The sequence below is a fragment of the Miniopterus schreibersii genome (genome assembly GCF_964146895.1).
Source record: "Miniopterus schreibersii genome assembly, chromosome: 6".
Classification (NCBI taxonomy): domain Eukaryota; kingdom Metazoa; phylum Chordata; class Mammalia; order Chiroptera; family Miniopteridae; genus Miniopterus; species Miniopterus schreibersii.
The window spans coordinates 69952024-70202593 of NC_138107.1; the positions used below are offsets into that span (position 1 = coordinate 69952024).

The following is a 250570-nucleotide window of genomic DNA, read 5'->3' on the forward strand; positions in this document are numbered from 1 at the left end:
AGAACACATATGCACACAAACACCACATATCCTAATGAACATTTTGCAGCAACACATTTAACACAGAAAGATATACACATATACATCAGAGTAGCTTTCTAGAGGGGAGCAGTGGAAAGGGAATTGGCCATGAGAACAAGATAATAAACCAATAAATAAGTAAATGTTTTAAGTAATTTGTTAACAACACACACACAAACCCTGTGTAAAATGGTTGATGATAATGTGATATGAACTGAGCATGAACAATTTAACAACCTGAATGTGCCTCCAAGAGTAAAATGTACCCCAGTAATTCTGGATCACCTGTTTCTCTAACCCAAAGTGCTAGTTTGTTTCCCAGGCCTCTGTGTCCTCAGTGGTAAGTCATTGCATGAGGAGGATGACTGCAGGGAGGGGGCAGTGGAGGCCTGCTCTGCAGGAAAGAGGAGGAATCCTCTCTGGGACTTAGGCCAAGTTAGGTGGAGTGGCTGCCTAGACATCTTTACCTGAGGGCTAGAGGGGGAGCCAGGCTAAGCCAAAAGCAAGCCGGAGGGCAGATGGGGGTAATGCCAAGCCAAGGAGAAAGCCAGAAAGGAAAACCAGGTCCCGGTAGGCCCTTCAGAGGGCAAGACATGGGCGCCTATTCACTTAGCGCAGTTCAGAGGCAGTCAGGTGGGTGACACTCGAATGCAATGTTACATGCTTTTATCTGTCACTGAGAGATAATGAAAAAGATTTTTCCCCCTAATGTGACTGTTAGGAGTGTTAAAATGTATATAAAATACTAAAGGCAATTTGAAGGTGCTTATACTTAAAATGGTTCAGAATTTGATTTTAACATAATCTGTATGCATATGAACTGTGGGCTTAAGTTCCAAATGGGAAATAATTATTTTTTCCCTGTTTGATATCTCCAAATCTTACTTTTTTCACTTTAAAATTTATTTGTACTAATCAAGAACAACAATTTTGCCTTTTGTGATTTCCAGCAAACAATGCAAATATTTAACAAGTAAACATTGTGGAGTAGAACCTTCTGAACAGCATACATGAGAAATTTGTAGATTTAAATTTAATTTGAAACCATAATGAATTCAAGGTACCATTCCCAGGACAGTTGTGTAGATGAAGATAAAAAAGTCATGGTCTATTTGATATGTCTTAAGGATATACTATACAGCCAGAGAGTGTCCTAGAAAGAGGCTACAAAATTTCCAGTAAATAAGTTAGGTATTTTTTATATCACACTTCCAGAAGAAATTTAGAAATAGGGCTTTTGCTCTAAGTACCTAGAAAAATTTATTTGACCAAGGGCTCAGAAAAATTAGCAATGTTTTCATTTGGTACAGAGGGCTTATCTTCTATCACAACCTGCTGTTGCGTTGTATTTATAAAGCCTTCTGGCTGATCCTCTTAGCTAGATGGATGCTTAGATTATTTCTGCCTTCTTAGCCATGTGATGATAGACTTGGATTGATTGAAATGGCTTACTGTGGCTGAATTCCTTCTTGTTGCCAATGCAAAGAATCCCATTTAATGGCAATTTATAAAATCTCTGAGTAGCTCCTAACTGAAATTGTTTGATTTCTCCATATAAACCTTTCTTTTGAATCAGCCTGCTATTTCAGAGGCTATCGCAGGCATTTTAAAAATCTGGGTCACTCCTTCTGCATTATAGGAAGAAATCTGTGATAGACGAAGGCCTCAGGACCCATCTGTAGCTATGTGGGAACCATGTGGGGTTGTAAATAAAGCTGGTGGAGGCCCACAGCAGCTTTCAAACCCTGACCCTCAGCACTAGGACAACCAAATACTGAAAACTGTGCATGGCGAACATACTGGAAAAAAATAGGGCCTTTATGTAAATATATTATTGAAATGCTAATCATATTCAAGTTAATAATGAGGATTTTAATACTGAAGAAAGGATGACAAAGGAACTGGGTTACGTGGGATTGTTGAAATTCAGCAAATAATGATTTTTTTTCTAATTGACGATTCTTAAAGGAATAATCACATTAACCTCTTTTTGGTTAAACAATATCACATTGATATTTATTAGGGCAAAATGTTGCTAACAATAGTTACCTCTGATTGGTCAAGGATTCAAGTGGCAGAAGGTAGGAGGCTTACTTCCCAGGTTATCAAGGTCACACACAAACTTGGAGACTCTTGGTATTTTTACTTTCTTTATGTGCTTTCAATATTTTCTAAATATTTTGAGATAAACACATTGTATGGTGAAGCCATATAGAATGATGGGTAAGAGTCAGATGCTAGAGCTACTACAGTTCTAATTTTAAATCTTGACTGGTCACATGAGTGACGTAGGAAATCGTAACCAATCCCCCCAATCCCTTTCAGTGAAACTTGGCCAACTTCCATCTGCCAGTATCTGTAGCTCTGGGCCTTATATCATGGAGTCTGATCTGCTTATGCATGCAGCAGGCCTGGAGGATATCCTTGACCAATGACTAATGAAAGTTAGCCTTCAATATCTTTCAAATGGTACAAGAGAACTCTGGGGAGAAGTACTTTGTCACCATCCACTTTGGTAATTGGCTGAATGGTGCCTCCTTAAGTGGCTACCTTCCCTTTTCTGAACCACTTTCCACTCTCCCTATTAGTGTTTTCTGGATTTCCCAAATTATCTATTTGCATCCAAATGCTTACCTCAGGGTCTGTTTCTGGGAGAACCTACACTAAGACAAATGGCAATTATACATCCAGGTTGCTAATCGATGTCTCCAGCCCAGACTTCTCCCCTGGGCTCCTGATTCAGACATCTAACTTCCTGGTTGAATCTCCATCCGAATGCTTACAAACAGCTCCACCTTAACATGGGATAACGGATACCCTGTTTCTCTCCATGTTCTTCCCAGTGACTTCCCATGGTATGAAGCATGAAATCTGAAGTTCTCACTGCGGTTTGAAAAGTCACAGTGATCTCACTTGCTCGCCTCTCTGGACCACCTCCTTCCGCCCCTGCCTTGCTCACTGGGCTCTAGGGCACTGGGGATCTTTCAGATTCCCAAACATGTCATGCATGTTCCCTTCAAAAGCCTTATACTGGCGTTGCTGTCACAACATTCAGGCCTCAGCTAAGAAACCACCTCCTCCAGGAGACCTTCCCCAGCTACCCTCTCAGAAGAGAGACCCTTCTTGTAGAGGTGTTCCAAAACATCATCTTTTTTATTTTCTTCATAGCACTTAGCACCCCGCTGAAATGACCTTGTCTGTTTGTTTACATATGCATTTCAGTCTTCCCCACTATGATACAAAGAAGGAACTGTCTGTCTTATCACCAGTCGCTCCCAGCAGTAGACTGGGACTGAGTAGACTGTCCAGGAATGCTTGTTTGCATTCCTTGGAATGAGATTTTTAAAGATATTATATAACATTTGCAATTTCTGCAAGTTTTTTTTTCCCCCTATTACATGTCCTTCTCTTTCAAAATTGACCTATCTTTATGAAAAATTTAATTGGATTTTTCAATATTTTGGCCTCCACCACTTTTTAAAAAAAATACATTTTTATTAATTTCAGAGAGAGGAAGGGAGAGGGAGAGAGAGATAGAGACATCAATGATGGGAGAGTCATTGATTGGTTGCCTCCTGCACGCCCCTGACCGGGAATCAAACCTCGATCTCCTAGATCCTAGGTCAATGCTCAACCACTGAGCCACACCCAGCCTGGCCCTCTATCACTTTTTAAGAATATTTCATAACTTATTTGTTTTTGTTTTTTGACAGTCTTCATATGTTTCTTTCATGTAAGCATTCTGAAATGTTTTTCTTATTAAAATGCCCTAACTGTGAGGACTTGAGCGTAGATATTTTAATTTTGCCAAACACATTTTTCTAGATTTGTTACTCTTAATATAAACTTCATGGTACATAGTAAATGACTCAGAATTATTATGTAATTAATAATTATTATGTAATTTACATAGCATGTTTAGAAGATTAGATTATAGATGTACTCACTTGAATGCTAGATTTTCTACATATTTTAGAGGAAAACATATTAAATGTGTTCCAAGAAAAAATAAAAAGTACTAATGGCCATTATTTTCAGTTTATTCCATTAGTTCAATTATGTCACTTAAGTAAAGAAGGCACTGAACACAACTCTGAAGCCCTTTATTTCACTCTGTTGCTACTTTTCTAAAGATGACTTTGAGTGGCTGATCTTTTAGAACACTCAATGGCTTCTTCACATTTAGAAGATAATGTGTAATGAATGTGAAATAATCATCATCTGTGACTTAGTTTGGAAATTAGTCAGGGTCACTTAATAAGCAACAGGATAAAAATGTTTCAGCAGATTTCTCTCTGCTCAGGGTGAAGGAAGAGTTTAGCTGGACACATTCTTCAGAGCTGGGAGCATGGCCAACACTCAACAAACTTCTCTAAGACTTTAGAGAAGGGTGGACAGGATACTTTGTTGAGTTTGTTATAAATGGAAAAGACTAGTGGGGAAAAAAGAGGAAACGAAGAGACATTCAAAAAGGTGGTGGTAAGCTGGGACTAGGTTAGGTGAAAAGGTGAAAATGACCACCAATGGGTTGAAAAACTTTTTTTAAAAATATTTTTTATTGATTTTTAGAGAAAGAGAAAGGGAGAGGGAGAGAGAGAAACATCAATGTAAGAGTGAAACACCAATCGGCTGCCTCTTGCACACCCCTTACCAGGGATCAAGCAGGCCACCAGGGCATGTACCCTGACTGGAAATACAACCAGCAACCTTTTGGTGCGGGGAACAATGCCCAACCAACTGAGCCACACAGGCCAGGGTGGGTTGAAAAACATTTTAAAGACTAGTGGTGACTACCTTCCACTTAAAGTTATTTGTAAAATGGTTTGACAAATTGGTTTTTTGAATGTTCAAAAACAGGTCAAACTTTTTGCTTTCATGAAGGTGGAGCAAACGTATTTTCCCTATTCCTCCTGCTAAGTACAACAGAAAGCCCTGGACATTAATATGTAAAACAAACATGAGCAGACTCTGAAAGGTGGAGAGGAGAGGGCAGACTGCGGAGGGACATCAGGACACGAGGAATGATAGATACATTGGTGAGTTCTTTGAGTTTCCTTTTCACTTCATATATCCCAGATTAAGAGCTGAAGAAGCCATCACCCCAGAAACACCCCTGAGTGTCGACCAAAAAAATAAAGAGCCTCAACAAAAGACTCCTCTCTCTAGCCAAAGAACCAGGAAGGGAGTAGCCTAGCAAAACAGAAAACTTTCAGACCATAATCACTCTGCTCTAGCATCATGAACTCATCCAGCCAGCAGGTTGAATGGAAAGTCTTGAGTCTCCCCTGCTTAAGCTATAATGTGTAGATCCCCGTGCCCAGGGGGTGTCACAGAATGTCTTGATTAGGGAGCCGGGATTTTTAGCTCCTCTTATTAACAACCCCTGCCAACTGCCATGGTATCAGTGAAGACTATGTGGAGAGACTAGACTTCTACCCAACCCAGGAATGGAGAGGTGCTCCACCCCCTCCCGGTTAGAGGGGAAGCAGAGGAGACTTGGTGGAAAGGCAGGCCTTTCATCACTGCCCAGTGGTAACAAGGCCACCCCTTCCCTGTGGTGTCAAAGGAAAACACATGAAGAGCAGTAACAATGTAATAGTAGCAGGTACTCAGTAAACATTATTCTTTTTGCTCTCCCATACCCCTAACCTCTTAATGAGAAGGCCGAAAGCATCAAAGGTGGAATGAAAAAGCTTTAATACCAGACTAGCTAAGCTCTGGCTCTATACACCAGAAGATCCATTCCACATCCTAATATTTTTTCAGTGAAATGATTATTTTTCCTTCCGTTGGTTCTTCAGCAGACATTATCTCTTTCTATGGGGACAGTTTTAGCTAAAGTTAAGAGGCTCATTTCTGGAATCTAAGAGTCTAGAGAGAGCCTAGATCCTGGGTCCACAATTAGTTGATAATTTACTCAGTCTCCCTGAGGCTCACTTTCCCCATCTGTGTTATGGAATACAAGTATTACCTATTTCCAGTAGGGTTGCTGTCCTGATTAATGAGTTAATATATGTAAAGAGTTTAGAACTGTGCCTAGCCTAGGAAAGCACTTAGGAAGGACTGTAGTTATTTGTTGGATGTGGGTACATGGATCACCCTGTCACTGGGGGCTGTATCTAGAAGCTACCTTGCTCAACAAAATTTACTTTAGCCCCTGATCTTCAAGCAGAGTTGCTGCCCTCCAATCTTGCCTTCCCCATCCTTCACCCCCCACTCCTCCATTGGGGCAGTCTTCCTTAAAGTCTTGGCAGATGGGCACTTTTAAAATATTCATTCAAGTTAAATTTGGTAGGGATATAATGCACTAGGGTTCTCCAGAGAAACAGAACCAATAAGATACACACACACACACACACACACACACACGGGGGGGGGGATTTTAAGGAATTGGTTCCTGCTAAAGTGGGGGCTAACAGCCTGAAATCTGTAGGGCAAGCCAGTAGATTGGAAATTGAAAGAGTTTGGGTTGCAGTTTTGACTCTGAAATCTACAGGCTGGAAACTCAGATGTGGTTTCTGTGTTTCAGCATGGAGGCTAAAGTCCTCCATGAAATCTCAGACTTTGCTCCAAAGGCCTTCAACTGATTGGATGAGGCCTGCCCACATTATGGAGAGTAATCTGCTTTACTCAGAGTCTACCCTTTTAAATGTTAATCCCATCTAAAAGATACCTTCACAGCAATGTCTAGACTGGTGTTGGACCAAACAACTGGGCACTATAGCCCAGCCAAATGACACATAAAAGTAACTGTTACATATAAAAAAGCGGATTTTATACTTATTAAAGTTATATGCCTTTTTTGTATGTTCAAGATAAATTTATTACCTGCAGTTCTTTCAAACTAGGTAACTACTTAGGGGCATACTAAATTATTCAAAATTAGAATATTAAAATAAGTGATTCATTTCTGTAAACAGTACAAACAGTACTGTTATCTTTCAGAATGTCAGCTGTCTGGTTCTGCTGATCTCAGGTCAGGTCTACTGGCTGACTTAGTATGATGTGAATCCTGAAAATGGTGAGATCTACAGTGCTGCCTCTTGGATGCATTACAAAAACACTTGCTGAAAGATTTTTATTTTCCTCACATAAATGCTTTATCTACTTCAGTTCCAATGGAGCTAAATTTCATTTCTTCAGGTATGCTACAGTTTTCAATTTACTTAGTGGTGATTTAATACCATTTATAGATCAGCATCCTGGGCAGCTCCCCAAGCTAACTTTGATTGTAACTGGCTCTGTTACAATACACTAGGTTGACAAGTCTGATTAAAACACTGGGAAAGGTGACTGTTGCCTAAGGGTTTATTTGCCCTTTTTCATAGGAGAAGCACCTCTGAACTTGAGCCATACCTGATCCAATTTACACACATCTAAGCTGAAAACCTTGGGCTCCTAGCCTGGGCAGGGGTAGCCTTAGACTCCTGGTCTTGGTAGAAGGAAATGCTTTAGACAATTTAGAAGGCAATGCTGGGAACAATACTTTATTTTTCCCTCTCAGGTATAGAAAAAGCTTTAATAAGTATGAATTAAGAAATTTTGATGAAATTTTACAGTGATAAAAAATTATGAGAGCCCAGCTGCGCGTAGCTCAGCAGTTGAGCGTCAACCTAGGACCTAGGAGATCAAGGTTGGATTCCCGGTCAGGGCACATTGCCCAGGTTGCAGACTCGATCCCTAGTGGTGGTGGGGGGGCATGCAGGAGGCAGTAGATCAATGACTCTCTCAGCATTGATGTTTCTTTCTCTCTCTCTACCTCTCCCTTCCTCTCTCTGAAATCTATAAAAAGATATATTAAAAAAAAAGTTATGAGAAAACCAAACCACAAAATAAACACATCAGAGTGTTTTCATTGTTAATGAATAGGGTTGGAAGGGGGTCAGAGTCACCTAGTCCAGATCCTTTGTTCTTAGATAATGAAGACAAGCCTAGAAAGGTGCTGTGTTTGCCAGTTAATTCATTAACTGCTAGAAACATTAATTTGCCACTTAATTCAATAATTGCCAAACCAAGACAAAACCCATCCACCATGGCTTTCAGCCCAGGACTCTTTCTACCCCATTCCATGTGAAATTATTCTTCAATATTTTTAGCCTTTTTCTTTACTCCTTTAAGAAATAACTTTACAAAATGCATTTGCTTCAAACTATAAAACTTTTGGTGGAAGGCAGGAACACACAAACAGAACTTGGATGTTTGTACGGGCACGTCACCACTCTTCTCCAAGCATGTTTACTCTTGCAGCAATGTGGGAGCTTCTACTGGATCCCTAGACTACATCAGCGAACACTGAGGATCTGAGGCCCTGTCTCCAAACTCATTCATTCAATAAAGCAGTCACTGTGTGCTAGGCAGCATGCTAGGTGCTGGGATTACAAAAACAAGTAAAAAATGATTTAACCCCAAAGTCACTCTTTTGGGGAGAAAACACACATAATCAGATATACTACAAAGATGGTACAGTAAGTGCTTTAATAGTGAAACAATACAAATGAGGACCCTCGACTCTAAATGAAAGACTTGTGCCTTCTAGGGTGCCTTTTGCAAAAGTGCCCTTTGAAACAGTCTAAGAGGATGAGAATAGTTTACCAGGCAAGGGATGGAGAGGATTCAAGGCATGAGAGGGCCCATCAGGAAGTGTGCAGAACATGGTGGGTCAGGAGACAAGAAGTTGATGAGGTGGGAGAAGAGGGTGGGAAGAGAGCTTGGGGCCAGCTCGGGAAAGGTCTTAGGCTACATGCTGAGGAGTGCTTCAACTGTGGAGGGTTTTACAATGAAGGTAAAAATACGTGTAATACAATGTCCCACCACAGAGTTTCAAAAAGAGAGGATGGGATTTGACAGATTTATTTTTCTGAAAGATAACGTTGATCCTCACTTACTATACCTAGAAATGAGATAAAATATTCCTGCTATGACATTTGTTGTCAAAATCAAATAGTGGATGTGAAAATGCCTATTAAGTTATACCATAAGATATAGATATGAAATATTTATTCATGTCACGTGATAATAAAATCAGATGGTGAAACTTTGGTGTGGATAAATATCAGGCAGACAGTACACTTCTGAGCATCGATAGCATTTTGAGATCAAACCCTGGGGATATTTCCACCAGATTCTGCAGGTACATGACAAAGAATATATCACTGATGCCTGTCTTGACTAAACTGCACATTTGACTTTAGATTAGGGTCCTTACAAAAAACAGCATAGAAACTACATCTGCATTTGTTGTAAAAACCTTTTCAAAAACTTTGGCCATTATATATCTCAACTTTTAAAAATATGAGTAAATTAATTATTAATTTGTCTTCATACATCATAGTTATAATCATTAGGTTATGAGTTATTTAATTAATTAATACCAACTAAGGAAATAAGAGATGTATATCAAGATTTATATATTAGAAACTTCATCGCACTGTTATTTATAATAAGGAAAAATCAGAAATGACCTAAATGTCTCTCAATGGCACTGAAAATTAAATTATGGCTTGTTTACAAGGTGGAATATTTTGTAACTATCAAAATCATGATTTTAAAGACTAATGATATGATAAAGTGTTCAAAACATTAAGTGAAAAAAATTGTAGGATGTACCATTTGATCCTTATTTGAGGACAAAAAAAAATTGTAGTTCCTCCCCCAAAGCTGAAAAGAACGGATAAAATTATAATATTTAAATTTTTTCTCCATGCAATTATTACAAAAGAGTTTTCTTTTTATTAAAATTTTCTAAAACTTAAAAAAATTGTTATTACCTATATGAGAAAAAAATGAACATTTTAAAAATGATTTATATTAAGTAATTTTGTGCTAGGAAATTATTATTCTTGACTATCCTTCTGTGGCTTATGCTTTCATGTTTTTGATGTAATCTCTGCTGCAACGATTAGTGCACATCTGGGAAATTTTACTCCATTAACTGTAGGTTTCTGAGTTCTTCAACCCTCTTTCCTCTGAGAAAAGTTTCAAGTGTTATTTCTGCACATAAAGAGCTTATGATTTATGTGTGAGGATGAGACATTCAGGGAACAGCTGGGACATAGGAATCTTAACAATTTCATAATGTTAATAGTGACTTTCCAAGATGAGTACATCACTTTGATTGGTAGATGAAGAAAATGAAGAATTAGTGGTTTTCCCAGTATCATACAAGGACCCAGGTATCCTGGTTCAACTGGGCTATAAAACCCCAAAATATTACTTACAATCCAAGAGGAAACCAAGGTCAGCCTCCATAAAAAAGTTAAAGGAAGAGGGCTGGTTAATCCCCCAGGTTATGACTCTTCTTCAGCAGGTGATGAGTCTATGGGCCCTTCAGCCATTGAGACCACCCTCATCGATGGCATCTCACAGCTCAGTTGGGCTGTGAATTAGGGTGCTTTCAATTGCCAGTGACAGAAACTCAACTCAAACCATAACAAAATAAAAGTAGGGGAGGAATTTATTGGTACATATAAAGCCTGGAAGCCACGGGTTTAAGACTGGCAGGTCCTAGGAGCTCAGACGTTGTTGTCAGGGCTCTGGCTACTTCTTTCCTTTTCACTGTGTCTCTGCTTGGTTTCGTTCTTCGGACAGGTGTTCACCAGGTACTTGGCAATATGGCTGCCAGAAATCAGGGTGTACATCCTAGTGTTTAAGAACCCCCTGGAGAAGTTTCTCTAGAAAGTTCTAGCACAGAAGTCCCCAGGAAGACCCTTATTCCCTAGGGTCTACCATGGGCCTGTCCCTGAGCCAGTCGCTGAATCTTGTTGAAGATTCTGCCCCATCCTAACCACCTGAAAAGTACTCCCCTTGGTGAAGGGGTGTCCTATTCATAGAAGAAGAGTTGGCAGAAGGAGAGGGGATGCTCATCAGGTCTTCACTGTGAGAGGTAGTGCCAGTGACCTAAGGATTAGTATTAACAATGTAATACAGAAACACATACAAAAGGAGAGAAGGGAGCCTGGCTGGTGTGGCCCACTGGTTGAGCATCAACCCATGAACCAAGAGGTCATTGGTTCAATTCCCAGGCAGGGCACGTGCCCAGGTTGGGCTCAATCCTCAGTGGAGGGCATGCAGGAGGCAACCAATCAATGTTTCTATCTCTCTATCCTTCCCCTTCCTCTCTAAAAATCAATAAAAAGATGTTGTTTTTTTAAAAAAAAGGAGAGAAGGGAATAATAATAAGACTCCTAGCACAGCTTTCCCAGAGAAGATAGGAGATGACACATACTAGGGTTATATAAAATTCTGTTAATAATAGACTAAATAATGCCTAATTGGAAAGTAAATCTCTTTGTAAGAAAACTCACACTATACTCACAGTGACAAATAATTTTTTATGACATATGCTTTCAGAGATAATTGCAGTAAGTAGACAAGTCCAACTTGCAGCTATTAGGAATGAGATAACCTGTTTTGAACAAACACTTAGACTGGAGTTTAAAAGGCAGAGTTGTCATAGAAATATCTCTTTATAGAATGATTCAGAGACTAATCACTCATACAGTTACGGAGATTTTAATTAGGCGGCATAATTTCTGAAAACAATGGAGGAAAAGAAGCCCAGCATCACCTGTATGTGAGAGTGAGCTCTCTTATCGCCCATGTGGTAGGGTGCAGAACTTATCACAACAATAATTCCTCCTGACATGCTTTACTCTGTCATATATTAACTCAGCTAATCTCTATAACGTTCCCAGGAAGCGGACTTTATTATAAACACGTTGTATAGATAAGAACACTGAGGCATAGAGACACCACACAGCCAGTGAGAATTCGAGACATCGACTCAAATTCTCCTGTTGGTTTTCCATACATGTAACAGGAAGAACACACGTTTGGTGAGAGAGAACTGAGTTTGAATCCTGTCTCCACCACCTAGTAACCATGTAACTATGGCTTCTGATCCCCCTTTCCTCAGATGTAAAAACATGTTGATCATACCTCATGTAATGTGTGTGATACTAAAAACTGTCTCATTTTAGGTCTTCTTACGGGTCCTCTCCCCCGAACTCCAAGTCATTACATTTAGCCTTGAGGCTGGAGTGGGGCAGAAGAAAGGGCCGCACCCCGCCCTCCTGGCGTGAGCCTGGGAGAGGAAGGATCCACTCGCGGGAGAGGAAGTAGACGCACAGCGCCCACCTTCTGGCTCCAGGGGCAAGAACGGGAAATGGAAGTGGAGGAAAAGAGCAGAAGCAAAGTTTTGGTTTTCTGCTTCCATTTTTTCAGGTATAAATTCAAGGGGAAGGAACATGGGTGAGCCCAACAATAGAAGGTCTTCTGCCTCCATCTGTGTTCAGACTGAAAGGACACCCTCCTGCCCCCGAGGCTGGCCCAGCCCTGCCTTGAGCAGTCCTGTAAAAAAAGCTTGGTGCACAGCGTGGTGTAGGAGGAAGAGACCCAATTTAGCAACGTGAGTGCATTGGTTGCCCACAGTGGGGTGAGGCCTGGCTGGGAATCCGCTAGTGTCTGAAACTGCAGGCCCCAGGTGGACAGAAGTACCTAGAAGATGCATGGGGGTCAGAGCTGGGGATTTAGATATGGAAATTGTAAGTCCAATTAAATGTTTTTGTTTTTTCCTCTGAAAACACATTTGTTTTTATTAATGAATTTTACAACAGGGGTTTTCTTTGACAAATTCATTTTGTAGCCATTCTCTTTACTCTGACAGTGAGGAATTCCATAAAAGTCCTTCGGAAGTATTAACTAGCATGGAATAAATACTGGGCTGTAAGCCAGATTAAAGAACACATGCTCTTAAGATAAATACTCTGTGATTATACTTACATGTAGAAGCAAAAAAATCAAATCGCAGAGAACAGATCGGTGGTTTCTAGAGGTGGGAAGGAGTGAGGGAAATAAGGAAAGGTTTTAAAAGGTACAAACTTCTAGTTATAAGATTAAATAAGTCCTGAGGATATAATGTACAGCATGGTGACTAACAATACTGTATTGTTTATTTGAAAGGTTGTTAAGAGAGTAGATCTTAAAAGTTCTCATCACAAGAAAAAAAGGTGTAACTGTGTGGTGATTGATGCTAACAAAATATATTGTGATAATTATTTTGATATACATATAGCAAATGATTATGTTCTACACCTTAAACTAATACAGTGTTATATGTCAACTATATCTCAATAAAACTGGGGGAAAAGAATATATGCTTTTTATGACCAGCTTTAGTGCCTGTTTCCTGGGAAGGTCGTTGCAATACTACTACTGTGTGCTCCTATGGCTCTGAGTTTTGCTCTAAGGGCTGATGTTCCCAGGTCCTTGTGGAGTCTGCAATTAAACTGTCAGAGGTCCAATTACCAGCAGCATGAACTCAATATACAATGTAAATGTAGGCTCACAAACAGTATGTTAAATCTGTATTTGTTTCCAGACTTCACCTTTACAGAGCACAGTCTCTTTGGCCAGACACTGTCATTCACAGAAATAAGAAATTCTCCTTTTGGACCTACTCTTTCCTCTCACTACATGCTCAAGGAGGGCAGAGTTTCTCAAGCTTTCACGAGGGCCATTTGCCTGGATAATTCTTCCTTGTGGGGAGCTAGTCTGTACATGGTAGGATGTTTAATAGCAACTCTGGCCTTTTCTCACTAAATGCTTACTGTCAACATGCAGAATGTCTCCAGACATTGCCAAATGTCCCCTGGCTTGGGGGAAGTGGGGACAAAATCACTTCCAGTTCAGAATCACTGCACAGCGTCGCCTAGGTGCTCTTGGTCTACATTCAGTTTCATTGGCTCTCATTTCTGCTGCCCAGCCCCACCCCACCCGTGGCCCAGCCTCCACCTCAGTGCAGATTCAGCCAGTAATTCAGGAGAGCTTGACCAATGGGTGGTTGTGGGTGTAGATGCCTGTGAAGAGGTAGGTAGAGAAGAGGCTAGAGTCCTAACCTCTGGTAAAGTCCATATTTGCTTCATTCTCTGCCTAATTCAGTTACTTATCAGCACAATTACCAAGAAAATCAGAGACTTTTTCTTTTTACCTAGTTTACCCTTAAAAAACTACACCATCTGTTTATTCCAGTATGCTGTGCAAAGAATATTTTTTAAAAATTGATTTGAGAGAAAGGAAGGGAGAGGAAAAAAACATGGATTTGTTGTTCACTTATTTATGCATCATTGGTTTATATTTGTATGTACCCTGATCCGGATCAAACCTGCATCCTTGGCGTATTGGGACGACGCTCTAACCAACTGAGATACCAGGCCCGGGCAAGACTATTATTTTTAATGTGTGCCAGGACGTAAACGGGTTTGGGGAAGCCTTGTGATAGCTATTTAGAAGGATGGCTTTAGAAACACAGAGGTCCCTTGGGGGTTTCTCTATATCCAGTTTCCAATGGGCCACTTGCTCAAGAGAAGAAGGAAAATCGTTTCCTAGTCCCTCCTCAGTGAGCTGGAGGGCTTCATTATTTCTCAATTAAAATCCAAAAAGGTGGGAATTCTTATCCAGAAATGACATTTTTGTTATTTGACTGAATTTCCCCCCCCAAATCAATATCCTGGGCTCTATACATTTGCAGCTTTTCTTTTTCTCTGAAAAATCAATGTGCTTTGCTCAACTAGTTAGAAAATGAGAACTGAAACAAACAGCTGGATTCATTTAAGATGTTTCCTGTTCATTTCAACTTGAAATAAACTTTTCAGCAGATTGCCTTTGTGGCAGTTGAAGGCCAACATAAATTTAAACAGCAGGTTTCTTGCCTTTAAGAAACCAAGGCTTCCTGGTGCTCAAGCCAACAAAGGCTTCATCAGGATTTGGCGGCTGCAAAGCCCAGGACTCTGTCAGCCTCACGCACAGAGGGGGGACGCCTGCCCTCTGGGAAGATGTGACCAATTCAAATACAACCTGGCAGGGGGACTCAGGATGGGCTCACAGGTTGTCAACTGATACAATTTTCTGCTACTCACCATGGCCCCCTGCCTGGGCCCTGGTCCTTTCTCTCCACTGCATACCTCCTACATGGGCAATAACAGATTGCTAATTTTCCAAAGGGGAATAAAAGTGATAGCATGCTGTGAAACCTCTTGTTGATTGTGTAAAAGCAGTGTTTGTCCCCATTTCTTAAGCCTCGGCTTTCTGTTCATGTTTATCATTTTCTCAGTGGGAGCAAGGCTGCCTAGATTACCAAAAGATTTTTGCCCTGAATCCAATTCAGGTATGCCAGGGATTGTATCTGTGGATACCACCCAACAAAGCGCGATGAGAAAGTACAGACAGTGATCATTGCATTTAACTTATTCAACAAATGTGTTTGTTGAATATCGATTATGAGCCATACTCTGTGCTGGATGTTGGAAGCAACGGAAAACAGACTGGGTCTCCACCTTCATTGGTCTCACTGACATTATTTAAAATAAACATTCAAATAGATGAAAAAGCACAAATGTGAGAGGGACCATGAAAGAGGGGTGCATGGATCTGTGGGAGACCTTGTCGAGTATTTGGCCAGACCCAGAGGCCAGACCACGCAAATCCACGTTTAGTGTTAAGCCTTTGTTTACGAGCAATGAGCGTATTATTGATGGGTTTACCAAGAGTGTGATTCAGCCAACTTTGTTTTAACTCACTGTGTGCTTATGAACTGAAAACCCAGGTAAATTCCATGGCATGCTATTGACAAATGCTTGAATGCAGAAGGTATCATGCTATAATTTGTTACTGGGCTAGACTTGGAGAAACTGGGATAAAAATGTCCTTTTAAAAGTAAATATCTGAAATACTGACAGCCAATGTGCTGAGTCCTTTTGTTGATCTCAGCAAATGAAGTCATATTAACACAGATTCAAGAAATTACTTGGATCTTGGTTTATGTAACTTTTTAATCTACATGCCAGTGTCCTCCCCGAATTCATGTTCACCTAAAACCTCAGAAGGTGACTTTATTGGAAATAGGATCTTTGTAGATGTAATTAGTTAAGGATCTCCAGATAAAATTATCCTGGATTTAGGGTCAGTTGTAGATCCAAAGATGGGAGAGAGGAGAGGGAGGTTTAGACACTGAGAGACTTAGAGAGCAGGAGGCCGTGTGAAGACAGAGACAGGGAGTTTTGCTGCCACAAGCCAAGGAATGCAAAAAGGAAGCAGAAACTGGAAGCAGCAAGGAAAAATTCTCCCCTCAGCCTTTGAAGGGGGCCCTGTGGACACCTTGATTTCAGATTTCTGGCCTCCAGAACTGTGAGAGAATACATTTCTGTTGTTTTAAGCCATTAAGTTTGTGGTGATGTTAGGACAGCCTTATGAAACTAATACATGGATGTAAGCAAGGTTCCCACCCCCAAGGCTGCACCATAATTATTTTAAAAATTTTCACTGAATTTTTTGTACTGAAATATTACAAAATTGTTTCATTGCACCAATTTTTGCACCAGTTTTTCTTCTTTCATTAAAAAAAAAAAAAAAAGTAAATCAAAGGTATTTTCCTCATGATTTTTGCTACCTGCTTTAACAAAAAGATTTTTGCACATCTGGAAAAGATAAAAAAAATAACCCACAACTTTTATTTATTTTAGACCTAAGTTATGGGCAACTTTTGGTTCAAATTACACAGGATAAGTTAAAATAAATTGCATAACATTAACCAATATGCATGTCTCTCTGAAGTCATGGCTATAGATAAAACTTAATATAGAGCAAACCAACAATGAACGAAGCAACAAAGATCATTCTGGCTGCAACGGACAGAGCAGATTGCAAGGAGCCAGGACTGGAGATGAAACCCTTCACTGGAAGGAGGCGGGGAGTTTTAATGTGTTTGCAAGTGGGCGGACTCAGGTTCTGTGTTCAGGGAGAAACACAGCTGAGGGTGCGTGGGTCCTGACCATTAAGTCTGGAGCCTGTCTATGTACTTGAACAAGATCCCTATGGCTAAGGCCTGGAGGAGCAGGGTTGCTCCCTGTAAATGAATGGATGGGCTAGGACAGAGAGCATCCCCAAGGGACAAAGGCAGCCTGGAGACCAGGAGGTCTTTTTCAAGCATTCTCAAGCATTCTGTGAAGAGGTGTCTTGTAACAATGACAGATCTCAGGCATCATCTCTAGACTCAATGCTCAATTTAATTTGGTTAAAAAAGTAAAATAATGTGATTTGTACACACCCAACCTTGTAGAGCGAAATCCTCCCTTACTGTTATCCTGTAATGACCTTCCTTCCCTTTGAAGCCCCAAGATGATCCTTAGCTCAGAATGTCATAGATATCTTGTTTTCCATTTCTGTCATGTATGCAAGGTCTCTGACTCATATATGTGGGTTCCTGAGTGCACAAAATTAAATTTGATTTTCTCTTGTAAATCTGTCTCATGCTGACTTGATTATTCACACAACCAACAGAACCAGAGGAGGGAAGGGGACATTTTCCCTTTTCTCACAAGGATGTGGCAAGAAGCTTCACTAATATTAGTACCTTCGCCTCCGCAGAGCTGGGGAGAGTCAATAATACTTACCAAATGTATCACACATAGATTTCTCAACTTGCTTTCCTATGGCTTTTTAAAGGGACTCATTCTGAGAAAGAAAACAATATAAAATAAAGCATAACTAAGTTTAAGAATTAAAGTTGTAAATAATTTCTCTGCCAGAAAACTTTGCTGTGTTGAGTAGTGTGAAAGGGTAATTAGCTTAACAGCCACCCCCCACTGAATTGTATCTCTAACATCATCTTTCAATGGAAAGTGTAGATATACTCTGCTAAGTAGCAGATTGACGGTCAGGCCAAGAGAAAGCCAATTATCAAGTGTGAAATGCATTTCTGCCTAATACCTTTTATGAACACAAAGCAATCTGCTTCTGAAAAGACACACTAGCAATACAAAAAAGCACTTAAAAGATGACTCTGTGAATGCCATGCAGTTTAGCTTTTGTCGTGTTGAAGAATCTAAAGTCAAAGAAACTTTAAAGTTGAAGAAATTTAAATGTATCATTGTTCAAATTTGTGTAGCCAAAGGAAGAGAGAAGATGTAAACCTGAATTTTGGTATTTTCCATACATAGCAGTTTCTCAAAGTTGCTATTAAATATATATCTCTCAAATTTTGGTTCTATCTATATTACTAACTTAGAGATAACTCAAGCTAAGTTTCTGCTTAGGTTCTGTTTTCTCACTCCCTCCAATCCAGCTTCCATTTTTGTTGCCTGAGTAATTTTTACTATCATGTTATCCCACTTAGAGTCCTTTGGAAGTTCCCTATCAACTACAGGAAAGGCATGAACTCTTAGTATGATATATTGTATAAGGATTTCCACACGGGGCCCTGACTTCCTACCCAGCCCCCTTCCTCTGGAAGTCCTGCTCCATCCTGGCTGCATGGCCTACAGCTCCCTGTATCCCTGATGCCTTTCCCAGTTCCCGCTAAACAATTACTCTACTTTTAGACTCAGCTCCGGTGACACTTTCTCTAAAGATTTTTCAGAGGAATGATCTCACTGTCCCTGTATCCCCTCTTCCCAATGAGTGATGAACTTCTGCCCAAAGCACACTAAATTCTTTAGATAATTTCTAGAGCTGCCTGCATTCCTTGGCTCCTGGTCCCCTTTCTCCATCTTCAGAGTCAGTGATGATGGGTTGAGTCTTTCTCTCTCCTTGAATCTCTGACTGTCACTCTGCTTTATCTCTCCTGTCTCTCATTCTGCTGCTCAAGTGATTAACTTGGCCCTCACTCTTAGAATCCAGGATGATTTCCTTAATTTAGGCCCCATAACTTTAATCTCCTCTGCCATATCTATTTTTCCATGGAATGTAATATATTCACAGATATCACCTCAGGGGTGGAGATCATGGGTCCAAATCTTGTTTACCACAGGTATCTCTGGTCTTAGAAAATGAGAATATATACACACACACATACACATTTACATAAAGAAACACTTGAAGGATACCAAAGAAAATAATGACATAATTGAGGATTCTCAGTGTAAAGCATTTCATATCATTTTGATTTTTTGAACTAGGTGGATATATTACTTGGTTTAAAAAAAAAAAAAAGCTTCAAAAAAACTAAAAATGGACTTATGATCCAGCAATTCTATTTTGGGGTATATAGCCAAAATAATGGAAAGCAGGGTCTTAAAGAGAGATTTGTACACCCTTGTTCAGAGCAGGATTACTCTCAATAGCCATGAGGTGGAAGCATCCCAAATGCCCATCATTAGGTGAGTGGATAAACAAAGTGTGGTATATACAAAGGAATATTATTTAGTCTTTAAAAAGGAAGGGAATTCTGACACATGCGTAGGTCGATTCATTTTGTGTTTCTTCTTACTTATATCAGGCAATGTTATGGGCTGAATCGTGTCCCCCTGAAATTCATGTCTTGAAGTCTTAACCCCCAGTACCTTAGACTATGACTGCACTTGGGAATAGTTTTTAAAGAAGTAATTTAAAATGAAGTCATGAGGGTGAGCCTTAATTCCAATATGACTGGTTTCCTTGTAAGAAGAGGAAATTAGGAGATAGACACACACCAGATGAAGATTATATGAAAACACAGAAAGAAAATGGCCATCTGTAAGCCAAGAAAAGAGGCCTCAGAAGAAACCAACACCGACCGCACTGACCTTTATCTCAGAATTTTAGACTCCAGAATTGTGAGAAAACAAATTTCTCTTGTTTAAACAGCCCCGTCTGGGATATCATGTTATGAGAGCCCTAGAAAACGAATAGAAGCAAACATCTGAATCTCCTCAGGAATGAACAGCAATTCCACATTGAGAAAACAAGTATTTTTTTGGAGAAGCCAAAGCCAAAATCTGCTGAGAACTAGCTCTGACCACACATACACAAATTTACTTTACCAAATAAATACTTCCTTTCAGGCTACAACATCTGTTCTTCTAGCTGTTAAACAATTTTCTTAAAGACCAGTGTGCACTTACTTCAAATTTGTGTCATTAAAGGGGTAAGGAGGTGGTGTTGGAGCCGGAAGGAAACCGCAGCACACTGAGGAGAGGCGCTGCTCCCTGTGGTTCCAGCTGAAGCCTGTGGGCCTTGGCCGTGGCAGTGGCCTCTCAACCCATAGACGTGGCGTTTCTGGAATCCTCCAAGGGACCCAAAGTGTCACTCAACCGACTCTGGACTCGATTCACCACCATCCTTTATTCTCCCATCTATTTCATACTATCTCCCGCCTGCACTCCCTAAGTCAGTGGTGTGTGTGCGTGTGTGTGTGTGTGTAGACATCCATCACTACTGAAGCTGTGCAAAGGGAGGAGTTGCACACTTATGGCTACGAAACACACCTGCTCCAGGAGCTAGGGAGAGAAATGGCGATGTCGTGCCTTCCTGACACAGCAGGATTTTCCTGGGTGAAACACAGAGCACAGACGTGAGATCGTGTTTAAGACCCTCTTTCACTTTAAAATATTATGTTTCTGCAAATAATTGTGGGAAGATTCACTCTGCTTCATTCCTGTCCTCACCCGGTCTGCAGAGAGGGTGGGTTAGGAGGATGGCAGGTTAGAAAACCAGGAGACATTCTTGTTTGTGTTGTTGGAAGGGGAGGGGGAAGCTAATTTCCCAATTGGATTTGCAATGATTTACTGAGCTGCAACGATGTTGGAGGTACTGAGGATAACTCCTGTGCAGGAGTCCGCACTTGGCTGCCCTCCTTGAACTTGAGGACGTGTGGAAAAGGCTAATTTCTTTAGTGAAGGGGGTGTGGCGGCAACAGACTGGCCTCGTTAGGATTCTCCGTTGTAGGGCCACTCACGCTGCAGGGTCAACCTGAGTGGTAAAAAACCGAGCCGTCCTAACAGTTTCTCTATAAACACGTTTAGACAGATAAAATGCTGAACACAAAACAGGTTATACAATGGTCGATTTTCTTTCCAGCCAGAGACTTATTGCTATAGTTTCCTCAGTTCAGTGGAAAGGCTGCATGAGGCCTGAGGGTTTCTTTCTAAACTCCCCCCCTGCCCCCCCAGCTCTAATTTATTTATAAACATACAGGCATTATGACATATCTCTGAAAAAACTCGAGTCCTTTTCTCATGCTTAGAAATGAAGATAAGCCTGTTATTTTGAATGTAAACACTTTGGTTTTTCATAGAATAAGAACCTTTCAATTTGACTTCACTGATCCAAAGGCCAAATTGTTATTACAGAGAAAAAGTCTCTATCGTTTTTTAAAAATCTGAATCTTTTATTTTCAAAAAACCACTGATAGAAACAGAGACCTGGAGTCATCCAAGTCATTGAGATCTGCTGGGACAGAGGATTACTGTGAATTCGAACAGGTGAAATTCCACAAACCAGGACTCGGAGGGTGCATTTCTACCCCCAGGAAAAACAGTCACTTGTTTAGTCAACTTGGGTCTGGGAGAGTTTTACCTATTTATATTGATGCAACAGGAGGTCTGAAGCTCACATTTCAAACACAGACTCATTAACATGTCCAGTCACCCACGAAGGTGGAATGGGCAGCCAGCCTACGCCAACAGCCCAAAGCAGTACAACTCAGTAATGGCATGCCACACACCGTCAGCCTGGACTCAGGGTGGCGCCGCCTCTAGGATGCAACGCGACACTGCGGAGCCGGGGCTGCCTGCCACTCAGGGCATTAGCAAACCAGAACTACATTCCGGGCGGCCTCAAGTCCTCATGTGGAAATGAGGAAATTAGACCAGATGGGCGTTTCCTAAACTATGAGCAATAAAAATAGGATTCTATAGGTAAGTTTAGAAAAATCTGAGTATAGTAAGCAAACAGGATTTTCTTCTTCTATATTTCTTAGATTTAGTGTATTAGTGATATTGTGACTCCCCCCCACCCCCCAAATGGGGAAGAGATAAATGATGCTTTCCAAAGGTTCTTGAACACTTCTAGAGCCCTGCGGGAAATGCTGAAGGCCTCACTCTCCGCGATTCTGGGAGAGAGTGGCTCCGTGACATACAGGAGTAAGTGTCCTAGAGAGACACTTGGCTCCTGCTCCCAGAACCCCCTTCCCGAGAACAGAGGAAGCCCTTTGGAGTAGTATTTGTGATGATGTCAGGGGTTATAATTTTGCAAAAACAAACAACATTAGTACATGATGCTTGTGCTTAAGACAGAGAATGTACTAACCTGAAATGTGTTGGTTTAGGTTCTGGAAAGTTAACTCTCCCTTCCCCCAAATTCTTTAGCCACTAACAATTAACCCCTTAATTCCAGTCATGTTCTTTGTGTCATGTTAAAATGCAAATACCCCAGGAGATAAGGACCTTTAAATTTAATGTTATAAAAGTGTATGAAGCTGAAGATGTCAGATCCTCTGAGAGAAGTCTTTGATTAACAAACAAACCAAAAACGAAAGAAAGAAAGAAAGAAAGAAAGAAAGAAAGAAAGAAAGAAAGAAAGAAAGAAAGAAAGAAAGAAAGAAAGAAAGAAAGAAAGAAAGAAAGAAAGGACATGTGAGAAACTTGAATATCTGTTGAGAGAGAGGGAAGAAATGGCATAAGAGAGTCTCAGATTTTATTGGGTTGCGCTGTTTTAGGTTGGCTTCCTTAGAAGCAGAGCTTGAGGCAGGGGTTCTGTAGCATAAGTTTGTGGAAGAAATGCTCTCGAGAAAGGGGTGGGAAAAGCGAGATTGGACAGGCGAGAACTTAGCAAGGATGGGCTCCCCCCAACTTGGTTTTAGCTGGGCCCTGCCGGGAAGCCCTGGGCCACAGCTGTCCCACAGTTGTTCTTACCCTGAGGTAGGGGCTAGCCATCTGTACCCCTGCGGCAAGCAATCCCAGTCCTTGGTTGCTAGCTGTCCCACCCTCCATCCCTGGGGCGGGGCAAACCTGCGAGTAGAGACTCATTTAGCTGAGGGCTCTGTGCTATGGAAGGAGGCAGGTGTGAGCCATCAGGGGTCGATGCTCACAGCAGCTGGGACATGGGCACTGCAGCCAGGTGATAGGGATCCTGCTGACACCAGCTCTGCATCCACAACACACATGCTCAGAATTGGCTCGGTCTTCCTAACAAAATTTCAAGTAACTGGAATATCTTATGAAATTTCTCATGTTCTTCTCTTGGAATCCTAGATGTTGATTGAAAGCCTTCTCTGGTATGAGTTCGACATTTTCTTGGGGAATTTTAACAATATTCTAAGCTCTTCTCTCATTTCCAGTAATTATTAAGGGTTAAAGGAATCGTGATGTTTTTCCATCTGTCTAGATTATTTTTCTTTCTACCAAAAGGATTTTTTAAAGGTCACTCAATATGTCCATGTCCTCTTGAGCGATACTACAGTTCCATATTGCCAAGAAAAAGGGGGGGAGGATTCATAGTTTGAAAAAGCTAGTTTCATAGCATTCATTTTTCTCACAAATCTGCCAACAAAAAAGTAGGAAAAAAAGAGAAAGAAAACCTCTGTCTTCCAGATATTCTTTACCTAAAGCAATTCTAGGCCTATTTCAAGGAGATTTCAAGGTAATCCTTTGTAATTCTTAATGCAAAGTAAGAGTAGTGTGCTCCTTATTGTGAAGGTAATGTAATTAATTTGCCTAACTATTATTTTACTATAAAGTCTCTTATAGAGTGTGCCTTGGAGAACTGTTAAGGGCTTGAGTTTTCTTTTAAAAGCATCCAGTTCCTTTTTCTAAGTATTTCTAAGTATCAAATGATGGAGGGAAATTCTGCTTAAAGGTTTCTCCTGTTTCTATTGGTGTTTGGCAAGCTATTTAGGTGAGCTCTGCATCCTGTGTATTATATACTTACATGGCTCGTCCTCCTGAATGGTGAAAATGTGCAACGAAGATCAGAGAATAGCAGCTTCCTAATGTGACCAAACACTACCCCCAACACCTTAGTACCTGTTTGTTGAATTAAATGGAATGCCATGGACATAGCTAAGGGTTTCCAGCAGGTACAGGGAACCGGAAGTCATCCTCACAGCAGCACATCCAGACCGTCCTGGGAGGCTACAGAGCACAGTGGCTTTTCCTCTGTCCTTTACACAGGTCAGAGAGAAAACAGAGGTCCTCAGGCCACCACCGGTTTTTCCCGCCCCAATTTCTTTTGTTCATTAGCTTCTTCTTAAAGAAGACCCTTCAACTTTTCCTGTAGTGCTGGTCTGGTGGTGATGAACTCCTTTAGCTTTTCCTTGTCTGAGAAGCTCTTTATCTGACCTTCAATTCTAAATGATAGCTTTGCTGAGTAGAGCAAACTTGGTTGTAGTTCCATGTTTTTCATCACTTTGAATATTTCTTGCCACTCCCTTCTGGCCTGCAAGGTTTCTGTTGAGATATCAGCTGACAGTCATATGGGTGCTCCCTTGTAGGGAACTAACTGTTTTTCTCTTGCTGCTTTTAAGAGTCTCTCTTTGTCTTTAACCTTTGGCATTTTAATTATGGTGTGTCTTGCTGTGGGCCTCTTTGGGTTCCTCTTGTTTGGGACCCTCTGTGCCTCCTGGACTTGTAAATCTATTTCTTTCCCCAGGTAGGGGAAGTTTTCTGTAATTATTTTTTCAAATAGGTTTTCAATTTCTTGCTCTCTTCTCCTTCTGGCACCCCAACAATATGAATGTTGAGCCTCTTGAAGTTGTCTCAGAGGCTCCTTATACTATTTTCATATTTCTGGATTCTTTTTTCTTTTTGCTCTTCTAGTTGGTGTTTTTTCTTTCCTCATGTTCTAAATTGCTGATTTGATTCTCAGTGTCCTCTACTCTACTGATGATTCCCTGTAAATTATTCTTCATTTCAGTTCATGTAGCCTTCATTTCAAATTGGTACTTTATTATGTCATCGATTTTCTCAATTATTTTCGTAATACTCTTACTAATATCCTTGAGCATCCTTATAACCATAATTCTGAACTCTGTATCTGTTAGCTTGCTTGGTTCTATTTCATTTAGTTCATTTTCTAGAGATTTCTTCTGTTCTTCCTTTGTGACATGTTTGTTTGCCTCCACATTTTGGCTGCTTCCAGGTGTTTGTTTCTATGTATTAGGTAGAGCTGCTATGTCTCCTGGAATTTGTAGAGTGGCTTTGTGTAGTAGGTGTCCTGTCGGGTCCAGTGGCTCAGCCTCCCCAGTCACCTGAGCTGGGCCTTCTAGGTGCCCCCCTGTGTGGACTGTGTGCACTGTCCTGTTGTAGTTGAGACTTGGTTGCTGTTGGCATCACTGGGAGGAACTGACCCCCAGGACAATTGGCTGTGAGGACCAGCTGCAACTATAGCCAAAGAGCTGCTGTGCTGGAGACACCCCTATAGAGCAGGATTTACTTCAGTGGGGCTTTGGTGTTCACCAAGTGCGTCCCTTGGGTGTGTCACTCGTGAATATGGTAGGGTTGTAATCCAGCGTGGTCGAGTCTGACCACCAGGTGCACTGTCTCTTGGGACTCCCTGGAGGTGCAAAGTCAGCCTGTGCCAGTGCCTTGCCCAGGGCCACCCAGCATGAGCTACACAGCAAACCGTAGTTGGCTGCTCCTTGTGCTGGGCTTGGCGGTGTCCAGGAGAGGCCAAGCTATGAGCCAATGCAGCTGCCACTAGTGCCAGGCCTGGGGCTGCTTATCAAGCTGTGTGGGGCCCGCTGCTGCTTGTTTGAGAGATTTTAGGAAAGCCCTAAGCATGAGGCTCGAGAGGCCACTTGCACAGAAAAGCCCCTGGAAATGGCCTGGATGAGCCTCAGGTGGGGAGGGGCGGGGCCTCCGGGAATCACGGGGCGGGGCCAACGGTGCCAGTCAGGTGCTGGCGATTCAAACATGGCGCCTGCCTGCCGGCTGTGTGTGGGGAGGACTCGCCCAAGGAGCCATGGCCTCCGCCAGCCCTTCTGCCTGGGAGGAAGCTGCCCCTCCAGCTCTTTCCCGGATCTCAGGCAGGTTAGTTCCCCCCGAGTGTCCCGGGTCCTTTCAGGCCGCTGCCCGGCGCTGGGCTCAGAGGGAGCATCCGAGTGAGTCCGTGCCGGGCCCTTTAGAGGAGCTGCTGGGGCTCCCGCAGCCTCCGCGACCCTGAGCCACAGTCCCCGCTGGTTTCACAGCCCGAGATTGTGTGGACGTCTCTTCCCGGCCCTGGAGCCCTGGGCTGGGGGCCTGCTGTGGGGCTGGGACCTTTCGCTCCTTGGGGAAACCTCCACCACCGAGATTCCCTCTCGGGTTTAAACCTCGGCACCGGGTGTGGGCCTGTGGCCGCGTCTCCCTGATTCAGCCCCGATCCGCCCGCGTCTCTGCCCCTCCTACTGGTCTCGGTGCTGCTTCAGGTCCCTGGTTGTGGGGCTTCTGTTCAGCCAGGTCTCAGGAGGCTCTGAGTGATGGTGGTTCTGTAGTTTAGTTGTCATTTTGATGTGGTTGCGGGAGGCGGCGGGTGCAGCTGTTACCTACGCCGCCATCTTGTTTCCTTCCCCTACCCATTCTTAATATCTTTGAATTAGGTGATACTGTGTGTTTTGCACTGTGAGTGGAGTAATGTGGCAGACTTCCAGTTGGAAGCTTTAAGAGACAGAACAATTTTCCAAGTCCCTTCTCTTCTCTGTGCTCATTAAAGAACATATTTAGATGAAGCCCTCCATTTGGCTGGATCTACTGATCTGTGTTGGATATACAGCATGAGTGAAAAATACACCTTTATTGTGTTAAGCCATTAAGTTCTGAGGGTTGTTTGTTACTGTAGCATAACCCAAACTATCCCGACTGATACACAGGCTAAAGTGCTATAATTAGGAACTTGAATATCTGTATGCCACAGGCTCACTCATGGTCACAGGTTCCTTCCATTTCATAGCCATCCCACCCCCCTAGTATATTTCCTCATCCTTGTGGTTAAAGATTGTTCACTAGTTTCACATCCGCATTCCAGGCCTAAGGAAGACACAAAGGGCCTTCAATGTACTCACAGGGAAGTGCAGCTAACGTTGTAGACATCACTCTTCGTCACATTCCGCTTGTGAAAACCTAGCTGCAGGTCATGCCTAACAGCATGGGAAGCTGGCAAAAGTAGTAACTAGCTGGGGCTCTCCTAAATGTGGATGAGAGTAGAGTGGGTTCTATTACTGAAAAGAAGAAACTAGATACTGGGGCCAATTTACATTGTCTGCCACAGGGTACCTAGCGCATCTAAAGAACTGAAGTAAAAGTGGTATGGCTATAGCTGGAGCAGATAGTGAGATACAGAGAGCAGCTCAAGAAGAGGTAGAGGTAAATGGGGCCAACATCAAGGAGGGCCTCCCAATATTTATTTAAATGTAGTGGAAAGCCACTGAAGAGTTTTAGGTGGGCAAGCAACACAACCGATCTGAATTTTAAGATTCTTCTGGTTGTTGGAGGGAGGATCGATGGAAGGTCTTTTGCAGGATCCAGGTAAGGGCTGACAGTCACTTAGGCCAGGGTGGGGCTATGGAGATAGAAAGATAAATCTCCCATTTATGTAGGACACACAACTAAGAATATTGAAAGGCGTGGGTGAGGAATAGGGGTGAGGGAAAGGGGAGAGCTAGAGATGTTCCCAGATTTTCTGCCTTTAGGATTGAGGTGGATAGTGCTGTCATTTTCCGGAGGGAAAATTCTGGCAGAGGAGCAGGTTCACCGGGAAGAGACGAGTGTCATTTTGAGAATGTCGTGTTTAACGTCCCTGTGGACATCCAAATGGAGACGCTGGTAGTTGTATATCTATGGGCTTGAGTTCAGGGGAGAGAGCTAGGATAGAGAGAGAAAGGACTGGGAATTATTAGCCTCAGGATGATAATTAAACCCAAGGAGGCGGGTGGAATGACCCAGGGAAAGTGGGCTAGGAAGAAAAGAGAGTTCTGAAGAACATCAACATTTAAAAAAAAGGAAAGGGAGGGCGGAGCTGACTATCATAAGTAAGAAGAAAGTGCCAGAGGGAAGGCAAACAAATCCAGGAGACACGTGGTTTCAGGGAAGCTGGAGAAAGCTTGGGTTTCAAGGAGAGAGCGAGCACAAGTATAAAAACTTGCTGAGAAGTAAAGCAAAATAAGTATAGAAAATAAAATGAGATGAAATGTAGTCCAGACAGCAAGAGGCAGAAAGCAAATGCAACTTGAAGTCAGCACAAAGAAACAGGAAGCAAGCAATGAAAGGACTGAAGTTAGATCTAATGTAACGGCCAGGCCAGCAAGGCAAGGGATGAAATAAAGACGTTCAGGCTGCTTTTAAAGTAAAAATTCAAATATATGTTGTTTACAGGGTGCTGTGCAGAAACACAAGATACCACTGACAGTTTTTGATGGAATAAGCAAACACTGCTTGGAAAATGTAAATAGTAAAATTAATGAATAAATATGGACTGATTCTACAAAGAAGCCAGTACAGGCTCAGGAGTTTAGACAGTGATTAAACTTGAAAACCTGTAAGATGAAAATGTTCTGAAAAAAATCATTAAAATGAATTTAAAAGCAGGTTTTTGGGGGGGGGGGTGGAGGTGAGATGAGGAGGGTGACATCAAACCATTTTATTAAGGGAATTGAGGAGAGGGTGGAAGGGCTGGGAGGACAATGAGAGCTGATGTCCTCCACCTGGCCGGGATCTTCCTAGCTTCTCAATCACTGAAAGCCAAAAACGGTTTCATTTTTATTTTTTTTAAAAATCAATAAATAATCAATAAAATAAATAAATAAATATAAATAAATAAAAGTTTCAATAAAAGAAACTGAAAATATTTCTTTAAAAGATTTGAGGGTTGAAAGGTCTTATCTATTATGTCTTTAAGTTTAACAAATAACTTAATTCCTTGCTACATATATAAATCAAGTATGGAAAAGTTAAAACATTTTTCAAAATTGAAAGAAATAAATCGGACTTTATCAAAATTAGAAACTTCTGTGCATCAAAGGACATCATCAAGAAAGTAAAAAAAAAATAATAATGGATGGAATGGGAAAAATATTTGCAAATCATAAAGGTTTAGTGTCCAGAACTTATAACCAACAATTGAAATGTGACAATAAAAAGACAAATAACCCAATTTTAAAATGACCAAGGTATTTGAACAGACTTTTATCCAAAGAATTGAAATGGCCAATAATCCCATGAAAAGATGTTTAGTGCCATTAGTCATTAAGAAAATGCACATCAAAACCACAATGAGATACCATTTCACACCCACTCAGATGATTAGAATCTGTATCTTCCAAAACCATAAACTCAACTTTCATCTTAAGAAACTAGAAAAAGAAGAGTAAATGAAACACAAAGTAAGCAGAAAAAATGATATAGTATCAGCCGAAATCAATGAAATAAAAGAGAGAAAACAATATGGAAAATGAATACAACATAAAACTGGTACATAGAGGAGATTAATAAAATTGATATAACTCTAGATAAATGAGAGAGAGAGAACACAAATATCTAACATCAGGAATGAGAGAGGAGACGTGACTACACATTTTGCACATATTGAAAGAATAACAAAGGAATATTTTGAAAAACTTTATGCCAATGACTTTCACAGCTTATGTGAAATTAAAGCATCACTTGAAAGACAGAAACTATCAAATGCCATTCAAGAAAAAGTAGATAAACAATATCTATTAAAGAAGTTGAATTTGTAGTAAAATTTTAAACAAAAGACTGATGAAAGCAACCAAAGGTCTAACTGGAGAGGTACTGCATGAAAATGAAAAGGAAGGTTCGATATTATTAAGATGTCAATTCTTCTTAAATTGATCTTTACATTCAAAGCAATCCAAATAAAATCCTAGCAAGTTATTTTGTGGATAATGACCAACTAATTCTAAAGTTTATATGAAAAGACAAAAGACCAGAATATGCGACACAATATTGAAGAAGCAGAATAAATTCAGAAGACTGACACTACCTGATTTCAAGACATCATAAAGCTATGGTAATCAATAAAGTGCAATATTGGCAAAATAATAGAAAGTAGGTCAATGGAACAAAATTAATAACCTAGGAAAAGGCCCATACAAAGAAGATATACAGATGGCAAATAAACATATGCACAGGTGTTATGCATGTTATGAAAAGATGTTATGAAAATAAGCTGTCAACATGAAATTGTAAATTTTAAAAAATGAGGTACTACTATATACCTATTAGAATGGGTAAAATCCAAAGATACTAATGACAGTGTCCCAGAAAAAAAATTTTGCTTTGTTAAAGAATGCTCATAACAACATTGTAATAGCAAAAATAAAATAACCCCTCCAAACCTGGAAATAGTCAAAATGCCTGTCAGCAGCAGAATAGCTCAGTATGTTGAAGCATATTCTCACAGTGCAGTCTTAGAGTAGTTTAAACAAACGAATCATGCCCATAAGAAACAACAGGGATGAAGCACAGACAGAAAGCTGAGTCCTAAAAGCAAGCTGTAGACAATTACATAGCACATGAGACAGTTTTTATAAAGCAAATGTGAACAATATGTTGTTCAGTCATGGATTCGTATGTGATAAAACAATTTTTGGAAACCCAAGGGAAAACTAAATTCACAACTGGCTGGTGGAGGGGGAGGAGAAGTGGGGGGGAGGTGGAAGAGGGTACAGGGAGGATAAATGGTGATGGATGGAGACCTGACTTGGGATGGTGAACACACGATACAGTGGACAGGTGATGTGCTGTAGAATTGTGCACCTGAAACCTGTATAATTTTGTTAACCAGTGTCACCCCAATGAATTCAATAAAAATGAAAGACATATATAAATTTCAACAAAAAAGAGGAGGGGGAACTGGCTAGTGGATTCTTTGGGGCCTGGGGTTGAAGATGACCGTGTTGTAGTTCTTAAGTCAGGTGGTGGTTTCATTTTAAAAAAATTATATTTCAGACCTTGTAAGTTTTATATATTATATTGTATGTATCAAATATAACACAATTTTAACTTTTGAAAAAGAGGTCTACATACAACCTAAGTTTGAGAAACACTATCCCAGAAAATGACAATGATTTTTATCTTTGAAAGAATTGAAAATTAGTGTTAATAAGTCTCTTTCATGCCATTAAAAAAACAAAAACAAAACCTGCCCTGGCAGGGTGGCTCAGTTGGTTGGGGCATCATCCTGTACACCGAAAGGTTATGGGTTTGATTTCCCGTCAGGGCACACACCTAGGTTGTGGGTTGTATCCCCGATCGGGGCAAGTACATGAGCCAACCAATCAATGTTTCTTTTGCACAATGATGTTTCTCTCTCTCTCTCTCTCTCTCTCTCTCTCTCTCTCTCTCTCTCTCTCTCTCTCTCTCTCCCCCCCCCTTCCTCTTTCTCTAAGAAATCAACAAACATATCCTTGGGTGAAGATAAAAAGAAAAGAAAAGAAGAAAAAGAAAAGAAAAGAAAAGAAAAGAAAGGGAAGGGAAGGGGAAGGGGAAGGGGAAGGGGAAGGGGAAGGGGAAGGGGAAGGGGAAGGGGAAGGGGAAGGGGAAGGGGAAGGGGAAGGGGAAGGGGAAAAGGAAAGGAAGAAGGGAAGGGAAGGGAAGGGAAGGGAAGGGAAGGGAAGGGAAGGGAAGGGAAGGGAAGGGAAGGGAAGGGAAGGGAAGGGAAGGGAAGGGAAGGGAAGGGAAGGGAAGGGAAGGGAAGGGAAACCACAACAAAGTACTCTTGGAAGGCTAAAATTTAATATAATCTCTTATTACTTTTGGTACTTTAAAATGTAGTCTTAGTTAAGTGAATAAGTTGTATCCTCAAAACGTTAAAAGTCATTTTCCAAAGATTGTAGCTTTTGCTTTGGAAACCTTGAGCTTTAGCTGTTACTTCTAGCAGTGCTATAAATAGCAGGACCCAGCTCTGTTGAGATAATCACTGTGGTGTGACAATGAATCACGTTGCCTGCACATGGAGGAAGACTTCGTGTTTTATTCCTTACGCATTTGGCTTATTGGAAAGTGATCTCAAATCCTTTGAGTCCAGGGGGCCAGGGCATGCCCCTCGTAATCCCAGCAAACACTGTTTTTCCGACCCATTGAAGAATGTTCCCACAGGCCCTGACACTTGCACTGATAAGAAGCTAGCTCTCTATTAAAATCAATAGCTGAGCTTCTATTTTGAATTTAAAGAGCTTAGTTCATACTTGGTATCATCCCCTGGCATCAAAGGCTGAGTACAGATGAGCAAAACTGAACAATCTTACTGCCTTAAGCAGATTTTCCCCCTGAGGTGTTATTAGCAGGAGAATAGACACCCCTATTAGCTTAAGAGACCCAGATTTACAATTTATTAAGAAGAAAATTAATATAGACTTTACCTGGAATGACCAATGTGTTATTGGTTAAAATATGGAGGCAGTAGAGGTTCACCTTTTTATTTTATTTTATAAAAGGATAGATTACACTATGTGTCCAAGCAAATATTAGTACTGGAGAGTAGATTCATGTTCTTGAAAAGGTCTGAAGGCAGGAAACACTTCCTGAGTACTTTATTTTTCTGGAGGTCTTCATACAACCTGGAGGAAATTTCTGAATCTAGTCAGAAAGAAATCTTTGATTTTCAAAAACACTTTTCAGCATTTCATGAATTTAAGACAATAAATATATTTATCAAATGCCATTTCCATTTTAAATCAACCTTCCTCGGTTAGTGAGCATGGGATTTTGACCTTTAGAAAGGATGAAAATATTTTACGAACTTTCAATGTGTGAAAAGTGGCAGAGCAAGAACCATCTTCATTCTTGACATCATGAAGGCTGGCACTCACTGATGGCTCTCCACTGGCCAGGCGCCAGGCTGAGCTCTTGAGTCCTCGCAATCAATCCTCAGATCACTATGAGGTCCGTGGTATTATCGTCCCCAATTGACAAATGAAGTTTGGAGCCTTCGAGGTTAAAGTCTGCACTGCTTAGTCCCGAGACTGGCGCATTCACAACTCCCATACATGAACAAATACAAAATGTCTATCTGTACAAGACGATGGTATACAGGAGACATGGAGAAATTTATCTTCTATCAGTCCTTTTAGTAACACAATTGACTCCTTGCAAGGGGATCAAAGGTCAAGGAATGGTTTGGAAGAGTTGGCACTTTTCCCTTTCTCTTCAAGGTTTCCTCTCTCCATCTCACCATGAGCAGTGAGTCTCCTGCCATCCAGTTCCTTCCCGAGAACTACTCAGGTTCTCATCCATCACTGCCATCCCTTCATTGTTCTGGCCATTGGTTCACCAACCAATTCAACAAATGCATGCTGGACTCCCACTCTAGATAAAGAAGTGGATAAACAAGGCAGAATGCCTGTCTAGTTGGCAGAGAAGATGCCATATAAGCGATGCATTCAATTACAACCCACTGGCGGTGCAGGGCTGTCTCCCTCCTGCACACGCTGAGTGCTCTTTTGGGATCATTTATGCCTGTGACAGATCCGGAGGTGTGCACGCTTGCAAGTTTGTGTATCTTTTGGTCTCTTAGATGCTGTCAACTCCTTCATGTGTAAACAAGGTGGTGCTTTACTCCAGGGGATGCTTCTGCAAAGCTAGGCTTTTCCACAGACTTGACTCATGTGGCCTTGTATTTGTAGATGTTTATAGCAAAGTCTAGAAATAAAAAGAATTTACTTCAAGTTTTAAAAAAGTATCAGCTGTTGACACTTGCAGTTCTTAAAAGAACTCTGTGTGACTGGAAGACAAGTACAAATATAAAACATTACATTTAAAACAGAAAATTATATCAATTTGCACTAAATTACAGATCCCAACTAATCTAATAATTTTGCTGTATGTGTGAGACAGTGAATAGTTTGGACATTTTTGTTTCAAGAATTACTAAAATTATTTCTTATCACTGATGTTTCTTTCTTCCTCTCCCTCTTCCCTCCTCTCTCTGAAATCAATAAATCTATTTTAAAATGAATTACTAAAATTATTTATGTGATATTTTATAAATAGGATGAGTTGGAGAATTTTCACTATTAAACCCTTAGAAGTTCCAGTTCTTTAAGAGTTAGCATTTCAATTTCTACAAAACTGTCCTAAAGAAATAATCAAATAGGGACACAAAAATTTAAGTATAAGCATCTCCAACATAGTATAATTTATATAATACTAAAAAAAAAGGATAAAAATGAAATAATCAAGAGGAAAATGGACATATAAAATATTTTCATGAAATAAGTTAATAATAATGTTAAGTTAAAAAGAAAAGATAAAGACTAGCAGACAACTATGATAATAATCTCAATTGTGTAATAACTATGCCTTCACCCAAATGGGATGCCCTCCAGCAGTCATATTTCTTTTCTGTGACTGTGACCCCTACCCAATGAATTTAGGATCAGGATTGGGATTGAAAAATACTCTTTGCTGGCTGCACATGGAGCTCTGTGCACGTGGAGCTGGAGAGAGAGAGGGCAAGAGAGAGAGAGAGAATAATAGATAAATAGGTGCTTGGATTCCTGAAGGCCTCAAGTACTATATTAAGGCCCTTACTAGTACCACTTCCTTCTTTCCCTTTCCACATAAACTGATGCCATTGCATTAAAAAATTACTCACTTTGGATGTTCGTGTTAAGCTGATCCCATTTGTATAAAGATGTTGAAGTTGAGAGGGATGACCCAGGATGCCCAGGTTGCAGGCTCGATCCCCAGTAGGGGGCATACTGAAGGCAGTCCATCAATGATTCTCTCTCATCATTGATGTTTCTATCTCTAGCTCCCTCTCCCTTCCTCTCTCTAAAATCAATCAAAATAAAAAACAAAGAAAAAAGGTAAAATCGTGCTGGAAAGGTAAAATCTCTGCCCTGCGACTGACTCATCAGGCAGGGATAACAGGCACAGATCAAGATCAAGCCAGCTGATAAGTTAACAGGAAACATTTCTGTGAAGGCCATGTTGCGGCAATAAAGTTTCATAATGGTTCCCTTCTTTGAGAGGCTCTTACTCCCTTACTCACTGAAAAATCTTGTTTTCTGTTATCTAGACTATCAAAGAGTTTACTCTTTGAAATTGTAAAATTAAGAATACAGCATCTCACTCCCCTTCCAGGAGGATTTCAGTCCTTTGACACAGAGAAAGAGCCTTGATTTCCAACCCATGTGCAGAGCCTCAGATAAGGGATTTCTAGCCACATCATTTCACATCTATCTTAACTTTGTGGTTTCCCGGGGAAAAGGACTCCGGCTCCACTTTGTAGTCCCGACTTCATGTTGGCTCTTTCATCCACAGCCCTGCTTTGCTCTGAGCCCATCAAAGCAATGCTCCTCTCAAATCCTATAAACCTATTTTTCTTTCTTCCATGAGGCACCCCACAGTTCCTCTGGTTTATGGTCTCCTTTATTGTAAAAATGTCAAGAAATGTGATTTTTCAGACTACAGTTTTCTCTGCTAGTGGCCTTTGGCCTATTGGGCTAGAACACATGGAAATGGTAATGGGGACTGTCTTCATGCAATAGGATTGTCCTATGCATATTATACTTTCCCCAATTTTCAGTGAGAAATTATTTCTTTCATAATGTACGAAGGTTAGGCACTATAATTTTTGACTGAAATTAATCATATAAGCCTCACATTACACAAACACAGCACAATACTAATCATAATTATATCTGGATCGTAAAATTATGGGTGATTTATTTTTCCTTCCTTGAGCTTTTATGCTTTTTTTCCTCCCTAAAATCATTATAATAAAAACATGTTACTTTTTAAATTAGAAATGTCAGCAGTTACTATTTAAATACCTTTGACAAAAAATTCTGCTTATTAAAAAAATGAAAGTCATGTTTCTTTACAATTATACTGCAGCAAGGGAGGGAGACAAATTCAGGGCCTGGCCAGAGAAGAGGAAAGAAGTGGTGCTTCTCCCAGTGAGAGGGTGGTAGCGATCTCCGTCACCTCTACAAGTGAGCTTGACCTCGGTCCTCATTTCCCTTTGGGCTCTGTGATCCAGAAGCTATGGTTATGTTTATGCCTTTTGGAAGCACAGTTTATTTTAGGGCCTTATCAAGAAAAGGCTGGAAGCCTTTGATTTAGGAATAATGAAATGCGAATTGCTCTTCTACTCTCTTCAATGCTCTAACGGTTTAATAACACCCCCAGTTTGATAACTAAGGCGGAGGAGGGGTCATTCTAGTGCTTTGGACTCAAACCAGAAATTAATTTTTCAGAAGTTTTATTGTCTCACTCATGGTGTGGCTTTATTGAAGTTCATCTTATGGTACTGTGCAGTGTTTCTGAGGCTCCTTTGACACTCTCAGTTAAAATTAAATGCTACAGGGAAGAAAATGATAAAGAAAAACTTTAAAACATTGTGATAAGATATATAGCACATAAAATTTTCATTTTAATCATCTTTATTATTAACATATTTTTTAAAAAGTAATAGCATTTTATTTTTATTTATTATTATCATTTTTAAATATGTCTTTATTGGTTTCAGAGAGAGGAAGGGAGAGGGAAAGGGAGAGAGAGAAACATCAATGATGAGCGAGTCATTGCTCGGCTGCCTCCTGCACGCCCCCCGCTGGGGATCAAGCCCACAACCCAGGCAGGTGCCCTGACCGGGAATCGAACCGCGTTCTTCTGGATCATAGGTCGATGCTCAACAGCCGAGCCATGCCGGCTGGGCTCATTTTAATCTTCTTAAGTGTACAATTTAGTGACATTTATTACATTCACAATGTTATGCAACTATCATGACTATGTATTTCCAAAATCCTTTCAGCATCCCAAATAGGAACTCTGTACCATTAAAAAATAACTCCCCATTTTCTTCCCCTACTCAACCCTTGGTAACCTCTAATCTACCTGTTGTCTCTATGAGTTTGCCTATTCTAGATATTTCATATAAGGACAATATTTGTCTTTTAATGTCTGGCTAATTTTATGTTACATTGTTTTCAAGGTTCATCCATATTGTAGCACATACCATTGCTTCATTCATTCCTTCTCATTGCTGAATAATATTCCATTGTATATATATTCTTCATTTTGTTTATTCATTCATCTGTTGGTAGACACTTGGGGTTCTTTCCACCTTTTGGCTATTTTGAAAAACACTGCTACGAACATTGGCATACAAATATCTGTTTGAATCCATGTTTTCAATTCTCTTGGAACTATTCCTGGGAGAAAAATTATTGAGTCATATGATAATTCTACTTTTAACTTTTTGAAAAACTGCCATACTATTTTTCACAGTGGGTGCACCATTTTAAATTCCATCAGTAATTTACAAGGGTTCCAATTTAGGAATGAAGGTAAATTTGGGACCTGATTTCTAATCCTAATTCTTCTAAGGATTTGGCATATCGTTTTAGCAAACCTAATTCTGAGTGGCATATCTCATTTTTTAATGCATTGTTTTTTCTTTTTCTATTGAATTACAAATGTCAACTGTCTCTGAGGACAGATAAGGAGATTAATTAATCACTTGCCTTGGTGCCTATGCTTGTAGATTACCCTTGGATAATTACTCTGGTATTTCAATAGCTAAAATCTTTTGGCTGGATTTCAAGATGGACCTTTTCAATGCCCAGTTCCAAATTTACAAAGATGATTATGAGGATATAATATATATATACTATATTGTATAATTATAAATTATATATTATAAAAGAAACTATAAATTATTTATTATATAATTATATATTAAGTATATAATTATATTTGCAGTATAATTATACTTTCATTATATTCTATTGTAATAAAAAATGCCTAGAAATAAAGGTGACTTTTGTACTATATATAATGAAATAGTTATTCTATTTTGGGGGAAAATAACCTAGGAAAGAAATTTCCACTTTTACTGTATATATATCAGATATATATATGTGTGTGTGTGTGCATATATGTTTAACAAAGGCATTTAGTTTATTCTCATCGGTGTCGCTGATGTTCTCATTCAGATACATATTTTTTGAGGAAAGATTCATGTTTTCAGATTAGCTAACTTTAATTCCAAATGTGAGTAGAAGTCACACCCACTTTCCTAAAAAGCACGCTAATCCTTCCATATGGTAGTTTTCTATTTTGCTCCTAATTGTTCTTGGCGTTTGGCAGTGGAGTGTCTCAAGTGTTAGAATCACTAAACTCAGATGTCATACAATCTAATTGGTAGCAAGATGTTTAAGGGGCATGCGATCTCTGGTTATTACTACCTGGCTATCCTGGTTTTGTGAACTTTCAAGGGGACCCTGGTAAAGCTGCATGTGTCTCATGCACTGGCCTCCCTGGAGAAATGTCACATTTCAAACATGGAATTGCCTGGGGGGAAAATCACCATCCACATCCTCTCACACTGTCATTCCAAAAGCAAAGTGCCAGCAATCTCCCATTTCCCCCTCCAGGTTTACCTTCCTCCTGTTCTCTCTGCCCTCCAAGCCCTCTGGCTTCTGGTTAGGTTAGGTCACTGGGGAGCCAGCAAGGAAATCAGAGGAAGAAGATTGAAGATACAGATTTATGTCTCTTGCTCTGTTGCTGAGCAGTTGCCTCAGGCTGGCTGGAAACTTTATCAAAAGGTCACTATCAAGGACTTCTATTCTAGACAATTCTCTTTCTTTCTGGCTTCTAGTCCCTCCCTCCCTCCCTCCCTCCCTCCCTCCCTCCCTCCCTCCCTCCCTCCCTCCCTCCCTCCCTCCCTCCTAGACCAAGGTTCCTGCATGATTCTTTGTGGTTCTCCTACTTTTATAATGAGTTTATTTGTAAATAAATTCTTCTTCAATTAGTTTAACATGACTGCCCATCTGTGTATTCTGTAGGGGACCCTGAATGATACAGGCAAGAAAAGGATTTTGGCCTCTTTAAATAAAGGTCACCTTGGGTAAACTAGCAGTTTTCTATCTTGGGTTGTGACAGTTCTGGGTGACACTATTTATTTCAATAGGTATCGTGAAATGTTCAAAATGGTTTCAACTGTAATTTAAACCTAAAAACTTGACATTTGGTCCTTGTAACAGGTGGGAGTGAAGGCATATGATTGTTAGAATCATTGGCTCAGTCAGACTTGAGTTGATAATTGGCCATTAAAAAAGGTCCATTCCAGGAAGCTGGGCATAAGACCAAAAAGTGTCAAACACACGTGCCAAGGATGAGACGGGAAGACAGTAGGAAGTATTGGATATTGTGAATTATAGAGTGGATGCTTTGCCTAAAGGCATTCAAATTCAAATTAATAAAAAAAACTAAGCTGTGATTTTGGGGATGCAAACACAACTGCATCGAAAAGTGACACATGCTTACCAATAATTGTAAGTCAAGCGAGTGACTATGTCTGAGGTGGGAGAGGGAGGGTGTTGTCATCAGGAAGGGACAGAAGGGTCCTTCTGGGGGTGTTGTGTTAGTTTGCTAGGGCTGCCATAACAAAATACCACAGGCTGGCTTGGCAGTGTAAACAAAAGAAATTGGCATGGCCCTCTGCACATCCAAGGTTTCCCTTCTTGTAAGGGCACCGGTCATATTGGATTAGGGCTCACCCTAATGACATCTTTTAACCTTAATTACCCCTTTAAAGGCCCTCTCTCTAAAAGCAGTCACATTCGGAGGTACTGATGGTTAGGGCTTCAACATAAGGATTGGGGGAGGTGCACAGTTCAGCTCGTAACAGGTGCTGATGCTCTATTTCTAAACTAGAAGATAGTTTCATGGGTATTTAATTTATAATTATTTATTAAACTCTATACTTATGTATTAAGCATTTTTATGATTTTTATGTTGTATTTCATAACTTTGAAAAGTTAAACAAATAAACATACCATGCTGGCCAAAAGCACAGTTCTGGGCCACCCTTTCTGACTCCTTATGTAGGCTAATAGCATTCATTTCTAGGAAGAGCATAAAGAATAAGGCATATAGTAGGACAAGGCCATTCATCTCAGCACTATTTTTTCTACTCAAGAATGTTACAGTACAAAATTTTAGGATACTTTTTCAGAATACTTACTACATAAATAGTTTACCTGATTTTATTTTTGGCATCTTTGAATATTAAAACTGTGTGTGTGTTTAATACAAATTCAGGTATGTCCATACTCCTCACTTGCCCAGATCTGCGGGCACGATAGCGCCTACCCTCCTGTGAGTTTATGCTTCAAATATGTCCACTGGGTTGTGGATGACTTTGTGAAACTGATGGCTCTGGTAATGGAGCTGTTCTATTAAAAGAACAGAATTTCCAAAAGGAGCAGTGTTACAATGCAGAAGGGGGGGAGGTGTTTTGTTTTCTACGCTCACCCGGGAAATAGGATGTTCATCACAAAGCAGAAATTTGTCACGGTGTGTCCCTTCCCACACGCTGCCATCCAGATAGCCTAAAATGTGCTAGGATTTTGCATTACCTGCTCGTTGTAGGAAGGATCAAAAACTAGGCTGGGTAGTGTTACTTGGAAGGTACCAAAAAGCCTTTCTCCCCCCCAGGAGAGTTTATTCACTAGCCTGCTACAGATAAGAGATTCCCAACATTCCAGTTTCTTACCTACCCACTCTCCAGCAGCTTGCCAGGTAATGCATGAAATGCAAAGATGAAACGGATGCGGGATAGGAACTGGAGTTCCCCCTCTAGTGAGGGAACCAGGGAGCAAACTGGTAATTACAACATAGCATGGGGAAGCAATAATAGACGTCTATCTATGCAGGGGACTATAGAAACAGAAGGGGCAATCAAGGCAGTTTGGAGGTTCAGGGAGTTCTTGCCAGAAGTGATTCTGTGCTTAAATGTAAAGGAGACTTAAAGGTTAATCAGGTTACAGGTCAGGTGATAATGTCCCAAGGAGATGGAACCACATGAAAAAGTCACAGGGCATTAGCCACTTCAGGGTGTACCACTATGGTCGTGTCCATGTTCCTAAGGCCAAAAAATGAAAAATATGTTTGGAGAGGTGGGAGACGTATTTTATGTTAGAAGGGGTGACGTCATATTTCTTTTAGATGCCTTAATCTGGCTGCTGTATGAAGGACAGACTTGAAGGAAAAAGCATATAAATTAGAATGACTCATTAGGAGAAATGATGAGAGTCTGAACTCAGGGGGTAGCAGTGTGGACAGATAGGAAAGAAGAGATTTGCAGAATTGACAGGGCTTGGGAGTGATGCAAAGGTACGCCTAGTCTCCAGATTTCAGCTTTGATGACTTTATGAATGAAAGTGGCACTAAGAGAGATAGGCAGGCTTGGGAGCAAGGTGGATCATTTAGTTTGGGACTGGATGAGTGTGTGTGGTAAGAGTGTGACCATGATAAGTAGTTAGATGTATGTCCAGAAGTTCAAGAGAATTTGTCCTCACTGCCGTAGGTAAAGGTTCGGAAGTCGTTAGCACACCAGGGCTTTGGGATCAGGAGAGGAGATGAGATCATCCTGCTAAAACTGCCAGGTAGAATGAAAGCAGTGAACAAGAATGGAACCCTAGGAAATGCACAAGTGGAAGGGTAGGCAGAGGGTGATGAGCCCAAAGAGGACACAGGCAAGAAACTAAAATATAAGAGGGGAAAAAACCAAGGAAGTCAGATACAGTGAAAGCCAAAAAGGTAGAAAGTTTCAAAAAAAAAAAAAGGGAGCAATTAATATTGCCAAAATAGTGTGCTAATTCAGCACAAAATAACTTAGAAATATCCACGGGATTTGATAATCAAGAGGTGACTTATACAGCAGACTGCTTGGGGGAGAAGCCATGATGCTAGGATTGTGCCACTCTTCTGAGATGTTCGGGTAAGATGGGGAAGGGAAGGCTGATGGTAACTGAAGCAGCAGGTGGGGCAGGGAGGCTATTTTTATGACGGGCAATACTTGACATATTCATAGGCTGAGGGGACAGAGCCAGGGGACAGGGAGAAGAGAGCATGACCGAGTAAGGGCCGTGAGTGGCTGGAAGTGATGAGAAAAGCAGAGATGGGATGTATCCACTTCCTAGGCTCCTGTAACAGCACCGCCAGCGGAAGTCACGGAACAACAGAAATTTCTTCTCTCACTGGAAGCTTAAGTCCTCAAGAAAAGCTGTTCCCTATTAAAGCAACCAAGGGCTGTCAGTCTGTCAAAACCTCTATTCTTTAGTCTCCAGGTTGAAAAACTCTTTCATTCCCCTTCTAAAAACGACCAGAAGTCTTACAGTAGAGTAGACAATAATATCATTTTTGCCATGTCCCAAAGTGGTAGGATATAGTATAGCTGAGAGTTTCAGAGCCAGACCGGCGAGCGTGAGGCCTTTCCATCTCCGAGCTGGGTAGACGGATAAAGCCTCAGTTCACCGGGAAGGGGAGCAGTCCCCTTCCTCCCTTCCTCCCTTCCTCCCTTCCTCCCTGCTACAGCAGCACAGGGCAGCCAGCTCAGCGGATGGGGTCCCCAACCTCAGTGGGCGACCCTTGATCAGTGGACTGGTGAATGTGCTGTTCCCGTTGCCAGCATTTCCCAGTGTCTTCTGTGGAACACTAGTTCACTGCGGTGTTTGTTTTCATATAATTTTGGGAAATGCCACATTCTCTTCTATCACCATCTTAGAGACTCAAAACACACATTTTTATATTAATGCCGCAGATGAAGCCCTCACTAAGAAAGTTGCTTAATTTAGTGTTTCCTGTTTGTACTTGATTACAGGAGTCTGTTTTCACATTTTACTTATTACCAACCATAGAAGTAGCCTTGCAAGAAGTACCCTTTGGGAAATGTTGCACGAGTATTTAATCATTGCTTGCAAATGATTTATGTTGAGCTTTAAAGCACCGAAGGACTGTTTTATAGTCTATTTTCATCTAAATTATTTACATCTAAAGTATGTCCTCTTAGGCTAATATAAAAATTATCCTTAGCATCTTTATCTTGGAGGAGATGATTTGGTGAAATCCTGTGCCAAAGGAAATTGGCAGAGTTTTAAAAATTCTCTCCAAGTAAACATTCAATACACAAAGTAATTATTCAATACACAAAGTAAACATTCAATTGTGACTGTACACAGACACTTACAGGGCACTTTGGAAGTCCTTATACAACTTTGAACTGTAATAACTGTGTAAACACAGGCAATGCCTAACATTTTTCTAGGATAGACTTAAACATAACTGCGGCATTATGTTAGCCACCTGTCAACATGATTTCTCAACACATTATAAATACACAGCATACCATTTTGTCTGCTAAAAAGTTTTGTAAATTGCATCTCTCATTTAGTGAACACTGAACCAAAGATTTTTAAACAAATGCTGTGTCACAAATGTACAAATAAATAACATATATGTATTCATGCTTATTTTACATTTGATTCTGATAATGAAATCCCACAATCATCACTAACAAGAACAGAGCATGACCTGGAATCTGCATTCTCTTGACACGTGTTACAACAATATAGTGCCATAGCAATTAGAAAGTTTCTTCTTGAGATGACCTGGAACTTCTCATTGGGCAAAATGTTTCTAGAGCCAAATCTGGGTCTCTGAAGGAATCAGTCATCTTGTAGGAGTAGGACATACCTCACAGGAATACAGTATTCCTCAACCATGTCCCTGCCTCACATGTTTTAGATTCATGTGCCTTTTCAGCTATTTCAAGTCTTACACCTCAACTACGGGATATTAATTTTCAAAACATTTTATCCACATAAGGAAAAAACACCATGGATGGTGTGTGCATTAGATTGTGTCAAGGCCACCAAAAGATATCAAGTCCTAAGCTCTGGACTTGTAAATGATATCTTATTTAAAAAAAGGGTCTTGGCATATTTAATTACATTTGCAGATGTGATTAAATTAAGGATTTAAAATAAGGAGAATATCTTGTGCTAAAAAAAGAAAGAAAGTGCTATTAGGATTATTCATGATCTACTGCTTCCTTTCATTCCTTCCCTCCTGATTACCCTCTTTCACACCTTTCTCCCTCCCACCCTTGGTCTCTCCCTTCTTCCCTTCTTTTATTTTTACACTCTTTCTTGTTATCTTCCTGTCTTCTCTATACAACATGTGGAGAAAACAAACAAACAAACAAACAATTTTTAAAACCATAGGAAAGAGATAGTGGTTTTAAGCAATTGCAGTTAAAATAGCTTAATTTTGGAAATGTTACCAAACATATGCATTGAATGAACTGGTAAGGTCTCACCCAGGCACTGGAAAGGACCAGTGGCAGTGAGGGTGCTGCAGCTTTTAAGCTTCATGAACTTCCCAGTGACTCCACCTCTGCACCAAGGCAATCTCATCTCTTCTGATGCAAAGAAGAAATACTTTACTGACTAAGCTTCTAAGATGTGATCTAAGACAGACTTTTTCTTTTTTTTTTTTAATCTTTACCCGAGGACATGTTTTCACTGATCTTTAGAGAGAGAGGGTGGGAAAGAGAGGGAGAAGCATCGATGTGAGAGAGAAACATCTACCGGTGGCCTCCCATACTCACCCTGCCTCGGGATCTAACCCACCACCTTTTTGGTGTATGGACCAACACGCCAATCAACTGAGCCACCCAACTGGGGCAAGACAGACTTCTTTTTACAGAATTCCACTCTGTAGTTGATAGTGATGTAAGGATCACTGATTCTTATTTCAAGCCATCATTTCCCCTCATTAACAGTAGATTCTAAAGGAGTATGACTTTCAATTGATATTTTCATGTTTCACACTTTGAAAAAAGAGATAAAGGTAGTGCACCTATCACTCTACACCCTGCACCACCCCCTTCCAATAGTTTTCTTGGATCTAAAAACCACCCTCATGTGAAGTAGATAAAAGTACTACTGGGAACATTTCCAAACAGAAGCATATGCACCAAAATGCTTCACACACTAATGAAATTTCTGTCATCACATTATTTTCATCTAAAGGTTTCAAACACTTGGAGCACAGATTATGAAATGACGTGTAGGCTGAAAAACTATGTCATTTTCAAGGACATTTTACATTTCTGAGAACACCCTGCTGATTTAACTAAAGAAGAAAAGCTTTATGCACGTCTAAGACCCAGCTGCAGGGTTTCAGCAATCATCTGTTCTTTTGTTTTCTCATCACGTGGCTCTACTTTTTTTCTGAAGCATGCATGAAATGACAATATGAAAATTGAATTCTTTTATCCTTGAATCTGACAGCAAGCCAAAGTCATACTGTTGCTCACACAGTCATGCAAAACTCATAAGAAATTTTAATGACTTTGAAAAATATTGAAAAGTAACCAGAAACTTAATTTAAATTTGCATGTAATACGTGCTCAATAAATATTTGTTGATTGATATTCTAAAAACAAAACTGCTCTTGAGGAGTGCACTTTCTCAGTATTTTTTGAAGTGAGATTACACATAGAAACAAGTAGGAAGGAAACATCTTTTGGAGCTACTTTGGAATTAACAGTATCTCAAAAAATATCTTGATTTAGCAATATTTAGTGGCATAAAATTTTATTCATTCTATCCTCATTATAAGATTAAAATCTATTAGGATTAGAAATTTTAAGATTGAATTTTTAAGATTGTCAATCCATAATTGACTCTAATTTACCAATTGGTCATCACTGCATTTTTTTAAAAGAAATAAATCTTCACTGATTTCAGAGAGAGGAAGGAAGAGGAAGAGAGAGTTGAAACATCAATGATGAGAGAGTCATTGATCAACTGCCTCTGGCATGCCCCTGACTGGGGACCAAGTCCGCAACCCGGGCCTGGGCCCTGAACGGGACTCGAACAGCGATCTCCTGGATCCTAAGTTGATGCTCAACCACTGAGCCACGCCTGGCCTGGCTGTTATCATTGCATTTTTTAAACAAACATTGAATCAATATATGATATATACTAAAGTATGAAATAAATAAAATGGTATGAAGAATATTTAAAGATTTTGTCCAAGAACTCTTAACACGGAAAGAAAACAAAATATTACCATTAAATGCAACTTGGCTAGTAAAAGAAGTAAAATACGAACTGAAAATAAATGTTTTTTTGTTTTGTTTTTCAGAACAGGAGACTGTCTTTATAGTAATTGCTATTTTCCTTTTGGTTATAGGGTCTTTCTTGAGCCTCTGGGTTTTTAGTCAATGGCACCTGTGCACTTACATGCACTTAATTCACACCCTTTTACTTACTTCAGGGAAATAATACCTTTACTAGAAATCCTTGTGAAAATCATGAAAAATCACCAAGATTTCCTGGAATTGAGGACTCGGTTTAAGTTTTGGACTTTTCAATGTTAATTTAATATGCATGCTTAGCTAAGTCATTTAATTGATCAAAATCCAGCTTTCCCATCTGTGAAATTAATAATAACGACCACGGCTCAGTCCAGATCGATGATGATGATGATGATGATAAACTTCAGAGTAAAGTCCAACTCTGCACAGCAGGTAACACTGCTCTCCCCTCCTTTCCTCAACCCCCACTTCACCTGGCCTTTTTTTCTGCCACTCCTATATTACCTCAGATGTAAAATAGGCTCTGGCAAGACAAAGAAATTTACTGATCCCCAAGTTCACCCTGAAGTTTGTCAACTCTGATTCTCTAACCTCATGCATTCATGCTGGTCTAGACCAGAGATCCTCAATCCTGGTACATGTTAGGCTCACTCAAGGAGCTTAAATCCACCCCCAAATCACTTCTCTAAGCATCAGTATTTTCTAAAAACCTCTCCAATTTGCTTCAAAACCCTAACATAATATGGAGAAGAGGGTGGGAATGTGTGAAGGTGTAAATGAGACCAGGTTAGCTCTACCTAAATAATTGTTGAAATTGCATCATGAGTACAAGGGGGTTCAGCATTGTACTTTGTAAATGTTTGAAATTTTCCATAATAAGATGTATTTTTACAAGAGAGTCCAAGTAAATATGTAAACAGAATCTGCTTCCTGAGGATCTCAACCTTGTAATAGAGACTATGAAACTAGAATCTTTATTCTTTCTTATTTTTAATTTCTCCACTAATTAATTAATTAATTAGCTATTTAATTAATTAAACAAAATCTTATTCTGTGCTGGAATAGTCCTAGCCCCATGTCAGGTTCTGGAGACTCCTTATGAGGCTTATAGTATAATTAGATGAGACATATTTGTAAACAAATAGGCTATCGGTCCTGGGGTAGATGATATGTTCAGAGTAGAGTAGGGCATAAAAGGTGTGTGTGTGTAGAGGTGATTTGCACCTTGGGAAAGAATCAAGAATTGCTTCATGCAAGTGTGACTCTGAAGATGAGTTTGGTGAAATTTTACCCACCCTTTAAGATCCAGCTCAGATTAAACAAAGGTAATCACTGTTTCCACTCTGTGTTGTAACCCTTTGCTTCTACACATTATTTCAGTTACATTAGGCCTCATGTTATTGTAAATTCTCTGAGTTTAAGAATTGTTTCGTCTTTGCATCCTTCAAAACCCTCTAGAAAAGTGACCTGAACATTTTAAGGACTCAACAAAAGGATGCAAATTCAATAGCATAGATTATCCTTATACTTTATTGCTACATTAAACAATTTTGTCATATTGTTTGGCATCTGAGTTGACCCATGTACCTTAATTGGCAAATAATATTAATTTAGAAAAGAGAACTCGTTTAAAAGAAAAATATATCAAGTTGGAAAGAGAACCCCTTTTGTGTTGGTCAAAAATGGGCACTGCTCTTTTCTGAGAGCTATAAATACACACCCTAATTTTTCTGTTCACTGAAAGAGGCCCACTATCTAGCCAAGTGCAGCCATGAATGTTAATTTAGTTCTATTGAGAGCACCTGGAACTCAAAGGCTTTTCCTTCTCTTGCTTGTACAAGAGCTGTTTTATCTGCTGCACAGAATTTGGAATGACCCAATTCTGTCACTTCAGTGGGAACAAATAATTAAAAGAAAGTTGGTTGACAGAGATAAAAAGCACAGAAAAAGAAAAAAGCAAAGCACAGGAAAAAATATCAGTGAGGTGCTTTCTTGGCACTTTTGCTTCAAATGAAGTCCTATTTTTGCTTTGAACTTGATAAATACAAGGCCGTTTCTAATGCTTGGCTTACAAGTTCTGGCCTGAAGGCTCACACCGGAGTAAACCTACAAATCAAGGGTGGAACAAGGAGTGACTCGGCTCAAGAATGACGGTGGCACAAGCAGCACAAGGAAGGACTCTCTGCCTGCCTGTTGGGAGACTGACTAGATCCTTAACCCGGCTGTTTCTTGAACACTTAAGCCTAATCATTTGCAGCCACTGCACAGAAGCAGGCAATTTAGAGATGAACTCCATTATGAGAAACAAATTCCCAAATAAATGTTTCTGCTATCAATTACATAGTTTTTGCTTTTGCTTTTTCGGACTCCAATGAGGACAGAACCATGACATGGTGGGTCAGGATTCAATATAAGTATATTTACTGCAGAAAAGCTGTTTTAAACACTAGAAAACCGGTATTTTTAGAAAAGTGACGAGATACCACAGCCACAGGCATTTTAAAAACATACTGTCTGCTTTTTGCTGACTAACACCAAGAGCAATTAGAAACACAGGATAAAACAGTACAAAATATCTACTTGAAAGCGTCAGAGACCTACCAAGGTGGTTATGGCTTAGGGGACCAAAATCCCAGAGAGGAAAAAAGTACAGTCATGTGAAGTAAAATGACATGAGGCCGACATTCAGCCAGCTCAGCTCTTACAGCGTTGCCAGTTCAAGAGCAGCATTGAGAAGCTATGAAACAGAACTCCTACTAGTCTTAGGAGACTGAATTTAAAAAAAAAAAAAAAGGATTCAGAATATTCTAAAGAGGACAGACCCAGGTTTTCAGTTGGGGTCTCAAAAATGCGTACACTGGGAGCAGGAGAAACCCTGACAATGGAGCTCAGCTTTGAAATAGCTCAACCCGTGATTAGATTAAGGTGATTTGTCCTTGCCTTGATTGGTTGCCAGAAGGAAAAACACCTTGGAGAACCTTACGTTTTATTTGGATTTTTAAAAATACCCAATATCTGACATTCAGTAATAGGAAATAAGATGAAATAACTAAATACCAAGAGAAAAAACAAGAAAATACAAACTGACCCATAGAAGATCTGAATTTTGGAGTCCTCAGACAGAATTTAAAATATCTATGATGATTGGGTTCAAATATTTCAGTAGAGGACTAGAAGCCTATATTTTAAAAATCAAAAGTAAATTGTGAAACTGAAAATTTTCATAACTGAATTAAGAACTTAATATATAGATTAATTAATATACAAGCTAAAGGGGATAGTGCCTACCTCCGGGGAATAGGGAGGGGTGGCGATGTGGGGTACAAGGAGCCTTCTAGGATTCCAGTGATATGCTTTTTCCTTTTATCTGGTTACATGATGTGTTTATTTTATAATAACTTCTCAAGCTATAGATACATGATTTGTGTTCTGCTCTGTATGTGTGTGAACTGATGAGACTTGTTCGTTGAAACATATGAAATACCCCCACAAAGACACTCTGAAATTCTTGGAGGGATGGGTATTTCAGGAAGCTGAGCTCCTGCCAGTGAAACAAACACAAAGAAAAAATAAATAACGTTTTATCTATTTTATCTAACAGGAGGAAATGTTAGATTCTGAAATGACGTCCTCTGAACTGACTTGCTGGATTAACTGACACCACTCCCTCTGTTCAACCTTCTGAGGATGTTCATGGAATGTTGGACATTAAGCCGGTAGGTTCATACGCTTCTTCCATTTGTTAGCATGTTTGATTGTAAGAGTCAATTGTGCTTGCTCTAAACCTGAAACTAAAACTACTGTACTTGTTTCTTTATAACAGGATTTAGTTAAATATTATAAACTAATGACATTTAAGTACAAAAAGGAATCGTGCCTATGGAAAGTTGAATGCTTCCTCAGTAAAGGTGAGCCAGTAGAAAAGAAAAATAGACTTCAGGATGAATAGGAGGGCCATTGAGGGACACCTTTTTGTGAGCCCACACTATTAGCATATTCATTGAGAAGGTCATATACAAATATGAGCATGATAGAGATAAGCTAATGATTGCTACTTCATAGACTTGTTCTGAGAAGCAAATTAGGTGATATATCTAAATGGCTTAGAAAAAATAGACTAAATGATAGCTATTATTATTAGTCATTGATATATAAAAAGCCAGAATTTGGATTCAAGTCCTTAAACAGAAATAGCTGCATTGCATGAGGATTATTTCTTTAAGTTCTATTATAAAATAATTTGTTGACTTAGGTGAAAACCTGTGGTCTCCCCAAAATGGCCATACTCTGGCCATATCAAAATCAAGTGAACCCCTAGTAATAACTGGAAATGTATGCAAATTATATTGATTAATGCTATTGAAGCTCATTTTCTGTGCTGGATGGGAACAGTCATAGAAAATTAAAACTGGGCAAGTAAAATCCATGTATCTTTTGAAATGAGACATAAATGATTCTTTCCCCCCCAAGAAATTTTTGTACAACTGTAATGATAACAAAAGCCTACCTAATTGATTTGTATCTGAATGTGTTAAGTGCTTACTAAACATTTATTGAATGCTGAATAAATGTGCTAACACAAGCTTCCTATTTGTAAACATAATTTGATGAAAGGGTTATGATGAAAGATGGAAAATTCTTCCTCATGGGGCTACCTCCCATGAGGTCAGTAATAGGGACCAGTAGTGCCTGCTGCAGCCTTTTCTGCACTTATGCCTCCAGAACTCACTGTGCTAACCTTGTGAAAAACATCTGAGCTTCATGTTCCAGAAGTAAGCCTTTTTATCTTACTCTCTCTTGAATTCCATAATCCACTCAATCAGGGCATTTTAGGTTCTGAGAAAATGGATTCAAAGTCTGATTCACCATTTTTGTTCTGGCTCCCAGCTGTTAAATAACCCTCCAATCAGTAGGTAAAAGGGAAGTTTCACTTAATAATCAGGCTCCTTCAGATCCCTGCTGAAAATAAATCAGGCTCTTGGAAGGGTTCCCAGGCATGGGATCCAGGTACCATGTCTTGTCCCGGTGCAGTGGACACACCGTTTTCTGAACTGGTAACTAACCTCTATCTCCACAGTTGGGAGGAGGTGAGCTGCCGATCCTCCTGCTGCAGAGACAGAGGCTGACTTCCACTCTGCCTCTCAGAGCATAGGCCCAAAGCCCTTACTGTGCCTAAAAGTCCACGTTGCCATCACCTCCAGCCCCTCTCCCTGCTTGGGCCACTCTAGCCACACCGGCCTTGGTGTTACTCAAAAGAGGCAACTCATATCTGCCTGTTCTCTTTACCTGACAATGACTTCCTCTGGAGCTGTGCATGGCTCACTCCCTCACTTTTATCAAGTCTCCTCTCTAATACCACTTCTTCGAAGAGGCCTTCTCTGACCATCCTACTTAAAGTAGCTCACAGCACCCCACTTCCATCACTCTATTCCCTATCCTGCTGTATTTCAGTGCACCTCTCCTGACAGATATGTCAGTTTTTATCTGTCTATTTATTTATTTTCTGGGTCTCCCACTTGAGAGTGAGCTTCATGAGGACAGGGACTTTATCCACGGCTGTTCCCCAGCACCTTGAACGCTCAGTAGATGCACCATAAATATTTCTAGAATTAATGAGTATTGCCTTATTAGCTTTTAACTTTTCTTTGCATCACGTAATGTATCTCAAATGCACAGAAACCTGAGAGTATGACTTTAAAAAGCTGAATTGTGGGAAAGGCTTAAAACCCAACCTTGGACCATCAAAATTAACACTATAAAATTTGAGCCTCTGCTTTTTCAAAACTACACAAGGAAATAACTGTATTTAGGGCTACCTGGATAAACCAGGATGGTAACCTCATCTCAAAGCCCCAAATTTAATGACATCTGCAATGCTCTTTTTCCAATAAATTAACATTCACAGGTTCTGGGAAGTAAGACCCGGGCATATCTTTTTAGGGGCCCACTAAAATTTGAGTTCAATGTTTCTGATTTATAGTTAAACATACTCCGTCTGTGATTTCCATTCAGATGTCAATATTTCAAAAACCTACTTTCAAAAGGAAACATAAAGTGCCTTAATCTAAAAGACAAGACACAAATATAATTTGGTATTTGACTAATTGGGGATAAACTTAAACTGACTTTTCACTGTGCATACTAAACAATCATTCCAAACCAAAACAGAATTTCTGGCAACCACCATAAGCTGGGAAGAGGCAAGGAAGGATGGTACCCTACAGGTCTCAGAGGAAACATGGCCCTACTGATGCCTTGATTTCAGACTTCTAGACCCCAGGACTGTGAGACAACAGATGTCTGTTGTTTTAAGCACCCAGTTTGGGGAACTGTGCCATGGTAACCCTAGCAAACAAATACAAGTCCAAAACTATACTATCTCCTTTCCTTTAGCATACAGAATTCAGTTTCATCCTGCCACTGCCCTCCTAGTTGCTGTATGGCTTCAGTTTCAGTACTGGTGAGACTCAGAACAATGCAACAAAAGGCTAATTGTTTGTTTGAAGCTCCAAAGAAGCCTTTAGGAGAACTGCTCCAAAATTGAGTGAAAGCATGACTAATAGCTCAAGATAAGGGCTTATTTTATAATCTCAAATTGGCTAGTAAATATGTTGGTTCATATCAAGAAGCTGCATAATCATTGACTTAAACATGAAGATTTTAGATGTTTAAGAAGACAGGAATCCTGTTGTGAGAATAATTGGACACTGGGCTAAGTCTGCAGCAATAGACTCATATGAATTTTCCCGTCTTCCTCACCTTTCTCCCTCTTCATTGGTGTGCACCCAGTTTCTCCAAAGGGCTCCACTTCTGCTCCTGCAGGTGTGGCATGTCCCATCTCCAGAGACAGAGAGCAGAAGGAGCCACTGTAACCCAAGGATGCTGCGGTAGGCTGGGCCCTGTCGTGGGAGGTTGGAAGGCTGCCTGTGTCTCTTGCTGAGGAAAGTGCTTCTCAGTGGGTAGTAATACTATGGAATCTCCTCACCATTTTAATATTGTTTAGGTGGGAAAAGACGTCTGCATGAAATGTAATTAATAGTTTTATACTATTTAGAACTATGGGAAGAAAATTCTCCCTCTAAAACACATTCATTGTTGGTATTTGGTCATCTAACATATGCATGTTTTCTGATTTCCATTCTATTTGAAAGCAAGATAAAAATTCACATTCTTAGAAAATGAATTGCTTTCCCAGAAAGTACATGTATTTTGCCATGGGCCTTGATCCAAAGACATTAATACTTGTATTTCTTATACTCTATAGAGTTGGTGAGGGTGGATTTTTTTTTTTTTTTTGGCATGGGCTTACCTAAGGTGTCTCAAAGCACAAAGCAGGATGGCTGCCCACTCTGTCTTTGCATAAAACTTATCCAAATTCAGCACTATGTGCAAACTCTGAGGGTCAAACATTATGTGACATCCCCGCTCATAGGAAGGTCATCCAAAGTTCCCAAGAGGAGTGCTTGTCAATCCTGCAGGACACTGGGTGATCGCTGTCTCCTGCCTCTGAGACCAGTGCTCCATCACACTCCCCACAGACACCGTCTCATGATTTTCCTTAAGTAGCAACCAAGCAGCACTGGGTCATTGTCACCATCTGGTGACTGGTGCTGCAAACTATCTAACCTGAAAGCTGTTCACTACTTTCTTGAGCAAATTAGACATAACAGACCCAACTCCTATCTGCTTTTCCTCAAGTGCCAGCATTCACAATAAAAAAATTGTTCTCTCCCTGTTCTCCTACCACACAATGCCACCTGCTCAGGTGGAGAGGGTCCCTGTTCCTCCATCAGACCCCCATCTGCTTTCCTGGTTAGAGTAAGCTCAGTTCAGGTCACTCTGCACCCCACACCAAACCCTAAATCCATAGACCTCCATTCCTCACTCACCACCCCCATAAAGCAGACATTTAAAAATCTTTTAATTCTGTGCTAAAGGAAGCCACAGATCTTCTGGACTTAAATCCTTATTTGACATCGAGGTCGGGATTGTGGGGGAAAGATAGATACTCCGCATTCTTTCTGACTCTTGCATGGGCAAGAAAAATAGAAAGCAAGCAAAAGCAGAAAAGAAAACAAACAAAAAGCTCCACAACATTAACATCTTATAAACTGTGCTTCAACATATGTACATTTGTGATTGAACTTGGATTTTCTTAATCTTGTCAGGTGTTGTCCACACTCTGAGCAGTTAAACATCATACTTTATGAAATTGTGTCTTTGAGTCTTTGAAAAGGATGATGGTAGATACTGTTTGGATTGTATTTTATGTGACCCTAAAGGTATATCATTCTGATTTTTTAAATTGAGATTATTTCAGGAAGGTTTCACCTTGGTGTAATATGTGCACCCAACTCCAGAATATTTGAAAATGATTTTTGAGGTGAGAGGCCAGGTTTGCTGGCACAGTGGCAGGTGCTCTTGTGTGATGCTTCCCATGGAAGGGAGAGAGCCAGCACTAGCTTTTCTTTTCTTTGCTCCCCTCTTGATGTGTGCCTCTCTCTGGAGCCATTAGCATAGTCAGAAAGTTTTAAAATCCATGAGGAATGAATCTATTATTAATTTTCCTCCAAGGAAAATTATTTCAGGATAAAGATATGGATGTTGAATAATACATTTCAGATTTGAATACATTTTTGCAATGGCTTTTATCAGATATTTTATTGGTTGCGGCTGGTAGAGCAGTGAGTGAATCTGCGTCTGAACAAGTGTGGGAATGAAGTGACCCTGCACCTGAATCACCCTGTCTCCTCACAAGGACCACCTTAATCCTCATAGCAGCTCTGAGTGACCAAAGCTAATCCCATGTGACAAAGGAGGAGGCTGAAGCCCAGGGCCCTTCATGCATTCACCACCCTTCTCCAGGACCCACACCTGAGCCATCCTTTGGAGCTGGGGAAAGTCCGTGTCTCCTCCACAGCCTCTGGGTGCTGAAGAGGCACCTAAAGAGTGTGTTACATTGGGACCCAAAACATTAGTGGGAGTGGGAGTATGGATCCATGAGCAAGGTTAAGTGAGTCTCTGCTTTGTTTAGAATAACTAAAGTACAATAGAGAAGAGACAGAACCATAACTGTGTCCATCTGGTGCAATAAACATAGGGATTATTTTAAGAAACTTATGTGTCATGCATGCACACAGAAACAAAAGCATTCAAAGGCCTTTGTTAAGTCCTCAAAACCAAATGCCTTTCTCTTTGTCATTTTCTTAGCTTTGATAACAAATAATAAAAGTCATAATGAAGAATATAACCTTTAAGAATTTTTTTTTCAGTTATTTAACTTCAATTTGGACCCTGAGTCTTTAAAGAAAAAATATATTAGGGCATATTCAGAATATGATGGAAGAGGTAGAGAAAATGAGAAATCTGTAATGTGTTTGTCCTTGCCTATCAGAGACCAGAACAATGGACATCATGAGGGAACTTTAGGTCCATTCTTCCTGTACGCCACGTCTTCAGGTCCAGTGTTATGCAAGCAACAATTATGCTGCAATTGTTGCTACCGATGCAAGTACTTCAGTAGCTGAAACAAAAAAAATATTTGAAATCTACCCAAATCATAAATATTGGGTAAAAGTTCCCTCTTGAGAATATTTGAAATCTACCCAAATCATAAATATTGGGTAAAAGTTCCCTCTTGAGAATATGTTACCAAAAAGTATGCCTGGATTTCATTGCTCTGAACCCAGAATCAGTAACCTCGTTCAATGAGTCTCCTGAGAGGGACAATTTCCCAGGCAGTATGGTGACCCAAGGAAAGGGGTCCCTGGGCAGCTGACAAGAAGAATTACTGATCTGCCCAATGAGCTCAGACTTTAAAAATGACTACTAACCATCATCATAACAATATAGTGTATTAAGGTAAAATTATCTGATGGAACTTTATATCCACCCTCTTACGTAGCTGCATTCCATGGGGTGGTGGTCAGCTTCAGTCAGTGTTCTGACAACAGAGGTTTTAATTCTCAGGAATTTTAGCACTGATCCAACATTTCTGTGTGGTGGGTGGGGGAGGGGAGGTGTAGCTGATGAAACAGTGGAAATGATGATGGGACAGGGAGGAAAGTGGCTGAGGAGTCAGTGCCCCGGAGGAGACGGAGAGGCTCGGGGCTGGAGCTGAGCACAGCAGGCAGGAATGCTGCTTGGACAGAGCGGACAACTGGGACTTGGTCATTTGTGTGAACACAAACCAGGGACAGAGAGCAAAGGGGTGGTGGCAGGAGATGTGGAGTTAGCAGGGGATCTGAGCAGGCAGGGCTGGGAGACAAAGCACAGAGCAGGGGAAAGGCCCTATTGGGTTGACAGATGACACAATTGGCTCGCAACGGGGACCGAGCCCATGGAGTAGAAAGCTGGGTGCAGAGGTGAGCGTGGAGGCAGGACAGGATAAAGGCCAACGACAGGCAGGTGGGGGACCAGGGAGGGTATAACTACGGGGGTCGGGGGAGGGTTCAGTGTCACTCAGGAGGTATAGGAAGGAAATAGATGAAAGGACTAAAGAAGGAGATGATGGGTGGGACTCAGGGAAGGCGGCTGCAGACGGGGGGCCTGGGAGCCACCGGCCTGGGGTGAGCTGTGATAATGGGGAAGGACTCGGGCGGAGGCAGGGACAGCGGGGAAGGGAAAGGGGCCTTGGGAGGCAAAGGCGGAGAGGGTAGAAAGGAAGGCGTAAAATGAGGATGGAGGTGGAGAAAGTGAGAAACGGGAAGAAAGGGACATGGGCTAAGAAAGGGGGACCCGGAGAGAGACGAACAGAGGCAACGTGTTCAGTGAGTGTGTGGAGACAGAGAGGCTGGGGAGGGGATGCAGACAGGAGAGAGGGAGAGGCAGCAAAGAGAGGGGGCCCCTTCCCTGGGACGGAGAGAAAGCCTGGCCCAGGCAGGGCACGCGGGCCGGGCTGGATGACAGGCCAAGGCAGGGCAAGGGCAGAACACAGCCAGGGCAGCGGAGATCAAGCGAGAGGGACCGAGGCCTGAGGTGCTGTGAGCCATCAGGATTGCAGGCAGTGTGAAGGGAGAAGGGGGGGACAGAGAAAGCGCCTGTTCTCGGAGCGGTAGCAATTCGGAGCCAAAGGGATCTGTCCGCAGTGAAGTGAGCACATCACCACCCCATCCAAACCTTGAGATAAGAGATTCGGCCAAGCTCTAGCATGACCTCCAGCACCTAAGGCTGTGTCCTAGGATGCCCCCCACCCTTAGGAGGCTCAGGGCTGCCAGGGTAATTTACTATTTGTTCTAGCGGACACCTGATGACAGGCCCCCGACCTCCTTTTCTTAAAGCAAAATGCATTTTTCTTTGAAAACCAACTTCCTTCACTTTTTGTAAAAACCCTGCAGAGCTGGTGATAAATCCAGCCTTTGGCCAGCTTTCCTGTGTTGGAGGTGCTGATGTAGTTTTCTTTTTTTAGTTATTTCAGGGAATTGAGCTCATTTAAATTTTACTATTTAAAAAAAAAACCCACCCCCAAACAGTGCTGTTTCATGTTGGTTGAATAATTCACGACTGGGCAGATGGAAGTGCACATATAGCAACAAACTGAGTGTCCCTTAATGTAAGCATCCTTCAGTTAAATGTTCTCTATTCGGTTCCATCATGGTTAAAGCACTCCCCATGGGAGGGATCAACAACTCAACTTCTCCACCAAAATACCACATTTACGTGGATTAGAAATTTCCTAGCAAAGCACTAAGTCTTCGAAATCTTACAAAGCAAGGTCAGAGTAATTAGAATCCAGGCATTGTACTACCAAATAAACACCCTGTCAAAGAATTGTGCTTCTGGTTCTGCGTTTCTTTATTTAAAAAACATTTTTGTTGAAAAATACAATTACTGCTTTACCCATCCAAAAAACATAAACAGGAAAGTAGCACTCAAGCCACTGCCATGATTTCTGAAACTCAGCCCAGGCCTCCTGCAGAGCAGCAGTGGGCACGTCAGGGCTGGGAGAATTCAGCTTGTGTTCAGTTCCCAGAGTCTACTCTTCAGTGACCTTGTGAAAATTACTTCAGGTGTCTGTGTCTCTGGCTGCTTTTAAGGTGAGGAGAATATTAGCCTCCTACCAAGAAAGTATGGGGGTGAACAGCAAATGAGTGTAGTTGAAAATGCATTGCTCATACTATGTGGAGAGCCATGTGGAGCGTTAAATGATAACCCTACTCAGTCAGAGTGATGACAAATAGCCTGCTGTATTTCTAAATCTACACTTCAGCCATGCTGTAGCTTAGAAGTTGTTTGAAGGCCTTGTCATGGTCTAAAGGGCACGAACAATTCGTTTTAGTCCTAAACAAATGAAACATGAACACTTGCGTAATCTGGCATTTCAACAACAATTTGGGAGAAATATGTCTACTTCTAGTTTAGCTTTAGATCCTAGAAGCTCAAGAAGTCATTCAGTTCACCGTTGCCCAGGCCCAGTGGTCCAGGAACCACATTTCAGAGGAGGGTCATTTCCCATAGGAGGACACTCACCACCTGCTGGCGACTGTGTGAGGCAGCAATTCTTCCTAGACTGCCTGGGATTCTGATTCCCTATCAGGTCTGTATGTGGGCTCTAGTTCTATTCTCTGAAGCAACAAAATCAGTCTATTCCTTCTGCCATGTGACAGACTTTCACATTTTTGAAATCAGAACTCCCACTTTTCTTGAGTTTTTATTTTCAGCTACTAAAGTACATGCCATTTCAGTCCTGGTATCACAGGGTACTGAAAGCTTCTCATCATCAATGCCATCTTCTTGTCATCCAGTCTAGCCTCTTATTGTTTCTCTTCAAATGTATTCTTCAAAATGGGTCGCCACCTTAAGAGGAGGCTCTAGTAGTTTAAAGCACAGTGAGGACTCTTTCATTTAAATTTTAATCTAACAGACATATATTGAGTGTTCGGCACTGTGGATATAATGAACAAAATAGACACCATTCTTGTTTCTATTACGCTTATGTTTGGGAACGGTAGAGGTGCAGGAAGGAAATGCCCTCCCCAAAGACAGTTACAAAGAAGTCAATAAAAATAATTCCAAGTCTTTTTAAAATTATATTTTATTTTTATTGTTGACATTATTACAGATGTCCCCCATCCTCCCTACCTTTGCCTCCCTCCACCCAGACCCCGGCCTCCCCTTCCTCTGGCCCTCGCCACGTTGTTGTCTGTGTGCGTGGCCTATGCGTATGTGTTCTCTGTGTTGTGGTAGATATGGCTTATTGGTCCTGAGCATCATTCCTCCTTTCTTCCAGTTTGCCTTTCTTTTCTGTATAGCCTGGTAAGCCAGTGTTACTCTTCCCAGATACTCTTTTAGGTAGGATTCTGGGTGAGAATTAAGTTGCACCAAATAAATGCAACTCAGGCGGATCCTTATTAAGGAGTTTTATTCTAAGTGCACTGAAAAGCCTTTGAAGAATTTTAAGCAGTATTCTAACATTTATAGCTTTAACACTTTTAAATTTTTAATAAGGCTAATCTCCCCTTATTTCTTTTTATTGTTGAAAAATTTAACCTATTTTTTGCTCAGTTATTCTTCTAAATGAATTTTAGAATAATTTTATCAATTAAAAAAATCCCACTGGGATGAGTGCATTGAATTAAGCTTAAAAATTCATTCGAGAAGAAATGATTTAATTTTCCATCATTGACATATTATCCCCCTTAACATACATTTTCTCTCTCAGTAAGTCAAATAGTAAACTAAACATAATAACTATGGCTATAATAGGAAATTATTGGGGGTACTGTGAGAACTTACAATACTGGAATCTCAGCCAGACTCAGCAATTCTGTCCAAAATTGGCAGCTCAGTTGTGTCGTAGAGAATGAATAGGAGTTCACTGGTCAGAAAGAGATGTGACCACTTGACCAACTTATGGGAAAGTCCAGAAACAAAGAAGAGTTGGGATGGTGCTTCAAGGCATTGAAAAACCATTTGTTGCCCATGGCCTCAGTTCTCCATGTTGGATCCTTCTATATCCTTCCAGGCCCCTAACACTATACTTCAAGGATGCTAACCTCTGCCTGCGCACCTACACCCTCACTGCCTCAGCACCCCACCTTTTATTGGCTATACCTCCACACCCAACCCTCTCAGGGGACCTCTTTGATCTCCACATTCTATACTTCTGGACCCAGGCGACAGGCCTGGAGTGTATTTTCATGTACAGCTTCGTACAAGCAGCACTGTCTTAAAGTAAAAGCTAATCCAGACTTTTAGAGAGTGCCAGGTTGCAGGAGAAAAGGCAATTATTACTCTTTTTCAGGAAAAAAGATCTCATATAAAGGACTTGATAGACGAACGCATGACACTCCACCTTGCAGAGCCACCCTTACATAAAAATAGATAAAACTCACAAATGAAAATTACATTCTTCATTTATTTGCTCTTTCATCATTTTAAATAATATTCTTTGTTTCCAGCTGCCATTGGGAGAAAGAGAAAAGCAGAGAAGGTATAGAAACTTGACCTGTAATTTATAAAGAAAACATCTCTACTTAGGAGAACCCTGATGGGTCAACACAGCACATATTAGAGCTGAAACAATAAATAAAATGGTGTCAGCGCGCCGTGACACTGTCTGCCACCAGACAGCGTTTCACCAGACAAATGGGCAGACTATCAGAATGCCACCAAACATGTGCTCAGAAGGGGTTTGTATAATTGTTCTCATGTGTGCACAGATTTTTCAGCTTCTAACTTTCTTGGATATTAAATGCACTGTGCTGTATTTTGCATATTCTGCCCTTCTGTGTGGTTGTTGGGTTGGTGCCAGAAGATCATCCAAGGACCTTTGTTCTATGCTTTGTTTTTTATAGTTAAGTGGCATTTTTCTTCTAAAGAAATCAAAGTGGCAAGGTACTATTTCGGTATTGTCTTGTTTTCCCCTCCCTGTATTTTCTTTGTTGAAACACCTCATAAGTCTGGCCCTGTCTGCCTCCAAAAAGAAGGGGCAGAATACATTTGGAAATCCTGGTTTTTATTTTCCGCGACCTAAGCCCTGGAGGGAAGAGAAAATTTGTGGGCCCAGGGAGAGCGACCTTAATAAGCATGGTGGGTAGAGAATTTCACAAGATGAGAAACATTGCCCAGTGCCCAACACTTTGGAGAAAGAGATGGCACAGCTCATGCCCTGCTGCCTGGTGGTGCCACCAGAGTCCGATGTACGCTTGTTGCCTTTACACAGAAACTGCTCCTTTACAAATCCACCGGCAAGTTTGAAGTCCTTGCCTCCATCCAGGGGTATCTTTGACACAACTGCCCTTTGGTGGTCCTCTCACCTGTCCAGGATCTCCTTCTACGCTTCTCCGAGCGCCTCTCCCTGTTTGCCAAGCCTTTATCCATCTATGTTTTAAAAGGGTCTTTCCTGGGGCCTCTTCTCTCACTACTTATTCTCTAAGTGAAGCATCTAATCCTGTGCCTTCAATTCCCACTAAAAAAAAAATCTCATACTGTAATTGGCATCACTCTTGTCTCCACTGACTCAATTCACGTATCCAATCTCCAAATCTTTTCGCGTCTTCACCTCAGTGTTTTAAACCCATGCAGTGCCCCTCGTAGCCATTGCTCAAAACTAACTTTAGCCTCTTGTCATCACTCACTCAGACTTGTGAGGTAGCCTCCTGGCTGGGCCTAGTGCCTCTCTTCTTGGTTCCCTCAAGTCAACATCACAGCCAGAGAGATCTTCCTAAAAGAGAGGTCAGCCAACTTTTTCTGTGAAGGGCCAGATAGTAATCTCTTTAGGCTGTGTGAGCCCTATGGGTTCTGTTGCAACTGTTCAGGTTTACTGTTACAGCATAAACTCAGCCATGCACAATACGTAAATAAATGGATATAGATGTAATTCAATAAAACTAGTTACAAATTAGGCAGTGGACCAGATTTGGCCTCTGAGCCATGGTTTGCTCATCCCTATTTTAAAACATTAACTGGAACGTGTTCTTCCCATTTCTTTAGAATCAATTAAAAATTCTTGAAAACAGCTTGCAAGCCCAGCCAGACCTCTTACCACCCACTTCCATCACAAACTCAGCTCTAGCCATACTGGAGAACTTGCATTCCTGCACTGTGTTTTCATCCATGGCTGACTAGATAGATCTATTTGGCGCTAATATTCTAAATAATACAGGCTTAAGAGGCACCAAGGGATGTAGGTTTGAGTTACAGCTCTAGCCTTACTAAAATGATGATCTTAGGCAAGCCTCAGTTTCTTCATTTGTGAAAAATAAATGGGGATAATTATGTTATCTGGGAATAATAATATCTGCCCCCTAGATAATTCATTTGTTTAAACATAAATGGTATAGTGAAGGAAAAAAGTCATTGAACTGTGGAGCGCTACGTAAGTGTCCACGTTGCCTCCCCAGGCTTGGCCAGTCCCCCCTCCCCTTCCCCATCACTGTCTCAGCTGGTGCTCCCTACATCTATCTGCTTTTTGGCAGTGCAGGTCAGCCGCAGCTCTACAGAGCCCCGGAGGATCCAGGTCACCTGAGTCTCCCTCAGATCAACCTACTTGTTCCTTTGCCAGATTGGCCCTCTCCCACTGCCCTGCCCAGCTCTGAGTCTGGTAATGAAAGTCCCAGCCACCACCCCCCCAGCCCCATTTCTGGAGCAATTAATCACTGCCACCAGGGTGAATTAGAAAGTGTGTGTGTGTGTGTGTGTGTGTGTGTGTGTGTGTGTGTGTGTGTTGGGAGAGGTGGTAATAGACAAGGGAAGAATTAGGCTAGGCTACTCACCACATCTGGCCCTGTTCCCTCGATGTTCCACGGAGAGAGCAGTGCATTTCCAAATAGAGGAATTATGGCCTGAGCAGGTGCAGTAAGTAAAAGCAAGTAAAACCAGTGCATATTTATGGGTCATCTATTCTCTCTGTGAACCTGGGGATTATTTCCACCTATTTGCAGCATCAGAATATAGTCCACACTTAAACATTGAACAGGATCTTTTATTTTTTAATTAATTTTTTTTTAAAAGCTGCCTTGTACCTTTTAACTTTGGCTGTCTTATTATGCAAAGATTCTCTGCCTCATTCAGGCTTCTTTACTTGCCTATTGAAATTTTCTGATGGGCATCAAAAGCACAGGGAATTAATCCTCCACATTCCTGAAGGTTTTTAAGAAACAGCAGCTCTCACATCTGGGCACCGGGGTGAGTTACGCAGAGGGGCACTGTAGGGAAGCAGCAAAGGAACAGGGCTCAGCTGTTTTTCATTTGCTGCCCGGAACTAGATCGAATTACCTTTTCATGGTCGAGAAGTAGAAAATGTACTTCAGAGCACTTTGTAGGACTTTCACCTTTTGGATTACAGAGTTACCAAGAGCATCATGGCAGGCATTTACATAAATAAAGCTCATTTGCTGCAAGTGGTGCCTCTTACAAAGAATCACATATATGCACGTATATGTATGTATATAAACATTTCCACAAAGGAGGATGTTCTGGGGGTTTCTAGAACTGATTTGCATTTCAGATTTGATTAGGAGCCTACTTTGTTGTCTTACTCATTCTTTTTCCCCGTCTGTCTAAATTCTACATTCCTTTATGTAGTAAATTAACCACATGAAAGCTTCTAGGCCCTGTACATGTTCCAAATATTATGTTAACTTAAACTGGAAACCATAAGGCTACTCAATCTATGATTAGATTACTTAGGCATCTTGGAAAAAGCTGTGGTCCCTTTAAGTTTCTGAATGGCTATAGAGAGGTTTCATTATTAAGCAGATATAGCAATTATAAATGTATATACACCTGACAACAGAGCCCCAAAATATGTGAAGCAAAAACTGAGAATTAAAGGGAGAAATAGACCATTCCACAATAATAGTTGGATAATTCCATACTCTACTTTCCATAGTGGACAGACAACTAAACAGAAGATCAATAAGGGAATTGAGAATGTGAATAATACTATCAATAAACTAAGAGATGCATACAAAACACTACCACAGCCAGCAGAATACATCTATTTTTAAGTGCATGTGGAACATTCTCCAGGATAGAGAATAGGTTAGAGTACAAAGCAAGTCTTAATAATTTTTTTTAATATATCTTTATTGATTTCAGAGAGAGGAGAGGAGAGGGAGAGAGAGAGAGAGAAACATCAATGATGAGAGAGCCATTGATTGAGCCCGCAACCCGGGCATGTGCCCTGACCAGGAATTGAACCCCGGTCGCCTGGATCCTAGGTCGATGCTCAACTGCTGAGCCATGCCGGCTGGGCTCAATAAATTTTTAAAGTTTGAAATCATCCGAAGTATCTTTTCCGGTCATAATGGAATAACACTAGAAATCAACAACAGAAGGAAACTAGAAAATTCACAAATTTGAGGAAATTAGATAACATACTCTTAACACAATTCAACCCATAACAAGAAGGGTTATTGTTTTTTTCTCAGTTCCAGTTAGAAAGTAAAGCTGGAGAATGGCTTCATTGGCCCAGGTGGAGATTAGATGCTGCTTTGGGCCAGTCAACTGGGGCCAAGGTAATGAATCGGGTAAGAAGATGGCTAATCCTGCTGCTGGCACACAGTGGGGTCCAGGTGATTCCCTAGGAGCAGAAAGGGGTGCGGCCAGATACTTACAGAGCATCACACTGATAGTGTTTCCATAAGGTCAAAGGAACTCTAAGGAAATTCATATGTGAGATACACCTGGAGAAAGAAGCTGGTGAGATAGGGTCTCCCATTGCCCTGCTGGGTGAGGGCAAGTTGAGCTTGGTTGTCCAGGCGAAGTGAGTTCTCTGCATCCAGAAGTGAAACTAAGAGTGGATGCCTCTGGCTTTTTCGCCAAGGACAATAGAAGCGAATCCAAATGTATCATTAGAACAATGTCACCTGAGCTAAACATTGAGAGCTGAAGTATAGAGGAAAATAGGTTGCAGGTTGGATAACCTACAAAAGATAAGAGGAAGAAAGAGGCTGAGCTTAGACAAATACCAGAGACTGGGCTGTGCCTCACAGGAGTATATGTGCACATCTCTAGAAACACGTGGAAAGGGTAGGCTACTTTCAACAGCAAGACCTGATGGGTATCTTTATTTTAAGGTTATCTTTATTTCCTTATTTTTATTCTCCCAAAGGTCTTTCATTTCTCTCCTTTATCTTTGGAGGTGAAATGGAAAGGACCTTTTTTTCTAGGACCAAGGGTTTATATTGTTATTGTCACTTAAAGGGAGTAGTCCTGGTAAAAGGGAACAGGCCCCTCTTTCACTTCAGGGAAACTTCCTGAGTGTTGTTTGCAATGTCCCACATTTAATGGTGCTCAGCCACTTACCTGGATGCAGCGGAGTGACAGAGGGAGCCCCACGAACAGCTCAGCGCTGACAGGTGATGGGTGGGTTTCAAGGCAGACTTTTCTTTTGTGCAGAAACTGCTAAGCTCATCTCTATTGTTGATAATTAAGAGACTCTTCTTCACTCTTGTTCAGGGAGAATTTCCTTTTATTCTTGGCCCTGGCAGTGACCGGTCATACTTTTTAGCTCAGTTAAATTCCCAGGAAAGACAGGATGAGAATGGCTCTTAGCAAATTGCTGGCAAGAGGAAATTCTTTTTTAAGGAGTATAAATTAGAAAATATATTGGCTTTAAACAGTGTTTGTCCCCTTTTGAAAACTTTGTGAAATGTCTTCAAATATTATAAATTCATTTAAATTTATTTGGCACATCAACTATGTGACTTAACAACAACAACAAAAAAAAACCTTCCTGAGTACTCTAAAAACATAAGAAAATAAAACTTCCAATATTGGAGAAATTGCATTCTCTTAAATGTACTCATACTGTACATAAACTGAAGATTTTATTTTGAAATCACAAGTATAAATTAATTAGTCAATTATACATTTTAAATTGGAATTACAAGGCTGACCTGTCACTTTAATTAGCCAAGTTCTTATAAACATAAGTACATAAAATCTAAAAAAATATGTAAAGATACATTAACAGATATTAGTACTATGGTTCTGATTACTTACATGCTTTCACATTTAATTCTAAATTGTTACAGAATTGAAAGATGCTTAACCATCATGAAATAATTATACCTTTGCAAATAACTTTGAAGGATATCTTCTCTGCCAGTTGAAATTTTTAAGGGTGGAAGAATTTCTGCTGGAACACTAATTGGATTCTTGTTTATGACGTTGATGGGACATGTTTTGGCCTATATTATGATTCTCCAAGTAGGGTAGTCTGATGGCTTTCATGGCCCATATTCCTGTGTTTAGGTTATACGTCACCCAATTCTTATACCTACTCACAGAGTATGAGACCCCCATTCAGCAGCTACATAAATTATTCTCATTTTTTTTCTTCTTTCAGGGAGTGCTGACAGAGGATTCTTGCACTAGCTATACATAGCTATATAACAAACTACTCCAAGACTCAGTGCCTTAAATTTAAAAAAAAATTTTATCTCACAATTTTGTGAGTGATGAATTTGAGCAGGAATCATCAGCTGGCTCATTCCTCTGTTTCATTATGCGACCTCCACTAACACTACATGGAACAGAAGAATCATCCAACAGAACCCTGTAGCATTCCTGACCCACAAAACTGAAACATAATAAAAGGGTCTGAAGGTGGTTTCCCTCCCATGTTTTGTATTTTAGGGGAATGGCTGGAAGGCTGGGCTTAGAGCAAGGACTGTCCACTGGAGCGCCTGCATGTTGCCTTCCCTGGCCGGGTGACTTCAGAGCAGTCAGACTTTCATAGCCTCTCGGGACACTAAGAGCCAAGTGTTCCTGTAAGCAAGGTGGAAGCTGTGTGGCCTTTTGTGATCTAAGCTTGGAAGTCACACAGGGCTGACTGCCGCTTGATTGGACGAAGGGTCTCTAGCTCCCTCCATGCTCAAGAGGAGGGGATATAGACTCCTCCTTTCTATGGCAGGAGTGTCAACAAATATGTGACTTTGTTTTAAAATTGCCGTAAGTTCTTAAGATATTTAAAGATCTTTTCTGTTTCACTCAGAAGGTCTTTGACTTTGATGTGTATTTGTCTCATATACTTGCTGTATTTTACAAATACATACTTCTTAGAGATACTAAAATGTCTGATTAAATTCTAGATCTATTGCTTCATATCATCTGATAATCTGGTCATGACTTTGAAATGTCATTCTACCTGATGAAATGAGCTTTAAAGGTCATTCTAGCTGATGAAATAATTGGTAAGAAAATCTCTGTATTTTATTCACTGAGCCACAGATGCTATCTCTTGAAATGTAAGACTGAAAAGTCCTGGCTTTACGTTGATGATTTCTTAAATTTTCTCAGCTGAAAAATATGCTATGAAAAATATTTCCTGTTCTCATGTACTCAATTCAACAAATATAAAATGAGTGTCTTCTATAGTAAAACACATATTAAAGGAAGGTTTGGGTTTCATTATTAGGTGTTGATGGTTAGAGAGTCATTCAGGAGGAATGGAACAAGATGAGCAATTGAGGTAGGAAATCACTCAACATATTTGAGGGTGACTGCTAAGAAAAGATGCAAGCAGGTCTGTAACCTACTTTAGTCAGGCTCATAGTCCAAGTTCCTTTTGAGTCTTTTTCTATCTGGCTAGCTCCTATAAGGATCTTTATCTTGATTCTACTTTTTGGGTAATTTTGTCATTGCCCCTCATTGAAATAAGAATAAATATTTTTTGAATAAATAAATGACCAATTTTCAAATAATTTGAACATATTAAATCAGCTCTTCACACTAAAATGAAAATGCTTGTAAGTTATTTTTTCAGGGATCAGAGGAATTTTAGGTCCCCTGGTTGTGCTCCATGGTCATCATTCTAAATGTTATCATTGTTTATCCCAGTCACCTTAATCTGCTTTTCTGAGTATTTTGATTCCAGATAAAGAGGCACATACTCTGTTGCACGCACTCTCTTTCTCTCCAACTGAGTTTTCTATGTAAATAAGATGATAGAAAATCAGGACTTCAAGAATTCAGAGTGAGCTCACTGATGCACAAATTATCACCAGCTCTTCTCAGTGGCAACTGTCGTCAGGTAGAAATAAAATATCCTTAGGAATAAAGCCTGGCTTGGTTCCAGTGAAATACACTGAAGGGAGCACAATGTTTGATGTGTGCTAAAAGCAAGATAAGATTATAAAATTGCAGTCCCATAAATTCAGTTGGTTTTGCCCTCTCCAAATTGTGTCCTATAATGTGGGTCTGGATAGAGATTTTCTCGATCTAACACTGACTTTTATAAAGTTGCAGCATTGTCCCACCTGTTTATTTCATTGGTTGGTTCTTCCTTCACATGAATCTCCTCCTTACCCTCCAAATACCATGCTCTCTTTGCTTTGTCTTACATGCCTGGTGCAACTCTCGAAAATGACCTACTATAGTTAAGGGGACCCAAGAGGAGAAGCTATACTTGTGATTTATGGTGATGATTTCAAGTCTCAAGTGCCCTCTAAATATAGCATCTACTTGCTTTAAAACATAAAAGTGTTAGAATGGGATCAGCTGTGGCAGATTTCTTGCTCTTAAGAATCTGAAGGGAGTTCTGAACAGAGGGGAGGAATGAAACATGAAGTGAGTTTCATATTTCTGTACCTTGGCAGGCTGACTGTGTGACGGTGGGAAGCAATTCAAGGGGAGCGGCATGGGCATGGGCGGGTGGATGTGTTATGTTATTGCAGCTAAGTGACTGGAATGTCCATGTTTCACTGTCGTTTAAAAACAAAAACGGGTTCCTGATAGGAGGGCCTCTAGCCATTTTGATTTATTACCTAGTTTTCAGACACTAGAAATTAAAAACCACAAGAAAAAATAAAAATGGGCAGACAATAGCAGAAGGTCCATGATGATGACTCATTCATATAAATAAACAGCATTCTTTTCAGCATTAAGACAAACAAGGTGTGGCCATTTAAGAAATATCAAGTTTTATTTATTTCCTAGAATTTCATCATTGTACACTACATATTGTACATTGATGAAACTGTACAAACATCTGATTATGAATCTTAACTTTTTTCCATACTGGTCCATAAGATTTTAGTAAGTAGTCCTTGGGGGAAAAAACATGTTTTTTCCCCTTGAAAAGTTAAGTTTGAGCAAGGAGGATTGCTGATCTAGTGTGCCTAAAATTGTTCTAAAAATTTAGTGAAATAAGTTTATATCTGCAAGATTTTAGTGCTGATCTGGCCTCCTTTGTCATGGAATATGAATTTGTTTGATTCAGCTAATTTTGCCACATGTTGTTTTTGTTGTTGCTGTTTTTTACCCAGGTTATACAGCAATGCAGAAAGATATTTCAAGACAGAATGTTAATAGCATGAGCATGTTGTTGTAAGAAAGAACATGGGGGGCAGGGGGGAAGCTGGCCAATTTGCAAGCAGAATTGAAAGAAGGGAGTCCGAGCAATGCTGATGGGATAATGAAACTGTTTCTCACTGAATAGTAGCTATGGCAATGAAGACACAGAACAAAGACAAACCAAAGATGGGGCCTGTAGCATCATCTGTTAAGACCTAAAAAAAATTAAAGTAGTGGTAGAACCTTTAAGCTCTTATATCATAGATTCACGGCAAGAACTGTGAAAGGCCTGAGACCTTAACCTACTTGCAAGCTAACAAGTTATCATGGGTGATGCTAGAAGACGTGAGACTCCTGGAGCAGAGATAAAAAATATTATTACACACAGTAAAAGTGGTAGGCAGATCTTAATGTTCAATTGTGTCAGTTTCCCATGCCCCCCAAGTCCCTCAGGGGCAATGCAAAGAGTCCATGATGGATGCCTGCAGGCACATTGAGTTTCATTACAGAAAAGGAACCCTGGTCATGGGAAATCTACCACTTTTATGGATGTATACTCTTTGTCTGGAAAGATGTACCTCATCCCTCAAGGTTGCTTCCAGCAAACACAGTCCTGAGAATGGCCTGGGAAACAGCAGTCAAAGCCTTGCATTCTGGGTACTCCAAGCAAGGATGTGCAGGAATGCTCTCAGGGCCCATGGCAAAGTTGCCTCTCCCAACAAGTCAGAGGTTACAAACAGATTGCCATCTGTTTTTGTATGAACCAAGAGCTGAGAATGGGTTTTGTATTTGAACTCCAATTAAAATATTATTATGCCCCACAAAAGAGAATTCTATTCTTCTCATTAGGAGACCTACATTACCAAAAAAATACTCTATTGTTAGTAAAGTATTTTAATTTCATCAATAAAAAATATCTCTCTTGTTATATAAGTTCCTATATAATATCCTTGATTTTGCCTGTTAGCCTGCAGACCCTTTAAACTCTCTGGTTCTTGACAGAAAAAGTTTGCTGGCTCCTGATCTAGGTAATTGAGAAAAAGTTCACGAAGGGTAATGTTTATTTGCCATTTGATTCCACTGTTAGGCTTAGAGGAAATGTGTGACCGTTTTGTGCTGGTCTCGGCCTATCAGTAACGAACGTTGTGGCTGGACCATCCCTTAAGGTTTTTATTATGACTGCAAGATGTCGTTTAGCCATAACCATCAGGAAACTTGTAAAAGATGCAGGTTTATAACTCACAGGCCTTGGAAATTGTACAGCACACCTTGGGGCCACATAAGGAGGTGGGGTGGAGAGAGAGAATAGGTTTGGGGTTCTGCTTTTATTGGAGTAGAGGGTGAGAACCTAAGATTTAGAAGGCTCACTCTTTATTGGTGAAAATAAAAATATAAGAGTGGGAATTTAAAGCAGAAGAGAAAAACAAGTGGCCCAAATGGTCAGTTATTGAAATTAACTAAGATCTGTAAAACTAAGGCGCCTCAGGCAGGGGAGCTGGCCTGGCTCCCTATTCAGTCCTGCTGCTGGCAATGTGTTCGTTGAGGTAGCCAGCCCTGCACTGGATGCCTGGCAATCAATGCTCAGGCCAGGTACTTGCATTACAAAAACACACACACACTCTGTCAGGGTTTATACTACACTAACCAAAGTAGTTCAGGTGTCCGCAGATTCTTTTAAAAAATATTTTTGAATAGGCAAGCACGCACGTTTTATTTAATTCAAATCAGAATTTCAAAGCCTCCTTTTCAGCCTTTTTCTACTAGTCAGATTGATCTTCGAAGTCCCCGTTGCAAAGGCTGAGGTTTATCACTTAAAAACACCTTTGCTTTCTATTTAGTCTGGTAATAAAGGAGGCTATATGCTTAAATTAGAAGGGTGGAATGTTGCTTATCTACACTTATTTTTGTATCCTTTCCTCTTCTTTCTTGTCTGGATTAATTTTATTTAATACACAGTACAAGTGTCAAGCTAGTTAGTGATGGTGTTTTGGTTGTGTATTGGTGTATAGCAAACTGCCTTGAAACTTAGTGGCTTAAAGCAACAACTAATTTCTCACCATTCTGTGGGTTGGCCAGGTGGTTGCCCTGCATTTTGGAGTGTCAGTTGGGGTCCCGGGATGGCTGAAAGGGCTAAAATAGCCTCACTGGCATTGTTGGCCATTGGAGGGAGTTCAATTGGGGTTGTCAGCTGGGGGCCTTGGCTTTTCACTAATGGGCCTCTTATGTGATTGCTTGGGCTTTTTACTTTATGGAAGCGGGACGCTAAGGAAGAGCATTCCAAACACAGTCTAGGAAATTACACACCACCGTGGAATTCTATTGATGCAAACAGATCAGAGAAATGTTCCCTGGTTATGTAAGAGGTTAATGTCATGGAAAGCTAGATGAAGGGTAGACAGGAACCCATTGTATTATGTTTGCAACTCTTCTAGAAATTTGTATTTTAAAGTAAAAGTTTATGAAGTAATAAGCCACAGGTTCAGCCCAGATTTAAGTGGAGGGAAAATAGACTCCAATTGTTGATGGGGGAGTGACAAGGTTATGTTACAAGAGAGAACGTAGGATGGGAGAGGTTGTTGCAGCAACTTCGTGAGCTTCTAAAATCTGTTCACAACATCTAAGTCATGGCATGATTTGCAGTGGGGGTGGGGGTGTCTGATTTCTAATGCTTTACCACTTGAATTTGACTATCTCCCTCTTTCACTTTGGAATCAGCTATTAGGAAGTATTTCTGTATTTATAATCCTCTCCATTCACCCTTGGATCAATTTTTCTGAGCATTGAGCATGATCCAGAAAAAATAACTTGACTTAGATAAAGCTAAGAGGCAGTCACCAACTTGACTACTGTGATGTGCTGACCCGGAGACTGAGAATCAGACATTTAAGTCCATCATATGCAAACTGTAGAGTTAAAGTAGACAGTGTTTTTCCCCAAAGAACCTGGGTCTCTAGGTTGCCATCTCTAGAATCTAGATGAATGCTAATCATCAGTATTTGTTTTGTGAGCTAATAAGTCACAAAACACCCTTATTTTTTAAAAAGCCTGGCTGTGATCATTTCCAAGTCACTTGTAAACCCCTTGGAATTTATTTTTTATTTTATATTAAAAAAAAAAATTATCGTTATTGTTGAAAGTATTACAGATGTCCCATTTTCCCCCCCAATTGACCCCCTCCACCTCATTTCCACCCCTCCCCAGGCTTTCACCCCATTATTGACTGTGTCCATGAGTTATGCATATATGCCTATAATTTCTTTGGTTAATCTCTTCCCACCCTCCACCCTCCTTCCCTCTTTCCTCTGAAATATGATCGTCTGTTGCATGCATCAATGTCTCTGGATCTATTTAGTTTGTCAGTTTCTTTTGTTCATTAGCTTCTTCTTAAAGAAGATCCTTCAACATTTCCTGTCTTTCCCACTGAGGGTAACAAGAAAGTTGATGCTGATACTGTAGATGGCCTAGGGGAGACCTGGGTACTTTTTTACATCATTGAGCTGTGAAATTAAGCAACACAGAAATCTATCCTACTGTTATGTGAGCTAATAGATATCCTTATTTCTCAAGCCAATTTCAGTTGTTTTTCCTGTTACTAGCAGCCGAAAGTATCCTAATGAATGCATCATGCGTGTAGTATAAAATGAGTTGTCTCTAGCAACTTTACGACTACACATGAACATTACAGATAAATTTGGACTAATTGCATTATTCATAAAAGGCTGTGATGGTCTGCCTGAGAGAGACTTGTGAGTTTTTTGTTTGACTTCAGATTATAGTTCAAGTATCAGTGAATTAGGTTGATTTCAAGAGGAAAAAACTGCATAGAATTTTTCTATACTTTAACACTACAGTATAATGACAAGGGGCAAGAAGTGAAGAAAAATGCTTCTAAATGAAATAGATAATAAAGGCTGGAGGGTGGAAAAAAGTCAAAGACAATGATTGTCTGATTAGTTCAGGGCCCTGTCAGACTCCCTTTGTGCCTGGACTCCAATTGTCTTTACAGTCTATGCCATTCATTTGACATGTGTTACCTGTGACCTTGTACATTATAATTATCAGTATCATAATTATGAAACAACAAGTGCTGCATGAAGTAGCTGTAATACATACCTTGTTTAATTCTTATAATGTCCCCTCTTCTAGGACATAACAAATGAGGAAACTGAGGGTCAAAGAAGTCAAGTAACTATCCAATGTGATCTTCTGCTATGATCCAAATGTCTGAGTATCTCCAAAATCTATAAGTTGATATCCTAACCCCTAAAGTGATGGTATTAGGAGATGAGGCCTTTGGGAAGTAGTTAGGTCATAAGTGTGGAGCCTTCATGAATGTGATTAGTGCCCTTGTAAAAAGGCTCCAGAGAGATCCTTTGCCTATTCTTCTGCCATGTGAAGATACAGTGAGAAGTCTGCAACTGAAAGAAGGCCCTCAGCCAACCATGTGGGAACTCTAACCTCTGGCTTCCAGCCTCCAGAATTGTGAGCAGCACATTTCTGCTGGTAATAAGTCACCCGGTCTGCAGCCCAGATGAACTAAGATACCCCCTTACCAATACCAGTAAGTAAATTTACACTACTAGCAAATCCTAGCTATTTAGTCCCAAACCTAGACAGAGTCTGGCAAACAGAGGTACTTATTATTTTGTTTGTTTGTTTTACAGTTTTAATTTTTATTTTATTAAGTTTATTGGGGGTGACAATGGTTAATATGAACATATAGGTTTCAGGTATGGGTTTCTATGTTACAAGATCTGTATATTGCTCTGTGTGCCCACCACTGAAAGCCGTATCTTCTCCCGCCACAGAGGTACTTATTAAATGCACACTTAGTGACTCAGTTCGCTTTGTTACATTGGGAGTTCATAGTGCATCGCCTCAAATTTAAATCCCTGGCAACTTCCCCATGATATCATCATCCTTACATGATGGTTGGTAGAACCTTGAATAAGAAAACAAAAATGGACTATTTCTCCAAATAATCTCCTTTTATACGCTGACACTGTCTTTGTGCACCACAATCCCACATACGGTCACCATGCCAACACACTGTCCTTATTAGTCCCACACAGACCATTAGAAATACTTTATAAGACTTGCCTACAATCTCTCACACAAGCAGCATCTGGCCTCAGCAGCCCCCTGTCTCTCACTAAGTGGTCCTAGGCCTGGCACTAGCGACAGCACTTTTTTCCCTTGGACTTTAATTAGAGCTTTATGATACTTTTTCTGCTACATAAATTCAAAATTTTATACTTTGGGCATTTACTGGATTTGTTTGAAATAAGGACTTGAGTGTTTCCAGATATTCTCACTCCTGAACATTTTGCTGATTTGGCCTGATGGTTTCTAAAAATAACTCTGTAGGATGGGGAAGTGTGAAGTCAGGAGGAAAAGCCTGCCAGAATGAACTGTGCATTCGGGATGGCACACAATTCCCTTAGAGATTTAAACCAAACAACCATGTAAAAGAATAACCTTTTAAAGGACGTGCTGCATCACCGATAGAGTTTACTTAATTTTGACAACTGCTTCTAATTACCTAGTATAACACGTTACATGCGTAAGAAAAATGCTTAATAATATGAGACTTCATTGATATTTCAGATCAAGTGAAACGTATGTATATGTATTTGCCAGGTATTTGTGTTTGTGTGTGTGTGTGTGTGTGTGTGTGTGTGTGTGTGTGTTTGTTGCAAGGATTCACTCAAAGGGAGTTGGAATTTTAGCTGTACAGAGAGATTAAATCCCATGTGTAATGTGAAAAGATTCTTTAGTTAGTAAATATTGCCATTTTTAGCTCTGAAACAAACAATGGCTAAAGTTTATTTCAGGTTAAATTATATACTAATGCTACACTAAAGCTAACTTAAATGTAGTGTTTTGTCAGGGACCTATTGTATGTTAATCTAGCGCCCCCTTGTGTAATAGTTTTTAATAACAAAGTTTGGGAGTCAGTATTTACGATGTTTTGTTTTCTAATTCTAAAGGAATATATAGTCAGTGGACAGTGGCACTATTTTATCTTCTTTGTGAGTTTCTTATTGCATTTCCAAGGGCACACATAATAAAAACTATAAAAAAGGAGAATACAAGACATTTTTAAAGAAATTCAAATTCACTCTCAGGGGCCAAAGGAAAAATAATTTTGTAAAACAGGACAATTAGTTCTCATAGATTCTTGAAATTTTATGGCAAGAAGAAAACGTGGCTATCTAATGAGAGTGGGATGTGGTTGGCACTTGTTTCTCCTGTGCAAATGAGGCTGCAAACATGTGGGGCTGGCAGAGGCTAAAGTCATTGTCAGTGCTTCATACAAAGCTTCATTTTCTGACAAATTTTTTTAAATGTGGTACAAAGCACATAACATAAAATTTACATTCTTAGCCTTTTTTTTTTTTTTAATCATTACCGGAGGACATGTTCATTGATTTTTAGGGAGAGGAGAGAAGGAGAGAGAAACATAGATGTGAAAGAGAAGCATCAATCAGTTGACTCCCGCACCTGATTGCAAAGTGATTACTGATAGGTATATAGTTATTGCCATTTTATTATTTATATTTATATTCTTTTTCTCCCCCCTACTTCTTAAAGAAGTCCCTTTAACATTTCTTGTAATACTGGCTTGGTGGTGACAAACTTATTTAGCTTTTTCTTGTCTGGGAAGCTCTTTATTTCTCCTTCAATTTGAAATGATAGCCTTGCTGGATAGAGTAGTTTTGATTGTAGGTCCTTGCTTTTCATTATTTTGAATATTTTGTGCCAATCCCTTCTGGCCTGAAAAGTTTCTCTTGAGAAATCAGCTGATAGTCTTATGGGAGCTCCTTTATAGTTCACTAACCTTTTTCTTTTGCTGCTTTTAAGATTCTCTCCTTGTCTTTAACCTTTGTCTTTTTAATTATGATGTGTTTTGGTGTGGGCCTCTTTGGAATCATCTTGCATGGGACTCTCCTGGACTTGTGTGCCTTTTTCCTTCACCAGGTTAGGGAAGTTTTCTGTCATTATTGTTTCAAATAGGTCCTCAATCCCTGGCTCTCTCTCTCCTTTTTCTGGTACCCTGTGTTGCAAATGTTGTTATACTTGATGTTATCCCAGGACAACATTTTTAAAAATTCTTTTTTTCTTTTTGCTGTTTTGACTGGGTGTTTTCTGTTACTTTGTCTTCCAAATCACTGATGCGATCCTCTGCTTCATCTAATCTGCTGTTGATTCCTTCTAGTGTATTCTTCATTTCAATTATTATATTCTTTATTTCTGATTGGGTGTTTTTTTATGGTTTTTATGTTCTTTTTTTGTGTTTACTATCTCTGTTAAAGTTCATGCATTCTTCCTTCAAGTTCCTTCAGCATCTTTATAACCACTATTTTGAACCCTGTATCTGGTAGATTGCTTCCCTTTATTTCATTTGCAGATTTATCCTGTTCTTTCATTTGGGACATGTTTCTTTGTCTCCCTATTTTGGCTGCTTCTCTGTGTTTGTTTCTATGTATTAGATAGATATGCTACTTTCCCCAGTCTTGGCATGGTGGCCTTATGTAGTAGGTGTCTGGTGGGGCCCAGTGTCACAATCTCGCTGATCCTCTGAACTAGCTGCTCCAGGAGGGTCTCTTGTGTGGGTTGTGTGCCCTCCCATTATAGTTGAGCCTTGACTGCTGTTGACATGCCACTGGGTGGGATTGACTCTAGGGCTGGCTTGATGTGAGGATTGGCTATGACCACAGTGTACAAGCTACTGTGCAAGGGCTGGCCCCACAGAGTGAGTATTGCCCCCACAGGGTCTGGTGCCTGCCATTTGTGGAGCTAATCAGGTAGTGCTCTGTTGTGGTCTAAAGCTGGCCATCAGGTATGTTGGTACTGGGGCCTCTTGGGAGGACCTCGAGTGCAAATCAATGCCAGATACTGCCTGATCAGCTGCTGCCTGCCAGCTGCTCATAAGGCTCAGGCACTGAAAGAGTGTCAGGCAGTGTGTGAGTTGGGTGTGGCAGGGTCTCAAGGCATCACCAGGGTGGGTGAGTGGTTCACCAGGGTATACAGATTCAGATTTGGTACCAGTGCTGGGCCTGAGGCCACTCAGCAAAAGTCTCAGGGTACACAGAAACCAGCCGCCACTGGCCTTGGGCCTGCAGACCGCTGTAGTGGGGTGGGGTCTCAGGGAGTCATCAGGGTGGAGCTAGTGGAGTTCACCAGGCTAACGCAGATTCAGATTTGCTGTGTGGGGGCAGGGCTCAATACAGGGACAATGGCAGCCATCCCTCCAACTCTCACCCTGAAGCCACACAACTCAGTTTCTCTCTATATGATTCTGGCACCCCTTCACTCCCAGCTTGGCTGGAATTCCTTAAAAGTTTTTTTTTAAAAAAAGACTGCTACATAAGCCCAGGCAGGTCAGGGCTGAGAGAGCCTCCTGCTGATCGGATATTGGGTAGGGTGGGGTCTCAGGAGTCATTAGGGTGGAGCTAGTGGTACTTACTAGGCTAATGTAGCTTCAGATTTGACTGTGTCAGGGGAGGGCTCAACACAGTGACAATAACAGCCATCCCTCCAGCCCTTGCCCCAAAGCCACACAACTCACTATCTCCCTGTATGTCTCTTGTGCTTCCGCCCAAGCCACTTTTTCTTCGCTGGAGCCCAAGGTGAGTGCCTACGAGCGCGAGTTTGTGTACTGCCACTTTAAGAGGATGCCTCTGTTTCCAAAAGCTTTTGATCTCACCCTGACAGATGAAATTTATGCTGATTTTCATAACCAGATGTTATGTGGACTCCTCTCCCCCGCATTGGTGTTCCAGACTGGGAGGTTAGCGTGGGGTTGAGTCCTCAGGGAGGACCTCTGCAACTGAGATATGGCTCTGGATTCTCAACTGCCGCAGTGGGTGCGGGGCCAGCTGTTTTGTGTCTCTGTTCCTCCTACCAGTCTTAATGTGGCTTCTTTATATCCTTAATTATAGGACTTCTGTTCAACTAGTCTTCAGATGGTTATTCATTCAAATGGTTAATGTTCTATAATTTAGTTGTAATTTCGATGTGGTCATGGGGTTACCAGGAAGACGATGAGGAGAACTCGATTCTTGTCTTCTTGAGGGAAAGATTTCAATCAAGAGACAAAGTGTAGAAAAGAAAGCAAGCATTTACTGGCCACAGCAAAAATATACTTAGGACAGTGAAACAAGGAAGGGCATAGAAGATGCAACAGGAGAGCCAAGCTGGGCTGCTTTGGCTCACTGGGAAGTCAGAGAGAGAGAAGGGGACAAGTTCGGGGACCTTGGAGACAGGTTCAGGGGGTAAGCCTGGGATGAGCTGTCGCTGCCCATTGCTCCCCTGGTTGCAGGTCTGGTGGGGTCCCTCCTGAGGGGAAAAGGAGATGGCACTGGCATGCTCCCCTGATGGGGAGTGGGGGAGAGCAAGTGGGTCTTTTGTCCTGAGGGTATTTATCTCTTTCTTGCAGATGGAAATCTTAGGGGAGGTCTCAGGGGAGGGTCTCAATAGAATATTCATTAGCTTTCCAGGTGTGGTCTTTCAGGGTGTGGTCTCCACTGATTGCTCTGTGCCAAGGCAGAAGGTCAGTAATCTATGTGGCTGGTCCTGAGACAGCCACCGGGTCACTTGTCTGGTTTTGCTTCTTTTCTGGGCCTGCAGCTGAAATACAACTGAGGCCTAGATGTTATCTTTAGGGAGGAAAAGGTCAGGGGGCTCTAAACCACATGACCAGCCATAGGCTAGGAAAGGATAGATTACCCTGGGGACAAAGTTTCTGTTTTCCCAGTTTCGCCCCTTGTAGGCATCTGGAGCTTCCTGCCCTGGTGAGTTTCTGTACCTTAATTTCCATACCTGGGTTTCTGTACCTGGCCCATCTAACACAAACCATTTACTCTCAACTGTCCTTTGTTTAGGGAAGATAGGATTTACTACGTGGCTTCAAACTGCTGTTTAACAATCTGTCTCAGTTTCCCTATTCCACTTGTCCTGGAATTTTCCTAGCTTCATACTGCCCTATAACAATGGGAGGAGATGAGTGTAGTGTCCACCTACTCTGCCATTTTTACCAGTTCCCTGTCTTCTTTGTTTCTCTTCTCTCAGGGATCATAGTTCTGTTTGGCCTATTGTCCAATATTTGAAAACAGTTCTCGTAGGAAGGCAATCTTGAATTATTTGCTAATTACACTGCCCCACCCTTTCCTGAGAAACCCCCCTGTGCAAAGTTGCCTTCTGCTCTGTACTAGAGAGAGGATGACTAAAGCACTAGGAACTCCATCGGGGCCGAAGGCAACTCCTTAAATCTACATAACAACTTTATCCGTGTCTACTGTGCTTTGCCCAATAACCTTCCATAACAGGAACATTGTTTTTCCTCCCCTATACTCAGAGTCTTTCTTAACATTCATTTTTATGTGGAATTGTTTTAAAGTAACTTCCTGGACATCAAGACATTCCACCGTAAGCATATCAGGTAGATCTTGAAAAAAATGAAAACATTTCCCTATATAACTAAAATAACATTTTCTTGGTTAAAAATATTGTTTTAAATCTTTTGTATTACCTAATAACCCAGTCCACATTCAAATTTCTATAAATGTCCCCCAAATCATATATAATTACAAAACAGGATCCAACTGAGATCACACATTGCCTCGGACTGCTAGTTCTTTAAGCCCCTTTCAGTCTGGCCAGTCACATTTTAATGGCACTGTCTTGCTGAAGAGACTGGCTCACAATGATTTATTTATCTGATTGTTGTCTGTGGCATCATTTACCTTTTTTCTGTAAGTTGGAAATTGAATATAAAGGCTTGATTGGATTTGAACCTTTCTGGCTACAGTACGTCCTAGGTGCTGTGCTTTACTTCTTATTGCATCTTGTTGGAGGACTCATGCTACCTGGCTGTCCACCGATGGGATGCTGAGAGAGACCAGCGGGGCTGGGGAAAACATCCTGTCCCTCCATTAGGGTTATTGTAGCCCCGTACAGGTGCTCAGTTCCCCATCAATCATTTGGTCAACACCAGTTTCTTGCCTGAATTGGATTGTTTCGGAATTATTACTTCTTAATTTTATCATTTACTATATGTCGATTGGAGCATTCCTCATTAGCTGGGGCTACCTGGTTACCCTGGTAGGGGAGAAAAAATAATTTTCCCTCTACACTTTTAGATTCTTGGCTGAGACCTCCCTGTGATAAAAAGACAGATCAACAGGAGAAAAAAACCAACAGAAGTTTAATAAAAGGCAAAGCACAGTAAACAGGGCAGATTTTAAAAGTCGCCTTTTCCACTGGTAAGAGTTAGCCACCCTCCTCTTCCTGGTACAGGAACGAGCACAATAACCGTGCTCCCTTGGTTTTGTACATAATAATATATCTCGACACTCTCTCCACAACCGTGTATCTCTACCTTTTTCTAGCTTCATATGTTGAGTTCACTCATCCAGCATCTTTTGAATGGTCTCACTGTTTAGGGACTGTGTAGCCCCACAAGGGTAGATAAAGCCGAGAAAAATGGATTCTCGTGCCCCACCCCCGCCTTGCAAAGCGGTAGCAACAGGGTGCTCTGTGGGCAGCTGTCAGGGTGATGATCCCCTGCCAGGCCCCTCTACAGTGATGTTTGGGACCATGTTCCCTGAAAGCCTGGAGTCTGGTTTTCCAGCCCATCCGCCATTTCTCTGGGCTGCCTGGGATCCTTTTAATAAGTGCCTTTTTCCGCTAAATTGGCCAGAGTATTTTAGTCTTGCTTACAACTAGAAACTCTGACCTAAATATTCTTTATGAAAAAAATAATGATTAAACAATACTAAATATAGAGAGTGAGAAAAAAAGAGTGTACCATCTGTCCTTCATGTGTAATAAATTATCTTTGACCCACTCTCTCTTAGCTTGTCCTCAATATTTCTTTTATCCTAATTCTTTTTTTTTTTTTTGCTTAAAAAGGTAAAAAAGAAAGAAAAAAGCAACCAAGTTTTGAATTCTGTGTTTTCCTTTTTCCTTGTGCACCAGGATTATCATTGGAGATATTAAACTGAAAGTTATCCATTACCCTTCTCCTCTTACTCTGGCAGCAAAGATTGCTCTGGGAGTGACTGCTCAAGATAGGAATAGTACAGAGAGGAGATTTAAATTGTTGACTTTTGGGTTCCTACGGAGATTCTTGTATATTTCCCTCAGCTGTGGAGACGTTAATCTTCAAAACTTAATTTTCAATTTCAAAAGCCAGATATTTGAGGCTACCAAGAAATTTGGTTAGTTGGTTTTTAGAAGTCCAAAAATATTATCTTTAAATATGTAGGGGTGGAAAAATGTCCCCTTCATCCCTTCTAGGTTCTTTGGCTGGTCTAATAATCAGATAAATACAGGACAGATTAGCAGGAGAAAAACAAATTTAATAACATGCATAAAGGAACCCCACAATGACATTAGGCTCGAAGGCAGCCAGGCGATTGAAACGCATATATCACCCTGAGCTAAGGAGACGGGGGTCCTGTCTGGGGCTTCAAGGGGGAGAAAGACCAGAAGGATAAGAGCTAATGTTTGGTAACCAGTTATTTGCCCTGCCATGCAGATAAGTCTTTCTGATTTATTTATTATTTATTTATTATTTTATTTATCTTTATTGATTTCAAAGAGAGGAAAGGAGAGGGAGAGAGAGAGAGAAACACCAATGATGAGAGAGTCATTGGAGATCGAGCCCTCAACCCGGGCATGTGCCCTGACCAGGAATCAAACCTCGATCTCCTGGATCCTAGGTTGACGCTCAACCGCTGAGCCACGCCCTGCAGGGCAAGCCTTTCTGATTTAAAAAGTTATTTCTAAAGGGGGTATCTGTAATAGTGTCAACAATAAAAATAAAGAAAAATAATAGTAAAAAAGTAAAAAGTTATTTCTGGTATAGGTCCCCAATCTAAATTCTTTTAGGCAGTTAAGGGGGAGAGGTAAAAAGTTTTTCCTGAGTCTGCTGGGTCCTAATTGCCTTCAGCTCAAAAAAATCCATATGCCAAAGTGGCACATTTTGGGAATGGTATATTCTGCTCCCACTCAAATATCAAGAGCAAAACCAGGAGAACATTCAGCATATGTTTATGCTGAAACATAGAACTGAGAAGAGTGAAGGATGTCATAAGGAGGGGTTTGAATTTGAAGGAGCTGTGGCTGGGTGGGTGAGTGGACTAGGAAAAGCCTTGGGGTGGTGCAGGGAGTAGGAGAGAGCTTTGCAAATCTGGCTGCCCAAGAGCAGAGGGGCACAGCAGGAGTAGTCAACAAGGGACTGTAGGGACAATTAACATCAGCAGCAAGTGTCCACAGAGAAGTGACCATATGACAGACCCTTGCCTGCCCCTGATACCACGTCCTTGTTAGGTGTCACTCAGCTCACTGCCCAGAATATGGGAGCTAAGCAATAATGTTGCTCCTGTTGTTATCACTGTTGTAGGCAAGAGCACTCCTGAGACACTGCTGGAATCAAGCACTTGCCCAATTACTACTGAAAGGAGGGACTGGCTGATTCCCAAGAGAACATCAGCACCCAGAAGGGCTCTGGCACACTGAGACCTCCTGGGAGGGTCAGAGTTGGGAATGAAGTGAAATATTGGATTCTGGGAAGCTGGGCGCCCTGTGCCTCACTGGTGACTCCAACCGTCTCTAATGCAATCAGGCTGCATAGATTCGGGGAATGGGAGGAGGTGCTCTGAGCCCGTGGCCCAGAGAGAAGACTTGGGTATTCAGGTATCGTGGGACCCTCAGAGGCCCATCTGGGTAAAGCATAGTGTGGCCTAGACGAGGCTAGTAATGGGGACTTGATTTTCCCCTTCCCCTTGTGCTCTTCTCTAACAGAGGTCTTGGATGCTGTCCCTGACTCCCCCATTTCTGCCTAACCCTCCCCCGAGACTCATTACTTCTGTTTTTCATCTTTTGATTCCTACCCACCCATCTGTAAAGGATCAGGCTGATCTTTATGGTTAACATACACATTTATTTTTTAAAATGTGTGGGGATTTGTACTCCTTTCTTCATAATAGAGTGTAAATTCCTATGAGACAAGGAGTCCACCTTCTACAAGATGCCTTGTATTGCGTACTATGCAAACAGGGGAGTATTTTCAAACTGGCTGACATCAATGCTGATGACAACACTCCTGGCTGTCCTCAGCGTCACAGCCGAAAATGTCAAACAGCACTAAATGTTCCAAATATGTTTGTTTTTCTTTCCCAAGCGGACTAGCTTGCATTTTCCTAAGCAGTGTCATCTTAGTGGCTCATCGAACCACAGCCTTGTCCAATACATTTGTCTGGCACCTGACGTCATAGTAGCTGAAGCTGATAACCTTCTGGACAAACCAAGATTTCTGGCTTTCCCTGTTGGCTTGAAGTATTTGGAGTGTTTGTTCATGCTTTCTTAACTTTGTTCTACATTGCATTTAATTAAAATCTTTGCATTGATTGGTGTATTAATGAGGTTTACTATGATACTTAACACAGCTTTGTCACCAGACAAGTTCTCCCAGTGGGAGCTCTTGTTATGACCTGACCTTTAGAGAAATCATCGTCTTCTTCCTTCTCAAATTAACCATATGCCATGTTCAATGAGAAAGCAGCATCTCAGTTGTTGCACATGCCTCAACTAGTTCCTTTGCATTTTCTACTTTTTAAAGTGGTCACAAATATTGGCACAGGAAGAACTACATGAAACTGCATTCTCTGTGCATTATTCATCTCCCCCATCAGCCAGAAAGGACTGGCCTACTTTCCTGTTTCCTCAAGGACATTTTGCACAGCCACAGGCAGTGTGACTGCTCCAGGTCATGTCCAGGAATATTTTATTCAGCCAAATCTAAACATTCACACAATCTTAAAACCTGATAAGAAAGCTGAAGCCCCTCTTGGAAAATTGATTTGCAAGAAATTCGTTTGAGTAGTATGCCCATTCTGAAATGGATCTCTAAGGACCCCATGGTGAGATTTACATCTGTAAGATGGGTAGGGTACAATTTCCTGGGTCGAACATGCTTCTCCTTCAGCCAAGGAAATAGTGTTACTTTTCCTACCAGGGAGCTTTAAATGAGGTTTAGCCATGACGGTGTGCGCCTCATCCAGGAGTTCTCAAATTTTCTTCTACATCAAAATCATTTGGGAAGTATGAGAAAAGTCAGAATTCAAGGCCTCACCATTCCCAGGTCCTCCCGTACACACAGAGTCTAATTCGCTAGGTCATGGAGGGGTCTCGAGAATCTGCCTTTTAAACTAGTGCATCAGGTGACTTGTTGGCAGGTGGTGCACAGACAATAATCTGAAAAATGCTGATAAAGTCCATTTACAGCCTTTCATTCAGCGAGCATTTAAAGAGTACACAGGACATCCTGAACAAAAACTTCATACAATGTATTAAAAGAATACAAAACACTGATGGAATAGTTCTCAAAAGGTGCTCCCATCCAGTGTTTCCTCTCCCCATGAGAAAAGCAGAGTAGCAGTTACTAGTTCCATTTCACACACAGAAAGAACTTCAGTAATTTCTCCAAGTTTCTATGGTTACTAGATGACAGACATGGCTAATATCCAGAATTTTTGATGTCTGGGGCTGGACGGAGGAAAGCTGTAATGATAGGTACACGGACCCCCCCGAAAGACAGGGGCAGGAAGCTGTATTTACATGACGTTCGTTGCTGTGTTTATCATAGGGAGGGATTGGAAATAATCTAGATGTTCATCAGTAGGGGCCTGGTTTTAGAAAAAGCAACAACCGTGTATTCATATGATGGAATATCCTGTAGTCCTTCAAAAAGAAAAGAAAGGTCTTTATTAATATAGAAAAATATTTCCTTTTGTGGAAAAATTATGCATGAATTTAAAACTCTGAAAGGTCATTTGCTTCTACACATGGAGAGAGAGAGAAAGAGAGAGAGGGCTGTAAGATTGAGCTATAAGAGGTACAGAGTACAGCTCTCTTTCTTGGTATCCTGGTGGAACACACTAATCAGTAGACTTCACTGGATGTATGTATCCAACATGATAATATAATAAAGGTATTAGTTTATGAGCCAACTATTAGAAAAATAAAACCTAATATTTTTAAAAATAATAATTGTTATACACTTGTCAAAGGGGAAGGCTTTTAGGAATTCTCTTGGAGAAGGTGCATCTCAGAGTCTTGAAAGGCAAGAATGGGCAGGGAGGAAGGAAAAAACCACATATTTAAAAAAAATAAAAGTTTACCAACTCACAACTACAGTGCACATTAAGATGCTATTTTATTAATATTTCTTATATGCTCTTCAGAATTGAGTAATGTATATTATCAAAATCATCTACTTTCAACCAATCACTGTGTGCCTCTCTCGGGTGGGCCCTAAGGGGACAAAGGTACAAGACTAACTCCTTGCTCTGGAAAGATAACAGTCCTACGCTTTCTTTTTCAATCTGCAATAAATTCTGTTCAAAGTAAAACAAGCACAGATGCATTCCTCAAAAGATGGTCCTTCATTTGCAAAAAGGCTCTTAGATGACAGGCTAGTGTTTTCGGTGTCTGGTTTATTATTTTTAACAAGATGAAATGCTTTTTATGCTTGTCATTACTAAAATTTACTTTTATTGGAAAACAAAAGACTACTTTTATTTTTTCCCCATTTATTCATGGGGAAAAAAGCCTAAAGGAAAATAACATTTATTCCCATAAGAGTGGCTTGTAACATTTCTAGGTTATGCCCTGCCCCCTGCCCCCCCCCCCCCCCCCCCCCCGGGCTTAAGGATCTGGTGAGAGTGTGGAACTGTCCTCTGTATGCACTTAGGCACATGCCCATGAAATATTGCAGACGATTTCAGGAGCTCACAGACTCAAACACAGCCATGGACACCAGTTACTCAAGCTTGTTCTAGAAGTTTGTTCTTTTCAAATGCAAACTTGGCACTATTTATTCAGCAAATATTTTTAGAGCACCTATACTACGCAAAAGTGTTGTTAGAAGTAGGGTAACAATCTGTGCTTACCAAGCCCTCCAGGTGATTCTGACGTTGAAGAATCCAATGGGCTAAACCAGAATGTGCAGTTACCGAGCCCTGCCCCGTAGACATTCTGATTTATTTGGTCTTGTGTTGGAGTCAATCATTGCTTCATTTAAAACCTCTTGAGGAAATTCTCGTAGGCAGACATAGTTGAGACTCATTGGTTTAAATACTGGAAATGTGCTTTCTGGTTCCTGAGAAACATACATAGTTTCAAAAGGAAGAAAATTTGTCATCCACACCTGTGTACCTGTGGCTCCCAGCATGCATGGTGGCTCTAGGCTGGGAGCTCTAAAGGTGTCCAGCATGACCAGGCAGCCCTGCTTCATTCGTGAGGGCCCACTGGAAGCTATGCTCCAGTGCCCTTCCTCCCCACAGCTGACTTACTGTTCGAGAGCAGGAGCCCTGAATCTTGCTTCCCAGTTAGTGAATAAATATTAATTTCTCTTTTAGACTTGTTTTAATGGAAAAGATAAGTTACAACCTCTGAGTGGTCTGTGTGAAACTAGAGGATAGGAAATCCATTCTCGGGGTGGAGGCTTTCAACTTCCAATTGCTTTCCTTAGTGACAAATAGATCAATTTTTGTTAATGATCAGCTGCTCTGCTAACGGTTTCTGTTAAGACACCTATTTCATAAGTAACTTTGTTTGGAAGAGTATGTAAGCTTTTGGTTTACATGAGGGACAATATTTGCAAGTCACTGTCCTGGAATTTCTGCAGGGAGTTGCTAACGTCAGATAGAAAACACTGCCTTGCCCAATCGAGGGGTTTTAATTTAATAATGAAATACATGTAATTAAAAATAATAAATGTCATGATTTTATTGGGCATTTATTATAAGTGGGCACTGTATTGGATATATTACATACACTAGTTAATATATTCTTTATGAGAATCATTCAGTTACTATTCCCATTTTGTAGATGCTGTTCAATGTCAAATACTCAGAATCCAAACCCAGGCCTTTCTGATTCCAGAATCTATGAACTTTTCAGTGTATTGCACTATCTTCCATTCTATTATGACACATTGAATCCCATTATTCATACGCTTCATGAATTACCATGAGTAAAGACTCAGATATCAGGACTCCAAACTCCTTTTGCAAATGAACATTGAAAATGTTGGAGAAGGTAGCTGCACAGTGCTCAGCGTTTACCTGTTCTCGCTCCTGTGAGAGCTGCCTCGCTTTCAGCTGGCGAGATGCTCTCATTCAGTACTGGATTTATCTCGGCAGTGGTGTGGGAGCCCGTAGAACGGAGTAACTTATTCACACAAAGACCATCTGTTACTGTGTTGAAGTAACATGGAGCAAAATACTGCTCCAAGATGATCTGCTGTCAAGGTGAAGACAAGCTGACCACATTGTTTAAGCCATGTACTCTCCACTTAGGGCCTGATGAATGTGAGATAGCTTTATATTAATGAGAATAAACAAACTTTGCCAAATCTTTACTTGCTTCAGTTACATGATCCTGACATGACAAAGGCCTGTGGGAAGAGAGAGTTTTAGGCAAAGAGGAATTTTGGCACACGTGCTATCTAACAACACCATGGTTCTTCCAACTATTAATAATTAGAATGACTTATTTGGCTTGCAACAAAATACTCATACTGTGTTCCCTACACATAAGAAGTAGATGTGAAGTCTTTAAGAGTTTCCACATCTGTCCGCCTATTCTTTTAGAAGCCCGAAGAACTGCTTTACAACCCCCCCAGGGAAGGCGCTAGAAGTCTTTTGGCCCCACAAGGTTAATTACTTGTTCAGGTTCACATGTAGTAAACACACAATTGTACAGTTCTGCATTCTACCCATAAGCCTGTTTCGCCTCCTTATGTTGCAAATTTGATTTATGAGTGATAATGATAATTTTAACCCTCAGCTTTATCATGTTGGATTAGAGAGGGACATTTCATAACAAGAAAAAATAGAATAAAGAAGACCAGCTTAGAGGAAAAGGAAAGTTTCAAGCAAACATGATAAAAATAAGTTTAGTCTACATCGCTTGTTTTCTCATGACAACCATGGTCCCTCAATGCTCAGGCCTCGTGTTGGCCTGGAAGTGCCAAATTTTCAAGAAAGAGAAATTATGCTTATTATCTTGTTTCTCCATCCACAAATGTGTGTTGATTTAGTACATCAATGAAACTTTTCAGAAAATTAGGGTTTTTTAATCTATAAAATATTTATCTGATCAGGTAGAGGTAAAAAGAGAGATGCTTAAGTTCAGCATGGGTTATATCTAATGCCACTGTCATTCATTTGCATATTATTTATGGAACATCAGATGTTAAAATAACTTTTAAAATCTAATACAGTATTTTTAATAGTGAAGAGGGAAACAATCTAAATATTCATCATTCAAGTAAATTATTATACAGTCATTTGATAGAATGTTGATATTTCTTTAGGAGCATTAGAAACATTCTTCAAAGACTTTTTAGTAATATAGGAAATGTTCAGAAAGTAATTCTAAGAGAAAAAACAAGATATAAAAATTGTTCCCAATGAGCAAAACATGTAAATGCATAAAATATTAGAAAGTAAGATAGTAGAATATTAGCAGCATTTATAAATGGGATGTAGCTTTTTGGGTAATGTTCATTTTATTATTATTTTTAAAAAATTTACAATGGACACATATTCATGTTTAAAATATTATGTTGGTTTTTCAGCAGGAACAAAAGTAAAAATTTTGAGGAATTTGACAAATCATTCAGTGAGTAACTAAAAGTTGCCTAATTGAAATAATAAATGTCCCCAATCAGTCTCATTAGAGGTATTCATGTCTAAATATAAAACTTTCATGAAAGTATGTCTGTTTTAAACCCCCCCCCCCAGGTTACTGACATCTTCCTTTGGGATTTTGGTCTTAGTAGTGTAAGCATACTTTTCTCTAAGGCTTCTCTAGAACAAATAGTTTTACTTGCTTATATCAGCAGTATGAATTCAACTGGTACTAAAACTACATGTGTCCTAATGAGGGTGTGACTTTCTTCTGTCAATACAGAAAAGAAAACATCAGACCTTGAACTTTCATACAATTCTTTGAAAGCCTTGAAAACAGTGAAAGCTCCTCCCAGAAGCACAAACCTTCCTGGGTATTCCCCTGTAATAGAGTTTGGCAATCAAGTCCATGGACATTACACAGTAAATACCACTCATAGTTCTGCTTCCAACTGCCATGCTGGCAAAAATTTTGAACTCTGGAGGCACTAGGCTCAGAAGCTAGACCTCAGTGGGAATGGAAAGCAATGGATATTCCCAAATCTGAGAAAATAGCAGTGTCTAGGTCCACCTAACTGAGAAACCACTTACCCTTCACTCATTTAAAAGCAGTGATGACCTAACATGACAGCAAAAAATCACAAGGCTAAAATTAAAATGGGAAGTGGGAAGCCCAAGGGGTAAGCGAGAACAGAAACTGCTTTTGCTCTGGGCCATTTGACTATTCAGGTAAATTTTGACTTTTGTTTTGATAGCCTTATGGAGTAAAATGGACATAAATAAAAGCCCAGGGCATATAAAAAGTTCAGAATTGAAGAGAGGACCTAAAAAAGATCTGTGACCCTAAAGAGCTAGATCTTCAGAGTAAGGTGAACAAAAAGTTAATCAGCTTTCACAACAATTTGCATCAAAGCTTTAATTCCCAAGTGGTACAGGGAACCTCAGCCTCTGAATTTGATTTAAAGTAGTCCTGCACTTGTTTTGCCCTGATGTGCCTGGAAACTACACCAATATCTTCTGGAGAAGAGTACCTTCATCATATCCTCACATTATTCCTGAAAATACAGGGTTGGGCAAAAGTAGATTTACAGTTGTACATGTGGAAATGGGTTCCATTTAGAAAACTGATGGATTATATAGGAAAAAGTATAGTTGGAGAACTTTCACAATATACCAAGATGTGTGCAGATGGATTAAAGAAGTAAATGTGAAAGATAAACCCTAAAGCAAATAGAAGAAAATATAGAAATATGTATTTGTGATTTTGGACTAGGAAGGACTTAATCAAAATTTCCAAAACACAAAATGATTCAGTTGCCTATAAAAATTAAGGATTTGGGGTGATGACATATACAAAATTATCAGATTACTGACACTTGGGAAATTTTTTTGCAATGTCAGCACCATAAGTCAGTGATTTTCAGTGTCCTGTGGCAAATGGATATACTGCAAGAATTTTTAAAACATACAATACCTGACTACTTAGGGACACTGACCTCTTTTATTTATTTATTTATTTATTTATTTATTTATTTATTTATTTATTTTTACTTTAAGAAAATTTTAAAAATATATCTTTATTGATTTCAGAGAGAGGAAAGGAGATGGGGAGAGAGAGATAGAAGCATCAATGCTGAGAGAGTCATTGATCAGCTGCCTAGCCCACAATCCGGCCATGTGCCCTGACCAGGAATCGAACCCCAAGCACCTGGATCCTAGGTCGATGCTCAACCGCTGAGCCATGCCCGGCCGGGCAGACCTCTTTTCTTTTAGATTGTCAAATAAAAAAATGACAGCAACCCTAGCTGGTTTGGCTCAGTGGTCAGAGCGTTGGCCCATCGACTGAAGGGTCCCAAGTTCAACTCTGGCCAAGGGCATGTACCTCGGTGCAGGCTCATCCCCGGCCCTGTCGGGGGGTGTGCAAGAGGCAACCAATCAATGTGTCTCTCTCACATTGGTGTTTCTCTCTCTCTCTCTTCCACTCTCTCTGAAAAGCAGTGGAAAAAATATCTTCGGGTGAGGAATAAAAATAAAACAAAAATTAAAACATGACAACAACCAACACAACAATAGCTGTCCGGTGTGAATGAATCAAAATTATACCTGTTTTTTTCATCAGATTGGCAAAAAATATATTTTTTGGTGTGCCACAAAAGTTTAGTAATTAGTTTATGTGTGCCATGAGATTTAAAAGGTTGAAAATCGCTGCCATAAGAGGTTAATAGTTAGCTATACAAAATACTACAAGTAAATATCTAAGATACACAAGCAAATCCACAAGTGAAAGATAGGAAGCCTATTTGAAAATGGTCCTATTAAACTGGACCCATGAAACCTTGGTTTCTTGTTCACATATTCCATAAATATTTATTGAGTGCCTATTGCATATCAGCCTTGTTCTAGGTTCTGGGAATGCAACAGACAAAATTCTGCCTTCATGGAATTTATATATATTTTTAAAGATTTTTAAAATAGATTTTTAGAGAGAAGAAAGGAGGGGGAAAGAGAGAAACATCAGTGTGAGAGTGCGTCGATCTGCTGCCTCCTGCACGCCCCCTACTGGGAATCAAGCCTGCAACCCAGGCATGTGCCCTGACTGGGAATCGAACCTGCAGCTTTTCAGTGCACTGAGTAGTGCCCAACCAACTGAGCCACACTGGCCAGGGCTGCCCTCATGGAATTTAAATACTCCACCACGATCTCTCCCACCAATAGAAAAAAGAAATTCGTTTCTACCACGTGAATTTTTCTTATAAATTACAATCGTGTCATTTTAAAGTTGGATGGATTTTTAGGGTGCATCTCTTCTAAATCCATACTTTTTATGACAATAAATGACTTCCCTCACAGATCTGAGAGGCACATATATCTGACACTTGGCTCTTGTGTGTCACTGTAAAGCCCAGAGGTTAGGTGGATCCATTAGGCTTAACAGTGAATTATGACTCTTCCTCTACCATCTGTTCAAGACAGTTGGCAACCTCTCTGAGTTTCAGTTTCCTCATCAGTAAAATGGCACCAAAGATGAGATGACATAAAGTTGGCATAAGGTTTAAATGAGATAATATAAAGCAAACAGCATCTAGCATATGATAAAAACTCAGTGTTGGCTGTTTTTACTTCTATGTCTTGATTATGTATTATGACTCCAAAGACTTGTATGGTAACGCCTCTGGGTTACTAATGAGACAATTAACATTTTCTTTAATAATAAGCTTGGAAGTCATATGCTTTCCCTAAGACTGTACCCTAGTGGTGTATGATGTGTGTCTCATTGATTAACCATTAATCCTAGGGTGTGAAACCTGAACTCAGGATTGCAGGGCTTGAACAGATGTGAGGAGATCATCTTGCCAGTCCCAGCCCTTTTTTGACACAGAAAGACTCAAAGCCCTGGAGGAAGCGAGTGACATTCCCTGAGTATGTACAACTAGAACATTGGCATTGTATATGTGATAATGATGAGTTGATTAGATTACAAAGATTATGATGATTAGGAAATAAAGACTGTGATGAGGGAAGATGTTAAGCCAGCTGACTTGTCAAATGGCTGTGAAGTGGCCACATGAATAACTTTGCTTAATTAGAGACCCAAGTTCCTCCACATACAAAGGATTTTAAGGCTTCGAGTTGACATTCTTTGGCTCAGTAGGTGGAGCCAACCTTCCTTATTAGAATAAGGTAAACAGATTCAGCCCAATTATAAGGGGAAAAAATATGTGCCTTCTGTCATTGAGGGTTGCAGACAGTGCTGACCGGCTGGAGAACTCAGGTGCAGTGACAAGAAACGTCAGAGCATGAGTTCTAAGTCAAAATCCATAGGGGTCATCGGAGCTCCTTTCTCAAAGGGACAGGTGAGTAAAAAGCCTTCCTTTGAATAGCTGGGATTTATTAGAAAGTTTCAGGCTTTAAAATTAGTAAGGTGTTATTGTCTGGTTAGTTAAGTTACCCGATAAAGTCTAGCCCTGAAATAATATATAGACTAAAGTTGTTTCACTGGTTTGCAAGTTTGTACAATTATGGTCACAAACCCACTTATTCTTGGGGCTCCTATTCTCAGTCACAGCCAATTTTATTTGAATCTACTAAATTCTCATATTTTAAAAAAGAAAATATTTTTATTTGAATGGAAATGGGCTATTTCTGCATTTTAGCTACTTATTTAGATTTCCATATTCTCAGTGTTTTGGGTGCTACTGTGTATATATATAGAGAGAATTTTAAGAAAACACATTTGTTTAGTTATGTAATTAATGCCTAGAGAAATTTTATAGGCTGGCATCAACTTCAGAGTTTTTTAAAATTTGGATAACTTATATATGTTTGCTTTATGAAACTTTGTGCATGATTTATATTTTTGGTTCTGATAATTCTAAAAAAGTTCATGGACTGAGTAGAATCCTTTGTGTACCTCTCTTTGAGGGAGGAAAAACGAAAAATGAAAGAAAGAAAATCTGACTGTAAATTCACAACGTTGAAAAGACTAAAGGACTAATGGGAACTCCCAGATCACCAAAATATGCCAGTAGCATTGAAATAAAGTACTTTATTTTTCTGCCTAGCCACACTCATTCTGGTAAATATAATGAGATTACAGATACCTTAGACTTCAACTTGTATCTGTCCTTAAGAGTAAGGGGGGAAAAAAATAAGACGAGTGTGAGCTGAAACTCCTAAAGTTGTTTTCTTGTCATTGTTTTAAACGGAGTTTTCTGCAGGGTTCTCAGGACTTCCTCTTTGCCAGTATTTTCCTCCTCTTAATTTCGAACTTTTGCTTTGCACTCTGGCTTCTCATTGCAAAACCGAAAGGGACAGGTCAGAGGTTAGAGACCCAAACTGCACCTGGACGTCAGTAAATACTGCTTCACTTTCCCTGGAAATCCTTCAAAGCCTTTCTCAGAATACAGAATCGTTGCTGACACAGAAATTGCTCTTCTAATGCTGGGCTTAACTGCAAAATCCACAGTATGCTCACTGATTCTTGGACAGGTTCTAACAAAGATAGAATTGAAATAACCGACAAAAGAAAAGAAACAAGGGAAACGGAAGGTGGGAAGGAAGGAAGGAAGGAAGGAAGGAAGGAAGGAAGGAAGGAAGGAAGGAAGGAAGGAAGGAAGGAAGGAAGGAAGGGAGGGAGGGAGGGAGGGAGGGAGGGAGGGAGGGAGGGAGGGAGGGAGGGAGGGAGGGAGGGAAGGAAAGGAGGGAGGGGGAGGGAGGGGGAGGAAGGGGGTTAAAAGAAGGGGAAATTATATCTACTTGATTGGGGTGGGAGCGGGGAGTCAGGCACAAAGGGAATAGAGTAAAGGAGAGAAACGTGTCGGGCAGAGCGTGTGGGGTCCTTTGCTGCCGGGGACAGGAATTTGGTGTCGAGGGTTTGCTTGGCAGCCAGGGCAAGTCATTTGCTGTTGGAATTGGGGAGAAGCGTTTGCTTGGTTTGGTGCCACAGCCTAGCCTAGGAACAGACACAGGTGTCTTTGGTACCTCTTCTCATCTGACAACAGGAAAAAACTTTGTACTATGTAAAAACCTTGTTGGGAATTAGGGTCAGAGAGATACATAAAAGAACTGTTTTTTTAGGTCACTAATCTGCCAGCAGGCTGGGGAAGGTTTACTGCCAGGAGGAAGCATGTTAGCTTCCCGGATGTAAATACAGCAAGGGTGGAATTCCTGGTCACTGTGCTTATTGAGCAGGTCAAAAGGTGAAATAGCAGGTTGGTCTTTGTGGGTTCAGCCAGCCTCCAGGTGATTTTCCCTGTTGCCTGCTTTGTCCCCTACTTTACCACTGTGAGGATCTGGACAGGGCTCTCTCCCGTGCTACACATTTTAAAAAATGCCTTTACTGGAGCTATTCCCCTGGTTTACAAAGTTTCTCCATCACCCTATTCGTCATCCTGAATTCGTATTGCAACACTAAGCTGAACTGTCATCTGCTCCACCTGACACCCTCTGTCCCTGGCAGAGACAGGTGTATCCTGTTCTTGTTATGACCTCTTGTACCTGCTTTGAAGCACATACCCAGGCACTGTGATTGATATTAAATATCCAAATCCCCCTTAGCTTATGATTTACTCAGAGACAGAAACCTTCTCCTTTTAACTATTGTATCTCCGTCTATCAGAATGCCTTTGCACAAAATAAATGTTCACTATGCTGGTAATATGCCAGGATGGGAAGAGGAGATACAGGTTTTGGTACCCAATGGACCTGGATAAGTTCCTGAGGCTCTGCCACTTGTTAGCTGCCTGCTTGTAGGAAAATTAGGGAACCTTTCTGATTCTAGATCCTTGTTTTTCACATAGTAGTAGTCCAATCTACCTTGCTGTGAAAATCAAATGAGATAATGTAAATTCCTGGCTCTGTCGGAACTAAAAACAAAGTTACTATTCAACTGGTTAAATAATGAAGTTTCCTATTGTGTGCATCTGATGGTCAAGATGATGCCTGACTTTATCTTTTAATTGTTCAGCCACGAGGAGGAGTGGAAGAAGGCCCTAAAGTACTGAGAAAGGCTGGCCTGCTTGAGAAGCTTAAAGACCAAGGTAACTTTTAAATTAAAAGATGATCAGCCTGAATTCCTGCTCTGCAGGAAGGAGAGGCCCCTGCTAACTCAGGGTGTGGGTGTGTCTGGAATGGCATGTGTATTACAGAATTGCAGCACTAGCTGGAACCCTAGAAGTGCACCCTGTAAACGCAGCACCGTGTGTGGGGGTGCTCAATCAGTGTTGCTTATTTACTCAGATATTTTGTCTCTCCAGCCAGACCACTGGGGTGGGTGGTAGGGAAGCTGTGGGGATCGAAAGTGAGGCAGGGGGCGCAGGAAGTGCGCTGCCAGCCAGAGGAGCCCTGTTTGTAAGAGGAAATAAAGCAGCAATAGCACCGAGTCTCGGGTTGATGCCTCCAGCGTCCTCTGTGGGCTTCGAGTAGGTCAAGGTCGGGCCGGAAAGCGTGCCCCTCGAGTGGGTCAGGTGGCAACCCGGGCTCCGGGGCCTGGTTCCACGAGGACGGGGCCCCGGCCTCCCCAGCGCCGTGAGGGCGGAGAGCAGGCAGTTCCTCAGAGTCTCGAGGCTTGTCAGAGCCCTGCGCCGCCCGGAACCTCGTGAACTGGGTGGCCTGCTGTGTCAACTGGCTTTCTTAGATCCTGTCCTTCTGTCGTAGCTTCTGAAAACTGGGCTACGAGAAAGGGTTGGAAATGGGATGGATCGGAGGCTTCTGAGTCAGGGTCAGGTGACTGTGTTTGCTGTGGGGCTGCGATACCTACGGGGCTTTCAGCAGTTCCACCACGGCCGGAAGGGCTATGCCCAATTCCCTCTCCTTCTGTTCTGTTGAATAGTAACGTTAGAGCTTTTTGTAGATGGCTAGCTACCTCCACAAACGCCTACCACAAACATCAGAATGGGAATTACGTCAGGACTTTATTTCTTTCCGGTTTCTGCCTTTCTCTCCAGCACTTCCTTGAACCAGCGGGAGCAGTTCCCTTCCCTTGGTTGTTGCAAGAACTGATACTTTGATTTAGGACGAGACCTAAGGTCTCCAAAAATATGCCTATGGAAATTCACTGTAATATCGGAAATAATAAGGGAGTATTAAGTTTCACCACTTCTATTAATAAACACAGAGACTATAAAAACCCCAGTAATAATACTAATACGTGTGTATTACTCCTCATATTATACACACATACATATTTACATATGTGAGTATGCAAATGAAAATACTTTGTATTTTAAAAGCACAGCTAAAGTAAATGTCATCTTTTTATGTAAAACCCTGATGAAGTGTTGGAGAAGATATGGAGCAACTGGAACCCTCAGGTATTTCTGATGAGAATACGTAATGATACAGCCACTTTGGAAAGGAGATGGGCAGTTTCTTAAATAAACATACATTTACCTTCTGACCCAGCAAATCTATTCCTAGGTATTTACCCCAAAGAAGTGAAAACATAGGTTCTCACAAGCCATGTTTGTACTTGAAGGTTTGTAGCAGCATTATTTATAATAGTCAAAATATGGAAACAACAAAATGCTTTAAAAGAGAGAGAGACCCCAATAGAGAAGAGGAAGCCTGGGTAAACGAACTGGACTAGTCCGTCAGTCCACAAGCATACCTTGGTCACATTTTATATCAGGTAAAGAGGACTTTTGAAGGTGTTCCTGACTCACAGATACACACAGACATGAACAAATACAAAACACAATGACCAGTCGTTCAGAACACTGAACTGAGCCCGCATCACAGTTTCACATGAAGTTCTGTACCTTGCGGCCTAATGCAGGGCCTTTTAGGGAGTGCACCCGGGTCCTTAGGAGCATTGGGTTACCTTATTTAAAACTATAATAATAAAACCTTTATTTGCTGAGCTTGCTGAAGTGTTAGGACTGCTGGCAACTGCATACTCTTACTGACTTCTGACGACAGTGCCGTGAGGCAGTACAGCGGACAGAAGGGGGCTGAACTGCCCCAGCAGGCGACAGATTGGACTGAAACCAAGGGTTGTTAATAAAATAATGGTATACTTTCTTCTGGGCATAGCGTATGTATCTATATTCTTTAAAAAATGATTTATTAGAAATATATTACATGCTTATTGTAGAAAAATAGAAAGCGCATAAGCACAGAGACAAGAGACAGTGACACCACCCATGAAACCAAACCAGAAGGTCGTGCTGTTGTTCTTACAGCCTAACTGGGCGGATCACGCATTTATTGAGAATGTGGTGGGCAGCAGGGACCAGTGGGGGTGTGGTGATGACGTCAAGCTAAAGTAGACATGGTTTCCGCCCTCACAGCTCTTACAGTCTGTTCAGACTTTTGCTGTGCTTATACTTTAGAAAATATACCTATTTTGTACATTTAAAATCACCCTGCACAGACTGTTTTGTTATCTTGCTTTATTTAGTAACCTGCAACTTTTCATTTTAACTATAGAATGTGATGTAAAAGATTACGGGGACCTGCCCTTTGCTGATGTCCCTAATGACGGTCCGTTTCAAATTGTGAAGAATCCGAGGACTGTGGGAAAAGCGAACGAGCAGCTGGCTGGTGTGGTGGCAGAAGTCAAGAAGAGTGGAAGGACCAGCGTGGTGCTGGGTGGAGACCACAGGTGCCGTTTCCTGATGAGCTCTGTGGGAGGCTGGCACAAACGGCATGAAGGAAGTGTACCCAGAACCATGTGGAGAGAACATATGGAAGGGAGAGCACTGATCAATAGTTTATATCAAATTTTCTGCTTTTAAAAAACTATATTGGTTACTACTTTATTTTGGAAACAGATTTAGCTCTGTTTGAAGTCTTGCACTATCTCTATTATAGCAGAAAGTACATTAAATATGAAAGAATTTCAGCAAAATATTCAGTACAGGCTTATATTTCTAAATAAATGAGCACTGAGGAAATTCAGTCTACTTATTGTATTTGATCACAGATAATAGGAACAACCCATTTAGGTCAACATTTAAAGGTGTTTTCCATTATAAAAGTAATAATGAAACAATTTTTTGAAATACAAAAACATATAAAAAGGAAAAAAAACAACACAGTGTGATTGTAGTTCCCTAACAACCATTTCAACCGGAATTGAAAATGGCATATTTTCCTTCCAGCCATATTTTTTCCCTAGGACATGATTTTGTTTAACGTGTGTGTGCGTGTATTATCCTGTTTTGTTCATAATCTACAGTAGAAATTTCCTTATCTTACTTCATGATATACAAGCATATTTTTTACTGTTGCATAATTTTTTATTAAAATATCATCACTATATATACCCATATTGTCCGAATTCAGGTTATTTTCAAATTTTCAGTGTTAGAAACAATGTGGCAAAGATACTTTTTCTGCATGAGCCTCTTTAATGTTTACTTTCAAGTTCCCAAAATAGGTTATTGGAAGTGCGATTAGATCAAAAGTATAAATATTACAGTGGCTCTCGATGCAAGAATCAATTACTCCCCTCCCCTCAGTTTTCTCCTCTAGTCAAGCTGCTCCTGGGGCTTCTATGACAAAACCGCAGTTGAGAAACTGGGGCTTCCTTTCTATGTTAAGTGGAAAATTTAAGAGTGGCAAAAAAGACAAGAAACCTAAAGGGAAAACCAGCAGCAAGCTGAGTAATCAACACCTGAATGAACATCAAGGCACAATTGCTTCCACTTTGAGAATCAATATGATCCTCTGAATGGAACTCGAAACATTCACAAGTGGGTAAATAAAGCATCGTATGGCCAGACCTCATCTTTTCACTATTGTGTAAGATATCACTTAGCCGCTCCACTCAGGCACATTTTCTGGAGCCTGGAGCCCTTGAGATGAGCTCCGAGGGTCCTGGGCCTGGCTGAAGTGGTCCTTAAGTGAGTGGTAGGAGGGTAGGAAGTTCAGGCAGAGGGCCTGGTTGTTGGATGGAGCCAGTGAGCACCTGCGATATGCTGCCTGAAGGGCCTGCAAGGCCTTCTGAGTGATGCTCCCCAATTGTAAGCAACTGGGTTTTAGGAAAAATGGAAGGACTCTGTCATAATTCACTTGGGAGAATTAAGTATTTACCAAGAGAAATGAAAGTGCAGAAAATAAGCCTGATTTAACCTTGAAAATGGGATAGTCTCATTCTAAGGAATTCCTTGTATGGTAGCATTTTCACATGTATTTAATTTTTGCTGAAACTATAATTTATAGTTTTATTAGGCAATTTTGAAAAATATTACCAATTATTCAGTGATGCCTTGATGTAACTATAACTTCTTAGTAACTATTAAGCATAAGCTCTATTTTCTCTATTGTTGTAATTGTTATAATTGTTTAACTGGCATCTCTGATTTGAAACCTGTGAGAAATATCAGCCACTTTGACTTAAAGGAAAACCAGGCACGAGCACTGAGTTAATAATATGATGTGTGTAATGATATCGCAAACCTGATGTTCACACACACTTTTTCCTCTAAAGTTTGGCGATTGGAAGCATCTCTGGCCATGCCAGGATCCACCCGGATCTCTGCGTCATTTGGGTGGATGCTCACACTGACATCAACACTCCGCAGACAACCTCAAGTGGGAACTTGCATGGACAGCCTGTGTCCTTCCTCCTGAAGGAACTACAGGGAAAGGTAAGAGGCTGGTTGGTATTCCATACACAATAATAATCTTTAGCAGAAGTTCAGGAGGTGGGGCAAGTAAGAACCCCTTTCCATCTTATTCTTGGAATCATCTCAAACTGTTTTCTTGGCAGCAGATAAGCAAAGGGTCGGAGGGTAAAGGTGGTGAGGCTCTGTACCTCTCCCTTCCTCGATAGTTTGCAAACTGACTTTGTATCTTCCCTTTTGATTCTTAAACTACCCTTCTTAGTAGGTGGGGCAGCCAATAATCCTTTATAAGCAAGTTAGCGGAGGTTCAGAAGTTAGCCAGCTCACCCAAGGTCACATGCCAAGCACAGAGCCAGGCAAGGGCCAGAACTGGTCTCCTGCTGACCTCTTTCCATTACGTGCCGCACAGTCTCTCATTCTTACCAAGTGTCCCTCCACATCATAGGGCCTTTTTAAAAGTGGAATTTTAAAAATGGGGATTACAATGGTTTATCATTTAACATCTTTACTATGAGAAGCACATATCTAAATCATAAGCAGAACCACCTCCTTGCTTCCTAGAAACTTCTAAAAGATGTAAAACGAAATTCCAGATTAAGATTTAACATTGTGGTTTATAATTTCTATTGATATGCTTGTAGTATGTCAATAAAACAATTTCTACTGGTAGTCTGATGGTTTATATGATACTTGGGAATGTTCTGTTAAAAGCCCAGAAATTAACATTTTCTGAACTGACAACCAAGTGATACAAATCACAAAATGTGTAGCTAGCACATGGGAACATCCAAGCTTGACTCCAGGAAATTTGAAGAGCAACCGAAGGGTTGGTAAAAAATTTCCCTTTGCCACTCTGAGCCATCTTCTGGATTAAGTCCTTATTGAGAAAGAGAAGTAAAGAAGGGGTGGAAGTAATGGAAGCACACTGATTTCCTTAGAGTTCTGGAAAAGCAGGGCCCAATGGAAATGGTGCACAAATGATTAAACGCTGGTAAACGTGACAAATGATTCGGGTTAGGTCTGGGCCTCTGGGCCACAGGGTGAGGTTGGGAAGAGCCAGAGCAACTACCAGGGAGGCAGGCATTCTCTTCTTTATTTTGTATTGGCTTTCAATGATTCCTTAAAATTTATGTTCCAAATAGAAGGCATATATGATCTAACGAGTGTACTTAACTTTCAATATAAGATTTGCTCTAGAGAAGCATATTTAACCAGATGGAAACATTGCAATTTTAGATCCCCGATGTACCCGGATTCTCCTGGGTGACGCCCTGCATAACTGCCAAAGATATTGTGTATATTGGCCTGAGAGACGTGGACCCTGGGGAACAGTAAGTTTATTCCTTGATGCAATTTACTTTCATTTTTCTCCTTTTGCATGCTAGGTGTACTGGCCAAACCTATGAGAAAAAAATATTTTAAGCACCAAGTCTATATATCTATACCTATATCTAAATATATTTATATATATATGTACATACACATATATGTATATATTCAGATAATTTTTATATTGACTTGCTGTTAAGAATACATTAAAATATACACAGAGCTTACAGAACTTAAATATTTTATGTATCTTACCACACTGATCTTTTCTTAAAGGGGAATGAGAGCACACAGTCAGACACCATGCTAACTATAGATTGTCTTAATATCTCCTCTTTCACAGCTATCTTTTGAAAACTCTGGGTATTAAATACTTTTCAATGAGTGAAGTGGACAAGCTGGGAATTGGCAAGGTGATGGAAGAAACACTCAGCTATCTAGTAGGAAGGTATGACGCTTGTATGTGTAACGTAAGTATTGTTAAAATAACTTGCTACTGACACTAATCAATGTAAGTTATTAATGAAACCTTTATGTAAAATCTGGAACTTTACTGGGTTGTTCCCGTTTATAGAGCAAAGTAAGAACTGTATGAACTAAATATTAAACTACCAACTTTAAACTGAATTACTTTCCCACTTCTTAAAAGAAAGAAAAGGCCGATTCATCTGAGCTTTGATGTTGATGGACTGGACCCATCCGTCACACCAGCTACTGGCACACCAGTCATCGGAGGTCTGACTTACAGAGAAGGTCTCTACATCACAGAAGAAATTTTCAAAACAAGTAGGTATAAATTGGAGTGCATAAAGCAGCAAGTGTACACATGGCCAATATGTATTTATACTGCCTGACCTGAAAATCAAGCCCCCCGTTGACACTTCCAGAATGATGCAGTAACTGAAGTGGTTTCTCTTTACACTCCTGAGTAATATTTCAGAGATACTGAATTTAAAATGTCAACTATTTACCAAATTACCTTATTTTCACTTGTTGTTGTAGGGCTACTGTCAGGATTAGACATAATGGAAGTGAATCCATGTCTGGGGAAGACACCAGAAGAAGTACTGCGAACAGTCAACACAGCAGTGGCAATAACCTTGGCTTGTTTTGGAGTTGCTCGAGAGGGTAATCACAAGCCTATTGACTACCTGAACCCATCTAAGTAAATGTGGAAACGTTATATGAAAATCTCACAGCTACTAACATAATTACCAAACCTAATAGTTTACTTAAGCTCATTGTTTATCCTCTTACAGATTTGGTGTTTCAGAAAACATTTTACCTGAGGAAATATTAGTACAATTAGTATAAACTGTATCAGTTCCCTCTTGGTGTGAAAGATTTGGAAATTCAAATTTTTGTAAACTTAAAAACCTTATATTTCCCATTTTGGCAAAAGACTCACCCTTAGAAACAGAAGTATATATTAATTTCCGAATATAAATTTGCTGGCATTAAAAATAAACACACTCCCAGAAAGTAGTGGCAAGAAATATTCAAAGTGATGAAAAGCAAGGACCTATAACCAAGATTGCTCTACCCAGCAAAGCTATCATTTAGAACTGAAGGTCAGAGAAAGAGCTTCTCAGACAAGGACAAGCTAAAGGAGTGCATCACCACCAAACCACTATTATATGAAATGTTGAAGAAATAGAAGAAAAATATGAACAATAAAATGGCAATAAATACATATGTATCAACAATTCAACCTAAAAAACAAAATAAGCTAACAAACAGAACAGAAACAGACTCATAGACAGAGAATATTTTGAGGGTTGCCAGATGGGAGGAGGGTGGGGTGGGTGGGAGAAGGGATTAAGAAGTGCAAATTGGCAGTTACAGAACAGTCATGGGGATGTAAAGCACAGCATAGGGAATATAGTCAATATATGTATGGTGTTAGATTGATCAGGATGATCACTTAGTAAGTTATATAATGTCTAATCACTTACTAACTTATATAATGTCTAACTGGGGTGTACACCTGAAACTAATATTATGTTGTATGTCAACTGCAATTGAAAAATAACAAATGATTAAATGGCAAAAAAAGAACAAATAAAAAATAAACGCACAACTACATAGTGGGACTCCTGATATCAGGATATAAAGGACCATATTTCCATGTTGTTCAAAAGATGTGATTTTTGTAATACACTTTATAATAAGATTCTATCATGTCTATATATTTCTAAATATATATAAAATACACACATCCATCCTACTTAAAACTACTACTGTATAAGGATTTAAAAAGCCGCAGTGAAATTATCATCCCCCAAACATTGAGAACTTGGTGAAACTAAACTCTCTGGCTCTGGTTTCTTTACCTGTAAAATGGGTAATCATAAGGCTTGGGAAATCTCCAAGTTCATTAATGTTAGTTGACCAATGTCAACCCCAAACATGACATTGGTTTGTATTTTAAGCATGGTAGTCTTTTGGGAGGTGGAAGAAAGAAATCAAATGGCTATTTTGTTTCTAAGATCTGCTAATTCAGATAGGGATTCCACCAAAAATAATCTGTGACTTCCAAACATGCCACCCCTCACTCATTGCAATTACAGTGTGTCTCATTAGCTGAAATCTTTAAACATCCTAAAACACTCTTCTTGACTCTGGAATATAGTGAGGCGGTGGAAATAATGAGAGTGAACTATAATCAAAACCAAGGAAATAAACTCTTCCCCTTTTCCACAACTTACACAGAACTCAAGTGGACTTGGCAGTGAAGGGGGCCCCATGAAAGGATCTGTATTGTTGTTATAAGAGCCATGTGTGAGAGCCTCTACCATCTGATTTTTCATATGCAGCCCAGAATTTTAAACCTAACCTTTGACATGTGGACTTTATAAGATAAACATTTTACTGAATTACTTTTAGATAAGAGCAATTATGCTGGATCTTGCTTTAGAATATATTGCCCAATACCATAGCCAATGATTAATTGTTGACCAATAATTTAAAAAATTATTTAAATTAAAACTTAATAAAATTTAAAATTCAGTTCCACATTTCAAGTGCTTAATAAGCACATGTAGCTAACTACTGTATTTTTTTTTTAATATATCTTAATTGATTTCAGAGAGAGGAAGGGACAGGGAGAGAGAGAGATAGAAACATCAATGATGAGAGAGTTGTCACTGATTGGCTGCCTCCTGCACGCCCCCCACCGGGGATTAAGCCCACGTGCCCTGACCGGGAATCAAACTTCAATCTCCTGGATCCTAGGTCGATTATCAACGGCTGAGCCATGCCCGGCTGGGCTGCTAACTACTGTATTGAACAGCATAGATATGGAATATTTCTGCCTCTGTAGAAAGTCCTATTGAACAGAGCTGCTTTAAAGTCACTATTAGAAAAACTGAAAACTTTTAGGATGTAATGAACAAAGACACTTTCCCCCTTAGGTGCATTCTAAACCCAAATAAAGCTTCTGCCTTCTATTAACGTCTCTTTATTATTATTAAAGAATTAATAATAATTCTTTTAAAAGCCCATTTGGGGGAAATCATATTCCTATTTTTTTAAGCTAGAGAAGGAAAACTGAAATTTTAATAAATGAATTGGAATGTGTATATCATTGAGAAAGTGATACTGATTTTCACTTCCTTTATTCTATTTGTGTAATACCAGTGTCATTCTAGGGTCTCAAAGCAATACAGTCCTTGAGGTAGCAAGCCTATATTGAGACTATGCTAACAGGAACACTTGAATTCCTTTCTAGTACAACATTTCTGGAGAATTTCAATATTACTAGCCTAGAAAAATTACTTATACCACTATAGAAATATTAAGCTGAATCTGCATGGCAAATAAAGATTTAGTGATAATAGGCCCTGGCCAGGTAGCTTAGTTGGTTAGAGCACTGTCTCAATACACCAAGGTTGCGGGTTTGATTCCTGATCAGGGCACATACTAGAATCAACCAATGATTGACTAATGAATGTATAAATAAGTGGACAACAAATTGATGTTTCTCTCTCCAAAATCAATTTTTAAAAAGTTAGTGATTGTAATAATATGAACCACAAAGAAGATAAAGGTCTAGGAAGATGTATTTGGAAATAAAAAATTGAAGTGTAGTTGGTTAAACTTCCCGAATTCTTTTTTAAATTATTGATTTTTGAGAGCAACCAAGAGAGAAACATCGATTTTTTAAAAAATTTATCTTTATTGTTGAAAAGTATTACAGATATCCCATTTTTCCCCCCAATTGACCCCCTCCACCTCACTCCCACCCCCTCCCCAGGCCTTCACCCCATCATTGTCTGTGTCCATGGGTTATGCATATAACTTCTTTGGTTAATCTCTTCCCACCCTCCACCCCCCTTCCCTCTTTCCTCTGAAATATGATCGTCTGTTGCATGCATCAATGTCTCTGGATCTATTTAGTTCATCAGATTCTTTTGTTCTTTAGCTTCATCTTAAAGAACACCCTTCAACATTTCCTGTAGTGCTGGTTTGGTGGTGATGAACTCCTTTAGCTTTTCCTTGTCTGAGCAGCTCTTTATCTGATCTTCAGTTCTAAATGATAGCTTTGCTGGGTAGAGCAATCTTGGTTGTAGTTCCATGCTTTTCATCACTTTGAATATTTCTTGCCACTCCCTTCTGGCCTGCAAGGTTTCTGTTGAGAAATCAGCTGACAGTCGTATGGGTGCTCCCTTGTAGGGAACTAACTGCTTTTCTCTTGCTGCTTTTAAGAATCTCTCTTTGTCTTTAACCTTTGGCATTTTAATTATGATGTGTCTTGCTGTGAGCCTCTTTGGGTTCCTCTTGTTGGGACCCTCTGTGCTTCTTGGACTTGAAAGTCTATTTCTTTTCCCAAGTAGGGGAAGTTTTCTGTAATTATTTTTTCAAATAGGTTTTCAATTTTTTGCTCTCTTTCTTCTCTTTCTGGCACCCCAGTAATACAAATGTTGGGCCTCTTGAAGTTGTCCCAGAGGCTCCTTAGACTATCTTCATATTTCTGGATTCTTTTTTCTTTATGCTCTTCTGGTTGTTTTTTGTTTCTTCATGTTCCAAATTGCTGATTTGATTCTCAGTGTCCTCTAGTGTTGATTCCCTGTAAATTATTCATTTCAGTTCATGTAGCCTTCATTTCAAATTGGTACTTTATTATGTCATCAATTTTCTCAATTATTTTCATCATACTCTTACTAATATCCTTGAGCATCCTTATAACCATTATTCTGAACTCTGTATCTGTTAGCTTGCTTGGATCTATTTCATTTAGTTCCTCTTCTAGAGATTTCTTCTGTTCTTTCCTTTGTGACATGTTTCTTTGCCTCCACATTTTGGCTGCTTCCAGGTGTTTGTTTCTATGTATTAGGTAGAGCTGCTATGTCTCCTGGGATTTGTAGAGTGGCTTTGTGTAGTAGGTGCCCTGTAGGGTCCAATGGCTCAGCCTCCCCAGTCACCTGAGCTGGGCCTTCTAGGTGCTCCCCTGTGTGGGCTGTGTGCACTGTCCTGCTGTAGTTGAGCCTTGGTTGCTGTTGGCATCACTGGGAGGAATTGACCCCCAGGCCAATCAGCTATGAGGACCAGCTGCAACTACAGCCAAAGAGCTGCTGTGCTGGAGACACCCCTATGGAGCAGGATTTACTTCAGTGGGGCTTTGGTGTTCACCAAGTGCGCCCCTTGAGTGTGTCTCTCCTGGATGTGGAAGGGTTGTAATCCAGTGTGGTCAAATCTTACCACCAGGTGCACTGTCTTGGGGCCTCCCGGGAGGTGCAAAGTCAGCCTGTGTCAGTGCCTTGCCCAGGGTCACCCAGCGTGAGCTACACAGCAAACCATAGTTGGCTGCTACTTGTGCTGGGCTTGGCGGTGTCCAGGAGAGGCCCAGCTATGAGCCAGTGCAGCTGCCGCTAGTGCCGGGCCTGGGGCCGCTTATCAAGCCGTATGGGGCAGCTGCTGCTTGTTTGAGAGATTTTAGGAAAGTCCTAAGCATGAGGCTCGAGAGGCCACTTGCACAGAAAAGCCCCTGGAAATGGCCTGGATGAGCTGCAGGTGGGGAGGGGCGGGGCCTCCGGGAATCCCGGGGCGGGGCCAAAGGTGTGAGTCAGGTGCTGGCGATTCAAACATGGCGCCTGCCTGCCGGCTGTGTGCGGGGAGGACTCGCCACAGGAGCCATGGCCTCCGCCAGCCCTTCTGCCCGGGAGGAAGCCGCCCTCCGCCTCTCGCCCGGATCTCAGGCAGGTTAGTTCCCCCCGAGTGTCCCGGGTCCTTTCAGGCCGCTGCCCGGCACTGGGCTCAGAGGGAGCGTCTGAGTGAGTCCGTTGCGGGCCCTTTAGGAGGAGCTGCTGGGGCTCCTGCAGCCTCCGCGACCCTCAGGGACAGTCCCTGCTGGTTTCACAGCCTGGAGTTGTGGGGACCTCTCTTCCCGGCCTGGAGCCCGGGGCTGGGGGCCTGCTGTGGGGCTGGGACCCCTCACTTCTCCGGGAAACCCCCACCGCCGAGATTCCCTCCCGGGTTTAACAGGGGGCCCCGGGTGTGGGCCCGCGTCCGCGTCTCCGGGATTCAGCCCCGATCCGCCGGCATCTCCGCCCCTCCTCCCGGTCTCGGTGTTTCTTCAGGTCCCTGGTTGTGGGGCTTCTGTGCAGCCAGGTTTCAGGAGGCTCTGAGTGATGGTGGTTCTGTATTTTAGTTGTGATTTTGATGTGGCTGCGGGAGGCAGCGGTGGCAGCTGTTACCTACGCCGCCATCTTGGTTCCTCCCGCATTTGTGTAACATCGATTTCTTGTTCCACTTATTTATACATTGATTAGTTGATTCTTGTATGTGCCCTGACCGAGTATTGGGATGATGCTCTAACCTACTGAGCTACCCGACCTGGGAAAACTTCGCTAGTTTAAAAAAAAAAAGCAGAGCTCTTAATTCCTAGGTCAGTGTCAGTCACCAGCTGTACTGTACAGCCCATGGAAGTAGCCTGGTTCTCCGTTACAACCCCGACAGCACACTGCCTGGCACACAGCAGATACTCATTTAAATTGAGTAACCAATCAGACAATTTATTCATTTAACAGATTTTACTAATTATTTTTGAAGTCTTTTACAATCTTAATGCCATTTTCCCCCCACATTAACATAAAGTCTCTCAAAATGTAATAAACCCTAGAGAACCAAAATGTACACTGCATTTAAAAAATAAATACTTAAAAATTTTAAGATTATAAAAATTCAAAGAATCACATCATCTGCCAGGTGAGTGACAACCTGGAAAGGCAATTTGTTTTTAAAAACAGAGATTGGAGAATCAATATTTAAACATGAATTTATTAAGTCTATGCATTTCTAGCTATGTTATTTACTTATGTCACTTCCAACTCATTTCATACAATTAACTTCAAGTCCACAGCAAAAGCAAAAACTTGCCAATCTACCTTGATTAGAAACATTAGCTTATTTATCCAGAAGTCCATGATAAAAATTTTAAGCCATTTAAAAAGAACATGGAACTGTGTTTACTGCAATGCAATGAAATGTTCTTTACAAAAATCTCTTATCTTAAAGACACACCAAATGAGATTTATGTATAAAAGGATATGCAATAACTATTCTACATGTGTGGTGCCTTTAAAACAATGTATTTGAAGGCTGAATAAGTCAATAATAATAAAATATAAAAACAAAACCAATGGCTAGAATAGGAAAGATTGAGAGTATCTAATAAAAGTCTTTTGATCACAGATACCTTGATATTCCTAGGCTGCTCTAATAAATTGCTAAGGATATGAACAACATGTAGTTTACTTGATCTCTTAGAGACATAAGTATGGACAGGGAGATGGGAGTTATAAGGTGTCAACAGATTCACCACTGGAATCAAAATAGAACAATCTGAACGTCACTGCTTCTACTACATCACTGTGTAGCATGACCACGTTCAGATTTAATAGGTTTGAGTCCACTTTCAAAGACAGGTGTATCTCCATTTCACCATGGCGCACCCTGACTTCACTGAGTTACTGGTAAAGACACTGGCACCTGATTAGACTGAGGTGCTGGAGACCCACTATTTATGGCTTGTGGAGGTACTGTAGCTGGTTCCACCTTGCTAATATGTGTGATGAATCGAAGACGAAGTTTTAAAGCTGGTTTTAAATTACAGATAATCTTCTCTACCTAAAAAATGAAAACACATAAAAAAATATTTTAACAAGAGAACTTTAATTTCCCACCTTTTAAAGAAGTGATTCATATATATGTCCTGAGACAATAAACTAGAGAGTGGAGTGGATGAAAAATTTGTCTACATATTTTTTTGTTTTAACAAAAACAGATAAAATTATTTCTCTCTCACATGAGGAAATCATGTGTTCTCACACACATTCTATATTCTATGTATATAAGCATATATTTACAAAAACATACACCTACCTAGCTAGCCAGTAATACCACTGCCAAAAGCTAGTATACTGGAAATTTTACACACGCAACAGGTGATCATCCTTTTAAAATGCCATCTTCACAGAAACATGAAGCACATTTTGAAGTTCTTTGAATAACGTATATCTATAACATATATCTACAAAGCTAATTTTTTAAGTTCTGATTTATACTTGGAATTAAAACTAAATAATATCAGATCTACTCTTGCTTAAAATACTTTAAAGAAATAAATACGTCAAGCAGTTTCACAGGTTTCTTAGCTTTATCAAATGCCCTTTGACCTTGTGGGGAAAGATCAACCCATTAATAATTTTTCCTTCTGCAATTACCTTGTATCAAAGTGCCTTAGGCCCAAATAGAAAAGATATGTTAAATAAAACATGCCAGTATTGGTTCCCATTCAACTTTCCTTGACAATCCTGCTGAGGCATAAAGAATTCAACACCTCCCCAGCTGCAAGGGAAGAATCCAGTAGACTAGAATTCGTGTTTTTATATCAGTTTACCTCTCTTTGCCATTATAGAAGGAAATAACATTAAAGTATGGAGGGAGGTTATTTAATTTCTCCACCTTCCTGAAACAGCGAGATCGTTTCCTACAGGAAACTCAGTTATGGCTCACGTGGACCTGTCACTTTCAGGCAGTTCTACTAGGAAGAGGCTTTTTATATGTTGAGTCAGAATGTGCCTCCCTTTAACCTTACCAGAGTTTATATGCCCTCTGAAGTCACACAGAAAAGATCTAATACCTAATCCAAATGGCAATGCTTCCAGTAAGTGAGGACATAAACAATTCCCCAGGACTCTTAAAATTCAAGTCAAGGATTCCCAGTTCCTCAAATTCCCTTCACAAAATTACTCTCTGGACTCTGCTGACTTCAGTCTGCTAGTATGCTGCAATTTATCTAATTTTCCCACATTGTACCCTAATCACCGTGGGGAAATGCAGGACCTCCTTCACTCATAACACAACACCTATCTAGTCTTTTCAGTAGCCATACCATACTGTTTCTTCCTAATGAGAATACTGTTAAGTAACTCCCCTAGGTCTTTTTCAGATGTTCTGCTGCAAATATCAAGGGGAAAATGTGAGAAATGATAACTTATTTACTTTTACTTTAATACTATATTCAGAATAATATGCTCACGTAGCCTAAGAGGGCCTGATATCAACCTTTTCCCCTCAAAGGGAAAAAAAAATTAACAAAACCACTCACTTAAATAAAAAAGTCTATCACCATATGTTTAAGTTTTCTAAACTAAGTATCATTAAAAATAATTAAAGTTAACTTACTTGCTCTTTTACGCTGTCACCAGTAAACATGTACTTCATATGGTACAGGAAGTCACAGATGGGATCCATGTAATTTAAGTGGGTGCTACACTGGTCTACATTCAGCAACATGTCATAAAATGCCACACCAATCTAGTTAATGAATAATATAAAATTATTTAAATGTCAGAAATGGTTCAATGATTCAGCACGTTGCAGCTGGACTCCATTCCAAGACTAACACAGAAGGGTAACGTGTGCTTAGAACACATTGATCACACAAACTTCTGGGCGCCTGGGAGATATGGCATGGTCTGCATTAGGATGGACTCAATAGTGCTATAAAATGCACCCAACAGGGCTTAAATGCAATTTCTCTTTACAGCTTGGTAATTTCTCTTAAAATGAAGAAACCAACGATCCCCTTTCAGGAAACCATTTCTCAATTTCTGGGATAATCGCAATCTGGGGGATCCTTTAGATCATACTTCTTAGTTCTATTTGGTGGCTCATACATTAAGGTTCTCTTCCTGGCTCATTTTCTTTTCTCTGCACTCTTGTTATAGGCGATTTTCATCCATTCTCATGATTTTAATTAATTCCTCTGTACTACAGTGCAGGTTCTCAAATGCATTTCTCCATCCTTAATTTTCTTCTTGACCTTGATGATGGTTATTTCCCGCTGCATCTCCAATTCAAGACATTCTACACTAAATTCACTATAGGTATACTAAGTCATGAGTACACTAAGTCTTCCAAAACCGCTCTCTGATCCCACTAAGCTGACTTCACTACTAATGACTATGATATGAAGTTTGAAAAACACTGAGAAAAAACCTAAATAGATATTTTAGAATTTAATTTTATTACAGAAAACCCAGGTTATATTTTACCTCTATCATACACCGAGTTCTCTCTTGCTGAAATCTTTGTAAAAATGGTCCCACAAGATGGTACACATAAAGCAACTGGAATTCAGTCTTCACTATAGGAAGAAGTACTTCAGTGAGAAACCTAAAATTTGAAAATAAAAATTTCTTATGACTTGAAATCAGTTGAATTTTGTTAATATAGTCTACCCAGTATTTGTAAAACTTGTAATACTTTTTTAAAAATTTCTTTGACAGAGGCATATAACCAATCTAATATAAATGCCATTTTCAAGAAAGTTGAATCTAATTAACACCAATTTTATAGCTAAGATAAATAATCAGAAAATAGGCTAATATCAGTTATTCTGTTCAAAAGGCAACTTTTGGAATACATTCTGGAAAAAGCCTCCTTAAAATGTAACAGAAAACTAGATACCAAATTATTACTTCGACATATAAATTAATTCTGAAATAAAAGAGGCTTTCTGATTCTCTAGAAATTCTACTTAACTCTTACTTTGCAAGTTGTTCTACTGAATGAGATATATACCTTATATGTAAATTAGGTTAAAAAACAAAACAAGAACAAGATGAAAAAAGTCAAATTTCTTTAAGAAGTCATAATACCTACTTGGGAATGAGAGAAAGCTGCCCAATGCTAGAATGGTGCCACACAGCATGTGCTAGAGCTAATGTATAGCTACAGCTCATCTCGGAGTAGGACTGATGGCAAGCAGTGAAATCGAAGAGGCGGAATGGGTAGCCAACCCACTCTGTTTCAGATGTCAAGCTGGGACTGCTGATAACACTCACAATTTGATCATGAAGGACAATCCAATATGGCTCCTTTAAAACCAGAGGAAAGCCTGATGAAAAATATCCGTCATCCAGTGTTCCACCCATATTCATTATCACAGGCCCACGCCTAAAAAAATAGCACTTTCTCATTCTTTAATGTTTTCTACTTATCCAGCTTGTCTTTGTGTAATGGAGATTTTAAAATAAAAACCTGGTGGCTTCAGAATAAGCCAATACAACCTGGAGAAAAATGCTTGTGAGTTAGAGGGCTCCATACACGCATCTGTCCTGTTCATTTAGTGCCTGATACTTACTACAGAGTAAATCTACTTTAACAATATTTACCATACAGACAATACTATACACATGTGTAACTCAGAAATCAATATATATATTTTGGAGCTGTGTAAGGAAAAGGTGATTCATAGAGGCACATAATCAAAGAAGTCTGCAGAGTACAGGGTTAAGACAATATTATTGACACTCAAACATAGCACAACAGATAACTATGTGGTGCTGACTAGACACAGGTGGGGGTCACAGAAGGGCGCCTTCACATGAGTGGAGAAGCCAGGGCAGGGTCCCTGAAGAAGCAGGCTCCACACTGGCAAGGAGTGAGGAGCTTTAGAGGAGCTGACAGAAGGAAGGAGGGTTCTGGCATAATGTCTTATTCTCCAACGTATCAGAGGCACCTGACACATGTCTCAGTGAGCATTATTTTTATTTATTTATTTTTCTGTTAATCCTTATCTGAGGATATTTCTTCCACTGATTTTTAGAGAGAGTGGAAGGGAGGGAGGGAGGGAGGGGCAGAGAGAGAGAGAGATTGATGTGAGAGAGACACATTGATTGGTTGCCTCTTGCACTCACCCAGACTGGGGCCAGAGATCAAACTGCAACCTAGGTAAGTGCCCTTGACCAGAAATTGAACCCAGGACCCTTTGGTCGAAGGCCGACGCTCTAACCACTCGGTCACACTGGCCTAGGCTCAACGAGCATTATTTGCATGAGAAAAGGATCTAGATGTATAATATGCTAAGTGGTCAAAACTAGATCAGACTTTAATATAAAAACTAAGGTTGGATGGGTAAGGTGGGACAAATGAATGTAGGGACCCAAAATTAGGTAGATTTCATTAGATTTGATGCAGAATGCAAACAAATAGTCACTGTAGATTTTTGAAGCAATAATAATATGAAAACTTTAAAAATATGAAACACTTCACTAACTGCATGATGTCCTTGTATGAAGGCACTCTATTCTTGCTGCCGACAGGGAACAGCTGCATTCCATTACTGTGTACAAATCACAATTTAACTCACGGGTAGGGCAGTGATGATCAATCCAATTGCGTTCATCCATGCTGTAATGTTCTCTCTCGGCACTAAAGGCTGACTACAAGTGAGAAAAAAGAACAAAAATATGGAATTATAAAAACATTTTATATGGTTGACAGTGGATCTTATTTTGAGAACATAATTCAGGAGCTGACAACTAACCTACTCCAATAAAACTAAAATAGATTTTTTATTGAGTAAAAATTTAATATACAGGAACAAAAGCAAAATAAGGCTTTTGTTTTGGGTTGTTTCCTTTAACAAATAGGCTGAAATACTATTTCCATTTATTTATACTTCTTCTCTAATCATTATCCGCTACTTTACGTTGGTCCTTAAGAAAGGACTCTTGAAAGACTGCCTTTACTGAGAAGTTAACATTATTCCTAAATTATATGCCAAGCAGCTAATGGAGAATATAAGTGGGAACAAACCCAGGTCTTCTGACACTGTCCAGGACTCATTCCACTACCCATATATCATAAGGACAAGATCTGGAACCAAAAGACAGTTACTATCCACTGTGCATCAGCCTTGGGACAACAGGGTTGTCTAACAGCACCAAATAAAATATTCTCTTTACAAATAAACAAGGCATCTTACTGCATACAACAGGATACATACCTTTTCAGCACGACATTTAGAAGAGCATTTCCAACTTCTTTGCCTGAGACAGCTAAGGCCATGAGCTCCACACAGGTAACATGCAGGGCATGGGCAGCTGGGTTGGGAAACTCATTGAATCTCCAGTCACAGTTTGGAAATGGACCAGGAGATTTGCCAGCCATCGGTGCAAATGATTAAAGCAATAACTATTTGATTATTTTGAGATTAATGGCTCACATTTGTGTAGTGCTTTACAGCTTTCAAAATGTTTCACAAGCAAATATCTCATTTGATTATCAATTTATCTAATTATGAGCCCCCAAGAAGTGATTTATCTGAGAGATCAGAAGGTAAATAATACAAACCAAATACAAATAAGCTTGACATGACAAATGTACTGATTGAAACCATGTGATCAACCATAAGGTATAAATGGTTTGTCTCATCTAGGTGGGCTCCTATCACTGTGATGTGACAGTTACCTATGCAACCAAAGCATTACTATAACTACCAATCTATTTCTTTTAACAGTTATAGGGCAGTTAATAAGAAAGTTACTTTATAATATGTAATTCTTTTACTTCGCAAAATAAATTTCTTTGTGTAGGAAGATAAATCATGCCCATTTACACTGCTCTATCTAGTAAATAGTGGCATGGTGCATGGACATATTAAGTATAGTGTGCTGATAACTTACAACATAAAATAAAAATGAAGAAATAAAAATACCACATAGCAGCTCTTTTACTAAAAAAGAGAAAATAAGTTACATTATTATCTATTAACATCTTTTAAAATTTCAGTGATTTAAAGCAACAAAATTCTGTGCTCTCTCCAGTAGCAAACAGATGCCTGTACTACAATACATAGGACATTTACTTAGAAATAGGATTGTTTTCTTTGAAACAAATCTTAAAAGCCTGTTTTTTAATATAAATTTTAATGGAATGAATTTCTGCCTCTCTGTCATGATGCTGTGAATTTAAGATTTCAAAACCTTTACAGAAGTAAAAGTAGAAATGATCTTTAAGAAATTTGAAGTCTTAGCATTTAATATAAAAATATTATCTTGAAAACACAACACAGTTCATGTTCTCACAAACCATACATACACTTATTTCTAAAGAGTCTGGAAAACCACAGTAAAAAGGATATTATCTACTAGCCTGCCAATCAATCTGCAATAGTAGGAGTCGTCTGGGACCCAAGGATTGTCCTCTCGCGCATTCATAGCACACTTCAGGTAAGTGTCACTTAGACACCAGCCCTGGGGTCGATTATCCTTGAGTGAACCAATGATCGCGTGCACGAGTTTTCGTTTGAGAAATGCGCGCTCTCTCAGGTGCATTTCATAATAGTGCAGAGTATTATACAAATAAGTCACTGGACGATCTGCCAAGAAGAAAACAAATCACCACAATGCTTATCTGGTTACTGACAACTGTGAAAAACTAATCCTCCATTTTCAAGATTACCAAAAACAGCTCAGAAGATTATGAAGCCATTTCATATGCTGGGTAATTGCGGACAATGAATATTTTAATTTTAGAACAAGGCAGAAGGCTTCCAATAATATACACATTTTGTTTAGGATATTCATCATTCATTACACTTGGAGGTAGTGATTTCACTTCTGGAAGTTGATTCTGCAAAAATGACACCTGTGCAAGGACATTCCTTGCTAGAGGACAGGGATGGGGCATTTTACTGCATACCCTTCTGCACCATGTGCGAATATCACCTAATCCAAATGGAAAATGCCTTTAAAATGAATGCTCACTGAACTTCATACCTATTCTGTATGCTAAACGACAATTTAAGCTTCTGCACTGGAAGAAAACATCTTAGATCAAAGTCTAAAAAGAACTGCCCCCCAGATAAATATACTTTGTCCCCATAGTGGGTGCTCTGGGACTTCCACACTTCTGTTACTGACTCTGCCATTTTCCAGTACCAGGTTTAAAACTTTAGAGTTGTTTTTAATTTTTCTTTTACTATTCTTTCCACAACCAGCCAACCCAGTCCTATTCTTTCTTCCTTGACTATCTGTTCCCTCCTTCCTAATGTCCAGTGCCATCATACTTGTTTACACACTATTCATACATCTGAACTTTCTGACATAAGTCGTTGAAATGGCTTACTCCTTCCAGGACATGCTGCCAACTACAACTGGATTTATCTAAAATAAATGTTTTCCATTTAGGCTTTCTATGTCATTATCTTAATAGCTTCTAATTGATTCTTGACTACTTGCAAGTTATAAAATCAAAATTCAGGCAGGCATTTAAGGTGCTCTGTCAGGCACAATATATGAAATTTTAACTTAGCCCAATGAGGCGGCTGTTTTCAAAATGTCTTGTTTTTAATACCTTCTTGATTTCTCCAAAACGTTCTTTCTGCCTAGTATGTTTTTCTCTTTTCTGTTTATACAAATCACATACACCACGGCTGATATTCTATCCATCCAAGAAGCCTGTCAAGATCCAATTCATTCACAGTAACATCAGTCTGTTGTGAACACATACTTTTCTCCCTCTATACTTATTTGACAATTAATCACACACTATGTAAAATAAGGCATCTCTTGCATATCACTTTTCTTTTTTGCTATTTAATACATTTGCTGATTGCCTATTCATATTTTTATGTCACCTATTTTACACTTCCTGGTATCAATGCACGGCACTTACCCTCAAAACACTTTCATTGAAAAAAAATTAAAACATTATTAAAAATTAAAACATTAAAAATTAGAACAGCTATTACCCATATGGTCATGCCTAGCCTACTTTTGTTTATAGAGCTATTAGATGCGATTAAGATTTGAAAAAGCTCACCATGAAATTTATATAACCCTCCTAGGTGATCTAGTAGAGTCTCCAGTGATTTGGATACTGGAAGCAACTCTAAAAATCTGTGGATTACTATATCAAATACTGGCAGGAATCGGAGACACACATTTCCAAAATAGATGGGCAGATAGGGGGACTGGATCTGGACAGGAGGATCCACCTGCTCCGCCAGGCCCTCAAAGTACAGTTTTTCTGGATATTTCTGTGGAAGTGAGGAAATGGTAAATGTTTAGGGCATCTTTTTTATTCTCTTAAAAAACAGCTAAATAAACTTGCCATTTAAAAAATATGAAATCACATTTGCTCGTACAATGCAATGCAAACTAGAGTCATTTACTTGGCAAAAATCTCTTATCCCAAAGAGACACCAAAATAGATTATTCATAAAAGGGTTTGTAATGACTCTTCATGTTGTACTTTAAGTACCCATGTCTATGAAAACTATAATTTTAATTTATTCATAACTTTAGAGATATTCTAGAACCTTGAAGAAGTTTAGAGACCAGAGAGAAAACAGTAGAACCACAGAGAAAACAGCCAAATCAATAGCAAAATATCTAAGTATGGCTTAAAAAGGATTAATTAAAGCACTAGTTTGAATTAGTACCTTGTGATAATTCATGTGCTTGGTGTGCCAGTCGTTCTGTAGCCAGTGCTCTGGGGAATTTTCCTTCACAAAGTCACTTACTCGGTTTCTAAAGTCATTTGGTTTGAGTAACAGCAACTGAATTATGAAATAACAAACCTGGGCTTCATTTCCTTCATGACTACGCATGGCCTTTGGAGAACAGAAAAAGTATATGAAAATGCCTAACTAGCACAAAGCATGGCTCTGCCACTTGAAAGTCTAAACTGGAATAAGTAAAATCTTGCTATAACTCTATTTTATCCTTTTATTTTATTGATTGATAGATTTACATTATTTCCCCTAGTAGATTGTAACCATCTTTTTTTCCCTCTTTTTTTAAACGCTTCTTTTGCCTGGCCGGCGTGGCTAAGTGGCTGAGCATCAACCTATGGTCCAGGAGACTGAGGTTTGATTCCCCATCAGGACACTTGCCCGGGTTGCAGGCTCGATCCCCAGTGAAGGGCAGTCGATCAATGACTCTCATCACTGATGTTTCTCTCTCTCTCTCTCTCTCCCTCTCCCTTCTTCTCTCTGAAATCAATAAGATATATTAAAAAAATAATAAAATGAAATAAAATACAAAATGCTTCTTTTTTAAAAAATATGTTTTCATTGATTTTAGAGAGAGAGGAAGGGAGAGGAATAGACAGAAACATCAATGATGAGAGAGAAACATCACATCAATTGGCTGCCTCCTGCATGCCCCCTACTGGGGATTAAGCCCACAACCCAGGCATGTGCCCTGATGGGGAATTAAACCAGTGACCTCTTGGTTCATGGGTTGATGCTCAACCACTGAGCAACACCACCTGGCTGGGCAAATAAAGCTTCTTTTATTAAAAAAATTATTTATTAATTTGAGAAAGAGAGATAAACATCCATTTGTTGTTCCACTTATTTATGCATTCATTGGTTGATTCTTGCCCTGACTAGGGATCGAACCCATAACCTGGGCATATTGGGAAGATCTCTAACCAACTGAGCTACCTGGCCAGGGCTAGACTGTAACCATCTTTATATCTATGCTTCACAGCTAAGAGGTTAATGTTAATAAACTAAGTGACCCCAAATATCACCAGTATAGTACATGTATTTTAAAAAAACGTAGTATTGTCCATCCTGATTCATTGTCTTTCTCTTAAATTTTTACTTGAAACAGAATCAAAGTCAAGAGAAAACATCATTTCGGGAATATTGGGTAGCTATGAGAAACATTCAGTTCTGACTGTACTACCAAATTACACAGAAATGTTTGTTGGCGCTCTGCAAAGAAATGCAGTGAGAGACTTGCAAGTCAACTGTGTCTAACTGCTTGTACTTTTAGAGCACCACAAGGCCAGGATCATGTCTGTCTTATTTACTCTATACCTTCTGTGCAGAAAACAGTAGGTACTCAACACATACTTATTGAATGAATGAGTAAAGAAAGTGGGAAATCACTAGTTCCTTAAGGAAGTGATAGCTATGCTTGATTATAGTATAAACTTATTAAACCCTTTGAAGCAATATAGAGTAGATCACAATCACACACCTTGATCCAAAAGAGAACAGACAGCTTAGAAACTTAAGTAAGCATATTCTTACCAGGCAGAGAATTAATCTGTCCAATGTTACAATGTTGTACTTCCATACCATGTCATTAAGAATTTCAATGCATTTGTTGAGTTGCTGACCCCCAGCTGATGTAGAGAACTCATATACCAGGAAATCTGCAAATGTTCTCACATGGGCTACCAAGGCCCTGGCTCCAATTCTTTCTAATACTCTGGAAAGCAGAGTAAAAAAAAAAATTATATTGCTGTATGGTATAACTGGTTGCCAAATGGAATGCAGATCTAGGTTCTGGGCTTACCTATAGCCAATCTGATTAATATGATCTGTTTCCAAGAGCATTTTCCAGAGAAGACAAAGGAAGAGAGGAGAGCTTTGATTAGAAAAGTGGGCAATGATGTTATTTTCATTGCTCATTGACTTCCACTTCCTATACTCCTCCTCCACATTTTTTTTCAGATTAAAACGGCTTTCCTGAGGCACATTATTTTGTTTGAAGAATGCCTAAAAAGAAGATCAGAAGTATATTTCAATGGTTATAGTAAAAAGAGCACTGGCTATAGAGTCAAGAAACCAGTTCTAGACTTGACTCTGACACTAATAAACTGTCCGTGCCTCGAGCAACTCAAGGCCTGAATTTCTGTATTGGGAAAATATACAGGCTTGAATTAGATTATTGCTAAGATTCCTTTCTTAGATATCCTAAACAGAAATTCCAAGCAACTGTGAATTCAAAATTCCTTCAATCATCTGTTGATACTTCCGTTCACCTTTGGAAAAAAAAGAGACAAAAATTTATGTGCCCTTTTGTTACATATTTTCGTATCTCTATAAGGAAAATCCATTACACTAGCCCAGTGGTTCTCTGAGTAGGGCCCCCAGACCATCAGTATCAGCAGCAAACAAGCATTCCAGAAGATTCTGGCAAGTTTGAGAACCACTGCTCTAGCCCTGTTAGAAGTTATAGAAAACAGATGTTCATTATGCCTAAGATTTTTTCTGAAAAGTAGAAGATAGATGAGGTTTTCTTTCTCTATACTATAAAAACCAAGTTTTTCTCTCTGTGTGATTTTTTTTAAACTCAAGTTAGCATATGTGTATTCCGTGAAGCTCCATTAAATTACATTTCTCTCCGTTTCAGTTCTATGAGAGAGAAAGAATTTTTCAGGTAATGTGTTAATTCTCATGAGAATTAACTAATAAGATGAAACCACAATAATCAAAATTTTAGAAACATACAGTCCTAGACTAGGACAAGGCACAACTAAAGATTTTGGAATGGCAATGATTTAAAAAATAATAATAAAAGCTAACTTTCTTTGGCTGTCACCATAACTAACTCAATAGAATAACATTGTAAATGGGGAAAATTATTTCATACATATTCAATATGTAATTCAAGACCAAATTACCTGTAGTGGGCCTGGAAAACAGCTAAGAGTATGTGAAGCCCAATTATGAGGAGTAAAACTCATGATGGTCTGTAGTATATCTTTACACCAAGTTCCCTGAATAGAGTCAGAGCCTGTAAAAAAATCTAAACATAAACAAACAGATGTAATCCAGATATAAATGATCATATCTGCAATTCATACAGAGATCCTAGAGAAAGTCACGAACAATTATGTACACTCAGAGAATTTCACTGCAGTGCATTTATTGCATAACTAGTAATATTCAGCTTAGGACCTAAATTTGAAAATATGAACATAATGAGTGAAAAGAACACCAAAGACAGCTACAGAGCACCAATGATATAATTGTTGTATAGGTCTATCATGATTGTTCATTTAGTTTGCTCTGACAATGAGGTATTAGCACAAGAGACTAGAATTAAGAAAGTAAATATCTTTTCTGGTGGTTGAAACAGCTGTAGACTACAAATATCTCCCTAAATCAAAGAGATTTATTTATGTAAAATACGATAGTTCACACAAATGTATTTCAGGTTACTAAATTCAACAACTATTTTTTTAAAACAGCAGTTCTCAAAGTGTGGTCTGTAGATTCTGTGGACCCCAATACAGTGGTTCAGGAAAGGCCTTCCCAATAAAGGTAACAACAGAGGCCTGAAGGAGGCAAGGGAATGAGCAATACAGGGTGGGGCAAAAGTAGGTTTACAGTTGTAAGTAGGAGAAACAGTTTATTCTTATATTATTTATTAATTTTTGTATTTCCCATATGAACAACTGTAAACCTGCTTTTGTCCCATCCTGTATAAATATGTTTTAAGTGCTCGATCTGTACTTGGCTCACTCTACTCCAGCCAAATTAGCCTTTTCTCTGAACCAGTGTTCTTGCTCTCCTCTGGGTCTTGATACGGGTTCCTTCTACCTGAAATGTCCCACCCCCCCATCCCCTCAATTATTTTTTTAAGAGTATAAAGTGGTCCTGAGACCAAAAAGCTCAAGAACCACTACTGAAAAATGGCTGAAAACTGATGCTCAACCTGACTAAAATGAGAGTACGCAGAAGAACCCATATTAATGACTGAAATAGTGAAGCTATCAAAACAATTGTTTTCTCTTGAGCAAATGAAAAGCATTTTTCAGTATGTCATCTCCTTCACAATAGGTAGAGGCCCAATACACTCTCATTCCACTGTTTTGTTAGTGGTGGTGGAGTCACTGTACCTGTCACGTGAGTTGCTCTAGCTAACGTCAATATCAAGGCTCGGTTCAGTTCTTCAGATTCTGCAGAGAGCACTGTTTTGGGATCACTAAGGAAGCGTGTGAACTGTGGCTGTACCTCCGAGCTTCCTAAAGCTGTTATAAGCCTAAGTGCAGTGCTCTCAACACTGAAAGGTAAGAGAACAAAAAGAAACATGAACAAGTTAACTTGCATATAAATTTCAGAATTATGGAATTAAATCTAATTCTAGGTCAACTAAAATGGAAACACATGCAAATTATGACTTTACCTTCTTTGATTGGGGGAAAAACTCTTTTTTTTTTGACATGAGCTTTGCTTAATTTGTTTTAAAAACTAGAAGTGGCAAATTTTATAGTGAAAACCACCTGATATGTTTGTATATTTGCAGAATACAGCTTGTAGCCCACAGGACTAAAAAATTTCACCTGGATAAACGGCACTTCAAAAATTACATTCTTTTTATTTGCACTATATCTTCACTTAGAGCAAAATCAAAATTACATGATTCATACTTTAACCATAACCTGAAGTATATTTAAATCCAGTATCCTAAAGGGCTAAGCTAGAACATAATGTCAAAGGCCTTGGAATTTATTCTCAGCCCAAAGATCCTAAGGCAAGGACTCAACTATCTTAATAATTAAAATGCTGGACTCTGGGAGAACACATTCGCCAATGATACATCTGACAAGGAGCTAATATTCAAAATTTATAAAGAACTTATTAAATTCAATACCAAAAAAACCAATCCAATTAAAAAATAGACAAAGGACCTGAACAGACACTTCTCCAAAGAAAATATACAGATGGCCAATAGGCATATGAAAAGATGCTCAATGTCACTAATCAGAGAAATGCAAATTAAAACCACAAAAAGACATCACCTCACATGTGTCAGAATGGCTATCATCAATAAATCAACAAATAAGTGTTGGAGAGCATGTGGAGAAAAGGGAACCCTCATGCACTGTTGGTAGGAATGCAGATTGTTGCAGCCACTGTAGAAAGCAGTATCAAGTCATCGCAAAAAATTAAAAATGGAACTGCCTTATGACCCAGTGAGTCCACTTCTGGGAATATATCCGAAGAAACCTGAAACACTAATTCTATGTTCATTGCAGTCTTATTTATAATAGCCAAGATTTGGAAGCAGCCCATGTCCAACAGTAGATAAGTGGCTAAAAGAGCTGTGGTACATTTACATAATGGAATACTACTCTGTCATAAAAAAGAAAGAAATCTTACCCTTTGGGATAGCATGGATGGACCTGTAGAACATTACGCTAAGTGAAATAAGCCACTCAGAGAAAGACAAGTACCATATGATTTCACTCACATGTGGAATCTAATGAACAAAATAAACTAACAAACAAAACAGAAATAGACTCATAGATAGAGAATAGACTGATAGCTGTCAGAGGAGAGGGAATTTGCAGGGCTGGGTAAAAAAAAGGTGAAGGGATTAAGCAAAAACAAACAAAAGAACTCACAGACACACACAACAGCATGGTGATTACCAGAGGGAAAGGGCCAATAGGTAGGAGAGAGTAAAAGAGGGGTTAAATGGTGAAGGAAGGAGACTTGACTTCAGGTGGTGAACACACAATACAACATAGAGATGACGTATTATAGAATTGTATACCTAAAACCTATATAATTTTATAAACCAATGTCACCCCAATAAATTCAATAAAAAATAAAAAAATTAGAAAGCTGGACTCCATTCTATACTGGAAATAATATAACTCCACAAGCAGAGGAATTTTATGACAAATGAATAAAAATATTATAAGGCAAAGTTTAAGTTCCCATCTCCAAAATCTTAAAGAAAGATAATCTACAATGAGCTCACCAGAGATGGAGCTGGTTCTGGTTTGTCTGTGCAACTGCAGCCAAAGTATGAAGATGACTCAAGAGCTGAACTCTGTAATGAGGCTGAATGTGATGCATCCGGTAGCTGAACATCTCAAGAAGAGTGTGTAAGATCCCCCAGGCATGAGACTTGAAAACAGTGGGCAAAAGCTGACCTTAAGAAATAAGAGAATTTAAGACACCAATCAGTAAAAGCTGTGTATTAAAAGGTATTTACCCCAGCTGGGCATGGCTCAGCTATTGAGCGTCGACCTAGGATCCAGGTGATCGGGGTTTGATTACTGGTCAGGGCATGTGCCCCGGTTGTGGGCTTGATCAATGACTCTCTCATCATTGGTGTTTCTATCTCTCTCTCTCCCTCTCCTTTCCTCTCTCTGAAATCAATAAAGATATATTTAAAAAAAAAAAAAAAGGTATTTAAAGAAAAGTCACACTGAGTAAAATCTATGTAAAGATTTGATTGTGAACACACACAAAGAGGCATACATAAGTGTACATAGTTTCCAAATTTTCTCTATGATTTCAACTTTATTTATAAGGAAAAAAAATCCAGATCATAGTTATAATACCAAGTTTGCACCACCCCCCCCGGAATTTGACAACTGATACTCAAGTTCATCTGGAAAAATAAGAGACAAGATATGAAAAAAAATTATTCTAACCTTCCTCACTTCTCAGTTATTTTTAAAATTATTTTTACGAAGTTAAGGTTCTCAATGTTTTGAAGCAAGAGGATTACTTTTTAACACACAAATTGTATCACACATGCTCTTATTCCCTCCTCCCTCCCAAGAAAGTTTTATTCAGATTTCAATTCTCTGATAAGAAGAGTAACTAAGGTTAAAATTAAAATTATGTTATTGGGGAAAAGTTAGAATTACCATGAGTCAGAAAAACACTTCCATATTAGAAAGTATTTATTATTCAGAACGGCATAATAACTAACAGACATAATAAGCTGTCTTCTGCAATACAGGAAAATGCCTTCCATATTGCCAGTCAGATTTAGTACTCATTGCTTCTCCAGGAACAAACTAGCAAAAGAGGCAAATAGGACCATGATTCTTGCATGAAGACAATGACCATGTCCCGCTCACCGCATCCCAAGCACCTAGTACAATACCCTTTTCTTACCATAACTTTACATGGAAATGCAATTCATTTACATGGAAATGCAATTCACTCCCCTGACCTTATCCCCTCTTTTTTATTTTATTTTTCTCTATACTTATCACCTGATATACTTCAATTTTATTTATTTACTTTTTTATCTGACTCCCTCATTAGCAGGTCATCTCTATGATGGCAGTGACACTGCTGTATCCCCAGCACTTAGAAGACTACTTGTTCAATTAATGAATGGGTTAATGGTTATAAACACTAGAAGGTCCTGGCTTACTGATAAATCCTTTGATGCCCAAAGACTCTATTTCCATATAGACCAATAACCGACTGTAAGTTTCCACCAGGGCTGGAGCCAAGGCAACACTGGACTTTGCATGAGCAAGTTTTATCACTCTGGTAGCAATGCTGTGGATAAGGCTGAGGAGAAACAAAAGGAAAGAAAATAAAAATCCATATTTTGACATAAATACGAGAGTTATCTATTGATAGGGAACTTGATTTAAATCTGAACTTAAATATATAAACTGAATCAGTCCCACTTTAATCATTTAAGTTGTGCAGGACACTTGGTAGTGATGTGCTGTACAACCTGAGACTAATTCTGGTTTCCATAGTGCTTCCAATGTGTATCAGGAACCCTCTGCTCGTGGAAAAGCAGGATTTGGGTACAACTCATAAAAACAAGCTTAAATGGTTTCAGTATGTTTTTCTTTAAAATATGTAACTAAAACCATTTGAAAAATTTAACTTTTGTTACAGAATTACTTAATAAATCACAGCTAAGACCCAAATGTTAGGTTCCAACAGGGTTTCTCTCAACTCTGTCACGTGTGCTGCTAAAGTACATGTGTAATTCTATCACAATGTTCACCCTCTGAAAAAGAGCACGGCTTTTCCAGAACTGAAGCCCCACTTAAAGGCCCACATATGAATTCTCTTTGACTTACAGGGTATTTGAAGTTTGAGCCAATACTTAGGAGCTGAAAGACTAGAAATAAAAATGTGAATTTCTAGCCCCTCTCAAAAATATTTACAAGAGCTAGCCATACTAGTCTGCATTCTTACATTAGAGAAATTAGCTAACGTGGCAGCACCCTGAGATGAGCCCTGCATGCTCTGGTCAGCTTCAGTTCCCTCCGTACTCCCATGCTTCCATGTGCATAATATCTGGCTCTCCTTCACTCAGTACCAGGAGTCACTAATTTACATATCAGCTTGGCTCTTAGGGACACTTGAGGTTCTAGAACCACACAATAGAATCTGTCTGTCTTTTAGAAACCATGATGTCAATTCTAAAAGTGCCCCTATTTGTAATCAATACTGTTAAGGTATTGCAATTTTTGCATCCCTGGACTCAGCAATTCTATCTCCGGCAAGTTTATTTAATGACAATATAATTATGTATAAGTACAAAGACAGCCATAAAGACAGTCTCCATAGCCATCTTTATAAACTAAGATATTGCAAGTAACCTCAATGCCCAACAATATGGAACTGGCTAAATAATCATTTATAGCTAGTCCTGGGTGGGTAGAGCATCGTCCCGCTATGCCAAGGTTGCAGGTTCGATCCCCAGTCAGGGCATATACAAAAATCAACCAAGGAATGCATAAATAAATAAAAACAACAGATTGATGTTTTTTTCTCTCTTTCCCCCATCCTCCTTCCTCTCTCTCTAAAATCAATCAGTAAATAAAAATTTTTAAAAAGTCATTTACAGACACACAGAACATTTCTTTGTAGTAATTAAAACATATTTTTGAAGAACACTAAACCTAAAAAGGTGTTTGATAGGTTATTATGGGGAAAAATGGTTATAAAATTGTATTGCAGTAAGAGCCAATTTTGTTAAAAAATCCATAAGTTTATATATTTATGCATAGAAAAAAGACTCAGAATATACACAAAAATTTTTACAGTGCTTATTTCTCATGGAGGGATTGTGGTAATTATTTTCTCTGGGTTTATTTGTATATTCTAGAAATCCTATATTAAAAAAATTACCATTTTATAATTTAAAAAACCTAATTAAAAAAAAATGTACATGACCATAAAACACACACATAATCATGGAATCAAGCCTATACTTATACTATACTGATATCAGTTCCATGACCAAATAAATAGACCATACCTCATTTTGGCATGAACTGTCAGTGAATCCAGCAGGTTCATTGGTAAGGGAGTAATAGATGCTGAAGCCAAACAGCTTGTTCCAGGAAGAGGTATCCTCATAATTCCATTTCCATAGATAGTTTCTACCAGAGCTCCCATGGGTAATGTAAAACATTCTGAGTTTGTAGAGTATGCATTACACAGCAGGGCAATCTTATAGTCATTCATTTGTAAGCTCTTATTTCTAAGACTCTGCTGTAGGAACCTAAAATTTCAAGTCCCATTAAAGAGAAAAAATGCAAATGATTTCCAGAAAGTTAACTTGCATTTTTAGAAAAGTTTAATTTCATGCACCTATTTATTAATATTATCTTTATTCCTACAGGAATAAAGTTTCTGCCCAAAATGTAGACACACACATAACAAAATGCAGAACAGAAACACACAAGTAGCATTTCAGAAAGAATTTAAGTAATTAAAAGTTAACAATTAATGAATATTTGTAAGTACGTACTATATATACAGCACTGAGATTCAGAAATGAATAAGTCACAAATTCACGGACTAGGTTTCTGCTTAAGCACAACAAAATGCCTTCATTACAGATGTTACTAAGAAAAGATGGTCAAGGGGTGTCTCATAAAATGAAAGCTAAATGAAATATGAAGTTTGACTATTCTACAGTCTCTTAAGAAGTCCTTTTCAGAAGTTCTGAGTGGGAAGCTCAGCCATTCCTAACATCTTTGACTGAAGGGAGCACGCCAGACAGATCAGATCAGTTCAACCAACCTTGGCAGCCCAGGGAGTGAAAGGCATCTCAGTCAGATCATGCTCAATTCCCAAGTACTTAAGAAACTTTGAAATATTTTCACATAGTTTTGGAAATAAATAACTTTAATTAAACTAAAATATATAAAAACAAAGATTAGACCTGATTAAATATATATACATATATGTAAATAGGATTAACCTTCTAATTGTTCTCTGATGCAAATATTGGTCAGTTTCTCTTGGGATGATATACACATTAAATATTCACCCTTACTGCCAGTGAGCGTGGGAAGATTTTCATTCTTTACACAAATACTAAGAATAATATTAGTCTATAATCCACTATCTATAAAATAAAAAATTAACTGTTCAGCTACAAAAACTTACTCATGGTGAAGGTTTAGGGAATGAGGTATTGGAATCTGTAGCTTGGAGTTGTCATTTTGGGCTTTTCTATTAAGATGAATCCAAATGCAAGTCATTGCAAAAGCATGAGTTGACTGAGGTTTGTTAATATCAGGAACTGGGATACACTGAAAAATAATATTATCAGAAAGAGAAAAATTAACTAATTAAAATACCCTGTACTAATTTAGCTCCCATTGTTCTTTGATTATTCAATAATATAAATCAGAAGATGTAACAGCTATAAATATTGAAACCATTACAAGATTGTTCTGACTTAACAATAACAAATCATTTAAAAATTAAACATTATGAAATCTTACTGAATATGATAACTATACTGAAAACATAAAATTTCTAAAAGTCACATAAATGCTTTTTGAGAACATAAAAATTAAGAATTTGCTTTTAAAATGTCCAGCATTATTAAAAAAAGATAAAAAGGAAAGATGAAACAAGAATATACTTTTCTATTCAATCTACTTTTTTGTGCATTTAAAAATTTCCATAAATTACCCTGGCTGGTAGCTCAGTGGATAAGAACATCTTTCTGATATGCCAAGGTTGCGGGTTCAATCCCCGGTCAGGGCATATATAAGTATCAACAAAGGAATGCATAAATAAGTTGGACAACAAATCGATGTGTGTGTGTCTCTCAAAAAAAAAAAAATCAACAAATAAAAATTAGGAAAAAATTTCAATAGATATCTAAGGAAATGCAAATCAAAATCACAATGAAATATCACCTCACACATGTTAGAATGGCTACTATAAAAAAAATACAAGAAATAACAAGTGTTGGAGAGAATGTGGAAAAAAGGAAACCCTTGTACACAATTGGTGAGACTGTAAATTGGTGTAGCCACTGATTTATTCCAGAATAGAACCACCATATGATCCAGCCATTCCACCTCTGGGTATTTACCTGAAGAATATGAAAACACTAATTGAAAAGATATTTGAACCCCCCTGTTCACTGCAGTATTATTTATAACAGGCAACCTAAGTGCCCATGGACTTATGAATGAATAGACACACACACACACACACACACACACACACACACACACACGCACGCACAATGGAATACTACTCAGCCACAAAAAAGAATGTAATCTTGCCATTTGTGATGGGAATGAACCTTGAGAATAAAATGCTAAATGAAGTTAAATCATAAGGAGAAAGACAAATACTATGTGATTTCCCTCATGTGGAATCTCAAAAAACCCCCACAAAACCCAAACAAACAAAATAAAACAAGCTCATATATACAGAGAACAGATTGGTGGTTACCAGAGGAGAAAGGGGTTGGGGGTTGGAGATGGGGTGAAAGGGGTGAAGGGAGTCAACTGTATGGACAGAAACTAGACTTTTAGGGGTGATCGCTTTGTAGTGTTTACAGATGTCAAATTATAATGTACACCTGAGCTTATATAATTAATTAAAAAAAAAAAAAATGATGGCCTGATTCAAAACTGGACAAAAATTTCCATAATAAAATGCTTTTTAAAAAATGGCAATCATAAATGCATACCATATTTTACTCAAATACCTTATGTAATAAAACACTGAGGGGGACACACTCAATTAGCAAACAAACAAAAAAAGATATTCACAAATACTAATGTTATGTGGTCACTCAATGACTTGTATAGATAAAAACAGCCTAATGCTTTTCAAAACTGTAAACCTACTTAAAATGTAGAAAAAAAGTTTGCTACACTAAATGTTCAATTTTGATTTAAGATAAACTTCAAAAATAATTTAGTTCAATTTCTTCATTATACATGAGTAAACTAATGACAAGAGAGACCTAATGTCCATCACACAATTATGGTTAGTCACAGAACTGGGAAAAGAATTCAGATTTCCAGCTTCTAAATCCAGTGTTCTTTTCAAAGTCACACTAAAATCCTTAAACATAAATTAGACACAACTCACTCACCACATTGTTAACTATCTAGTAAAACTTACTTCTTTTTCTGGGTACAGAAGATCAAAGAGTTTCATGACAGGGAGAAAATCAGCCAGTGCGTTTTTCTGTATACTTCCGGAAATGAATTGCAGGAGAACCCACATCAGATGATCTCTGCCTTTAATCAGTCCTCGCCCTGCTAACTGTAAAAGATGATTATATACATATCCATTCATCTAGTTAAAGAGATGGATGTAAAGTTTAAAGAAAAAAACAAAAAGGAGAAACCCTGCTTTCAGAAAGTTAGCACCTAACTTTGGCACTTGCTAATTACTCAGTCTCAACTCAAGGCACACCAAGAAAAGCCTTTTAAATTATTTTAATATAATTTATATCTTTCCTCCCTGACCCCCCCACAACAACTGGGCATATAAAAAATCAAATGTTTTAGGACATAATTAAGTTGATCACGTGTGCATGAGAATCAAGTTTAATATGGGATAATTACGAAAAATATCAAAACATAAGAAATGCTTTATTGTATCAAAAAAAATTTTTAATTTAAAATTCTCAAGCTTCTCGGCCTTTTGGCTAAGATCAAGTATAATTTAAAATCCTTGCACGGCTGGGTGTGGCTCAGTGGTTGAGCATTGACCTACGATCCAGGAGATCTCCGTTCGATTCCTGGTCAGGGCACATGCCTGGGTTGCAGGCTCCATCCACAGTCAGGGGCATGCAGGAGGCAGCTGATCAATGAGTCTCTCATCACTGATGTTTCGATCTCTCTCTCTCCCTGTCTCTTCTTCTCTCTGAAATCAATTAAGATATATTTAAAAAAAAAAAAATCCTCAAGGATTGGCTATCAAAAAACACTTTTTCTGGTTTCCTATAGATTATAGCAGAAATCAGTGGTGGTGGTGGTGTGTGTGTAGGGGGCAGGGGGAGGACTGGGGATAAGTGGGGCTGAAAGGATTCTAGAAACTCTTCTGAAAAATTTCCCCCCAAATAATCCATGCTGTAGAATTGTTATAAATATAACACTTATTTTATTCCCATTCAATGTGTCTAAAACCTTATGATTAAAATCAACTATTGCCACAAACTTCCACTGTATTCTCTGTTTTGCATTCATTGTCTTACCTTTCCATTCATGGCCAAAGTAGATAGCGGTGGGTGATCTTACACTCCTGTTACTCCCTGTTACCTACAGTCACCAAGTTCTATTTCTCTCAGCATACCTGATCTCTGGCTTCTCCTCTCTGTCTGGTTCAGACCTTCTGCATCTCTCATCTAGATCTCTGCAACAGCTCTCTTACTAATATCCTTGCCTCTGATTTTGGTCCCATCCATCTCTATGTCACCATCTTCCTACACGTGGCCATTAACAGTAACCTTTTCAACTTGAATATGATAATGTCATTCCCCTCCTCGTTTGCCTCCCAAAGAAAATCTAAACTCCTTAGAACAAACACATGGCCATATAAAGTTCTCCATGTCTGGTCTTGCCTTCCTGTCTTCCTTATCTCACCAACACTTTCCCCTTTACATTTTCCTTTCCAGTTCTTACACACTTCTATCCCTTTCCAAATGATGACGTTATTGCTATGGAAACACTTTTCCAGCTTTTCCTCCTGGCAAATTTCTACTTGCCCTTTAAGTGCTAGCTTCAAGATCTCTTTGCTAAAGCCATTCCCATGTCTTTAATTGGGACTCTTCTTCATCCCTTCAGGGAAACATACTTTCATTATGCAAACTATTAAATTATAATCAAATTGTTTATATCTATGTCTTTCTACTAGTAAAGAGCTCATTGAGGGTCCTATAGTGTCTTTTCATCTTGTATCCCCTGATCCTTGCACTGTGAATATACAGAATGAATGACCAGATCCAGTTTTTACAAGGAAAATAAAGTGAAAAGTTAAGAAACCACTTAAGCACTGAACAAAACATAAATTAGGACTCAAACTTCTGCCAGTGCTAAAATCACTGGGCAATGTCCATACCAGTCTAAAACATACTAATCAACAGGTGAAGCAGCTCTAACAAAAGATTTAGTACTAACCTTCTGATGAAGAGAAAGGACCATATGTGGAAAACTTGCAAACTGGAAAAGCACAAAGAAAATGAGCTGACTCGAGAGATGCTGCCACAGGAGTTGGCTTGTTCCCCCATCATCAAACTTCTCCTCTGTCTCAGATCGCTCCATGGCATAGACCACCAGATCCACCAACTGGTCCTCCAGCACAGGGCAGCGCTGCTTGTGCTGTAGGGCAGAGATTAAATACAGTATTCCAAAAGCCTCCTGGTTAGTTTCCTAAGTTACCAGTTAATGGGAATTATTTGTAACAAGAGGCTGAGAAGCATGAAATGAAGTTGAACTTAGAAAGTTAAGGTTAGATTTAGTCTATTAAAGCTGCATCATGTTACATTATCATGGAGGATGTTTCATAAATAATCTTTTCAGGTCTCACACAGACAGACTTCCCATTAACTTTTGACTTTTACTACAGACATCATTATTTCAATTTGACAAAAAGGCACTTCAGAGTAGAAAATTTTGTTATTTATCCTTTGAAAAAAGTTAATATAAAAGGCATATGAAATGGAGATATCAGTATTAATTTTGCAATCTAATTCAAAATATGAAAATCCTGGATCTGTAGGAATCAAACATTTTGATAGGAGAGCAAAGAAGTGTGTGAATTTATTTTAAAGTAATCATCACAAGGTTACTCTAACTTAATATACATAGGTGTACAAAAATAGCTGCCAGATTACTCAATAAATGTTTTTTAATGTGTATTATGGATCCTGATACTGAAATGGAAACTTTCTCTACAAGAAAAAAATGGTCTCAAAGTTAATCTCTGCTCTTCTCTCTTAGAAGTCAAACATAATGCAGCTTTAATTGTAAATTAGACTATTTTAAAATCTAAAACAAGAAAAAGAACTGAGTTTAAACACTAAAAATGAAAATGCAACTTCCCTTTCTAGAGGCAAAATGATTTAGGCTTTTTAAAGTGATTTAAAAAAAATATTTTTACCAAAAGATGTATGTTAAGCCATATTTTATACATTTTCATATTTCTTTTAAAAAATATGTTATATGGCTTAATAGCCAGGCAGTTAGATGCCTTTCTAATGAACACAAGTACTAAGATACATGCTTTCCTTGCAGACTTTAGGCGTAATCAGTTTTTTTGCCATGAAAAAGGGATATGATTTCCTTAAATTTAGGGAAAAAATGCAAAATGGGGACAAATTTGGAAAAAAAACAAAACATAATGAATAGCATCCCCTCTTTTGCATGCTCTTTGCCAGCTTCAAACTTGTAAAGCTCCAATATAGCTGCACTTTCTTAAAGCATGCAAATAAAACAAACATCTATCCAAAACAGTAAGCATCAATGGTTGTTTCATATTTTTTCCAAAAACACAATGCCATGTTCACAGTTCAACCACATTACAGGTTTACAAAGAGCAATATTAACACCACCAGTTGAGACTACAGTACTTTTCCTCCAAATGTAATTATCATTATGAAGCAGAGCAAAGTGCAACAGACAACACTACAAACTATTTCTTAAACAGCATGCAAAACTACTGTGTACAGGGCTTGAAATTCACTAGTTCTGCCAACCACCAACAACCTAAGAAATGTGCCAGACAACACAAATTTAGAGTGAGATCATTCAAAGTATATAAGAGTCAGAAAAATTCGTGAAAAGAAGTAAAGCCATTATTTCCAGTAGGAATTTTTCATTAGTGATGGGAATTTGCTTGTAGTTTGGAAACTAACCAATCTGTTACCTATTCCTCCATCCATAATGGTCTTTCATCAATCTGCTTCAGGGAAAAAGAGCAAACTAAATAAAATTGGTTTTAGCATCTGAGTCATTTGGGAATTACCCTTTTTAACATCTGCTATTTTTTTTTTTTAAATCTGGATTTTTACCTACATATTTTAGGGGTGTAGTGATGGTCATACAGTTAATGATTTAAGAAGGAAAACAAAAATATTAAGATTTCGACAAAGAAATATATTTTGACAAAATAAGACGGAAATTTATAGTTAAAGCTGATGATTTTTCAATACATACCAAGACTCAAGATTACATCCAAATTTTCTGTAAAGAATTAAATCAGTTAGGGATCTCTATGGTGCCTAAATGCCCCGGTGTGTGAGGGTGGCAGAACATCTCTCAGGATTAACTCTATATTTTTCAAGTGTTTTTGGTTAAAGCCAAGCATATTTCTCATACCAAGTTTAAGGATAGCTTAAACATGTTTCTTTGTTTATTTGCCAATTTTAATAATACCAAAAAAGAAAATGATCTATGCTACTAATAACTACTTTAGAATAATAAGTTTTGCTTTAGTTTTTAATTACTAAAGTAAGTACTTTAAAATTAAGACCCTCCATCACATAGATTTTTTTTACAAAGTGGAACAAATGAAAATTTGCAAAGCGGTGAAATGATCTATAAATAAAGGTTAATTATCAGTCACTAGGCTGGATAATTATGTAAGCCAATGGGCACTATGTCCGTCAACGGTTACAACTTGCTTTCGGAAAGCTTTTATAAATTTAAGACTTCATTATATAAACATATAAGTTGAATTAGTTTACATCATCTCCATATGCATATTTAGTTAAAAATTCTTTTAACAATAAGAATCTAAATTCAGTATTTTAACAATTCAAATTCTGCATAATTGCTCAAACTATATTAACATTTAAAATTTTCCACTTTTATTAAAAAGTGGAAGCACTGACACAAACATTAACATTAACCTCCACCCATGCCCCTCTTTCCCATCATGACTTCAAATGGCAAATGATAAGGCTTTTTTCAGTCTTAGTAACCATATTAGGGTAAGTGGCCTCTAACACTTTCAGGTAATAGTTCTGATACTGCTTTTTTGGTGAAATTTTAACATATTGTACTTACGTGGACTTAATTTTAAATAATTATTTCAGTGCTAGAAAACAATTTTAAAGCAATATCTATTCAGTACCAGTTGGGAAAAAAATATCCCTTTGTATGTCATTTATTATATTCTCTGCCAAAAAGAACTGGGGAACTATGCCAGTTAATATCACTTTCAATGGTGCCTTTCAAAGATAAACAGTGATTAGTCTAGTACCTCACTGCCTCAGGGTAGCCAGAGTTCACACACCACCACACAAGAGCCTGAGGAATATGTTTCATAATGCTCTTATTCAATAGAAAGAACACAAACTCGTATAAACACACCAAACAGTATTCTTCTACTGTGAATACTCCACCCTGCTGGTCACAGAACTGGGCTATTTATGACATTCTAAATGTGACCAATTTTAAAATAAAATATAGCCCAATTCCTACTGGAAAATGCAATATGGACAGCTCTTAAAAGGTTTTAAGCTTTCATTAATTACTGCATTGCTAGAGAAAGGACAAGAAAGTACAGTGCAGGCTATAGTTTTGTAATGATATAAGAGGTGACAACTTGCTTATTTTTAATCATATGCTTCTTATACTGTGTGTTCTCATTTTCTTCTCTACTTTACAGGTGGTAAACATAACATAGCAAGTCAATTCAGCATATATCTTCCATCTACAAGTACACTCACTACAGAGTTTTCTACCAAAGCAACTAATGATGAATTGTAAATTTCTGACAATGTTTACACTTCAGTGGGACCAATAGTAATAATGTTCTGTCAGCATTTCCATTATAAACTTTATTTTTTATGGATTTATGTCTTAGTCATAAACTTTTTTTAGGTTGAAACTTGTTATTAAAATGATCAGATCAGAGATACTCTTCTCTGAGTTGTTTTGTCAATGTTGGGTTTGAGTAGAGCTGCCCCCCAAAAGAAAGAAGCAATGATAGCTAAGGCTATCTGGGAGAAGGTACTCGCAGCTCAAATGACGATAGGTACATTTATCCACCAAACTGTAAAAAAACTGAGGCAAGTCTGATTTAAAGTTCTTTGCAAAAATTTGTTTTTAAGACACAGCGTGAAGCGTTTTTTCAAAGGTGACTGAATACTTACCTCTAACTCAAGTGACAGTTGAGAATTAATGACTAGGTATTTAAGGTGTTACATTGACAGACTGTTTATATGAGGTAACTGTCAGCTACTATAGTGTGAAGCAGTTTCATTTTCACATGTACAAAGGCTTGTCCAAACAAGGAGGCTTGGTAAATTTTTCAGAAGGAGAAACTTAAAATAATAAAAGAGATACTGCTACTAGGGTGAGGTTTGGCATGCAAAGTTTCAACACTGAGCAAGTTTTATGGCCAAGCTATATGTCCTTAAAAATAGGGCTTTATAAATGGAAGCACTGGCACAACCTTCACTATAGTATTGCAAACAGTAACGCTATTTTATATAACCTAGACAAGAACGTCTTTTTAAAATAAAAAAGCTGGTCTATTTTAATATGTTGGGCTCAAAAATTTTTAACAAAAATAATTGGAACGGCTATTTTGCTTAAAATCTCCAAGGTGAAAAGTCCAGGAACAGACTTGGGACTGTAAGAGCTTGATTTATAAGTTTGGCCATAGTGTTCTTCTCCTGCCATAGGTGAGCATCAGCTGAGAGGAGCCCACTCTCGGAGGAGGACACCTCTGGCAAAGATTGACAAAGAAGGGTGTTTGTCAGGCAGGTGTGGGGTCACCTAAGAGTGTGACATTTCTTAGTCAAGCCCCATATTTCCAAAAAAAAAGCCTTCCCTGTATAAGGTTTACCACTCCAACTTTTAAAAGTAACATCTCTATTAAAGTGCTTTTTTTTTTTTCTCTTCTTTGTTTTGTTTTTAATTTGTTTTCTTTTTTAAGGCAAAGCAACATAAGTATTTTTATTGATGTTATTATTTATGTATGTTTTAAAAGTCTGGAAAGATAAAGGCCACCACAAATCTTTCCATCTCTAAAAATTACACCAGGCTAGCTTTAGCACTAAAGTATGAAGAAGAGTAAAATGGAGTGGGAAGGAAAAATAACCCATCGAAAAGTGACAGGCTTTATTGTGTGGCAGGTGTTGTCTCTTTGGTAAAAAGAAAAAAAAGAAAAAGAAAAAAATACCAAAAACCAAAACAAAAACAATCCACCAAAAACAACTCTCATATCCCAAGAAGAAATTCATTTTCGTGGCCTTGGTCTCAGCATGGTCCTGCCAATTTCAAGCCCCGACCATACATGTATTCTCTAAATGGAATCAGTGGCTACAAAGCGGCCAGCGTATCGTTAGTCACAATACAACAGTAAGGTTGTGAACATACCTGAGCAATGTTCAAGGTCTAGAGCATTGGAGGATGGGCAGGACAAGACAGGACAGAACAAAAATAAAGGAAGAAAAAAAGAAAAGACAAAACAGTGACTATGAGGCCAGCCTCAAGGAACCCAGAGTCAGCACAAACCCTCCCACATGTTAAACCACCAAAAACAAACATACACCAAAAAAAAAAAAAAGAAAAAAAAAGTCAGCAATGAGCCCACGCTGAAGATACTAAGGGTTATAAAAAAGGATACCCCAACAACAAAAGAAGTAAATTATGGTTAAGTCATGTGTAGGTTTCTCTGGCAAAAGGTATACTTGAAACTGGCCTTATAGAAAAAAAAGCAATGCAAAATAAATCAACTTTAATATCTCCTTTTTAATTTAAACATTCTTAAAGCAATATATATATATGATAGGAACAATACATAGGTTTAATAAATCATATATTTAAAAATGAAAATCACCAAATAGTTTTTAACTGTTTTGCTCAGTTAGCTATAGCAAAGAAAAGAGAAAGGAATAGTGCAGATTCTATGCAGAATTTACTAGGTTTCCAGCATAGTACAGTACCTGCTTATTTAAACCTAGCATATTGCAGACCATATCCCTGGAATAAGGCTGCTCCAATACATATCTCAACAAAGCAGTCTGTGGTTCAAACAGATCCTTTAAAGAAAATAAAAAACAATTATTGCTTCAAGATCATAGTAAATGTTAATTCAAATAATTTGAAATTGGGATCAAAAAAATCCTCTAAAGGCACTTGTTACCTGCACACAGTAGGCAGTATCTAGTGAGAAAAAAAATCATAGGATTTTAGTGCTTGCAGTTAATCTATTCCCACCTTTTATTTGATAAGTGATGACTGAGGCAAAGCGATTTGCCCAAAGTTATAGAGTATAAACTTAAAAATGACTTCAGCTAGCCTCATGAAAGTCTTAGGTATCACTGTCAGGAAAGGATTTTCTGCTCAGAATCTAATCAAAGAGAAATGGAGGCAGTTTCCAGTGACCTCATACAAGTGAAAACAAACACTATTTCCAAATTTGGAGAGTATAAATGACTTGATAGCACAGGGTTTAAAAGTGTAGGTTCTGGTATCACATTGCTTGAGTTCAAATTCTGATTCTACCACTTCCTAAACATGGGGCCTTAGGCAAGTTACTACCCACTTTGTGTCTCAGTTTCATCATCTGTATAATGGAGATATTAAGATGATAATTAAAAAAAATGATTTTACAAAGTAAAGTTTTTAGAACACTGCCCAGCACATAGTAAGCACACAATAAATTTATGTTTTCATTATTATTGCTATCATGATGACAGTAAATTCCATTTAGTTTACCACTTCTTCACATTCCAAAGTTTTCTGACTATATAGGTCTTGTAACATAGAAACTCACACTTGAGGCCTGTATGTCCATATTAACCATTGTCACCTCAATAAACTTAATTTTTAAAAAAAAGTTTCCTGACTAATATGCCAAGAGCTCAGACTGCCACCTTACTCTCACTATTCCACCCTCCTCACATTTGGAAAGTTTCCTAATTACTCTATATATCACTTTTGACATGAAACATTTACACCCAGCCCTCCCCATACCTGCTCTGTTATCACGCCAACCACCAGGATAACAAAATGCTAGATCAAATTTCATTATAGCTTTATGTCTTTACCTCATGTTTAATTTTATTAATATTTGTGGGTTTATTTTCCTTTGAGATTCTCTACTGCACTTTTGTCCCGTCCCCACTTTAAAACTCTAACAAACTGGAGGCTCACTCTGCAAATTTTAAGGACACTGCAAATTCATTCCTCCCTTTGTAAAGCAAGAATAAAAACAAGGAATCAATTTTAAAGTCAGTTTTCTCACTCCAAGTACTCTGCCAGAGGTGGACTGCTGGAGCCTAAATACCTGAAATATCACAAACCAGAGTACACTTGGATACGGAATGACACGTTAAACCATGCACTGTCTTTCATTAAATATTTACTTCTTCAGCCCTAGCTCAGTTGGTTAGAGCACTGTCCCGATACAACAAGGTTGAGGGTTTGATCCCTGTCCAGGGCACATACAAAAATCAACCAATGGATGCATAAATAAGTGGAACAACGAGCAGAAGTTTCTCTCTCTCTCTCTAAAAAAATCAATAAATAAAAATTTAAAAAATATTTATTTCTTCAATTTAGCATCACATATCTAATGCAGGATAAAGACTGTTAGGCCAAAAGTTCCTTTTTATTTAGCAACATACCTTATCATATGGCAAAAGGCCTTTCAAAGGAAAACGAAGAGTTGCAGGATCCAATTTCCATGAATTACAAATGGCACCTGAGTTATTTACAACTGGTAGAAGGCTGCAGCGGCCTGTATTACAAAATATGTTTTTAAGTAAATGCGAACATAACAATGCCTGGTCTTTCATTACACTACAAATAGTTAATAAATATCTACACTGAACCAGACGCTGGTTTTAAAAATGTTTTAATTAGATAAAAATTTGGAAATTTTCTTTATTTTTAGTCCAGATGGTTGGAGACCAATTTGTAAGGTTGTGAACATACTGTGGATCTGAAGGCATCTCCGAAGTCCAATACCAATTTGTACAGGCCTTCCAAACTCAAAAATGTTGCATTTGTCCAAATATCTAGGACAGAAGTCAGCCAACTCTAATCCATGGGTCAATTCCAGCTTGCTACCTATTTCTGCCAAATTTTATTGGATCACTGCTGCTTTTGCACTACCATGGCAGAATAGAGTAGCTGCAACAGACCGAATAGCCTACAAAACCTAAAATATTTACTGTATCACCATTTATTGAAAAAGTTTGCAGACCTCTCTAGTTTAGGGTCAACATGATTAACTTCTACCATGACGTTCCTAGAGGCCTTAGTTGTAGCATATGACTGCCAGCACATATATCTAACTGCCTGATGAACATTGCCACTTGGATGGCCTGTGGGTATGTGAAGCTCAACTTAATTTAATGAGTTAAACTGAACTCATCACCATCCTTCTCAAACCTGCATCACTTCTGTAATTCATTAAATGATATCAATATCCACTCAGTTACAAAAGCTAGAAGCCTGAGAATTATCTGTCTAGTGTTTATTTAGTTTATTTTTGTATTTCAGTGTGCAGAAGAGCACCCAGCTTGTAGGAAGTGCTATTGGCTAAATAATGGTCTATATTCCCAGACAGTTCTGAGGCCACCATGATTACTAGAAATAATTCAGGAATATATATGGGCACTGCAAACACTGCCAAATCATGTTTTTTTTTAAAAGAAAATTCTGAGAATCTAATAAAACATGAAAAAATGGAAAATAAAATAAAATGAAATAGAGAGCAAAGGTGTGAACTGGAATGGGCTGAAAGAGCCTGACAGCATTGTGTATTGTGTCCACAGAGGAACAGGTCTATAAAGATTTCCATCTGCTTAGATTCCACGGTGCTTTACTAGCTCTATTCGAAGTTCCCTTTAATCACCAGGATGGTTTTATCTGAAGCTTAGACCCAGTCCTGACATTTGCTTTTCCCTCCCTTCATTCCGCACACAAAGTACCTGAAAACAAGTTAAAGACTATTATTAAGCTCCTAGAGAGTTACTAAAAACACAAGCCACCAAAACATGTGTAAGAGACTGTCAACTTTGTTCTATAGTCAGGTCATTAAAAATCACACACTATTTAGTATTTTAAATTATAATCCTACCACAAATGGAGTTTATCCTTGCTGTGGGCCTGAAGGTATCCACAAAGTCTGATACCAGGTTTCCAAGTAACTAAAAACAAAACAAAAAACAAGAATAAAAATAAAATCAAGACTGCTCTGAATATCATGTACATAAAATGAGATAATGTGTAAAGATTTAGTATAAAGCCTAGCACATTAAAATTATTCAAAGGTTAGTTCTCTTTTTCTTCCTTCCAAACAATTACTTACCAATACCACAATATCCCTAGCTATATGATGAAGCAATGTATATTTTAATCACATGGTATATAAACTGTTTCAACAGAACAGCAGAGCAATGAAAGAAATAGAAAATAATGATAAAAAATGCATAATATCTAAGGTTAAAAGTGACCATTTTAAAAATAAGCACAAAAAATAAGATTAACAAAACGATTTTTTATAAAAATTGCTATTAAAAAATTTTGGAAATATCAAATTTACCCAGTGTGGAAGTTTCCCCTCAGGATATAGTTTTCTGATCTCTGTGACTGCAAAATAGGCTGGTAACAAACAGGCATTTCTTTCCAAGATGTATGCTATAACCTGAGAAAAATAAAAGGGCAATGTTATTCTTGACTAGTCTCATAGATAAGCCCTTTAAATGTAACAACAACAAATACATTAACAAGTAGAAATATTATTTCAGTAATTTATTTGGCTTAAACTCTAGGACAAAGGAATTCACTTATATGTGAAGAATCTCTAAAAATGAATATTAATAAACAATGGAACGATTGCTGATGGTTAGTAACATTAAAAATACTTTAAATATTGGTAGACTCCAAGAGGAGAGCAAAAGACCAAAGCAACAATTCTTGCAACATTAGTTACAAAGCACAAAGATCTTTTAAGTGGTCCACAGGCTGACATCTTGTAATGGCCAAAAGTACTTTACTATCTATATTGTTGTTTTTACAATTAAAACCCACGTAATTAATCAAAATATTAAAAAGTAAAATAGCATCTTTAAAACTAAAAGTGATTTTTGGGTATGCTCCTAAGAGGCATGAATCTCCTAACTCTAAGGGTCCCCAAGGGACTTCCAACCAGGGGAGCAATGAGCAGCCCCCTCCCACACCTGCCTCCAAAGGACCCCTTTTCTCTGACTTTCCAGTGAGCCAAAACAGCCCCACCTAGGCTCATTTTTTTCCTATAACATTTTTAGGAGCCAAAGCACCCACTACTAGGCTCTGTTCTGTTGCTTCCTCTATCCTAAGCCCTTCTTTGTTTCACTATCCCCAGAATTAATAAACATTCTCTCTCTCTCTCAAAAAAAGTGATTTTTGTAGAAGTAAACAAATGGAACATTCCACAAATTACTATAAGTTTTAAAAGCACAGAACTATATAAAACTATTTTTTTGAGGTTAAGATCAATGCATTGCAGACATGTTTAAATTACCTCTCTCGCTGTTAGTAGCTGCTGTACAACAGCTGAGCTCACTGTATTGGGAATTGTCAAGATTTTCTCCAAAATCACTTTTAAGAGATCTCGAACACCCTGATATAAGAAAAAAATCCATAGGTTAACTATGTAATGTCCCCTCTGCTAGTTAAAATATCTAAAGGTTTCAAGATTATACACTCAGAAAAAAAGTTCCCTTCAAAGTCACACCTCCAATTCTTCTGAATCAGAGCTAATATTCAAATCCCTAACATTAACCCAAGAGATGAGTTATGTTCCAAAACAGAATTCTAAACAATGCCTTGTCATATGAATGAACCAAGAAAGTCACTAATAAATAAAAATTTAACTTTCCACACTTTGCTAAGAGTTTCTATAGTTATGAAGGTCAGAAAAGCTTGATTTCGGCTTACAGACAAATATATTTGAATAGAACCTGAAAATATGGACAAAAATATTAAACTTTTCTGGCAGATGACCCTTTTTGCTCACTCCCTTTGGCATATTCTAACTTTTGTTTCCATTCTCATCCATCACATACCGTAATCCTTCAAATTTATCCAACAAGACTAGTTTGTTAATCATTCATCTCCTTATATCTATAACAAGTTACATTATTTCAGAGCAGAATCTGATATACAGAGAAGAAATTTCATTCAATATGCATTTGTTGAGTATAAACTAGGTGATGAATCTTGTAAAAAAGATAGAGAAAACATATAAATGAGAAAAATTAGAAAAAATTATAAAGCACCATGTAAATAAAAAGATAAAAACTGCGTATTAACATGCTAAGGAAACTGAAGTAAAGAAAAAAATAATCAGAAAAAGCTTCTTAGAAAAATATTGTATTAAGTCATAAATCAAATACGTAATTATCAATTAAGTCATTTTAGAGAAAATACAGGCATAAAGCACAGGGTCAGGTATTGGCAATTCTTTCAAAAAGAAAAATAACAAAAGCAGCTTGAATGAAGCAGAATGTCTTTTGCAGCTATTGAAATACTGAGCTGTATTACGAGACTAATTAGAGAGTATACGCTGCTGTTTTTGGTCAAGTTCAGAGTGTCAAAGATACTAGTTAAGAAAGGACACATGGGCAAGGAAGGTCAAGGTAGAGGTGAAGCAGGGCTTGCTCCCTTCATCAGCTGATGCCTACATCTCTTCTCAGTTCCACACACCCCTCCGCTGTGCTTTCACTTGAAAGGGGCCCCAACATCATAAGATCTGTGGCATGAAAAAACCCAAAGTCTGCTTGGCAACTTGCCAACTCATCATAAAAACATACTAGCCACCTGCATTTTTATTTTGGGAAGAGAGGAAACTGTAGGAAACATTAATTTTAAAGCCTTTTAGGAAATAAACAACACAAAATAGATTTTGTAAATGCTTCATTTCTCCCATGTGAAATTAAGATGCATACAACTGAAAAATTAATTCAGTCTGAAAGAGATCACTTTTTATAATTAGCAAAAAATACCTTGTAATCCACTCCACCAATTATTTTCCGAACCAGTTTAAATGTTAGGGCCCAAAGCTGTGTTCTTTCCCATTCAAGAGTATCAGAGTTTATCAGGGATTCACAAACCATCCTAGAAAAAAAAAAAACCCATTCCAATTATAAGACAGAATTTTGGAAGTTCTCTAATAGCCAAGGTCTGTATACTCTGGATATTATATTTGTCATAGTATTTTTCATAAAAGTACATTATCATTCAAGCACATTTAAAAAAAAAGTATAGTATTTTACATATTTTACTTCTCTGAAAGAATAAACACAAAGTAGAACTAAATATTACTCATTATACTTTTACTAGAAAGAAATCTAGCTAAAGATAGATGGTTAAATGTTTACCATCTATCCGCTTGTGGCATATTGTATTTTCCCTAGATGGCTACAGTAAGATTTTTCATCCTCATGCTCGCCTGAAATGTGACACTGATATTCCTCCCATGAAGAGCTTGGAGGTGATTCTACATTCTCCTCCCTTAAATCTGGACAGGCCCAAGGCCATGGCAAAAGGGACGCTGCACGACTTCCAAAGCAAGACGATACAGCTTCTGCCAAGCCCTCTTCTGAATGCTTGCTCTTGGAGTCCCCCACGCTTTGAGAAAGTCCGGTCACATAGAGAGGGCATGTGCAGGTTCTGGCCAACAGCCCCAATCGAGGTCTCAGATGATAGACCGGCATCAGCCACCTGACATACGAATGGGGAACCTCTGTTATGACTCCAGTCCTAGCTACTTACTGTCTGACTGTAATCACGAGACCCTGAGAAAAAACTGCCTAATAACCCCAGTCAACCACCATTAACCATGAGTTTTAATAATAAAATGATTATTGTTTTAGGGTATGAAGTGTTGAGGTGAAGCAAAAGTTAACTAGAAAAAGGTAATCAAAGTGAGTAATTTTAGCCCCTGGGCTGAAAGGCAAAGCCAGCCTGTTTTAGAGCCTGTAAATATACAATTCTAAGAATACGGTACCCTAGCCCTGGCCAGTTAGCTCAGTTGGTTAGAGCATCATCGCACTATGCCAAGGTTGTGGGTTGGATCACTGGTCAGGGAACATACAAGAATCAACCAATGAATGCATAAATAAGTGGAACAACAAATAGATGTTTCTTTCTCTCTCTAAAAAAAAAAAAAAAAAAAAAAAATCAATAAAAAAAATTCTTTTCAAGAATACTGTATCCTAGAAACTAAAACCTGAGGTATTATATGAAGGATTGCTTTTTTTAAAAAAAATTTTATTTATTGATTTTAAAGAGAAAGGGAGAGAGAGAGTAGGAGAAACACTAATTTGTCGTTCCACTTAGTTATGTATTCATTGGTTGAGTCTTCTGTGTGCCCTGATGAGGGACTCAACCCACAACCTTGGGGTAGAGGGACGACACTCTAACCAACTGAACTACCCGGTCATGGTTTAAAGATTGTTTGTTGAACCTAACTTCCTTCTTCATTTCTTTATCCTTTTACAACAACAACCTCGACCAATTTCCAAGCATTAATAAAAAAAATAATAATTCTTTGGATTGCTCACACCCACCATTAAACATACCTGGGTGGAAGAAGGCCAGTCTCGACTGCCATTGCTAAGCAGTCATAAAGAAAAGAAATTCTTTTAGGACTATGCTGGCCATGAATGAATTTAACAAGCCACTGGATACACTGTTCATGAGATTCCTGGAAAATTAGAAAATGATTATACTTTAAGTCTAAAGTTATATCTTAAAACTAACAAATAGCTAAGATTATACTTGTGAGTATATCAAGACTGTGAATGAGATACTCTACTATAAACATTTGTGGATAAAGGCAATTAAAAAAAAGATTCAGATTTAGTATTTCAGTTATATTAAGCTTAAACTCTTATAATTGTATAGATTAAACCCCCGTTTTTATTACATGGGAACTTTAAAAGGAGTAAGATATCATTAACATATTTGTGGTCAATAGAAAACTCTAACACAGATTTTGTAAGGCATTGTAAGCAGTAATCTATTTAATGGCAGATAGAAATATTCCTGTCACTGGGGGGAAAATTCATTATGGGTTAGTTAGTACATCAGGCTCATGAGAATTTAGTGTGAATCTGATCCCTAAGAGTCCAAATATGAATCCAATGACACAGCTAATTTCTAAACTTGTATAACTAAACCTGATACAGAAATGTAGTGCCATATCAAAGTCTGTCTTCTAGGATGTCCTCAAGAGTCTATGTCCTGTTCCTCTTTACTACCACTGTCCCTCATAGTGTACATACTTCTATTGTTGAATGTATCACACAGATTTAGAAATACCTACTTTCTTCCTGGCTCCCCATTACAATATAATCTTCTTCAAGACAAGGACCATATCTTACCTCATAAAATGTTTAATGAATTATTAAAAATTTTAAATATTTTGAAAAGATGTTCAACATTACTCAGAGAAATGCAAAATAAAATTATACTGAAATAAAATTTCTCATGCTTTAGATCAGCAAAGATCAAAAAGTTCATTAACACTCTATTGTGAGACTACTGGGAATATATAGTCTCATACATTGCTAATGAGAGTATAAATTGGTGACCATTATAAAAGACTACTAGGGCCTGGCTGGCATGGCTCAGTGGTTGAGAGTCGACCTATGAACCAAGAGGTTCAATTCCCAGGCAGGGCACATGCCCGGGTTGCAGGCTCAATCCCCAGTGCAGGGTGTGCAGGAGGCAGCCAATCAGTGACTCTCTCTCATCATTGATGTTTCTGTCTCTCTCTCTCTTTCCCTCTCTAAAATCAATAAAAACATATTTTTTAAAAATATAAGACTAAGCAATTTCTACTAGGCAATACTACTTCCAAGTATTTGCTCTGTGTCCGTATATGATATCATTCATTTTGTATTATTTAATGTAGAAAAAGTAAGAAGCAACCTAAATGTCAGTTAGTAGGAGACTGGTTAAGGAAGGTACAGCCATAAAATAGAATATTATGCTGCAAGACAGGGAGAAAGGCAGAAATTTTAACTTTTAGTGGATTGCTGTAGAATTACTTTCAGTATTTACTGAGGGAGAAAAAAGCAAGGTGCGAATGAACAGTGTACACAGTATATAACCATTCTGTAAAAATGATCCTATGTGCATAAAATACTTCTAGAAGGAAACATAAGCTGAGCATACAGGCTGCAGACAGAAAAAAAAAAAGCAGGTAATTAAGCTAAGAGAGGTGAAAGGAAAACTATTAATTGGGTCTACTTTTTCACATTTTGCACTATATGAATATATTACCAATTAAGACGCTTAAAAAAATGAATGTATTGCCATCATCTGATCCATGTCTGAGCAGCAAGTCTTACCACCAGTGCCTCAACTGCAAACATTTTCCTACCTATAATGAACCATGAGAAGAAAATGCACTGCTGGAACTCAAACTCTTTAAGGATCACACGTTTTGTCTTTTTCAAGGATACATTTCCTGGTGAATGTTCTCTGTTACTAAATTTTACTGTTTTTTCCTTTACTTTTATTATATCTTCATATCCTTATTGTAAAATCATGCATCCTTATTGTGGCATTTTTATATCTTTAATATAGTAGTAGCTTCACTATACTATGCCAGTTCCTTTATTGAGAAAATGAATGCAATTTTTATCCTTTATAATCCCTAACACAGTTGTTTTCAAGTGCACCAAACAAGTCAGAATAGGATAAAAATGGTATTATATAATCTAACACGGGGAGATTTTTAACACCTCACACTGTGCTGTCATCCACTTAACTTCTCAATACGGGGTCTCCACTGGAAGAATACAAATTGGAAAAAATGGAAACCATAATAGACAAATAAAAGATAAAGACAATTTTCTCTCTCCCTTCCCAGGAAAACCTCAACAGCAACATCAAAGTAAATGTTTAAAACAGAAGGGGTCAAAAATCATCCGCTGAATGTATTAAAAATGCGGTACTCACCTGAGGAAGACCACCCCAAAACTGTCTGAAGGCCGCCAGGCAGCTAATCAGTTTTGTCTTTTCATCTTCAGGAGTGTCCATAAACATTCTATAAACAAAAATCACTTTATTTGCCACTAGTATGAAAAAGGTCATCCAACATAACTAGAACAGTGGCTCTTAGAAACCCCCAAGGCAAAACTAAGCAAAATCTTAGAAAGATACACTAAGGTAAAAAACAGAAAAAAAATCTACCATGCATATACTCACCCAGGGAAAGCCTCTTCTATAATTTCGGTTTTCTGTAAAAAAAAAAAAAAAAAAGGATGCGAATTTACAATGTGGGGGGCTCCCCGAGCAAACTATTATAATGTAACATACGGGAAATTATCTTAATCAGCTACATGCCGAAAGGAACGATCCCCGCCTCGCCTGTCACCATGGGTGTTCCGAATTCCAAGAGGACTTCGAATGTGACAGCAGTTCGAGAATCGCTAACCTCTGCACACATACACGGAGTCTCAACAAAGGAGCGGCGGGGAGAGGCGGCCCAGGCAGATCCCTGGCCCCGCCGCCCCGCGTCCCCGCCTCGCCCCCCGCCGGCCTGGACCCGGGCCCTTCCACTCACCACCACCTCCTCAAAAATGCTCTGGAGTTGCGTCTCCATCTGTACCATCGCCTCCGCTTCCCTCCGGCGCCCGGCTCGCGGCCCGGGGCAGGCCCGAGCTCGGGGCAGAGACGCGCGGCGGGGCGGCGACGGCCGCGGGAGTCGGCGCGTAGACGAGGTCGCTCCGCACTCGGGGTGCCGCAAGCGCCCGGGCCTGCGCGGAAGCGCCGGGAAGTGGCAGGTGCTCGCTGATTACCAAACCCCTAGAAACCAGGGACGCAGCCTGATGGTTCCGCCAGAGGGGAAAGGATTCTCGCAAGCCGGACCGAAGCGCCCCCAAGTGGAGCCCCGAGCCGAAGTCCCTCCAAGGCGGTGTGGGCTGCAGGCCGCCACCTCCCGGCTGGAGCGGGATTGCCTCGGTGGGCTCCGAAACTGCCTGCAAGACGGAGCATCACTCTTATGCTGGTCGTGCTATTTGATAAATTGTAATCCTTCCACCGTTGTTAAATAATTATCCCCGTCCTAGAGTTGTGTGACCAAGGGCAGCCTTTTTAATAAAGCCGCTGTTAAACACTGCGGGGCTCGAAGGCTTGAAAGGTGCGGTGCCTTTGATAGTTACCTCAATTAAAAGTCACTGGCTGGTGCACAAGTAAAAAAAAAAAAAGACAGCCTTTAAAAATATATATTTATTTAGTTTTACTCTATAAAATTTAATTTTTAATTTTCCTAGGTATTTCCTGCATGGTTTGTCCCCTGGGCCACTGTCCGCAGGACTGAGAAGCCGCAGGCACGCGGGGCGCAGGCTCAGGCCGGCTTTCTCTCCGACGCCGTGGAGGGGGTCGCTCAGCACCGGGCGGCGCCCGGGGCTCCCCGGCCACCCCGACAGAGCCGGGGACGGTGATCTCCCGGGGGGCCCCTGGCGACAGCCTTCGCGTGCTACGGGCCGGCGGACTAGGGCTTGACAAAGGCTTACTCACATTACCCACTTTTCACCTCACACCCCGCCCGCACGGTCGCGGAGTCAGCCAGCCGTGGAAATCCTGCCGCCCCCTACCGGTCAGACAACAAACGACGCTCGTTGAGGGCCTTAACCCCAGCGACCCGCGTCTTCCACCCACAACTCCTAACTTTGGCCTTTGTAAACCCTGTCCTACCCCCTCCGTTTTGAAACATATTCTTGGTTGGCACTGAGGGCAAATCATTATCTAAATAAACTCTCTTTAATTTTTATTTTTAAATAGCCCCAGACTTTTGTTTACAGTGGCTATTTATTTTATTTTCAATTTTTAACTATTTTGAGTAAAGTTATTATGGACATTCTCAAACAAGTCTCCCTGTGGATACGTTCTCTTCTCTGTTGGATGAACACCTAGGAGCAGACTTGTAGGGTCATATGATAAGTATATGTTTAACTTTATTAGAATTTGCCAACCAGTTCTTCAAGGTCGTGCCACCGTTTTCGCACTGTAACGCTACTGATGTGTGAGAGCTCCAATTGTTCCACATCCATGTTAACAACTGGTGTCATTTTTTTTACTTTAGCCTTTCTAATGGGTGTGTATTCCCTAGTGACTAATGATGTGGATATTTTTAGATGTATATCTTATAAACTATTCAGATACCTTTTGTGACAAGTCCTTTCAGGTCTTTTGCTCATTATTAATCAAGTTAATCAGGTGGTTTCTTATACTCTTATTTATTTGTAGGAGTACTTATATATTGTTGACAAAAGTATGTCCAAACCTGTAGATTTATTTTTGGTTTCAGTCATTTTATTATTATTGTTTTTTGGTAGAGAGTTGGTATTTTTTTTTTAAATATAACTATATTGATTTCAGAGAAAGGTAGGGAAAGGGAGATAGAAACATCATCGATGCGAGAGTCATTGATCAGCTGCTTCCTGCACAACCACTACTGGGGATCGAGCCTGCAACCTGGGCATGTGCCCTGACCGGGAATCGAACCTCAATCTCCTGGATCATAGGTGGATGCTCAACCTCTGAGTCAATCTGGCCTGGCTGGTAGAGAGTTTTTATTAAAATTGATTTGAGCCAAACAGAGGATACACCTGGAAGCAAGAGCTAAACAGACTGAAATAAATGCTTCAGAGAATAACAGTTTGCAGTTTCTTTTATGCATTTGAAATTTAAAAAAAGTATAAAAGATTATCAGAAGGTGAAAGAAAACAAGGCAACGGGAATCAGATTATAGAATAGTTACGATTATGTGCTCTCTTGAGGGTGGTCAGGCTTTTAAGGAGGGGTCTGAATTGGTTGTCACATATTAAAAGGTCTGAAAAGTACTTTATAGGTGCGTCAATCTAGATGCACGGAAACAATGGACAGGGCTTGCTTGAGGCAAAGATAAACCTTTAACTAAAGAAGTTAGAACCAGTTGGTGTGGCTTTGGTTGAGCATTGACTCCCGAATCAGGATGTCACAGTTTGATTCCCAGTGAGGGCACATGCCAGGGTGTTTCACCTGGGGTTTTGGGCTCAGTCCTCAGTAGGGGCGTTCAGGAGGCAGCAGATCAATGACTCTCTCTCATCACTGATATTTCTATCTCTCTCTCCCTCTCCCTTCCTCTCTCTGAAATCAATAAAAACATATTTAAAAAGAAGTTATATGCCTGAGGCACTACCACACACCATGACATGCCCATTTAGGAATTTATGATCAGATCACCTTGTGAGCTTTCTTTTCACAGAAGCCCTTTTTTCATCCATAATATTCTGAACTGTACACTTATGCCTTTTATTAGATGTACGTATACCAAATGCTTGCTTTTTCATTTCTTAAATAATATCTTTGATTAGTAGAAATTTTTCATTCTGATCAAGTACAATTTATTATTTTTAAAATTTTATGATTATCATTTTAGTAGCCTCTGAAAATGGTAGAAAAAACGGATATATTTGAAATGAATGAATAAATAAATATAAAATATTGAAATTGTAAACAAAGCTGTGGGTAGTATGTTCTGTTCTGTATTCTGAACAGATAAGAAGTTGTTTTATGGAATCATTGGTAGATGCAAATCTTATTGTCTAAGAGATCAAGGTTCAGTGATTTTTGAGAAGGGCAACTTTGACTTAGTTCTGGGGAGTGAACCATTGCATGGAGATGGCAGGAGCGGGCCTGGGGATGGTATCGAGGATTAGGGTCCTTGCTTCACTAGATACTAGAAATGCTGGAAGCCAGTTCTGTCTGGATTTGAGAATGAGAAGTAAAGTGAACTAACATGAGAACAGTCTCCCCAAGGCAAGGACTAGAGATGGTGTCAATAGATGAAATGGAGATTGACACAAAGACTGGAAGAGTGTGATAAGCACCTGTGTCAAGCTTGCTGGTGACCTGAGTCTATGCTGTAGTTAGACACACACACACACACACACACACACACACACACACACTCACACGGGTACTCACATTATTAATATAATTATTAACTCCCTCTGCTGTTGTAATTTTTGAAAGTACTATATGAAAATGTTAAAAGATGACTAATTCTCCAAAGCTTGTATTAAAAAAATAATAGTCCCCCACCCCAACCCTCCTCACCTTCAACTTTTACTCCCTAGAAGTAACAACTTTCAGTTATTTTCCTAAATAATGTGTTTTATCCCACTAGCTCTTGCTGTTTCAGTTTTAGGCATTGCATATTGACTTTTGTGGACAAAAATGGGGTGCTGTAATAAATCATAAATTCCTAACTGGGTAGGTCATAATGGGTGTTCACACCCCAGGCCTATGACTTCTTTAGTGCAAGAACCAGCCCTGCACCAGGTTAGCACACCCTTGAAATGCCAGAAATAATACCCCTGGGATGGTGTTAACTGCCCTTAAGAAAGGACATAACTGCCTGGTCGGGTGTGGCTCAGTGGTTGAGATCAGGCCACATGCCCAGGTTGGGGGCTCCAGGTTTGATTGACCGTCTGAATGTGCCTATCACTAATCCACCCAGAAACCTCTGCCGGAGGTGTTAATCTCCTCTCAGGAAGTTCAGAGGGGTACCCTCCTGGAGCCTCTGCCCCCCACTGCCTGTGTGGAGTGGCTGCTTTCTAAACCTGCCTCTTGGCTACTGTCCAGGGGTAGCATCTGGCGATTCTCTTTCTTCTCTCCTTATACATCTTTTGTTTGCTCAGCTGCATGTCTTCCTCAATTTCCTCCCTTGTTTGGGGATGGAGGAATGCACATTTTCCACTAACATCTTCAAAAAACTATTTCTCCCCCCACTCAACTTTTTATTTAAAAAAAATTGAAGCCTAGAGAAAAATTGCAGGAATTTTACAATCAACACATATATTTTAAACATTTTACAACATTTGCTATTGCTCTCTGTCTCTTCTCTCTCTCCTCTTTGTCCTCTGTCAGCTTCTCTCTATGAATCGAGTCTCTATGTGAACTGTTTGAGAATTATTTACAGACATCATAACTTCACCCCTAAATACTTCATCATGTTCCTTCTGAAAGTCAGGCATGTAGAACCTGACTTTCATAACCGTGGAACATTTATCACACTCAGGAAATTTAACATCAATACCATACACCCTCTGAAACGTATCCCTACCACCCTGGCAGATGTGGTTCATTTGGCTGAACTTTGTCCTTTGCACCGAAAGTTTGCTGGGTTGGATTTCAGGTCAGAACATATGCCCAGGTTTCGGGTTCCCAGTCAGGGTATGTGTAGGAGGCAACCAATAGATGTTTCTCTCTCGCAATGATGTTTCTCCCTTCTCCCTTCCTTTCCTTATAAAAAAATCAATTAAAAAATTTAAAAATGAAATAAAATGTATTCATACATTTCTTCAACTGTCCAAATAACATTTTTCACTTATCATTTCTTGTCTTTCATCCAGGATCCAATTAAGGCTCTTGCATTGCATTTAGTTGTTAGGCTTCTGTTCTCCTTGCATCAGAACAGTTCACTAACCCTTTCTTTCCCCCAATGTTCATAAAATTTACATTTTTTTAAAGATTCCAGGCCAGTGTTTTTTCCCCCAGAATATCCCTCAATTTGGATTTGTCTCATTTCTCACAATTATATTCAAGTTAAACATATTTAATTTTCCATAGTTATGCTCTGTAAGTCGTGTTATCTTTAAACGTGTTATTTCTTAGAAGGTTTAGCTCTTTGCCTTTGAGACTCTGATGTGAGACATATAGAAATCATATACATACATATACATATGCATATACATACACATATATGGAAATTAAGTTTGTGCATAATTTCAAGTGTCCCACGATCCCCTGAAGCTTATCCATGCAAATGCATGTAACATTGGCAGACTGTGCTGTAAACACAATTGGCCTGGGTGATGGAACTCATGCTCCCTCTACTCAACAAAAGTACTTGAGTTACTTTTTAAGTCACATAATTTTTATTAGAAATGGATGATGGTCCCATAAGCAAGTTCTTGTGGTTTGTTACAGATTCATTAAAATGTGAACATTTTCTAACTGCCTTGTATGGTAGAAACCATTATTTTTCAGGGTGTTGTTATTTTACTCCTGTAAAAATTACATCTTTATGGATACATTCATAATGCTGATGCTCATACGGAAGTTGTCCATGTTGCCGCAAAAGGAGGCTATACTTACCACAGGTTCTCCTTAATACTGTATGGTTAAACTGTGGCTCTTATTTCTAAGTTGCAAGCCATTTTGGCTTTCCATTGTTCATACACACATTGTCTCTTTAAAATGATGGTGTAGTCCTGGCCGGGTAGTTCAGCTGGTTAGAGCATTGTCCTGATATACCAAGGTTGCAGTGCAGGTTCGCTCTCTGGTCAGGACACAAGAATCAACCAATGAATGCATAAATAAGTGGAACAACAAATTGATCTCTCGCTCTCTCTCTCTGCCTTCCTCTGTCTCTCTCAAATCAATCAAAAAAAATTTAAAAAATTAAATGCTGCTGAAATTGTAGAAGATGTAGCCAAAACAGTAATAAACAATGAAAGTTAAAAGAAAAAAAGAAATGTTACCTTTTAAGGTACTGTTATGGGCTCATTTGTTCCCCCCAAATTTGTTGACTTCCTAATCCTCAGAGCCCCAGATTGTGACTGTATTTGGAAACAGAGTCTTTAAAAAGGTCATTAAGTTAAAATGACGTCCTTAGGGTGGGCCCTAATTTGACCCGACTGGTATACTTATGAGAAGAGAAGACTGACAGAGACAGGCACTGGACAGGTGAATGCACAGACAGCCATCTGAAGACAAAGGAGAAGATGGCAAGTCATCTTCTAAGGCCTCTTCATAGAGACCTTAGAAGAAACCAACCCTTGATCTTGGACTTCTAGATTCCAGAATGGTAAGATAACAAATTTGTGTTGTTTAAGCCACCAGTCTTAGGTACCTTATTATGGCAACCCTAGGAAACTACTATAGGTAACTTTCTGAATCCCCTTAGAAAAGTTTATTGTTTTCTTCTCCATTCCCCCAGTACTTCATTAATATCACTAGTATCACCCAAAGAACATTGTATTATAGCTAAAAATATCTGTTTCTTCTACTAGACTAAAGCTATTTAGAACAGATACAGAAACCAAACATTTTTGCATCTCCTAACACCTGGCATAAAATCTGGGGCTTGGTGGTACTCAGTTATTATTTGTTGCTCTAGACTGAATAAAGGCATCTAAAGTCCCATTATTTCATGGAGAGTCTTCCTTTGAGGAAATAGCCACCTCTGAAATATTGGATGTAGAAAAAGATTTGGATCACACGCAAAGTTATACCTATAAGGTTATTGTAATTTATAAGAATTTATTTCACTAGACATTTATGAGGTAGACTCTGACTTCCAAGGTTATTTCTGAAACCATCAAATGATTTATTCAGCAAGTGCTCATTAAATGCCTTCTAGGTGATGGCCATTGCGCTAGAAACTGTAACAAAATGGCAAGTTAAACTAATCTAGTCTCTCACCCCATGGAGCTGACATGACAGAGGGGTTTGAATGTTTTGACAAATAACCTAGTTCCTGCCAGGGTTCAAAGAAGTAGAATGAACCCACAGCCCGTAACTTCAGGGACTATCAGTTGTGGGATACAGCCTTGGAGAGCTCACGTATCATGGTGGCACTATGGTTTTAGAAGGTCTCTTCTGGGGATAGTTCTAGAATTTGAATCATGAAGGAGGCCCACTTGAGAACATTAAAAATAAGGAGATTCTACCAAAGCTTGGAAAATTTTTGGAAATAAAATTATTTCTGAGTTTTGAAAAGAACAAGATGGGTCAGCTAGAATTCTAACACTAGTTGGGCAGATTGCTGCACTTGAGGGCAAGTGAAAGAAGCAGTCCTCCAGGACCCCGAGACAACCTTAGAAATGTTGATTGTTCAGTAGAAAACAATTGTGATACCACAGGAGGCATCAGATAAGGTTTCTGACTATCTGAATCATTAAAGGCATATATCATATATGGTTCAGGTGACAATCCAATGCAGATTTCTTTAAGTACATTAGTTGCCAAGCTTTAAAACATGGAAGAATTAAGGGAGTGAATCAGGGATCAGCAATACTGCAAAGGGCCAGTTAGAAGATATTTTAAGCTTTGTGGGCCAAGAGACAATACCAAAGATATTAAATATGCATATGAAGTCAAAGATCTGTGTACCTATACTGTAAGAGAGAGAAAAAAATTTCATAAATTTTTATTTATAAAATTCAAAATATAATAATAGAGTATCCTTCCCCACCCCCAGATTTGGAAAATAACATTTTGTTTAATTGAGCGTCAAAATTACTGTTCCCTATCTCCATGTTAATTATAAATATTCATCTGTACTGATCAAAAATGAGATTTTATGTATCTCACCTTGGAAAATGTTTTTCACATGCTTAGGTGCTGCAAAATGCTGATACCAACAAACACACATTAACTCTATCGTTTGAGCATCTAGTTACCCAGCCACTTTACTTATCTTTCAGTTTCAAGAACTTAAGTCCTATAGTCCATGCTGAGATTTTTCCTCATCTCTTTCTATATACCATTGCCTCTAGGCCCTGCTTTGTCACTGCTAACATGTCTCACCTAGACAGTAGTTCTAGATTCAGCTTCAATATTGGATTTCCACTTGCCAAGGACTAGCATTTGTCCTTCCTATACCAACTGCCTACCTGGTTAACTTTCTGCTTGCAAGGCAAGCTCATCAATCTCCCTGTAGGTTTCTCTGCCTTTTCCTCATGACAGGCCCTTTTTGTAGTTGGCCACCTGCTCACCCAACCCTGCTGTTATTTGAGACTCCATGCTTTGCTTTGATGGACTCCTTCCTGCTCCTGGACCTGAGCCTAGTATCTGCCTCCACACCCCCTCCCGCCCACCCCTCTCCCTCCTGCCCTCAGTGTGTCTAGTTCCTCTGAACTTTCCCAGTCTGGCTGGTCCAACTCCAGCCCAGCTCTAGTGCTAGAACCAGGAAGGGCAGGTTAGTGAAACTTAAGGAGGCAGATGTTGGCAGGCCCCTGGGGTTTCCCTGAGACAGCAATGAGAGAGTTTTTTATGATTTTAGAAAAGTTTCCTGAATTCAGTGGACACAGGGACATTGTAGAATATAAAAAATATTTATGATTGGTGGGGGATGTAATGTAACAGTAGCTGCCTTTCAGAGCACAGGTGTTCCAGGCCATTAAACATTAAAACATGCAGGTTCCGAAGGTTTCAGAACCCAGAGGTGCAGATTGTTCTAAAGTTAAGGGAAAAAGAATCATGAGGGTTCAGGATTCAAGTAATTTAGAAAGTGTAGGTTCAGATCCAGGTGACATAGGCAGTCTATTCCAAAGTCTAAGTTGGGTGGAGGGAGCGGATTTGGCTGGTGTCCAATGCTCAGGTGAACTGTTAGGAATACGTTTCTAAGACTTAATAGACCCAAAAGAGTTAAGGTGTAGGGCTCAGTTTGGGCAACTGCTGTAGCACCATATAAGACTAAAGCCTGGGCAATGCCAATATCTCTACTGCACCTTATGCAGATTCTCTGAGGTTCACTCACATCAGGGCCTGAAGGACTAAGGTATTTCTCCATTATAATAGGGATAATCTGAGATAACTTTAGGAAGGAAGAATTTGTTAGGAGTCAATTAACTTGTATGGTGCAGAGATAAGACTTAATCAGAGGTCCTATGACTTTCTTATTTAGTGGTATGTGTGTGTGTGCGTGTGTGTATGTCTATCCTCAGAGTTGAATGAGGGTGAAGGATATTCTGGCAGTGTGGGAGGTAATGAATTATATACTAAAAATATAGAGCCAGTCGGTGGTGCCCTGGTAAACAGAGCTGCTATAGAATTCAGTGACACCTTGGAGAGCAGCAGGAAGCAGCATCGCAAAAGTGCTGCTGAAGATGTGGTACATGTACCCGGTGGAATAGTACTCAGCCGTAAGGAAGGGTGAAATGCTGCCATTTGCAACAACACGGATGGACCTCGAGAATATTATGCTAAGTGAAGTAAGTCAGTCAGAAAAAGCTAAGAATCATATGATTTCATTCATGTGGGATATAAAACTGAAACTCACGCGTACAAACAGCAGTGTGGTGGTTGCCAGAGGGAAGGGGGTGGGGGTGAAGGAGGTCCTAATATATGGTGACGAGAGAAGATAGGACTTTGGGCGGTGAGCACATAGGATAATATATAGATCTTGTAACACAGAAACCCACACCTGAAACCTATATGTTCATATTAACCATTGTCACCCCAATAAATTTAATAAAAATAAATAAGTAAATAAAATAAAAGGCCAAAAAGGAAAAAAAAAAGGTATCAGATAAGCATTCTGGAGTCAAGGTATACAAATTACTACAGGAAATATCAAGGCAATAATTTAAAAATCAAGAAGACAGAAGCCAAGAGAACAGACCTTGGAGGTCCAAATAAGGCAGAAAGGTCAGAAATGAGGCCAAGTCTTAAAAAGAAGGAAAAATGTGAGAAGGCATTCAAGGTGTAGGTTAGGGTTCTCCAGAGAAAGAGAACCAGGAGAGTCACAGATGGAGATAGAGCTGAGATAGCAAGAGAAGGGGAAGGATTGGCTTACTTGATTGTGGTGGCTGGGCTGGCAAGTCCCAAGTCCATAGGGCGGGGCAGGTTGGCAGGCTAACGCTGCAGTCTTCAGACAGAATTTCTTTTTCTCTGGTAAACCTGTTATTATTGTTCTTAAGGCTGTCAACTGATTGGATAAGGCCTACCCACATTATTGAGGGTAAACACTCTTACTTATGGTAGATGTTACCACAGCTACAAAATACTGTAACAGGAACATCCCAGATTAGTGCTTGATTAAATGACTGATTGCTAGAGCCTGGTCAAGTCCACACACAAAACTATCACACAAAGGAAGATAAAAGTAGGAGCACTGTGATAGATTGTCCTAAGGGCAAATGGGCAGTTAGAACCCAGAAACCCAGAAAAATTGAAGCCATATGTCAGATGACTAGGTAAAAGCCGTGAATCTTAGGAATCTCCTAATTTTGAGACAAATTGTGATGTAAGCTTGCTCTTTTAAAACAATCCATATGACACAACAACAACAATAGCAGAATACCCTGAAGTTGGAGCCTGAAGACCTGGTGACGTCTCACTTCTGAGATAGCCCTAACCAAGGTGATCTTGGGCAAGTAATCAAGCACCCCGGGGCCCTGTAATTTTACCTGTAAAATTGGCGAGCTTGATTATACTCCAGAGTGAATGTTTGCAGAAGAGAATTCAAAAGTGCATTCCTGACTAAAAGCGAAGTGTTTACACTGACCTGACTACCTATGAAATCACTCAAAGAGATATTGCAAAAATGTTGCTGCAGCCCTGACCAGTTTGGCTCACTAGTTAGAGTGTCGGCCCTCGGACTGAAGGATCCCGGGTTCAGTTTTGGCCAAGGGCATGTACCAGGCTCCATCCCTGGCCCCTGCAGGGGCTGGCGCAGGAGGCAGCCAACTGGTGTGTCTCTCTCACATCGATGTCTCTCTCTCTTTCCCACCCCCTCTTCCACGCCCTCTGAAAAGCAATGGAAAAAATATCCTTGGGTGGGGATTAAAAATATCCTTGGGTGTATATATATACACTGCTGCTTTAGCCAAAACTCTAGAGAATTCTAATTCAATTAAATGGAGTCTGGGCTTCAGAACTTAAAAAATTAAAAATAAATAAATAAAATTAACTACTTTGGGTGCTTCTAAGTTTATCCAGTGTGGAGAACCACTTGCCAAAGGTGTTCAAATAGGTTTTTATTCATGCGTGATTTTTAAAGACCTGGTAGTCCATTGTGGGCCAAGGAAAGAAGTTTGCAAGATCCTGGATTTGATTATCTCTGTGGAATTTTCTAGTTTTAAAGCGAATCCCTTCTGCTACAGTAACTAATGTAGATGCTTCCACCCGTTAGGCCTGAAGGTACAGTTGGTGAAGGGGAGGCATTCTGGACTGAGGAAGGGAAGGGGGAAAGAACAGCACAAACCCTCAAAGTCCTGAAAGGAAACATGGCTTCTAGGCTGCAGCTTTTTTTCCTTAAGGGAGAAATAAAAGAAAAAACTTCAATTACATATAAAGGGATTTAGACGTGATTTTTAGAAATATCCTTAACATTTGTATAAATTTGATAACATGATTTGTATAAGTATCCTTAACATTGTAGATTAGGGTAGAGTCTTAATTTTTTGTTTTGTTGCTTTTCGACTTGGAATAGTTTAGAATAGTGTTTTCCAAAGAGTGTACTACAGCCTATGGTATTTTTATAATCTTCACTTTATAAAAGAGTTCTCAAGCTTTATTTGACCAAGGAGTTTATCATGAGACTAATGTCCTGTGAAATCACACTTTGAGAATTACTGCCTTCAGGTCACTTAAACTATAAGAATTTAACACTCATCATTTACTGTAACTCTCTTGGGCTATGCTGCCATTAATTTAGCTTCTTTCATCATAAATACAGGTAAGTATAGAAATAAGAAAATAGCCTGTTTAGCTCGTTAGTAATAATCACCTTGGTCATGGGGAGCTAAAAGACTAGCGTTCCAGTTCCACTCAGGCATTGAGTAAATATTTGATTGGGAATAAATAAGATACATATTTTAAATAATCAGAGCCTTACTTTACTCATCTACAAAATAAGGACAGAATGTTTGTAGGGGAGATTGTTAAGTTTGACATGTGATAATGGGTATAAAACACGTTCAATTGTGAACACTGTAAAATGCAAGACATAATTAAGTGTTTTACATAGGTGTAGGAATTACCACTATGGTTGGGGCACATTTTTAGTGTGAGTTTTCGACTATGACATAGAGTTGATGTAAATATGGAAACTCCCTGTAATTTCTGCAAGGAGGCCTTTCGTTCTGTGTTTTCAGTAAAAAACAAAAAGGGAAAGAGCACAGCTATCTACAATGTCCTGAAAATAAACTTTCATACCTCAACACTATTGTTATCACAACCTTTTTCTTCTCTCTTGATTGTCCAATCACTAACGGGCTGTGATCTTTCCAAACAGTTAAAGGTCAGTCACTCCTAGCTCATAGTTTCCCTTTGCCAGACTAGAAAGAGGAAGGAGAAATCTGTCTCTGCTAAAACAAGTTTATGCAGCTAAAACATCTATAGATTCTCTGCTGACTGTATCAATGGAGAAGACTGTGAAGAAATATAAAATAATTTGTATTGTAAGTACAGTTTATTCTTTATTTTTATTTTACTTTATTATAGCTTTGTGTCAAATGTTAAATGTGTATTCCCTATTTATTTGTTTGTGTTGCTATTTAAATGTAAAGTTTTCAGTAATTGTGTGCAGTTTTATGACATCTCTAAGGCAGTGAATATTTTTAACCATATTTTACAAGTATAAAAAATTGAGCAACAACAAATGGATATTTTATCAACCTATAGAGTTGGGATCTGTGGCAGAACACTTGGCAGCATTTCTCTTAGTAGAATTGCAATTACTTCCCAAGCTGCGTTTTTATTGTATGGATATTTTAAGACTAGAAAGTGAGAAATTAAAATCACTGTATCTTATACTCTTTGTTGAACTATTGATTGTATCCTATTTTACTTCCCTCCTTGTGTCTCTTTTGCCTATTTTCTCTTGTTCTTCCCTGTCCAAAAGAAAAAAAAGGGGCAAAAAAAAGCTTTCCTTGATTTTATTGCACTCTCTTCCTTTAGCATCAAAGTGTCAGGAAACGGAGCCTAATCTGTTGCCTCGGTTTTCTCGCTACTCAACCTCTCCTGTCCTCTGGTTTTGTTTTTTACCGTACTGGTCACCCCTGGAAAGCCAGTCCTCCCCTGCCCTGCTCCTGAGTCCTTATAACAACAATACGTAGATATTGCTGAGTATTTTCTTCTCATTTTGAATTATATTCTCCTTTTGCTTCCACGATGGCATTAAAATTCCCACTTTATTGGCTTTTCTCCTTATGGGCATTCTTGGTTGACGTCTTCTCAGTGCACCACAGTCTTTCACCAAATCCTATCGAAAGACAATCTCACCTTCTTCCATCCTTTTAAGAGTCTTATTTGCAACCCACAGTTCCAGGTAAGCCCCCAGCTCTGCTCCGTCCCTGGGCTCTGTCGCACAACTTCAAGCTCCTGCTCCAAGTCCCCCCATCCAGTGCTGCCCCAAGCCCAAGCCAACCGCCCAATTCCCCACACCTCTCCTGCCCCTGGTTTCGCCTAAATTCCTTACTTAATGTCACCACCATCCTCCATCACTCAAGCATTGTTCCAGGAATAAATAAAACAGCATGTGTAAGCATCGAGCCCAGTGATGATAGTGAAGTAAATCCTCGAGATATTTTATTTCTTCATTATCCTTCTGGGAACTTTGGAGCAACTCTTTTGAGAGCTTATGCCATTCATTGTATTTATTTTATTTTATCTTATAAACTCAGAAAATTATAAACCCCTTGGGAGCAAAACTTATGCATCGTTTACACCCCTTTGTATCCTTCTAGTAGTCCATTAGTACATATAATAGCAGCTCAATGCTTTATTATCACAGTTTCAAACATACCCTAATGCTTTCATATTTTAACAGGTTTCATTAGGGTATCTGCTGTGCTTTCAGCACTCTATTCAGCCAAGCTAAAGCCAAATGTTGGATTCTCAATGATTTTTTGGAGTCCCTTCTCCACTTTGTAGATAGCATAAGATAGTTTAAGATATATATGCACCTCAATATCAAGAAGCTTCCTGAGAATCACATATTTAGAGTAAATAATTATAGGAGATTAAAAATGAACCCTCTTACTCTTAAGTAGCTTACAGAACAATGTAGAGAGCAAGCCATAAATATATACAACAGGTACAAAGTCAGCTAGGTGTTGTTTATATCTCCAGCAAGTTTTAATTGCTAAGCACTGATAATAAGATGTACATGGAAACCTATCAACTTGTAAATCTATCTACGATGGGTGAGGTTTACCATAGGAAAGATTCGCAGTGTTTTTTTCTTTGTAGTATCCCTAGTCTTGGTCACTGGCGGCTTTTGGGCATCATAACAAGGGACTAAGTGCTAATTATGTTATTTTTTAACTGTTTCTGTTCACCTTTTCCTCTCTGTCCTCTGCACTGAAAGAACACCTATGGGAAAGTTACTGACCTTGGGTGAACTTGGAGACTTCATATGAGAATTGTTTTCATAGTATTTGAATCATATTTTCCTAATTGTTGAATTCACTTCTATTGTAAACATTAGGTATACTAATTTTTAGTTGACTTTCAGAATGCAAAAAACAAAAACAAAAAACAACCCACCCCCAAACCCAGTAATTTATGTAGGTCTTCATTAGCTAAGGAAATTTTGATGTTGTGTTGTTGTTTTTCTCATGAAAGTGATTTGTAAAAAAAACCCCAAAAACTATTGTATTGTGAAATATTTTCCTATGTGATCTGTGCATCTATTGCATTCATATACTTTCTAACAATAAGCATTATTCAGGCTCTGTCATCCAGCATGCTTACCATTAGACTTCGTGGGTGGGGAAAGAGGTGAGGGGGAAGAATGCTTTGTAATTATATCACAGTTTAACTCTAGTCATAGCTTAAAGTCTACTACATTGAGAAGCTTTGTCAGCAGCAGTGATAATAAATGATACACATAATCTTTGGTAACACATTTTCCAAGTTACCCTAAATCATTTTTTTTTTTTTTTGAGCTGTAGATCAAAGCAGATCATATGCCAGCTAATTATTTGGAGACTGTTGTTACATATGTTAAATATTCTCGTTGTCCTCTGATGGACAGATTGGGTGGGGGGGACCTGCACATAGGGATGAGGTAGTTAACAATTTCACAGTTTTGGAAGGTTTTTAGATAAATGATCTTCAAACAAGTGTCTAGTTAAGAAAGAAAAATGGGCAAAAGTGAATGGCTCCCTTTGCTTCATGTATTTAACTCAATTTGGGATTAAGCTAACTGGGACTAACATATTTACATTTAAAGATCTGTAATAAATGGTATTTTACAATTCTTCCCAAACTTTTCTTATTGTCAGGTATTAAGTAAAATTATGTGCCTATATCACTGTTGGACCTGGTGTCAAGAACACTGTGTGCCCTTAAAATTCAGAGAGGAGGGTCATCTGGATCTTTGTATATATATTTTTTAATTGTAAAAGTCACTTTTCATTTTTTGCGATAGGTTCTTGCTGCTTTGTTGGTGTTTGTGACACTTGGATTAGGCCTGAAGCTTGGGCTCAGCCGGCAACAAGATGAGCAAGGTAAACCCCTTATCGTTTTCTCAAAACATTTCTTGATTTTTTCTTTCTCCTCTCCTTCACCTGTTAAAACTTGTGCTCTCCTCTCCTGAGTCTCCTCTCTCCTACTAGGTTCTCCTTCTCCCACCTCCACTTATCACGAGCCCACTCTGTGATTAGCTTATTCACTGTGGTTCCTGGACTTTACTCTTTGCCCTCACCCCTCTGCTTCTTGGAGAGTCGTATCATTCCAGTGTTTTGTCCTTACTTTTCCTTACCTTCATAGAGGACTTTGATATTAATATCTGATAATAAACTAGGCCTCAAGACTTTGTTGCTCTCTTCCCAGGACGTCCTGTCACCTTTCCTGCATCTTTTTAAAAAATATATCTTTATCGACCCAAGAGAGAGGAAGGGGGAGGGAGAGAGAGATAGAAACATCAAAGATGAGAGAGTTGTCATCAACCTGCTGCCTCCGGCACGCCCCCGACTGGGGATCGAGCCAGACTGGGGCATGTGCCCAAGAGTCGAACCTCGGTCTCCTGGATCCTAGGTAGATACTCAACCTCTGAGCCACGCTCTGCCAGGCTTTCCTGCATCTTGATGTCACATGAGTATTGCTCTATCACCAAAATCTCATGATTTTTTGGTTAGGCAGTGCCACATTCTTCTTCTTTTAATTCATTGATCTTTATTGTTGAAAGCATTACAGGTGTCCCATTTTCCCCCCCAGTTAACCCTCTCCACTTGCTCCCACCCCCTCCCTAGCCCTTCACCCCATTATTGATTGTGTCCATGGGTTATCCATATATGCCTGTAACTTCTTTGGTTAATCTCTTCCCACCCTCCACCCCCCTTCCCTTTTTCCTCTGAAATATGATCGTCTGTTGCATGCATCAATGTCTCTGGATCTATTTAGTTCATCAGATTCTTTTGTTCTTTAGCTTCGTCTTAAAGAACACCCTTCAACATTTCCTGTAGTGCTGGTTTGGTGGTGATGAACTCCTTTAGCTTTTCCTTGTCTGAGAAGCTCTTTATCTGACCTTCAGTTCTAAACGATAGCTTTGCTGGGTAGAGCAATCTTGGTTGTAGGTTCTTGTTTTTCACCACTTTGAATATTTCTTGCCACTCCCTTCTGGCCTGCAAGGTTTCTGTTGAGAAATGAGCCGACAGTCGTATGGGGGCTCCCTTGTAGGTAACTAATTGCTTTTCTCTTGCTGCTTTTAAGATTCTCTCTTTGTCTTTAACCTTTGGCATTTGAATTATGATGTGTCTTGTTGTGGGCCTTTGGGCTCCTCTTGTTTGGGATCCTCGGTGCTTCTTGGACTTGTAAGTCTATTTCTTTCCCCAGGTAGGGGAAGTTTTCCGTAATTATTTTTTCAAATAGATTTTGAATTTTTTGCTCTCTTTCTTCTCTTTCTGGCACCCCAGTAATACAAATGTTGGGCCTCTTGAAGTTGTCCCAGAGACTCCTTATACTATCTTCATATTTCTGGATTCTTTTTTCTTTTTGCTCTTCTGGTTGGGTGTTTTTTGTTTCCTCATGTTCCAAATTGCTGATTTGATACTCAGCAGCCTCTACTCTACTGTTGATTCCCTGTAAATTATTCTTCATTTCAGTTCATGTAGCTTTCATTTCTGATTGGTACTTTATTATGTCATCGATGGTTTTACTTGTTTTTGTAATACTCTTAATAATATCCTTGAGCATCCTTATAACCATAATTCTGAACTCTGTATCTGTTAGCTTGCTTGGTTCTATTTCATTTAGTTCCTTTTCTAGAGACTTCTTCTGTTCTTCCTTTGTGACATGTTTGTTTGCCTCCACATTTTGGCTGCTTCCGGGTGTTTGTTTCTATGTATTAGGTAGAGCTGCTATGTCTCCTGGAATTTGTAGAGGGCCTTTGTGTAGTAGGTGTCCTGTAGGGTCCAGTGGCTCAGCCCCCCCAGTCACCTGAGCTGGGCCTTCTAGGTGCTCCCCTGTGTGGACTGTGTGCACTGTCCTGTTGAACCTTGGTTGCTGTTGGCATCACAGGGAGGAATTGACCCCCGGGCCAATCACCTGTGAGGATCAGCTGCAACTACAGCCAGAGAGCTGCTGTGCTGGAGACACCCCTATGGAGCAGGATTTACTTCAGTGGAGCTTTGGTGTTCACCAAGTGCGCCCCTTGAGTGTGTCACTCGTGGATGTGGTAGGGTTGTAATCCAGTGTGGTCGAAGCTGACCACCAGGTGCACTGTCTCTGGGGCCTCCCGGGAGGTGCAAAGTCAGCCTCTGCCAGTGCCTTGCCCAGGGCCACCCAGCATAAGCCACACAGCAAGCCGTAGTTGGCTGCTACTTGTGCAGGGCTTGGAGGTGCCCAGGAGAGGCCAAGCTATGAGCCAGTGCAGGCTGCAGCTAGTGCCAGGCCTGGGGCCACTTATCAAGCCGCATGGGGCCTGCTGCTGCTTGTTTGAGAGATTTTAGGAAAGTCTTAAGCATGAGGCTCGAGAGGCCACTTGCACAGAAAAGCCCCTGGAAATGGCCTGGATGAGCTGCAGGTGGGGAGGGGCGGGGCCTCCGGGAATCCCGGGGCGGGGCCAAAGGTGTGAGTCAGGTGGTGGTGATTCAAACATGGCGCCTGCCTGCCGGCTGTGAGCGGGGAGGACTCGCCAAAGGAGCCATGGCCTCTGCCAGCCCTTCTGCCTGGGAGGAAGCCGCCCTCTGCCTCTCGCCCGGATCTCAGGCAGGTTAGTTCCCCCCGAGTGTCCCGGGTCCTTTCCGGCTGCTGCCCGGCGCTGGGCTCAGAGGGAGCGGGTCCGGGTGAGTCCGTGCCGGGCCCTTTAGAGGAGCTGCTGGGGCTCCCGCAGCCTCTGCGACCCTCAGGGACAGTCCCCGCTGGTTTCACAGCCCGAGGTTGTGGGGACGTCTCTTCCTGGCCCTGGAGCCCTGGGCTGGGGGACTGCTGTGGGGCTGGGACCCCTCCCTCCTCTGGGAAACCCCCACCACCGAGATTCCCTCCTGAGTTTACCCCGCGACACTGGGTGTGGGCCTGTGGCCCCGTCTCCGCGATTCAGCCTCTGTCAGCCGGCGTCTCCTCCCCTCCTACCGGTCTCGGTGCTGCTTCAGCTCCCTGGTTGTGGGGCTTCTGTTCAGCCAGATTTCAGGAGGCTCTGAGTGATGGTGGTTCTGTGTTTTAGTTGTGATTTTGATGTGGTTGCGGGAGGCGGCGGGTGCAGCTGTTACCTACGCCGCATCTTGTTCCCCCTCCAGTGCCACGTTCTTGAAATGTAGTGCACAACAAAAGCTTCACAATTTTTTTCTGAAGAAGCAAAGAAAAAATAAGAGATACATTCCCAAAATATCCACACACCTCACATCTCTTGCTATATATCATTAGTATGAACAGTAAATAAATCATTTGCAAGTGACTATATAAAAAAATGCTTTCTATAATCTTGTTATGTACTGTTTTGGTACTTTTACTAAGGGGAAGTATGAGGTCAGATGTCAAATAATTTATCCCCTTTTAATTTGGTTGATTAACTTCTAGTTTGACTCCAGGGGGGAAAGTCATATCACTTCTTCTTGAGGGAGACTCTTGGTGAGGTTAACAGACAATTTTCCAGTTGTGTTTTCACTTAAGAATTAACAAACACCCAGTGTCCCTAGGGTAACATGGAAACACAGTGGAACTGAAGAGGTGGACATTACCTGCCCAACTAGTGTCTTTTCTTGGTCACTTGGCTGTTGTGTTTCTGAACTACAGTTCCAGTCTTAGATCTAGCAAACATTGGCAGGTCATTTTAGCGGCATTATTCTGGCGTTAGTGCACACAGGTGGGCATCATTTCTTGGTTATTGTATCCCACAGGTTACAATTTAATGACAAGAGGCATGTACTAATCTCTGAACAAAATCTCCAGCTCTTTGACCTTCTCCCCTCCTTTAGCGCTACACCTACTGGCGGGCTTCCCAGAGTTATTGTTTCATTAATTTCCTCTTATCTCAGTCTATCAGCCCTTATGTGGCATCCCTTCCATCTCCCTCCCACACAGGGCGTTGGTATTTAACTCCAACCCCTCTGTCAGTGTCCTTAACATACTCATCCCTTTCTTCCACCACACTGTCTCCTAATCCTCAACTCTGGACCATTTTCATCATTCCCTGCTCCGATCAACCCACTTTCTATGGGCAAGATATATTTTCTCTTTTAAAAAATTTTTATTTAATTTTTTTCATCACCATTTATCCCCTCTGTGCCCTCTTCCATTCCCCACCCCCATATATGTTTTCTGGTATGAGTTTTTAAAGTAGTTTTTCTAGTTTGAGTTTGTATGTGTTCTACCAAATTTATTGCTTTATGTGCACATACTTTTCACTTATTCTTTAACAATTGAGCACTGACTCTGTGCTAGATCCTATTCTAATTAATGAATTCTAGATACTATTCTAATTAATGTAATTCTAATACAGTGGTAAAAAAGAAAACAAAAATTCTTCATAGAATTCATATTCCAGCAAGGAATACAGACAATAAAAATGAAAATAAGTAAAATATATATAATATGATAGGGAAAGTGCTAAGGAATAAACAAAACTGTAAAAGGGAATATGAATTTGAGTCAGGGCATGCATGTGAAATAACTTTTGAGTGAAGAGCCGAAGCAAGGGAGAACCAGGATATTTTGTAAAAGAACATTTCAGGGAAGAGAAAATAGCAAGTACAAAGGCCTGAAGTAGGACCTTGCCTGGCAAATTCCATTTCAAGAATAACAAGGAGAACGTTGAGCTAGAACCAAGAGGACTACAGGAAGGGTAGTGAGAAATGAGGTCAGCCAAAGAAGAGCCCAGTCAAAGAGGGTTTGGTAGGTCAAAGTATGGTCTTTGGCTTTTATTTTGAGTGTGATGGGAGGTGACTGGAGGTTTTGAGCAGAGGGATGACATGCTATGATTTGCTTTACAACATGGTTACTTAGGCTGCTATATCATTAATAAATGGCATAGTGAAACCATGAGAAGTAGAGAGACCAATTAGGAAATAATTGCAATAATACGACAAGCTTTATGTCTTGGACTAGGGGGATAGCATTGTAACCGATGAGATACAGTTGAATTCTGAATATATACTTTTTTGTTGTTGACACTATTCTAGATGTCCCCCATTTTCCTCCTCTTTGCCTACGTCCACCCAGCCTCTGCCCCACCCTCCCCTGGCCTTCATCACACTGTTGTCTGTGTCCATGGGCTACGCATGTATGTTCTTTGGCTAATTTCTTCACCTTCTTTTATCTAGTCCCTCCCACCCTCCTACTGTCTGACATCTGCCAGTCTGTTCTATGCATCCATGCCTCTGTTTCTATTTTGTTTGTCAGTTTATTTTGCTTATTAGATTACACATATAAGTGATATCATATGGTACTTGTCTTTCTTTGACTGGTTTATTTCACTTAGCATAATAATCTCCACATTCATCCATGTTGTCGCAAAGGGTAAGAGTTCCTTTCTGTTTTACAGCCTCATAGTATTCCATTGTGTAAATGTCCCACAGCTTTTTTATCCCCTCATCTACTCATGGGCACTTGGACTGTTTCCAGATCTTGGCTATGTGGTAGAAAGATATTATTGACAGACTGGATATGGAGTGAGAAAGAGAGGACTCAAGAATGACTTCAAGATTTTTGGCATGAACGTCTAAAAATATGGCATTTTCATAATTAGTTGGGGATAACAGTAGAAGAAGCTCGTTTGGGGAGAACAATTAGGAGCTCAGTTTTGGATGTGTTAAATTGGAAGTATCTAGTATATGTCCAGGTAGAGAAGTCAAGAAGATAGTTGGATATATGAGGCTGGCTTTAGAGAGAAAATCTTGAGTGGACATACAGTGTGGTAGTTATCAGCATCATATGTGAGACTTAAAGCAATGTGACTGGGGTATGCAAACTTTAAAGGATTGGTGATATGAGGTGGGAAAGCACAGAAGACTAGGAAAAAGTGGCCAAGAATGTGGGAGGAAAGGCACATAATTGTTGTGTCCTGGAAACCAAGTATGGAAAATGTTTCAAAGGAAGAGAGTGAATGTAAAAATGTAAAGGCCTTTTATGTAAATAGCACATAAACTTTTTTTTCTTACTTTTTCACTGAACATTTCTAAAGATTCATCTAAATTTCTATGCGTGCATCTGTTCATATCTATCTACTTACTACATAGTACTCTTTGACATGTATCCAACATGCCATTAGACCTATGCTTTCTCCCAGTGCTGGAAATGCAGGTTGACTTTAGTTTCTTAATTCTACATAAATTCTTCAGGTTCTTTTAGACCTGTGTAAGGTTTCTTTTGTCACATACTCAAGAATCGAATTCCTGGATTTAAGAGTTTACATTTTAATTTGGGTAAGTAGTCCCAGAAGACTGCTTTCTAGCCTACCTTACCTTCACCATGCATCCTTACCAACCCTTGGAATTATCTGGCTCTCTTATTATTGGCAGTGTGAAGTTGGATCTAGAGTGATATTTTTTTATTTTTGTTTCTCTGTCCTGCTGCTCTAGTATTGGTTGCTCTCTTGGTTTGTTTGGTGTATTATGATTGGTGTTTCCATCATAAGATTATATTTTTTTAAATCTCTCTCGCTGCCTCATTTTGCTAAAGAACATCCTTTATTAGCTTCCTAAAATAGGATGCATGCAACATATAACTTGAGTTCTGGACAATCTAAGACATCTTCATCACCCTAACCTAACACTTGATAGTTTGAATAGATATTGAATTCTAAGATGAAAATAATTTCCCTTTAGACATTTGAAGACATTACTTTCCTGTCTTCTAGCTTCCAGTGTTGCTTTTAAGAAATTTGATGCCATTCTGACTTGTGGTCCTTTATGAATTGCTCATAAACTTTCTCTAGAAACTTTCAAGATCTCTTTATTCCAATTGATCCCTTGGTGTGATTTTTGCCCTGGGAAATTTGGTGGGCAATTTTGAGGTAATAATTTATGCTTTTCCATTCTGGGAAATTTTATAATATGATTCTTTAATAACATCATCTCCCTATTCTTTGTTTTCATTTTTTGGCACTACCTCCTTGTTTTAAGGTCAACTAAATATTAGCCTTAATCACATCTGCAAAGTCCCTTTGCTATGTAAGGCAACATATTCATGTTCTTAGGAATTAAAGCATGAAATCATTTTAGGACCAATATTTCTGTCTGCCACACTTTTCTGTTGAATTTTTATCACTGCCCTCACATTTTTATTTCCCAAAACACCCTGAATGTTATTTTTCTTTTTAAAATTGTAGTTTTCAAAAAATAAAATAAAATAAAGTAAAATAAAATTGTAGCTTTCTTTCTTATGTCATGGATGCAATATTTTCTCTTTTTTGAGACTCTCAATATCAATTGTGTGTGCGTGTATATGTGTGTATTTAGCTCTTATGCTCTCTGCATTGTTTCCTTTTTAACCAAGTTTTTCTTTTTCTGTTTTCTTGTTTGTTTTGTTCTTTGTCTTTTATGGTGGATGTATTCTGCTATGATTAACTGTCTGGTAACCATCTGTTCACATTGAAAGATAGGGCTTGTTCATCTTTTCTCATCATAGCCATCCTCTATATCTACTGTCTCTGTGATGAAATGTATTCCTTCTAAATTCTTCTGGATTATGATGCTTCTATTCTGTAGTGGGAGGTGGGGTGGATGTAGTTACTGCTCCATATCCAGACTTTTAGTCAATTCTATACTTAGTGTCTGCCTGTTCCTCCTACCCTCACCCAATGGTACCTGGTGTCTCTGAGTCTGATACCTCTCTGGAGTCCTGGAGGGAAATTATTCATTATTTATCACTTCTCTAGCAGATCATACAATAAAAATTAGCTATTTGTCTGTCTGTCTTAGTTTGGGCTAAGTACTTCTTCTGTGTGCTTCCACCGTCTAGCTATGAGATAGTGGATAACTTTTAAGCATTGGTTTCCTTATTTCCTTCACTCTACAGGCAGTTGCAGGAAAAAATGCTTTGATTCTTCATACAAGTCACTGGATGGCTGCCGATGTGATGAGGGATGTAAAGACCGAGGCGACTGCTGCTGGGATTTTGAAGACACCTGTGTGGAATCAAGTATGAATTCTGAGCATAAGTTTATTATCATGTTGGTTGTGCTATCATTAGCAAGTCCAAATGCTCACAATACACCTTGTGTAGTAGTTTTCTAGGGCTACCATAACAAAGTACCACAAAGCGGGTGGTTTAAACAACAGAAACTCATTTTCTCACAGTACTGGGCGCTGGAAGTCCAAGATCCATGGGTTGGCAGGGTTGGTTCCTTCTGGAGGCTGTGCAGGAGAACTTGCTCCATGACTCTGTTCTAGCTTCTGAGAGTTGCTGGTGATCTTTGGAATTTTTAGGCTTGTGGATGCCTAACTCAAAACTCTGCCGCTATCTTCACAGGGTCTTCACAGTCTTCCCTCTGTGTGTTTCTGTGTCCAAATTCCCCCTTTTTATATGAATATCAGACATACTAGATTAGGGCCCACCCTAATGACCTCATTTTAACATGATTATCTACAACAATCCTTTTCTAAGTGAGATCACATTCATAGTCATGGGGGTTAGAACTTCAACTTTCTTTGGGGGATGGACACAAGTCAACCTTGTATGCGGGTCTATTATTATCCTTCCTCCCTTTACAGTGATAAGCACAGAGTCCACACCTTAGTAAAAGGAGGCTGAGGAATAACTATTGTGAGCAGATGAACTGCTGTATAATTGCACAAGTTTCACTGGAGTTTTGCTATGATTTAAGTTACTCATCTTGCTTAGTTTCATTTATAGTCATTCTCAAATCTCAGGGTGCATAAGACTTGCTTGGAAAGCTGGGGATTCTTGGCAGTTCTGATGCCAGTGCTCCACAGAACACAATTTGAGAAACACTGTTGTCTAGCTGGAAGAAGTGGTCTGCAATGTTTAATTTTCTAAGAAATCAGGGAAGCCGGAGGGGGTCTAACGGTTTGAGGAGAGGGAAGATTAGAACAGTGGAACTCCTTACAGTATGCTCTCTGAAAAGAGTAAGAGAGGGAGGAATAACTTAGTAGGGTAAGATTTGTATTCCTTTCACTTAATCTCCAAAAGTCTTTTCTTTCTAAATAATGGAGAATGGAGAACTCAATGCTTAAGGGAAGCCCACAGCAGTCACCTATTCAACATATTTTTCTAAGCACAGAGCTGATATTGATATTGATTTTAGTCACTTGTCCTGGCAGGTGTCACTAGGAAGCAGCCTCAGTCCAGCCTTCTTGTTGTTTTTAGCTTGGGATTTATTTAAACTATCTCATAGGTTAGTGCTTAGCCTGAGAGAACACAGGTGGCATGGTACAGAGCTGATCTGCCATTTCTGTGACTCTCAGCTAGGAGGTCCCCTGACTTGCCTGCATTCTTACAGACCTGACTGTGTTCCTGTTACCTTTGTTGTTCAGAGTTTCTCCAAATTCAGAGATTTATCTAAGTAGACCAGAGCTATAGCTTATAAAGCTGCAGTTCTCTCTGCCACCCACACCAAATGAAGAAAAGTGGTGGACTGCCCATCATTTGTATTATGAATTTTCATTTATTAATGCAGATAAACCAAGGATTTGACTGTACAATAATACAGAGAGAAATGCAGGAAACTGGGTACTTAAATTACATGCTCAGAACCAAATTATATAATTTTATAGCTCGAATATGGACGTGCAATAAATTTCGCTGCGGGGAGAGCAGACTAGAGTCCAGCCTTTGCTCCTGCTCAGATGACTGTTTGCAGAAGAAGGACTGCTGTGCTGACTACAAGAGTGTCTGCCGAGGTAAGCAGAGGATGTTGATCCATTTTCCTCAGTGAGTTTAGTGACCCTAGAGCTGGCCTAGGTTGCAAAAATGAAAGCAAGTCAAGAAGTACTCCATATAGAAAAAAAAAGACAAATGTGTTCACTGTGGAAAGAAAAGTGGTTTGTGCACTGCAGAGAAAGGGAGCTCATAGCATAGATATTATAGGGAAGGGAAGAAAGCTTCAAGTTTCATGGGTGTCTGTAAGGCAAGGTCCTTTTCAGTCCAGTGACTATGCTGGACACACCTGTGGTTTAAGACACCAGATGGCAGATCCTATGGATAAAACATCATGAAAGAGATTATTTGGCCCAAATGTCAGTTTGTTAAACCAATGTTATTGTTGAAACAACCGTGTCCTGAGTGGTTAAACTACTTATTTAAGACCCTTAGGAGTTAATGTGAAGCCAAAATTGGAATCCAAGTTATTCAACTACTGATTCCACGTGCTTGCCACTTTATAAGTGATGCAATTAAAAAAAAAATCACCCATACCTTTGAACACCTGATGAGATTTACAAAAATGCACATATACCCATAGCAAAAAATTGCTTCAGGCTGTAAACTCTTTTTTCATAACACCACACAGAACTGGGCTAACTTACACTTTTACTTTTTTAAAGTTTTTTTTTTTTTTATATATCTTTATTGATTTTAGAGAGAGGAAAGGAGGGAGAGAGAGAGACAGAAACATCAATGATGAGAGAGTCATTGATCAAGCCCACAACCGGGCATGTGTCCTGATCGGGAATCGAACCCTGATCGCCTGGATCCCAGGTCGACGCTCAACCGCTGAGCCACGCCCGGCCGGGCACACTTTTAATATTTTTAGGTAAAAAAGAGATTAGGTTGAATTCTGATATTTTTTTAAAACAGGAGGAAAATGTTGAAGTAGAATCATTCACTATATAATCCCTTAATAGAATATAGGGTTTGTAATAATAGTTTTTACATAAAATATAATTGAAAATCAGCTAAAAAGGGCAACCAGAAAGGAAAATATAAGCCTGAAATGGGAACTCTGTTTTTAAAAAATAATTGTTTGATATTTTGATATAGTATTTGATATAGTGGATATTGCATCATTAAAAATTTCTCTAAATTCACAATAGCAAGTGTAGTTTCTAGTTTGCTTATTTCTCTAATAAGTTCACTGATCATATTGCCTCTGAGCTCTGTATCTCCTGCCTTCCACTCCAACTTTGTAACTCTTAATTTTTATCTCAAGATTAGTCCTCGGGTCAAGTGGTGAATTTTTCCACTGAGTTCATTGTGTAATATTACACAATTGCACAGAAACAAAAGTAATTGTTATAAGCAGTGTTGAAGTTTGCCATTAACACTAACTGTGTAGTTTGATAGAGTTAATCATTTTATTTTTTAAACAAAAATAAATGTTTTCTAGGGATTAACACATTATATTTAAAGATGTTAAGGGGTTCTTGCCAAAATTATATCTTCAGACAGTTATTTGAGGGGATTTTAATAATTTTTATACACAAAAACAACTGGTCACTTTTTAAATTTAGAATTTTTAAGAACTTTGTGATAAACTTCTAACATACAAAGGAGAGAAGAATATGATGTTTTCCCATATGTGTACCACCTAGCTTCAGCAAAGATCAACTTCTGGCTAATTGTGTCTCACTGACACAGTGTAATTTTCAAAAAAAATAAAAACACTAATCTCATGAGAAGGCAAAGTGAATATGTTAAAGATTTATTAACCCATTAATGAGATAACCAAGATGTTAAGCTGGCTCAGAAAGAGTCAAAGAGACTAAGTAAATATGAAACTGAATGTTGGAATAAAATGTTCTATCAAGCAAGAATCAGTTATATCGCTATTAGTTTTCTATCAGTTAACTGCTACCCTTATTGAGTTGAAAAATAAATTGTAAAGAATTAGCTAGATAAAGGTATATACTCCTAGGTAACTGGGTAATTCATGTGTGGGTTTTTTAGATAATTTCAAGCATGGTATTGAAGTGAAATTTAGTGATCAGTCCTTCTTTTGGCTATTTTCAAGTTTTGGATTATTTTTCTTAACAAAATATACTCTTTATTTCTCTCAATGCCTCTCTCAAAATTTTAGCTTACTTTGAAGCAAATTCTAGAGTTGATATAATTCATTTATAAATATTTTCAGTGTGTATCTTAAAAAGATGAGAATTTAACAAAATTACAATACATTAACATATCTAAAATATAATTGATAATCATTTGCCATCAAATATCCATTGTGTTCAATACTTTCTGATTGTCTCTAATACTTATTTAAAAGATTGTCTGAAGTATGATCCAGATAGAAACTGGCTGATATATTTCAAGTCCTTTAAAAGTAGATTCTCCTTTTCTCTTTTTTCCCCCTTGCAATTTACATTTTGGAGAAATTGCGTCATTTGTCTTATAGAGTTTTCCATTCTGGGTGTTGCATATTGCATCCTCTGTGATAGGTATTTTGTCATCCTCTATATTCCCTGCAAATTGGCAGTTAGAACCTGAAGACTTTTCAGATTCTGGTGCAACTTGTTTATCTATTTTGCAAGTATATTTCATAAATGGTGTGTTACTTCCATGAAGAGGAACATCTTGTCTGCTTGTCTCTTTTTCGGGAGATGTTAGCTATTGATGGTCATTGCCTACATCCAATAGGGGTTGCAAATGATGACATTCATATTATATAATTTATTCTTTATCAATTACCTGGAATGTTCTATAAACAGAAACATCTATGGGATAAGAATTTTTATTGTTTATTTTATTTTATTTTTTAATATGTCTTTATTGATTTCAGAGAGAGGAAGGGAGAGGGAGAGAGAAACAGAAACATCAATGATGAGAGAGTCATTGATCGGCTGCCTCCTGCACACCCCTCACTGGGGATCGAGCCCACAACCTGAATATGTGCCCCGGCTGGGAATCAAACCTTGATCTCCTGGATTATAGGTCAACGCTCAGTTGCTGAGCCATGCCGGCCGGGCTGGAATAAGAAATTTTAAGTTAAGCTCTTACAAATTGTTCAGTTTCCCCCAATTTATAGCAGTTATTACCATTGGCTATTTCTTTTTTTAATGATTTCTTTTCTCTCTTTTTAAAATTGTATATCTGTATTTATTAAGCTCATTTTTTTCCTAATGGAAAAATATTGTCCCTGAGGTTAAAACCATTATTAAAAAAGGAAAAGAAATTGTCCCTTTCTAAAGCTCAAGTTTTGGATTATTTTTCTTAACAAAATATACTCTTTATTTCTCCCAACACCTCTCCCAAAATTTCTTCAGGGGTCTAGAAAAGGAATCCCCTTTGTTTTTCTTGGCAAAGGTGGGCTTCCTGGTATTCAGTTAGTGGAGATTTCTGATCTGTGCAGATCACCAGAGGCACTGACCTTGCCAACATATAAAATAACACTTAACCTGTTCTGGAAGAATTTACTCATTGGAGCAACACAAATTGTAGTTTGGAAAGATCATGTCCATTGAACATTTGTTTCTCTTTTCTTGTCTGTGGCGCAGCAATCTAAAGATTTTGATCTTATGCTTTTCAGGAGAAACCCCATGGGTGAAAGAAAAGTGCGACACAGCCCCGACATCTCAGTGTCCAGAAGGGTGAGAATTACATGGGGCATTTTCTTCCTCTTCAACAGGTGGCACATAGGAAGGTAGCTGAGAGGCAGGATGGAATTTCCTCAGCTCTGTTTACATTTCGAAACAAGAAAGTTAACATGAGGTTGGATTTCTTATGACTCAAACTCTAGTTCAGCAGATTTCCTGTGAGAATTGCCAAAAAAATAATGTCCATCCTATAGAAAAGTTTTATAAGTTTATTTGAGCCAAAAGTTTGAGGACATGCCAGAAAGCAAAATCTCAATGGATTGAGAAAATACCCTGGAGAATGGCAGTTTTGCAGCTTATTTTATACGTTAGAATCGAAGGAGAAGATGTAAGGAGGGTTACATGAAATCCATTGGTGGTAGATTAAGCAGGCAGGAGGTTTGGATAAAAAGCAAAATGGAGAAACACATACTTTTTTTACATTGGTGGGTACAGGGCAGTTAATAATGAACATTTACAGCACATAGCAATGGTACACGGGAACAAGTTTCACTTGTCGTGCTCTGGGGCTTGTGGTTGTGCCTTCAGGGTTCTAGGAAAGAAAATTACTCTGACATTTCAAAGGTATTTATCCTAGATACTTAAGAACAGTGGACAGGGTTCACTTAAGTTAAAGACTGACCTTTGCTAAGGAAGCTATAGGCCTGGAATGTGACTACCTGATAAGACCTGCCCAGTTAGGAATTCGTGATCAGACCTCCCTGTGTGGATACTTTGGTCACTGAGCTTGTCAGGCCTGCTATGTGTTCCTCCCCCCACCCCCACCCCATAGCTCATCAGGTTTATTACATAGCTTCTTTTTTTTGTTCATAGAATTAAATCAACATCTTTTAAAATATACTTTACTTTTTCCATCATCTTTTATGCCCTCTACCATCTCTACCCATCCCCATCACCCCCAAAATTACCACACTTACCCATGTCCATGAGTTTTCTCTCTCTCCCCACCACACCCTTTTGCTCAGTCCCTCCACTATAAATCACCATCTTGACCTCATAGGCATTTGACCCTGTTTTTGAGCTGCAATGTTATTTTGATGGCATATTTATAAACATAAATTTTTAAATTAGCATCATACTAACAACTTTATAAAAATAAGTATTTTCCAATGCAGATTGCAACACACCACTTTAATTTCTTGATGAATTTTCTGTACATTGTAGTTAAAACAGTCCCAATTTTCCATTTTTACTTTTGAGGTATAATTCATAGGCATTGAAATGCTCACTTATATGTACAGTATTATGAAATTTGGAATTTCAGAAGTCTGTGTAACCCACAGATACAGAATATTTCCAAAATATAGAATATTTGCATCACCCCAGAAAGATGCTTCATGTTCTGATTTCTATCACTATAGATTTCTATTCTTAAATTTTATATAGGTGGAATCATACCATATGTTCTCTTGTGTTTTAAAATATATATATATATTTTTTCCCATCACCATTTATTCCCCCTGTACCTACACTTTTCCACCCCTACCCACTCCCTCCCTCCATTTTTTGTTATCTTTATGTATGTATGGAAATAAAGTTAGCCAAACTTATTTAAACTCTAGAACTCAGAGTAGTAGATCTCAAAATTGAAAGTCCCACATAATTTATGTAATACTTGTGTTTTTAAAAAAATATAGTCCATTTTATTAGATTACTGAAATACTGGAAGTATTGATTATTAAGGAGAATAACAATTTAAAAAAAAATAGAAAGGAAAACTTGACCTAGAACTATTTTTTTCTAAGAATTTCTTAGTTTGGAGAATTGTAAGTAGTACAGAAAAGTATCTTTTTTTAACACTCAAAAGAATGAACTTTTTTGTTTTCCATTTTTAGATTTGACTTGCCACCAGTTATTTTGTTTTCCATGGATGGATTTAGAGCTGAGTACTTGCAGACATGGAGCACTCTGATGCCTAATATTGATAAAATGAGTAAGTCTTCTACAACCGGAGGCAAGTGAATGATAGGGACACCTAGTTAGTAAGTCTTTAGATGGTGCACAGCTCTTTCTGACTTTTAACATTAGTGGTTTGTCTTAGTCTAGGTGCTCTCAAGATCCTGATGACTTTACTACATGATATCTATTTTCATCCTTGCTGGCCCCTCCTTCCTTTTTTGGTAGCATGTTCATCTCTTTTTAAATTTTGATTTGTCTTATATTTTGAATATATCTTCTGCTCTATGAAAATCTGTTCATGTATATTGTCTCAAAACTGGTGTTTGTCAGGCCTGGGTTCTGAGTCTCAGCAAGGTAGATATGACCAGCAAAAACAGGATCCTGAAGAAGCCTGAGTGGACTAGACAGAGCCAGCACATACCAATACTTCAGTAAGTGAATAGTCCAGTATCTATGTCTAGTTCTGGAATCAAAGTACCTGGAACCTGGCTCTACCATTTACTAGGTGTGAGATGACTGGGCAATTTGTCTCACCTATTGGTGCCATCGTCTCTTCATATATAAAATGGTCACTTTCAGCCTGATAGGAATGCTGTGAGAATATATCCGTAGTGTACATTGGATGATTTTAACTTCCTACTATAACCATTTTTATAGTCTTTATTATGATATTATACTTCTGTGTTAGGGCACTTGGTCTTCATACAATATAAAGCTAATAGTAAAGAGGAATTGGATACCAAAGACACAGAGTTAAGAAGTATCAGAGGGTTGGCTCCAGGGTCTATATTAGTCACTGCTTTCTAATTCCTGTCTTTCTTTCTTCCTCCTTCTACCAGCCCTGCCCCCCCCCTTTTTTTTTACTTCTAAGGTCCTCAAATTTTATTATGATTTTACTGGTTTCCTGTTTTTTTATTCTCCAAATTTAAAAATTCCTGTTTGACCCTGGGTAAGTCAGTTATCCTTTCTGCGCCTCAGTTTCCTCATTTGTAAAATGAGAGAATTAGATCTCATGATTTCTACTGCTAATTCCAGCTCTAAAATTATGATTGTAGACAGATAAACTACTTCCCCTACAATACAAGGTATTTTGTCTCCTCAGCTTCTCATTCTCTGAGACAGATCTTTAGCAAAGAGATTAAGAGTTTGGGGCTCCAGTAGAACTAGCTCAAAATTCAGTACTGGTCACATATTGCTGAGTTACTTTGGCCTGAAAAATTAGTTAATACCTCTCGGTTTCTATTTTCTTATCTGAATCTCCCTTAATAATCTACATATCAAATTCTGTGTCCAAAGGAGAATTTAACTAGCTAGGCTGAACTGAACCTCTTTGAAGTGGAATTATTTTATTTTCTCCTGCCATTGAGAATTGGAAATAATGCTAATGAAATATTGGGCCATTGAGACCTTACCCTTAAGGTTTAAAATATTTTTTAAGTCAACCAGACAATATCCTTTGTGAAGACATCACTATCTAGGCCAACTAAGGCAAAATGGGCTTTTTCTAGGAGGCCCAATTAAGAGCAGAGGTGGTTAAAGAGTAGAATTAGGACCTCCCTGGAATGGTAGGCTTGAGGTCAGTTACGTGACAGCAGGCATCACTTTAAGGAAGTCTAGAACCCCATCTCTAGTGCCTCACTAAGCTGCCTGGGTTCAGTTTGGCTACAGTGGTTGTGGAAACTGAGCATGAACTAATACCACAGCTCAGAGAGTCATATCACTGGCTACCAAGGGAACTCTCAGGATTCAACTCTAGTGAGAAGGCCAGGTCATTGTCTTGTCTCAGGGTGAGTGGAAACAAAGGGCCAGCCCCAGATGTCAGGTGGGATAGAAGTGATTTGGCTTGAACTGGCAGCCAGGCTTCCTGGAGAGTCAGGTAGGAAACCAGGGATAGAACAAGACTAGTAGTAACAAGTAGATCTGGCAGGTAACATATGCAGAGTTTTGAAGATTAGGGTTAGCGAGGTTGACATTCATGAACAGTAGACACTTAAATTCTCCACAGCAGATGCCATTTGCTGTCTGCCTTCTGCTCTTCTTCTTCCTTCTCTTCTTTATTTTTAAAAAATTCTTATTGTGGCCTAGCCGGGCGTGGCTCAGCGGTTGAGCGTCTACCTGGGATCCAGGCAATCGGGGTTCGATTCCTGGTGAGGGCACATGCCCGGGTTGCGGGCTCGATCAGTGACTCTCTCATCATTGATGTTTCTATCTCTCTCTCTGCCTCTCCTTTCCTCTCTCTGAAATCAATAAAGATATATTTAAAAAAATAAAATAAAATAAAATTCTTATTGTGGTAACAACACTTAATATGAGATCTACCCACTTAACAGATTTTAAGTGTCCAATGTAGCATAGGCATAATGTTGTACAGCAGATCTCTAGAATGTATACATCTCGTGTAACCTAAATTTTATGCTCCCTGATTAGCAGCTGTCCATTTGCTTTTCCCTCTAGCCCCTGCCAACTATTATTCTGTTGTTTGCTTCTATGAGTTTGACTCTTTTAGATACCTAATATATGCAATATCATGCAGTATTTGTCTTTCTGGGACAGGCTTATTTCACTTCCTCAAGTTTCATATATGTGGTTGCTTATTGTAGGATTTTCTTTTTTAAAGCTGAATAAAGTTCATATATATATATATATGTGTGTATATATATATATATATATACATATATATATATATGCTACTTTTTATAAAAACCCATTTTTTGTTTATTTGATAATCATTTTTCTGTTGATGAACATTTATAGGGTGTTTCCATACCTGAGCTATTATGAATAATGCTACATTGAACATAGGAATCTTAATATTTTTCTGAGATCCTGACCTCAATTCTTTTGGATAAATACCCAGAAGTGGGATTGCTGGATCATATGGTAGCTATATTTTTATTACAGGAAACTTCACATTTTTCCACAGTGACTGCACTATTTTGTGTTCTTATCAATAGTGTACAAAGGTTGTAACTTCTTCATATCTTCACCAAAATTCTCCACATTTATCCAAAAAACATTCCTCTTTTTTTCTTTCTTTATAATTGCCATCCTAATAAGTGGGTGGTAATATCTCATTGTGGTACTGATTTGTATTTCCCTGATGTTTAGTGACATTGACCATCTTTTATATACCTGTAGGCTGTTTGTGTCTTTGGAAAAATACCTATTCAAGTCTTAGCCCATTTTAAAATTGGGTTATTTGTTGTTTTCTTTTGAGTTGTAAAAGTTCATTATATATTTTAGAAACTAATGCCTTATCAAATACATGGTTTGCAAATATTTTATCTCATTCTATAGGTTTCCTTTTCAGTCTGATGGTTTCCTTTGCTTTGCAGAAGCTTTTTTGCATCCCAGGGATAAATTCCACTTAGTCACCGTATATGATTTTTTTAATGTGATGATGAATCCAGTTTGCTAGCATTTTGTTGAAGATTTTAGTGTCTATGTTTATTGGGGATATTGGCCTGTAGTTTTCTTTTCTTATGGTGTCTTTTTCTGGCTTTGGTATCAGAGTAATGCTGACTTCATAAAATGAGTTTGGAAGTATCTCCTCTTCAGTTTTTTGAGAGAGTTTGAAAATCATTGGCATTAATTCTTTAAATATTTGGTAGAATTTGCCAGTGAGAAAGCCCTCTGGTCCTGTGCTTTTGTTGTTGTTGGAAGGTTTTTATTACTGATTAAATTTCCTTACTAGTTACAGGTCTGTTCAAATTTTCTATTTCTTTATGAATCAGTTTTGGTAAGTTGTTGTTTCTAGAAGTTCTTCTCTTCCAGGTTATCCAGTTTGTGAAGTATAATTGTTCATAGTATTCTCTTATAATCCTTTTTATTTCTGGGTATTTGTTGTAATGTCTCCTCTTTTCTGATTTTACTGAGAAAATAAATTTCAGTTCATAAAGTTTTATATCTATTTTTTGTTTTTGATTCTCTATTTTATTTCTGCTATAATCTTTATTTTTTTTTCTTCTGCTAACTTTACTTTGTTTTTCTTTTCTATTTTTTTGAGGTGCAAAATTAGGTTATTTGAAATTTCTTTTTTGATGTAGGTGTTTGTTACTATAAACTTGCTCCCTGGTACTACTTTTGCAATATCTGTACAGTCTTTAGCTGTTTTACCTATTCATCCATTTAGTCTTCTGCTCCTTCTTATAGTTCATAGTTACTATGGATATATATTTATCCCATTTATATTTTCAAAATTTTTTGACTGGAACTTTAAAAAATGTTTTCTTAAGCAGTAAACTATGCAAACTAGACGCATTAAAGAGTATATAGTAAAAAACAACCAACCAACAACAATAAAAAACGTCCTTTTTTTTATTGATATTCCTGGTTTTTCTCTGCAGAGGCAACTACTCTAATCAATTTATTGTGTGTCCTTTCAGAATTATTCTATTCAGCCATAATTTAGATCCCTAACATCTGGGAAAACAATGGTAGAAGATCTTGTTTTCTGTGAATTGGTCTATAATAGCTCTGGTTCAAAGGCAGGTGATCCAAAATTGTCATCTGAGTCTGTAGATAGTAGGTGTGTCTGTTTAAGACGTTTGAACTAGGGAGGTGTCATATTTTCACAATACCTGTAGTTTAGTTTGTATTTTATTTAATTCTCTGTATCTTTATGCATTTAAGAATTTTCCTGTGTCATTCATGGTTGAAGGAAATAAAAACAGAAACTGGCTTTATCTCTCTGTTTACTGTGTGATTTTTTTCCCCCCACTTAAATTCTTTTAGTTATAAGTGGATTATATTTTATTTCATTTCCTTATCATATGACATCTTAACAATATTAAATACATCTTTCCCTGACTGAGGACAGGTTCATTTATTGGCAGCACTGACTTAAAAGTATTTTAATCTTTAATTAGACCTATGAGTCTGTTCCTAGAGCAGGCCTCAAACTTAAGTACATCAGAACCACTCGAATGCTGTTAAAAATGTAGATTTTTTGGTTTTGATCTCCCTTTTCTTCACTTTCCACCCAGCCCCTCATCCCCACCAAAGTCCTATTTAATAGACTTGATGTGGATCTCAAGAAGGTTCTGAAAGAGGAAATTCCTGGGTCATATTAGAAACACTGAACTAGAGGCTGGAAAGGAGACTAACTCCAAATGTATTTGAGAAAACATTTGTTATTTCAAGCTGCAAAGTTTGTTACTTACTGGACAACAATCATTTTCAGTTTTTGGTTTAAACTAAATAGAACCTATAATGGTGAGGCTTTCTTTTAGAATTAGAGTGGACAGGGTTTTAGGATGAAAAAGTTCTTGTACTTTGCTGCTGCAGAGGAAATATCAATGCTCTAATGGTTCTGACTTCCTTAAGCAGATGATTGTACAGACAGAAAACAAGAGAACAATTGAAAGCAAAATTTATGCCATGCTTTGTGGAAAACAAATTACAGGAAACTTCACTCATCAAATGGAAACTGCGGAAAATAATAAGCAGCAAAGTTAGCTCATTTTGTAAACATTACTACATGACGTGGGCTTATGCATTTACACAAATAAAATTCCTTTTTAGTTATGTAGTAGTTGTGTTGACTTCTGTTATATTGGATACTTTACATATAAGAACTATTAGCTGAGATGCAAATGTTATATAAAAATTCTAATGTAGTGGCTTGGGTCAGAAAGTGGGTGAACAGCAAAAGCACATAAAGCTGACTGAGTATAATATAGGGTATGTTTAGCTCAGGGCTTAGCAAGCCGTGGCCCATGGTCCAAATCCAGCTTATTCTGCCCAGTTTTGTATGATCCTCTAAATGCTAAGCATTGTTTTATATTCTTAAATGGTTAGGAAAAAAGAAGAGAACATTTTATGACACATAAAAATTATGTGAGATTCAAATTTCAATAACCATAAAGAAAGTTTTGTTGGAACACAGCCATGCTTATTTGTTTATACATTGTCCATGGATGCTTTTGGGTCTCAAGAGCAGAGCTTGAACTGTTGCAACAGATCGTAGGGACTTGCAAAGCCTAACATATTTATTATCTTGCTCTTTATAGAAAAATTATTTTGCTGTCCCTTGACTTAGCTCAGCCCTCTCCTAAAAACTGTCATTCCTAGGAATTGAGGAATTCCAGGCTTCAGAATTTCAACCTCTTTCCATCTTCAACCCATTCTTTAGTTAGTTTTCTATTTCTCTGGGAAGATTATGTCCAGATTTTTAGTTACCCAAAAAACTTCTAAGGAGTAACAACTTCTTAATTTCTCACTATACTTTGTTGCAGAAATGTGTGGAATTCATTCAAAATACCTGAGATCTGTCTATCCAACCAAGACCTTTCCAAATCATTATACCATTGTCACGGTAAGTACTTGGCCCTATGGAAGGCTGACAGGCCACAGACAGGCAACTAACCACACTACCAAACATATTTAGGCAGGAACTGGATGGAGGAGCCATGGCACACATTTTACAAACACATGTGGTGATAGTTCATGGCTTAATTCAGGCTTGAAAGGGTCAGTATGGGGCCAGTGTGTTGCTGTGAAGTGATAAATATGAATGAGTGTCCAGGCAATAGGTTAATTCACCATTTTCATAGGCCAGGTAGCCTCTTGGGTGTGAGAAATACCATTCTCCTCTGATCTTTTGATTAGCCTCACTTATTTGAAGGTCCGCTGGGAATGGTAGGCTACGAATGAGGACAGCCACTTTGATGTGGGGAATTTCTTTCTGTCCCAGTCTTTTCATTATATTTAACTCGATAAAGTCATTGTTTCATAAGTGAATTGATACTGGCTATATCTCTTTAAATAAAGCAAGTAAATTCTCCTCAATGTATGAAAAGACATAAGTGAAATGATCAAAATGAACTCAAAGGAAAATGAAGTTATTTAACATTTGTAGGTTTAGAACTTTTTAAGGAGGCCTCTGCCTCAGCCTTTATTGCCAAAGCCATAACTGTGTCTTTACAACTTTGTATTTAGTCTGTTATTGCTGTAGAGTATAACTTACTTAAATTTAAACCCTTAAATAATTAGATATATGTGTATGTGTGTGTATCTATATGTATAAATACACACACATATACATATATGTTATGCATTTGCAGATTCACCTACTTGCTAAAATTTATTTGTACTTCAAAATCAATGCTTGTGATATGGTCATAGTCATTTGAAAACATTCATAGAGCAGCAAAAAATTCGCGTTACCCAACTCACATGTTCCCAGATGAGGTCTAGCAAGGCGCCACTCTGTCTTCTTGTTTTAGCTCTCATATTGTAAACATTGTTCTTATAGTCTATTGTCTGTTTAGTGCCATGCATTTTGTATGTTTGTGCTTTTTGTTGGTGATTTTCCTGTTTAAAATGCCCTTCAAGTGTAGTGCTAAAATGCTGTCTAGGGTTCCTAAGAGCAAGAAGGCTGTGATGCGTCTTACAGAGAAAATGTGTGTGTTCAATATGCTTCTTTCAGGCATGAGTTATTGTGAACCAACAATATTCATTACATAATGTATTTTTAAACAGAAATACACATAAAACAAGATTATTTATTGGTCAGTAGACAAAACTGTCGTGATCAGAGGCTCACAGGAGCCTAACCCTGTAGTCTCCTTAGAGAGTTATTTGGTGCAGTTATTTGGTGTTGGCAACAACTGTATATACTATGAATAACAAGAATTCACCCTATGTGTACATAAAAACATAAAAATTCATATATAAGATGCAATTTATATAAGTATGTATATATAAATAAGAAATTATATAATTATAACTGCTATTGATTGACTGAATATATGTATTCATATGTATATATATATTCTGAAATATCTGAAAGTTATTACAAGTGCATGGGATTTCATAGACATTCAGTGAAAGTGTGTGGAATGATTGAATGAATATTTGTGGTTGGATTGAAGGAATGATTGGATTGAGGGAAGATGGGTAGTGACTTGGCAGGCTCCCTTTTAATATGCTGGTGACACACTTTAATCTATTTTGCTAGGAAATTTGATACTTAAAAGCTTCTATGTAGTAAATTTTGTGACATTATTGCTGACATAACCAGTGGCTAGTCCTTACTGTAATACAGGGAACCTTAATTAACAAATAGTTTTTAATCTCACAAGGGTTATATTAAAATCATCAACACAAACCATTTACCTAATATCATTCACTTGCTGCTATAGGCCATGGTAGAACTAGGTATTTGGATTCAGATTCCGGGGTTTTACATTGAAGTGTATATGACATTCTTCCAAGATATGATTATAGATCTTATGCTATTTCAATTTAAATGTTTTATTAATATGTTATTTTATCTTAAATCTTTTTTTTAAATTATTATTTTAGGGCTTATATCCAGAATCACATGGCATCATTGACAATAATATGTATGATGTAAACCTCAACAAGAATTTTTCACTTTCTTCAAAGGAGAAAGATAATCCAGCCTGGTGGCAAGGGCAACCAGTACGTAGCATTCCACTTATGGCACCAAAGTAACCTCCATATCCCACTGAGACAGTGGGCCCCTCTTCTCTCTCTACTTTGAGCTTTACCTTATCTTTCTAGTTCTAAGGACTGGGGGTGGGAAGGTATTCAACCACTATTCATAGCCTTTATGATTATTCACTTAAATGACCTTCTGTTGAATTTTGGATATCAATCTGGAAGTTACTTAGAAAGATGATCTTTTTTTCCCTTTTTCTGTTTTATAATTCTTTAAAAAGGAAAGGAAAACTGTAATTTACCAATTTAAAATAAAAGATTTTCTTTCTTACCACTTCATTTTTTATTTTTCAGGTGGATCCCTGGATAATGATATATTTTTTAACTGTTACAAAGATAACTTCTTAATAATTTAAATACATTTTAATAATTGAATAAATTTTGAGACTATTAATATCATTTAGTTTCTAATATGTGGCTCCATTTCTACCCAAACTGATTATTCCCTTGACTTCAACTTAACTTTTCTCTTATAGATTTGGCTGACAGCAAGGTATCAAGGCTTAAAAGCTGCTTCCTACTTTTGGCCAGGATCAGACGTGTTTATAAATGGCTCCTTTCCTGACATATATCAGACTTACAACCGGTAATGAAGCACTTGCAGATATAACTCCATCTAGACAAGAATGATTAGAATTTTTTCTTCTTTTTTTTTGGTTTTAACCTTGATGGTAATTCTATTCTTCCAATTTTGGGACCCAAAATCTTGAAGTCATCATTGATTCCTTCTCTTACATCCCTCATCCAGTCTGTCAGCAAATGCTTGTCACTCTAATTCAAAATATGCACTGAGAACATTCTGTTACCTCCAGCATTAACACTGGTTTGAGCTACCATCGCCTTTTGCCTTTATTACTTTAGTGGTCTCTTTATATATCTCCCTACTTCTATTCTTGTTCCCTACAATCTATTCTCAACCTACCAGCCAGGATGATTACTTAAAAAAAGCACACACAAAGAAACATAGGTCCAATTATGATACTCCTTTGCTCTGAAAACTTCAATGGCCCAGCTTCACTCACAGTAAAAGCCTACAAGTCTCTACGTAGTATGACCCCCAGTGTCCCCCACCCCTACCTCTCAGATCTCCTCTCTCATTCCTTCCCTGCGTGCTCACTCTGCTGGAGCCACACTGACCTTAGTGGGCCTCAGCACTCCAGGCTTGCTTCTACTATTGGGCCTCTGAGCTGGCTGTTCTCTGTCTGAGATAATCTCACTCCTTGTACCTGCACAGCCTGTACTCTCATCTCCTTCAGGGCATTGCTCAAAAATTACCTTCTCAATTTCCTCTTAGCCTGATTGCACTAAGATTTTGAATCCCAACCCCCTCACCCCGCTTTCTCAGTGTCCCTTTCTCTGCTTGTCTCTCTTGTTTTTCACAGCATTTTATTTTTAGCACACTATGATTTATGTATTAGGTTTATTGTTCATTATTTGGTCTTCCTTCAAGAGAATGTAGTCTTCAGGAACAAGGGTGTCTTTGGTTTGCTCACTGACCAATTCTGTTCAAAATCAACAAATAGTGTTTGGCACTAAGAGTTTCCTCTATAAGTGCACACATGAATGAAAGAAATAAAAAAATAAATTAATAAATGGATAATAATTCTTGGTATTTTATTTTAGTTGGGAAAATTGAAGGAGACAAAGATGAGAAGGGAAGGAAACTATATTTAATTTCTAGTGAGGCAAGTGTATCTCTATATGAGTATTGAAAACAGGAATCCTTTTAAGTAATACTGAACTCCTTTCAGTATTTTGATCATATTTGAACACAAAGTGGATATCCAAAAATATCCACCTGCCTTTCTCAGTGAGAATCTCATCTAATGGAATTATTTTTTATTTGATTAATTAAAACCATTATTTACTCCACTTTGCAGCAGCGTCCCATATGAACAGAGGATCTTTACACTGTTGAAATGGCTGGACCTACCCAAAGATGAAAGGTAGTATCAGAAGTTCTGGCACAGTGGGATATTCGTGGGTATAAAATGAAATTATTTCTTTACTTTGAATGACCATTTTTTAAAAAGAAACTTGATATTGCCGTTTAATTGGCATTTTTAAAGAGTTATTCCCAAGTGCACTTGACTTGTAGCTCTTGAGAATGTAGTTGACACTATGGAACAATAGAGAGAGAATAGAGGCAAATATCATAGGACCAGACCTGGGCTGAGAGCAGAGCTGAGAGTGGATCTGAAACTCAGGTCTGAGGCCTGGCTCAAGATGCCAGCAGCGCCAGAGCAGCGCCATGGCAACAGGCTGGAGTCAGAGCATCCTGGAAGAGAGCTCCAGGTCATCAGTGCAGCAGGAGCCAGGCATTTAAAGGGAAAGCTAGAATGGCAGAACTGAGGCAGCAAAAAACATAAAGGGTCGAGGCACACAAAGAAGCCTTTTGGGTTTTTTTATTCAGGGTTGGGGGAGAGATGTTGATTTGCTGTTTCACTTATTTATGCCTTCTTTGGTTGATTCTTGTATGTGCCCTGATTGTGGACTGAACTGGCACCCTTGCTGTAACAGGACAACACTCTAACCAACTTAGCTACCCTGCCAGGGCCCCAAGAGAGGTCTTAATGGCAAGAACGAAACAGATTTTTGTTACTGAGTCAGACCCACACTTAGTCTCCCATGTGGAGACTATCCCTGATGGGGCCAGCTGGAACCTCTGGATGAATAGAAGGAGGCGAGAAAAAGAGAGGAAAACTGCCATAAAGTTCTAGATTTACAAACTCCCCAAATCCAACCTATAGGTTTATTCCAAATCAATAATGTCTTTTTCTGTTTTAATTTTACCTTTAGACCCAATTTTTATACACTATATGTGGAACAGCCGGATTCTGCAGGACATAATTTTGGACCAGTTAGTGCCCAAGTAAGTTTTATTTTTTAAACATATAAATGTCAAATCATCTAGCCCTAACCCACAAAGTAAAATGGTGTTCTTTAATTACCACTGAATACAAATGTATTTGATATATATACATGATGAGATAAAAATTGTTAAAAGTTTGAACAGACTATCTGCCTTATTAACCATAAAATAGTTACACGAGGATGTCTATCTTATTAACCACATTTTGGTTCATTTGGTAAACACCTTTGAATGCTTAGATGTAGCGCTGTTATTTCATGTAATGAAAACATCAAGGCTAGATACTGCGTGTGCCAATCCAACATGTTAATGTAACCAGTTGAAGCTAAGTCACCTGCAAGTCCATTGTGGGACACCCAGCTGTCTCTCCTTGCTCAGCTCCATCTATAAGTTCCTTGTAACTGGACTTAACATGTTATTGCCTCAGGCAGAATTATTCCCCTCCTGGATTCCCATATTAATTGAAGTAGAATTTTTAACATTAGTTTCTTCATTATTTAACCATTCTGTTATGCTTTTATAACAAATCGAGTTCTTCAATGTTACTTTAAAAAAAAGCAAAACTTAATCTCTCTTCTAAAATCCATTTATATAAAGCTGCAAAGGCCCTTGTGAGTATGGCATTTTCCTACCCCATGGAAACTCATGTAACAATTATCCTCAATTGTCCTCAGTTGGAACAACTTATTCTGGCATTTTGTTCTGGCAAGCATATTTATTCTGGCAGCATGACTTTGCTGTTTATCAGAAATGCCGTTTCTCTTCCTTCCCATTAAACCACAATGAGTTCTAATATAAGGCCCAGCTCATTCTTACCACTTTAACCCTTTGGTCTCTGTGTATTTCAACACCACTCGAAACTGTAGCACAGAATTTAACACTTCACCGGGTTATTCTGACAGTGATTGGCTCAGTAACTACCTAAAGCATATTCACCATTTCTCTTTTTCTGTTTTAATTGTTACCCATATTTGATATGATTAATCTCTTGAGAGAGTAAACTGTAATCTGCATTTGTCTGATCCCTAGAATTGACTTAATATTAGGCACCACATCTTTTTCTTTTAATCAATGCTCTAGTTCAGCACCCAAATAAAATTTAAGTATAATTATGAAAAGTGCTGCAAAGGAAAAGATCAGGATGCCCTGAGAGGACTTTGAGGAGGTTCTAATCTGGTTGGGTAGGATGAGGGCTGGGGCTGGTTAGAAAGCTCTCCTCTGAAAACAACAGGAAAAACATTCACAAACAGCTTGATCCAGGGTGGAGCTGTGCACATTAGATGATCGTATAGAATGAGCAAATGGACAGACAGACAAAAGGACAGATGGCTAGATAAATGGCAAGATCATGGTAAGAATAACAACAGCAGCTAACCCCTTTGTCTGGGCTAGAGCTGGGGCTGGCATCCAGTCACTTCATGTTCAGTAAAATGTGCCATCTATGGAGTGTGTACTTAGCGAAAGACCCTGTGCTTAGGAAGCCTGTGATGCGTCGGGTTGTGCAGTCCCTTGCCTGCAGGAACACACCCTCTCCTGGGGAGGCAGTCACGGGCACAGATGACCTCCAAACTGCGGAGAGTTTAACAGTGGCAGAGTGCCCAGGTGCTGGGAGAGGACAGAGGCGGAGGGGCTCTTAGTGTAGGAGGGAGGAGTGAACAGGATGACTGTGTGAAAGGGAACGTAATTATGCTGTGACAACAGGTGGAAACTGTGACTCTCACTGGCAAACCAGAGTATATGGTCACCCTAAGAATGAGGATCAGGAAGGCATCTCCGAGCTGACGGATTGAGCAATAGTTAAGGGTGGTTTGAGTTCAAGTGCTGCTCTGCTCTGCCCCTTATTAACGGTGGGGCCGTGAACATGCTATTTAACTTTAAACCTCCAATGTCCTGGTCTCTACAACTGGAAGTCCCGATGGCACCTCCCATGCGTGTTTGCTGTGAGGATTTCATGAGATCATGCACTAAAGCTCGTAACATAAATTGGCTAGTAGAATTCTTCCTCAAAAAAAGAAGAAAAGGGCAATCATTGTTATAATAGTGCTAAGAGAGAGAAACATTTCCCCCCAAATCCATGGCTAATTACTTATTCACTGGGGGGGGGGGGGGAACTCATGTCAGTTAAGTTATTCATTTAAAACTTAAGTCAGCTCAGTGTACTGTATTGATAAAGTATAGGAAAATTTAAAAACACAAAAGAATATAGATAATAAATTACTCTAATTTGCTCTTCAGAGATAACCACTGTTGATAATATCTTGATATATTTCTTTTTCATTTTCTGTTCATGTGTGCTGACTAAGAAATGCTAACTATATTTAAAAAATGAAATCAGTATTTTATGCAATATGTATTACTGTGTATACAGTTTGGTTTTAATTTTTTATGTTTGACATTGTATTGTGAGATTTTCCTATGCCCTTTTGCTTTAAAATCATTTTTTAATGGCTATCAAGTATGCCTTCTTAAAGCTGTGGCATTATTTATTTTTTTGGTATTTAGATTCTAAGTAAATAATGTGATGACTACCTTTGTATATAAATCTCTATTTCTACCCTAAGTGTTTATTTAGGAAAGTGTCCAGAAGTGGAATTATTAGGTTACAAAATGTGCTCTTTTTAACTCTTTGATTACAAATGATCTTGTTGTTACAGGATCTTCCAGAATAGGTGTACGCATTTAGGTTCCCATAGAAGTTTCTGTAAATTCCCCTCCCCAACATTGGGCATTATCATCAAACCCTCTGCAGTTGAGAAATGTTTGTTGACGTTGAACATTTTTTTCAGATATTTACTGGACCGTAGTTTATCTTCCTTTGTAGGACACACAATTTAAATTTTTTGTCTATAGAAATTTAGGGAATTGGTATTTGGTAAATGTGGTAGCCTGGGTACTGGTCTTCGATTTCCTATTAAAAATACCAGCAATTTCAGAGAAGAAAATGTGTTTAATTTTCATGGTTAATTCAACTTTAATTCATGAAGACAATCTAAACTTCATTTCCCCCCCCCCCCAACCCCTTAGGTAATTCAAGCCTTACAATCAGTAGATAACACTTTTGGAATGTTGATGGAAGGTCTAAAACAGCGGAACTTAGACAATTGTGTCAATATAATCCTTTTGGCTGACCACGGTATGTTTATTTAAAAAATTAAGTTTATCACTGATTATATCTTACAACAGGAATAGTGATACTTCTAGACCTAGAAGCTGTTGAATAGGTAAAGAAAAAGTTTTGGGTAGGCTGTGATGAATAGAGAACTAAAATTTAAAATCTAGTTTAATTATTCTAACACTCATATTGAATAATAGTACTTAATGAATGTGGTTGGATTGTTATTCAATCATAAAACATGTTTTTTGGGGTGTTTGTTCATATAGATTGCCTGCAGTTTACTGTATTGGCTAGTTTTACCATGCCCTATGGAATTTTTTTTTTTTTTCAGGTATGGGAATAGAGTTCTATAAAGTGCCCGTCACATCATGTTTGTCCACTTGAGGTTAACTCTTCATTTTGGTTAACCTGAGTGTTAAATAACCAGGAACAGCTGCCACCCTTTCTGTCATCTCACACAATTGTAAAGTGCTCAGGCATTCAACAAATATTTTTTTAAGTGCTTACTTAATGCCAAGCACTTCTTTAGATATGGTGTACTTGAAAGTACAGAAAGCAGCAATGGACCTTTTCTAGATGGGCTGGTCAGAACTGTCTTCTCTGGGAAGATATTCACTGTCCTCCAATGGCTAAGAGGAAAGGGCAGGTCTGCAGAACTTTTGTTTATATTTAGGACATCAAGATAATAGGAAACATTGTAATTTATTTTTAAAATTTTCTAAAAAGATTCTCTAACACGTTGGCTTATTGTTTTAAAATTAAAAAGAAATATTTTAATGACCATTTTGTTAAAAGAAATTGTAAGATATAAAAACTATATATATAAAAGTAAAATATTAAAATGTAAAATTTAGATGTAGTCTGAAGAATTGTTGAATACAATGGTTTAACTACCAAATTGCTTTTAGAGCGCATGCTGCTTATATAAATATAAATAATATCCTTGTGAACAGTAAATATCCGCTAACCCTTATTCTCTTCATGGGCTGTTTCATAAGAACGCATGTTACTTTTATTTTAAACTCTATCATGTTACCTTGGGTACAAGTCAGATATTATAAAATCTAGTTCGTTTCCTATAGAGGATTTTCTTAGAAATTACTTTAACTGATCCACATGGAACAAAGGATCTTTTTATATTCCTGCCCTGTCTTTTCTTATACACACAGCCCTTCTCTTCCACTGCCAGCAAGCTCAGGATCTGCCACTGAGAGTAGACTAGTAGGGTAAGCTGTAGAGGTTCTCAGTAAAACCTGGTTGGAGATCTCCTATTTGACAGGGTTAAAGACAATCAGTTGTTACCACCTATATGTATTCAGTGAATAATATATATATTTTTAAATTTCAGGAATGGCTCAGACTTATTGTGACCAGGTGGAATATATGACTGACTACTTTTCTCAAGTAAACTTCTACATGTTTCAAGGGCCTGCCCCTCGCATCAGAGCTCGTAATATACCTCAGGACTTTTATAGCTGTAAGTATGAAGATGCCCAGATAGGAAAAAAAGAAAAGCTAAAACTGAAAGTACATAACCATAGCCCCCTATTCTGAGGATGTAGGGATCACCAGGCCCCTCTTCCGACTTCTTGGGAAGACCACACAGCAGCAAATGAGAAATTCATGCAGTCAGTCTGTAAAGGCTATGGTAATACCTAATACCTAATATTGTTAGGCTAAAATGTATTCTACTCCATTCTTAAATGCTAAAATAATTCTTTGCTTGAAATATTTTTTATTTAATTTCACCAGAGCATAGTCATTAATAAATGCATGTGTCAAATTCACCTGAGTTGTTCACAGTTTCTGCAGTTGTGAAATATCCATTGTAATGTGATTTTTCTTTTTTCTTTTGAAACAGTTAATTCTGAAGAAATTGTTAGGAACCTCAGTGTAAGTATACAGTCTCCTAACATATTTATTAATATAGGTCAATGTAATGACCTTAATCTGGGTCTCAAGAAATTTATAGTCTATATTTCTGAGTCCATACCTTCTGTCAACATTATTCTACATTCATGTCAGTTGCTTTAATCTTAGTTGTTTTCATTTTGGAGTTGACCCTACTCAGGAAATTAGTTTGGGGTAACACTGGCACTGACTCCTAGTTTTCATCGAATGGGCTGATGTTTCATTCAAAGGGGCCATGTTAGTGAGCTTCAGGCAGCATCACCTTTCACATTTTTGTATGTGCGACTTAGTATCAGAACATAGTGAATCACAGTCTTACACATCTTTCGTACAGGTGGGAAAAATCATCTCTTTACCTTCTAAGTATAATTGCAACTGCTTTTTGTTGGTTCCCACGTCCCAGATGGTAAGAAAATGAGCAGGGCAGATTCCAGAATGCTTAAAGCGATCTGAATTTTTCAAGGTGGAGTTCACTACACCTGGAAAGACCTGAAAATACTCTTGTGTGGTAGTTTTAATAGTTCTATATTTAAAATATATTCATCAATATATCTCTACTATATCCATATATTTAAACTACTATATTCTTGAGTTTACCATTATTTGGGATGGGGCTAGATTTTTTAAAGTATAGGTGATATGCAATTTTGGTAAAAACTGTTAGGATGAAATGTGAATGATTACAGATACAGTGGGTGAAGAAGAAACTTAACTATAACCTGAGACCCATTGCAAGTTTGCCATAGAAATGACCATTAGAGCAGAAATCCTTTCGTGTGATTCACTGTGTTCTGATACTAAGTCGCACATACAAAGGAGTTAATCACTCCTTTTTTCTCTTACGCTGTTCAATATTCTGATCTTGAGTAAGCTGGCTAGACTATCTCACCCCCTACTGGTGAAGGGTATACATGCAGTGTGTTCAGGCTGATTGGGTGGGTAGTTGAGGTTTTTTTCAATTTGTGGATTCTCTAAATCCACTCATGTTTTCCCTCTTATCCCTCATCTCATGATCCATATAGCTGAAGTCCTGTTGTTGAGGTGAGGGAGGAAAAATCTCAAATAATCCCACTGGTACAGGGGGTTGGATGCCATAGGCTTTGTAAAACCATTATATGACATGACTGGACTATGGCTACTTTGTGTAGTGGTAGTCCATTTTTCTAGGGGCTCTGTAGCTCCAGGTCCATGGACAAAGTAGTCCAGTATTCCCAGCATATTATTTCTTGTAGTAGCACAATACTCCCAGTACTGCTATTTGGGGGCCTATATTGAGCTTATATTGGACAAACATAACTAAAACCAAACTGACAACTCAGTGAATTCCACAACATTCTGGCTGCGTGGCTGACACCAGTGTCAACTTCTTTCTTAGGATAAAATTACCAAAATTTCATCTCAACTTTAGCGTCTTTATTTCAAATTCTCAAGTACAAAAAAAAATCATGGACTTCTTCAGGGCCTAGCAGTGTACCTCACATGTTCCCTGGATTGACTCTGGCTGCAAACTCATCCAGCTAGGAAAGTATGACTTGTCAAATGTTCTCTGTTCCTTAAGGCACATTCTAATCCCTTGTAACTGAGGAAGCTGCACACTCAGCAGCTGCCATCATGTCCTTGCCTGGAAGTTACAAAAATATTGGCTCAAGAAGGAAGCAATAATAAATGAAAAAGGAGAAAAATAAACCTGGAAAAGATAGCAATGTTTCTTTTAAAATTGTTTTTTGTTCATTTTCATAGTGTGTCTTATTTTTCTTCTATAAATTGAGCATGAGATAATAGTGACACAGGCTTGAAATCTTTATGAAATTATTGAAGCTTAAAATAAATGAGAAAATGAGGACATAGAAAAAAATCATGTCCCCGTGTCTGCGCAAGAAATATCCAAACCTGCAGGGAATTTGTATAAGAGCTTATTTGAGCCAAAACTCAACAATTGCCAAGAAGCAAAATCTCAAATTCTTTGGGGAATGGCAGTGTTGGAGTTGGGAGAAAGCAAAGCAGGGATTAGACTACAGGATAGTTAACCAGATTATGTGCTCTCTTGAGGTGGTTTTGTTTATTTGAAAGATGTGTTAACCTAGCTGCACTAGAACAATGGACAGGGCTTGAAACACCGTTCATTAAAGAAGTTCTATGTCTGGGGAGTGACTACCATCATGTCTTACCGGGTTAGGAATTTATGATTTCTTCTGGCACCCCTTGCGATCAGATCATCCTGTGAGGTTACTTTCCGTAGAACTTTTTCATCTATACCCATATTCTTATCTGCGTTGTTTTCTCTTCTCCAAAAGGTCATGTGGGAGCAAAAGTTCCTTCATAGTCTGTTTCTCATTTCCTCACTTTTTCTTTTTTTTTACATGAATAGTTACCAATTTGATTTTTGTTTTTACATACTTTTAAAATGTGCTATCTAGGTATAGCAGTAATAATGGAAGAAACAGCATTACTTTCCAATGTGTGAGAAATTCATGAATATTTTACAAATAGGGAGACTATTAGATTTCAAAACCACTGACTTGATTTGAAAGTTAAGCAAATTAGGTTATTTAAAGTGTAAATTGAGTCAATCGTGAAGGGATTTTTTGGTGCAATTGTTCTAATCTTCTTTAAAATTTTTATTTGTTCTACTAATGTAGTATATATTTTTCATGTAAAATTTAGAGTCAAAATTACCATTCTAAATCTAGACATATCTATTCTATCTCAAAAAAGGAAGGTAAATTTATAGTGGGTAAACATACATATATACAGGAATAAAAACTTAGAACATCAAACAATATAATTTACATTATATTTTTAATTGCAACCTAAGTTGTTGCAATAATAAAAATAACATAATTAGGGAATGAGGCCACATTGATAACAGGTTTAATATTTCTATTCTATTAGCTAATCTTAAATCTTCTTATTTAAAAAAAGGTTAATAAATTGTCTTAGGAGGTAAAATTGTTGAATTAGCTTTCACAGTTTATGTGACATGAAGAAATGATTTATCTACAACAAATAAGTATGGGCTAAGATGTGGAGAAAAGGGAACCCTAATGCACTGTTAGTGGTGCAGCCACTATAGAAAACAGTATTTAGGTTCTTCAAAAAATGAAAAATGGAACTGTGTTATGGCCCAGCAATTCCACTTCTGGGTATATATCTGAAGAAACTCAAAGCACTAAAGTGAAAGAATATATGCACCCTGTGTTCACTGCAGTCTTATTTATAATAACCAAGATATGGAAGCAACCCAAGCGCCCATCAATAGATGAGTGGATAAAAAATATATATATACACACACAATGGAATATTACTCAGTCATAAAAAGGAATGAAATATTACCATTTGTAGCAGCATGGATGGCCCTAGAGGGTATTATCCTAAATGAAATGTCAGACAGAGAAAGACAAATACCTTATGATTTCACTTATATGTGGAATCTAAATAACAAAATAGACAAATGAACAAAATAGAAACAGACTCATAGATACAGAGAACAGACTTATGATTGCCAGAGGGGAGGGCACTTGGGGGGCTGGGTGAAAAAAGTGAAGAGATTAAGAATTACAAATTGGTAGTAAGAAAATAGTCACAGGGATATAAAGTTTAATATCAGGAATATAGTCAATAATATTGTAATAACTATGTACGGTACCAGGTTGCTACTTGAAATATCAAGGGATCACTTTGTAAAGTATATGAGTGTCTAACCACTATGCTGTACTAATACAAAGTGATATTGAATGTAATTAAAAGTAAAGTTAAAAAAATAATGTATCTCTTTTTCAGTGCCGAAAACCTGATCAGCATTTCATACCTTATTTGACTCCTAATTTGCCAAAACGACTACACTTTGCTAAAAATGTCAGAATCGACAAAGTTCATCTTTTGATGGATCGGCAGTGGCTGGCTGTGAGGTTTGTGTGTCTTTTTACTTATAATACTTTTAACAACCATCTTTCATTATAAACTTACTTGATCTTACCCTACTATTTGGATCACATACATTTTTCTGAGCATGACATTTTCTTGACCTTTCATACGTTATCCAGCACTTCCGTATTTGAAACGAGCATTATTAGATTGCTGATTTTAGCTTCCTGATCTTCACAATATAGATGAGATGAGTAAGAAGGCTGAGATGGTTCACTGACTGTTCCAGAGACTGCCAGTACCAGAACATTCTTACCCTCATTTCCCCTACTGTGGTCTCCTTTAGGCAGCAGACAAGATATCAGTTTTCTTCCAGGCTGGCTCTTTAAGATCTTTGTCATCTTTGTGGTTTTTGTAAAACAGCACATTTATGTCTGTAAGGCCAAACCAACCGATTGGTTGTCGCATTTCTTTTTTCTAGTTGTGATTGTGATTCATGCTGATTATTAAGCCTTTGCAAAATATGAGTGTGTTTAAGGCAAATAAAAATCATTCTGAATCACTGAATCTCCAAGAAACCAATTAATTCATTGATTTAACAAGATGTTATTGTGCCAGACCTTGTTCCAGACATTTGAGATACAGAAATTATCCCTGCCCTCCTTGTCAAATGGAGAAGACAGTAAACAAATAAACACACAATTTCTGGTAGTTTAATGTCTCCTACTTAAAAATTTTATTCCAGTATCTTTTCCAGGTGTAAGTGGATATAAATAGAATCAGGATCATATTATGTTTTCTGGCCTATCTTATCTGTATGCTACATAAGCCAGGGGACATTCAGAGGAAAGTGAGAATACAGTGGCTGAAAGATATGTTTAACAAATAAAGAGGAGACGAAGGGAGATGAGGGAGTTGGGCTCTAATATAAGTGTGTGCAGGACCAGGAAAACCAAGTAGGTGCATTGCTAGGCTACAGAGTGTGCAGTTTCACACCCAGCCACAAGATGGCACTGGCCTCTCTTGAGATTGGAGTTTCATAATTGTGTGCCTCAGTGGCTGTACCTTGGCTCTGAACAGCATTTTCTAAAAGGTTAAAATATGCGAACAAAATTAAGCTTTACTAATGTTAAGCTTATAGGATTGTTAGTAGTGTATGTATGTAATATATAAATAAATACATGTCCAAATGTGGGTAAATTCTCCAAATAGTTATTGTTTGGAGTATGAGATCAAAGAAGTTAGGAGACCACTGGTACAAATGAGAAAGTGCCCATCCATCCCATAGCATGACTATGGGGTATAGAAGGAGAGTCCAGCTATTGGAATACCTTCGGGTTTCACACATTAATACCCAGTCTCAAATTATGAGCTTTGTACATTTAATAGCTACCAGCGAGATGTAGAAAAAGCAGCAGCCAGAGAGTTCAAGGCCTGGCTCAGCACCTGTCTTCTCATGAGAACTTGGACTCATTAATATCCCAGGGCTTCATTTTTCGCACCTGTAATTCAAGATGAGCCTGGTTTTATTATTCTCTTGCTATTAGCACACAAAATAAACCAGCTTACATTATTGGAAATGTTGAGTACAGTCCTAACCAGAACAATCTCGGAGTCTCATCTAAAGAAGCCCTGGGGTCACTCTGTCTCCGGTGCTTAACACCTGAGTCTCAGGCTACCTGTTTTCTAAGTTAAAGTATGCTGTCTTTAGTTAGTGTTCAAAATTTGAAAACTAGATTAGACTTCCATTTCAAAATTATTGCAAATGTCATCATTTTAGCATAATCTATGTTCATCGCCTTCCTCCCCCTCCTTATTTTGCCCCAAATATGTTAGATTTTATTAAATATGGGGAACCCCAATTATTTGAAACTATAGTTAAAGTGTTGTTAAAGTGCCCCTTCAGAGAAACATGAATGAAAACTTCTTATTTTATTGAAAATATTTATTGGAAATAAGCTTTAGATTTATTGGAAGCTGACGAATATGTCTCAGGCACCTTCCTAAGACATGAAAATAGACACAGTTCCCACCCTACAGGACTTAGCCCTGATGGGGAGGGAGACAACAGTTGCAGTCAGGTGTAACAACTGCTGCACTAGGCTCAAGCACAAGGCACAGGTGTGGTCAGAGAATGCTTCCTGGTTAAGCATGATCCTGCTCTGTGCTTTGGAGACTTGGGATGAGTGAAGCTAAATGCTGCCACACACAGTGGTTCCGCCCTGTGCAATTGTGCAGTCTGTGCATTGCAAGAGGCACTCAGCCAAGAAGATGAGTGGGAACGGAAAGGTAACCTTCTCAGCTCACCAAGCCCTGACATGGGCGCTAGGTGCGGAAGGCACCCACCTGCTTGCCAAGCCTTGAGCACTGCCAGGCTGTGTCTTCTCAGAGGTGCTTCGTTCTCTAAATGCTCTTCTCAGAGCAGTGGGGCACTTTACGAAAGCCAGCAGCAGCCCTGGGGCAAGAAATGGCAGCCAGAGTCAGGTTTCCACACAGAAGAACCAGATTTCAGCAATTGCAAGTAGTCCTGTGTTGCTAGAGCGCTGGGTTGAATGAAGCTGCCTTCTTCTGCATGACTGAGGAGTGTGACTTTGACCCGGAAGGGAGGAAGAGACAAGGTGGCTGGAGGTAAACACAGTGGGACTTCCATTTCCATACGGCAGCTGGAGCGAGCTGCCACACTGAGGAGGATGGTAAAGTGAGGGGCACCGGGGCCGGCTGGGGAGATGTGTAGGGATCCGTTCTTCAGTGTTATAGCATCCCCAACGGAGGCTGTGGAGCAGCGGAGGGAGACTAGTTAGGCATCACATTATCAGGAAAGTAATTAGAGTGAACTCATAACTCAGATTTTTCAGGATAGTGCTGGTTCATCATATTCTGTCCCACATTTGCATTCATTAAAACACAAAATCCATTTCCAGCAGTGATGAATAGTGTTAAAGAGGATTAGGGGTGTGTGTGTGTGTTTATAGGAAGATTCTGAAGTTCTGAGTCACATAATCAAGTAGGGGATCTGTGCAGATCAGAGGTAATGAGGATCTAGCTTAGAGTGGTGGCAGTAGAAGAGCAAAGCAGGGGAAAGCGCGGGAGTCCCTACAGAGAAAGCTAGCACTTGGCAACGGACTGGGTATCTGGAAAGAAGTCTTGCTTATCTCCCATTTGTGTCACTACCCAGCTGGGGCAGGGGAACCTGGCCTTGATCTCGACTTTATTAATTAGACATGAAGAAGATAAGGAAGAACTTGTTCTGGAAGATTTCATACAGCACTTGGAAGTTGAGCTAAATTATAACACATGAAATCAACTCACCTTTTCCAAATGACAGCTTCCATTTTTCCATATGTAATTTCCAGAGCCAAATTAATGGTTGGAAACATAAGCAGAATAGTTAGAAGAGCAAGTTTCTGAAGTTTTCACTTGCAATAGGAAATACAGCTTTTTCAAACAATATTTTTTATCTTTTGGTTCCAAATAAAGACTTGCAATACTTACCAAAGTTTTCTAATTGAGTTGGATTAGGAGTAATAGTTAACACCCCCCCCCCCCCCCAGATTATTTTGAAAATAGAAAGACCAATAAAGGATCACATTTAGAAAATTTTACCAATGACTTGGTTCAAAAGACCTTTCTTTTATTAATAAATAATCTAGTTTCCCATAGAGAATTAAAACCTTAATTATCCCTAACCATATAAGTCTAGTAATCTTGGGGACCAAATATCTATGCAGTAAGGATAAAAATAGTTTTAAAAACAACTTTTATCTTAGGCCAACGATTATATTGGAACTAAGATAAGGACATGACCTGCACTTTAGGGTTATCAAATTTGAAGCCCTTATGAATGGGACTCCTCTTGTTTCCCCATTCCTGCTAGTACTTAGCTTCTTTCTTTTCTCTATTGGGTAGAGTTGAGTGTGGCCTGCTCAGTGTTGTGATTTATGTTTTTATCTTATGACTTATTTTTATTTAAGCTAAGTGAGAGTCACTCGTGTCCTTTTTAAAAGTTGATTTTTTAAAGACATGAATTAAAGTCCCACTTTCAGCTGATTCTACAATTTAAAGACAAACAAAAACATTGTGTGTGTGCGCGCACCTTGAGGAATGGGAGGTGGGAAGTGGGGAAGCAAATGAGAGAAATCTTTCAAGGCCAACCTTTAGAAATAGGAGTCCCCCTTCTTCTTAGATACCTAATTTGAACCAGTATAACATTGTTGCTTTTTAAAAAATTGAGGGTCATTGATTGCTATTTCATTTTCAATATAAAAACCAACTACATATGAAATTACTAATACTGCTGAATTTAAAGGTTAAAATATGAAAAAGTAGGCAAAAAACAAATTAATTAAATTCGAAAAGTTATTCAAGTAATAGAGCAGTGGTCTATGGAAGAAAAATCCCAAAAGTTAAAAATAAACTAGAAATTTACAGAATATACTGGCTTGTCCTTACCAAGTGTGATAATTAACTTGCCTTGAGTGTTCTTTATTCATAGTTTTATATTATTTTCCAGTTCCAAAAATTTATTTCTAAAGCAAAGTAATATATTAATCAAACTATTCTTAATAACACAGGCATTAACATGTAAATGTACAGGTAAGCATGAAGACAAATTCTTTTTTAAATCTACACCTTTGTTATTAATCTTCTGTCAATGTCTAAGAGTCAAAGGCCCTGGAATTCTCCTTCCTTCTCTTTCCTTCCTTCCATTCTGTTTGCTCCTTTGGGGTTATGAATTTGAACATAATAACTATATTTATGCTGCTGTTGACAGAAAAATTTACTTATATAAAAGCAGAAGCTACATAAAAATCTACTAAAGCTCAATTTGCAATAATATATCGATAGATTGATCAAAGTGTAATAATATTATTTCTTTATAGGAGTAAATCAAGTTCATACTGTGGAGGAGGTGATCATGGTTTTGACAATAAGTTTAAGGCCATGGAGGTAACTTACTGCCTTTTAAAAAATATATTTATTGAGCTCCTACTTTGTGACTGGCAATGTTCAGGACTCTTGTCTACATCTGTAAACAAAACAGATAAATATCCCTGCCCTCATGAAGTTTTCGTTCTAACTGGGCGATATAGACAATTGGCATTATAAAGGAATAAATTATTTGGTATGTTAGGAGATAAGTGCTTTTGGAAATAAAGAAGAAATAAAGAAAAAATAAAGCAGAGGTGGTAGAAATTGGGGATGTTTCATGGTGCTATGGGGGAAGTATGAAGCTGTAAATAAGGGGGAAAGGGTAAAATTTATTGAGCTGACATTTGAGCAGAGGTTTTAAAAAGGTGAAAGAAATAAGCTTTCAAATTTTAAAGGACAAGTGTCCCAGGCAGAGGAAACAGCCAGTTCAAAGGCTATTAGGTAGACCTGAATGTATCTGTCTGATGTGTTGGGGCATGAGAGCCTTCTTAGACTATTGAAAGGCTGTGGCTGCAACTAATTGGAGGGGAACAAGTGAGAGTTCAATTGGATATGTTAAGTTCAAAATATTCATTAGACACGTAAGTAGAGATATTATATAGGCAACTGAAGAGAGAGTCTATCTGGAGATGAAAAATTGAATTGTAGGTATATAAATTATTTAAAAGATATGTGACTAGATAAGATCCTCAGAAATTAAGTGTAGATACAGAGGACCAAAAACTGAGCCCTAGGCACTTGTGCTTGAAGAGGTTGGAGACAAAAAGTTACTAGCAAAGAGACCTAGAAGTAGAGCCAGTGGGGAAGGAAGAAAACCAGGAGCATGTGGTGTTCTAGAAGCCCAGGAAAGAAACTATTTGGAGGAGTCCATGAGTCAGTGTAGCCAGTATCCCCCAGAGGTAGTCAGTGTAACCAATATTCCCCCACAGGTAAAGCTTTATGGTGTTTGTAACCTGATTGTCTCATCTAGTTCCATTTGCAATACACCCACACACACACACTCACTCACTCATATCACATCATATAACATACACACACCACATACACATACACATACACATACCACACATACACACACACACTCCGATTCTTTGCTGATCATCTTGGAAAATTATATATATCCCTGTGACCAGAAAAGAACCCTTCATTTTTGCTTGATACTTTTCTTCTAGTTATTTGCAATCTAAAACAATTAGATCTGTTATAAATAATGTAATTAAGTTAACATCAATTAATAGAAACAAAACTATTTAGATGTTTTCACCCTAAAAATTAAAAGGGATAAATATCTGAGAAATCTGTGGGTTAGTACAAGTTGTGCAAAAATTTAATGCTCAGTAACTTCAACATTTTGTCAAGTATTAACATATTTGAACAACGATAGGAAAGGAACATGAAAAGAGTAAATAATGGTGTATAAATTTCTAATTTATATTGTCCAAATGTTGTAGAATTGTGCTGACTTTGGTTGTCCAATGTTGCTTGTACTCTCCTGGTCTGTTGACATATGAGGTGCTGTGGAAGCAGGTGGGTTTAGAAAAAGTATACACAGTATGGATTGTATTTGATTGGGATTGGTACAACCTCACGGGGGGAAACGATGTAAAAGTAATTTTCAAATCTGAAAAGAAACCCTTGCAGAGGCCTAAATACAAAAAGGAGAGCTGTCACAGAAAGAAAATTGTGTCACTTCTAGCATCTGTTTTTGAGTTGAGGTGGCATCTAGTACTAACAGCATTATTACCACCTAGGCTCTCTTTTTGGCACATGGACCCAGTTTTAAAGAGAAGACTGAAGTTGAACCATTTGACAATATTGAAATCTATAACCTAATGTGTGGTAAGTATATCTACATAAACTCAACAGCAAAATGGGGATATAATTTTTTTTAAATATATATATATTTATATGTATATATATTGAAATTGGTGCTGAATTGAATCCCAGAGGTGGAGGCTCTGCACTAAGAAGACAGAAAGTAGAAAAGATGAGGAAGAGTTATTTATTATTCAGAATTATTCATCTATAAGAGTGAATTCTTCTTGTTTTTCTAGTAATGTTAAACATTAGATCTCAGGAGACCAGCTTTTCTATTAGTTAGATACTATATGAAAATTTAATTGAATATAACTTAGATAAATAAAATTACTTTTGCAACTTTTCAAAGCAGGAAAAATACTCCTAGAAATACAAGTATTTTCTTGTAATTACAAAGAGAAAATTTATGGCATAAAAAGATGGTAAGAAAGTCCTATTTGGATGGATACTTGTTATTACCCTCAATGCCATAAACCTTAAGAAATTAGAGTTTTAGGGACTCTAACCTACATTTCTGCTTACGTGCTTACCTCAGATCATTGTATTAACAAATCGTTCATGTAGGCAAGGCAATGAGTGAGTTAGCTTTAGGAATTCAGACATAGATATGCTCACAATTGTCCCTCTTAGTCTTCCCAAAGTCTATGGTAGTTAACTATGACTTAGGAACCAAAAAGTATCTATTTAAAAAATCATGCGCTGTTGCCTAACAATTTAAATTTTTGGTGCCCAAACTGAGTGTGTGGTCAGGGCTGCTGGCCCCTTGGGGCTGGGGGGAGGAACGAGGTGGGATTCCAGTTCTAGGAGGGGTTTGTTTGGTCATTCTCAGCAGAAACCACTTAAAAGGCTATATTTGTAAAAATATTTGTATATTTTGCTTTTATAGGAAAAAATTAGAGAAAGCTCTCTAAATATTAAACAAAATTCAATAGTTTAATTTTTAAAATGTACTTTTCCTTAGAGAATTTTCACATAATTAAGTAAATATACTAGACGTAAGATTATTTGACTTCTTTTAACTTGTTTTACCAAGAGTATAGGTTTTTGTGCTAGAAAAGCATGATATGCTTAAGGAACAAAGTGATCATTGTAGCAGTGATGCTTTCCTTTAGAGAGATGGAAATGGTTCCGGAAAGTTCCCACAGCCCATCCACAGCCACTGTTCCTGTCCTCTAGAAAGACTGGGTGATGGAAACTCTGGGGGAAGAAAGTCAGGAAACTGAATGGCATAGGCATTTTGCAACTGCATCACAGCAGAATTTATTAAAGGAAGTGAATAGTGGGTGTTTGTTTTCTTCTGTCTCCCACACAGATGTTGTTGCTTTCCAATTTAAATCTACTTTGAACTTATTTTTTAAAACAGATCTTCTACACATTCAACCAGCACCAAACAACGGTACCCATGGTAGTTTAAACCACCTTCTGAAGGTGCCCTTTTATAAGCCATCCCATGCAGAGGAAGTGTCCAAGTTTTCTGTTTGTGGCTTTACTGTTCCATTGCCCACAGATACTCTAGACTGTTTATGCCCTGAGCTACCAAACGTAAGTAATAACTTTATGGATCTATAAGAATGTAAAGGGGGCGAGCTAATCTATGAGCAGGGTAGCTGAGAACCAGGCTTGTGTTCTAGCCCAGATATTTACTGAGTAAATGTACGTGGGTTCATCTGGAAATGAGAGAGACATCATAAGATTAAGGATGTGAATTTGCTTTGTAAACTGGAAAGCACTATTTGGAAATTGTTAATTCTCTTGTGAGCTAACTGTCCCTAACCATTCAAAACAGTAGAATCCTGGAGCTCTCTTGATTTCCCTCATAAACCATCTCACTTACAGCTTAAGGATCAGATGATCATGGTTGGTTATTTAGAGTAGAAATAGCTGGGAGGGTGCAGGGATTGTGATCTAGTGTCAGGAACACCCGCTGGGGTAGGTGCTGTGGAGTCTACTCAGCAAAAGGCCTAGCATTCAAAGTGGGAGGTGTTCCTTGGGTAACAGTGAAAGCTGCCCTTCAGGCAATACTTCAAAGGCTGGCTGACACACAGTATTGGGAGGTTCATTTTAGTGGGCCTGGTGACTTGCTGGGTTCAGGGGCAAAACTATAGAACCCAGGAGACTTTCAGCAAGGTGAGATTCCAGGGCAAGGAAGGGCCCCACAAAGGCCAGGAGTCTGAACAGGAGCTCAGAATGCAAGGACAAAGCCTACTTGTGAGAATTAGAGCACATGGGTGGGGCTGGGATTTCAGAATGGGATTGGAGCCCAGTTATTAGGAGTCAATGAAGCTAAAACTAATGCAAAGGGGCACTTGCTGCCAAGTTTAAAATGTGGTTGTAGAGCTAAATAAACCACCTGCTGCCTCAGGTAAGAGTTATTCCTTATAGTCAGGAGTCAGCAAAGACTTTATATTCTCTAATCCTCAAAATAAAATTACACCACATAAGTAAATAAATAAATACATAAATAAACAACAGAAAGAAGCGTCAAGGGACAAAAATCCAGTCAAGCTTCCCAATAAAAAGCAAAGATGAGAGTAAGAGTGTGGGTTTCCTACCTACTGCTCCAGATAACCTCAATGGAACTGCCATTTAAAATAATAATAATAATAATAATAATAATAATAATAATAATAATGAAATGTTACAAAGGGGGTGCTTTAGTCCCCATTTTAAAGATAAAGAGGGCTCAGACAAGTTAGATTAATTGTCCAAGGTCCCAGAAGCTTTGTTTATCTAACTGCAAGGCCAAGTTCTTCTCTGTAAAGAATGACCTTTGCTCTTCAAACTCCCACACAAAAGTATTCCAAGGAATAGGACTATATTTCTGAGTTAGTGGCACAACTGCACTTTAAATTCAAGTTGTCTGGCTTCTTTGTTCAGTAGTAAAACATTCATGTTATTACTACAGAAATAATCTTGATCAATTTTTAAAACTTGTTATTATCTTGACTGACGTTTTCCCCTCCTCCCACATTATCTTGCAGGATACTGCTGTAGAGCGGGTGAATCAAAGGCTAAATCTTGCTCGAGATGAAAGTAAGTCCATAGAATGCATGTTAAGTCTTTGATGTTTTGACCTAACAAAATACAGAATTATCTTTTTGGAATTCTTTAAAATAAGCTCACAGGGAATTTTGCACATAAAGATTTTATTGCCAGTGTAAGGAGGTAAAAACAAAAACAAACCCAGAACTAATAACAACAATAGCAAGCATGGGGTAGTTAGAGTGATTCCAGGAATGTAACAGATTCTATGAAATGGTTGTGCTACAATCCCCTCTTCCTTTCTTAGATGTGAACAAACCAAACTGCCCGGGTTTAGTCCTACTTTCCCTGCTTCCTGGCTGTGTAACCTGGGTCAAATCATTTAACCTCTCTATGCCTCTGTCTCCTCATCTATAACAATAGTATCCACCTCATGTAGTTATTAGAAAGAGTTAAACCATGGAAAGAATTTAGGACAGTGCCTGGCCTAGAGCAATGTTATTATATTTTAAGTGTTCTTGTATTAAACTTACTAGGCCTGTTTCATCATTTATAAAATGGGGATACCTACTCTATAGAGCTGTTTTGAAGATTAAATGAACTAATATATGTGTGCACATAGAATAGTGCCTGGCACATAGTAAGAGTTCAGTAAGTATGTTGGTTGTTTCATAATCTTTCTAATCTGCTAAGTGTTATTCCATGGCAGAAATACCCCCCAGGTTTTTAAACTATCAATAATTGATATATTTTTAGATTAAAATAGCAAATAAATAAATAAAAATACATTAGGACATACCTATTATAAAATTCTAATATCATTCCTGTGACAATTATTAGAGTAGATTATCTTTGTACTTTTGGTTTTGAGGTTTTATCTCTTCAAATATGCCCTTGAGCTGTTAACTGCTTGGCTAAATTATGTATCTAAGTCTTAGTTTTGTAATTGTAAAAGAGAATAATAACACCTACTCATAGGGTTGCTGTAATTATCAAAAGAGGTTAAATATGTAAAATATTTATTAGAGTACCTGACACTTAATAAGCCATCTGAGAATGGTAGTTATTACACATAGAAGCATTTTCTAATTTCACAAGTATTTTTATTTTGTTGTTTTTATTTTAGTAACAGCAACGGAGAAACTAAACTTGCCATTTGGGAGGCCCAGGGTTATGCAGAGGAACAAGGAACACTGTCTCCTTTATCACAGGGAGTATGTCAGTGGATTTGGCAAAACTATAAGGATGCCCATGTGGAGCTCATATACAGTCCCCAAACCGGTACGTTCCTGTGTCCATTGATCCATGCGAGTTGGAAAAAATTGGTAGTTCTCTAATATTTTAAGACTTGAATTTTGATTTTCAGTGGAGATCCCAAAGGGATCGCACTGGCCTGTGTCTTGTAAGAAAATGCCCCAGGTACTGCTTAGAGATATTTATAGGTACTGTGTGGGTGCAAAAGAGGAACACATTGTGCTTAGACTGGAGAAATTGTTTACAGGCCAATTGGCCAATTGGTAAAGCAGATAGAAGAGAAGATTTCAAAGAGAAGCAACAGGAAGTACAGAGACACACTATTCATTTTGTATACGCTAAGTACAGGGTGGGGCAAACGTAGGTTTACAGTTGTTCATATGGAACATGATGCAATAATAAAGAATGAATGATGCAAGAATAAGCTCTGTGTTTCACGTACTCACAACTGTAAACCTGCTTTTGCACACCCTGTATGTGGTGGGTGTACCTAGAAGGTGGTGGTAACTAGATTATAAAGACGATGCTTTCTATCTGCCATGTACTATGGTAGGCACAGGAACACAGGGTGAAGAAGAGGTAGTTCTTCCCTGAAGGGTCCAGTAGGTCATGCTAGACTTGCATGGGTAGGTGATCCGCGTCACAGTTCTCTCCAGACTGAAGCTGAGAACCCAGCTGTTCAAATCTTCTTCCCTCTTCATTACCTGGCAAACTCATTTTCAATAAATGACAGGGACATTTGACTACTATAAGCAAGAAAATATTAGATCTCTACCTTATACCATGTACAAAATTAAATTGCTGGTAGATTTATAGACCTAAGTGTGAAGAGCAAATTTAAATTTTTAGAGCAAATTTAAATTTTCCTTTGTGCATATCTTTATAACCTTGAAATAGGGAAGGATTTCTTAGGACACGGAACAAGAAAAGGTACAGAGGAAATAGATTAATTTGACTATATTAATGTGTGACAAAAAGGCAGAGTTATGGATGGGGCAATATATTTGCACTGCACATAAGAAACAAGATGAGGATCCAGAATAGTAATTAGGATCTAGAATAACTAATAAATTTCTACCAATAATCAAGAGAATGACAAGTATCTTACTTAATAAGTGAGCAGAGGATATGAGCAAAGCAATTAAACTTCATTTGCAATCAGAAATGTAAATTAAAGCAAAAGTCAGAGTGCAAAAATTTAGTTCAAACACTCCTTCACAGCAGGGATAGTTTTATTTAACATAACCCCAGCACGTTGGAGTTGCCCAGTAAATGCTTAAGGAATAAACGCATTAGATGAATTAATCCCAACCATTGTTTTTGAAGACTTAAAGACAAAGCAGTGTTTTCAACCAGAAGGGTAAAGAAATCATCAGGAAGCTGTTTGCATGGAGAAAAGCTTAGTGTTTTAGATCCAAAGATTCTGATGACAAACCTCAACCTATTACTGTTCTTGCTAAGGGCACAGACGTTCCGCTTCTTTTACGGAAGGGAAGTGATTGGTTGTGTCTGGTTTATTTACTCTTGTTCCAATTCAAGATTTTTGGAGAAAATAAGCATGGCTTCCCACTGCTAATTCGAGCTTTGTGTGCTCCGAAAGCCAGTTGTGCTGCTGACAATGGCTTAATTGTTGTCAGTGGGAGAAGAGCATTAATGTTGATTCCTGATATGGGCAAATATTTTACAGTTACCTGAGTTCCTATGTATGGTTAATGGTGAAGGTGTTTAGGATAGGCCTCCCCAAGATATACTGCTTTGACGTGAATTATTTTGAGCCGAAGGCAATAGAGACCCTGCAAGCTTATGAGGAACTTTCCCTTAAAGAACTTAAATTAGGTGTCTTGTCCATAATAAGAGTTATCACCAGAACTTCTTATGACCTATCTATAGAGCAGGGCAAACTTCTAATTACTGAACATGTGCCCTTATCATCCTGTGAATTACCTTCTTCCCCTCTGAAGCCCCAAGGTGTCTTATCTCATCCTGAGCTCAGAATGCCGTATATATCCCATTTTCCCTTTCTGTCTCTGAACCTCTTCATGTATGTGGAGTTCCCATATGGATGTGATTAAATTTGGTTATTTTTCCCTTGTTAATCTGTCTCCTGTAGATTTAATTATCAGATCAGCTGAAAGAACCTAGAAGGGTAAAGTTTCTTTCTCCCCCACAATGGCAGCATTACTTACTTATTATGAACAATGTTCAGTTATTTGTAAGTTTCTTGTGAAACATAGTGTGAAGCATACTAAGAAATAACAATATGAAGTTATTTATTCCTTAAAATACTATCTATTTGCTTTTGTTCTTGAGAGGGGCACCATTTTCAAGGCCAGTTTTATTATCCAGTTCTCTATTTTGAAAAACCCAGGTACCGGGTGTCTTGTGGAATGTTTCTGTTTTTAATACTTTCCCCTGCTGTCTCACATTCCTGAATTTCCATGAGTTTTAGCGGAAACCAAAAGCGGAGAGATTTTAAGTGGACTCAGACTAGGAGTTTAGTACAATTCTCTTTTGTTATTATTTTAAAACTAGCTTCTTTGTTACCAAAAGCTCCTGTCCTTTCACTGATCCCACAGAGCAACTTGTGTATTTCTCCCTACATGTGACAGGATGGAATTCTAGCAATTTTCTGCTTTCTAATTCAGAAATTACTCTGTTAGTATGTTGTGGCTCAAGAAAATTACATACAGGGATGTTTTGAGATTCACATAAAAATGTTGTAAATCAACTCTGTGTTTGAAAAATCAGACTTTAAATAAGCACTTTTTTGGAACATGGGCCCAATTGGCTTGCGCCTTTTTTTATGGAGCTTTTGTTTTTCTGTGGTTTAGGTGGGTTTTTCTAATTGTTGTTGTCATCTCAGAAGAGTTCTGGGGGGATAGTTGTGATTTGAAATCATGGTTCTACAACTGCTTCAAAACCATTAAAAATGATCAGGCTGTACGTGGGTTTTGCTTCTGGGCCAACTTAATAGGAAGATGTGAACTGCTTTTTCTGTTGTTAGGTGAAAAATTGAAAATAAGAGCAATAATTATTATGATTATTTAGAATCTATACTTTATATATATTTTTTGCCTTTTCATTGTTTTTAATTGAATTTATTGGCATGACATTGGTTAATAACATTATATAAGTTTCAGGGGTACAATTCTATAATATATCATCTGTATATTGTACTGTGTGTTCATCACCCCAAGTCAATTTTCCTTCCATCCCCTTTACCCCCTCTTACCTCCCCACCTACTATACTTGCTAAACTTAATATGAAACCAGAGGGCTTTTTCAGAGAAGAAAATCTAGCACATTTTGAAAAATCTCTCCTCTCTCTTTATTTTTATATGTATATATCTCCCAGTCATTGAATTTTTAAAAAGCCTTTTTTGTTTCTAAAGCTTGTTAGCTCCAATATTATAAGTTATCACCCAATTGTGTTTTGTGAGTCTTTAAAAACTAGGGACATTACTATGTAAAGGTTTTTATTTTTACCTATAAGAAATATTGTCTCTATAGAAAAAAGTCACATTTCATGATGAGAAAAATAATTAAAAATGTATACAGTTCTATTATCCTACCATAAGGCAAGATCATAACTAGCTAATCTTCAATAACTTTTAGCTTTTACATTCAGTTTATAGGTAAAGAGAGCCTATGACTTCAATAGAAATAATTTTATTCCCCTTTCAAGTTTTATTTGACCCCCCTGCCAGCTTAGAAATGAAAGCTCCTCAGCTTCCTGTCTGTGCTCATCAGGGACTTCTCTTGAAGAATTTTGAGAGTTCAGGTTTTACCTGAGTGTCTGAGTTCTATTTATTGTTTTCTTGACTTTCTATCCCCTGGCTTAAAAAAATTTTAAGAACTTCTGAAAAGGTGGCAAGATTGAAGCTGTTTACGTGTGTGGGGGCTTGGGGGCGGGGAAGGATAGGGGGTTGTGGGTAGCCCAAGACTCAGAAGTGACGTGAATTTACCTCCCCTCCACCCTCCTAGAGGGCCGCCTATTCCGTAATCTTACCTTTGTAAAGGAGGCCACGTCCTGTCTTTCTTAGTCTTGATGCTTATTGTATTTCGGGGTTCAAGTTTGGTATGTAAGAAACAAGATTTTTCAGTTAGCACAAAACACATAACCTTTTTTAGTACTTCCTGCTAATTCTGTCCTGGTCCATTTTCCCCAATCCAAAACTCTGTGCCACTTTGAGAAAAGAGTAAACATTTGGCTTAACTAATTGTTTGAGCCCAACTTTCACAGCTGCAGTCTCATTAAAAATTATAATAAACTCTCTTCCTTAACATTTTTATAATTTTAACTGTTCAATACAGCCATTTCACTTCTCTTACATTATGGAAAATGCATCTATGGCTACATTTATGTATTGTACATTTCTTCAAGTAAAACTTAAGTAAACACAGAAAGTGTTAGAATAAAATGATAAAGGTGTGTGATAGGAAACATCCACTCACAGTATTCTGGCCGTCTATGGGGCTGACTCATTTGGCAATCAATAGTCCTGGTTCTCCTATTTTACAATATCTTTATGTGTCCACTTACGCCAACTAAAGAAACTTGGTCATTCAGAACTGTTTGCTATGATGGATTATTTTGAAAGAATATAAACAAATGTTTTTAGTTTCCCAGTGTCTGCCACTAGGAGAGTGAAATAAATGGTGAGAGCTAATCCACTGCCTCTAACACAAATATCTTCATATTTCTTGGTTTGCTTCTTGTTTTGGTGGATTATATCACTCAGGGGCTTCCTGAAAAAGGAAGAAGAGAAAATACATTTCTGAGACTTTATGTGTCTCAAAAGGTTCTATGTACATGCTTATTTTATGGTTTAGCTTTAGAATTTTAGAAATAATTCTTTTTTCAAAATTAATTGGACATTAGACTTCTGGACTGATCCTCTAATGTTTTTACATGTTCCCTGCTTTTTTCCAATCTCTTGTCTTTAGTTCAACTTTTTGAGAGACCTTGGCAACTTCATCTTATGGATCTTACTGAATATTTATTTTTGCTGTCATACTTCTAAATCCCAAGAGCTCTTTATGTGATCTCTTTTCTATTGATTTCTGTTCCTTCTATGTGGTTGCTGTAAATACTCTCATCTCTTTGAGGAGCTAGTTTTCCTCTGCTCTCTGCATTGTCTCTTTTTCTTCTTGGTGAGTCCTCCCACCCCCATGAAATGTCCAGTGGTCCCTGGCTTCTATTTTAATGGTGAGGCACTGAGCTGTGTGGCTGGGCTCACCAGCTGATAGGCTTTGCTATAGGTTAATCAGGATGGGAACCAGACATTGTGTTGGGGATTCCCAATTGTAAGTATTTAGTTTCCCTTTTAGGCTGGTTTATTTTCCAAAATGGGAATCTTTTAATCTGACCCATGATATAAGATTGGCAGGCTACATAGGGACAGTGAGACTGCGGGAATCTTATCATTCAGTATAGAGATTTTTATTTAATTTTTATTTAATTCCATTGCTTCACTCTCCAGTGAGTGAAGGTTCTGTTTAGCCTCGTCTACAGAATTTCAACCTGTACTCTTCTTCCCAGCCCTGTCCACATCCCCTGTCCTAAAGAGACATCACGCTCTACCTTGGGGTTCTGCAGTAGGAATCTGCTTCTTTGTGCTTTCCCTAACCATAGACTTTCAGTTGTAGGTGTTACTGGTCTACTAAGTCAGGTTACAATTGTAAACAGATATGTTTATCTGATTTCCACTTTTGAAATGTTCTCATCACCTCTTACGTATCTTCATTATTACTGTCCTTTTAATAGGATTTTCAGAAGGGAGCAGAGAGAAGTGTGTTCAATCAAGTTGAGAGGCCTACTCAGTTGCATTATGGTGTTTTCCAACTGAACTGTTGCAGTATGTTAGGGGGTCCATTCTCTGCTTGGCTTTCCTCAGACTTCCCTTATCTTAATCTCCGACCTGTTCTATATCCCATCATGGTATTCTCTGTCTATGAATAGCACACAGTGTACATTGCCTTTTCCTTTGTGAATTGATCTTGTATATTTTATTTATTTTTTTCTCAACTTTATTGAGATATAATTGACTTATAACATTGTGTAAGTTTAAGGTGTTCAATGTGAAGATTTGACAAATGCATGACTGCCACATACATTTTAGGCACCATAGCTAATTTTTGCTTTTAGCACAGTGCAATAGATAAAGGAAGGATATCGTAATTTAATATTCTTTATTATAAGTTATAAAATTTGTTAAGAAATATATACATTGTAGGCAGTTGAGGGCATATAAATAAAAATCTCTGAAAAAAAAATAGCAAAGTGTTTACTTATGATTATATGCTAATCATATATAATGATAATTTAATGCTATATTACCTTCAATACTGGGGTTAACACATTTATAGGATGCTTACTAATGAATAAATTATGGTATTAGTCTTTAAAAAGAGTTACAAAGGAAACTACTTTTTAAATTCTTATCTTTCATGGTGAATAAAGCATAGCTAAAATTTATTGAAATCCCCAAATAAGTAAGGTTAGACAACTTACAGCTTCTTTGAATTAATCTTAGATTCATTAGAAGTTCTTGCTCAATTGAAGAATAATATCCTTAGTTTAATATGTATTTTTTTCCAGTTTATATTTCACCACTTAAAGTTAGATCACGAAAAGGACTTTGGTTTTTAGCAGTCGTTCCCATATTCCTCTGCTCTCAATTCAGGCTTTATACCACAAATATTCCTTTCCAAGGTGTATCTGATTTGCCCTCCTGCTGTCCCCAACCAGAGGGAACCACAGAAGAAAACATTGCTGAAGGCATCCATTTCCATTGCTTGCGTAGACCTGATTCACTAAGAAAATAGGAAAAAGGTTAAATGAAAAACATTCTAGGGAAGTTACAAACCATATAAGGTGATGGGTGAGCCACAGCTGTGGGCGTAATTTTTTTTTCTCTCTTCTCTCTTTCAACAGGGAGACACATCACCTCTTCCTCCCACTGCCCCAGACTGTCTGCGGGCTGATGTCAGGGTTGCTCCTTCTGAGAGCCAAAAATGTTCCTTCTATTTACCACACAAGAATATCACCCACGGCTTCCTCTATCCTCCTGGTTGGTATAACTCTTTTTTAGAGCAGCAGCTTAGAAAGCCCTCATCAGCTGGATGTGGGCATGTGCCTTAAACATATACTCGCCAGGGAAACTATCTGCTTGGGCTGGAGTGGCTGCCCAGGAGGCTTCCAGTGGTTGCGGGCTGGCCTGAAGCAGCGCAGCAGCTACAATAAAGACTAATAAATGTTGCAGCGGGAACCGCATCAGCTCTAATCTGGCCCAGATGTTCAGAAAGTTCGGCAGGTTTAAGTTTAATTTTAAAACGGAAGATTCTTTGGAGAAGGGCACAAGCGTCTAAAAAAACATTTTTTCTGGCTGCTGCCCCAGCTAAGGACGGCATCGAGAATGCAACTGTGCCTGTGAAAAGAAATCTGGCTGGAATTAAGGCCTCTCGCTCACGCTGTATATCCAACAGTTTCAAACTGTGGATTAAGGACCCGAATGAATTTAAGGTTTCTTTTTTTTTTTTTTTTTTACACAGCGTTTCTCTTGGGAACATGCAAATGCCAGTGTGATTTTTGTAAAACTCACCTCTCTTCCCTGTTCATCAGGAAATGTCATTTTCATGAGCTCAGCTATGGGATTTTCAATAATTTCAGCTTCTGGGAATGGGTTTACTCCTGATATTTGGTTTCATTTCTCTGGAAGCCATGACCAAACAGGTCAATTTAGAGATAATTTCTAGATTCTGAGGTTCATAGTCAAGGGAAAAAGGCTTAATGACAGCAAGTAGCATTACAATGTAAACTTCTAACACAGAATTAGTATAAATAAATTGATATAGCTTATTAAAACATCTAGAGATAATTAGAGCTACCAAACTTATGCAAACCTTAGGATAAGCCCCAAAGACTTGTGGCAATTAATAAAAAAATTTTGATTGGCATATAAAATTGTATCTGTAAAGCCATGGGATGTTGGTTGATACATATATATATATTTGCCTCAACAAGGGAATGACATTATAACTAAACACCTTGTCTTAAAAATATTAAGGATAAACTGAAACCTTCTAACTCTCCACTATAAATTCTGTTAAAAATTCCAGAGCCAACCATTGGTAATGTCCTGAGCAGTCTTCATTGAGTTAAAACTCACTTTCTTAAGAAAATTTTATTTTGGAAGAGTATTTTGGGTTAAATTTTTATTTTGTGCATATTCAAGAACTATGCATTCATATTGATATTACACTTGTTTCCTAGAGCTGGTGTAACAGACTTGGTGGCTCTAAAACAACTGAAATGCATTCCCTCACAGTTCTGGAGGCCTGAAGTCCAAAATCAAGATGTCAGCAGGGCCATGCTCTGTCTGAAGGAGAGAATATAGAGGAGAATTCTTTACCTCTTCCAGCTTCTGGGGGCTCCAGGTGTTGCTTGGCTTGTAGTCGTATCACTCTTATCTCTGCCTTGGCTTCACATGGTCTTCTCCCCTTAGTGTCACCTCTTCCCAACCTTCTTCTTTTTATAAGGATGCCAGTCATTGGGTTTAGAGTCCACCCTAAATCCTAGATAATTTCATCTTGAGACCTTTAACTTAATTGCATCTACAAAGTTTTTATTTTCCTACCTATCACATTTGCAGGTATAGGAAGGTTAGGACTTGGACATATCTTTTTGAGGGTCATCATTTAATCCACTACAGGTATCAAGTGCATAAAACTGCCTACATTATTGATGGCCCCTATTGGAGAGTACTTAGTATTTTTAAAAATATGTTTTTATTGACTTTTAGAGAGAGAGGAAGGGAGAGGGAGAGAAACACTGATGTGACAGAGAAACATCGATTGGCTGCCTGCCCCAGGCACCTTGTCTGGAGATTGAGCCCACAACCTGGGCATGTGCCCTGACTGGGAATCAAACCCACAACCTTTCAGTGCACAGAATAATGAATGCTCAACCAACTGAGCCACACCAGCCAGGGCCACTTAGTATTTTTATCAGTACTGTTAATTTACATTAGCATGTAATAGTAATTTGCCTATTATGTAGTAGTATGTCATATTTTCTCTTGTAGCTAGATTTAATAAAATTCATTTGTTTTGCAGCAAACAGTAGAACTTCTGATAGTAAATATGATGCATTAATTACAAGTAATTTGGTCCCTATGTATGAAGCATTCAAGCGTAAGTATATACTTAGATTATTAATTTAAAAACACCTAAGTGACTCTATAACTTTACACACTGAACACATCTTTTATTATACTTTGTTCCTAATATTGAGTCATCTCATTTTAATATTTTAAATACAGGACTAGGAATGATCTCTCACATAATTTCTTTGTAACTTACTTAACCTTTAGGTGACTTGTTGCTAAAATTTTGATAATTTGTTTTTTATCCTAATTTAACTGTAAAGAGCTATTCACAAAACAAAATTTTACTGACACTATAAGTAAATGAAAGGTGTTTATCCCTAGAGTAATAAGGCAGTATGTGCATTCTGACCATTTTTTAAATACTTACTGTCTCCAAAGCAACTCAGCCCTGGGGAGAAATTTGGAGCCATATTTTATTGTAATTTCAAGGCTGTACTACATTCACAACAAAGAGCTTTTATCAATGTGTCTACTTATTTTTGTTGCATGGACTATTTTGCAGAATTACCCAATCACCACTGATAATTATTAAAGCAGAATTTGATGCTATTTAAATTTACGTGTGTTATAATAGAAAATATTTCCATGTTCAATAGGGGTAGATATTTTTAACACCTTATTCTTTTATTTTTAGAAATATGGGATTATTTCCACAGTGTTCTTCTTGTACAACATGCCTTGGAAAGAAATGGAGTAAATGTCATTAGTGGACCAGTATTTGATTATAATTATGATGGTCATTTTGATGATCCAAGTGAAATTACAGAGTAAGTAATTTGAAACCAAATGGACTTTTTGATTTAGCAGTTGGGCATCATGAGGGGAAGCCTCAATATTTTAAACAAAAGCTCAGTATTCTAAATATTACATAGTATATTTGTATAAAGATGTAATTGTTGAATGTTTTTAACTCATCTATCTAAATATTTAGCAAAAATTTTATATGCCAAAAATTTAAACTAATGGACAAAGAAATAATGATGTCTAGGGAAAGTTTAGCAAAATTTATATTGGAAAAATTTCTAAACTAATGGGCAAAGGAAATCTGTGATTTTGTAAAGATTAAGGAGATGGGGAAAACACTGTATTACTGATAAATATAGAACCAGTCTAGCAATAAATTAAAAGAAACAAGTAGTAACAATTCATAATATTGTCCAATAGTAGATGATTCATAAAAGTTTCTCCCAGGAGAGGGTGTAGGCTTCATGTTGAAAACTAGTCCTACTTAACTACATTTTTGTGCTAAACCTGGTCATAATAGGTTGCTAAAAATTACCTTTGAATGCAGCTTAGAGGAATAGAGAGATTTAGAAGTTTCATCCATTATTTCTCTTTATTATCAAAATGTATAAAGGGCCAAACTAAATGACTGAATTGTCTAAGCCTAGATTATGTAAGTAAGCAATGATTTCTGCCTATACTTCTGATAAAGTAATGTATATGACTGCTACGTGTGCGGCCCTTTTCTATTTTGTTTGCCTTAGCCTTATTTTAGTGTGTATTGATCCTATATTTCACCATTTAATAATTATGCACACACTTTGATAGCACTTTATTACATGCCAGTTGCTTTTCTAAGCAATTACATCTATTTCATTTAATCCACATAACATCCTGTGTTAGATTCCATTAGCCCCCATGTAGAGATGAAGAAACTGAAACACAGAGAGATTAAATAACTTGTCTGCGTTCCACAACTAAGTGGAAAGGCCAGAATACAAAGCCAGACAGTCTAGTGCTGAGTCCATGCAGAAATTCTAAGTCACAGTAATACGTTATTAATTATACCAGCTCATATTCCTTTTAGAGGACTCATACTAATAGCTTAAATTTATTTTGCACTTAAAACTTCCAAAAGCACTTTCATGTTTGTTATCTGAAATGAAAGGACCATCACATCAGTGGTATGGATTTATCCCCATTTCTACACTGTGAAGCTGGTACACAGGATCATTTCCATGTTAAAGTTGAGGAAACTTAGTAAATCACAGAATGCCAGAGAATTAGAACACATCCAAATATCCAGTGGGAGTGTATAGCTAGAATTGAAATCTAATCGGGGCTCCTCTCCCAGCCCCTGCTCTTAGACAATGTCACTATGAAGTATAGAGTCAACCAAACTAGGAAATGCAGGAGGCATAAAAGCATGCTCTGCTTTTCTTTGTATTCTAATGTTTCCCCATCATGTTAAAATAGCCAAGCTTTCACTTCTATAAATCTTTGTTCTGGCTCATTGACGTCTAAAAGTATGTGATACGTTTTTGTACTTTCTATTAATTTACTTTCTTTTATTATACTTTTACCTTGGCATTTCTTTAAAAATAAATAAAGGCATTTATAATCTTTAGAAGTAAATGTATAATAACGTCAAATCTTTTCAATTATGTTTTTAGATATGTAGCCAACACCAGTGTTCCCATCCCAACACACTACTTCGTGGTGCTGACTAGCTGTAAAAATAAGACCTACACCCCCAACGCCTGCCCCGGGGGGCTGGACGTCCTGTCCTTCATCATCCCTCACCGACCTACCAACGTGGAGAGCTGCCCTGTGAGTATGCTCCCGGAGAGTCCCTGGGACCTAAGGAAATGATCAGTCAGAGCTCATCTGGGCTCTCATAAAAGAGGTTCTGACTACAATATATTCTTTTAAATGTTTCATGGGTAGAGTTGTATGGAAAATAACCTCATTTAAAAATTTTCCCTAGACTATTAATCTTTATGTAATTAATAACAATGAGAACATGTATGTGCCTGCATGAACATGTGTTTATATATGCATATCTTATGTATTTTATCTATACATTTTATTCACACTCACTAACAAGGGAAAGGGTGGTATCTAATTAATATTTTGATTCTGAGCACAAACTTTAAGGTTTTATCCCAAAGTTGACACTAGATTAATGTTTCTTGAATAAATGTATAAGTATAAAAACTTCATCAACTTGAAACATGAAGTCTGAAATTAAATATACATATCTATCTATATCTATCTGTATCTATATCTACCTATCTGTATCTCTATATCTGTATTTATATCTATCTATCCACATACAAAATAAGTTAGTTCAATTAACATTCCTTTTCTAACATCATGCATTAGTCCACCTCAAAATCTTTCTGGATCAAGGCAAATTATAGGTAAATAGTTACTTCAACTTGCATATATGTTCTCTATAGAAAAAAACATATGTATCCTGATCATTGTGTTTTACTGAAGTTGTTCAACAAATATACAGAGCACCTACTAAATGCACAGTATTGTAATAGAAACTTTTTAGAATGCTTTAAGGAGGACTACATTGTCCTTGCTCTTAAGAAGTTTGTATATAACTTTGATATACAAATGAGATACATAAATGAAACATAAATATAAATGAAATAGAGACATGTAAATGGGTCAGTAGATAACAGAAGAATTATTTTTCAAATTGAAAATGAAGAGATGTTACAAAGTTAGGATTATTTGTCAATTAAGGACTTAGTGTTTCAAACTCAGAACACATTTGGCTGAAGTAATCAATAGGGGTTATATAAAATGTGGTGGGAGTAGGGCTGGGCCCTGAAGGATGGGCGGAGCGTGAGCAGATTGAGAGGATTAGGAAGAATTTTACAAGAAGGGAGTGGAGCATAGAGAGGATTTGGTAATTTATTGGATGCAAGAGCCAAAGGAAAATAGAGAGAGACTTAAAGATGAATCAGAGGTTTTAAATGCAGATAATTAGGAAAATGAAAGAGGAAATTAGGAATGAGAACTATTTGGGCAGGTAGATAGGATAATTAAGTTCAGGCATGTCCAGTTTGCAGAAACAGGCATTCACATGGAAAATCTCAGGTTATTAGACTGGAAATTAAAGCTTAGGTTCTAGGCCAGATTGGGATTCACCTCTGTTCGTTCAGGTGTTCACCTCATAACTGCCTTCTCTATCCTATGTACTATGGGAGGTACAGAGATACATCAGACATGAATTCTATGAAAAGGGGCTCATCATCTAGCACTTAGAAGCCTAGTGAAACAGAAGAAGTGATAAGTGGCACAAAGTGGGAGAGACCAGATTGTTGTAGGATTTCAAAGGACATAGTTCCTGGTGGGGCAGGTGACATTTTAACAGGGTTTGAAGGTAGGATTTGAACTTGAGTGTTTGAATAGTTTTTTAGTGATTAAAGATGAAGGGCAAAGGTTAGAAACTACACACTGGGTCACTCATAGTTCTAGAGTGAGAAAGAGTTTCCAAACAAGATGCTCTCAGGTGTTGTCTAGTTGAGTCACTTTCTATTTCTCTTGTCAGAATTTTATTTAGTTGAGACAGGGGTAAGCCATTACTCTTCACTTCCAGTGACAGACATTGGTGACTGAAAGAAAGAGAGAGGGTGGTGCTCTTTACCCCTGAATCAGGAGTAGATAGTTGTTTATCAGAGGGGTTCTAGGTAGCCATTATGGATTGATGAGAATGGGTGTGCAAGGAAGAAACTATTTGCTATCCTTGGTCTAGGCCCTTATAGCCTTCTATCAGGACTTTTGAAAATGAATTTTAAGTAGCTTCATTATCTTCTGTCTTCCCTCTTCCCTTTCACCTCTGTACACCACTACAAACTTACTTAAAATTTAGTTTTTTATTATCACATACTTTCTTATCCCCAAACTTTCTTTTTCTTTTAAAATATAAATATATATATATATATTGATTTTAGAGAGAGAAAGGGAGAGGGAGAGAGATAGAAACATCAATGATGGGAGTCATTGATTAGCTGCCTCTCACTCGCCCCCTGCTGGGGAATGAGCCCCAAACCCAGGCATGTGCCCTGACCGGGAATTGAACCTTGGCCTTCTGGATCCTAGGGTGATGCTCAACCCCTGAACCATGCCTGGCCGGGCCAACTTTATTTCTTTACCTCAAATAAAAAACAAAAAAACAAATGAACACAAATCTCCCAGCCTGTACCTTGCTGATCCAAATTCTGGGCCAATTGAAGTCCATGAAATTACTTGGACACATCTTGAGTTTCCCCTACCTCAACGTATTGCTCATGCTCTTCTCTCCTAGAATGCCCTTTTATTTCCCATCTGCTAAAAATTCTAGTTATACCTTTATTCAAGGTAAAGTAGAAATTAGAGATAGATTTGGTATTAAACCCTGGAAGTTAAATAAGATCAAATTGAGGGAAGTATCTATACTTCCAGAATAGAAAAAACTAGACTCAGTTGAGGAATTAGAAGGTATCATCAAACAAGTACGTAGTGAGAACTATGGAAATAAAAGGAGGAACTTTCAGAAGCTTGGGGTAATCAACTAATTGAGAGATTGGAAAAGAAAACAAAAACACTCAATTAGGTCTTCCTTCACAAAGCAATTTTGTTAGTGTGGTGGCAACAATAACCAGACTGTAAATGGTTAAGGAGAGAGAGTAAGAAGGTGGTTGGGAGAAAAGTACTGAAACTGAGATGGTCTCAAAAAACTAATAAGTGAGTTGTATTTGGGGGATATTAAACACTTCTATTTAAGTAATAGTTCTAACATATATAATCAAATATAGTCAAAAGCATGTATTTAAATATAGCTCATAAATCTGTGTATATGCAAGACTGCTATCCTGTCTGGATGCACTGGTGCAACTAGAGGAGTGTCTGTAGCTGGGCCTCTTCAGATTGGTTGGTGCTGGTGAGCTCTCTGATATCAAAGAGCTTGAATACTATCCCTGCCTAGGAGCAGTTTTGTGTTTTACTTTAAGTTCATTTAATTGCAGTTTTAAAGGAGGGAAGACTGTCAGGTGTTCCATAAACATTTAGTTGGATGGATACCAAATAATCCAGGAGAGAGAAGAGTAATATAAACTCAGCGGGAGAAAACTTGATGAAAAAAGTAATGAAAAATATTAAATGCTACCGAAATGGGAAATAGTAAAGGCAGGGGAAAAAATGAATTAGAATCCTATTGGAAATATGAGCTTTAATTGGTACACTGCATATTTATTTTAAAAAAATATCTTACATTATGAATCTCACACAGCGAAATGCTTTAGTGGTTAGGAACAAAAGTAATTTCCTCTCACACTTCCCTGGGCTCAAAGAGTAGCTGCCTGTTTTGAGCATGCATATTTAAAAAACAAGGACACCACTGTGCTGAAGTCAAATGAGACTTATTAAAACACGCTCATCTAAGTAAACAAACTTTTAAGCTTTCTTACTTTTAAAAATTTAACTGAAAATTATCAAAATTATATGAATATTAGAAAATTAATAAATAAAGAATATGGAATTTCATAGAAATCCATGGCTCTAAATTACTGAACTTACTTTTACATAGTAAAAAACCTATTAGAAGTCAAATGGCCAAGAAATATCTGAAACGATACCTACCTGCAATAACGCAGGGATAAAACACTACTTCACACCATGGTTTAGGAAGGGTGAGGGAAGATAGAAGTTATCCCCCACTGCCAATGGAAACACAAATTGGAATAAACACTTTGAGGAGTGTTAGGCTTATATATGGTAAAGTTAAGGTTTCGTGGACTCTGACCGAGAAATCTCATGTTCTTGAACACAAGAGGCATGTGCCAAGTCATTCATTACAGTATTATTTATAATGCCCCAAATACTATCAATATGGCAATAAAAAAAATAAACTGTGCTACCACAAAATATAGCTACAAGCAGAGGATTTAACTAGATCTAGATATATCACTATAAATAGGTTACAAACACAATGTTGAATGAAAAAGTAATTTTTGAATACCACTTTTATCACTTACGTAAATTTGAAAACTCATAAATCAATAGTATACATTGTATATGGATATGCACAGACTCAATTCATATTGACTCATAAAATAATGAGCTCTGAGTAGAGGAACATTGGGGACTTAACTTCATCTGTAACGCTTCATTTTTTAAAAAAAAGTTACATCTGAAGTGGATATAAAAATGGCTAAACTTGATGACTTTTTGGTTATCTGTATTTGTTATAATATTCTTTGTACTGTTTTTATTTTAATAAACAACAAAATTTAGCTGTGTCAAATTAAGATTTCAGGTAGCAAATACCACAGAAACAAATATCAGATTATTACATTGTACACCCGAAACTAATAGAATATTGTATGTCAATTATACCAAAATTTTTAAAAAGCAAACAAAAATCACAGGAAAAAGAACAACTTCTAAGTAATGAAAGATCTTTCTATTAATGAAAAATTATGCCCCATGGAAAAACGGTCTTTTGTTTCTCCCTTTTAGGAGCATAAAGCAACACCGGCTTGGGTTGAAGAAAGGTTGAAAGCGCATGTTGCCCGGGTCCGCGATGTGGAACTTCTTACTGGGCTTGACTTTTATCAGGAAAAAGCACAGCCTGTCTCTGAAATTTTGCGACTAAAGACATTTTTACCCACATTTGAAACCACTGTTTAGCTAAACATATAAAACAATTTTGAGAATATGTAAATGATGTTTTCTGTTGAAGAATCATAAAGTTTTCTATTTTTCCCTAATTCCTCGGAATGCCGTGTTTTATTTTCATTGTTCCACTCTCTCTTTTACTTCTTTCGAAAAATGTATTATTTTAAAGTTACATTTCTTTTGCAGAGACTGAGCTACATTATACCTTCTTTATTATATCTGTTGCCTCGTTTATCATCTTTGACCATGTTTTTCTGCCCAGCATTATCTAAACACAAGGGAGGACAGCAAAAGTAGGTGTCACGTTGGAACCGAATCCATCCGACGATCGGATTTGTCACAAAACTTCCTGCATTTGGCAATTAGGCAACATTTATTAAAATAAAAAATGCACATTATGTTCATTCAGTAATTTCACTTGTAAAAACTGTGCCAAGAGATATACTTTATACAAATGCATGAAAACGCCATCTTTTACACTAGCAAAGACCAGAAAACAACCTAAAAGACTGGTTGAGCAAGTGATGGAATTTGTTTAAACAAACAATGAAATACTCTCCCACTACTATAAAGAAATAGGTTGATCTATATATTACGTATATGGCTATTATTAAATGAAGAGCAAGTGGTAAAATATATGTATAGGATGCTATCATTTTTTAGGGGTCAGCAAACTTTTTCTATAAAGGGACAGTTAAATGTTTTAGGTCACACAGTCTCTGTTGCAACTACTCAGCTCTGGTATTGCATCAGTGCAGTAGTCAGAGATAATGTAAAAGGACTTAGAGTGGCTGTGTTTCAGTAAGACTTTAGTTACAAAAACAGATCAAGGGCTAGATTTGGCCCACACTCTGTGGTTTGTCAACCCATGATTTCTATAATAAAGCTGGGTGGAGAGGCAGAAATCAATAGTAAGAAGAGAGTGGGAGATAAAATTTTTATTTTGTGCCCTTTTTGGACTGCTTAAAATAAAAAATACCCTCTGCCTATGTATCACTTTAAGTTTTCAAGATGTGGTTATAATCAGAGATCCCAGTACTTATCTGAAGGACAATATCGTTGGTCAGCTTTTTGGAGTACCAGGTCGGCAACGTTCCAGATTCTTCTATTATAAAGACCAGTTCTAAAAAACAAACACAGTTCAGTTCTTCCAGGGGACACAAGCTTTGCTGGTGTTGAAAAATCTTGTGGCACGAGCTTCAAAATAACACAGCTATTTCTATTAGAATTTCAATTGAATTATGGTCATTAATTACAACTAATTGAAATGTTAGCTTAATGCCATTGAATTTTTAAAAAATATTTTTTCCACTTGTAGGATTTAGTTCTAAAATTTATGCAGTGAAAAATATACAATACACAGAGGCTAAAAGACAAGACACAAATTGGAAACAATTTCCAGCTATATGGTAAAATGTTAATATCCTGTATACAGATAAAATCCCTCTAAACAATGTTCCCCTGCCCCACCAAGGCCTGGGAACTAGATAAAATCACCTGGAATTTAGACCCCACTATGGGGAGACAAATGGAGGATGGTTACAACCTTGAACTGAGTTTAACTCTGATGCTCTCATTGCTTCTGAGTTTCTCTGAAAGTGACTAAATCATTTTCAAAATTATTTTCAAATGATTTGTCAACATAGAAATAAAAATTTCAGTTAGAGGAAAATTCAAGTTAATTTTTTTTTTGCATAGCCCTAGCCGGTATGGTTCAGTGGTTAAAGTGTCAGCCGGAAGACTAAAGGGTCCCGGGTTCGATTCTGGCCAGGGGCACATATACCTCGGTTGCAGGCTCGATCCCCCAGGGGCGAGTGCAGGAGGCAACCAGTCCATGTGTCCCTCTCACAACGATCTCTCTCTCTCTCTTTCTCCCTTCCTCTCTCTGAAAAGCGATGGAGAAAATATCCTCAGGTGAGTATTAAAAAAAAATTGGCAATAAAAAATTATTTTTGGCATAGATATTATGTGATATTCTATTTTCCTTTTGTATACTCATTGACCCACTAAAAAGAAATATGTATGTAAAGTTATTCTGAAGGAGGGACACCAATGATTTAACTGGTTGTGGAATTACACAGGATTTGTAATTGCTACTTTTTAACTTTTAATATGTAGTCTATTATTATTAAATATGTCTTTATTGATTTCAGAGAGAGGAAGGGAGAGGAAGAGAGATAGAAGCATCAGTGATGAGAGAGTCATTGATCGGCTGCCTCCTGCACGGCCCCTACTGGGGATGGAGCCCGAAACCGAGGCATGTGCCCCGACTGGGAATCCAGCCACGATCGCCTGGATCACAGATGGAAGCTCAACTGCTGAGCCACGCCAACTGGGTAATGTAGCCTATTTTTATAATGACTTTGTTTTATTTTTAAAATTTGGAAGTGTTAACAATAAAGTTAGTTGTACTTAAAAATATTTATTGAGAAAAAATTTCAAAGATACAAGAAGGTTGCAAGAATAGTATAAAGAACTCTTGTATAACACTCACCCAGCTTCACCAAGTGTTAACATTTTCTCTATGTATTTTATATATCTTTATCACCCCCCCCCAAGCTTTCTTAGAATACATTGTAGTCACCATGCCTATTTACTCCCCAATACTTCAGTGTATATTTCCTAAGATCAAGGACATTAACACACAACCACAGTCGGGAATTTCAATGTCGATACAGTACTATTAATATATAGATCTAATTAAAATTTTTTTCATATTTTCATTAATGTCATTTATAATTTTCATTCTGGGATCCAAAACAAAATCATTCATTGCATTAAGTTTTCTTTTCTCTTTGATCTTTTATAATGTACAACAATTCCTCAGCTTTTACCAAATAAGGACATTTTTGAGGAGTGCAGGTGATTTATTTTGTGGACTGTCCCTCAGTCTGGGTCTGTTTGACATTTCCTCATGATTAGGTTTTTGACAGGAGCACTACATCAGTGATAAAGTGTCCTCAGTGCTTCGTACCTGGAAGCACTAGATGTTCATTTGTGCCATTATTATTGATCACTTGCCAAATTTGATATGGGAAGGGGTTTGAGGAGATGGGTGTTCACCGGGCTTCTCTTCTGTAAAGGTAGTATTTTCCCTTTGTAATTTATGTTATTTGTGGGAGGTACGTGAGACAAATACCCTGTAAGAATCCTGCTCTTGTTACATTTTTACCCACTTGCTTTAATATCCATTAATAATTCTCCTCTGATTTAAATTTTACTATGACAGTTACAAAGGGGTGATTTTTAAAGCTACCATTATTCCTTCTACATTTATTAGCTTTCTATTGTAAGGAAAAGCATTCCCTTCTCATTTTTTGTTTGTTTATTGTTAGTTATATGTATGGATACCAATGGATCAAACACTATAATAATTTTTTCTTTTGGTACTTAAATTGCCCCAGATTTGGCCTGTGGGAGCACCTTTAAGTGGGCTCTTGTGCTGTTTTGATATACATTCATTATTTTTTGTGCACTTCCTTACTTTTTGGTACACAAAAAAAGTGTTTTAAGCTCATCTTGCGCTTTCCTCTGCTAACTCTGGATCAACCATTACTCCAAGGAATCCTAGTTCCAGTTAGTGGACGCTGGTGCCCTAATCACTTCTGGGGTTATCATTGCATCCAGGCTTCCTTAGTCAACAAAAATACATCTGTATCTATATCTCTGTCTCTCTATCTATAACTACATGTATAAAAAGCAATGAGTTCAGTTACTACCCCGTACTACATAGTTCTTGCTAACCTTTTCCTGTTTCATGATTCTAACTTCATTCTCCAATAGTGAGAAATTTGGTTCCCAACATCATCAACATATGTACTCATTGGCTCAATCCTACAATATAGGAATGTACAAATTGCCAACCAATACCACGGAGAAAAAAACAAATCTACTAAGTGGAATTCAAGAAATACATCCCATTCTTTGTGTCTCTAAGATTTTTTTTTTTTTTAATGTCTATATTGATTTCAGAGAGAGGAAGGGAAAGGGAGAGAGGGTTAGAAACATCAATGATGAGAGTCATTGATTGGCTGCCTCCTGCACGCCTCCGACTGGGGATTGAGCCTACAACCTTGGCATGTGCCTTGACTGGGAATCGAACCTCGATCTCCTGGATCCTAGGTCGATGCTCAACCTCTGAGCCACACCGGCCAGGCTAGATTAAGAATTTATAATGAGAAGTTTGTGTTCCAAAATTAAAGGACCTAGAGGCTATTATGCTAAGGGAAGTAAGTAAGGCAGAGAATGACAAATACAATATGATTTCACTTACATGTGGAATCTAAAAAACAAGTAAGCAAACAAAACAGGAACAAACTCATAGATACAGAGAACATTTTGATGGTTGCCAGATGGGAGGGGGTTTGGGGAGATGGATGAAAAGGGGAAATAGATTAAGAAGTGCAAATTGGTAGAAGCAAAATAGTAATGGGATTGTAAAGTATAGCATAGGGAATATAGTCAATAATACTGTAATAATTATGTATGGTGTCAGCTAGGTGTTTGATTTATCAGGGCGAACACTCCACAAGTTTTATAAATGCCCAATCACTGTGTTGTACATCTGAAACTAATATAGTACGCCAACTGCAATTGAAAATTAAAAAAACATTTAAAAAATACTTGGATTAATTTTTCTATCCTTCCATATAGTTACATTATTCCATTTAGAGGTTTTTCTATCCTTGTTGAGTCGATTTTTGAGTATGTAAAATATTAATATGGTTCCAAAAGTTAAAATCAGATGAAAAAAGACACTCAGAAGAAGTGTCTTCCTTTTCTCCATCCAGTGTTTTTCCGTTTACCCTGTGTTGCAACTCATATCATTAATTTCTGGTTTATCATACCTGCATTTATTTTCAAAATATAAAAAGATAGATACTTAAAAGTTTTTCTTTTTTTACACAAAAGAATATACTTTTTCCCTACAACTTGACACTATGTCCTGGAAATCACTCCATGTAAGTTTTTATAGATCTTCTTCATCTTGTTTATTGCTGCATAGTACTCCATATGGATGTACCATCATTTTTTAAAAGACTCTTTTTTTTTTTAAGAGCAATTTTAAGTTTACAATAAAATTGAGAAGAAAAACCCAGAGATTTTCTATATACCCTTTACCCCTACACATGCAAGCCCCCCAATTATTAACATCAGAATGGTCATTTTTTTCCAAGAATGAATCTACATGGACACACATATCATCGAAAAAGTCCACAGTTGGCCTAAGGGTTTATTCTCAGTGTTGTACATCCAATGATTTTGGTTATCAATCGCTGTAGTATCATGTGAAACATTTTCTGAAAATCCTCTGTACTCTGCCTGTTCATCTCTCTCCCATTTCCTCCCCCACTGGCAATCACCGTTTCATTGTTTCCTTACCATTTCCAGAAAGTCATAGAGTTAGAATCATAGAATATGTGGCCTTCTCATATTGGCTTCTTCCACTTAGTAATATAAGCTCCTCCATGTTTTTTGTGGCGTGATACCTTTTACTTTTCGAGTGCTAAATGAGAGTCCACTGTCTTTCACCTACTGAAGGACATCTTGGTTGCTTCCAGGTTTTATTAATTATGAATAAAGTTACTAAAAATATCCATGTACAGATTTTTATGTGGGCGTAAGTTTTCAGCTCCTTTAGGAAAATACCAAAGAGCATGGGTGCTGGATTATGTGGTAAGAGTATTTTTCGTTTTGTAAGAAGCTGTCACACTGTCTTCCGAAGCAGCTGTACCATTTTGCATTCCCACCAGCCATGAGTGAGGGTTCCTGGTGCTCCGCATTCTCACGGGCAGTTGGTGTTAGCAGTGTTCTGGATTTCGTCCATCCCAACAGTTCTGTAGTGGCATCTCGTCGTTGTTTTAATTTGCACTTTCCTGATGTCCTATGGTGGGAAGAACCTTTTTGTATCCTTATTTGCCATCTGTATATCTTCTTTGGTGAGATGTCTGTTAAGTTGTTTGCTCCACTTTTCAATCAGATTGTTTGTTCTCTTTGTGTTGGGTTTTAAGAATTCTTTGTATTTTTAAAAAAATTTCTGATCACATCTGGATTTTCATTCAGTAAACTGCCCTTCCTGTAGCCCTTTACAAACAAGAGCAGAATGGTTCCTAACGGAGAACTAATTCTCTTGTTCGGTTTTAGTTGTTTAGTATGTTAAACTTTAAGAACTGGCAAGCACTGAGTACCAGGCCTGTGCTAAGGCTTTGGATTTCGGTGTTCTTACCATCCATCTCATGCTAGCCTCTCTGTATATTTTGGATAACAATCCTTTGTAAGGTTTCTTTTGCAAATATTTTCTCCCAATCTGTGGCTTGTCTTCCAATTCTCTTGATAATGTTTTTTTTTTGCAGAGAGAAGTTTTTAATTTGAATGAAGTCCAGCTTAACAATTTTTTCTTTTACAAATTGTGCCTTTGGTATTGTATCAAAAACTCATCCCTAAATCCAATATCATCAAGATTTTCTCCCGTTATCTTCTAGGAGTTTTAAAGTTTTGAATTTTACATTTAGGTCTATGATCCATTTAGAGTTAATTTTTATTAAGGGTGAACGTTCTGTATTTAGATTCATTATTTTGCATGTAGCTGTCCAGTTCTCCTAGCATCATTTGTTGAAAAGACTACCTTTGCTTCATTGTATTTCCTTTTTCCCTTTGTCCAAGATCAGTTGGCTATATTTAGATGGGCTTATTTATGGATTATCTATTCTGTTCCATTGATCTATTTGTTTATTTTTTTCATCAGTGCCACTCTGTCTTGATTACCATACCTTTATTGTAAGTGTTGAAGTCAGGTAGCATTAGTTCTCCAAATCTGGTCTTCTCTTTCAATATCATGTTGGCTATTCTGGATCTTTTGCCTTCCTATACAAACTTAAAATCAGTTTGTTGATATTCATAAAATAATTTGCTGAGATTCTGATCTAGATTGCATCTAATCTATAAATCAAATTGGGAAGTACTACTATCCTGACGATATTGTCTTTCTATCCATAAACATAGAATATCTCTCCATTTATTTAATTCTTATTTTATTTTGTTCATCAGTTTTGTAGTTTTCCTCATTTATATCTTGTACAGATCTTGTTAGATTTATACCTAAACATTTCGCTTTGGGAGGTGTTACTGTTAGTGGTATTGTTTCTTATTTCAATTCCACTTGTTCATTACAGGTATAAAGGAAAGTGTGTGACTTTTGTAAATTGATCTTGTGTCTTGAAACTTTGCTGGAGTCACTCAATAGTTCCAGGAGGGTTTTTTTTGTTGATTCTTTCAGATTTTTCTACTGGACAGACAATCATTTCATCTGCAAACAAGGGCATTTTTATTTCTCCCTTCCCGATCTATATGCCTTTTCTTTTCTTTTCTTTTCTTTTCTTTTCTTTTCTTTTCTTTTCTTTTCTTTTCTTTTCTTTTCTTTTCTTTTTCTTTTCTTTTCTTTTCTTTTCTTTTCTTTTCTTTTCTTTTCTTTTCTCTTTTCTTTTCTTTTTTCTTTTCTTTTTTCTTTTCATTACATTAGCTAGAATTTCTAATATGATGTTGAAAAAGGGGTAGAAGGGAACATCTTTGCTTTGCATTTGATTTTAGTGAGAACGTTTTCATTTCTCACCATTAAGTATGATGTTAGCCATAGCTTTTTTGTAGATATTCTTTATTAAGCTGAGGAAGTTTCCCTCTATTTCTAGTTAACTGAGTTGTTATTTATTTATTTATTTATTTATTTATTTATTTATTTATATTTTTATTTTTTAAATTATGACTGAGTATTTAACTTTGTTAAATGCTTTTTCTGCATCTATTGATATAATTGTGTGATTTTTCTTTTTTAGCCTATTGGTGTGATGGATTGTATGAAGTCATTCCATCAACCAATGATTGTAACTATTAAACCCAATTAACGCATGGCCCCTGGGCATAGCTCTCCTTTAAAAGTAATATCTGAACATGAGGTCTGGGGAAATGTTAATCCATGTTACTTTGGTTCAGATTCAAATGTGTTTGTTTTGTTTTGTTTTTTGCCTCAGGGGAACTTCAAGTTATTCAGGAAAGTACTTGCATTTTGGGAGATTTAGAAAACTGTTTCTATCAGAAAGTATAACTTTTGGAGCAAGTAAGAAAATTACTGCTTGACATTTCAATAAATACCTGATTTTTTAACAAATTTGTGCCCAAGACATATGTAGCTGAGAATTAATGGAGACTCTTGTGGGTGGTGAGCAATCATCACCTCAGTCTTCCTGAGTTATTTTTTTACTTTGGGACAATAGTACTATATCATCTCAGGTGATGTAATATCTTTACTTTTTATTCTGCTGACATTGGAATACCTAATCAATTAAAATTTTGACAAGTGTGTTTTTATATACATGATAATTTAATACAACAGCGTTGCTTGCTTTTAAATAGAGAGACCACATATTATTGTTATTTTTAGTTATATGTATTTTGGTAGACAGGCATATCAGAGGGACATTTTTGTGAGTTCCAGTGTTGCTGAATCAAGAATTACAATTAATTCTTGTTTGCAGAAAGAGAATTTTCCAATCAAAGTGAGGTCAGCTAAGGTCTTGGGAGCAGACTTAGGAAGAAGGGAAATCTAAAAGTTGGCTTAGTTAAAATTTTGAAAATTTATTTTCTAAATCCATTTGTTTCTTTAAAAAAACAACAAACCACCACAAAACTTTCAGGGTTTTTAGCACCATAGTTGGAATTAAGGCATCTCAGTGTCTGTTTTAGTAAATATCAGAAACAAATGAGTTTTCTGAGCAAGTAGAAATAGAGGGATGGGGGTGAGTGGGATAGAGAGGTATACCTACTGATGTGCCAGTGGTTCCTCCTTAGCCACTAATGTAGCTGGAATTTAGTATAAGAATGTCCATCAGTGTTTGATCATTTGGGGATAAGTAAATGAAACTTCTGTATTTTTCCATATAGATTGGGCTGATCTTGATGCTATGAATCTCATCTGGTTTTGGCACTAGAGTTTATTTCCAAATTGCATTTGAGTTCTTTGAAAATCCTCTTGCCCTGGGGAAATCTCTTCCTTTCTCCGCCCCCATCCCGCCCCTGCATCACCGCTACCCCACCGCTGCTACTTGTCATCTGTTTACTTTGGGAGGGCTGGGCATGGGAATGGAAACAGGACATAAACTGAAACAGTTTTCAAAAACACAAACAAGGCTGTTGGAAGACACAACTTCCTCTATACACAGCACCCTTGGCAGACCACAATCACTCCCTCAATCAGTGGATTCACGCTTGGACAGGCTTCCAGACAGGAAGAAACCTCAGCCTTCCAGTGACAGAGAATCCGTGCCGGTCTGACTTATCCCGGACCTACAGTGTAAACGTAGCTGGGTGACAACTAATAAAGTACGACACTGGAGCTAGAGCTGCGCTGGTTCAGTTATCCTAAGACGTTATGTTTCTAAATGTGTAAATTAAAGGTTCATAGGTCTAGAGGAAATCTGGAGAGGCCAGCTAATCCATCACTTAAGTTTCACTCCATTAAGGAATAATGCTCTGTATCTCTAAGAGATGAACAAAGACCTTAAACATTTTTTCATTATTTCTTGAGATTCAGAAATTTTGTCTAATAATTAGCAGTCTCATGTCTATTTAATATGATATCTGTAAAGTTTGTGTACAATAGTATCCTGAGGGATCATCTTTTCTCATTTCAGTGTTATGAGGTGATAGTAACTTGATAAGAACTTGAGTTCCTCAGTTATAGACACCAGGGTTTAAATCCTAGTTTGTTAACTATGAAAACTGGAGCAACTTTCTTAGCTCTACAGCTCAGTTTTCTCATCTGTAAAAGGGGGATCATTTAGTACCTACCTCATAGAGTTGTGGAGATTCATTAAGTTGTCAGATACAGAATATGTACCATACAGGCTGTAACATGGTAGCATTGCCCTCTCTCAATCATATGGAAAGCATTCTTTTTGAACTAACCAGGCAATTGTTTTGGCTTCAGTTTGACTTAGGCACAGTCTCAGTGACTCAAATTTCTGAATTGTGTCAGGTTGATCTTTGCCCTGTGATTTAGAGAGGTTTGACTCCTATATTTCCTGCCAGGATGAGTTAGTCACATTAATAGCATCCTCCATCATGGTTAGTGGTTGCCCCGATCTTTAAATCTGGCCTTCTATTACAATCTCTATTCATTGGTTAGGCCCAAGAATATTTTTAAAAGTTATGACCACATTAGCAATTTAAGGGGAAAAAAGAAACTATGGCATGGTTAATCCTGTTATTCTGGGATATTGGGGGAAAAAACACACAAAACGGAAATAGATTGGCCACAGTGGCTCAGATCAACTGGCCTTTGCCATAGATTCATGTCCTCCACATCTCTTGGGACCTCATTTCAGAAAATGGCTTTATTCTGCAAAGATTTCATCAACTATAACCTTAGATTCTGAGTTCAGCATCTTATAGCATTTAAGCAGAGTTTTTCATAAATTAAGAATAGAAATTTAAAATGAAATCTTTAATTCATTACTTTGATACTAAATGTCTTTCTTTCTTGCTGTCCCTTTGAGTCTGAAACCAACTACCTTTTCCTAGTCAATCAGCAACACGTCTTGACTATTCAAGATCTTCTCATTAAATCTATTTATCCAACTTATGCTTATTGAGCTCCTACTTACTATCTTCCAGGTATTGTTCTAGGGGTTTTGGAGAATCATGAACAAACTCAACAAAAGTCCCTGCCATTTAAAAATGTACATTTATTCTAGAAAGACACAATAAATAACAGATGCAACAAATAAATTATATGTGTTAAAAAGCAGTAAGTGCTATGAAAAAAAGAAAAAAATGAAGTGGGATATAAAGGATGAGGAGAATGGTTTGTAGAGGTGAGGGGCACACTGCAAAAAATATAAAACAGGTGGTCGTTAGGCCTCCTTGAGAAGGTGAGATCTGAGCAAAGCCTTGGAGGACATGAGATGTTAACCAGGCGGATATATGGAAGCTATAAGGGCACAGGCTTTTGTGTCCCAAAAGCAGTAGAAAACCAGCATAGGTGTTAGAAAAAAATTATTTTCTTCTCATACCTCGCATAACCATTTCCTGCGATCCACCTTAAGAATAAAAACTAATTAAAGGAGATTTTTTTTAAAGCTGCAACCAACTAAAATAGTGATCAATATTTTTCCACTGTTGTGTTGCATAGGTACTCTGAGTCACCCTGTACCAAAAAAAAATCTCTTTGTAGGCAGAGACAAATGATAAATGGGGCATATCAAGTTCTAGCTGGCAATAACAAGTTGGTTAGCAATAACCCCAAATACAACTCTGCATTTTACCCTCTAGTCAAATTATAACATTAGGATAAGCCGTATGAAATTCCCATTCTTATAATTCAAGAACTGTTAAACATTGTCTGTTTTATATGGTTTAACCTATACCCCATTTTGGTAACATTAACACAAAGTGTGCTGATTTCCAGAGACACACTTTGACATTGTCATATTATGGAGTTAGGATTGCTTTGTAAAAATTTTTTCAATTTATACTATGTATCAGGCACTTTGACATATCTCCTTATTTAACTCCATAATCTTTTGATCCACGTTTGATTTTTCTCAGTTCACATATAACAAACCTGACAAGAATGGAGTTGGAATTATTTATGAGACCACAAAGTTACTAGTGTGCTGAGCCAGGATAGTATACATTTTCATTGACCCCAAGGCCAGTGCTCATTCCATCTTCCCACAATTATAGTCCATTACTATCAACTAATCAAGATATGTAGGGAGACAAGAATTTCAGCTGCCTATAATCCAGCTAAAGCGGTGTTTCCTAAAGCGAGCTCTGTGGAATCCTACTCTCCAGATGTGATCATTAATTTTATGTGTTAACTTGGCTGCACCTATTCTGGATGTTTCTGTGAAGGTGTTTTGAATAAGGTTTACATTTAAATTGGTGGGCTTTGAGAAAGGCAGATTGCCCTCTATAATTCAGGTGGGCCTCATCCAGCCAGTTGAAGACCTAAATAGAACAAAAGGTTGACCTCCCCAAACAAGAGGGAATTTTCCAGCAGACTGCCTTCATACTTCATCTGTCACTTCAGCTCTTTGAACTTGAACTACATATTGACTCCTCCCTGGAAGGATCCATTTGTATATATGTGTGTATATATATGTGTGTATATACATATATAATGAGTATATATAATATATACACATACAATAAGATATTTATTTTGTTTCCCTGGAGAACCTTGACTAATAGACCTGGGATGTTCCATCACAAAAAGGTTTATATGTTTAAAAAGTTTTAAGCATTATTTGTTCTTTGAAAAGTCTCCAAGAATTTTTTTGGAAAAAAAAAGAACTGAATTTTATTAAAAAGAAAAGGTACCAGCAATCTGTGGGTATAGTTCTAGTGTTCTAAAGAATACACTTTTGTAAACGTGGAGGAATGGAGCCAATTTGTATAAACTAACACTTCCCTGAAGGACCTGCACAAGGAAGGGGAAGTGCAGCACGTAGTTACAGACGGCTCTGTATCATCTTGCAGAAACTCTGTGTGGTTCATTTTCATGGGTAAAATGAGATCGTTTAATAGATTTTGTGAGGATTAAGTGTGACACAACACACAAAACATGCTTAGAAAAGTGAGAAGTGCTGCTTTTATAATGTTCCTTTCTCTGAAAATTACCACAAGCTGATATATCTCAATGTGAAAAGAATTTAGACTAGTCTTAAAATTAGATTACAGAAAAGAATGCATTTTATTGAAAATATAAAACAATCCAAAATTTTAAAAATATAATTCTTTGAACCACTGTGGATGTACTGTTATAAGGCAGGTTAATACATTCAGTTACATTGTTGGTGAGAAGGGCCTTAGTAAATGCTAAGTAAACTTATCTGCTCCTATTTATGCTTTTGTTAGAAAAACACTGAGTTTCGGCTCTGCTGAACTATGCTTAGTGAGACTTCAGATGTAAGGATGCAGTAACGTGATTTATCCCTGCCACATATTTAAACTGGAGTGAGAACAAATTCGGCTAAATTTTAACCTTTCTTCTAACTCATTCAATTCTTCTTCTGTGATCTCAAGTTATGCTAGTTGCCTGAGACCTGTTGGTAAAGCTTTGAGGATAAGATGCTGATAATGGAGGAAGGATCTGGAGAAGGAGAACCTGGGGGGGATCCAGGGCCAACGCTCCTCCTTCGCAGATCTACTGGGAAACAGGATTTCTTTAGGTACGTGTAGGGCCACTGTGGAGTGTGGCCACCTCAGAAAGGGTGGGTGGCTTAGGTTTTGAGAAGAGATGGCAAATGAAGACCTCAGATGTTAAAAACCTAAAATTGTAATTGTCTTTACTTTAAAATGAGAATAACCTTGAACTACATGAAGCAGAGTTTTCCACAGCTTGTTCACCTTTGTGCCAGTAACTATCAATGTGTCTGATGGAGAAGGGGCTGAGATAATATACAAGCATATATTTTGAAATCCCGAAACAGCAAGGATGAACCTGAAAGAACTGAACTCTCTTATGTTGCAAAAAGCAGTAAGAGAAAAACAGTTCGCGACACCATTAGACTGGAAACCAGCTGTGTGGAGGTTTTAGCAGTGCCAGGGAGTAGGAAAAGTTTCCATATAATTTTAATAACCAAGTAGAGTCAGAGTGACTCAAGACATGTCTGGATTTTAGACTTATTTGATGGAAACTTTGTAGGCTGGCTTTTCCTCTTTTCCCACTCTGACTTAACAAGCCAGAGCCCACATACTTGGAAAGAGTAACTGGCCAATTACTAAATGGTTGCTGAGTGATGGGGTAAATAGTTGGAAAAACGCTTGAATTTGGGTTTATGACATCCATCAAGGTAAGTCTTCTTACTCTCATGTTAAAGACAGTTTTCTATACTAATAGGACACGTGACTATTAAAGGAAAGTAAAAGTTTACTGTGCATTTCCAATGAAAATTCATCTTGATTGGTCAAATGTGTTATACCAAAGTATAGAAATTTTTTCTTTAGATTTAAAAAAAAGTTTCCTTAATAAAATATTTGACTCCACATGTTCTCAGAAGCCACTGCAATGTGCTTTATGAGAAAGCAGACAAAAGAGGACTCCTGCGCAGAGGGAGCTTAAGTCAAAGAGCCCTAGTCCTGTCACCAGGGGGTCCAGAGCTGGCCAGCTCATTTTTGTCAGAAGGTAAAGCTCGGGGCAAAGGCAGGTTGAAAGCAGAATTGAAAGAGGCCGTGTCACAATATTTTATATTTATCCATATGTGTTTAAGGATATATGACTATACTGTATATTTATCCATCTGGTGAAAATAATATTCTCTTAGCTGCCGAATTTCACAACTATCACTGCTGCCACCACCAGTCATACACCTGTTTGGTTGGGTGAATATTTTGCTAAATTGCTTGAGATGAAGCATAAAACACCCACAGGCCAGACTTAACTAACACTAGTTATTGATCTGTTTCTTATTGCTGTGGTGATGGCTGTTGTTTGTGAAGGGTATTGCTAGAGAGCTACCTGGGTATGTTTTTGGTAATTTTATTAGGAAAATGTTCAATTGACAGGCAAGAAAAGGGACTGTGAGGCAAACAGGGAAGATTAGCTTTTATTAAGTTTTTCTAGGTGACATGTGATATAATTCTTTTCCTCATTTTCCCTAGAAATCTTTAGTAAAAATGGTATTACTCAGGAATACATTGTAGTATTGGATTTTGTTTAGGGTTGTGGCAAAGCTGGGTTTGGCTTCAGAGTAGGCATAAGGTGAGCAGAGAAGCTACCATGGAATTTCAGGCACATCTGGTTACCTAGACTTTCATGTAGAGATCCAACTCTTAATGAAAATGCCCTTATCATTATCAGGTTATCTGCTATTAGTACTTTCCCTCCAAATTACAATGTTGAAGCAAAAAGATGACTACTTTCTTAGATGAGAAAGTATTTTCTTTCATATATGCTTTATGATTATATCTGTATGTCACTAACAAATATTAAACACGTTAGACTCCTAATGGAAAAACAAGACCCATTTTTCAAGTGGGTACTTTGAACTACTCAGTAAACAGGGAAATTTTGGGTGTAAAGAGAGATGAGTTAATACACACTTGCACTGAATTTAAAATATTATCTTTAAAACTATAAACCACTTCTTAATTTTTCTTGTTACAAAGCTATAAATGTTTACTATAAACAGAGAATACAGATAGGCAAAAGAAATAACACTCAAAATACTACCAAGAGAGAAAATCACTGCTAATATCTAGATATATATCCTTCTAATGCTGTCTGTATAAGGTTATATTCTGTGTATTGATTTATTTGTCTCCTGTATCCAAGTACTTGCTAAGTACTCTACACTCAGTATTTTATTAAACCTCTTTTACACTATGAGGTAAATGCTATTTTACACATGTGGAAATATTTGACTATATTGCCTTTGGGAGTTCTTCAAAGAGCAGACCTCTTATTTATCCATGGCCAAAGACAAATTACATAGGTAAGCTCCATTGTCGCTTATGTTACAGCACTCACCATAACTCTAGCTGTCCAGATACTGGCCTAAGTTGAAGAATTTCACAAGGATATTTCAGAAATATAAAGAAATCCAGACCAAAGCCAAACCTCTTAGTCTACTGAGGAAAGAAATCAGGAATATCTAATGTACAAAAATATATAGTATAACACACACATCCTCATACTTGGCCATTTTCAAATATGAAAGTATGAGGATATCCGGGAAAAAAGCTGAGCCATCCAAAATAAAATTGTTGTGTTTGAACATTATGTATTTTTGGTATATTTGTTAAAACACTTAGCATTACCCTAGTTAATACAATTATTGATAATAATTATGGTTTCAAAAATGAATGTAGATGACAATATGCTGACGTGAAAGCATCTTATGCTACAAAAAAGTATATAACACTTTCCAGCTTTAACAAGCTATGTGCTAGTTTATCATGTTCAAATTTCTTAACAGACACACTGTGTATTTGGGGAAAATGAAAACGTTGTTCCAAATGAAATTGTTAAAGACAAAATACATGAAATATGAGTCACCCTCCAGACTTCCAAGAAATCAATATGCCTGGGTTTCCTTACACATGGTGATTCACTCTTCCAGGATGTTTAAGCAGATGTCCTGGAAGGTGGGTGGCAAAGAAGAGAAATCAAGAGCAAGAGCAAGAATTAAAGAATAGAATGTGTCTTATTTTACATATCAGTGTTTCTCACCTGAATACATATCCTTGGTATTTTCACCCATTTAGGGGAACTACCTTTTCAGGCGGTCATCTCTCTCTCTCTGTGCAATTGCTTAAAGAGAGATGACAAAGGCCTGAAAAGACAGGAAAGTGGAGGAATGAGTAGAAGGGAAGCAATGTAGTAGTTGACTACTCTGGATGGATAACAGGACGTGGAGGTTGATGAAAAGGCAGAAGTCAAGAGTGACTTTAAGTTTCTGAATTGAGTGGATACATTGCCTGTCTCTTAGAGGCACAAAAGAAAGAGAAGATTTGGGGAAAGGAAGGAATTAGGTTTTGGAAATGCTGAATTGAAAATGTCAGTGGCTCGCTCATTCAGATGAAAATATACAGCAGGTCATTGGAATTACAGATTTGGAAGTCAATAAAGTTCTTGGTAGAGAATTCTGAGTTGCTGATTTGCGAATCATCGGCAGGTTGTTGTCTGATAATGATCACACAGGAAGTGCACATTAGGGTGACAAGGGGGCCAGGACACCTCATGAAAACGCTGATGTTTAAAGGGCAAGGAATGGAAGGGGAGCGAAGGGGAAGGGAAGCAACAGAGTGTGATCACCCCAAAGGAAAGGGAAGTTGAGAAAGTAGAGACTTCCCATTTCAGGTAACAAGGGCCAGCTAACCTGCAAACATTCTTGCTAAGTAACACCTAGATATATTGGATAAAAGATGATAAACATGTTTTAAATGTGTAGCTAAATTTGCAAAAAGTGAGAGACATTCTATGGTCTACACACAAAGAGAGAACTCAGCACCTGAGTGGTGAGTGTGTGAGCTTGTGCTGTTCATGCCCGGGGAGTTTACCATTGTGGGGTGAGGAGCTTAGTTTTTTTGAAGGAGCAGGAGATGAGATCTTGTAATTAAAAAAAAAAAAAATAGAAAGAACCTACATAAAAAGGCAACTGTATAAATAAGTTGCAGTATGTACATACAATGACATACTACCAAATGCAGGTACAGTTATGACTACCTGTATTGATGGCAGTAAAATGGCACCAGGTGCTATACTGGTGGAGTCAAACCTGACCTTGGTTCAGCAACTTCAGTGCTTGAATTTTGGATAAGAAAGAATGCAGAGGCAAGACTCAAACTACAAGAAAAAGTTTATTTAGAAAGTCACAGAGGTAGAAGAGCCATAGAAATGGGCTCAGGAAACAAGTTACAGAGGCAAAATAAGGGCCCCTGGAGCTTAGGAGAAAGAGAGGCAAGGAAAATGTGCCTGGGCGCAGGAGGTGCAGAAAGGCAAGGGTGTGCTCCACAGAGAGCCACACTGGGTTCTCCATCTTGAGTGTATTTATCTGTAGGTTTCAGGGGAGAATCCAGTAGAATTTTCATCAGCTTTCCAGTTGTGTCCTTTCAGGGTCGTGGTCTTTACCAATTGGTCAGCGCCAGGGCAAGAGGTTATTAGTCAATGCAGCTGGTCCTGAAGTAAGCCATGGAGCCATTTGTCTGGTTTTGCTGCTTTTCTGGGCTTGGAGCTGAAACACAACTGAGGCCTAGATTTAGTTGATGAGGGTCAGAACCTCATTGTCCTGGGGGCTTAATGCTTAAGGACTATTCTCCAACTCCCTTGTTTGTTCCCCCTCTAAGGAGATCTAACCCGCATGACTAAGGACATGCCAGAGGAGGAAAGGTCATGGGAGGGTCTGAACCGCATGACCAGAGACATGCTAGGGGAGAAAAGGTTATCCTGCGGGCAAGGTCCTTATTTTCCTAGTTTTTTCTGTTGCTAAGTGCCCAGGGCTTTCTGCCCTGGTGACCTTCTATTCCTGACCCATCATCCTTGCTCTGCTTGTGCTTGTCTGACTGCCTACCATAGTATTATCATGAGTAAATCTGAAAACCAATGTTCGAATGGCAAAGAAAGTCTGAGAATGATACTCCAGCATTCCATTTAAAGAAAAATGTTTTAAAAGTACAAAGGATTAAATAGTTAATTAATACATTCATAAGTAATAGAAAATGTAAACCAGTTATGATGGTACTGACGCTGCTGAACCAAGGTCAGGTTTGACTCCACTGGTATATCACCTGGTGCCATTTTACCTCCATCAATACATGTCATGTTAATTGTTACCTTCAGTGAGAGAGAGAAGAAAAAGGGTCAGAGAGAGGTATCCAAGAGCTTCTGCGGTATTTATAATGTTGTATTCCTTTAATAAAAGGAAAAAAATTGGGATAAAATATTAAGATTTGTCAAAGCTAGGTGGTTAGTATATGGGGCCCTCAGGTATTCTGGAAACATCTTAACAAAATATTTTAATAAGTAAGAGAAGAATTTGAGATATCAGCAATAAGCTATAGAAGCCAGAGGGAATGCAAGGTTGCAGAGTATAGGTGTATACATGCATGCACACATGGGTGTACATAGGTGTGCATGCATGTGTGTGTGCATGTATGTTGAGGGATTCTGAGGTTATTTATGTAAGTTATGTAGAAGGTGCCAGGTCAAGTTCATACGTATGAGTGAACACATGAATAAAAGAATAAAAGATGGCCTTAACTTTCTCTGTCAACTGCCAAGAGAAAAGAAGCCAAAAGACTTGAGATGTGGTGAAATTTAAGAATCAGTTTTGTGGGGTATGGAAGAAGAAGCTGACTAGAGGTGAGCTAGTCAATCAGTTAATCAGGTGGTCTTGAGTTCTGGAGGGTGAGTTCACCAGATGGTTGAATTCAAAATGCATCAAATATTACAGCGTGTGTGTGTGTGTGTGTGTGTGCATGTAGATATATATAGATATATATCTATCTAACTACCTATGCATTTTAATATATCAGTGCACTTCTTTACATTTCTGCTTGGTTTAATGCCTGTTGCAAGCTCATGGAGACCAGGGCATATGACAGCGAGGAAGTAGAAGACACATGTTCATGTCCTGCCTCTCTTATCTATTCAGTCGAGTGGCCATGAACCATAAAGAAGCCATTTAGCATTTCTAAGCCTCATTACCTCCCAAATTTGTTGTTGGGGGAATTAATGGTATGTCACAGGGCTTTGGAAAGTAGGCCTTAAATGATCCAATTTTGATTTATTAAAGAAAGAATCGAATGTGCCCAAGAAAAGAAATAGGTAAAATTAATAAATGGTCAATGAAACCAGGGCTAAGTCAGGTACAGGGAGCATGTTATTATCTAAAATTATTTTAGTTATTTTAAGTATGAAGTGGCCTTTTGTGTGTAAAGTTCAGTTTTCATTGTTTTTACTGTGGCAATACCTGTTAAATGGTGCTTCCTGCTTGATTGGAAAATTGAGTGTTTACTGTGAGAGCAGTTAGGGTGCTCCAAGTTGGATCAGAGATATTCCCTGGAGGGCAACATGGCTTTGTGGTTAGACACACAGGCTCTAGAACAAATCCCAAGTGACTTGCTTTCTACATGTAAAAATGAAGATAAATGTGGTATCTGAGGTATTATAGGGTTATTGTGAGAACGAAATACTTTGAGATTTATAAAGTGCTTAGAGTGGCTGACACATAATAAGTGCTAAGTGTTAGATCTGTAAATAAGTTCTGCGCCTCTGAGCTTTCGCCAGCTGCTGCAGACCAGCTTTGACACCAAGCGCTGGCTCTGTTTTCTCACCGGGCTGCACACTGCAAAGGCCCCTGGGACTCTCCATTGTTCTGGGATAATAATCTAACTCTGCTGTGGTCTCCTTTTACAAGTTTGGGATGGGGACAACAGAGTGACAATCATTTACATCACCTTAGTGACGTGTAAGAGCCCCAGGGGAAGGGCCTCCTGACAAAGCCGTGAAATGGCCCCTTCCCTCTCCTCGGGTTATCTTGGGGCTCATCCGTTTTCTATGCCAAGGGCTCTGTGGCACTTTCAAACACTGCTTGTGAAATCCGTGTTGGATAATCCTTCTGGAAGACAGTGTCTCCGAAACCTTTAAAAAATGTGCCGGTTTCCAGCTTTGGCAATTTATTTTGGTAACAATTGGTATGTGCTCAGAAATGTATGAATGATTCTATTGTGTTGTTGCTTAGTGTGATGGTGAGAAGTAAGGAAACACCTACACATTCAACAATATTCAACTGATTAATAAATGATGGTGTGCTCATATATTTCAATCTACAGGGCAGTAAGGTACATTTTTATTTTTATCTAAAAAAGTATTCCTGGTATATTGTTAAGTAAAAAGCAAGTTACAAAACTGTGTGTAGAATTTGATCCTATTTTTGAAGAAAGAGGGAAATTTATGTGTTTATATTTGAATAGAAAACCTTGGAAGATTCTACACGAAATTATTAATGGTAATTATCTCTGAGTAGTGGTATTTTGAGTGGTTTTAATTTACCTACTTTATTTTTGTTTATCTATATTTCTAAGTTTTCTTCAATCATCATGAATAGAATGCATAATAGCAAAAAAGGAGAAAAATATTTTAAAGAGGCATTTCATCACTTTGACTAGTTTTTGTCTTCAGTTATTTGGAAAAAAAAGTTTCCATGCATTCTAAGAGGGCTGTAGGGAAGGAAAAACTTCCTTTTACCTCCTAGGTTCTGTGGCTGAGTCTAAGAATTAAACTGACAGAAGACAGATTAGCAGGAGAAAAACATACACATTTTATTTGATATTTTTATGCACACATGGGAGTCTTCAAAAGAAAAATGATGACCAGAAGAAGCCATTAGGCCCCATAAGTTATAGATCTTTTTAAACAAGATGCTCCCTTCCCCACTCCCCACTTACAAGTGTCGCTTTTTCCCCCCTGGATCTCCTAGTGAGAGTCACTTCCCTGCGGATTGAGGGAAGGCTGAGGGTGCAGAAACGGGAACAATGGACATCACTGCTTCCCGCCTCCCTCCCCTCCCTCCCTGCATTATTCTCAGTGGGAAAGAGGATCTCTATTGCACAAGGTCAAAAGTACTTCACTATCTAGGGTCTCGAGGGGCCAAAAAAGGAGAGAATGATGCTTATCGCAACCTAGTTATCAACGGTGAGCTCTTGAACCACAACGGCTCCCTTTCGCTAAATCAATGATCTCGGTTGAAAGAATACCTTTGGGTTACTCCCAGCAGACACGTCTCCCAGATAAGGAAAGGATTTTAAGCTTCTGGCTAACTACTCCTAGGGGTGTTGCCAACAGGTCTCCTAAGGCTGTTCTCAGGCTTTTCTGGCAGATTTCCAAAGCCCAGGAATCCAAAAAAAAAAAAAAAAAAGAAAAGAAAGAAAGAAAGAGAGAGAGAGAGAGAGAGAGAGAGAGAGAGAGAGAGACGAAAGAAAGAAAGAAAGAAAGAAAGAAAGAAAGAAAGAAAGAAAGAAAGAAAGAAAGAAGAAAGAAAGAAGAAAGAAGAAAGAAAGAAAGAAAGAAAGAAAGAAAGAAAGAAAGAAAGAAAGAAAGAAAGAAAGAAGAAAGAAAGAAAGAAAGAAAGAAAGAAAGAAAGAAAGAAAGAAAGAAAGAAAGAAAGAAAGAAAGAAAGAAAGAAAGAAAGAAGAAAAAGAGCAGAAACAGACTGGATTCTTTCCTCTGTGTGTGTGTGCGGCGGCCACCCTCCAGCTCTTCTTCCAGGCCAAGGCTGGGCTGTGGCTGTGGGTGAACCAGCAGAACAACTGATCTCATACCTAATGCTCACTGCTTCTCCTGCCAGAAGGTTCCTTTTTAAATAATTTTTTATTTTTCAGTTACAGTTGATTTTCAATATTATATTGGTTTCAGGTGTACGACCCAGTGATTAGACATTTGTATAACTCACAAAGTGGCCACCCCAGTAAGTCTAGTACTCATCTGACCTATATGTGTTTATTACATTATTGACTATATTCCCTGTGCTATACTTTACATCCTTGTGACTATCTGTAACTACCAACTTGTACTTCTCAATCTCTTTCCCTTTTCATCCAGCCTCCCAACCCCTCTCCCACCTGACAACTGCCAAAATGTTCTCCTCGAGGGTTCTTTGTGTTTTTAGTGGCCAGAGCTTCTAGGTGCCACTAACTGGCTTACTACCTGGGATTTTTCTTTTCATTAGAATACTTCAGATTAAATCCAGACATCCATAGACCTACCCTAGGTGGAAGGAATGTGACTGGGAGAGGCATTTTAGTATAACAGTGAAGATCCACAGCTCCAGGCCTGAGTTAGCACTTAGCAGATAATTGTTTAAGCAGAATTTCTATGCCTCCGTCTCTGCCTCGATAAAATGAGAATAAAAATAGTACCCACTTCAAGAGATTACTGTGAGGATTAAATTTAATTGTGTCCTTAAATGCTGGCATATAAGTATTTAATAAAAGTCAACGGGAACAGTGAATTGCTTTGGAGGAGCTAAGGATTTGATTCTGGTTTGAGAGGCAGAGGGAGGGCAGACTGGACTGAGTTTGTGATGAGAATTCATTGAGTTGGGGAATGTGACCACCCCTCCCTTGCCCTCGAGTAGAGTCATCTAGGCAGTTACTTCAGTAAAAGTACTTCTTTCTATTCCAAAACCCCAAACCCTAGTATTTGACACAGCACTACCACTCACGAAGGTGATGTCTGGGATGTCTGTTTTCTTGAGTCGTCTTTAAATTTATGCCCTTTAACCATAGAACCTCAAATGGGCCGACATCTGCTGGGAACATTACCCAGGAGAAAGAATGCTGCTTCTCACGCTGTCAGTTTCCTTGTAAAGGGAACACCAGGACACTCAGAATATTCAGGTTATTTGAGAATAGTAGGAAAAAGTGAACTATGAAATACTAAAAATAAAGAAAAGCCATTGAATCTACTTAAACTGGTCACTGCAGCTGGCAACAGTGCATTGAAAGTCAGTTGCAAAATGTGATTGCTTTCAAAGAACCTTTTCATATGTTTTCTGGGGTCTTTCTGAAAGGAGGCCTTTCTTCGTGAACACGGCTGTTAAGGAAGGCCTCTATAAACCAAGATGAATTAGAAGGTAAGCATGTTCTTAA

General features: G+C 38.5%; 3 protein-coding genes across 5 annotated transcripts; 2 read left to right on the forward strand and 1 right to left on the reverse strand.

The window, feature by feature from the left end:
* The first annotated feature begins 91954 nt into the window (after window positions 1-91954).
* On the forward strand, window positions 91955-103102 carry ARG1 (arginase 1). Its single transcript, XM_081140922.1, has 9 exons — window positions 91955-92039; window positions 92357-92473; window positions 95086-95158; window positions 97548-97722; window positions 99553-99712; window positions 100925-101019; window positions 101361-101465; window positions 101667-101803; window positions 102020-103102. The coding sequence occupies exons 2-9, from the start codon at window positions 92417-92419 to the stop codon at window positions 102184-102186; spliced, it is 969 nt and encodes a 322-aa protein (XP_080997048.1). The 5' UTR covers window positions 91955-92039; window positions 92357-92416; the 3' UTR covers window positions 102187-103102.
* Window positions 103103-108009: 4907 nt separating this feature from the next.
* Window positions 108010-148841, reverse strand: MED23 (mediator complex subunit 23). 3 transcript variants are annotated; one of them, XM_081139993.1, is made up of 30 exons: window positions 148653-148841; window positions 148295-148326; window positions 148046-148133; window positions 145657-145781; window positions 144079-144190; window positions 142596-142694; window positions 141636-141737; window positions 141171-141240; window positions 139711-139823; window positions 138025-138120; window positions 137456-137473; window positions 132245-132445; window positions 130242-130385; window positions 128250-128395; window positions 127111-127356; window positions 125251-125393; window positions 123832-124006; window positions 121961-122124; window positions 120740-120864; window positions 119629-119831; window positions 119361-119541; window positions 117756-117926; window positions 117134-117350; window positions 115452-115688; window positions 114315-114480; window positions 113676-113748; window positions 112187-112401; window positions 111577-111697; window positions 110705-110836; window positions 108010-109144 (listed from the first exon to the last, which is right to left on the reverse strand). In XM_081139993.1, exons 1-30 carry the CDS (start codon window positions 148698-148700, stop codon window positions 108977-108979), a joined length of 4131 nt encoding a protein of 1376 aa, XP_080996119.1. In that variant the 5' UTR covers window positions 148701-148841; the 3' UTR covers window positions 108010-108976. The 3 variants fall into 3 exon arrangements, with proteins under 3 accessions (XP_080996119.1, XP_080996120.1, XP_080996121.1); XM_081139994.1 differs by lacking the exon at window positions 137456-137473; XM_081139995.1 differs by lacking the exon at window positions 145657-145781 and having other exon boundaries at window positions 148653-148833.
* A 12291-nt stretch (window positions 148842-161132) lies between these two features.
* On the forward strand, window positions 161133-227639 carry ENPP3 (ectonucleotide pyrophosphatase/phosphodiesterase 3). The gene is made up of 25 exons (XM_081139996.1): window positions 161133-161268; window positions 164244-164322; window positions 172268-172390; window positions 173986-174111; window positions 177675-177735; window positions 179577-179674; window positions 185877-185956; window positions 187948-188067; window positions 188583-188692; window positions 189987-190052; window positions 190906-190978; window positions 194003-194111; window positions 195442-195570; window positions 195955-195986; window positions 199785-199912; window positions 204749-204815; window positions 206549-206636; window positions 207979-208157; window positions 209597-209648; window positions 210724-210878; window positions 217789-217924; window positions 219969-220046; window positions 220656-220788; window positions 222418-222574; window positions 227264-227639. The coding sequence occupies exons 1-25, from the start codon at window positions 161230-161232 to the stop codon at window positions 227432-227434; spliced, it is 2589 nt and encodes an 862-aa protein (XP_080996122.1). The 5' UTR covers window positions 161133-161229; the 3' UTR covers window positions 227435-227639.
* Window positions 227640-250570: the final 22931 nt, after the last annotated feature.

Excerpts from the sequence above, each read along its gene's own strand:
- ARG1 (XM_081140922.1), top strand. The coding sequence starts at position 92,417 with ATGAGTTCTAAGTCAAAATCCATAGGGGTCATCGGAGCTCCTTTCTCA. Across the intron at positions 92,474-95,085 it reads CTCCTTTCTCAAAGGGACAG|CCACGAGGAGGAGTGGAAGA; the intron begins GTGAGTAAAAAG and ends TTAATTGTTCAG. Across the intron at positions 95,159-97,547 it reads TGAGAAGCTTAAAGACCAAG|AATGTGATGTAAAAGATTAC; the intron begins GTAACTTTTAAA and ends TTTTAACTATAG.
- MED23 (XM_081139993.1), bottom strand. The coding sequence starts at position 148,700 with ATGGTACAGATGGAGACGCAACTCCAGAGCATTTTTGAGGAGGTGGTG. Across the intron at positions 145,782-148,045 it reads TTTGGGGTGGTCTTCCTCAG|GAATCTCATGAACAGTGTAT; the intron begins GTGAGTACCGCA and ends CTAATTTTCCAG. Across the intron at positions 130,386-132,244 it reads TCCTTTCTCTTCATCAGAAG|TTAGCAGGGCGAGGACTGAT; the intron begins GTTAGTACTAAA and ends CATCTTTTACAG.
- ENPP3 (XM_081139996.1), top strand. The coding sequence starts at position 161,230 with ATGGAGAAGACTGTGAAGAAATATAAAATAATTTGTATT. Across the intron at positions 190,979-194,002 it reads TTGGACCAGTTAGTGCCCAA|GTAATTCAAGCCTTACAATC; the intron begins GTAAGTTTTATT and ends CCAACCCCTTAG. Across the intron at positions 209,649-210,723 it reads AAATCTTGCTCGAGATGAAA|TAACAGCAACGGAGAAACTA; the intron begins GTAAGTCCATAG and ends TTTTTATTTTAG.